This window comes from Myxine glutinosa, chromosome 13 (assembly GCF_964187855.1).
Source record: "Myxine glutinosa chromosome 13, kmMyxGlut1.1, whole genome shotgun sequence".
Taxonomy (NCBI): Eukaryota; Metazoa; Chordata; class Myxini; order Myxiniformes; family Myxinidae; genus Myxine; species Myxine glutinosa.
In genome coordinates this window covers 12,861,611-13,149,968 of record NC_136273.1, presented here as the reverse complement: position 1 = coordinate 13,149,968, position 288,358 = coordinate 12,861,611, and the positions used below count along the sequence as shown (strand labels likewise).

At 44.7% G+C, this 288,358-nt stretch overlaps 3 protein-coding genes across 11 annotated transcripts in view; 2 read left to right on the top strand and 1 right to left on the bottom strand.

Annotated features, from left to right (window-relative positions):
- Nucleotides 1-55,021: 55,021 nt before the first annotated feature.
- Nucleotides 55,022-60,672, top strand: LOC137438309 (keratin, type I cytoskeletal 18-like). Its single transcript, XM_078766980.1, has 7 exons — nt 55,022-55,216; nt 55,410-55,492; nt 55,708-55,864; nt 56,114-56,278; nt 56,401-56,510; nt 56,766-57,038; nt 60,636-60,672. Exons 1-7 carry the CDS (start codon nt 55,022-55,024, stop codon nt 60,670-60,672), a joined length of 1,020 nt encoding a protein of 339 aa, XP_078623106.1.
- A 13,577-nt stretch (nt 60,673-74,249) lies between these two features.
- Nucleotides 74,250-197,456, bottom strand: LOC137438612 (BAR/IMD domain-containing adapter protein 2). Of its 6 annotated transcripts, none has more exons than XM_068133816.2 (16): nt 197,315-197,456; nt 196,995-197,081; nt 177,470-177,545; nt 132,183-132,269; nt 107,918-107,979; nt 107,120-107,191; nt 98,710-98,847; nt 98,229-98,381; nt 92,081-92,272; nt 91,374-91,538; nt 90,873-90,954; nt 90,584-90,764; nt 80,384-80,449; nt 79,999-80,104; nt 79,279-79,319; nt 74,250-74,973 (listed from the first exon to the last, which is right to left on the bottom strand). In XM_068133816.2, exons 2-16 carry the CDS (start codon nt 197,040-197,042, stop codon nt 74,898-74,900), a joined length of 1,545 nt encoding a protein of 514 aa, XP_067989917.1. In that variant the 5' UTR covers nt 197,043-197,081; nt 197,315-197,456; the 3' UTR covers nt 74,250-74,897. The 6 variants fall into 6 exon arrangements, with proteins under 6 accessions (XP_067989917.1, XP_067989920.1, XP_067989919.1 ...); XM_068133819.2 differs by having other exon boundaries at nt 80,013-80,104; nt 197,315-197,446; XM_068133818.2 differs by having other exon boundaries at nt 90,584-90,689; nt 197,315-197,358.
- A 22,520-nt stretch (nt 197,457-219,976) lies between these two features.
- The window catches only part of LOC137438611 (prolyl 4-hydroxylase subunit alpha-1), a 113,604-nt gene continuing 45,222 nt past the window's right edge, over nt 219,977-288,358 (top strand). The window contains exons 1-4 of one of the 4 annotated variants that reach the window (XM_078767102.1): nt 220,024-220,088; nt 248,113-248,333; nt 253,784-253,867; nt 281,255-281,351. In XM_078767102.1, coding sequence (XP_078623228.1) covers nt 253,789-253,867; nt 281,255-281,351 — 176 coding nt within the window. In that variant the 5' untranslated portion in view covers nt 220,024-220,088; nt 248,113-248,333; nt 253,784-253,788. Of the gene's footprint in view, nt 220,089-239,168; nt 239,183-242,842; nt 243,096-248,112; nt 248,334-253,783; nt 253,868-281,254; nt 281,352-288,358 lie in introns of those variants that run through there. The other 3 variants (XM_078767103.1, XM_068133813.2, XM_068133815.2) reach the window with 3 other exon arrangements.

The window sequence follows — 288,358 nt, the reverse complement described above, 5'->3', positions numbered from 1 at the left end:
AGTTCCCGAAACTTCTTCCATGCACATCTCACTCCAGCAACCGTTGCCGAGTCTGATCCACCTTCTCCATTCAGCATGTCTCCTAGGTAACAAAATGTTTTCACACCTTCCAGCTTCATGCCGTCTCCAAGATCCAACTCAACATTTCCTCCATCTGCAGCTCCCTCTGTGCACACCTTACACTTGAATGTAGCTGCCACACTGGTTAATGACCCTCTCAAACCACGACATTTTTGATGAACCCACTCAGCGCACATTGTACATTGAATGGAATTCACTCCGACACCCTTCTGCACACAGCACACGGCCACTTCCCAGTTCTTTCCACCTCACCACATGCTTTACCACTTGCCATCACCTTCGTTTTTCCGATATTCACCTGCAGACCTTTTGTCTCCATACATTCCTTCCACTTGTTCATCTTCTCCCTCAGTCCATCCATACTGTCTGCAATCAACACCAGATCATCTGCATACAACAACTCCCACGGTAAACCCTCCTTTACATTCCGAGCCAGAACATCCATCACAGCTACAAATAGTAGGGGACTTAGTACCGACCCCTGATGCACTCCCACCTTCACCTCAAACTCACCACTGTTCCCGTCCTTCATCCTTACAGCTGTGCACGCTCTTTTGTACATTGCCATCACTACTCTGATCAACCATTCCTCCGCTCCTAACTTCCTCAATGCCCATGTCACTACTTCGCGTGGAACCCTGTCGGATGCTTTCTCCAGATCAACAAACCCAAGTAAAAACTTCTTGCTCTTCTCAATGTACTTCTCCTGCAACTGCCTCACAATAAAAAGCTCGTCTGTCGTTCCTCTTCCTGGCATAAATCCAAACTGAATTTCGTCAATCTTCGCTTTCTTCCTTATCCTCCTCTCCAACACCTTTCCAATACCTTCATTCCATGCTCCAATAACTTTATCGCTCGATACGAGCCACAGTCCAGAGGGTCACCTTTCCCCTTGTGTAGAGGGACGAGGGTACTCAGTTCCCAAACCACTGGAATGCGGCCTTCTTTCACCACCAGATTACAGATCTCTGTCATTCTCTTCACACCCCAATTTCCCGCTGCCTTCAACATATATCCCACAACTCCCGTCGGCCCTCCCGCTTTTCTACTCTTCATTGTTTTTATCGCTTCCTCAACTTCTCTCTCAGTTATCTTCTCTGCCGGTCCGAAAACTGTGTTACACTCTATGTTGCCATCCCATTCATTCTCTGTATTCAACAGCATTTCCATATATCTCTTCCATCTTCCTTTAATTCCATCTGGGTCCACAACGATTTGTCCCACTTCATCCTTCAAGCAACTCACCCCCATCACATCACAACTCTCTTTCGCTATCTGCTTTGCAATCCTGAATACTGCTCTCTGACCCTCTTCCAAATCCAAGCGTTCTCCGAACATTTTCCTACATGCCTCCTGCATCTTTGCTACCTCTTTCTTTGCAGCCTTCCTGGCTGCCTTATAACTTTCATGCTCTGCCTTTTCAGCCCCCATACCCTTTTCCTTCTGCCGCCCTTTGAACTTCTTCCTCTTCTCGTCAATCCTCTTTCCAACTTCATCATCCCACCACCATGTTTCCGAATGCCTCGGTGGTCCTTTTGTCCATCCACATATCTCACCAACGGCTCCAAACAGACTATCTTTCATTGACATCCAACCACTTTCAAGCTCAACTACATCATCCTCTCCCATACTGAGCCTCTCTTTTAATGCCTCCCTCACTGTCACCTCTTTCAACCTCCACACATTCATTCTCGGTTGGTACTTCACCCGCCGAGCTCTCCTCGCACCTTTCACCCTTATGTCGCAGACAACCAAGTGGTGCTGTGAAACAGCCTCCTCCCCCGGGATCACCTTTGTGTCCCGGAGGTGCCCCCTATCTCGCCTACGCACCAGCAGATTGTCAACAGTTGTCGTCGACCCACCTGACGTGTATGTAACAAGCTTATTATCCTCTTTCTGGAACTGAGTATTACAAATCAACAACTCACCTCCATCAGCAAACTCCAAAATCCTTTCACCTTCTCCATTTCTCACACCACATCCGTAACCCCCATGAACTCCCTCAAAACCGTCCATACTCCTTCCCACATGTCCACTTAGGTCTCCTCCTACCACAACAACTTCCTCATCTCTCACGTTTTCCATCAAATTCTCTATTGCACACCAGAACTTGTCCTTCTCTTCATCACTCCGACCAACCTGCAGAGCATATCCCGAGATGACGTTCACCAAGAGCTTTCCAATCATCATTTTCACCATCATCAACCTATCACTCACTCTAGTCACACTCACCACACTGTCTACAAACTCCTCAGAAAACAGGACACCAACACCATTCACGCCCTCCAGGCACCCTTGCCACACAAACGTGTATTTCTGTCCCTGCCTACCTTTCACCATTCTCACACCACTTCCCTTCCATCTCGTCTCCTGCACACAACATATGTCCACTCTTCTTCTGACCAATACTTCCACCACTTCTCCTGATCTCCCTGTCATTATCCCTACATTCCATATCCCAAACCTCAGAAACCGATCTCCACTTCGCGCTGTAACCTGCCCATACAGTATGTAGTTGTAATTGTCATGGTTCTCTTTTTGAGGCAATGTTTTTATGGCCGGATGCCCTTCCTGACGCCAAGCCTTTTAGCCTGCATAGTATATACACACATATTATATAGCATGCATCTATCTATAATTCCAGTAATCTCTGTCTGTACGTTTGTACGTTTGTACGTTTGTACGTTTGTACGTTTGTCTGTGACCGCTGTTTCTCGACAACCACGGGTCCGATATACTTTTAACTTGCCAGGTATATTGCTGGGGACCCGAGGATGTGCCTTTTCAAGGTTTCATATTAATCGGACAATTACTTACCGAGCTATGTCCAAAAAACGATTCAACCAATCAGAGAGCAGCGAACGATCGCGTGTGCCGAACGTGGCGGGCACACTCTGCCTCGGATGGCACATTTGAGAGCGTATTCATTTATTTCACGTTTGCAAACTATGTTGGCGTTAAACTATGTTTTACAACTAATAAAAACGAATTTGCGATTCATTCGCTTTCCTGCGCGTTTGTTCACGCGATGGCGATTTCTTTACCAAACTCCGGAAGCCGTTCGCTTTGGACCAAACCATTGCATGTAAATAGAGGGGGGGGATTGTCACCACTCGCAAGCCGTTCGCTTTGGACCAAACCATTTCATGTAAATAGAGGGGGGGGATATAATTTTAGATATAGATATAGTACGGGCATGCCCTAGTCTATCTATAATTCCAGTAATCTCTGTCTGTACGTTTGTACGTTTGTACGTCTGTTTGTCTGTGACCGCTGTTTCTCGACAACCACGGGTCCGATATACTTTTAACTTGCCAGGTATATTGCTGGGGACCCGAGGATGTGCCTTTTCAAGGTTTCATATTAATCGGACAATTACTTACCGAGCTATGTCCAAAAAACGATTCAACCAATCAGAGAGCAGCGAACGATCGCGTGTGCCGAACGTGGAGGACACACTCTGCCTCGGATGGCACATTTGAGAGCGTATTCATTTATTTCACGTTTGCAAACTATGTTGGCGTTAAACTATGTTTTAAAACTAATAAAACCGAATTTGCGATTCATTCGCTTTCCTGCGCGTTTGTGCACGCGATGGCGATTTCTTTACCAAACTCCGGAAGCCGTTCGCTTTGGACCAAACCATTGCATGTAAATAGAGGGGGGGGATTGTCACCGTACTCGCAAGCCGTTCGCTTTGGACCAAACCATTTCATGTAAATAGAGGGGGGGGGATATAATTTTAGATATAGATATAGTACGGGCAATGCCCTAGTATTATAAACACACATATTTATACAACAACAACAACAACATGCATTTGTCGGCCATTTTCCCTGCTAGAGCGGGGGTTAGCCTTGCGGTCCCCAAGATAATCTTCTCCATTTTGCCCTATTTTCTGCATCTCTCCTTGTTAACCCCCTTGCCCGCATTTCTTCTTCCACCATCTTTAGCCAAGTCTTTCTCGGTCTTCCCCGTCCTCTACTTCCTGCTACATTCATTTCCATCACTCTTCTCAACCAGTCACTTTCATCCTTTCTCAACACATGACCAAACCATCTCAACCTGTTTGACTTCACAGCATCAATCACAGGCTCTATTCCCATCATCTTTCGCAATTCCTCATTTGTCTTCCTCTCTCCCAACGATACTCCACAAATCCACCGAACCATTCGCATTTCCACCCTTTCCAGCCTTCGTTGCTGCTCTACGTTCATTACCCATGTCTCGCTCCCATAAATCATAACACTTCTCAAACATGCAGCATACACCTTTCCCTTCAGCATCAACGACACTCCCCTCCTCATCAGCACGCCACTCAGTTCGCGAAACTTCTTCCATGCACATCTCACTCCAGCAACCGTTGCCGAGTCTGATCCACCTTCTCCATTCAGCATGTCTCCGAGGTAGCAAAATGTTTTCACACCTTCCAGCTTCACGCCGTCTCCAAGATCCAACTCAACATTTCCTCCATCTGCAGCTCCCTCTGTGCACACCTTACATTTGAATGTAGCTTCTCCATTGTTTCCAATGTTTCCTCCAATGGAATGGAATCTCCAATGTTTCTCCCGCCTCTGGAACAAACTCCCACTCCTCCCTCCAGGTCTTTAAAACAGCTGTTCCCACCATCTCTTATCTTCCCCCATCCAAAACCTTGATCTTTTCTACCCCTGCCAATTCACCCCAGATCCACCTTGTTTGAAATTCCAACTTCTTTCCTGGAAGTCCTGGCAGTGTCCATATGTTTTATACCTCTCCCACCCCCTTCCCATGCCGCCCCCCCCCCAAAGCCCTCTCCCTCCCACAGATCTCTCGATGTCCCTCGGTCCCTGCTCTCAAATGTTGTGTCTGTGTCCTTCCCCCTCTCTCCCCATTTTGTCTACCGCACCCCATGTTATATGTTTTATGTGTCGGTTTGTCTTTCTGTGTGATTAATGTTAGCTCTTTCACGAGCCTCGATCTTGTATGCAAAGAAAAAAAGAAAAAAAAGAAGCTGCCACACTAGTTAATGACCCTCGCAGACCACTACATTTTTGATGAACCCACTCAGCGCACATTGTACATTGAATGGAGTTCACTCCGACACCCTTCCTGCACACAGCACAGGGCCACTTCCCAGTTCTTTCCACCTCACCACATGCTTTACCACTTGCCATCACCTTCGTTTTTCCAATATTCACCTTCAGACCTTTTGTCTCCATACATTCCTTCCACTTGTTCATCTTCTCCTTCAGTCCATCCATACTTTCCGCAATCAACACCAGATCATCTGCATACAACAACTCCCACTGTAAACTCTCCTTTACATTCTGAGCCAGCACCTCCATCACAGCTACAAATAGTAGTGCACATAGTACCGACCCGTGATGCACTCCCACCTTCACCTCAAACTCTCCACTGTTCCCGTCCTTCGTCCTTACAGCTGTGCGCACTCTTTTGTACATTGCCATCACTACTCTGGTCAACCATTCCTCCACTTCTAACTTCCTCAATGCCCATGTCAATGCTTTGTGTGGAACCCTATGGAATGCTTTCTCCACATCAACAAACCCAAGAAACAACTTCTTCCTCTTCTCCATGTACTTCTCCTGCAACTGCCTCACAATATAGAGCGCGTCTGTCGTTCCTCTTCCTGGCATAAATCCAAACTGCATTTCGTCGATATTCACCTTCTTCCTTATCCTCCTCTCCAACACCCTTTCCTATACCTTCATTCCATGCTCCAATAACTTTATCGCTTGATACGAGCCACACTCCAGAGGGTCACCTTTCCCCTTGTATAGAGGGACGAGGGTACTCAGTTCCCAATCCACTGGAATGCGGCCTTCTTTCACCACCAGATTGCAGATCTCTGTCATTCTCTTTACACCCCAACTTCCTGCTGCCTTCAACATATATCCCACAACTCCCGTCGGCCCTCCCGCTTTTCTACTCTTCATTGTTTTTATCGCTTCCTCAACATCTCTCTCAGTTATCTTCTCTGCCGGTCCGAAAACTGTGTTACACTCTATGTTGCCATCCCATTCATTCTCTGTATTAAACAGCATTTCCATATATCTTTTCCATCTTCCTTTAATTCCATCTGGGTCCACAACGATTTGTCCCACTTCATCCTTCAAGCAACTCACACCCATCACATATACACACATATTATGTAGCATGCATATTATAATAACTCATATTATATGTACACATACTATATATGCACACATATTATATATGCACACATACTATATATGGACACAAACTATATATGCCCACATATTATATATTCACACATATTATACAGCATGCATATTATATACACACATATTATATATACACATATAATATAGCATGCATATTATATACACACATATTATATATACACATATAATATAGCATGCATATTATATACACACATATTATATATACACACATAAAATATAGCATGCATATTATATACACACATATTATATGTACACACATATAATATAGCATGCATATTATATACACACATATTATATATACACACATAAAATATAGCATGCATATTATATACACACATATTATATATTCACACATATAATATCGCATGCATATTATATACACACATATTATATATACACACATATTATATACACACAAATTATATATACACACATATTAATATATATACACACATAGTATATATACACACATATAATATAGCATGCATATTATATACACACATATTATATATACACACATATTATATACACACAAATTATATATACACACATATTAATATATATACACACATAGTATATATACACATATAATATAGCATGCATATTATATACACACATATTATATATACACACATATTATATTGTTGTGGATTTGAGAATCCTGTGTTTGTAAATATGACCCTCTAGTAAATAGTCTTGTAAATACCTCCATTTGTGGTAAAGGTCAAAGGTCGTCCCCTTAGCTAGTCCATGTACAAGCACGTAACCAATCATAGAACCTCTCTATAGTTATTTCTTTATAATGTGTTCTTGCATGCTCACACGTAACAACTCTTGCATGCTCACACCACACGTTCCGTTCCTTATTCACACATCCAGGTGTCTCCATACACTTCGTCATTGCACCTTCTCTTACACACCCCCCAGGTACACTCATTATGCTCACAGACTTCATCCCACTCCTGACACCAATTGTTACGGAAACGGGGACGGCGCTCCCCTTAGCGGGGGGGGGGGGGTTAATCCCCCTTCTATTTGCACTGGCCGTCTCCGATCCTGAAGCTACCCCGCTCCCTTGTGGGGCGGGATTGCCCGAAGTGATTGGTCAAGGGATTCCCGTACACCTCCGGCAATCCCTCCACAAGGCAGGTGGGTAACTTCGCTCGAGACCACGGGCAAGATGTTATTTGCCGAGCGGTTTTTAGCAGCCCGCGGTTCGAGCCGTTTAACAAGGACTAACCCCGATTCATATGCGTCGGCCAAATCGTGCCACAGGTACTCAATGGGGGAAATCACAAAGACGAACGGATGTGAAGGAAAGAAGGCAAAGGTAGGAAGAACAGGCATTTATTACTAATTATGTACAAATCAAAGAAACCAAGGGAGAAGGAAAGATACGAAAATAATTACAGAAGAGGAAGAAGACAGAGTGCAATTCTAGCTTATCTATACAGGCTTAACTTAAATCCCAGACAACACAGACAAACAGACGACAGTCAGACTTACACGAATGGGAATGAAGCAGGAATGAATGGCTGGAAGGGGAGGAAGGTTCAGGCGGTCCACAGAACGGCCGGGCCGGGAGCGAGCAGCCGCCGGCTCTCCACCCTCGGTACCACACCGCCGGGATGCTCGTAGCAACGCGTCGGAGCTTGTCGTGGCTAAGCTGGTTGGGACAGCGCCTCCCTCGGTTCAGCACACCTCCCTCGTAGCTTGTTCAGGCACCTCCCTTCACAGAACTGTTTGCCACGGAACTCCTCAACGACTCTGGTGGGGGGCTCTCTCACTCATCTCCTAAGCAGTCCCTCCCAACCTCCTTTTATGAGGCGCGTGGCGATCAAGCCGCTGGCCTTTTGGAAACGCCCATTGGTGAGCTCGCCTCGGCCTTGATTGGTCGCGAGGGCTCACCGATCCCGCCCCTTGATGAGGCGTTGGCAAAGCCACGCCTTGTTCCTGGCGCTTGGCTGACTCCTCCCACCTTCTGCTCCAAGATGACCTAGTGTTCAATGGAGTTTGGGGGCGATGATGATGCCAATGACCCCACCTAATGCAACGGTGGTGAAACACCGCTTTGGAGGCCACGGCGATATTGTAGGGGATCTATCTTATTTCATTTGGTGCAATGCAATGTCAACTAGTGGAAAACAGAGCCTTAACTGATACACATAATAAAGAAATAACTATAGAGAGGTTCTATGATTGGCTACGTGCTTGTACATGGACTAGCTAAGGGGACGACCTTTGACCTTTACCACAAATGGAGGTATTTACAAGACTATTTACTAGAGGGTCATATTTACAAACACAGGATTCTCAAATCCGCAACAATATACACACAAATTATACAGACTTGGCATTTAATATGGAATTTTTTTTTGTGGGGGTGAACTTATTTTTCAAGATGTCTTAGAACCAAAAGTTCATTGGAATTATGTTGAAATTATTCTAGATTTTGTTAATGTGACCTGTAAAAGAAACTAAAACCACATTTGACATTTCGAAACAAATAAATTGATCCTTGAAAGTGATGTAAACTGATATCGAACTCAATTCATGGACAGTACTGTGTTAAACTTCTGTACGTTTTCCAGAAGTATCTCTTTATTTTGCACATTAGCCAAAAAAAATTTAAACAAAAACAAAAGTTAAATTACGACTGGGATTACGGACAGTAAAATTACACTTCAGTACTTCGTGTAACCCCCACGAGCATTCAGGAGAGCACGTACACGTTGAGGCATGCTGTTCACGAGATTTGCCAAGGTTTGGACAGGAATTGCTTGCCATGCAGTGACAATAGCCTGCTGCAATTCACGCACAGAGGTCGGCTGCGGGTCCAAGTGGTCGATTTGACGCGTTAATTCTGCCCACAAGTTCTCTATCGGATTCATATCCGGGGACATGGCAGGCCACTCCATATGCTCTACACCATGGTCAGCAAGAAAGTGTTGGTTCATGCGAGCATGATGAGGCCGTGCATTGTCATCTTGGAAGACAAAGTTTCCTCGAAAGGCTGCATGAGCAAATGGAAGCAATGTTTCTTCCAGAATGGCCCTGTACTTGAACTGGTTCAGGTTTCCATTCAGAACAACCAGGTCAGTTTTGCCCCCTGCATGAAAAGCAGCCCAAACGGTCACCCCACCACCTCCAGCTTGGACTCTTGGCACTATACAATCTTTGTTGCAGGCTTCATGCACTTGTCTGTGCACTCGGACGCAGCCATCTTGACGATAGACCAGAAATCTAGACTCGTTACTGAAGATCACGTGATTCCAGTGTCCTGGCTGCCATTTACGGTGCTCTCTGGCCCACTGCAATCGGCGCTGGCGGTGTTGTCTGGTCAGGCGTGGCTTTCTCAGGGGATGCCTGGCATGATAGCCTGCTTGAACCAGTCGTTGGTTGACTAGCCTTCTGGATACAGGCACATTTGTCAGTTGCTGCCACTCAGCCCTAAGCCGATTAGCTGACTTGGTATGGCCATTGTGGACTAATCGGTGCAGCTGGCGATCATCCCTCCTTGTGGTTCTGCGGGGACGTCCTGGCCTCGGTATTGGAGTAGGGACACCCCTCTGAGCATTTTGTTTCAGGATCTTTGACACCTGACCTTGAGTGATGCCATACTGCCGAGCAATAGCACGCTCTTTCATGCCGTAATTTCGTAAAGCCACCACTCCATGACAAACAGCATTGTCGAGTTGACGGACCATCTCCAGAGGAAGCGGCAATAACTTTTGGAGACGTGCAGCAGCTGTTTTCCACTAATACAGAACGCAACAACCCTTGTATACCTGACTGTGAAGCCAATCGTCAAATGCACCTGTCCATACATTTTGCCATGCCACCTGTGATATAATCCTGTTGTTGACTTCTTGCTGTGACAGACAATCAGTGATATGGTTCTTTTAACAAATAAATCACCAAAGTGTAAAAGAAACTCACCAGATTGATATACTGAGTTAAGAAATTAAACCCAAGTCAAGAAAAATATATATATTCCATATTAAATGCCAAGTCTGTATATACACACATATTATATATACTGTAGCGGCTACCGCTGGGTTTTCACAATCGCCTTGCACCTATCAAGGACGCGGAGCGATCACCATGCCGGGCTCGTCCAGGACGCCCGGGCAGGCCCGCGCTCAACTTGCCAGGCCTCGGTCGGGACGCTGGGCCACGCCCCCTCTCGCCTTTCCTGGGCAAACGCTCCGGTATAATATGTATATATATTGCTGCCCGATAAACGGGCTTTTCAGAGTGCCTGAGTGTTTGGTTTGATTAAAGCAACTCGGATGAATTCCAGCTTTTTGTCGCGTCCATTCTTCCGATCGACGTGGGAGCCCCAGCTCCTTCATTGGTGACCTACCGACATGGACACGGCAGTCACCCTTAAACTGCCTACCTTCTGGGAGGCTCACGCGGCGGTTTGGTTCGCACAGGCGGATTCCCTGTTCGCCCTGCGAGGCATCACGGCCGACGACACCCGCTTCCAACCATGTGGTAGCAGCGCTCGGTTCAGCCACCGCGGCCCGCGCCCTGAGCCTCCTCGAGAGCCCGCCAGCCGCGGACAAATACGGCACGATTAAGAAGCTTCTCCTCGATGCTTTCGCCCTCCCATCGGTGGAACGCGCACGGCGCCTGCTCGACCTGCCCGAGCTCGGCGACACGCGCCCTTCCGAGCGAATGGACTAAATGCTTTCACTGCTCGGCGAGCACTCTCCAGCATTCCTGTTCCGGGAGCTGTTCCTCCGTCAGCTGCCTAACCCGGTACGCCTCGCCCTGGCAAGCACAACGATCACAGATCCCCGGGCCCTTGCCAGAGAAGCCGACAAGATCTCCGCCGCAGGACAGCGCATCGCAGCGGCGACATGGGACCCACCGCCGTCCGACGCAACACCCATGGCGCCCGAGCACCCGGCACGGTCGACGACCGAACTGCCGACGCAATTGGCGGCCGCTACACCGAGCCGACCACCTCCAGCACGACGACCGGGGCCTCCACCTGACCAAGCGTGGTGTTACTATCATGCCAGGTTCGGACAGACGGCCCGGACATGCCGACGCCCGTGCACCTTCAGCAGGCCGGGAAACGGCCGGGCCGGCGTTCATTACCAGCCATGAGCGCCGGCCACACGGGCAACTTACTGTTCATCACGGATAAAGCGTCCGGACAGCGCTTCCTGTGCGACACCGGCGCCCAACTGAGCGTCATACCCGCCTCTGACCAGGACAGGCAATCCGCGGTTTGCGGCCCCTCCTTGGTTGTGGCCAACGGATCGACCATCTGCACCTTCGGCCCACGCAACGTCACCCTCTGCTTCGGCGGCCAACGTTTTGCTTGGACGTTTGTAACCGCAAACGTGCCCATGGCTCTGCTAGGCGCCGACTTCCTCTGCGCACACGGACTGCTGGTGGACGTCCAACGGCGTCGTTTAATCAACGCCGAAACCTTCAGCTCCCTGGTATGCACATTGAGCAGCTCCGCGCCGACCGAGCTGGCATGCACCGTCCCGGCGGCGAACGAGTTTGCTCGCCTGCTCACGGAGTTCCCGGCCCTCACGCGGCCGACGTTTTCGGCCGTCGCAGTACGGCATGGGATCGAGCACCACATACCAACCACGGGCCCGCCGGTCTACGCCAGGGCCCGCCGCCTCGACCCAGCCAAGCTCGCCGTGGCGAAGGCCGAATTCGACGCGTTGGAGCACCTCGGCATCGTGCGGCGCTCCGATAGCGCGTGGGCCTCGCCACTGCACATCGTGCCAAAGCTGGGGGGTGGATGGCGCCCGTGTGGCGACTACCGCCATCTCAATGACGCTACCACCCCCGACAGGTACCCGATCCCGCATATCCAAGACTTCTCCGCCCGTCTGGCGGGACGGGTCATTTTTTCGAAAATTGATCTCATACGGGGATATCACCAGGTACCTGTCAGGGCGGCCGACGTCCCTAAAACGGCAGTCATCACGCCGTTCGGCTTATTCGAATTCTTGCGGATGCCGTTTGGTCTCAAGAACGCGGCTCAGGCGTTCCAGCGCTTGATGGACGGCGTGCTGCGTGACCTGCCGTTCCTTTTCGTTTACCTGGACGACATCCTCGTCGCCAGCACGTCCCGGGCCGAGCACCTCCTCCACCTCTGAACACTGTTCGGGCGCCTCAGCGAGCACGGCCTCATCGTCAACCCGGCCAAATGCCACTTCGGCACGACGGCCGTTGATTTTTTGGGCCACCACATCACCAAGAACGGGGCCGTGCCGCTGCCAACCAAGGTCGAGGCCATCACCACGTTCCCGCGTCCCCGCACCATAAAGGCCCTGCAGGAATTCCTGGGAATGGTGAATTTTTATCACCGCTTCGTGCCCCGCGCTGCTCAACTCATGCGGCCCCTCTACGAAGCCCTCCGGGGCAAGCCGGCCAAGCACGACATCGCCTGGTCCGCAGCAATGGATGCGGCCTTCCAAAGCTCAAAGCGGGCCCTCGCCGACGCAACACTGCTCGCTCACCCGGTGCTCAACGCTCCCATCGCCCTCACCACGGATGCCTCCGACTACGCGGTGGGCGCCGTACATGAGCAATGGGTGAACGGGGTTTGGCAGCCACTCGCTTTTTTCAGCCGGCAGCTCCGGCCGAACGAGCTCAAATACAGCACGTTTGACCGGGAGCTCCTCGGTCTACACCTGGCCGTCCGCCATTTCCGCCACCTCCTGGAGGGCCGACCTTTCACGACGTTCGTCGACCACAAGGCGTTGGTTTACGCCATGGCCAAGGTCACGGAGCCGTGGTCGGCCCGCCAACAGCGCCACCTCTCCGCCGTGTCGGAGTTTACCACGGACATCCGGCACGTCGCCGGCAAAAACAACGCCGTGGCCGACTGTCTTTCCCGGGCCAGCGCGAACGCGGTCCACCTGGGCGTGGACTTTGCGCTTATGGCGGCGGACCAAACCACCGACACCACGGTGCAAGCCCTCCGCGCGGCGGACATGGGCCTCCGCCTGGCCGACATCCCCTTCGCGGACACTGTCCTGCTCTGCGACGTCTCCCAAGGCCAGCCTCGCCCCATCGTGCCCGTCACCTGGCAACGCCGCATCTTCGCCTCCCTCCACGGCCTTTCCCACCCGGGCCGGAAAGCTTCCCAGAAGCTGGTGTCGGCGCGATTCGTCTGGCACGGCCTTCGTCGGGACGTCCGCGATTGGACCAGCACCTGCACGGCCTGCCAACGGGCCAAGGTCCACCGACACACCCAGGCCCCGCTGGCACCTTTCACCGTGCCCGAACGACGTTTCGACCACGTCAACGTGGATCTGGTGGGCCCCCTCCCCCCGTCACGGGGGTTCACACACCTGCTCACCATGGTGGACAGGACCACCAGGTGGCCGGAGGCCGTTCCCCTCGTCTCCACCACCACCGCCGACGTGGCGCAGGCTTTCATCGCCACCTGGGTCGCCCGCTTCGGCGCACCGGCGGACATCTCGTCAGACCGCGGACCACAGTTCACCTCCGAGCTGTGGGGCGCGGTCGCCCGCAACCTGGGGGTCAAGCTCCACCGTACTACAGCCTACCACCCCCAAGCAAACGGGTTGTGCGAGCGATTCCACCGCTCCATGAAGGCCGCGCTCATGGCCGGCCTTCAAGACGGCGGTTGGGCCGACCGGCTGCCGTGGGTCCTTTTGGGCCTCCGCACGGCCCCCAAGGAGGACCTCCAGGCATCCACCGCCGAGCTTGTCTATGGCCAGGCGCTACGCGTCCCGGGCGAATTCGTGCCCGACGCTACCAGTCCCTGGTCCGCAGCTCACCAGTGCTCGGACCTCCAGGAGGCCGCCCGACGGTTTGCCGCCGTGCCAACATCCCACCACGGTGACCCCCAGTCCTACGTCCCCCCCAGCACTTCACACAGCGGAGTATGTTTTTGTGCGTCACGACGCACATCGGGGGCCACTCCAGCCGCCGTACGACGGGCCCTTCCGGGTGCTGCGACGGGACGACAAGTCGTTCGTCATCGACATCGGCGGCAGGTCGGACCGGATTGCGGTGGACCGCCTCAAGCCGGCGCACGTGGACGTCGACCACCCACCACGGGTGGCCCTTCCGCCACGGCGAGGCCGCCCCCCATCCACGGTGCCCCCCACTCGACCGCCCACCACCACACCGGACCCCCCTCCCACGACCCGCCAGGGGTCGCTTCGGCCGGGTCATCAGGACCCCCCTCAAATTGACCCTGCCGGTGCAAGTCGATTCTGGGGGGACGTGTGTAGCGGCTACCGCTGGGTTTTCACAATCGCCTTGCACCTATCAAGGACGCCGAGCGATCACCATGCCGGGCTCGTCCAGGACGCCCGGGCAGGCTCGCCCTCAACTTGCCAGGCCGCAGCCAGGACGCTGGGCCACGCCCCCTCTCGCCTTTCCTGGGCAAACGCTCCGGGATAATATGTATATATATTGCTGCCCGATAAACGGGCTTTTCAGAGTGCCTGAGTGTTTGGTTTGATTAAAGCAACTCGGATGAATTCCAGCTTTTTGTCGCGTCCATTCTTCCGATCGACGTGGGAGCCCCAGCTCCTTCAATACACACATACTCTATATGCACAAACTTGCAAAAGTACCCGGCATTGCTGGGTAACAATGAGTCGCTTCCTTACTGGAATATGAATGAGGGGTGAGGTGAGGAGGGAGGGAGAGGTGCGGAGGAGGGAGGGAGAGGTGGGGAGGAGAGGAGGGAGGAGGAGTGGAAGGGAAGGGAAGGGGAGAGGGAGGAGAGAGAGGGAAGGGAGAGGGGGAGAGGGGTGAGGAGAGGGGGAGAGGAAGGAAAAGTGGGAGTAGAGGGAGGGGAAAGGGGGAGAAGAAGGGGGTAAGGGAGATGGAGAGGAAAGGGGAGGGGCAGGGGGAGGGGGAAAGGAAGGGGGAGGGAGGAAAGGGGAAGGGGTGAGGAGAGGAGGGAGGAGGAGTGGAAGGGAAGGGAAGGGGAGAGGGAGGAGAGAGAGGGAAGGGAGAGGGGGAGAGGGGTGAGGAGAGGGGGAGAGGAAGGAAAAGTGGGAGTAGAGGGGGGAAAGGGGGGGAAGAAGGGGTTAAGGTAGATGGAGGGGAAAGGGGAGGGGCAGTGGGGGGGGAAGGGAAGGGTGTGAGGAAAATGGTGAGCAAAAAGGAAGGGAGGGGAAGGAAAGGGAGTGGAGTGGGTGGGGGAGAGAGAGGAGAGAGAGGAGGGAGGGTGGAGGGGAGAGAGAAATGCGGGAGGAGAGAAGAAGGGAGGGTGGAGGAGGTGAGGAGGGGTGGGGAAGCTAGGAGGGGGAGGAGCAGAGAGGAGAGAGAGAAGGGAAGGAGGGTGGAGTGAGGAAGCTGGGAGTGAGAGGGGAGGGCGAGAGTGAGGAAGCTGGGAGTGGGGGGGAGGGGGAGAGTGAGAGTGACTATATCGCACAAAAATGTTAGTTAATGAAAAAATAGATATGTGAAAACAAAATGGAGCTCTGTCCACTGTAACGCCATGGATTGCAAAAGCAGCCTGAATAGCATTCACCAATTGCTGGATATGGTAAATTATGTCAGATTTCACTCCAAATTTTGACATTATTTGGTCTACAGCTTCCAATCCTCATATCCGAATCCAGATGTTGATGATATGCTTCAATTATGTGATGATAACACTGGTCAACAAGTGAAAATCATCAAGAATGTTTATATGTCATCCTAATAGATTTTTGGATGCTGATTCCAAACCTGGTCTTACTTTTTTTTCTAGCACGTATACTTTTCATGATAACCGGCTTTGAATATATTTATGGTGTGTAGAGCTTATTTAATTAATTTTATAGAGTATCTTTCTTTCTGGCACTTTATGGTGGTTTGTCTAATATTTCTGACTTGTTTTGTTCAAACCCATTTTCTAATAACTTTTTCTGCTTTTTCCAGGTAATTACACAAACTAATTGGATGAGTTTTTCCAGCAATAATGCCTAGAATGTGCAAAAACTCACCAGCCAACGTTTGTTACGTATGTGCCTCATTTACATCCAAGTCACAAAGATTATCACGAAGCATCTCAAGAAAATTGATCGCTTATACTTTGGATGCCAACTGGGAGACAAAGAAAAGATGCGGGCACCACATAACATATGCACATCATGCTCGAACGATGGAAGAAAAAAATCTTTGAAAAAAATTTCAAGCAGGTGATTCTCCTTTACTTTGGAATTGAGCTCACCCGTGGTGAGTTGCAGGTGCCTGCAATATAGAAATCACTCATTTAACCAGTTTGAATAGAGAAAAGGAGTCATTCTGCTGTTTTGTGTCACTGCGTGCACCGCAATGAGCATGGAGAAATGAAAGAAAACCAGAGAATTGACTGAGGTCAGACACAAGATTGTAGCCAAGCATGGACTATCTCAAGGCTCCAAGTCCATCTCCAGAGACCTTGATGTTCATGTGTCAACCATACGCAATGTTATCAGGAAGTTTAAGGCCCATGGCACTGTCGTGTGCGTGGATCTTTGTGAACCCAATAAGGCGATCGTAATAGACAGTCATCCACTCCCACATATTGAGGAGGTGTTCACAGAACTTCGTGAAGCGAGAATGTTCTCTACTCTTGATCTTCAGAGTGCATATCATCAAGTGCACTTGCATGAGGAAAGCAGAGACCTTACGGCTTTTGTAACACACGAGGGACTTTTCCGCTATTGCCGTGTACCTTATGGTCTTGCTTCTGCTCCCAGTGCATTTCAGCGAATGATGTCACAGACCTTAGCTGGACAGGAGGGTGTCCACTGTTACCTAGATGACATAATTGTGTATGCATTATCCCCTGAGAAACACCAACAAGCTGTTTTGAATCGTATTGATCAATCGATCAGGCTTAAAACTGAATTATGAGAAATGCCATTTCAGGAAGGCTGAACTTTCTTTTATGGGTCACGTGATCTCAGAAAAGGGCATGAGTCCAAACACAGAACATGTGGTGGCAGTAACACAATCACCACCCCCAAAGGATGCGTCTGCTCGTGTTATTTTCTGGGTTTGACTTCTTGGTACTCCATATTCATTCCAAATTATGCGGCAGTTGTGGAGCCACTCCATGCACTACTGCTCAAGAATGCTGACTTCTCCTGGTGTTCATCTCCTTCTCCTGGACCGATGCTGCACACACTCAATTTGAAAGGGTAAAAAAATTAATTGCTAACATTCCTGCACTTGCTTTGTTTTGACCCTACTCTGACCACCATTGTGACCATAGACGCGTCTGATTATGGACTTGGAGCAGTGCTCACTCAATTTTACGATGACTCTACAGAAGAAACAGTAGCATTCACCTCACGAACGCTCACAAAATGTGAACTCAAGTCCTCTACAGTAGAGAAGGAAGCACTTGCCTGCATCTGCACATTTCAGAAATGACGTACTTACCTGTGCAGTCGGAAATTTATCATGAGTACAGACCACAGTCAACTGACCACACTACTGTCTTTGAGAGGTCTTGGTCGAGCTGGATTGACGTTAGTCTGCACGCTTACTGTCGTTTAACTATGAAATTGTGTCCAAACCTGGCCATCGAAATGTGCCTACAGACTGTTTATCTCGGTTACCACATCCCATGACAGAGTCGTACCACGAACCGGATGTAGAAATGGTGGCTTTAGTGTCTGTTGACTTCTCTGCTGTACCTGTGGAACATTTCAAGGAAGCTTGCAATAGATGCCCTGTTCTACAGAAGATGCTAAAATATGTCTCCAGAGGGTGGCCTTGCAATGCAAAGTGCATTGACCCAAATGTACTTCCGTACTTTCGCATTCGGAAGGAACTGGCTTTACATTAAGTGGCCAGGAATGGACCTCTACTAGTGGCCAGGGATGGACCTCTACTCGTGGCCAGGAATGGACCTCTACTAGTGGCCAGGGATGGACTCCCAAGTAGAAGTTGCCATTAAGTCGTGTATCACTTGCCAAATGCATGATAAAACAGCTGTCACTCGGGTTCCACCTTTGTAATCAGTTCCTCTGCCTAATGCTGCTTGGGAAAAGCTTGCCATCGATATTATGGGACCACTTGATAACGACCAAATGGACCGACGCGATGCCATTACCTTAATTTATTAGCCCGGCCAGATTCAGCAGATGGCCAGAAGTAGCCATTACTTCCCGAGTAACATCTGCTACAGTTATCAAGTTCCTGACTGCAGTATTCAGCCGTGAAGGAAACCCACAGGAATCATCTCTGCCAATGGATCTCGGTTTGTTTCAACTGAGTTTAAAACATTAAGCACTGCCATAGTTCTATCTCGTACGCACAAGCCACCTATGTTCTATGTATTACCCACTCACAAGAAAGGACAAACCAAGTTTAGGCAACCCCTCAAGATCATTGAGCAGAGAGGTCCTGCTACCTACAGACTCTCTGATGGGAAAGTATGCAATGCAATTCATGTCACACCTGAAATTCAGAACACCAACGGACTTGCTGCTGAAAGTTTGACAGGTTTAGAGGATTATGGTGCAGGTAACCCTGTCCAACAAATGCCTCCACAAGTCTTTGCCCCAGTTGTTTGTCATGGGACCAGACATCGTCAAGCTCCTGAATGGACCAAGGACTTCGTCATCTGACACGTTTACCTTCAATTGCATGCTTACAATGTTCTTTACATTTATTTTTTTTCATTATTAGTTGTTGCTATCTTCACGAAAAAGGGATATGTGGTATTTGGAGTTGCGTGAATATTAAGGAATGCATGATGGACCGGAAATGATGAGAGGTAATCGGTAGTGATGTGTGAGGAGGCGTGGTTTGAGGAGATTGAAGAGAAATGCCATTAAACAGTTGGGCAGAGGAACCTGGGTGTCTACTGCCTTATTATACAACGTGTGCGTGTGTGTGTGTGTGTGTGTGTGTTTCTTTTCCGAGTGTAGATTGAGTGCTCCAACGTGGACAACACGCGCCTCATGCTGGAGGTGGAGAATGCAAGACTCGCTGCGGAGGATTTTGAAGTCAAGTAAGCATGAACAATGATTGGTTGTTGCTTCAACTTTTTGTTTTTTTAACCGCTGGGGGATGTCAGAGGGGGTCCCGGGGAAACCCAGGGAAATAAGCACATTATCCCAGGGAAACAATCATCAAGGGAAATTGGAAAAAGAGGAATGGAATCGATGTTCTTCAGGTTTTAATGTCGCACTAAACTGATATCTGACACCGAGAGACCAGATATGAATTCTTATTTATTACCTTAATTATTTACTTATTTTACACAGCATTCTAAAGCTTAGGTTGGAGCTTCAACAAGTATAGGCCCTACCATGTGCAGAATAAAGATATTAGACATCGGTGTGCTGTAATGTGAATTACAATTAGGACTTGATTCGACAATGGAAAAGGTTATTTGGAATGTGGGAGTATGAACCTGAGTTCTCCGACCTCATGCGATTTGAACCTGGGTTCTCTGACGTCATAAGCCATCAATTCAGAGAGAAAATCCAAACGGGCCAACTCACCTATTAATGTAGCAAATATTAAACGAGAAAGCATCTCAAAATGCAAAGGCCATCCGCATCCGCTTTGTACTCAAACTAAACTTTTGGAAGAGCTAGGATTAGTACGCTGAAAGGATCAGGACGCAACAAGACAAAAGGAACAGTTGAGAGAGGTGGAAAACAACAACAGCAGAGTCGAAGGCCTAGCTAGAGGTAGACTTGGACAAACAATGGGTGTGGGGAGGAATGGGGGGCAGGAGAGGATGGCATAGGAGTGGATAAGATGGATACAGAAGGAAAATCTCAGTAGGGAAAAGTGGAAATTTGGAAGGAGGAGAGATTGGGGTTTCACCTTCCATCAATAACTCAGTATTTCACTGCTCTAGTACTGATCTTACACCTCCCAACCCCAAGGGGTACATTTGGCAGTAACTTCCCCTCTGCTCACGCCTCTTTTTCATCTGTGTGTTGTACCATCTGCTAAACAGTAAATACTCCATCTACATCTCTCTCTAAGACAACATGGACAAACTTTTAACCACTCATCCCAATTCTCACTTCCTCGTATGCGGTGATTTCAATTGTCACCATGCTAAATGGCTGGGCCTTGGTTCCTCTCTTACCAGCCATGGCACCTCACCAAAGGACTTCTGCCACTCCATGGAGACTGACTCAATCTGTAAACCTTTCAACCCGGATTTCTCCTAATGGCAAATTTTCCTTTGGACTTGGTGATGACTAACTTCCCACAAATCCCTCATGCTCTTCCTCTGCTCCAATGCTCGTCAACATCTCTCTGGCTGTTCTCACAGAGCTGCCTCAATGCCGGCGAGTCTGGCAGTTCACGCAAGAAGATTGGCAGGGACTGCAAGCAGCCATCGCTCTTAAGGACTGGTCTCCCATGTGCACTGCCCCTGATATTAACTCAGCCTGGGAATTCTTCCACAGAAACTTACTCTCTCATGCACAGATTCATCCATTCTTGTCTTCAATTATCCTACACTTCCTCCCGCACACGGTACACTGAATCTTGTGGTGAGGCAGTTGCTCTGAAACAACTTGATTTATCTTCCTGGAAGGTAAGTAATCATTCTCGTCCGGTAAATGTAATCATATTTCGTCCGTGTCACACATCCCAACCTGTACACCAAATTTCATCCGAATCCGTCCACAATTTTTTGAGATATCCTGTTCACAAACAAACAGACAGACAAACAGGGGTGAAACATAACCTCCATCCACCTTCAGTGGTGAAGGTAAAAATGAAATGGACATTCCTAAAACTTGTTTAAGCAGTTTTTCACGTTACAGTTTGAGGATGTTTGTAAGAGATCGTTTCTCCATTACCTGCCTTGATGGTGCCTTCATATTTTTCCTGCAATGCAGGTTAACAAGGGCTTTGCGTTGTTGTTGTTGTTGGGTTCTTGCTGGGGGTCGATGTTTGAAATGTGCATCCATTGGTCGGACAGCTGCCAGACCACACCCACATCTGTCTGTTGACTCCACCCACCATAGTGCCAAGGCAAAATGATATGGCTACCATCTTGTTTCCTGGGAGGCCTAGTACATTAGGCCTATATAGGCCTCTGCTGATTATACACTGTCCAGCTTTGTTGCATCAGACTTCCATTGGCTTTGTTTGGGTCGAGTGTTAAATTATTGGTAAGGCTTAATCAAGCCCATAAATTCCTCCCGAAAAATAGCTTTACGTAACTTTTGAACGGCGCCATATGCGCGTTTCCCAATCGGCCTGTTGCCGGGGATATTTAAAGCCAATTCTGTCGCGCTCAATGACAAAGGCAAAGGTTGCATAAACAACCCATAGGAAGTCCTCACGTAAGGGCTTCCTTCAGGTTGAGGAAATCCTTAGGAGCCGTTGCTTTGCCAGGCAACCAATCAGATTAGGGATAGGCAGAGGCGTCCGAAAGCAAGATGGCGGTGAAGTGATGCTTGTGACGATTTTAAATGATGCTTGTCATATAATATTCCTACATACACGCTTATTATATGTTGCATGGGGAACACATTCTTCTGGATGAAGGAGGAATAAAATGATTATATTGTATAAAATTCATTCGATTCAGTTCTCATTGAGCATTTTATTGTAAATGTGTCATCGTGTGCAGTAAATGTTTGGAAACTTTCTGAGAATGGTGATAGCGTGAAATTATGAAAGTGAAATACGGGTGTGAAACTACAAGTAGAACATTCTGGAAGTAATGAAAGAGTGAGAATGTTATCCGGGTCACTGTTCCGCCGCTCGGAGTGTGTTTCACAACGTACAATTGGGAGGGCGGAAACTTGGTAACTGAACACATACCTGACGTTTTTGAAGCCCGAGTCTCGATCTACTGTTATCCATATGCTCCAGAGAGAATAATAACATGACCCTTCCTGCCGCTCTTGTTCGGAATGGGTGCACGAGTTCCTGAAACCAGACCAAGATGGCCGTCCGACTCGTAATTGATATTGAACCAAACGGTGAAGACCCTCGGACATGAATTGTATTTCTTGAACAGCAAGAATGAGGGAGTTGAGTGGACAGGAGAGGCGGAAATATATATACTGTGTTGCAGGTTGTTACCACAGTGTGGCCATTCTTGTTGTTGTAACTTGTATATGATAGTGTGTACCTCTCTGTAATGCACACGGCATGAAGGAATACTCTGTTAAACTAAGAACAGTCTGTGTATCAATACAATACTGTGAATAGCTGGAGACTACACCACCTCAAAACCTTCCTCAAAGCTAAAGAGTAACTGAGGGCTTGGCCCTTGGACCCCCATTAGAGCACCACCCCTCAACCTCACTGGGGGTCTGGGTGGCAGCCTTTGGGAATGGGTCTCACGACAGACGACAATCGCAGGTTGAGAGGTCTGCATATTACATGTACAGTATATTATTTGAAATGACGAGTTGTATGGGATCTTGAGCTTACCGGTATGATCTGTCTATCGATTCATATCCGAACCACCTGTGTTGCGCAGATTGGGCCTTGAGGTGTCACTCCGTGAGTCCGTGGAGTCGGACCTCGCACAGCTGCACAAAATGGCAAACGAGTGTCGTGAGTGCAACAACACATTTGAAGTCGAGGTGAATGTGACGCAGGAAGAGATCCGTCGACTTGTGGGAAGCCACCATGAGGTAGGCCTCTAAATGATGCTCTCAAGTGCCGCTTCTAAAGCAACACACCGATTTGGCTGCATGGTCAAAGACCGAGATAAAGACCAGACAAGACTATTGGTATAAGCTCACACACACACACACACACACACACACACACACACACACACACACACACACACACACACACACACACACACACACACACACACACACACACACACACACACACACACACACACACATACATATACAGTCACGTGAAAAAGTAAGTACACCCCATTTAAAGTTTTGACTTTTTCAACATATTTCAACATACAGCTATTTGATCTTCATTTCAACAATATTGATAGATAAAGGTGATAATATAACAAATATCATGAAACATTTACATTTTGTAGTCCATTGTATAATTTAAATAAACATAAATGCAAATTTCGCATGTGGAAAAAGTAAGTACACCCTTGGCTCTAAAAGGTGGTATTGCCCCCTTTGGCAGAAACAACCTCAAGTAGGCGTTTCTTATAACTGTCTACCAGTCTCTGACATCGACTGGGAAAAATTTTTGCTCACTCCTCCATGCAGAATTCTTTCAGCTGTGCGATGTTTGGGGGTTTCTTGCATGCACAGCTCGTTTCAAATCCCCCACGACATCTCGATGGGATTTAGATCCGGGCTTCGACTTGGCCATTCCAGAACCCTCCATTTCTTTCTTTTCAGCCATTCCTTGGTGGATTTACTGGTATGTTTAGGGTCATTGTCATGTTGCAAGATCCACCTTTGGTTGACCTTCAACTTTCCGACAGATGGCCTCACATTATACTCAAGCACCCTCTGGTACAATAAAGAATTCATAGTGGATTATATGATGGTGAACTGCCCAGGCCCTGATGCAGCAAAGCTGCCCCAAACCATAATATTTCCACCACCATGCTTTACAGTTGGTATCAGGTTCTTGTCAAATGCTGTCTTTGGTTTTCGCCAAACATGTCTTCTGGTACTGTGGCCAAATAGCTCTACCTTTGTCTCATCTGTCCAGGGCACATTGTTCCAGAAGTGCTGGTCTTTGCCTCGGTGTTCATTGGCAAACTTTAGTCTTGCTCTGATGTTCTTTCTGGACAGCAAAGGTTTCCTCCTGGCACACCTCCCATGTAGATCATATTTGTGCAGCCTCTTTCTAATGGTAGACTCGTGCACTTTGACATCAACAGTGGCAAGAGCGACCTGTAGGTCCCGTGATGACATTCTGGCGTTCTTAGAGACTTCTTTCAGCATCTTGCAGTCTGCTCTCGGGCTGAACTTGCTGGGGTGGCCTGGCCTGAACAAGTTGGCAATTGTTTGGAATCCTCTCCACTTGTAGATGATCTTCCGGGCAGTCGAATGATTAAATCAAATTGTTTGGAGATCTTTTTAAATCCCTTCCCAGACTCGTAGGCATCTATAACCTTCTTTCTGAAGGTCTCAGAGAGCTCTTTTGATCTCGGCATGGTGACGCCGCACACTTCAACAACAAAGAGCAAACCAAACTAAATGTCTGAGGTTTAAACAAGACAGGTTCCTCCAAGATCCTCTCTAACGATGTTCTAATCATTTGTGCACCTGAGCTGGTGCACCTGATTCTAATTTTAGGTATTTGAAGTCGTGATAAATGTCGGGGTGTACTTACTTTTTCCACGTGCGAAATTTGCATTTATGTTTATTTAAATTATACAATGGACTACAAAATGTAAATGTTTCATGATATTTGTTATATTATAATCACCTTTATCTATCAATATTGTTGAAATGAAGATCAAATAGCTGTATGTTGAAATATGTTGAAAAAGTCAAAACTTTACGTGGGGTGGACTTACTTTTTCACGCGACTGTATATACTGTATGTGTATATATATATATATATATCATTTGCGGGACAGACGTTAGTAGACGTCAGTGTACTTAAATGTGAATTACAAGCAGATCCTTAGAACATGGACACTACACGTGTGGTATATGGGATTTTTGAATCTGAGTTCACTGCATCATGAGCCAGGGTTCAGACGAGAACATGAACAGGTCAACACTTGTTTTATAGATCTGTCATTTAAGAGATTTTATGATGGTAATATTCCCTACATTAGTGATGGTAGTCAAAGCAGTGCAGTGTCTCTGTTTAACCAAGCCTTGCAGGTGGGAGCAGGTGTTTGGGAAAATGATCTTGTAGCGCCTCCTTCTGGTACATTCACTGTGCAAGACCATGAACGACAACACTTGTCTCTGGTGGGTTGAAAAAAATACGATCTCCATATCAACCGCAGAGAAATGGATCCTTTGGTAAGCTTGGCCACTTCGATAGAGATGGCCAAGGTGTATGTACCTAATATTGCAGCCATTGTAAAATCACTGAATCTTGACTCACGATGTTATAAATTGAAAAAGAATCTTTGAGCACAATCTGTCTTACGACCACCCAGCAAGCTCCCTCAACCAGAAGTGTGATCACTCTATAACCCCCCCCCCTCCCCGTCCCCTCTATAACACCCCCCCCCCACCCTCTCCGTCACCTCGATAACCTCCCCCCCACCCCCTCTCCGTCCCCTCTATCCCACTCAAACCAATATAGCGAGTTGATCCAGTGTCTGGGTGAAGCCTTCTAATTTGGGGAGGGGGAGGAAGGGGGGGGGGTTTATATGTATATATATATACCAGAACAGTCATGGCCAAAAATATTGGCACCCTTGCACTTTTTTCAAATAACTCACAATTTTGTCAAAAACAAGTTGAAATTGACAAAAGTGTTTGGTCTACACAATTCTCTATTTCACTGTTGATATCACAGAACCTTTGTTTTTAATTCAGAACTGAATATATCCTTTAAAATCAGAAAATAAAAACAAATGGCATTGACAAAATTATTGACACCCTCGACTTAATACTGTATTTGGCAGCACAGACTTTGGACAAAATAACTGCAGTCAAGGGCTTCCTGTAGCCATGAATGAGCTTCCTCCACCTCTCTACTGGCAGTTTGTCCCACTCTTCCTGAGCAAACTGCTCCAGTTCTCCCAGATTTGAAGGGTGCCTTCTCCCAACTGCTGTTTTCAGATCTCCCCACAGGTGTTCAATGGGATTTAGATCTGGACTCCTTGCTGGCCACTTCAGAACAGTCCAGCATTTTGTCTTGAAATATTCCTGGGTGCTTTTTGAAGTGTGTTTGGGGTCATTGTCCTGCTTTAAGACCCATGACCTTTGACGGAGATCCAGCTTTCTGATACTAGGTTGAACATTGCGCTACAAAATGCCTTGGTAATCTCCTGATTTCATGATGCCATGCACACATTCAAGGCACCCAGTGCCAGAGGCAGCAAACTCCAAAACATCACTAAACCTCCTCTATGTTTGACTGTAGGGAAGGTGTTCTTTTCTTTGAAGGCTTCTTTTTGTTTTCTGTCAACATAGAGATAATGTGCTTTACAAACAGCTCTAATTTGGTCTCGTCTGTCCACAGGACATTCTCTCCCATTTTGGCTTGTTGAGATGTGTTTTGGAAAACTCCAGTCAGGCTTTCTTATGTCTCTCTCCATCCACAGTGGGGTCCTCCTGGGTCTCCTCCCATAGAACCCCCTTTCATTGAGTTGGTGACACATGGTACGAGTTGAAACTGTCGTACCTTGTGTCTGAAAGTCACCTTGAATCTACTTGACAGTTGATCGAGGGGCTTTCTCCACCATTCAAACAATCCTTCGCTGCAATCTTCAATCACGTTTTTTCTTGCAGCCACGTCCAGGGAGGTTGGCTACAGTGCAATGAGCCTTAAACTTCCTGATAACATTGCATACGGTGGACACAGGAACATCAAGGTCTCCGGAGATGGACGTGTAGCCTTGAGATTGTCCATGCTTGGCTATAATCTTGTGTCTGACCTCCTCAGACAATTCTCTGGTTTTCTATATTTTCTCCACATTTCATATAACATCAAAGTGTATGTTTACATTTCATACAATATTCAAGTGTATGTGTACATTTCATATAACATTCAAGGGGATGTGTACATTTCGTATAACATTCAAGTGTACGTGTCCATTTCATATAACATGAAAGTGTACATGTATATTTCAAAGTTTACGTGGACATAACTGCCCTTTTTTTTTGTATACAAGATCGAGGCTCGTGTAAGAGCTAATATTAATCCCCCCCTCCCCCAAAAAACCAACACATAAAAAACATAATAAAGGGAGCGGGAGACAAGATGGGGAGAGAGAGGGAAACACACAAGTACAACAGTAGAGAACAAGGACATCGGGAGATCTGTGGGAGGGAGAGGGCTTGGGGGGAGGAGGCACGGGAAGGGGGGGGGGAGGGTGGGAGAGTTATAAAACACATGGACACTGCGAGGACTTCCAGGAAACAAGGCGGTATTTCGAAAAAGTGGATCTGGAGTGAAATTAACGGAGGTAGGAAAGATCAAGGTTTTGGATGGGGGAAGATAAGAGATGGTGGTGAACAGCTGTTTTAAAGACCTGGAGGGAGGAGTGGGATTGAAGAGAGTGAGGGAGTTTGTTCCAGAGGCGGGAGAAAAGAGGAATGAAAGAGTGAAGGTGAGCAGAGAGTCTTGATTTTGGTAGTTTCACCATAAGAGGGTTGCTGGCAGATCTTGTGCGACATGTAAGAATATTTGGGGGACAGAGCACAGACAGGGCTGGGGGGGGGGGGCTAGGCCAGATAGGAGTCAGTAGAGGACAGAAAGACCATCAACCTGCCTACAGTGAGTGAGTGAAAGGCCCTCAGAGTTAGCTTCATCGCAGGAGATTCCAATGATTCTGAAAGCTTTGGTTTCAACAGCGTGAAGACGAGCTAGGTGTGAGGCAGGAGCACCAGCCCAGAGGGGAGAGCAGTATTCCATTGAGCTGCGGATGTGGTGGTATGTGTTGAGGAGGTGAGGCCTTGTATGTGGTGAGGAGCTCAGGCCAAGGAAGGACTTCGCATGACGGAGGATGCCCAGTCGGTGACTGGCTTTGGAGGCCAGCATGGAAATGTGGTTTCCCCAGGAAAGATCATGGCAGATAGTGAGACCCAAAAGCTTGAGTGACAGAACTTCTTGGAGTGGATTGTTGAGAAAGTAGATGGGAGGGTTGTCCAGACGGTCTTTTCAGAGACACATCGTAAGAGTGTCAGATTTGTCAGGATTGAAAGACATGTTCCACCTGTTTGACCAGTCTGTGGTTTTTGTCAACGTCTGCAGAGAGTGTGGAGGCTGCAGACTGCCGATCTGAGGGATGAGGTATCCGCACCGCACCGGCAGAGAGTCATCAGCAAAGAGATAGAGAGGATTTTCCAAAGAGTCGGAGAGATCATTGATGAAGACCAGAAAAAGCACAGGGCCCAGAACACTGCCTTGGGGAACTCCAGCTTGAACAGGAAAGGGAGATGAGAGAAATCCATTCAGGGCCAACACGTTGACTACGTCCAGAGAGGAAGTCCACAAGCCATGCGTGGAGATTTCTATGGATACCATAGGAGGAGAGTTCGGTGAGCAGAGCTGGGTGCCAGACCGTATCGAACGCACGTGATATGTTGAGGGAGACAGCTCTGGTTTCCTGTTTGGCATTGAGGACCTCCATCCATTGTTGAGACAGCAGAAGCAGCATGTCCAGAGTAGAGTGACCTGGTCTGAAACCAAATTGATGATCAGAGATCAAGCCATTGGAGAAGATGAAGGATTTGATATCCAAAGCAATGATGGATTCCATGACTGCTGATAATTGGGAGCAGTCTAAAATATACGTGCGCATAACAACTTTTAAAAGAAGAAGTAAAAAAATATATCTCGGGAATTTCCCCGGCCTCTCGACTGATTAATTAAATACGCGTGAGTCATTTCACTTCCATGTAGATTTTCATTTTAGTTCACATATTTGAATTACATGGCCATGTTCATGTGAAATACACTTTGAAAAGTCAGATGAAAACCAAAAGTGTTTTTTGTTTTTTTTAAACACCACTATTTTCTTTCCTCTGAATTGTGAGAACGTACGGTACCTCCTTTGGGTGGTGATATTACAATGCAACCACAATCACGCAAACAAAACGTGCATTACCTCGTTTTCTCCGCATGAGATGCAATCAATTATTGTTTCCTCAAAACGGTACCTTTATTTAATAATAGCAGACGCATTGTTCAGTCTTCAAATGTACACCAGAGGCCTTTGAAGCCAAAGAGCTATGTGGAGAGAGAAGAGTGGTGGCGATTTCTGCCCCAGTAGCGTCGCCTGGCTAATGGGCAGTTCTTGTAACGCAAGGGGGAGGAGGATGGAGGGCGTGGCCTGTAGAAAGGGCGGAGCTTACGATGCACCCACAGATACAAAATCAGATATATTGTGGCGGACACAAAAGCCCACTGGCGTGGTGACATCATTCCGCGCACCAAGTGGGCGGTGGCCACGCACCAGGGGTAGGCGTGGCCTCATGATATACACCGGGCGCCCAGCCCGGGACAGTACAGTGTTACAGTGTAGTCTTACAATAAAGACGTTTATATGTTACCGCTTGTCCGCTTCCTCCTTGCTCACAAGCAGCGCGCGTAACGCCGCGCTTTACTGGTGACCCTCGACGTTGGATCTGCTGGAGCGATCCTTCCACACGCGACGCCATCGCCATGGCCGACTTCGTCAAACTTCCGGAATTTTGGGAGGCTCAGGCCGAAGTCTGGTTCGTCCAGGCCGAAGCCCAATTTCAGCTTCGGCGCCTCACCGGCGATGACACGCGCTATTGCCACGTCGTCGCCTCCCTCGGGCCCGGCACGGCCGCTCGAGTTGTGTCCGTCCTTCGCCACCCACCGAACGGCCACAAGTACGAGGCACTCAAGCGGCTACTCCTAGCCACGTTCGGCCTTACGGACGACGCACGGGCCGACCGCCTCCTGGATCTCCCCGAGCTCGGTGAGACGCGCCCGTCGGTCCGAATGGACCATATGCTGTCACTGTTGGGCGACGAAGCCCCCGGTTCGCTATTCCGGGCGCTTTTCCGGCGCCAACTTCCAGCGCAGGTCCGCCTCGCGTTGGCCGGGACCGAGCTAACGGAACCCCGAGCATTGGCGGCCGAGGCGGACAGGTACTTCGCCGCTTCGGACATGCGGGCGAGCGTCGGCGTGGCCGTCACGGCCCTCGACGCTGATGTTCAGCAGCATGTTCCACAGCATCAGCTTCTACAGCACGCTGATGTTCAGCAGCATGCTGATACGCACCTCGTGAACGCCGCCACGCCCCGCCCACCGCCGCAGCGAAAACCGCCACCGCGGGGAAACCCGCCAACTCCACCGGCCTGGCGGAGCCAGCCGCGCTCCTCCAGCTCCACCACCTGGTGCTGGTTCCATGCCAAGTTCGGCCACGAAGCTCGGCGGTGTCATCCGCCGTGCTCCTTCAACGGGTCGGGAAACGCCCGGGCCGGCGCTCAATAGTGGCGATGAGCGCCGGCCATTCGAACAGCCTGCTGTTCATAACGGACACCTTCTCCAGGCGCCGTTACCTGTGCGACACGGGAGCACAGGTGAGTGTCATTCCCGCCGGCACGTCAGACAAGCACGCCGCGGGTGGGGGCCCCGCGCTGCTTGCCGCGAACGGGACGCCCATCCGTACGTACGGAAAACGCTGCCTCTCTCTGCGGTTTGGAGGGCAGGTTTTCCGATGGACGTTCGTCACCGCCGACGTGCCCATGGCACTGCTTGGCGCGGACTTCCTGTGCGCTAATGGGCTCCTGGTCGACGTCAAGCGCAGACGGCTTGTCCAGGCCGAGACGTTCAGCTCGCTCGCTTGTGCGTTGCCCAGCTCAACGAGCGGCTTGCCAAGCGGCTTGCCGAACGATTCGGTTCCGGCCACGTTGGTCTGTACGCTTCCGGCAGCGGACGCATTCACCCGCCTCCTCGCCGGCTTCCCGGCCCTCACGCGGCCCACCTTCTCGGCGGGGGCCGTCAAGCACGGGGTGGCCCATCACATCCCCACCGTCGGGCCACCGGTCTACGCCCGGGCACGCCGCCTCGAGCCGACGAAGCTGGCGGTGGCAAAAGCGGAGTTCGCTACCCTGGAGCGACTCGGCATCGTTCGGCGCTCAGAGAGCGCTTGGGCGTCGCCGCTGCACATCGTGCCGAAGCCCGGCGGGGGATGGCGACCGTGCGGGGACTATCGCCGTCTCAATGACGCCACGACTCCCGACCGCTACCCCGTCCCCCACATTCAGGACTTTTCCGCCCGTTTGGCGGGCAGGTCCTTCTTCTCGAAGGTGGACCTCATACGCAGCTACCATCAGGTCCCCGTCAGGCCGGAGGACGTCCCGAAGACGGCGGTCATCACGCCATTCGGACTCTTCGAGTTCTTGCGCATGCCCTTCGGTCTGAAGAATGCGGCTCAGGCGTTCCAGCGACTGATGGACAGCGTCCTGCGCGACTTGGATTTTGTCTACGTTTACCTGGACGATATCCTCGTCGCCAGCGCGTCCCGCGAAGAGCACCTACGTCACCTCCGCACGCTCTTCGAACGCCTGGGCCAGCATGGCCTGATTGTGAACCCCGCAAAGTGCCGGTTCGGCGCCGCCACAATCGATTTTCTGGGGCACCGTGTCACCAGGCACGGAGCCGTCCCCCTACCGGCCAAGGTGGAGGCGGTGAAGGGGTTTCCGCGCCCCCGCACGATCAGAGGGCTGCAGGAGTTCCTGGGCATGGTGAACTTTTACCATCGGTTCCTGCCCCGTATCGCCCAGCTCCTGCGCCCCCTGCACGAAGCTCTCCGAGGTAAGCCGGGCAAAGGCGACGTTACCTGGACCGAGCAGATGGACACGGCGTTCACGGGCGCGAAGCTCGCCTTGGCTAACGCCACCATGCTCGCGCACCCGGCGCCCGATGCACCGATCGCCCTCACCACCGATGCCTCGGACTACGCGGTGGGCGCAGTGCATGAGCAATGGGTGCGTGGAGCTTGGCAACCGCTGGCGTTCTTTAGCCGGCAGCTTCGCCCGCCCGAATGCCGTTACAGTACCTTCGACCGCGAGTTGCTCGGACTTCACTTGGCGGTCAGGCACTTCCGCCATCTGCTCGAGGGCCGGGCGTTCACTGCCTTCGTCGACCACAAGCCGCTGATCTTTGCGATGGGCAAAGTCACCGAGCCGTGGTCGGCCCGGCAGCAGCGTCACCTCTCAGCCGTGTCCGAGTACACGACGGACATCCAGCACGTCGCGGGGAAGGACAACCCGGTGGCGGATTGCCTTTCCCGGGCCGTCGCCCACGCAGTCCACCTCGGCATCGACTATGCCCGGATGGCAGCGGACCAGGCCGCTGACCCCGACGTCCAGGCCTTGCGGACCGCCGTCACGGGCCTCCGCGTCACCGAGGTGCCGTTTGACGGCGCGGGCGCGGCCCTCTTGTGCGACGTCTCCCTCGGGCGTCCTCGCCCCATCGTGCCCGCGGGCTGGCAGCGCCAGGTGTTTGACGCCATCCACGGCCTGTCCCACCCGGGCGCGAGGGCCTCCCAAAGGCTGATCGCCGACAAGTTCGTCTGGCATGGCCTCCGGAAGGCCGTCCGCGGCTGGGCCAGGACGTGCCTCGCGTGCCAGCGCGCCAAGGTGCACCGGCACACCCAGGCCCCGTTGGCCCCGTTCACGGTGCCGGAACGCCGGTTTGACCACGTCCACGTGGACCTGGTGGGACCTCTGCCCCCCTCGCGGGGTTTCACCTACGTCCTCACCATGGTGGACCGCACCACCCGGTGGCCGGAGGCCGTGCCCTTGGCGTCGACAACGGCGGCCGATGTCGCGCAGGCTTTCATCGCCACCTGGGTCGCCCGGTTCGGCGCCCCCTCAGACATCTCATCCGACCGCGGCCCCCAGTTCACCTCGGAGCTCTGGGGGGCGGTTGCGCAGGGGCTCGGGGTCCGGCTGCACCGAACCACGGCCTACCATCCCCAGGCTAACGGCCTGTGTGAGCGATTTCACCGCTCATTGAAGGCCGCGCTCCGGGCCACCCTCCGCGACGGCGGCTGGGTCGACAGGCTCCCCTGGGTCCTGCTGGGCCTCCGGACGGCGCCCAAGGAGGACCTGCGCGCATCCGCGGCGGAATTGGTCTTCGGGCAACCGCTGCGGGTGCCGGGCGAGTTCCTCCCCGACTCCACGGCACCATGGTCCGCGGCACAGCAGCGCTCCGCTCTACAAGAGACCGCCCAGAGGTTCGCCCCGGTGCCAACGGCATGCCACGGGCACCCACCGACGCACGTCGCCCCGGAGCTTCGCACGGCGGAGTACGTCTTCGTCCGCCACGATGCCCATCGGACACCACTGCGGCCCCCGTACGACGGGCCTTTCCGCGTGCTGGAGACCGGGGCGAAGCACTTCACCCTGGACATCGGCGGTACTCCTGACCACGTTTCGGTAGACCGCCTCAAGCCGGCCCACCTCGATGTGGACCATCCACCGCCAGTGGCCCGACCCCCACGTCGGGGCCGCCCTCCTGCGGGCGGACCCCCGGCACCGCCCAGCCCCGCCGCCACGCCGCCCCCCGGTCCTGCACCCATCCCAGGGGCAGCCAGGGGCATCCCACCTGGCATCCCTGCACCCCGGACGCCGCCGATCGCCAGGGGGCGCTTCGGCCGGGTCATTCGTCTGCCCCGCAAACTGGCCCTCCAGGTGCGCGGGAATTCTGGGGGGGCGCGTGTGGCGGACACAAAAGCCCACTGGCGTGGTGACATCATTCCGCGCACCAAGTGGGCGGTGGCCACGCACCAGGGGTAGGCGTGGCCTCATGATATACACCGGGCGCCCAGCCCGGGACAGTACAGTGTTACAGTGTAGTCTTACAATAAAGACGTTTATATGTTACCGCTTGTCCGCTTCCTCCTTGCTCACAAGCAGCGCGCGTAACGCCGCGCTTTAATATATTATATATGTTAATGCTTATGAAGTGCATGTTGTTGTTTGTATGACAGTAGTGCATGTGGTTGTGTACTATATGATACAAGAAGCACGTGCGGTTGGTTGTGTGTGCTGCAGGAAATGGAATCACTGAGATTGGAATGCAGCAACTGCAACGTAAATGTAGGGATGGTAGAACATGCATCGAGTGCCGATCTCTTTTCCGTGATCAACGACATCAGGTCACAGTATGAAGGTATTATCCAAAGCAACTACCGCGACGTCGAGTGTGCGCTCGTGGACAAGGCAAGTAATCAAATGAACGGTTGACCCCTGACCCCTTGACCACACCTGAAATAAACAAAAAAAAGAAGCTTTATTTTCACACAAATTTTTTTGGATTTATTTTCAAATTTATTTGATTTTCACACACCCTGCTCTCAAATGTTGTACTTGTGTGCTTACCCCTCTCTCCCCATCTTGTCTCCCGCTCCATTTATTTCGTTTTATGTGTCCTTTTTTGTCATTAATGTTAGCTCTTACACGAGCCTCGATCTTGTATCCAAAAAAAAAAACTGTACAATGATAGCCATGTTTTAAGGAACCATATTGTTCACAGATGGAGGCAGTGAGATCTGCATCTCTGAACAGTTCAGCGTCCCTGGACGAGGCACAGAGTGACCTGGTGGATCTACGGCACTCTCTCCAGGCGGTTGAGGTCGACGTGGATGCATTGAGGAGCTCAGTATGGCTTTCCTGTTAAATTGCGAGCATAAGGTTTTGATATTGTTGAAAGTGTGCCATTCATGTCTCAAGATCATGATTGAAAGTGGAGCAAAATTTCCCCCACCTTATTTTACCCCACCCCACAAGTAGGGCCTACAGTAATACTGTCGCATTACAATCCGTTCAACCAACCAACGTGGCCGGTCCAATTTCATCCCTCACGCAGAATTGCACCTTGGAAGAGAACCTGAAGGAAACCGAGGACCGATATTGCTATGAGGTGCACAACCTGGCTGAGGTGATTGGTAGATTGGAAAGCGAATACCAGGAGGTCCTGGCAAATATTCGGAACCAGGTCTCTGAATATGACATGCTGAGCAACTGCAAGATGCAGCTGGAGAGGGAAATCGCAACATACATGCGGCTTCTGGAGGGCGAGGATTTTAAGTATGTTAATCCACTCACTTGTCCTCTTACCTTGATTTGCTTTTTTTTTCTTTTCTTTTTTTTGCTCTTTGCACATGAGACCCCACCTGTAAGGCCTCGTCTGGATGAGAATTCATGGATAATGCTGAAATGATAGGCAGATCATGTGATGCGCCATCTTCCCAGAAAGCTTCGACTGTGCACGCGTGTTTTCCCCAATTTTTTTTCTCAAATTTTTCAAACGTCACAATAAAAACCTGCAATTCTTAATCAAATTGATATAAAAAGGACACTTTGTGAGCTAACGTAACGTGACGTACGCGTCACATGGACTCGACAAGTCCTGATGTATATCCTTCACTTAAATCCTACACAAATATTTTTCATACTCGTACATGTCTTTATGAATTTGGTTATTTATGAACTGGCACCCAACTTTCCATCTTATTAATTTTTTTTCTTATTCATAAACTAGAAAGGCACTCGTCTACGTCACGGCGTCGACTGATATGCCTCCGCCTACATTGTTACATCATTACAATATTTGTACCAAGTTTGATTTAAATCCATTCAGCTATTCTGAAGTGATCACATTTCTACCTGGCATGACCTCTGACCTTTGGCCTTTGACCTTGGGACCCCAAAATCGAAACATTTAATCTTTACATCATTATGTATACCTGTACCAACTTTGAATTAGATCACTTCAGCCGTTCTCAAGTTATAGACCTACAACACACTTTGACCTTTGATCTATTGGCCCCAAAATCTAATCAGTTAATCTTTACATCATTCTTCATAAGTGTACTAAATTTGGTCAGAATCCCCTCATTCTAACAAGTTATTGCAGTAACAGGATTTTTACCTAACATGACCTCTGACCTTTGGCATTTGACCTTGTGACCCCAAAATCTATTCAATTCATCTTTACCTCATTATACATACAGTCATGTGAAAAAGTAAGTACACCCCATGTAAAGTTTTGACTTTTTCAACATATTTCAACATACAGCTATTTGATCTTCATTTCAACAATATTGATAGATAAAGGTGATATTGTGGCGGACACAAAAGCCCACTGGCGTGGTGACATCATTCCACACACCAAGTGGGCGGTGGCCACGCCCGAGGGGTAGGCGTGGCCTCATGATATACCCCGGGCGACCAGCCCGGAGGAGTACAGTGTTACAGTGTAGTCTTACAATAAAGACGTTTATATGTTACCGCTTGTCCGCTTCCTCCTTGCTCACAAGCAGCGCGCGTAACGCCGCGCTTTACTGGTGACCCTCGACGTTGGATCTGCCGGAGCGATCCTTCCACACGCGACGCCATCGCCATGGCCGCCTTCGTCAAACTTCCGGAATTTTGGGAGGCTCAGGCCGAAGTCTGGTTCGTCCAGGCCGAAGCCCAATTTCAGCTTCGGCACCTCACCGGCGATGACACGCGCTACTGCCACGTCGTCGCCTCCCTCGGGCCCGGCACGGCCGCTCGAGTTGTGTCCGTCCTTCGCCACCCACCGGACGGCCACAAGTACGAGGCACTCAAGCGGCTACTCCTAGCCACGTTCAGCCTCACGGACGACGCACGGGCCGACCGCCTCCTGGATCTCCCCGAGCTCGGTGAGACGCGCCCGTCGGTCCGAATGGACCATATGCTGTCACTGTTGGGCGACGAAGCCCCCGGTTCGCTATTCCGGGCGCTTTTCCGTCGCCAACTTCCAGCGCAGGTTCGCCTCGCTTTGGCCGGGACCGGGCTAACGGAACCCCGAGCATTGGCGGCCGAGGCGGACAAGTACTTCGCCGCTTCGGACACGCGGGCGAGCGTTGGCGTGGCCGTCACGGCCTTCGACGCTGCTGTTCCACAGCATCATCTTCTACAGCACGCTGAGTTTCAGCAGCATGCTGATACGCACCTCGTGAACGCCGCCACGCCCCGCCCACCGCCGCGGCGAAAACCGCCACCGCGGGGAAACCCGTCGACTCCACCGGCCTGGCGGAGCCAGCCGCGCTCCTCCAGCTCCACCACCTGGTGCTGGTTCCACGCCAAGTTCGGCCACGAAGCTCGGCGGTGTCATCCGCCGTGCTCCTTCAACGGGTCGGGAAACGCCCGGGCCGGCGCTCAATTGTGGCGATGAGCGCCGGCCGTTCGAGCAGCCTGCTGTTCATAACGGACACCTTCTCCGGGCGCCGTTACCTGTGCGACACGGGAGCACAGGTGAGTGTCATTCCCGCCGGCACGTCAGACAAGCACGCCGCGGGTGGGGGCCCCGCGCTGCTTGCCGCGAACGGGACGCCCATCCGTACGTACGGAAAACGCTGCCTCTCTCTGCGGTTTGGAGGGCAGGTTTTCCGATGGACGTTCGTCACCGCCGACGTGCCCATGGCACTGCTTGGCGCGGACTTCCTGTGCGCTAATGGGCTCCTGGTCAACGTCAAGCGCAGACGGCTTGTCCAGGCCGAGACGTTCAGCTCGCTCGCATGTGCGTTGCCCAGCTCAACGAGCGGCTTGCCAAGCGGCTTGCCGAACGATTCGGTTCCGGCCACGTTGGTCTGTACGCTTCCGGCAGCGGACGCATTCACCCGCCTCTTCGCCGGCTTCCCGGCCCTCACGCGGCCCACCTTCTCGGCAGGGGCCGTCAAGCACGGGGTGGCCCATCACATCCCCACCGTCGGGCCACCGGTCTACGCCCGGGCACGCCGCCTCGAGCCGACGAAGCTGGCGGTGGCAAAAGTGGAGTTCGCTACCCTGGAGCGACTCGGCATCGTTCGGCGCTCAGAGAGCGCTTGGGCGTCGCCGCTGCACATCGTGCCGAAGCCCGGCGGGGGATGGCGACCGTGCGGGGACTATCGCCGTCTCAATGATGCCACGACTCCCGACCGCTACCCCGTCCCCTACATTCAGGACTTTTCCGCCCGTTTGGCGGGCAGGTCCTTCTTCTCGAAGGTGGACCTCATACGCGGCTACCATCAGGTCCCCGTCAGGCCGGAGGACGTCCCGAAGACGGCGGTCATCACGCCATTCGGACTCTTCGAGTTCCTGCGCATGCCCTTCGGTCTGAAGAATGCGGCTCAGGCGTTCCAGCGACTGATGGACAGCGTCCTGCGCGACTTGGATTTTGTCTACGTCTACCTGGACGATATCCTCGTCACCAGCGCGTCCCGCGAAGAGCACCTACGCCACCTCCGCACGCTCTTCGAACGCCTGGGCCAGCATGGCCTGATTGTGAACCCCGCAAAGTGCCGGTTCGGCGCCGCCACAATCGATTTTCTGGGGCACCGTGTCACCAGGCACGGAGCCGTCCCCCTGCCGGCCAAGGTGGAGGCGGTGAAGGGGTTTCCGCGCCCCCGCACGATCAGAGGGCTGCAGGAGTTCCTGGGCATGGTGAACTTTTACCATCGGTTCCTGCCCCGTATCGCCCAGCTCCTGCGCCCCCTGCACGAAGCTCTCCGAGGTAAGCCGGGCAAAGGCGACGTTACCTGGACCGAGCAGATGGACACGGCGTTCACGGGCGCGAAGCTCGCCTTGGCTAACGCCACCATGCTCGCGCACCCGGCGCCCGATGCACCGATCGCCCTCACCACCGATGCCTCGGACTACGCGGTGGGCGCGGTGCACGAGCAATGGGTGCGTGGAGCTTGGCAACCGCTGGCGTTCTTTAGCCGGCAGCTTCGCCCGCCCGAACGCCGTTACAGTACCTTCGACCGCGAGTTGCTCGGACTTCACTTGGCGGTCAGGCACTTCCGCCATCTGCTCGAGGGCCGGGCGTTCACTGCCTTCGTCGACCACAAGCCGCTGATCTTCGCGATGGGCAAGGTCACCGAGCCGTGGTCGGCCCGGCAGCAGCGTCACCTCTCGGCCGTGTCCGAGTACACGACGGACATCCAGCACGTCGCGGGGAAGGACAACCCGGTGGCGGATTGCCTTTCCCGGGCCGTCGCCCACACAGTCCACCTCGGCATCGACTATGCCCGGATGGCAGCGGACCAGGCCGCTGACCCCGACGTCCAGGCCTTGCGGACCGCCGTCACGGGCCTCCGCGTCACCAAGGTGCCGTTCGACGGCGCGGGCGCGGCCCTCTTGTGCGACGTCTCCCTCGGGCGTCCTCGCCCCATTGTGCCCGCGGGCTGGCAGCGCCAGGTGTTTGACGCCATCCACGGCCTGTCCCACCCGGGCGCGAGGGCCTCCCAAAGGCTGATCGCCGACAAGTTCGTCTGGCATGGCCTCCGGAAGGCCGTCCGTGGCTGGGCCAGGACATGCCTCGCGTGCCAGCGCGCCAAGGTGCACCGGCACACCCAGGCCCCGTTGGCCGCGTTCACGGTGCCGGAACGCCGGTTTGACCACGTCCACGTGGACCTGGTGGGACCTCTGCCCCCCTCGCGGGGTTTCACCCACGTCCTCACCATGGTGGACCGCACCACCCGGTGGCCGGAGGCCGTGCCCTTGGCGTCGACAACGGCGGCCGATGTCGCGCAGGCTTTCATCGCCACCTGGGTCGCCCGGTTCGGCGCCCCCTCAGACATCTCATCCGACCGCGGCCCCCAGTTCACCTCGGAGCTCTGGGGGGCGGTTGCGCAGGGGCTCGGGGTCCGGCTGCACCGAACCACGGCCTACCACCCCCAGGCTAACGGCCTGTGTGAGCGATTTCACCGCTCATTGAAGGCCGCGCTCCGGGCCACCCTCCGCGACGGCGGCTGGGTCGACAGGCTCCCCTGGGTCCTGCTGGGCCTCCGGACGGCGCCCAAGGAGGACCTGCGCACATCCGCGGCGGAGTTGGTCTTCGGGCAACCGCTGCGGGTGCCGGGCGAGTTCCTCCCCGACTCCACGGCACCATGGTCCGCGGCACAGCAGTGCTCCGCTCTGCAAGAGACCGCCCAGAGGTTCGCCCCGGTGCCAACGGCATGCCACGGGCACCCACCGACGCACGTCGCCCCGGAGCTTCGCACGGCGGAGTACGTCTTCGTCCGCCACGATGCCCATCGGACACCACTGCGGCCCCCGTACGACGGGCCTTTCCGCGTGCTGGAGACCGGGGCGAAGCACTTCACCCTGGACATCGGCGGTACTCCTGACCGCGTTTCGGTAGACCGCCTCAAGCCGGCCCACCTCGATGTGGACCATCCACCGCCAGTGGCCCGACCCCCACGTCGGGGCCGCCCTCCTGCGGGCAGACCCCCGGCACCGCCCAGCCCCGCCGCCACGCCGCCCCCCGGTCCTGCACCCATCCCAGGAGCAGCCAGGGGCATCCCACCTGGCATCCCTGCACCCCGGACGCCGCCGATCGCCAGGGGGCGCTTCGGCCGGGTCATTCGTCTGCCCCGCAAACTGGCCCTCCAGGTGCGCGGGAATTCTGGGGGGGCGCGTGTGGCGGACACAAAAGCCCACTGGCGTGGTGACATCATTCCACGCACCAAGTGGGCGGTGGCCACGCCCGAGGGGTAGGCGTGGCCTCATGATATACCCCGGGCGACCAGCCCGGAGGAGTACAGTGTTACAGTGTAGTCTTACAATAAAGACGTTTATATGTTACCGCTTGTCCGCTTCCTCCTTGCTCACAAGCAGCGCGCGTAACGCCGCGCTTTAATATAATATAACAAATATCATGAAACATTTACATTTTGAAGTCCATTGTATAATTTAAATAAACATAAATGCAAATTTCACATGTGGGAAAAGTAAGTACACCCCATGAAATGTTTTTTTTAAATCTTTTTAACATATGTGGACATATCAATATTTGATCTTCATTTAAACAGTACCTATAGATAAAGGTGATCTAATTGAACAACAAACAATGAAAAATTGACTTTGCAATAATTTATTCAACAAAAAATTAACAGAGATGCCATTTCCTTCTGTTGAAAAAGTAAGTACACCCTTGGCTCTAATAGGTGGTGTTGCCCCCTTTGGCAGAAACAACCTCAAGTAGGCGTTTCTTATAACTGTATACCAGTCTCTGACATCGACTGGGAGAAATTTTTGCCCACTCCTCCATGCAGAATTCTTTCAGCTATGCGATGTTTGAGGGGTTTCTTGCATGCACAGCTCGTTTCAAACCCCCCACAACATCTCGATGGGATTTAGATCCGGGCTTTGACTTGGCCATTCCAGAACCCTCCATTTCTTTCTTTTCAGCCATTCCTTGGTGGATTTACTGGTATGTTTAGGGTCATTGTCATGTTGCAAGGTCCACCTTCGTTGGAGCTTCAACTTTCGGACAGATGGCCTCACATTATCCTCAAGCGCCCTCTGGTACAATGAATAATTCATAGTGGATTATATGATGGTGAGCTGCCCAGGCCCTGATGCAGCAAAGCTGCCCCAAACCATAATATTTCCACAACCATGCTTTACAGTTGGTATCAGGTTCTTGTAATCAAATGCTGTCTTTGGTTTTCGCCAAATATGTCTTCTGCTACTGTGGCCAAATAGCTCTACCTTTGACTCATCTGTCCAGAGCACATCGTTCCAGAAGTGCTGGTCTTTGCCTTGGTGTTCATTGGCAAACTTTAGTCTTGCCTGATGTTCTTTCTGGACAGCAAAGGTTTCCTTCTGGCACACCTCCCATGTAGATCAAATTTGTGCAGCCTCTTTCTAATGGTAGACTCGTGCACTTTGACATCAACAGTGGCAAGAGCTACCTGTAGGTTCCATGATGACATTCTGGGGTTCTTAGAGACTTCTTTCAGCATCTTGCGGTCTGCTCTCGGGCTGAACTTGCTGGGGCGGCCTGGCCTGAACAAGTTGGCAGTTGTTTGGAATCTTCTCCACTTGTAGATGATCTTCTGGACAGTCGAATGATTGATTTCAAATTGTTTGGAGATCTTTTAAATCCCTTCCCAGACTCGAAGGCATCCATAACCTTCTTTCTGAAGGCCTCGGAGAGCTCTTTTGACCTCGGCATGGTGACGCCAGACACTTCAACAACAAAGAGCAAACCAAACTAAATGCTCCTGCCTCACACCTGGCTCGGCTTCACGTTGTTGAATCCAAAGCTTTCAGAATCATTGGAATCTCCCGCGATGAAGCTATCTCTGAGGGCCTTTCACTCACTCACCGCAGGCAGGTAGGTGGTCTTTCTGTCTTCTACCGACTCCTCTCCGGCCTTGCTCCCCCAGCTCTCTCTGTGCTCTGTCCCCCAAATATTCCTACAGGTCGCACAAGATCTGCCAGCCACCCTCTGATGGTTAAACTGCCGAAATCTCTGCTCTCTGCTCACCTTCACTCTTTCATTCCTCTTTTCTCCCGCCTCTGGAACAAACTCCCACACTCACTTCAATCACACTCCTCCCTCCAGGTCTTCAAAACAGCTGTTCACCACCATCTCTTATCTTCCCCCATCCAAAACCTTGATCTTTTCTACCCCCACTAATTCACCCCAGATCCACCTTGTTTGAAATTCCAACTTCTTTCCTGGAAGTCTTGGCAGTGTCCATATGTTTTATACCTCTCCCACCCCCCCCCCCCCCCTTCCCATGCCTCCCCGCCAAAGCCCTCTCCCTCCCACAGTTCTCTCGATGTCTCCATGTCTCTCGGTCCCTGCTCTCAAATGTTGTGTTTGTGTCCTTCCCCCTCTCTCCCCATCTTGTCTACCGCTCCCGATGTTATTTGTTTTGTGTGTCTGTTTGTCTTTCTGTGTGATTAATGTTCGCTCTTTCACGAGCCTCGATCTTGTATACAAAAAAAAAAAAAAAAAAATGTCTGAGTTTTAAATAAGACAGGTTCCTCCAAGATCCTCTCTAACGATGTTCTAATCATTTGCACCTGAGCTGGTGCACCTGATTCTAATTTTAGGTATTTGAAGTAGTGATAAATGTAGGGGTGTACTTACTTTTTCCACATGCGAAATTTGCATTTATGTTTATTTAAATTATACAATGGACTACAAAATGTAAATGTTTCATGATATTTGTTGTATTATATCACCTTTATCTATCAATATTGTTGAAATGAAGATCAAATAGCTGTATGTTGAAATATGTTGAAAAAGTCAAAACTTTACATGGGGTGTACTTACTTTTTCACGTGACTGTACCTGCACCAAATTTGACTAAGATCCCTTTAGCCGTTCTCAAGTTATCGTGGTAACGAAAACTAATCACGGACGGACGGACGGACAACCTGGAAACATAATGCCTCGGGCGACTTTGTCGGCAGAGGCATAAAAAGACAAGTGGTCCTGCTCTATATTCACTTGGAAGTTCATGCACCAATGGGTGGGGACTTTGGGTCACAGGGGTCAAAACAGGGAAACATATAAACTCAAATTATGCTATTTTGCCATTCCTGGTGGAACCTCTGCCATCTTTGAACTCTGCTTTTGGTGGCTTCACTCTTGTCTCGGTTACTTTGTCATTATCACCTGGTACAGCCTAATGGTTAGGGCGGTGGGCTTGGGATCCTAAGGTCCTGAATTCGAATCCCGTTGAATTAACGCCAGGTGGGGTTGACTCAGCCTGTCATCCTTCCGAGGTTGGCAAAATGAGTACCAGCAAAATGAGTACCAGATAACTGGTTAGGGAGAGGCATTGCATCAGTGGCAGACGTACCCACTGAAAAATGATGCAACCAGCAGCCGGGGTGGCTGCACACGAACCACCCGCCACTTTGTCATTTTCGCATGAATTAAATACACATCCGAATACGTCATCACCAGGCATGTTATTACCTCAGGTTAAGATGAATTGATGGGGTGCATTGTGGAGTTCCACAAGCCCTATATGACAGACTAGCTGAAGCAGCCAGTGTTGCCCGGGGAAATTCAATGAAATGTGTGTGTAAATATTTCCTGAATGACAAATTGGCGAATGTTGGCTTTGTGGTTTCGTGTGATTTACCAATCTTGGGCACTGCAAAATGTGCTTGGACTGCTTTCCCTTCTTTCAACTTAATTTTTTTTTTGAATACAACACATCACGATATACAACCTCAACATACAATCTTCACAACACATATTACTGAAACACTCCCGAGAAAATTACAGGCAGTGTATAAACAACATACTCGCATAATCAACATAATCACCTGAACATGGAGGTAAAATAATAATCCTGTGGAAATCCAATTTTTTTTAATAACAGGTGCACGTGAAACACGGTAAAAGTTATATTTGTGTTGTTGACAACCAATCATAATATACAACCTCAACATACGATCTTCACAAAACATATTACTCTGTCATACCCAGGAAAAAAAACCCAGGCAGTGTATAAGCACAAGACCCCATCAAGGCCTGAAGGCCAATTATCTGGTGGCAGCCCCATATAGTAAGGGAAATTGCTATTAAAGACCTTAAAACACACACACACACACACACACACACAAGTGTGGTGTAAGCCCACCTTTGTGGAGGTTCAGGTTTTATTTCATTAACAAAAGATGTCGTTTTATTATCTGTACAAACAACCTCATCTTGTTTAAAATTAAAATAAATAAATCCCCTGATCTTGAAATGAAAAAAAACCCCAAAATACACATACAGGAATATGTATTACCCTTCATTTGAAGCATATATGAAAGATCTTGGGTAAGAACGATTTTATAACAAAGTTATAGAGACATAGCCTGAGGCCATAAAAGACCCCCAATTGCATTATAGGGGTTATCTTGAGAAATTGTATCCTAGGGTTAAAGTAAATAGTCGACTTCACAAAGAAATAACCAATATTAATATTTCCCAAATTACCCCTCCCCTGCCTCTTTCTTCCCCAACACGGACTTTTTCACAGGATGTCGAAGATGAAATGTAACCGCTTTGGTTACAATTCACAAATTTGTTCAACTAATTGCTTCTCCATGAACGGTAAGTGAAATCATTATATACAAAGAGAAGATTTGCTTTGTGTTATAAGTCTATTAAGTTATAAGTCTGTTATAAGTCTGTTATAAGCTTTGTGTTATAAGTTTATTAATCTCTTATTGCTGTCATGCCTTTATCCAGGTGAATGTCCAAACAATATGAACACATGTGCTCCGACACTCAAACGATGTCCCCAAAAGTAACACCATTGGGTATGAAGATCTGTTTCTGTTTGCAAGAGGATCTTGCTGCTGAGATCTATAAACCTTTGGAATTCAACAAGTGCACTGAAGCTCACACACTCATTCATTCATTCCAGAATGTGTTTCCTTGCTTGTATTATGCAATATGCTAAGAACTGGAAAGAGGCTTTCACGAATGTGCAAATTGCTTTCACAATCAATAAAATCGAGAAACACAGAAAGCCTCGTGTTCACTCACATATTCACGTGAAAAAAATGAAAATATATACATATATATGTATATATAAAGTCATGTGGCAAAAGGTTTTGTGGTCTGAAGAAACTAAGATGGAACTTTTTGGCCTAAATGCACAACATTACATAAACACAGCACATCACCCAAAGAACACCATACCTACTGTGAATCATAGTGGTGGCAGCATCATGTTATGGGGATGTTTATCATCAGCAGGGACTCGGGCACTTGTCAGGATAGAAGGGAAAATGGATGGAGCAAAATACAGAAAACTCCTAGAGGAAAACCTGCTCCCCTCTGCAAGAAAACTGAAATTGGGATGGAAGTTCACCTTTCAGCATGAAAACAACCCGAAGCACACGGCCAAAACTACACTGACTCACACCTGTAATTTCTGTCAATGGTGCTCCCACCAAGTATTAACTCAGGTGGGTGGACACTTATCCAACCAAGATATTCTAGTTTTGTATTTTTCATTAATTTTCTGAAATTTGTAGAATTTGCTTTTCACTTGGAAGGTGTAGGTTACGATTTGTAAATAAAGGTGGAAAAGTCTGATTTAATGGAATTTAATTCCAGGCTATAAGGCAATTACTACTACTACTATTACGAATCCACATGCCCAACTCCTGGTTGAGACTCGATCAACACCATCGAACCCCAAGGTTGTGGCGTTGACGTCGCAAATAAAAGTCTCAAACAAGGCACCAAAAGGTGAAAATTTTGAAAGGGGGGTGTAGACTTCGCAACCCACCAATACATAAATACATGACCCACCTACCTGGTGGAAGGCTGGAGGGAGGTGTCAGGGAAGGGGTGGTGTTTGAGGAGGCAAAGGAAGAGGTGGGATAAGGGAGGAAATTGGGTGAGAGGAGTTTCCCGGCAATGCCGGGTACCTCTGCTAGGAGGCCTATCATACCAATACGCAATTTTGTGAACTAGCAACGGTACCCGCCCGTTCAATTGGGAGGCCCAAATGAAAAGGCAAAATATCAGAAATTGAAGGCTTTTTTATTTTAAACGATTTATATAAACATCCGTTAAATCATATCGCACACAAATCATCAAAATCTAAACAGTATTTGTAGAATTTCAATAAAAGCCACATCACTGTTCATATCGGTAAATATTATTCCATCGTGTTTGGAAAAACTGGAAAAATTGGAAAAAAAAAATTGAAAAACAATATAGCCTATTTTACTCCAGGGGGTCCCAGGATTATCCACCCAAAATTTCGTTGCGATCGGTTTAGCCGTTTTTGCGGTACCCGGGAACAGACAGACAGATAGACAGATATTTGGTGAATTATCGTAAGATGCCTGCATGTCTATCTGACCAAGATATATTCGGTCATTACTTATCCATTCTCAACTAAACTTTACCGTGGACTGAGGATCACATGACGGAGGTTGTTGTTATTTAACATACCCCTCTCCCCAAGGGGGGGTTTGTGCCTTGTACATATTCTGTGTTAAGGTATATAATAGGTTATCATGGCATTTAACGGGGCACACCTAGCGGACATAAAAAATTATTCTAATCACAAATTATTCAGTCCATTCTGTCCAACATAAAATTACATTTTTAAACAGTCGCTACTCAACTGGAAAAACTTTGAAGGAAACTCGACGTTCTTACGCATGGGCGGTGTATCCGCACACCTATCGAAAGTACAAAAATATTATTATAACCAGTTATGTAATTCCATAAAGTCCTGGCCGATTTCTGGTGACATTCATGATCAGATTTCTCCAAACATCCCTATCCTGCACTGCTTTCCGAAGCTCTGGGAGAGACAACTTGGTTGCAGCTTCACCCCATTCATTGGGGGGTGCTCCATTACCAATCAGGTTGCTATCGCTTGCCACGCCATCCGTTCCTTATCAACCGTTTTGTTGGAGTGCTTAACTGTTTAAAAAAACTCTGAAAATCTGCTTAAAATCTTGAGTCTTTCACTGTGCTTTCAGCCATAGTTACCCTTGTCATCAGTTTTTGGTGACAACTTTTAATAGTTTTAGGATTCATTGGTGCATTTTCTTCTTCGTTCAGTTCGCCACCATTTCTGAACAGCTGTCACCGACCTCCATACTTCATACCAGGCTGCAGTTTGTGCTCTATGCTTGAAACCCAATTGCCCAGCCATTACATATCTAACAAGAAATCAGAAACAAACAACAACAACAACAACATGCATTTTAAAGGCCATTTCCCCTGCTAGAGCGGTGGTTAGCCTAAACATAGGGGCAATACCCCTGGTGCTCACGTGGTGGAATAAACAGTATACTGCACTGACTAAAGGTATTTTAAACCAATTTCAGTGGTTGCTAGAAGACAGGGCAGCATGTAGAATCATACTAACATAATAATAACACTTTAAACAAACAGAAAAATACCATTTTGGGGGGCAACCGCCCCCCCACCCCCCATAGACCACCTTAGACCCCTATTTTTTAAATGCCAGGAACAAACTTTGGTATATCACAGGTGGTGAAGGTTGTTGTCAAGTTTCATTAGAATTGCGTGTGTAGTTTCTGAGAAGAAAGCAAATTCCTATTATGGGGGGCAACTCCCCCTGTAGATCCCCAAAGAGGCAGATTTTTTTTAATGCCGTGAACAAACGTTCGTACATCACGGGTAATGAAGGTTGTAGCCAAGTTTCATAGGAATTGAGTGTGTAGTTTGAGAAGAAAGCAAATATCTATTTTGGGGGGTCAAACATGGACCCAATTTGACCCCAGGTAAACCCCCTTGGACTCGATTTTTTTTAATGCCGTGAACAAACTTAAGTCACAATGTAACAAATATAATTTGTTCCTAATTTGGTCGCAATCCCATCAGTGGTTTCGGAGAAGAAGTTTCAATTGTTTAACTGATGGACGGACGACGCGCCATCGAATAAACTCCCCTGAACTTAGTTCCAGGTGAGCTAACAAAACAGAAACAAAAACAAATCAGAAACAAAAACAAAACAGAAAAAACAAAAACAAATCAGAGGCAAAAACAAAACAAAAACAAATCAGAAACAAAAAGTGCAGTGCATGATTGATATAAAATGGTGTAAAATTTTGACCACCACCTTCATCACCTGTGATGTACTAAAGTTTGTTCATGGCATTAAAAATAAATAGCCCCTAGTGGGCTGACGGTCATCTTTTGAGGTTGTAGGCTTGAGGTCTTTTGAGGTTTGAGGTCTTTTGAGACCTCTGCTGATTTTGGAGGACTCCCTGGGAGCCTACATGACCCGTTGGAGGCCCCCCGATACGAAATTGAAGAATCTAAGACCAAGCGATCCTGCAGACCATCGCGGTCTGTATCAGGTTTCAGAGCAATCGGTTGGTAAATAAGGGACGAGTATGGATCTGAAGTTTCAGGGGGAACCTTCTTCTACATTACATATTTTTTTAGGCAAATACAAGTTTTGAAATAAATATGTTTTTATCATTATTTCCTGTTCGTTGTAAATTCTCGATCCTAGTATTGAAATAAATTAATAAAATGTTGGCATGCCCAACGATATTAGGGACCTTCTCAGTCGCAAAATTATTTGAACGTTCCTCATACTTGATCACACCATAAAGCAATTTGCTATAATCAGAGCTATTACACACCCATTGTGGATTTACGGGACTCAAACCCCATCATTATCCATGACAATTACACTCACATTATATACAAACAACCTGGCCGTGACAATAGGGGTCATACGACAAGGGTTGTGCATTTAAGGGACAGGGAGAAAAGATAAGAGTGAGGTTAGCAAGGGATTCCAAAGAAGGATGAGGAGGAAAAGAGGCACAAACATCATTAAACAAACTCTTGAGCACCACAAGCCCATTTAAAAATAACAACACCTCGTCCTCATATTAATCATCCCTTCGAAAATAACCCTCCCTGCATCAATTCGTAGATGATCCACATCAGTTATTTCTGAATAATACATGAATAAATTTACAACTTGCATGTATATATATATATATATATATACCCAAAGATATACCCAAAGATATACCCAACCCAAAGATATATACCAAAGATATATATACCCAAAGTATATATATATATATACCCAAAGATATACCCAAAGATATACCCAACCCAAAGATATATACCAAAGATATATATACCCAAAGTATATATATATATATATACACCCAAAGATATACCCAAATATATACCCAACCCAAAGATATATACCAAAGATATATATACCCAAAGTATATATATATATATACCCAAAGATATACCCAAATATATACCCAACCCAACGATATATACCAAAGATATATATACCCAAAGTATATATATATATATACCCAAAGATATACCCAAATATATACCCAACCCAAAGATATATACCAAAGATATATATACCCAAAGTATATATATATATATACCCAAAGATATACCCAAATATATACCCAACCCAAAGATATATATACCCAAAGTATATATATATATATATATACCCAAAGATATACCCAAATATATACCCAACCCAAAGATATATATACCCAAAGTATATATATATATATATACCCAAAGATATACCCAAATATATACCCAACCCAAAGATATATATACCCAAAGTATATATATATATATATACCCAAAGATATACCCAAATATATACCCAACCCAAAGATATATATACCCAAAGTCGTGGCCAAAAATATTGGCACCCTTGCACTTTTTTGAAATAACTCACAATTTTGTATAAAAATAAGTTGAAATTTACAAAAGTATTTGGTCTCCACAATTCTCTATTTCACTGTTAATATCACAGAACCTTTGTTTTTGATTCAGGACTTAATATATCCTTTAAAATCAGAAAACAAAAATAAATGGCATTGACAAAATTATTGACACCTTAGACTTAATATTTGGTAGCACAGAGTTTCGACAAAATAACTGCAGTCAAGCACTTCTGGTAGCCATGAATGAGCTTCCTACTCCTCTCTACTAGCAGTTTGATCCACTCTTCATGTGCAAAATGCTCCAGTTCTCCCAGATTTGAAGGGTGCCTTCACCCAACTGCTGTGTTCAGATCTCCCCACAGGTGTTAAATCTACCGATCTGGGCTTTATGGCAGAGTGGCCAGACGGAAGCCTCTCCTCAGTGAAAGACACATGAAAGCCCGCTTGGAGTTTGCAAAAAAAGCACCTAAAGGACTCTCAGACTGTGAGAAACAAGATTCTGTGGTCTGATGAAACCAAGATTGAACTGTTTGGCTTCCGTCTGGCCACTCTGCAATAAAGCCCAGATCGGTGGAGTGTTGCAGTGATGGTTGTCCTTCTGGAAGTTTCTCCCATCTCCACACAGGATCTCTGGAGCTCAGCCAGAGTGACCATCGGGTTCTTGGTCACCTCTCTTACCAAGGCCCTTCTCCCCCGATTGCTCAGTTTGGCCGGGAGCCAGCTCTAGGAAGAGTCCTGGTTGTTCCAAACTTCTTCCATTTAAGAATAATGGAGGCCGCTGTGCTCTTGGGAACCTTCAACGCAGCAGAGATTTTTTGTAGGCTTCCCCAGATCTGTGCCTCAACACAATCCTGTCTCTGAGCTCTGCAGGCAGTTCCTTCGACCTCATGGCTTGGTTTTTGCTCTGATACGCATTGTCAGCTGTGAGACCTTATATAGACAGGTGTGTGCCTTTCCAAATCATGTCCAATCAATTGAATTTACCACAGGTGGACTCCAATCAAGGTGTAGAAACATCTCAAAGATGATCAAGAGAAATGGGAGGCACCTGGGCTAAATTTCAAATGTCATAGCAAAGGGTATGAATACTTATGTAAATGTGATATTTCAGTTTTTTCTTTTAAAAAAATTTGCAAAACTTTCTAAAATCCTGTTTTCTCTGTCATTATGGGGTATTGAGTGTAGATTGATGAGGGAAAAAATGAATTTAAACGATTTCAGCATAAGGCTGCAACATAACAAAATATGAAAAAAGTGAAGGGGTCTGAATACTTTCTGAATGCACTGTATATATATGTGTGTGTGTATATATATATATATATATACAGACTTGGCATTTAATATGGAATTAATTTTTTGTGGGGGTGAACTTACTTTTCAAGATGTCTTAGAACCAAAAGTTCATTGGAATTATGTTGAAATTATTCTAGATTTTGTTAATGTGACCTTTAAAAGAAACAAAAACCACATTTGACATTTCGAAACAAATAAATTGATCCTTGAAAGTGATGTAAACTGATATCGAACTCAATTCACGGACAGTACTGTGTTAAACTTCTGTACGTTTTCCAGAAGTATCTCATTATTTTGCACATTAGCCAATTTTTTTTTAACAAAAACAAAAGTTAAATTACGACTGGGATTACGGACAGTAAAATTACAGTTCAGTACTTCATGTAACCCCCATGAGCATTCAGGAGAGCACGTACACGTTGAGGCATGCTGTTCCCGAGATTTGCCAAGTTTTGGACAGGAATCGCTTGCCATGCAGTGACAATAGTCTGCTGCAATTTACGCACAGAGGTCAGCTGCTGGTTCAAGTTGTCGATTTGACGCGTTAATTCTGCCCACAAGTTCTCTATCGGATTCATATCCGGGGACATGGCAGGCCACTCCATATGCTCTACACCACGGTCAGCAAGAAAGTGTTGGATCATGCGAGCACGATGAGGCCGTACATTGTCATCTTGGAAGACAAAATTTCCTCGAAAGGCTGCACGAGCAAATGGAAGCAATGTTTCTTCCAGAATGGCCCTGTACTTGAACTGGTTCAGGTGTTCATTCAGAACAACCAGGTCAGTTTGGCCCCCTGCATGAAAAGCAGCCCAAACGGTCACCCCACCACCTCCAGCTTGGACTCTTGGCACTATACAATCTTTGTTGTAGGCTTCATGCACTTGTCTGCGCACTCGGACATGACCATCTTGACGATAGACCAGAAATCTAGACTGGTCACTGAAGGTCACGTGATTCCAATGTCCTGGCTGCCATTGACGGTGCTCTCTGGCCCACTGCAATCGGCGCTGGCGATGTTGTCTGGTCAGGCGTGGCTTTCTCAGGGGATGCCTGGCACGATAGCCTGCTTGAACCAGTCGTTGGTTGACTAGCCTTCTGGATACAGGCACATTTATCAGTTGCTGCCACTCAGCCCTAAGCCGATTAGCTGACTTGGTACGGCCATTGCGGACCAACTGGTGCAGCTGGTGATCATCCCTCCTTGTGGTTCTGCGGGGACATCCTGGCCTTGGTATTGGAGTAGGGACACCCCTCTGAGCATTTTGTTTCAGGATCTTTGACACCTGACTTTGAGTGATGCCATACTGCCGAGCAATAGCACGCTGTTTCATGCCGTAATTTCGTAAAGCCACCACTCCATGACAAACAGCATTGTCGAGTTGACCGACCATCTCCAGAGGAAGCGGCAATAACTTTTGGAGATGTGCAGCAGTTGTTTTCCACTAATACAGAACGCAACAACCCTTGTATACCCGACTGTGAAGCCAATCATCAAATGCACCTGTCCGTACATTTTGCCACGCCACCTGTGATATAATCCTGTTGTTGACTTCTTGCTGCGACAGACAATCAGTGACATGGTTCTTTTAACAAATAAATCACCAAAGTGTAAAAGAAACTCACCAAATTGATATAGTGAGTTAAGAAAGTAAATCCAAGTCAAGAAAAAATATATATTCCATATTAAATACCAAGTCTGTATATATATATATTAAAACACGAGCGGAGAACCCACTCTGAGCCTCTGACCAAGCCTAAGGTATGATCTGTTCTTAGGCGCCATGACGGCACATGACATGGCAGTGCAAAGGGGCAGAGTTTTTTGTTTTTACCAGCAATCAATACGACAAGTTTTCACGTCATTCCATAAGACATTTTCATGTGTACTCAAAGGTGGGTGACATCAAAGGCAGCTAAACTCGCAATTTCCAAAGTCAGCTAAACTAGACAATTTCCTAAACGAGGCAATTATAAAAACATTTAAAAAAAACTATTACTGTGAAAAGTTATTGGAGACTAGTGAGGAACCAGTGCTCCGCACAGGTGTGGGCCAAAATCTCCCAAAAAAAAAAAACGTTTTGAGAAATCAATTTTACGAAAACCCCCACCCACTTTTGGACACGTGACCCCAGAAGCTGCACACCTATGAATGAGTTTACATGAGGAGAAAGAGCACCTTCGTTAGGGTGGAAACTCAAAATCATAATTGTATTGAGAAATTTATGAAACCTCCTACCCACTTAAGGACACCCTCTTGGACCCCAAAAGGTCCCACAGATATTTTGACGGGGCTAACCCCAAAACTGAGGAAGCTGTTCGGGGACAGACAGACATTCCTGCTTTATTATATAGAAGCATGACGTGCTGAAGTATAGACAGTAAAGAGTATTAATTACGTGGTTCCTAATTGGCAGTCCGCGGTCTTTTATCGCTGACCTTTGCCGGTCCCTGTTGAGAAGAAGGTTAAGAACCACTGCGATAAATCACCCCCACCCCTCCCAATATGTTCCTTATGTATCCATCTTGTCCACCATTGCATCCTCCCTTACCCCTCATCGTTACCTGCATCCCTTTTTTGTCTGTCTCCGTCTACCTTCTCCCTCTGCCCTGCTGTTGGCGTTTCCCCTTTCTCCTGCTGTTCCCTTTGTTATGTTGTGTCCTGATTCGTTCTGTGTCCCAGCTCTTCCACGAGCCTAGACTAGGTATAAAAAGTGTGCATGAGATGTACACCTGAAGACAGACTAACTTGATCGCCATTCTGCCACCCGGTGGCGTTGGCGTAGCGCTAACTTGCGTACTCTTCGCGAGACAGTGGGATCTTTAACGTCCGCGAACTAATGCAGACAGAGTGCCAGACCGGACTCCCAGTTCAACATCCATCCTGGGGACGGCACACACATTGATGAGAAACACCCTACCTGTGAAACACCGGGATGGCAGTTTATAGCTTGGCCGGGATTCAAAAACCCAGGTGAGACAGCTTAGAGGCGAGTCACCAACCTGGAGCACACCACACAGTAAAACTCTTGCCAAAAGGTGCTTCCTCAGCGCCCAAACTCTGTGAGAGTATGGTGCACCAAAATCAAAACACACATTTCAAAAGGATCACCAGAACCCAATCCATGTCAAATACTATATGGATTATGCCGATCAATATCCAGGTCACAAACTGATTATATGATCGATTTCATGTTGGCTGTAAGGATACTCGTAGGAAATTCGAATGGTGCCCAATGCCACCTGATGTCAGTGCTCCGATGTTTATAGCTGAACCACTTTCTGACCCACTATATCTTCCTAATCCCTTGATTGGAGGAGATAAACCGCTGAAAAGCGTCAAAACAACTTTTCAAAAGTTATGCGGACATTAAAATGCCAGAAAGAACGATTAAACACAACAAAACTGATTCGCAATGCATTGTGGACTTATTTGACGAGGTTAATTCAAACTGGTCCACACAAGTTACAAAATTGCTCCAGAAATCCTCATTAATTGGAAAACATTCCGAAATGATGGCATTTGATATGTGACAAAATGCTAACGTCGCCATGTCGTTGGATATATAAAGACCCAAGGAGAAGCTGGACTAACACCCAGCTGGATTTCGACTCGAAGCAAATACCTTCCAAATCACCTTTCTACTCACCATGTCCTGCTCCATGCGCAGCTGTTACACCACGCCGCACCGCTACTCCAGCCGCTCCTGTGCCAGCTTGCTGGGTGGCAAGAGGGCACCGAGATGCACGGCCTTCAGCCTGTGCAGGAACACGTGCGGTAGGCCCACCCGCTCGTCCATCTGCAACCCGTGCTGCAACCGTCCCGGCATCTGCCTGCCCAGGCCCTGCATGCCGCCCGTCCCGTGCGGTCCGTGCGGATCTTACCCGTGCGGTCCACTCACCTCCGCGGCCGCACCGTGCGGGATGCTGCTCACCAACGAGAAGCAGACCATGCAGGACCTCAACGATCGCCTCTCGAGCTATCTGGACAAGGTGCGCTACCTGGAGGCCACCAACCTGGAGCTAGAGTGCAAGATCAAGGAGTTCCGTGCCAACAAGTGCATTGCCGAGCGTGAGTGGGATCCGTGCATGAGTGGGATCGAGAGTCTTATGTACCAGGTAAGGGACACTGGAATAACTGATGCATTAATAATTTATCCTTTTGTGCAAAAAAAGGTTCTCTCAACAATTGCAATGTTGTTCACCACATGATATCGTACATTCAGACCATTAGACATTGCAATGCGTCACCGATGTAGTCATGAAGAGATTTATTGGTGACACGAGGCTTCAATTTCCACACATCTCGCAGATTGAAGAGGCTTCTGTGGAGAACTCCCAGCTGGTTCTGGCGATTGACAATGCCAGGCTTACTGCCGAGGACTTCCGCAAGAAGTACGTGATGCAACGCAAATACCCAATGAACCCCACGCTCCTCTCCTCATCATTCTTGCAGACATTGGGAAATGACATCTTTTTCAGCAATTTCCTTGATTCTACATCTCATCGTATCGAGTAGAACTGGTAGACAAGACCAAATTGTACGAAGCGACACAACCATGGAGATTCGGACCTCATAACTTTGCTTGAATCTGCTTGGTTTCTTCTAGGTGGGAAATCGAGGTTTCCCTGAGAGAGGAACTGGAGACGGACATCCAGGATCTGCGTAATCTGGCCAATGAGTACTGCGAGTGCCAGAACACAGTGGCGTGTGAGGTCAATGTGATTCAGGATGAGATCTGCTACCTGAAGCACAGACACAGGGAGGTATGCCTTACTCACTAAAGAAGATTCTGCATCTTTGTCCAAATGTTCTCCTTCCGTTATAAATAAATAATTTGTGTACTTTTGTCTTTGGCTCACATAGAGGCCCTTGTATGTATGGATAATTCAAGAGCTCTTGATTGACAAGCTTTTTGAATCGGCCTCGCTTGTACGCAGTCTCAAAGATGCGTACGTACGATGTTCTTGTATCGTTTCAGATTATTTGTCTGATCCCACGTTTTGCCGTTGCAGGAGATTGAAGGTTTGCGTTATGAATACGCCAACTCCACTCTGAACGTGGACATCGATCACTCACCAAATGTCGATCTGTCCAGTATCATCAATGACATCAGAACCCAGTATGAGACCATGATCTCCAGCACACACTACGAGGTCGAGTGTCTGATGAACAACAAGGTGAGTCAGCAACCATGAGGCCTAACCTTACAACCAGTGACTGATGGACATATTCTTTTTCTCAAAACACAAAACTACCTACTGCAGTTGAATATACAAAAAGTGTCTGTTGTTGTCCCCAGCTCGAAGCTTCACAGGCCTCTGCTCACCAGAGCGCATGTGAGCTGGAGGCCATGAAGAACGAGGCAAACAATCTGCGCTGCGAGTTCCAATCGCTGGAAGTTGAGGCAGAGTCTCTTCACACTGCGGTAAGGAATTTACGGAAGAGTATGCATGAGACCACACCTGAGACCTGAGACCACACCGCTTAGACATGGACCATAGCTGTGCAATTGAATGGAAGAGTAATCTTGCAGGTTCAATCTTACAATTTCCAATGATGACCTCCCTTACAATTTATGACCTTCAAATTCTACCTGCAATAAGAAACCTGTAATTCAGAAGATATTTTAACAAATCGGAGTCCCTCAATGACTGCTGTGAGAAGGCGGTGGGAAATACGCATCAATAATGACATTGCTTCATGTCGAATCAATCAGAACTGCACCCTGGAGGAAAACTTGCGTGAAACCGAGGAACGTCTCAACCTGGAGCTCAGCAACTTGGCCGAGATCATCAGCAGCCTGGAAGCCGAGTACACCGATGTCCGCGCCAATATTGAACGGCAGATCCGCGAGTACGAGTCGCTGCTCAACGTCAAGATGCAACTGGAGATGGAGATCGCCACTTACCAGCAGCTCATTGCAGGAGAGGACTGCAGGTGAGGTTACCTGTTAATATCTGAAATGCCTTGGAAGTCGGAAATCATGAAAAACGTCTGCCACGTGTCCCATTGGATGGCTAATGTACATGAGGTCATGTGGTTGTCTCATGCAGGATGTCCAACGTAGTTTGTGGGCCGGTGTGCTGCGGCTCCGCAATGCGGTGCACAGCGCTCCCTGTGCCTTGTGGTGAGTGATCTCCATTATGCCTCACACATACCTTTTCCCTTTCTATCCTTCCAACTGTCCTGTCCTGTCCTTCCCCCCCCCCCCCCCCCCCCCCCCACAATTCTTCTTGAGACCCCTCTACTTTTCCTATGTTCAACTACCTCATTGCTTTTATCAATTCTCCATTTTACCAAATGACATTTCCTCCCCCCAGACAGAACAAAACTGAAACAGACTGACTCCAGCTAGATTCATAATGGGCAAACACACAATGAAAACAGCTCATTAAAGGCTTACACCGACTGATTTCATTATTATTACAAAATCCAAGTACATACATAGGTCAGCCTCTTCAAACAACATCGAGGCAGAGGAACATGGACATAGCTTCTACTCACATGCAGCACAAGAACACCCAACAAAAGACGTTTTTCCTGTAAAAGAATACTAAAAACTTGAGTTTGATCATTCACACTGAAAGTGCCTTGAGGAGACTCCAACCTATTTAATTCGATAGACAGGTTAATGTAATTTCACAAAATTGTGTTGGAGAGTATACACTTGCAGAATTTCGTCAAACTATCAGAGGTGCGTCAGTGAGTGAGTGCCTGGGAGAGTTTTAGGCCAATTTTTTTTTTAAAGGTCCGTTTTTTGGATTAAAAAAATAAACAAAAAATAAATAAATAAATAAATAATCGCTCTATAGCACCTAAACCTTTGTAATTAATGTCAGTTATATACAAGTTCACATAAATAAATACAAAACAATCACCAGACATTTGAACACAAATAAATCAAACAATTCCAGAAGTACCTCTCCCACCTCCCCCCAAGCCCTCTCCCTCCCACAGTTCTCTCGATGTCCCTGCTCTCAAATGTTGTGTTTGTGTCCTTCCCCCTCTCTCCCCATCTTGTCTACCGCTCCCCTTATTTTTTATGTTTTATGTGTCGGTTTGACTTTTTGTGTGATTAATGTTTGCTCTTTCACGAGCCTCAATCTTGCATACAAAAAAAAAAGGGGGGGGGGGGGGAAGTGTACGAAGTTGGTGGTAAGGCTTCTTCTTCTTCCTGAACGTCATCAAACTTAACTCAGAAACGTGATCAATGGCACATTCAGCATCACATATTCAACGAAAAGGTGAAATGAGGATTTCACATTTGTGATGGATTCTGACTTGGATGTAATTGCTTTTCTATTATATTTGCCCTCATTTCAAATATGTTAATGTTTATTTTTCGATTGAGCAACGCCGGGTACTCCAGCTATAAACGCTTATGTACTTTACTCGGGATACAAATACAAATACAACTTTGGCTGGGGGTAACATAGTCTATGTGGCTGCGGCCTCATGCGGGGGTGTGGGGGACCGAGAGAGGGAAGTAAATTCTCTTTGTAAATGTGTACCGTGTAGCGCCACCTGGTGATGGTGGCAGAGGGTGTTACAATTTTATTTTTTACCTGGGCAACACTGAGATTAAAGCATTCTTTGCACGGGTAATTTTTTTTCTCCTTCTCATCCCCACCTCCCCCAAAACGGAGGGGCCTGTCAAAGCCACCCCCTCTCCCAAGAGGTGTATATATAGTATATCTTTCCCCTCCCTCTCCCCTCACCTCTCGCATCCCTCCCCCTTCCACTCCCTTCCTCACCCCTCCCTCTCCTGCCGAGACGTAACGACGTCCCAGCGAAAGGAGTGTCACAAAGGGGAGGACGGACGTGGAAATCCGACTACTTTAATATAAAGATGTATTCGTGCATAGAACAGTACGACAGGGCAGTAAATAGATGGTGCACTTACCTTTGCCCCATCTAGTCTGGGTTTGATTCCTGATCCAACTCTAAACTGTACATTGTACGGACACATTAAGACTATCTGCTATCCATCTGCTACTAGGCTCCATCTGCTATCCTTCTTTGGTGGACGTTTAAGATCCCACGGTGTTTTTTCGCAAGGAATAGGTAAGTTATCGGAGGCACACTGACTTAACTACAAATTCCTGCCCAAATCTCAACCGAACAGACCTGGCTAGCCGGAACTTGGGCCTTACTATTTCCCCAGTCATCCCCACAATAAGACGGGATCTTTGGGGCTAGTTGGAGTAGTCATCGTAGTAGTCTCTTGCATAACTTTATTATAACTATATATTTAATCTCCCGCAATGAAGCTGATTCTGAGGGCCTTTCACTCACTCACCGCAGGCAGGTTGGTGGTCTTTCTGTGTTCTACCGACTCCTCTCCGGCCTTGCGCCCCCAGCTCTGTCTGTTCCTACAGGTCGCCCCAAAATAATCCTACAGATCGCCCCAAAATAATCCTATAGGTCGCCCCAAAATAATCCTACAGGTCGCCCCAAAATAATCAGACAGGTCACCCCCAAATAATCCTACAGGTCGCCCCCAAATAATCCTACAGGTCGCCCCAAAATAATCCTACAGGTCACCCCCAAATAATCCTACAGGTCGCCCCCAAATAATCCGACAGGTCGCACAAGATCTGCCAGCAACCCGCTTCTGTTTAAACTGGCAAATTAAAAACTCTCTGCTCACCTTCACTCCTTCATTCCTCTTTTCTCCCGCCTCTGGAACAAACTCCCTCACTCTCTTCAATCCCACTCCTCCCTCCAGGTCTTTAAAACACCTGTTCACCATCATCTATCTTCCCCCATCCAAAACCTTGACCTTTTCTACCCCCGTTAATTCACCCCAGATCCACTTTTTTGAAATACCAACTTTTTTCCTGGACGTCCGAGCAGTCTCCATGTGTTTTTTTTTTTTTTTACATCTCCCACCCCCCCCCCCCCTCCCTCCCCTCCCCTCCCCTCCCCCTCTGGTGTTGGCTTAGCGGTTAGGGTGCCGGCTTGGGATCCTTGGATCCTGGGTTCGAATCCCGGTCGATCGTTGAATTAACGCCAGGGGGGTTGACTCAGCCTGTCATCCTTCTGAGGTCGGCAAATTGAGTACTAGTTCACTGGTAATTCCCTGTGTGTCGCAAGAGGCGACCAACAGGGTTGGCGGCAGGAAGAGCATCCGGCCTTAAACATTGCTTAAAAAAAGGGACCACGGTGCCCCAAAAAAGGCAACGCCCGCTCTGTGGGGAAAATGGCCTCTAAAGGCAGTTCCACTCCCTACCCACCCCCCCCCCCCCCCCCACCCCCTTTCCCATGCCTCCTCCCCCCAAGTCCTCTCCCTCCCACAGATCTCCCGATGTCCCTGCTCTCTACTGTTGGACTTGTGTGCTTCCCCCTTTCTCCCCATCTTGTCTCCCGCTCCCTTTATCATGTCTTATGTGTCCGTTTATTTTTTTTTGTGATCAATATTAGCTCTTACACGAGCCTCAATCTTGTATACAAATATATATATATATATAATATCTCATGTCGCTGGACCATGTTTTTCAATAAGTTCTTGAGTTGTGTTTTCTCTTCTTTTAGGTGCCAACCCTTGCAGTCTCAACGTGTGCCCTTCTGAACCGAAGTGCGGCCCTTGCTTTTAAATCAGCCTCGACCCATCTCGAAGTGACGCGCATCAACCGCCATCGCGACTCAAGATCTGGAAAGGAAGATAGACACGATGTTGTGTACACATGCACGGTCACAGACACTACGCTTTCTTGAAAACCCAAATGGAATCCGTATCACAGACGTGGTATTCTGCTTACACTACGCTGGTCACATTGAAAGATGACGTCACGATGCCACAACACGTTGCCCATGCGTGAAACTGGTCGGTGATGTTTCCCCATTCTGCAGATATTGCATGATTATGCTTTCAAGCAAATAAAAGAAACGAAGCATGATTTGATGTTGTACTGCCATGTTTGTATCACTGATCACCTCTTCTCTTCAATCTCAATCTTCCCTCCAAATCTTCAAGACAGCTGTTCGTCATTCACCATCTCAGATAAGTCTGATATTAGCTTAATGGTCAAGTTGGGTGGTTTAAGATCTTAAGGTCCTGAGTTCAAGCCCCTGCTGGACCGGTAAGAACAACACCAGGTGGGTTGACCATGTGCATCAGATTAAATGTTCATACTTTGACAAGGAACAAAACCATCATCGAACAACAGGGCCCAAGTCCATTTTACAATCAGGTCTTGCGGCTCGAGAACGATTTAGCCGCCTCAATGTGAGAAATTCCAGGCTAATGGTCTTGTGTGTCCGTCTCATCAAAGGAAAGGTATCTTCACGGCTCCTGATTTTACGAAAGTTTTCTTTAGGCGGTGTATAGTATACCGCTGCCTCAACCTTTTCCTACAAAGCATGCATTACCTCATTTTCTCAGCAAGAATCAAAACGTACCCATTCCTCAAAATTACCTTCATTTCATCACAGAAGACATGTTCACTCCTTGAATGTGAAGCTTAGAGCCTATCGAACAAAATGGCGGTGATTTGATTATTTTTAAAAGGGAAACAGTGTGGGTGGAGTCACGTCAGAAAAACTCCACCCTGGAAACAGACAGACTGGTGGAGAATACATGATGTCCAGTGGGGCACCCGTGGGAAACGCACGGCATGGGCACGAGTGTATGACATTTGGACATCTCGAGTTAGATGCTGCATGAAGAGTTTTACAAAATGGGTAATGCCAATTAATCAGCTCCAGAAATGATGTGATCGACACAATATGTGAATACATGTCCTTGCACATGGGAAATACCGTTTGTAATTCCACGTAATGTAAAATGTGACTTCAATACCTCAAATCGTCCCCCCCCCCCCCCCCCCCCTTACATCATGCACACTGCACAGCGGAGGGGAGCGAGGGTTGGAAGGAGGAGAGGAGGGAGGATATAGATGGGTGGGAGAGCAACACTTCTACCTTGATTTGTGAGGGGAGGGGGTGGGGGGGGGGGGGAGAGAGAGAACAGGCCTTGACTGACTTACTTCTGTTGTTCATTTTTAAACTTGAAAGCATCAAATACACTTCACTTTACAAATTAAAAATGGCTTACCTCTCCCACCACCCCCCCCCCCCCCTTCCCGTGCCTTCTCCTCCCAAGCCCTCTCCCTCCCACAGATCTCCCGATGTCCCTGTTCTCGACTGTTGTACTTGTGTGCTTCCCTCTCTCCCCATCTTGTCTCCCACTCCCTTTATTAAATGTTTTATGTGTCCGTTTATTTATTTTTTTGTGATTAATGTTAGTTCTTACACGAGCCTCGATCTTGTATACAAAAAATATATATATATATTGCATTCAATAATTTGTCCACAAATACAATTTATTATATACAAAGTTTTCAAAGTATTTTTAAATTAGCGATGGAAAAGAGTTAACCCGCCTTAAATAAACTATATATACCTCGGGAAGATTACGTTTGATCCATAACTTCAGTATTCAGTCACTGTACTTAACTTACTTAGCAAGTATAAAAAATAACTAATTCCCTAGTTGGGAACCCAACCCTACATCCTCTCCACCCCCTCTCTCCTTTCCTCACTTCTTTTGTCTCCCATCACTCTCCTCTGCACTCACTCCCCTTTACCTATTTCTCACCTTTTGCTGCGACCGAGACTTAAACCATCTTGGCGACTATGGAAAATAAAATCAGATATCAAATTAGAGTTTAGATAAAACCGTGAGAAAATCAGAAAGCGAGCCAAACAAAAGAAGTCTCAGAGCTATGCGGTTCAAACAAAATGGTGTCTTTTGTTTTTTCAAAAACATCAAACCTTTCAATGTTGTCAAATCTGAGCCTCTCAAGACCGATTTGCAGGCGTTGAAGACAAGCCAGCATTTCAGTATTTGAAGGGGTGCCTTCGACTTCATCTTCGTCTTCATTGGCATCATAATTAGTATCCTGACCGGATGCATTCATACCATTGATTTCTGACACAATTCCTTCCAAGACAGCTTAATCTTCTTCTTCGTCATCTTCAAGCGTCACCGGAATTTCATTGTCAATGGCAACCCAAGCTCAGAACTCTTCTGCAGCCATTCCAGGAGGAGGATCAACATCAGCTGCAGCAAGCAATTCCTCTTGAGGTTTGAATCCTCCCTTTTTCCCAACAATTGACGATTGTCTCTGAAGAGACCTTGGACCAGACTCCAGACAACATGTGCATGGCATCAAGCATATTCATCGTCCTCAATCATGTCTATGATTGCTTGACACATCTTGTACCTGAAGTAAGCTTTTATGGTCTGAATAATGCCAATATCACATTGCTGCATAATGGATGTGGTTTTCGGAGGAAGACTTCCTGATGTCCATCTGAGAGAGTCCTCCAGGAATGTCAGCATGCGTGCTGCAGTTGTCAAAAAGGAGGACTATGATCTTCTCCAGTTGCTTGTTCCAGTTTTTGAACCAGTCAGTCCAGGTTGAACCGGTCATCCAAGAGTTGTGTGAAGATTCGTACAGAACAGGGAAGGTCTTCACTTTTTTGAAACACTGCAAGTTCTTCGACTTCCCAATCAGCAGCAGTTTCTCAATCACTCCTTCCATGCTGCAGCACACAACTGCAGTGATGCAATCTTTCACCGTTTTGAAATCTCCAGCAACGTCTGTGCTGTATGGTTAAAGCTCTGGAGTAAATTCCTGTCTCATCATCTGAATTGAAAATGGAAGGCGGCAGATACATTTCCAGAACTCCTTGCAGTTGTTCCTGCTTCCACTACATTGAAGCGTCAACAGCTGCCTCTGCAGGTTCTCCTTGAAGTTTCTTGGAGGTCAAGCCATGTCGTTTCTTCCATCTCTGGAACGAACCGTCCTTCAGCTTGAAGTATGTCCGCCCTAACTTTGCCGCAATCCCCTCCACCTTTTGACACATAAGAGGACCGTGGATGGGAGCATGCCGCAATCTCATGTACTCAAACCATCGCAGAAGGCCGACTTCAACTTCTTCATCTTTGCTGCAACGGTTTAGTTTCCCGCTTGTTCCGCCAGTTTGCGCCTCTTCCCTCAGCTGCTGTTCCTGCCTGACCATACGAAACAGAAAGGTTCATGAAATTCCTTAAGTTTCAGCAGCGTCACGGTGGCTACATTATCCTGGTTCTATCAAGCAATTCAACTTTTTTCGTGTTTGTTTCTGCTTAGTAGCCATCAGATGAACAAGAAAACAACAACAGGCATTTAAGGCCATTTTCCCTGCTAGAGTGGGGGTTAGCCTTGCGGTCCCCATGACAATCTTCTCCATTATGCCATATTTTGTGCATCTCCCCTTGTTAACCCCCTTTCCCACATTTCTTCTTCCACCACCTTTAGCCAAGTCTTTCTCGGTCTTCCCCGTCCTCTACTTCCTTCTACATTCATTTCCATCACTCTTCTCAACCAGTCACTTTCATCCTTCCTCAACACATGACCAAACCATCTCAACCTGTTTGTCGTCACAGCATCCATCACAGGCTCTATTCCCATCATCTTTCGCAATTCCTCATTTGTCTTCCTCTCTCTCAACGATACTCCACACATCCACCGAACCATTCACATTTCCACCCTTCGTTGCTGCTCTACGTTCATTACCCATGTCTCGCTCCCATAAATCATAACACTTCTCACACATGCAGCATACAACTTTCCCTTCAGCTTCAACGACACTCCCCTCCTCGTCAGCACGCCACTCAGTTACCGAAACTTCTTCCATGCACATCTCACTCTAGCAACCATCACCGAGTCTGATCCACCTTCTCCATTCAGCATGTCCCCAAGGTAGCAAAATGTTTTCACACCTTCCGGCTTCACGCCGTCTCCAAGATCCAACTCAACATTTCCTCCATCTGCAGCTCCCTCTGTGCACACCTTACACTTGAATGTAGCTGCCACACTGGTTAATGACCATATCAGACCACTGCATTTTTGATGAACCCACTCAGCGCACATTGTACATTGAATGGAGTTCACTCCGACACCCTTCACGCACACAGCACATGGCCACTTCCTAGTTTTTTCCACCTCACCACATGCTTTACCACTTGCCATCACCTTCATCTTTCCGATATTCACCTTCAGACCTTTTGTCTCCATACATTCCTTCCACTTGTTCATCTTCTCCTTCAGTCCATCCATACTTTCCGCAATCAACACCAGATCACCTGCATGCAACAACTCCCACGGTAAACCGTCCTTTACATTCCGAGCCAGCACCTCCATCACAGCTACAAATAGTAGTGGACTTAGTACTGACCCCTGATGCACTCCCACCCCAGCCATCAGATGAATACAAAACAAAATCAATATACGTGACGTCATTCATCATGATATATCTCATGTGTACAAATCAAAATCTCTCTTTTCAAAACAATACAAGTGGTGTTATTAACCGATGTTTCCTAACACAGGAACCATAGGGATAAGTCCGGACCAAGTCCAAGTGGTCCTAAAACTCCATTTGGTTTTATTAAACGGCGTCTACTGTACCAGCTTAAGTAACCAGGTTAAGGTTTTGCCAGTAACCTGGCAAATGTAACCAGGTTAAGTTTAATGCTTCTAAAACTCAATTTCTTCCCATATCTCTCTCCAATCTCCTTTGAAAGTTCCACAATTACACCATGTGATACAATAAACCTACTAGGTATTACCCTAACTTCAAATCTATCCTGGATTCCACACATTACACAAATAGCTAAATCTGCCTTGAAGAAACTGGGAGGCCTGTTCAGATGTCGAAGATTCTTCTCCTCTCAACAGTTGCTTCAACTATATAAAGGATTGATTCGTCCTTGTATATCGTACTGCTCTCACATCTGGGGAAGTTCTAGCTCCACATACTTGCTGGACAGAATTGATCTTTTTTTTTTCTTTTTTTCTTTTTTTTTTTTATTTTTTAAATACAAGATCGAGGCTCGTGAAAGAGCGAACATTAATCACACAGAAAGACAAACTGACACATAAAACATATAACATCGGGAGCGGTAGACAAGATGGGGAGAGAGGGGGAAGGACACAAACACAACATTTGAGAGCAGGGACCGAGAGACATGGAGACATCGAGAGATCTGAGAGAGGGCGAGGGCTTTGGGGGGGGGGGGGCATGGGAAGGGGGCGGTGGGAGAGGTATAAAACATATGGACACTGCCAGGACTTCCAGGAAAGAAGTTGGAATTTCAAACAAGGTGGATCTGGGGTGAATTAGCGGGGGTAGAAAAGATCAAGGTTTTGGATGGGGGAAGATAAGAGATGGTGGTGAACAGCTGTTTTAAAGACCTGGAGGGAGGAGTGGGATTGAAGGGAGTGAGGGAGTTTGTTCCAGAGGCGGGAGAAAAGAGGAATGAAAGAGTGAAGGTGAGCAGAGAGCCGAGATTTCGGCAGTTTAACCATCAGAGGGTTGCTGGCAGATCTTGTGTGACCTGTAGGAATATTTGGGGGACAGAGCACAGAGAGAGCTGGGGGTGCAAGGCCGGAGAGGAGTCGGTAGAAGACAGAAAGACCACCTACCTGCCTGCGGTGAGTGAGTGAAAGGCCCTCAGAGATAGCTTCATCGCGGGAGATTCCAATAATTCTGAAAGCTTTGGTTTCAACAGCGTGAAGCCGAGCTAGGTGTGAGGCAGGAGCACCGGCCCATAGGGGAGAACAGTATTCCATTGAGCTGCGGATGAAAGCCTTGTATGTGGTGAGGAGCTCAGGTGTGCCGAGGAAGGACTTCGCACGACGGAGGATGCCCAGTCGGCGACTGGCTTTGGAGGCCAGCTTGGAAATGTGGTTTTCCCAAGAAAGATCATGGCAGATAGTGAGACCCAAAATCTTGAGCGACAGAACTTCTTGGAGAGGATTGTTGAGAAAGTAGATGGGAGGGTTGTCCAGTCGATCTTTTCGGAGAGACATAGTAAGAGTGTGAGATTTGTCAGGATTGAAAGACATGTTCCACTTGTTTGACCAGTCTGTGATTTTGTCCAGGTCTTCAGAGAGTGAGGAGGCAGCAGACTGCCGATCTGAGGGAAGAGGAATGGAGCGGCAGAGAGTGGAGTCATCAGCAAAGAGATAGAGAGGATTTTCGAGAGAGTCAGAGAGATCATTGATGAAGACCAGAAAAAGCACGGGGCCCAGAACACTGCCTTGGGGAACTCCAGCCTGAACAGGAAGAGGAGATGAGAGAAACCCATTCAGGGCCACACGTTGACGACGACTAGAGAGGAAGTCCGCCAGCCATGCGTGGAGATTTCCATGGATACCAAAGGAGGAGAGTTTGGTGAGCAGAGCGGGGTGCCAGACCGTGTCGAAGGCACGTGATATGTCGAGGGAGACAGCTCTAATTTCCTGTTTGGCATTGAGGACCTCCATCCATTGTTGAGACAGCAGAAGCAGCATGTCCAGAGTAGAGTGACCTGGTCTGAAACCAAATTGATGATCAGAGATCAAGCCATTGGAGAAGAGGAAAGATTTCATATCCGAAGCAATGATGGATTCCATGACTTTGCTGATAATTGGGAGAAGGCTGATTGGTCTGTAGTTGCTAGGATCTGTTTTTGCACCTTTTTTGTGCAAAGCGGTGATGTTGGCTGATTTCCAAGCAGATGGCAGTTGACCTTGAGCAAAAGAGAGGGTGAAGAGAACAGAGAGAGGGTGAGATAGAGCAGCAGAGCAGGATTTTAGGACCCGTGGGCTGATGCCGTCGGGTCCAGTTGCAGAATCAGAGTCGAGGGTTGACAGAAACTTTTCCACCTTGTCAGGAGGAAAGGACACGGAGTCCAGGAGCAGCAGGGTACGACTGGGTATGGTGGGTACAGAGAGGGATGGGTTTGGGACACAAGATTTAGAGGCAAACACAGAGTTGAGGCATTCAGCTTTTTCACGTGCGGAGTCAGCTGTGTAGCCGTTTGAGGTAAGGGAGGGGATGGAGGGGGAACAAACACCAGAAACGGATTTGACCAGACGCCACCAGGATTTGGAAGAGGGAGACAGATAAGAGAGTTCGGTCTTGAGAACGGAGAGATATTGTTTCCTGGTGTATTGTTTCCAGAAACTTTTCCACCTTGTCAGGAGGAAAGGACACGGAGTCCAGGAGCAGCAGGGTACGACTGGGTATGGTGGGTACAGAGAGGGATGGGTTTGGGACACAAGATTTAGAGGCAAACACAGAGTTGAGGCATTCAGCTTTTTCACGTGCGGAGTCAGCTGTGTAGCCGTTTGAGGTAAGGGAGGGGATGGAGGGGGAACAAACACCAGAAACGGATTTGACCAGACGCCACCAGGATTTGGAAGAGGGAGACAGATAAGAGAGTTCGGTCTTGAGAACGGAGAGATATTGTTTCCTGGTTTCCCGAATTAAAATAAATCGACATATCAACTCTCACAATCTGACCTCAAAACTTGAACCGCTCAAATTACGTCGCAAAATTGGCTCCCTTTCTCTTTTCTGCAGATATTACTTCAGTTTTTGTTCCCAAGAACTTGCTGCCTGTATACCTCCGTCATTACCGAGACCACGGATTACTCGACAAGCCTTGACATCACATGATTATTGTGTGGCCATTGGCAACTCAAGGGTGGGCCATTACGATGTTTGTTTCTTCCCCTCCACTGCCAAACTCTGGAACTCTTTACCTTCACATGTCTTTCCAAACACTTATGATCTTCCCCTCTTCAAAAAGCAGATTCTCTGCTTTCTCAAAAACTCTTAGACTATTCTCTCCTTCTTTACTTTTCTATCAATGCAGCTCTTTTATTTGGCCTGGCCTCGATGAGGACGACGTAGTCTGTGCCTGGAGCCTTCTACATAAAAAATATATATATACACTACCGGTCAAAAGTTTTAGAAGACCTCAATTTTTCCAGTTTTTTTTTTAAATTTACACAGTTTAATTTCCAGTGAATAACCTGAAATGGTACAAAGATAAGCAGTAAACTGCTCGAGGTAAAAAAAAGAAAAAAAGTTTAGGTTAGCAAAAACGGGAAAATAATGTAAATTGCACAGTTATATTGTAAAAAAAGGCCTTCTTCAGGGAACAAGTAATGGGTTAACAACTTACAGCTGTTCTGCAGCAATGTAAGTAAATTAAGCCTTGAAAGTTGATGCAAACATTTCCTGCAGGTGTCCCAACCTCTGCTGATTACTTGATTACAACCCCCCTGTCTGTATAAAAACAGTATTGGAACAGACTGTTATTACACCCTATGAAGCATTATTTGGACAATATTGACTGCAGGAAGTAGTATATTGGAAACTGGAGGAAACTGACAGGAAGAGGTCTGGCAGACCCAAAGCCACAACAGAATCAGAAGACAAGTTTCTGAAAGTCAACAGCTTGCGTGATAGGCGGCTCACAGGACAACAGCTTCAAGCACAGCTTAACACTGGTTGAAGTAAGCAAGTCTCAGTTTCAACTGTGAAGAGAAGACTTCGAGCTGCAGGTTTGACAGGTCGAGTGGCAGTAAGAAAGCCATTGCTAAGATGGCAAAATAAGAAAAAGAGGCTTGCCTGGGCCATGAAGCACCGCCAGTGGATTACTGAAGACTGGAAGAAGGTCTTATGGACGGATGAATCAAAATTTGAAATCTGGTTCATCACGCAGGGTTTTTGTACACCGTCGAGTCGGTGAAAGGATGGTTCCTCAGTGTGTGACACCAACTGTCAAACATGGAGGAGGAAGTGTGATTGTCTGGGGCTCTTTTGCTGGATCCAGAGTCGGCGACTTGCACAGAGTGACTGGCACCCTGAACCAAAAGGGCTACCACAGCATTTTGCAGCACCATGCAATACCCGCTGGTATACGCCTAGTTGGTCAGGGGTTCATCCTACAGCAAGATAATGACCCTAAACATACCTCCAGGCTATGTCAAACCTACCTTCGAGGAAAAGAACAAGATGGTAGGCTTCAAATCATGGAATGGCCAGCACAGTCTCCAGACTTAAACCCATCGAGCTGGTTTGGGATGAACTGGACAGAAGGGTGAAAACAAAGCAACCTACAAGTGCAACACATTTGTGGGAACTTCTGCAAGTGTTGGGAAGAACTTCCCGAACAATATTTGATTTCCATTGTAGAAAGAATTCCACGAGTGTGTTCGGCGGTTATATCTGCTAAAGGTGGCTATTTTGCAGAGTCAAAAATTTAAATTAAATTTTGTTAAACAAAATGATTTTATGATTTCTTTTTTATCTCCAATTGTGTATTTGTTCTATGCTTAATTTCAAAGAACATCGAGACATTAAAATGCGTAAATTTCAATAAAAACTGGAAAAATTGAGTTGTTCTAAAACCTTTGACCGGTAGTGTATATATATATATATATATAAACAATATCTGGGGGCAAACAAAAACACCCCTTTCACCACCATTAAATGGGTGGATCCAGATGGGGAGCACAACCCCATGAGACCTTAGTGTCCTGATCCATTGCACAATATCACTCAGGTAGTTGTGTTTTAGGAGAAAAAAACTCAGGTAGTTTAATGTAGTTGTTGAGAAGATGTTTTCGTGAAAATGTGGGATTCAGGGAGGGGGCCCATAGCCCCCTTTCCAGGGGAGATACGACCATGAGGAGCACAACTTAAAGGTTAGGGCATGGTCACGATGCCGCATGGCCAGTTTGTTCTGGATCCGGTTGCCGGTTTCTGAGAAGATCTTTGGAGGAAATACCAATATTTGGGACAAACCCTCCCCCACCCCCTCACCTCCTTCATTGGGGACGCATCTGGATGGGGAACACAACCACATGAGACCTTCCTGTCCTGATGCATTGCACCATAATCAGTCGGGTAGTTTGTGAGAAGTTGTTTTAGCCAAATGTTAACGGAAGTATGCACGTACGTACGGACGGCCGGACGCCGGGACCCATTCTATGGTTATTTCGGAGAAATAATCTGAAAAGGAAACATTCAAAATTGCAAGTGAACAAACACCACATTATTTTTAAATTATTTTATTAATCAGAAAAGACCCATGCGAAAAAACCCAGCGATGCAACTTTCAAACGATTAGACAACATATTGGAATGCATCAAACCAAACGGCTGTCGACATTTACGAGGCCAGTCAGTTTCTGGAACCTCGTCTCGATGGTATTTGAAGAACAGAGCAGTCAAAAGATGCCTCGTGTAAGTATGTATAAGTCTTTCAAAAGCAATGTCGATGCGCCGGGGTAAGATCAAGCACAGCATTTTGGAAATGGTCACCAGTTACCACCGCAATAGCCACAAGTCCAACATGGCGGTCTTCTAAACCCGACATCCACATATGCATGCAAATACATTCAAAGGTCTTTCTTCACAACTTTAAAGGTCGAGATAAAGCTGCTAAAAGAGGCAGTTTTCCCACCAAATGGGATAGTCATGAATCAGTACGACATTGTTAATAAAATATCAGTTTGACCAATTATTAAAAACGACGCGTTATCCAAAAGTTTGTAAATATTTAAAGGCTTTGCGGATACAAATCTTATTCAGCTGGCAATGGAACTTCTGGAACATTCCTTTAATTACCGTGGAGAACGACGAATTTAAAGCAAGGCAATCGGTGGATCGACCATCAACCACGGTTAAAATCAAGAATGTGTACCATGGTGAATGCAACACATTGTGGGAAACCAGGAGAAGCTCTGGTTTTGGGGATTAACGCTTGAGAGTAAAAGTTAGCTTACTCTGATGATGGGTTACCAGCCGAAGCATCAGCTTCTCATTGCTCCCCACTGCGGTTAGCATGTCCTGTGGATTTCATCCTTTGAAGGCAACTTGTGAGTAACCGGGAGATGTAGAAGCAGTGAATTTTTTAGTGAACGTGCAGGTTCCACAGTGAACCATTGCAGTGGTTCACTAAGGACCCCACAAGGTGCCGTGGATTGGGGTATCAAAGTGTGCAACAGGTGGCAACAGCTCATTTTGGGGTTGAGCACATTCCCTGTAACTCGGGAAGAAACTCTACAATCGGAGCAGTACCAGTGACTACATTTTGCCTTTCATTAGGAGCCAACGTGTACAGAGAGAGAACGACTCTACATTCAGCATTCACCGTACACGTTGGTTTTTAAAAGCTTTGGTCCTCAGCACGATCACGGCACTAAAAAAACAATACACACAAGAGCTGTTTGAAAAAGCCACTGAAGGGGAAAGTCAACAAAAATGAGCAAAATGTTCAAAAGCTACAAGTCAAAATAGGCATTATAGAGGACATCGTGATTAACCGAGGAGTATCACGGCTAGACGATAGGCAAAAAAAACAAAAAAAACGGGTTTATTACATATGTACGACGGGAGGGGATAATCGAGGGAATTGAAACAAAAAGAGAAAGGAGATTATTGAAGGGCAAGTATGAATGAGAAGGGATAGGGGAGCAGAGAAGCATGTAGGAGGAGGAGCATGGAGAGGAGGAGGAGCATGTAGAGAAGGAGGAGCATGTAGAGAAGGAGCCTGTAGAGAAGGAGGAGCCTGTAGAGGAGGAGGAGCATGTAGAGAAGGAGGAGCATGTAGAGAAGGAGGAGCATGTAGAGAAGGAGGAGCATGTAGAGAAGGAGGAGCATGTAGAGAAGGAGGAGCATGTAGAGGAGGAGGAGCATGTAGAGAAGGAGGAGCATTTAGAGGAGGAGGAGCATGTAGAGGAGGAGCATGTAGAGGAAGAGCATGTAGAGGAATAGCATGTAGAGGAGGAGGAGCATGTAGAGGAGGAGCATGTAGAGAAGGAGGAGCATGTAGAGAAGGAGGAGCATGTAGAGGAGGAGCATGTAGAGGAGGAGGAGCATGTAGAGGAGGAGGAGCATGTAGAGGAGGAGGAGCATGTAGAGGAGGAGGAGCATGTAGAGAAGGAGGAGCATGTAGAGAAGGAGGAGCATGTAGAGGAGGAGGAGCATGTAGAGAAGGAGGAGCATGTCGAGAAGGAGGAGCATGTCGAGAAGGAGGAGCATGTAGAGAAGGAGGAGCATGTAGAGGAGGAGCATGTAGAGGAGGAGGAGCATGTAGAGGAGGAGCATGTAGAGAAGGAGGAGCATGTAGAGAAGGAGGAGCATGTAGAGGAGGAGGAGCATGTAGAGAAGGAGGAGCATGTAGAGGAGGAGGAGCATGTAGAGGAGGAGGAGCATGTAGAGGAAGAGCATGTAGAGGAGGAGGAGCATGTAGAGGAAGAGCATGTAGAGGAGGAGGAGCATGTAGAGGAGCATGTAGAGGAGGAGGAGCATGTAGAGGAGGAGGAGCATGTAGAGGAGGAGGAGCATGTAGAGAAGGAGGAGCATGTAGAGGAGGAGCATGTCGAGGAGGAGGAGCATGTAGAGACGGAGGAGCATGTAGAGGAGGAGGAGCATGTAGAGGAGGAGCATGTAGAGGAGGAGCATGTAGAGGAGGAGGAGCATGTAGAGGAGGAGGAGCATGTAGAGGAGGAGGAGCATGTAGGAGCAGGAGGCAGTGGTAGGGTGTATGGAGAGGGAGCAAGAGGAGTCCAATACCAGTATATTTGCATATACACCAAATAGATGGCTAAAATTAATGGCATCCAGCACAATGAAAGTCTTTCATTCATAGCAATTTGATGGCAAAGTTAAATCCACCTTTGAGGTTCCCACATTTTGAACATTCGCCTTCCCTCCACCCCTCAAAAAACAGAACTCCCCACCGGGTGGAAATGAGTGCTTTTGCTGGCAAATCGCTTACTTTACATGTTATCGGAAAAAGATTAGAAGCAGCTCCCTTTTTATGGTGCTTTGGGAAAAGGAGAAATGGAAACAAATGTATAATTCTCTGCTCGGCCTGCATCACACACTACGCATCTTTTTCCACCTGGTGTCCCCTTCCCAACCAATGCCCACGCTTAGGCATACGCACACACCCACACACTACCCCGACAGTTTGTATAGCAACAACTAAACAATGTAACAAACAAAAACCAAAACCTTGGGTTACTTTGCTTACAGCAGAGTTTAACGTTCAAGTTGCAGGCTTCAGTGTTTAAATGTAAAGACTGATGAACATACAGCCCAAAGTTGCACCAGTGCCAATTTTAGACTTGTGACTGACACACACACAAGCACGCACGCGCATGCACGCACACGCATGCACGCACACACGCACGCACGCACACACACACGCACGCACGCACACACGCACGCACGCACACACACACACACACACACTGCACCAAGTACGAGTACATTGCAGATACACAACACAGAAAGTAAACTAATCGTGTTCATTTCGTTAAACAATTCCATTTTAATCAGGCACTTTTTGATTAACCTGCAAATTATAACAGAACAGAACCCCGAATCGATTGCAAAATCTAAACCACCACCACACTACGTACATAGCAGCAGCAGCATAGCTACATTATAACAGCAGAAAGTGTACACGTGCTCAACAGTTCCACAACTTAGTCTATTTTACTTACCATAATCAGCAAGCCAAATGCTTTAAAAAAAAAAGTTCTGGCAGCAAGTCATGAAACATTAACCATGAAGTAACAGATGCTGCATACTGTGCTTATGGTACAGCTGGAAGCAAAGCACCAAGCAATGGCAGGTATAATGTGCAAAAGCCAAATGCAGAAAATCAAAAGCTTGTCCATATAAGATGTCAAATGCTTCAAGCATCTACAGCTCAAGGAGAGAAACCGTGGGTAATAAATGAACCCTTCCCCACCTCCCAAAAAAAACATACCATCCGAGTGCAGTACCGTTGGCACAATGGCACCGGAGCGGCAATATCTAACACCGAGATGTTGAGCTCGCGGTGTGGAGTGTTACACGACTCTCGTTAGCTATCCACAAAAGCAGCTCTACTGCAACAGCTTGGTTCCGCCGCAACACCAATCAACCCGATGGCCGACCCGGTGCTGCTCTATTTTATAAGAGGAGCTGATCTGTCGTTGGTGACCGTCGGTCGGAGTTTGATACTTGCAAATGGGTTAACACCACTGGAGGGAGGAAGGGAATAGAAAAAGCATTTACCACGAGGCCACGACAACGACTTTAACAAATAATTTACACCAAACCGGGCATCCGCCAGCAAATCGTGCACACCGAGAAATATGCACATCCACAACCACATGCTGTCTTTAAATAATCATGCCAATGGATGATAAGTCAATCATGAGGTCAAAACAAAGCGTGGCTTTCAAATATTTCTCAAAATGATTTCAATGAAACGATCAATCACAATGCACCACACACAATGACGTCATCAAGGCCAATCCAATTTGATTGTTACGGTCAAGTAAGGTTGCTGAAAAATGAGCGTGGATTCTTTTTGACGAAATATACAAAATTTCACTTTAAACCAACATTCATTCATATTACTAATCGTTATCTTTAGCACATTTACAAAGGTAACTTTTTTATTATCCGCATTTGGGTCCGTTTGTTTATCTGTCTGTCTGTTTGTTTGTTTATCTATCTGTCTGTTTGTTTGTTTATCTGTCTGTTTGTATGTTTGTCTGTCTGTCTGTTACCTCCGCCACCAAAGGTGGATGGAGGTTATGTTTTCACCCCTGTCTGTCTGTTTGTGAACAGAATATCTCAAAAAATTGTGGACGGATTCGGACGAAATTTGGCAGAGATGTAGCATATGATTAGATTTTGGTGAAGATCCGGATTCGGATCCGGCTACTACAATTTTTAAAGTGATTCTTCACCATTGGGAGATAGGGTCAAAAACGATACACAGCAGGATATCTCAAAAAGTTATGGACGGATTTGGACGAAAATTGGTGGACCGGTTCGTTGTCTGACAGGGACTAATCGATTCGATTTGGTAAAGATCTGAATATGGATTTGGTTATGAGAATTATTTGATTTTCCAAGTGATTCTTCACCATTGGGAGATAGGGCCAAAAACGATACGTAGCAGAATATCTGAAAGGGTTATGGATGTTTTTGGACGAAACTTGTTGGACATGTTGTGTGTGTGACAAGGAAGAATCATTTCAATTTTGGTGAAGATCCGGATCCGGATCCAGCTCGTAGAATTTTTTAAGTGATTCTTCACCATTGAGTGATATGGCCAACAAGGCGGAGGTATGCTCTCTACTGAGTGCCGTTCTAGTTTGTATACTTTTCCCTGCAACCGTTGGTCTGATTGACAAAAATGTTTTACCATAGCAGCGCCTCCTCCTGTGGAATTTTTTTCAATGATAATTATGACGTCATAAGTCATGCGGTAGGGCACTGTCTTGGAAAAACCGAAAAACTTTGCACTTCTATCTCCGAAACCGTTCCATGGAAAAAAATGAAACATGGCTCATTCTCAAGTACTCCCAATGGGGAACAACATATATTCATAATGATGTCATCGGTGCCTTCACTATGACGTCATAATTAGACAAGTAGAACACTTGATCCGATCAGTTTGAAATTTCTTGAGCATGATCTACACATAAATTGTATGGGAGAATTAAATTGATGACGTCATCGGGTCACGTGGTTCAGCAGCCATATTGGATCGAACATAAATCTACGTCATCAATAAACCACACAAACACATCCTGGAGAGGATCTGCAATCTCTGTTTGCTCTTTTTTGTTTTGATAGTCATAAACAAACTAGAGAGTTCATAGGGTATGATAGCCCACACAGTGTTCATACAGCATTTCAATTTTAATAAAATAATGATTTTAAAGATCGTAAAAAGAATATATATATATTCTGCAAATTTACCGCAAATGAAGCAGTCTTATACACATCGCTTTTCTACTCTTGTTAACCCCCACCCCAATCCCTCATTCCAAATTTCCAGTTTTCCATCCTGAGGGTTTCCTTCTGTATCCATTTTGTCCACCTCATGCATCCTTTCCTGTCCCTCATTCCTCCCCACACCCATTGTTTGTCCAAGTCTGCCTCTATGTTGGTCTTCAACTCTGCTGGTGGTGTTCCCCCCTCTCTATTGTTTATTTTGTCCTGTGTGTCCTCGTCTGTTCAGTGCATTGGCCCTTCCACGAGCCTCGACGATGTATACAAAAAATAAATCACCCTTATACGCTGCAATAAGGCAACGCTGAGTCCCAGTTTAGGAGATGGAGGCCATAATTGATCACTATCGAACGCAGGCTCAATCAGCGTCTTCTTCACCCCAACCTTCACATATGCCACACCTTCAAATGCTATATATCGATACATAGTATGGTTCTTGGAAGTATTATGAGGCGATTTGTGTTCTACAGTATTCAAATATATTATTCAATGTAAATAATAGTTTCAAGGTGTTTAAATAAATAAATTCCGAGTTTTACCGCCATTTTACGCAGTGTCTATTACATCACGCTATCTAACTCGTTACATTAGTTCTCCGCACCTGTTGTTTGTGTCCTTTATAATGTCCTTAAAACAGTAAGTTACCTGTTTGGAAGGATTTGCAATTTTTTTTGACTGCCAGGCAGGTAGTAATAAAGTAATAAAGTAAAAATAATTATCTCACTCCTGTCTGCACATGTGCAGTCAGGTCGAATTCAAGGCCAAAGTTTGGTAAAACAGCAGACTTGTCTTCCAATTTGTGTTCCGATTCGTGGCCAAATCATAACATTTGATTTGTTGTTTCTCGATCATAAACCGACGATGATAAACTGATGAGACAAACAGACGGACAGACATGAACCAATTTCTCAACTTCGCTTTTCGCTTCGCATGCGTGGCGTAATAAAGTAAGTCAATCGACAGGCTGACCACAGATTACTGTTCCAAATTCAAACTGTAATAACAAATAATGACGACATGTGATACAACGACACGGTTTGCAGCATGTGAAAGAAGATTTAGTTTTATTGACTAATTTTTTTTTTGGTGTCATGTATCATGTCTCCTTTGACATGTGACGTTATATTTACTACAAATGGCATCCCCACAGGAAAGAGTGCAGTGTGTTGTCTGGTTAATTATCGATCCCAAATGAGCTAAACAGGTTCAACGATGCTTCTTCGGGGTAACTTATAGAAGGTAGCCACCATCGAGAAAAACGATTCGTGAGTGGCAGAAAATGTTTATGGAGACTAGTAGCACTAACACCCCGCAGAGAAAGGGGACAAGCCGGTTGAGCACAAGTGATGAGGATGGTGAACACGTTCACGAGTCATTCGAGCGCAATCCCAATAAATCAGTCCATTCAGATTTGGATTTTTTTTTTTTCTTAAAACTTTTCCTTTCAGATTCATTTTTTTCAGGTTTTGATTAAAACTTTTTTTTATTAAGGTTTGGATTTGGAACGGTAATTTGTGGACACCCTGCATATTGGATGTATCAACTTAAGGAACCTTAAAGGGTTGTTCTTGTTGCCAGATTTCCCTTTTTTAAGCCACGGTATCCTTACAATGTGGCACATTGATACAAATGTCTAGATTGAACCTGGAAGATGAAAACAAACCTCCACAACTTTCAAAATTGATCCCCTTTCCCCCAGCCCACACTCCTTCCAGCAATTTACCCAGCATAATTTTCAAAAAGAAAACGACATGGTGCAGGCACAGCACCTGTTTCAAAATGAAGCACCTTTCAAGAACTGCCCAACATCACCAACCAAGCACAGTGACTATTTATTTACTTCTTTGATCAAAATAGGAGAGCTTAAATTGATCCTTTTGACGGTTTTTTTGTTTTCCGCTGTAAACATGAAACAAATCTAAGGATGAAAATAAAGAGCATTCTCGAGGGATTTTGTGGAAATGAGACCACAAATTTAAATTTTAGGAAAGCTGTCACTAAAGAAGTTCCAGGCACCAGGAAGTTCTATGATATGTTGAACTTGTATTTCATAATGATGATGATCGTTAAATTCCTGATACAGAGCGTTGGTGCTGCCAAAGCAGTTACGAGGCAACAATCCTGGTTGCGACTCAGGAAGTTCCGACTCAGGAAGCCAGGGCAGGAATTTGGTCGTGGTGCCGGGAATATCTCGCCTACTCTTCGCAAACGACACCGAGAGATTTTTTTTACGTCTACCTACTAATACCAACAGCCGGGACACCCAGTCTAACGTCCATCGAGAGACGCCACACACATTGATGAATCAATCACCCTGTCTGTGAAACACCGGGATGACAGCTAGTTTATAGCTGGGCCAAGATTTAAACCCACACTAGACAGCTGAGGTGAGTACATAAACTTGTAAGCTATCCTGCCAGCCCTTACAATGGTTAATACCTGTAACAATAAATGCAAATTCTGTTCATACAGTGAGCGGTGGGTTTGAGCGTCATCGAAATAATCAGCCAATTTCACAAGCATGGTGTACATACAGTGGGAAAGCAGCTCCAGGACGACCGTTAACCTCTCGATCCTGCACACATGAGCAAACAGGTTCACATTAATCAATACAGCCTCGAGCTCGTGGGTACAAGTGTTTGCACTGTAATGCCATTTTGTATCTTGTCTCAATTGAATTGTATGCAGTACTTAATGTTGTGGAGGTTTTGTAAACATTTGTCCACATATTATGCAAGTGAAAAGGGAAAGACGAGAGTTGTACACCGAGAACATGAAATGAAAAAGCAACAGAAGTTGGTAGAATGGGGAAAAGGGAGGTTAAGTAAAGGAGGAGAAAGGGATTTTGGGAGGAGATGACATTGGGATGTAAAAGGTTATGCACAAGTATCCCCCGCATAACGAAGGTTCACATTACGAAGGATTATAAAGGTATGTAATCGCTTCGGTAAGTGGGGGATACCTGTGTACAACAAAGAAGACGGGGTTGGGGGAGGCCGATTGTAAAACTTCGAAATCAGTTTTGCATATGGAATATGTGGATAGCTCTATTGACTATCCAAGTCTCCTTGCAAATCAGATTATAGCAGCAATCTGCCACCTGTTGGTGAACATTGTGATGTTGGACAATTACATTAAAATGTTCGACTCTTGACAAGATCTCTCTTTTGTGTTATTGAAAATAAAAAAACTCCTCCGCCTCCTCCTCCAACCCATTAATAACAATAACATCAACACTGCATGAGTGATCTTACAATATTAAAGTCACCAGCAACTGCGATGCTATAGGGTCTTGCTTTGAAGGTTTGAAAGTCGTCATCAGCAGGCCTCCCTTTCACCATCGTTCCACCAAGCACCGAACTGCCAGACGTGCAAGTAAAGAAGAACAAGGTAAGTTATCCAGCAAACCTTCCGACGAGAGTTCAAACGGCGTCTTCATCTCTGATATTTATTGGTTACCAAAATGAAAGCGATGGAAAATGGGGACAGCAAAGGACGGAAGAGTTTCAACCTGAAACCAATGCCATCTGCGCTCAATCACAACGACTTGGCTCAACAGACGAACGTTACGGGGAACAGCCATGTTACCCTGCTCATGCTCAACACCTGAGATGCACACTGTCGAACCCACACACATACCCTGGCCTTATGTTGTGAATCTCGTGCGAACAGTCTTCAGTGTAAGCAAAAGGGAACCAGCCTCTCCTGCGCACAAAGGAGGAGCATCATGCAAGTGACCCACAAATAGTACACCAGCTCAATAGCAACAAACATTCTGCTTTATTTATTTGAAAAAAAAAAAAATCTGACCTATTTTATGCAGCAAAATCAAACCAGGATGTTTAAACAAAGTTAGAGTTGGGATTTAAATTGTTAACAAGAACCAAATCTGGTGTGTGAATAGAAACCCGTTCACGAATGATGTCGTGTTTGCAAGCGTTTATGGGTAACGTAGAAACACAAACATTTAATTTCCATCTTGTACCTTTCGTTACATTACACGTATTCCATTAGAGTTATTGCAATTTGTGCATTCAGGAAAATAAAGAGGTGCTTGGAGAAACAGCAACTCAATATAATTTAGAAAAAGGGGGAAGAGGTTCCAGTATGGCTTATGGTTTGTCACGTCAACCATCATTTAACAATTCAGCTCGTCATTCATGCACCTCCTCTTTTTTCAATTAACAATTCATATTGTCAACCACGCACCTCCTCTTTTTTCAATCAACAATTCAACTTGTCACCAATGCACCACTTTTTTTTTCATTTCACAATTAATCCTGTCAATCATGCACCTCCTCTTTTTCAATTATTTCATCTTCTCAACCACGCACCTCTTCTTTTTTCAATTAATAATTAATCTCATCAGCCATGCACCTCCTCTTTTTTCAATTAACAATTAATCTCATCAACCACGCACTCCTCTTTTCTTCATAGGTGAGGACGTTCAAAATTAATCTCCACACAACTTGACAGACGTACACACGCAGACGTGTGCACTCTCCACACTACTTGGCAGCCGATTGTTGTCGCTGTGATTCATTTAGGTGACATCATGGTACACAGATGAGGAGCAAACTTCTGGCAAAGATAAATGCTGAATAATTACATATCCCTTTCATTGGGACAAACACAACAACAACAACATGCATTTTAAGGCCATTTTTCCTGCTAGAGCAGGGATTAGCCTTGCGGTCCCCGTGACAATCTTCTCCATTTTGCCCTATTTTCTGCATCTCTCCTTGTTAACCCCCTTGCCCGCATTTCTTCTTCCACCATCTTTAGCCAAGTCTTTCTCGGTCTTCCCCGTCCTCCACTTCCTTCTACATTCATTTCCATCACTCTTCTCAACCAGTCACTTTCATCCTTCCTCAACACATGACCAAACCATCTCAACCTGTTCCTCTTCACAGCATCAATCACAGGCTCTATTCCCATCATCTTTCGCAATTCATCATTTGTCTTCCTCTCTCTCAACGATACTCCGCACATCCACCAAACCATTCGCATTTCCACCCTTTCCAGCCTTCGTTGCTGCTCTACGTTCATTACCCATGTCTCGCTCCGATAAATCATAACACTTCTCACACATGCAGCATACACCTTTCCGTTCAGCTTCAATGACACTCCCCTCCTCATCAGCACGCCACTCAGTTTTTTTTTTTTTTTTTTTTTTTTTTTTTTTTTTTTGTATACTGAATCGAGGCTCGTGAAAGAGCTAACATTTATTTCACAAACAAATCAACCAGACAAACAAAATATATAAAAAGAGGGAGCGGAAGACAAGATGGGGAGAGAAGGGGAAGCACACAAACACAACATTTGAGAGCAGGGAGATGTGTGGAAGGGAGAGGGCTTTGGGGGAGGAGGCGTGGGAAGGGGGGGGGGGGGGGGAGGAATAAATAATATAACGTTTTGCAATGTTCTGCCAGTTTGCAAAAGTATTGATTAACCCCTTGTGTTGGTAAATAAAACAAGGGCTATTGTTCGGTAAAAAGACATCTTGTATAAATATGAGACAAATAATAATAATAATAATAATAATTCATTTATTTTGTATAGCGCTTTTCAAGAAGCCCAAAGGCGCAAAATAAAAGAGTTCATTCGGTATTATTAGACAATGGTTTACACGTTGGAAGTAGCTGGGTATGCAGATTAGTAGTAATTGTGGTAGTTGAGTGGTGAATGATTTAAAAAAAATTCTTGTTAATTTTTGATATTAATTTTGCTTCCTTATTTGATTCATAGCCATCCATACCTGTGCATCCCACCTCAGACATTTTAACGTTTCAATAGCAATGGCGAGTTATGTAATCTTCAAAATACTATCATTTCCCCCTAAATATGTTTTTTCAGCCCCTTTGAGACAACACAATGCGGATGGCAAGAGGGAAGGGGACAGAGGGGTCACACCCCGACTCCCCCCGGTCAAGCCAGGTGCTCAGTTTCAGATTCTCGTGTGTGCTCGTGGAGCAGACGGTGCGGTGCATCGAAGAAATCGGTTCGTCTTATTACGCCACCGTAAGGATTTCATTGTTTAAAAGTTAATCGATTTCCCCGACAGAAATACCATCACAATGTATCTTTAAGCACCGGGCGTCCCGAAACTTCTTCCATGCACATCTCACTCGAGCAACCGTTGCCGAGTCTGATCCACCTTCTCCATTCAGCATGTCTCCGAGGTAGCAAAATGATTTCACACTTTCCAGCTTCACGCCGTCTACAGGATCCAACTCAACATTTCCTCCATCTGCAGCTCCCTCTGTGCACACCTTACACTTGAATGTAGCTGCCACACTGGTTAATGACCCTCTCAGACCATTACATTTTTGATGAACCCACTCAGCGCACATTGTACATTGAATGGAGTTCACTCCGACACCCTTCCTGCGCACAGCACATGGCCACTTCCCAGTTCTTTCCACCTCACCACATGCTTTACCACTTGCCATCACCTTCGTCTTTCCGATATTCACCTTCAGACCTTTTGTCTCCATACATTCCTTCTACTTGTTCATCTTTTCCTTCAGTCCATCCATACTTTCCGCAATCAACACCAGATCATCTGCATACAACAACTCCCACGGTAAACCCTCCTTTACGTTCTGAGCCAGCACCTCCATCACAGCTACAAATAGTAGTGGACTTAGTACCGACCCCTAATGCACTCCCACCTTCACCTCAAACTCACGACTGTTCCCGTCCATCGTCCTTACAGCCGTGCGCGCTCTTTTGTACATTGCCATCACTACTCTGATCAACCATTCCTACACTCCTAACTTCCTCAATGCCCATGTCAATACTTCGCGTGGAACCCTATCGAATGCTTTCTCCAGATCAACAAACCCAAGAAACCACTTCTTCCTCTTCTCCATGTACTTCTCCTGCAACTGCCTCACAATAAAGAGCGCATCTGTCGTTCCTCTTCCTGGCATAAATCCAAACTGCATTTCGTCGATCTTCACCTTCTTCCTTATCCTCCTCTCCAACACCCTTTCCAATACCTTCATTCCATGATCCAATAACTTTATCGCTCGGTACGAGCCACACTCCAGAGGGTCACCTTTCCCCTTGTATGGAGGGACGAGGGTACTCAGTTCCCAATCCACTGGAATGCGGCCTTCTTTCACCACCAGATTACAGATCTCTGTCATTCCCTTCACACCCCAACTTCCTGCTGCCTTCAACATATCTCCCACAACTCCCGTCAGCCCTCCCGCTTTTCTACTCTTCATTGCTTTTATCGCTTCCTCAACTTCCTTCTCAGTTATCTTCTCTGCCGGTCCTAAAACTGGGTTACTCTCGATGTTGCCATCCCATTCATTCTCTGTATTCAACAGCATTTCCATATATCTTTTCCATCTTCCTTTAATTCCATCTGGGTCCACAACGATTTGTCCCACTTCATCATTCAAGCAACTCACACCCATCACATCACACCTCTCTTTCGCTATCTGCTTTGCAATCCTGAATACCGCTCTCTGACCCTCTTCCGAATCCAAGCGTTCTCCGAAAATTTTCCTACATGCCTCCTGCGCCTTTGCTACCTCTTTCTTTGCAGCCTTCTTCGCTGCCTTATAACTTTCATGCTCTGCTTTTTCTGCTCCCGTACCCTTCGCCTTCTGCCACTCCTTGAACTTCTTCCTCTTCTCGTCAATCCTCTTTCCAACTTCATCATCCCACCACCATGTTTCCGAGTGCCTCGGTGATCCTTTTGTCCATCCACATACCTCACCAACGGCTCCCAACAGACTATCTTTCATTGACATCCAACCTCTTTCATTGACATCCAACCCCTTTCAAGCTCAACCACATCATCTTCTACCCTACTCAGCCTCTCTTTTAATGCCTCCCTTACTGTCACCTCTTTCAACCTCCACACCTTCATTCTTGGTTGGTACTTTCCCCGCCGAGCTCTCCTAGCACCTTTATGTCGCAGACAACCAAGTGGTGCTGTGAAACAGCCTCCTCCCCCGGGATCACCTTTGTGTCCCAGAGGTGACCACTATCTCGCCTACGCACCATCAGGTAATCAACGGTTGTCGTTGACCCACCTGACGTGTATGTAACATGCTTATTATCCTCTTTCTGGAACTTAGTATTACAAATCAACAAATCAGCTCCATCAGCAAACTCCAAAATCCTTTCACCTTCTCCATGTCTCACACCATATCCGTAACCCCCATGAACTCCATCAAAACCATCTATACTCCTTCCCAAATGTCCATTTAGGTCTCCTCCTACCACAACAACTTCCTCATCTTTCAAGTTTTCCATCAGCTTCTCTATCGCACACCAGGACGTGTCCTTCTCTTCATCGCTCCGACCAACTTGCGGAGCATATCCCGAGATGACGTTCACCAAGAGCTTTCCAATCATCATTTTCACCATCATCAACCTATCACTCATTCTGGTCACACTCACCACACTGTCTACAAACTCCTCAGAAAACAGGACACCAACACCATTCACGCCCTCCGGGCACCCTTGCCACACAAACTTGTATTTCTGTCCCTGCCTACCCTTCACCATTCTCACACCACTTCCCTTCCATCTCGCCTCTTGCACACAACATATGTCCACTCTTCTTCTGACCAATACTTCCACCACTTCTCCTGATCTCCCTGTCATTGTCCCTACATTCCATGTCCCAAACCTCAGAAACTGATCTCCACTTCGGGCTGTACCCTGCCCATATGTAGTTGTAATTGTCATGGTTCTCTTTTTGAGGCAATGTTTTTATGGCCGGATTCCCTTCCTGACGCCAACCCTCTTAATCGCCTCTTACGACACGCAGGGATACGGTGTACCTATTCTAAACCAGGGTACACACCGGGAAATTGTGAACCTTTCATTGTGACCTCGTCACGTAATGCTGCATTGTGGCAAATGTTCTCACGTAGGGCTTCAACGCAGAAGTAGCAATCTCAATACCTGGCATGTCCACCTCCAGCAATAATCACTTCATTTGATGGTCGTCTCATTGACTGCACAAGCACTCAAATATGAGCCTAGGGAATGGCATCCGATGCACAAATCAGCTCCTGTTTCACTTCATCGAGGGTCTGTGGCTGTCTTGGCAAGGTGTGAATGCGACAATCAATGACATCCAAGAGATGTTCAGTTGGATTTAAATCTGGTGAGATGGCATGCCACGGTGTCATGGTATTGACGTTGGCAATGACAAGAACATCCCTTGTTCAAATGGCCCTGTGAGCGGGAGCATTGTCCCGCGTAACGATGTTTCATGGACAATGTTGTTGAAGGGTTAGTCAGGTTCACGATGTTTTTTCGTTCAAAATTTTGGTAGATTAGCAAAACTATACATTTTTGGAATATTCAGAGCATGAGGAATCCAAAAATTAATGTTTACATTTGCGTAGACACCTTTGCGAAAATGACACTCAGGACAGTGATGAAGATCTGTAAAAGCATATTCCTGAACGGTATAGACCTCGTAGATCCTGTGTATAGGACTTATAGTTCAATCTGATACTACCTATAACTTCCTATAACAACCTATAACAACCTATAACTTCAAAGGACTTGCAATATCATGTATTATGTAATACAGTTATATCACAAATATAAAGACAATGGTTTTCAATTACCTTTGTTTGTTGCTTTTCTATAATCCTGAGCACTATTTTGAGGCCTTTATTGGATTCCTTGACCCAGAAAACATAGGATTAGAATATTTAATTCAGTCTCTAGGTTGACTAGAAGCCGAGATCGCGCAAAATATGTATTTTATGGCGGCCATTTTCAAAATCCAAAATGGCGGCCATGCAGGTGTCTGTGCAAATGCCAACATTGATTTTCGGATTCTCCATGCTCTGAAGATTCCGAAAATGTACAGGTTTGCTAATCCCAAAATTTTGAAAGAAATTATATTTGTTAACATAGTGAACCTGACTATCTTCATCAATGTCCTGAGTGTCATTTTCGCAAAGGTGTCGACGCAAATGTAAACATTAATTTTTGGATTCCTCATGCTCTGAATATTCCAAAAATGTATAGTTTTGCTAATCTACCAAAATTTTGAATGAAATTATATTTGTTAACATAGTGAACCTGACTAGGTAGACAACACAATATTGCTGTACGATCTCAATGTATCGATCTGCCATCAGATTGCCATTGATACGGCTAGAGATGGTGTGAAAGGTCTCAATAATACCCATATCATGCAGCGTTCCACGTCCACAACTTGCGGCTTCCTGGACAAAGACTGGGGCATGTAGCTCATTCTGTCTTCTGTAGACGCATGCACAGCCATAATATTGTTATGGTTTTTAGAACCTTCACTTTGTAAATTTTAGTAAATATTCCCTTTTAAATGACCCCCTGTAAATATCCCCATTATTTGGCTTTATTAAAGATCGCACCCTAGTTAGTCCATGGACAACACGTAGAGCACCATAGGACCTCTCTGTAGTTATTTAATTATTATGTGTTTCAGTTGAGGATCTGTTCCCAATAGTTGAATCTGCGTTGCATTAATCAAATAAGATAGGCCCCTTCAATTTCCCCAATCGTCTCCCGCTCTTCAAAGTGCAGTAGCGGTAGGGCAGCGTTCGCTGCCGTTTGCCTTGGGCTGTTTGCTGGCACCAAGCCGCCATTACGCACGCGGTCTCAAGCCGAGGAAAAAGGGGGCGGGACACCAGAACAAGGTGTGGCACGTCAACTCACCATCAGAGGTGGAGCCAGCGAGCCCTTGCCGGCCAACCAGGGCCGAGGTGAGCCGACCGGTAGGCGTGTCATCGGAGCCGGCGGCTTGATACAACAACGGACAATAAAAGCGGTTGCGAGGGACTGCTTCGGCAGATGAGGTGAGAAGGAGATCAGATGAGTGAGAGGGATGAGTGCGTCGACAGAGAAGAGGAGAGGAGACATAAGTGCGAAGGATCGTGAGGCAGAAGAGTGGGTCCGTTGACATTACGCCATATATTCACAGTCAGCCCGCGTGAAAATATACGTGCAGCTGCCGCCGGGTTTCGCCTTGAGCCCGGAGCGTGGACTGGAGCCAACCTCGACGCTGTGCATTTGCCCGGACCTTTCTGCCCTGCCATCAGCTTGGACCTTCTCCTCCTTCCAGCCATTCCTTCCTGCCATTCCCTATTCGTGTGAGTCGGTTCGTTTTGTCTGGGCTTTAATATAAGACTGTTTTAAGGCTTGCCCTGTGTCCTTTTGCTCTTCTTCTTCTTCTTCTGTATATTCTTTGCCTTTCGTTTCCTCTTCATTTAGTGTAAATAATTAATAAATACCTGTTATTCCTTTACTTTGGTTTCTTCTTCCCCCGATCGCTTTTGTCCTGCCTCCAATTGAGTACCTGTGGCGCGATTTTGGCCAACCGCTATAATCGGGTTAGTCTATTTGCTAACGGCTCGGATCGTGGATTGCTAAACCGCTCGGCAATTACCATCACATCCGCGGTTCGAGCAGGGACTCATTTCCCTGCTTTGCGGAGAGATTGGTGAAGGTATTTGGGAAATCCTTGACCAATCACCCTGGCCAATCTCATCCCGCAAGGAGCGATATAGTTCCAGGACCGGCGGAGACGGCCAGCTTAACAGGACAAGGGGATTAACCTCCCCCCCCCCCCCCCCCTTGCTAACGGGAGTGCCGTCCCCCGGATCCGTAACAATATATTTGAAGGAGAAACCTGGATTCGTCACAGAACAAAACAGTTGCCCATTGCCTCAGTATCCATGGATGTGCTGAGTTGATCACTGCGTGGGTGCTTGGATGTGTCATTTTGTTTGCTAAACAGGATGATGAGCACGGGTTCATGCATCATGGAGACACCTCCTGTGAGGTCCATGGAGTGTCTTTGCAATACTATACTCTGAGCTGTTTGAAACCGCTTGCGTAGAAGGGTCGTGCGAATGTATTGATCCTGAGTGGGAGTCATCATCATCTTGGGACATCAACTTTTGTTGACCCATTGGCATGATCGTCTTCTCAGGTCATAAACAGTTCCTCTGCTCATGCGAGGAGCCTTGCAACATGGCTAACGGAAGACCTGCTTCATTGAAGTCATGGAATGATTTGATTCCCCTCATTTTCTGATACACATGGTATTGTAATGGATTGTTGAAGAATGCAATCGGCGTGTATTTTTTGGATGATCCACATGCTCATGTCTCGGAAAGACCGTTTTGAATTTGCGCAGAATGCCTTGTTTCAGGTCTAGAAACACAAGGGTGCATGAGTTGCATGTGTTGAATGATTATTGCACGAGACAATTGCGTTACTTGAAAACTTGCAAACAGGTGTTCTGCACATCCCTCGTGCGAGGAAGGCATTTGGGATAAGCGCTGCAACAACAACAACAACAACAACAACAACAACATGCATTTTAAGGCCATGTTCCCTGCTAGAGCGGGGGTTAGCCTTGCGGTCCCCATGACAATCTTCTCCATTTTGCCCTATTTTCTGCATCTCTCCTTGTTAACCCCCTTGCCCGCATTTCTTCTTCCACCATCTTTAGCCAAGTCTTTCTCGGTCTTCCCCGTCCTCTACTTCCTTCTACATTAACTTCCATCACTCTTCTCAACCAGTCACTTTCATCCTTCCTCAATACATGACCAAACCATCTCAACCTGTTCCTCTTCACAGCATCAATCACAGGCAATATTCCCATCATCTTTCGCAATTTATCATTTGTCTTCCTCTCTCTCAACGATACTCCGCACATCCATCGAACCATTCGCATTTCCACCCTTTCCAGCCTTCGTTGCTGCTCTACGTTCATTACCCATGTCTCGCTCCCATAAATCATAACACTTCTCACACATGCAGCATACACCTTTCCCTTCAGCTTCAGCGACACTCTCCTCCTCATCAGCACGCCACTCAGTTCCCGAAACTTCTTCCATGCACATCTCACTCGAGCAACCGTTGCCGAGTCTGATCCACCTTCTCCATTCAGCATGTCTCCGAGGTAGCAAAATGTTTTCACACCTTCCAGCTTCACGCCGTCTCCAAGATCCAACTCAACATTTCCTCCATCTGCAGCTCCCTCTGTGCACACCTTACATTTGAATGTAGCTGCCACACTGGTTAATGACCCTCTCAGATCACTACATTTTTGATGAACCCACTCAGCACACATTGTACATTGAATGGAGTTCACCCCGACACCCTTCCTACACACAGCACACGGCCACTTCCCAGTTCTTTCCACCTCACCACATGCTTTACCACTTGCCATCACCTTTGTCTTTCCGATATTCACCTTCAGACCTTTTGTCTCCATACATTCCTTCCACTTGTTCATCTTTTCCTTCAGTCCATCCATACTTTCCGCAATCAACACCAGATCATCTGCATACAACAACTCCCACGGTAAACCCTCCTTTACGTTCTGAGCCAGCACCTCCATCACAGCTACAAATAGTAGTGGACTTAGTACTGACCCCTGATGCACTCCCACCTTCACCTCAAACTCACCACTGTTCCCGTCCTTCGTCCTTAAAGCGCTGCAACAGTCCTTCAATAATTACATTATCAATTCTAAATGTTTTTTATTTATTTATGGCGGAGTGTCTAATACCATCCCCCACCCCCCTATCTCTAAGCAACAATTTGTGGCAATGTTATTTTGGTACACATAGGCTCCCTACACAGTTTAATAAATACATGTATTTTAACCATTGGTTTATAGCAATTAGTAAAAGAGAAATCCAAATTTAACTTCCAAAGTAATATTTAGTTCATGTATTATGAGGCTGCACCATAGAAACGGCAGAGGAACATGTGATTGAATTTGAGAAAGAGCATGTTACAAAATAGGCCCAGTGCTAATTCAAAGCTGGGCCTTTGTTGAGTCCTCACTTGCGAGTGCTCTCGTGTTCACCATACTGCCAACCGCCCCGCGCCTCTGGCACCAGCAAACGAATAGTGTCACCTGCAGCAAAGCTCAGGAGCGTGCCATCATCACCTGCACGATGCGCAAACAGAGCCTGAACGCGTGGGAGCGACCGCGGAACCAGAGAGCCTGTCCTTCCACGTAGCTCTAAAGGAAAAATGAACAAGACATTTTGTTGGTTTATTCTTGTGGTGGATTTCGAACAGCCATTTTTGTCTTGACTCTCACCAGATAGCCAGTAAGGAAATGCAGTACCTGGGAGAATTGAGGGTCGTTCACCAGGTCGGCGAGAGGGTAAAGTAGAATAACCTTCTCTAACACTACGGCTAATGTCCTCCTGAAAACAGATCAATTAAAATCAATGTGTGGTGAGATGAGTGGTTGGTCGTGTAGACAAATGAAGCACATACGCACAAAACCCAGACAAGCATAGACACAGGTGCATGCACAGCAAATTGAATAGCAGCAAGAAATACAATAAAAGAGTTGAATGAGAGAAAATTTGGATAAAGGAAGGAAATAGAGGATTACAAGTGAGGAGAGAAAAAGTGGTTGGGAGAACAGAGTGTATAGAAATCAAAGGGATTTGGTGGGCGAGGGGGGCTTTATGCATGCCTTTTGGGGGGCATGACATCAGAATCGATCACAAAGGCCCAGTGAATATTTATGACAATGCCTATGGTGTGAGCTTGGGTTTTCTTGCCCCATACAGTGGAATTGCCCTCAGGATGGCCTGAAATCCACTTTGCATCTCACCTTGGCATCCGCTTCAATATTCAGGCTCGCCAGAGTTGCAAACTCTGTCGTTCCCAAAGCAGCAGGCACTTCATTGGCTACGCCTACAAGTGGTTTAGAGGCAGCTGGGGTGGGCTCTGTGCTTGTGGTTTTTGGTGGTTGTGCCAACGAGGGAGCAGCATCAATCTGAAGGAAGACAAGGGCGTAAAGCATGGATCATAAAAAAATCCTATCAAAATAAATTAAACGAACAAACAAAGACGGAGGGATGGGGGGGGGAGGGGAGGCGTGGCCACATGATCTCGTTCATTTCATTCAGATCTGTTGCTACGTTTTCTCTCTTCCCGTTTGTCAATTCCCCTGCTTGTTCCCCACCTGCCCCTGTGTGGATGCATTGCCTTTATCCCTGTTGCCTCACTCTTCCACGAGCCTCAATTTTTGAGAAAAAAAAACATGCGACAAACTTTGCTTGAAATAAGTCACATCTTGTATGACCATTCTTCACGACCTTGAGGATTCTCCTTGTCATACATCAATTGTCACGAATTTGCGAGATCGAGGAAGGCCTACTGCCTCGACAGTGTATACCACTTCCCCAAGCTCACCCTCAAAACAAATATCCACAAAAATTCAAACAGCATGAGAGCAAGAAAACTTTTCAAGATGTGAAGCAAGATAAAAAAATCTAGATGCCGAGTTAGCGGCTGCGATGCTACTGACTTACTCACCGGAGAAACCAAATCAACCACCGATGCATCGTCACCTTCTTCGCTTGGCACCATTTCGGATGGTGGCTCACATGTCTTTAAGCCACCAGTCACAGCTTTGCGAAGTTTCTCTAGCGCACACTCCGGCAGGCGGGTTGGGTGCGCACATGACTGTTGCCATTCCGGCAGCTTCTGGTTCAACAGGTCACGAGCCTGGAATAAAAGACAATGCAAGAACATCACTCAATCATAATAGTATTTGAGACGAGTCTACTTGTTTGACGCTGGATGGAATGAGTTGAAAGTGGTGGATGTACCCAAAGTTTTTGGCAGCAAAATTTTTTTCCCTCCTTCCAGTTCAAGGTACCCCAATTCTCTACATGTAAATATGTATGGCATCGTGTCACTCTCCATCTCGGAGGGAGAGGGCATAAAACGTCACAATAAAATGCCCAATTTCTGCGGGAATTTATCCATTCATAATTTTGGAGGTATCGTCCCATTCATAGAGCTGGCCGAATGGCTTAGCGCCTGGTGTTGGCTTAGCGGTTAGGGTGCCAGCTTGGGATCCTAGGATCCTGGGTTTGAATCCCGGTGGATCACTGAATTAACGCCAGGGAGGTTGACTCAGCCTGTCATCCTTCCGAGGTCGGCAAATTGAGTATCAGTTCACTAGTAATTCCCTGTGTGTCGCAAGAGGCGACGAACAGGGTTGGCGGCAGGAAGAGCATCCGGCCATAAAACATTGCACCTGAGCTCCTCACCACATACAAGGCTTTCATCCACAGCTCAATGGAATACTGTTCACCCCTCTGGGCCGGTGCTCCTGCCTCTCACCTAGCTCGGCTTCACGCTGTTGAAACCAAAGCTTTCAGAATCATTGGAATCTCCCGCGATGAAGCTAACTCCGAGGGTCTTTTACCCACTCACCGCAGGCAGGTTTGATGGTCTTTCTGTCTTCTACCGACTCCTCTCCAGCCTTGCTGCCCCAGCTCTCTCTGTGCTCTGTCCCCAAAATATTCCTTCAGGTCGCACAAGATCTGCCAGCAACCCTCTTATGGTTAAACTGCCAAAATCTAGGCTCTCTGCTCACCTTCACTCTTTCATTCCTCTTTTCTCTCGCCTCTGGAACAAACTCCACCACTCCCTTCAATCCCACTCCTCCCTACAGGTCTTTAAAACAGCTGTTCACCACCATCTCTTATCTTCCCCCATCCAAAACCTTGATCTTTTCTACCCCCGCGAATTCACCCCATATCCACTTTTTTGGAAATGCCAACTTCTTTCCTGGAAGTCATTGCAGTGTCCATATGTATTATACCTCTCCCACCTCCCCCCAAGCCCTCTCCCTCCCACAGATCTCTCGATGTCCCAGCTCTCAAATGTTGTGTTTGTGTCCTTCCCCCTCTCTCCCCATCTTGTCTACCGCTCCCCTTATTATATGTTTTATGTGTCGGTTTGACTTTTTGTGTGATTAATGTTAGCTCTTTCACGAGCATCGATCTTGTACACAAAAAAAAAGGGAAAAAGAAAAAGGGGGGAAAAAGGGGGGACCACAGTGCCCAAAAAAGGCCAACCCCTGCTCTGCGGGGGAAAATGGCCTCAAGGTGGTTCAGAGCTGGCTGAATGGCCTAGAATGGTGAAACGCACACTCCCCCTAAGCTGTTGAGCCTGAGTTTGAATCTCGGCCCAACTATAAACTGACAACATGGTGTTTCACAGGCAGGGCGATTTATCAATGTCTGTGCCGTCCCTCAGTTGGACGTTAAACTGGGCATCCTGTCTGCTGGCATTAGTTGGTGGACGTAAAAGATCCCACGGTGTCCTTCGCAAAGAGCAGGCGAGCCATCGCCAGCACTATGGCCAAATTCCAAATTCCTGCCCTAACTACTGCTGAAATGGCGGGGAAGGCAATATAAGGACGTAAAATTTTCTAATTTTTAAGAATATCCTGAAAACTGTTACAAGTGATTGATTTTTCGGTTGCCTACATTTTTACTAAAAATAAAATAAGAATCGCAAAACCATGAATCAAGTCCGAGTATATTTATTTCACTGATGTGTGATTTTATTGATTCAATTATTGCAATGCATGTTTACTGCACGATTAACCCTTTGAGTACGGGATTTTTTTTTGATAAAAATACCCCCGGTGCGGGATTAATTTGGCATTACGGGAATGCAACCACGTAATGACGATCTATATATAGGTATAGTCGATGACGTGTAGCAACGTCATCCGTACATAAAACTTTTTCGCGCGTTGCGGCACTGGACCTCATCCGTACTCAAAGGGTTAAAAACATGCTTTATTTATTATTGGAGATAAATCTGAGTTTAAATGAAACAAGTCAGGAGACGACGATGGTTCACGAGCGAGCGGTATTCAATGACAAAGGACGTACTATAACCGAAACAGGCCCGTACAGGCCCGGAAAAGTCAAAACGAAGGTTACCAACCTTCAAATGAGATATAAAATAATGTATAATCAGTTATGAGGTCAGTTAGCTACACAATATCGAAAATTCGGTTCGATTCCGACAACTTTGAAAATTTGACCTGTGTGACCTTCAAAGGTCAAACGTCGAAGATTCTGAAATTTGTTGAAAAACTTTTATTTCATGATGTATGTGATAACATAAGATCATGTACGGCATTACACCCTATCAGGAAGCGAACAATGTAATAAAACCACCAAAAATCGACTTTTCTAAATTTCGTGACCTTGTGACATTGACCTTGGGGCGAAAATGTAAAATCGAGCTCCGTGGGGCTAGACACATGACATTGGCCTAACCAAATACCGAAACCCCCTGTCAGATTCCACCAAACCCCTCGGAGAAGATGTAGCTTGAAATCAATTACCCCTGAAAAAGACATCTTTTTCGGGCGTCGCTCCGCCCACAATGGGCACAATACGCCCACTCGAGGCAGGACACAACTAGATCATGATATCAACCTCCCACCCAAGTTTCATCAAGATCGGATGATATCATCGGGTAGTTATGCTGCGGACAGACAGACAGACAGACAGACACCCATGACGAATATAGTGGTCACTCTGTTTGATAACTTGTGAACCAATAATCTAGACTCGATTATAGTGATCATTGTAGACTCGTGTATTTTTCAAACATTTTGTTATCTTCTTCCTTGTGTTTGTCATGCTTCTCATCGTAGTCATCATCCGAATCATTCTCTTCATCGTTACAGTTTATTCGTTACAGTTGATGCCATTTGACACATATTTGCATGATAGGATTCATCCAGCAACGTGTTCCTCTGATGTACTGATTCCAACAAGACCACCTCTTACCATCCCTACCTTTATATACCATATGATTGTTCTCAAGCTGTCGGAACACCATTCCACACTCGATTTCCATGCCGACACACACGTTCGCCCAATTCAAAAGGAACCTCGGCCTTTTTGTCAGCGTGCCACTGGACATACCAGGAAAGGTATTTGGCGTAATTCTAGTGCCCTGCAGCCATCATATGAGGAACCATTCTTCTCATTCATTCTTCTCGGTGTCTGTGTTGGTGTAACACTCAGATTCCTTCTCGCTCTGCCCGGGTGAAGAGGTGAGCAATGACCACTGGGCTTATGAAGGAGTTCACCCCCACGCGTCATGAGGGTGAACGTTTCACATTCTCAAGTGCACCTTTCTGCTCTTCGTGTGTGGTGCTCTCTTTCATGACAAATACTTCTAAAATCACCGCAGCATCCATTCTGAAACATCGTAGTGCCTTTGGCCATGCTTCCCCGTTGAGCATATTCGGCACTCCCTTGTACGCAGCGTATACCAAGGCTTCCAGGCCAGACCCCTTCATGAGTGTTCCAATACAACCAAGGAAGGACATCATCGTGTGCATTCCTCTGGGCCTTACTACGATACGTTTCCGATGTACATAATCAGCCCATTGAATTTGGATTGCAATCTTAAATAACTATAATAAATAATAACCACATTTAGAGGCCATTTTTCCCCGCAAAGCAGGGGTTGGCCTTTTTCGGGGACCGTGGTTGTTGTTGTTTTTCGGTCCCCTTTTTGAAGCAATGTTTTACGGCCGGATGCCCTTCCTGCCGCCAACCCTTTTTGTCGCCTATTACGACAAGCAGGGAATTACCAGTGAACCGGTACTCAATTAGCCGACCTGGAAGGATGACAGGCTGAGTCAACCCCCCTGGCGTTAATTCAGCGATCGACCGGGATTCGAACCCAGGATCCTGGGATCCTAAGCTGGCACCCTAGCCGCTAGCCCAACACCACAAACCACATACATGTATTTTTGTTCATGTTCTTTGGTGACATGTTCCTGTATATCGAGCATAGTCAGAATCAAAACAGTGTCTGGGTCTGCTGGTGGTGCATCTATCAATGGACCAAAGATGTATGTACTTTGTTGCTTTAGTGACAGCTTCTTCTTCACTTTCCTTCATCGTCATGAAACCTCCCCATTGTACCCCAGGTTCCCCATTGTTATTTTGCATCACAACGGACACACAGCCATGCCACATCCACATTTAAAGCAGATGCCATACTTCTTGTTGTCTTGTCAATGGTTGCAATTGAAGACCCTTCATGGTGTACAACGTTGGCTAGAAGTGGACTTTTCGGTCCAAGATAATGTTGGTATTTCAATGGTGTGAGACTCCATGTCGGCACCTTTCACCTATTGCTTGGACAATCTTGGTCTCGACACACTCTGATCTTCACTGTGACTGCCCCTGCTTGTGACTGAGTTGCAGACACCTGCTTTGCATCCACAGGTGGACGTTGTGTGAACTCTATGACCATTGCATGCGTTTCATGAACATCTTTTGGATTTGAAACATACAGATCATAATAGTCGGTCCAAGAACTAACTCTGCGTCTGACCCCCTTTAATCTGCTTGCAGCACAATCATGTCAGTCTCCCCTGCCCCCATGCACTTTGTGACAGACAGATAGAATCACAGAACTTCATCATATGTTGTGACATAACCAAACTCGTGAACATTTATTTTGACCCAAAGCGATGATGAAGGTTCACATCAAGGCCAGGTGTGACTTGATTTGCACTTTTTGTGATGTGTGATTGTAAGACCCGTGCCAAGCTCAGTTTCAGGTCAGGTCAGGTCAATCTTTTGGGACTGCCACTGGTAACGAGTAACCCAGTGCTACCTGCTGCCTGGTCGGGTTGTTGGCGACTATACAGACACCCCTCACTGGCTTTGCTAGTGGTGAGGGTGACTATGACACCTTACCAGGTGACTGACACCAAACAACAACACCTGGCAAAGGGTGGATGAGCTCCTGTAAAGAGCCAACGGCCAGCCAGTAAGGAGCTGGTGTCTCCTTAAAAAAAACCGCTCATCCGGTTTAGACCGGTTCAAGTCACACCAAAGACCTTAAAATGTTGCGTGTTGCTTCCTTGCTTGAAAAGGATAGAGCTTGGACAATCCCCATTGGTTGGCATCCATGGGGAGGAAGAAATTCCTCTTGAGGAAATTTCCCCGCTGAGTACGGTGAGAAAAGCAGCACCGTTGTTATGACATCACTGGTACCCAGAGTATCCCGGGAAGTGACGGTAGTGCCGGCACTTCCCCCAAGCTCAGTGGCTGTGCTAAGTGTTTATCTCGCCAGTATGTCTGTGTGTGTGTGTGTAACAAAATTATCTTGCGCTGTCAACCCAAAAGACCCCGAGGACCCCAAAAAACAAAAAGGCCCCAAGGAAACAAAAGACCCAGAGGACCCAAAAGACCCTGAGGACCCAAAAGACCCAGAGGACCCAAAAGACCCAGAGGACCCAAAAAGATGCCAAGGAAACAAAAGACGCAGAGAACCCAAAATACCAATAAGACCCAGAGAACCTGAAAGACCCCAAGGATCCGAAAGACCCAGAGGACCCAAAAGACCCTGAGGACCCAAAAGACCCTGAGGACCCAAAATATCCAGAGGACCAAAAACTGAGGACCCAAAATACACTGATGACCCAAAAGACCCAATAGGACCCAAAAGACCAAGGACCACAAAATACCCAAGGACCAAGAAGGCAAAACCACACAAACACGTCCTGGCGAGGGTTTGCAATTTCAGATTGCTATTTCTTGTTTTTGTGTATGTAATTCTAGATGGCCTCACAAACAACTACTCTACAGGCCGCCTTCAAACCCACCCTCACCTTTTCGTAGGCCAGAGAGAATTCACGGGCAACAGCACATTGACGCTCAACAAGGAAACTGAACCGACGACGCTCTTCAACCACTGCAGATCTAAATCCTTCACTCACAAAGGCCTCATAATCTTTACGACACTGCTCTCCCATCTGTTCCACCTGTCAACATGGGACAACAGATAAAACTGTGAGAAAGAGACAAGCGTATCTAAGACTTGTGGTCAAGAAGATCACAGAAAGTCTAGGCCTCCTTCTACATCCTTTTACTCTCTTATATTCTCTTCCGTTTAATAGAGCATTACTCAGTCTTTTTTTGTACTGAGCAATTTAAGACTTTCGAAAGAAGTTATTAATGTCATGATTTAGAGTCAGTCCTGGTAAAAATAAAATACAATTCTGTAAGAAATCAACAACAGGTGAGCAGATTGTGGGCATGATGGAGGGTTCCAGTCATCAAATGTTAGTCATCGTCTTGGGGAATGCATACCTGCTTCTCACGATCACTGTACTTGTCTGGCCTTTTGCTGTTGCGGCTGCGGCGGCGTAGTTTGTGCAGCTTGGTACTTGTTTTGTCCAAAAGTTCAGCCTTCAGTTTGTGCTCCGACTGGTGGCGTTTCACAGTGGCCTGAAAGGCAGGATGCACCGCTTGCTCATTACCACATAATACATGTCTATTGATGTCATGGTGGTTTCTTTGTACAGAAAATTTAACCCTAATGCTGTGAAAAAACTTTGGTACATCATGGGCGATGAAGGCTACGATAAAGTTTAATTGAAATTATGTGTGTAGTTTCGGAGAAGAGAGCACATACATACTTCGGGGGAGGGGGGGGGGATGTCAAAAACACCCCCATAGTTCCCATTTAATGAGTGCAGATTTTGATGCGTCAATACACCTTCATTACGCATGAGATATGAAGCATGCAGCCAAGTTTCATCAAAATCGTGTGTGTGGTTTCGGAGAAGAGAGCATTTTCCTTATTTTGGGGGTCAATCACCCATCCTCCCCCCGATAATCCTCATCAATGTGCGCAGACTTTGATGAGGTCAATAAACCATCGTTAGTATCAGATATTAATCTTGTGGCAAGTTTCATCAAAATCGTGTGTAGTTTCGGAGAAGAGAGCATATACCTATTTTTGAGGGTCAAAACCCCCGATTAGATCCCCTTAATGTGCGCAGATTTTGATGCGGTCATACAACTTTGTTAGGCATAAGATATGAAGCTTGTGGCCAAATTTAATCAAAATCAAGTCACTTAAGCTTTTGGGTCTCACCATCTGCCATGATCTTTCCTGGGAAAATCACATTTCCAAGCTGGCCTCCAAAGACAGTCGCCTTCTGGGCATCCTCCGTCGTGAGAAGTCCTTTCTGGCCACTTCTGACCTCCTCACCACATACAAAGCTTTCATCAACAGCTTGATGGAGTACTGCGCTCCCCTCTGGGCTGGCACACTTGCCTCACACCTAGCTCGGCTTCACGCTGTATAAACCAAAGCTTTCAGAATCATTGTTATCTCCAGCGACGAAGCTGATTCTGAGGGCCTTTCACTCGCTCACTGCAGGCAGGTTGGTGGTCTTTGTCTTCTACCGACTCTTATCCGGCCTAGCTTCTCCAGCTCTGTCCGTGCTCTGTCCCCCAAATATTCCTACAGGTTGCACAAGATCTGCCAGAAACCCTCTTCTGGTGAAACTGCCAAAATCAACGTTCTCTGCTCACCTTCACTCTTTCATTCCCCTTTTCTCCCACCTCTGGAACAAACTCCCCCACTCCCTTCAATATATATATATTTTGAAGTTTTAAAGACTTGAAGTTTTAAAGCTTTTAAAGACCTCCCTCCAGGTCTTCAAAAGCAGCTGTTCACCACCATCTCTTATCTTCCCCCATCCAAAACATTGATCTTTTCCACCCCCGCTAATTTTCACCCCAGATACACTTTTTTGAAATTCCAACTTCTTTCCTGGAAGTCCTTGCAGTGTCCATGTTTTATACCTCTCCCACCTCCCCCCCAAGCCCTCTCCCTCCCACAGATCCCTCGATATCCCTGCTCTCAAATGTTGTATTTGTGTCCTTACCCCTCTCTCCCCATCTTGTCTAACGCTCCCCTTATTTTGTGTGTCGGTTTGACGTTTTGTGTGATTAATGTTAGCTCTTTCACGAGCCTCGACCTTGTATCCAAAAAATAAAAATAAAAACCCAGGTACAGTCATCTATCTATATATCTACATATCTGGGCAGTGTCTGTGTTGTCACTGAATGACTTACTCCCTCAAACTTTTGTTTCCGTGGTTGTGAAGTGTTTTTAGTAACGTGGTGGTGAGGTGTTTTGAATCACGTGGTGCTGAGGTGTTTCGAATTACGTGGTGGGGAGGTGTTTTGAATCACGTGGTGGTGATGTGTTTTGAATCACGTGGTGGTGAGGTGTTTTGAATCACTTGGTGTTGAGGTGTTTTGAATCACTTGGTGGGGAGGTGTTTTGAATCACTTGGTGGGGAGGTGTTTTGAATCACGTGGTGGTGAGGTGTTTTGAATCACTTGGTGGGGAGGTGTTTTGAATCACGTGGTGGGGAGGTGTTTTGAATCACGTGGTGGTGAGGTGTTTTGAATCACTTGGTGGGGAGGTGTTTTGAATCACGTGGTGGTGAGGTGTTTTGAATCACGTGGTGGTGAGGTGTTTTGAATCACTTGGTGGGGAGGTGTTTTGAATCACTTGGTGGGGAGGTGTTTTGAATCACGTGGTGGTGAGGTGTTTTGAATCACTTGGTGGGGAGGTGTTTTGAATCACGTGGTGGGGAGGTGTTTTGAATCATGTGGTGGTGAGGTGTTTTGAATCACTTGGTGGTGATGTGTTTTGAATCACGTGGTGGTGAGGTGTTTTGAATCACTTGGTGGGGAGGTGTTTTGAATCACGTGGTGGTGAGGTGTTTCGAATTACGTGGTGGGGAGGTGTTTTGAATCACGTGGTGATGAGGTATTTTGAATCACTTGGTGTTGAGGCGTTTTGAATTACGTGGTGGGGAGGTGTTTTGAATCACTTGGTGGTGAGGTATTTTGAATCACTTGGTGTTGAGGCGTTTTGAATTACGTGGTGGGGAGGTGTTTTGAATCACGTGGTGGTGAGGTATTTTGAATCATTTGGTGTTGAGGCGTTTTGAATTACGTGGTGGGGAGGTGTTTTGAATCACGTGGTGGTGAGGTATTTTGAATCACTTGGTGTTGAGGCGTTTTGAATTACGTGGTGGGGAGGTGTTTTGAATCACGTGGTGGTGAGGTATTTTGAATCACTTGGTGCTGAGGTGTTTCGAATTACGTGGTGGGGAGGTATTTTGAATCACGTGGTGGTGAGGTGTTTTGAATCACTTGGTGTTGAGGTGTTTCGAATTACGTGGTGGTGAGGTATTTTGAATCACTTGGTGTTGAGGCGTTTTGAATTACGTGGTGGGGAGGTATTTTGAATCACGTGGTGGTGAGGTGTTTTGAATCACTTGGTGTTGAGGCGTTTTGAATTACGTGGTGGGGAGGTATTTTGAATCACGTGGTGGTGAGGTATTTTGAATCACTTGGTGCTGAGGTGTTTCGAATTACATGGTGGTGAGGTATTTTGAATCACATGGTGTTGAGGCGTTTTGAATTACGTGGTGGGGAAGTGTTTCGAATTACGTGGTGGTGAGGTATTTTGAATCACTTGGTGCTGAGGTGTTTCGAATTACGTGGTGGTGAGGTATTTTGAATCACTTGGTGTTGAGGCGTTTTGAATTACGTGGTGGGGAGGTGTTTTGAATCATGTGGTTGTGAGGTGTTTTGAATCACTTGGTGTTGAGGTGTTTTGAATCACTTGGTGTTGAGGCGTTTTGAATTACGTGGTGTTGAGGTGTTTTGAATCACTTGGTGTTGAGGCGTTTTGAATCACGTGGTGGTGAGGCGTTTTGAATCACTTGGTGTTGAGGTGTTTTGAATCACTTGGTGGGAAGGTGTTTTGAATCACTTGGTGTTGAGGTGTTTCGAATCACGTGGTGGGGAGGTGTTTCGAATCACTTGGTGTTGAGGCGTTGTGAATCACATGGTGGTGAGGTGTTTTGAATCACGTGGTGTTGAGGTGTTTTGAATCACTTGGTGTTGAGGTGTTTTGAATCACGTGGTGTTGAGGCGTTTTGAATCACATGGTGGTGAGGTGTTTTGAATCACGTGGTGTTGAGGTGTTTTGAATCACTTGGTGGGGAGGTGTTTTGAATCACTTGGTGTTGAGGCATTTTGAATTACGTGGTGGGGAGGTGTTTTGAATCACTTGGTGTTGAGGCGTTTTGAATTACGTGGTGGTGAGGTGTTTTGAATTACGTGGTGGGGAGGTGTTTTGAATCATTTGGTGGGGAGGTGTTTTGAATTACGTGGTGGGGAGGTGTTTTGAATCACTTGGTGTTGAGGCGTTTTGAATTACGTGGTGGTGAGGTGTTTTGAATCCCTTGGTGTTGAGGTGTTTTGAATCACTTGGTGGGAAGGTGTTTTGAATCCCTTGGTGTTGAGGCGTTTTGAATTACGTGGTGGGGAGGTGTTTTGAATCCCTTGGTGTTGAGGTGTTTTGAATCACTTGGTGGGAAGGTGTTTTGAATCACTTGGTGTTGAGGTGTTTTGAATCACTTCGGTGTTGAGGTGTTTTGAATCACTTGGTGGGGAGGTGTTTTGAATCACTTGGTGTTGAGGCATTTTGAATTACGTGGTGGGGAGGTGTTTTGAATCACTTGGTGGGGAGGTGTTTTGAATTACGTGGTGGGGAGGTGTTTTGAATCACTTGGTGTTGAGGAGTTTTGAATTACGTGGTGGTGAGGTGTTTTGAATTACGTGGTGGGGAGGTGTTTTGAATCACTTGGTGGGGAGGTGTTTTGAATTACGTGGTGGGGAGGTGTTTTGAATCACTTGGTGTTGAGGCGTTTTGAATTACGTGGTGGTGAGGTGTTTTGAATCACTTGGTGTTGAGGTGTTTTGAATCACTTGGTGGGGAGGGGTTTTGAATTACGTGGTGGGGAGGTGTTTTGAATCACTTGGTGTTGAGGCGTTTTGAATTACGTGGTGGTGAGGTGTTTTGAATCACTTGGTGTTGAGGTGTTTTGAATCACGTGGTGGTGAGGTGTTTTGAATCACTTGGTGGGGAGGTGTTTTGAATCACTTGGTGCGGAGGCGTTTTGAATCACTTGGTGTTGAGGTGTTTTGAATCACTTGGTGGGGAGGTGTGTTGAATCACTTGGTGTTGAGGTGTTTTGAATCACGTGGTGGTGAGGTGTTTTGAATCACTTGGTGGGGAGGTGTTTTGAATCACTTGGTGTTGAGGTGTTTTGAATCACGTGGTGGTGAGGTGTTTTGAATCACTTGGTGGGGAGGTGTTTTGAATCACTTGGTGTTGAGGTGTTTTGAATCACGTGGTGGTGAGGTGTTTTGAATCACGTGGTGGGGAGGTGTTTTGAATTACGTGGTGGGGAGGTGTTTTGAATTACGTGGTGGGGAGGTGTTTTGAATCACTTGGTGTTGAGGTGTTTCAAATTACGTGGTGGTGAGGTATTTTGAATCACTTGGTGTTGAGGGGTTTTGAATTACGTGGTGGGGAGGTGTTTTGAATCACGTGGTGGTGAGGTATTTTGAATCACTTGGTGCTGAGGTGTTTCGAATTACGTGGTGGGGAGGTATTTTGAATCACGTGGTGGTGAGGTGTTTTGAATCACTTGGTGTTGAGGTGTTTCGAATTACGTGGTGGTGAGGTATTTTGAATCACTTGGTGTTGAGGCGTTTTGAATTACGTGGTGGGGAGGTATTTTGAATCACGTGGTGGTGAGGTGTTTTGAATCACTTGGTGTTGAGGCGTTTTGAATTACGTGGTGGGGAGGTATTTTGAATCACGTGGTGGTGAGGTATTTTGAATCACTTGGTGCTGAGGTGTTTCGAATTACATGGTGGTGAGGTATTTTGAATCACTTGGTGTTGAGGCGTTTTGAATTACGTGGTGGGGAAGTGTTTCGAATTACGTGGTGGTGAGGTATTTTGAATCACTTGGTGCTGAGGTGTTTCGAATTACGTGGTGGTGAGGTATTTTGAATCACTTGGTGTTGAGGCGTTTTGAATTACGTGGTGGGGAGGTGTTTTGAATCACGTGGTTGTGAGGTGTTTTGAATCACTTGGTGTTGAGGTGTTTTGAATCACTTGGTGTTGAGGCGTTTTGAATTACGTGGTGTTGAGGTGTTTTGAATCACTTGGTGTTGAGGCGTTTTGAATCACGTGGTGGTGAGGTGTTTTGAATCACTTGGTGTTGAGGTGTTTGAATCACTTGGTGGGAAGGTGTTTTGAATCACTTGGTGTTGAGGTGTTTCGAATCACGTGGTGGGGAGGTGTTTCGAATCACTTGGTGTTGAGGCGTTGTGAATCACATGGTGGTGAGGTGTTTTGAATCACGTGGTGTTGAGGTGTTTTGAATCACTTGGTGTTGAGGTGTTTTGAATCACGTGGTGTTGAGGCGTTTTGAATCACATGGTGGTGAGGTGTTTTGAATCACGTGGTGTTGAGGTGTTTTGAATCACTTGGTGGGGAGGTGTTTTGAATCACTTGGTGTTGAGGCATTTTGAATTACGTGGTGGGGAGGTGTTTTGAATCACTTGGTGTTGAGGCGTTTTGAATTACGTGGTGGTGAGGTGTTTTGAATTACGTGGTGGGGAGATGTTTTGAATCATTTGGTGGGGAGGTGTTTTGAATTACGTGGTGGGGAGGTGTTTTGAATCACTTGGTGTTGAGGCGTTTTGAATTACGTGGTGGTGAGGTGTTTTGAATCCCTTGGTGTTGAGGTGTTTTGAATCACTTGGTGGGGAGAGGTTTTGAATTACGTGGTGGGGAGGTGTTTTAAATCACTTGGTGTTGAGGCGTTTTGAATTACGTGGTGGGGAGGTGTTTCGAATTACGTGGTGGTGAGGTATTTTGAATCACTTGGTGTTGAGGCGTTTTGAATCACGTGGTGGGGAGGTGTTTTGAATTATGTGGTGGGGAGGTGTTTTGAATCACTTGGTGTTGAGGCGTTTTGAATTACGTGGTGGGGAGGTGTTTCGAATTACGTGGTGGTGAGGTATTTTGAATCACTTGGTGTTGAGGCGTTTCGAATCACGTGGTGGGGATGTGTTTTGAATCACGTGGTGGGGAGGCGTTTCGAATTACGTGGTGGTGAGGTATTTTGAATCACTTGGTGTTGAGGCGTTTTGAATTACGTGGTGGGGAGGTGTTTTGAATTACGTGGTGGGGAGGTGTTTTGAATCACTTGGTGTTGAGGTGTTTTGAATCACGTGGTGGTGAGGTGTTTTGAATCACTTGGTGTTGAGGTGTTTTGAATCACGTGGTGGTGAGGTGTTTTGAATCACTTGGTGGGGAGGTGTTTTGAATCACTTGGTGTTGAGGTGTTTTGAATCACTTGGTGCGGAGGTGTTTTGAATCACTTGGTGCGGAGGTGTTTTGAATCACTTGGTGTTGAGGTGTTTTGAATCACTTGGTGCGGAGGTGTGTTGAATCACTTGGTGTTGAGGTGTTTTGAATCACGTGGTGGTGAGGTGTTTTGAATCACTTGGTGGGGAGGTGTTTTGAATCACTTGGTGTTGAGGTGTTTTGAATCACGTGGTGGTGAGGTGTTTTGAATCACTTGGTGGGGAGGTGTTTTGAATCACTTGGTGTTGAGGTGTTTTGAATCACGTGGTGGTGAGGTGTTTTGAATCACGTGGTGGTGAGGTGTTTTGAATCACGTGGTGGTGAGGTGTTTTGAATCACGTGGTGGTGAGGTGTTTTGAATCACGTGGTGGTGAGGTGTTTTGAATCACGTGGTGGGGAGGTGTTTTGAATTACGTGGTGGGGAGGTGTTTTGAATCACTTGGTGTTGAGGTGTTTTGAATCACTTGGTGGGGAGGTGTTTTGAATCACGTGGTGGTGAGGTGTTTTGAATCACGTGGTGGTGAGGTGTTTTGAATCACTTGGTGCAGAGGTGTTTTGAATCACTTGGTGTTGAGGTGTTTTGAATCACTTGGTGGTGAGGTGTTTTGAATCACTTGGTGCGGAGGTGTTTTGAATCACGTGGTGGTGAGGCGTTTTGAATCACTTGGTGTTGAGGTGTTTTGAATTACGTGGTGGGGAGGGGGTTTCGAATTACGTGGTGGTGAGGTATTTTGAATCACTTGGTGTTGAGGCGTTTTGAATTACGTGGTGGGGAGGGGGTTTCGAATCCCTTGGTGGTGAGGTATTTTGAATCACTTGGTGCTGAGGTGTTTCGAATTACGTGGTGGTGAGGTATTTTTAATCACTTGGTGTTGAGGTGTTTTGAATCACTTGGTGTTGAGGCGTTTTGAATTACGTGGTGGGGAGGTGTTTCGAATTACGTGGTGGTGAGGTATTTTGAATCACTTGGTGTTGAGGCGTTTTGAATCAAGTGGTGGTGAGGTGTTTTGAATTACGTGATGGTGAGGTGTTTTTCATTATGTGGTGGTGCGGTGTAATCATTCAAACCCAAACTTCCAGTCTGCACCTCCCCTATCCTCCCCTCCACCCCCCCCCCCCCCCCCCCCATGTAAGTGCTGAGGGTTTCTTTTCTTGAATCGTTTTATTTTTTTAAACCTAAATCTTTAACCTAAATTGCTTATAAAAATGTAATATCACAAACACTACAAATAAATTTGTGCAAAATAATTGTTTGCATTATGATTAGTGTAAATCATGACAACACAGCAACTCAGGTACAGTCATTATCCTCAGCTAAAATAAGCCTGTTCCTCAGTAACGATGCTTGGTGAGGCGAGCGTAGCGAGCCGAGCCAAGCTAGTATGTATAATTATATATATATATCGAAAGGAATTTACCAAAAAGTTACCGAAATTTACCGAAAACTTACCGAAAGGAATTTCAAATCCAAATCCAGTTTCTGTTCCAACTGTAGTAGGAGCTCCCCTCGAAAGGTCTTAATCTGGAGTTGAAAACAAAAACAACAACAAAAAAAGAAGCATTGCATGACATATAGCCCTTTACCATCAACAAAATAAGTTTTGTGCCAAAACGGATTTAAAGCTCAACAGAAAAGAGTAATTGTATTACAGACAGACGAGCCACATCACCAAGGCCAAAATTAATCCTTGGAAAGAAAACAGAGTGGGCAAGGTTACAGCTTGCATACTTTGCCTTTTTATCAAGGATGGCAGTGGGTAGGGATGGGGAAGGACAGAGCAGGGGTAAGTCAGGGTGCAATATGGGGTCGGGCGTGAGTGTAGGAGTGGTTACGCAAGAGACCAGACATCAGGGGCTTGGGCAAGGCATGACACGGGCCATGGCCAAATCGCAAAGTGAAAACACTTGCTTGCAGTAAATGCAGGTTGTAAAATGAACATTATTTAATTTAACAGTGGACAGCACCGTTCACCTCAATTTGAAAGTGATATTAAAGCATGCTGTTCTTTCAGAAATCACATGGAAAAAAAATCTATTATACCTACGGTGATGATTATATGGATATCTTGACTCTCGATGAAATAAATGCATGAGAAATGCTAGGCATATTTAAAGCAAGTAAACAGCAATAACAAAAAACAGTACATATAAATGAAAGCAAATAAATATGGTAAGAGAAGGGTGCAACATGGGTGTGATGGGCAAAATGACGTTTTCCTGAATCCATATTTCACTCCACATTCCTTACCGATTCTTCCATCTGCATCTGTATCTGCCTATGTACTTCTGCCATTTCAAACAGCGAGTCACCTGCAGATACAAACCACACCATCGTAAACATCAACTAACTGAACTAAACTATGATATTACATGACTCGCAGACACGAGCACATTGTACCAACACAGGGTGTTCCAAAAGGACCTGGATAACCTTGGTTGTTAATATATTTAGTACCACAAATTATACAAAGATACACTTTGTTTTATATGATACAGAAACGCAAAGTTTTCTTTATTTGCAGGTCTAGTGGTTTAATGTAAAATGAAATGGCGATTGCACAGGAGAAAACTCAGTGTGTCGAATGGTTAACCGAGACAAGATCCGACACGCAAGGTCAGCGTAATTTCCGTACAATGTGTGGAAGGAATCCGCCATCGCGGACCAGTATCAGAGATTGGTACAAGAGGTTTAATGAGACCAGACGTTGTCAGAAACAGAAAAGTACCGGTCGACCAAGCACAAGTGCAGCAGACGCTGAATGAGTGTGTGAATCATTTAAATAAAGTCCCAGAAAATCAATCAGAAGTGCATCTAGAGAACTGGGACTACCAACCAGCACTGTACACAGGATTTGCATTCAGATAACTGCTACCAACCACCACTGTACACAGCATTTGCATCCAGAGAACTGGGACTACCAACCACCACTGTACACAGGATTTGCATACAGAGAACTGGGACTACCAACCAGAACTGTACACAGGATTTGCATCCAGAGAACAGGGACTACCAACCAGCACTGTACACAGGATTTGCATTCAGATAACTGCTACCAACCACCACTGTACACAGCATTTGCATCCAGAGAACTGGGACTACCAACCACCACTGCACACAGGATTTGCATCCAGAGAGCTGGGACTACCAACCACCACTGTACACAGGATTTGCATCCAGAGAACTGGGACTACCAACCACCACTGTACAAAGGATTTGCATCCAGAGAACTGGGACTACCAACCAGCACTGTACACAGGATTTGCATCCAGAGAACAGGGACTACCAACCAGCACTGTACACAGGATTTTGCATAAAAGACTGAAGATTTATGCCTAAAAAGGTGCAGATTCTGTAGGAACTCAAACCAAATGACGGACCTAAACCTAAACAATTTACATGAATGTGTTGGAAGGATTCGCCTTCCCACAGATTGAAGACCTGCAAACCGATATAAATTTTCAACAGGATGGCGCTCCTTGGGCCTTCGTCATTCGAGTCGTCCTGAATGAAAAAACTCCCGGTCGCTGGATTGGCTGAGACGGACCAACCACCTGGCCCCCACGATCACCAGACATAACCCCCATTGATTTGATTTTTTTTCTGTGGGGGTTTGTCAAAGATATTGTCTAAATCACCAAGGTGGCAAACCTGCAGGATCTTTGTTCTCTGATTACAGCTGCATGCGCACCGGGGGACGCAAACATGCTGAGCCAAATATGGCAAGAACTCATGTAACACCTTGATGTCCTGCACTCGACAAACTGAGCTCGCATTGAAGTGTATTGATAGTGTACACAAAACTGAATTTCTGTATCATCTAAACCAAACCAAACCAATTCATTCATTTTCATTTTAAACCAAAGGGTATCATTCTATCATTTGTGGTACTAAATATATTAACAACCAAGGTTATCCAGGTCTTTTTGGTACACCCTGTACAACATGCATATACATTTTAAGGCTTTCTGCTAAAACTCAGCAAATCCTTCAAACAAATTGGTCGTTTACACCACAAGTTTAAGGCACTAGTAAAACCCTATAGGACCCAGATTTCTCGCCACAACTCTGAAATAGCAAGTCAATCCTTATAGGAATTTCCATATCAGTCATCTTTATAGCTCATGACTCAACTCATTTGATGGAGACAGTTTAAAAATGAGCCAGTCTTTTGTGTGTACCCAAAATGCTCGGGGACCTCCAGGCTTTGCACAGCCGCACTCTCTTCCCCACAACAAAGTCTCAAAAGACTGGGTGAACATCCGTAGGTGTACCTATTCATAGAACTTGCAGTTATTACATTTACAAGAGTACAATTTCACCTCAATCATATGCAGAGCTCTCCAAAATATTAACATTATTAACAAAATATTAATATGAACAAAATATTAACAAGTCATTCTACTCTGGACATGCTGCTTCTGCTGTCGCAACAATGGATGGAGGTCCTCAATGCCAAACAGGAAATCAGACCCGTCTGCCTTGACATATCATGTGCCTTCGATACGGTCTGGCACCCAGCTCTGCTCACCAAACTTCCCTCCTATGGTATCCATGGAAATATCCAAGCATGGCTTGCAGACTTCCTCTCAGGTCGTACTCAACATGTGGCTCTGAATGGATTTCTCTCAAGTCCCCTTCCTGTTCAGGCTGGAGTTCCCCAAGGCAGTGTTCTGGGCCCTGTGCTTTTTCTGCTCTTCATCAATGATCTCTCTGACTCTCGGGAAAATCCTCTCCATCTCTTTGCCGACGACTCCACTCTCTGCTGCTCCATTCCTCATCCCTCAGATCGGCAGTCTGCAGCCTCCTCACTCTCTGCAGACCTGCCCTCATGTCTTTCAATCCTGAGAAATCTCACACTCTGACGATGTCTCTCCGAAAAGACCGACTGAACAACCCTCCCATGTACTTTCTCAACATTCCTCTCCAAGAAGTTCTGTCGCTCAAGCTTTTGGGTCTCACTATCTGCCATGATCTTTCCTGGGAAAACCACATTTCCAAGCTGACCTCGAAAGCCAGTCGCCGACTGGGCATCCTCCGTCGTGCGAAGTCCTTCCTTGGCACACCTGAGCTCCTCACCACATACAAGGCTTTCATCCGCAGCTCAATGGAATACTGTTCTCCCCTCTGGGCCGGTGCTCCTGCCTCACACCCAGCTCGGCTTCACGCTGTTGAAACCAAAGCTTTCAGAATTATTGGAATCTCCCTCGATGAAGCCAATGCCGAGGGCCTTTCACTCACTCACCACAGGCAGGTTGGTGGTCTTTCTGTCTTCTACAGACTCCTCTCCGGCCTTGCTCCCCCAGCTCTCTCTGTGCTCTGTCCCCCAAATATTCCTACAGGTCACACAAGATCTGCCAGCAACCCTCTTATGGTTAAACTGCCAAAATCTAGGCTCTCTGCTCACCTTCACTCTTTCATTCCTCTTTTCTCCCACCTCTGGAACAAACTCCCCCACTCCCTTCAATCCCACTCCTCCGTCCAGGTCTTTAAAACAGCTGTTCACAACCATCTCTTATCTTCCCCAATACAAAACCTTGATCTTTTCTATCCTTGCTAATTTCACCCCAGATCCACTTTTTTGAAATTCCAACTTATTTCCTGGAAGTCCTTGCAGTGTCCATATGTTTTATACCTCTCCCACCTCCCCCTCCCCACCCCCCAAGGACTCTCCCTCCCACAGATGTCTCGATGTCCCTGCTCTCAAATGTTGTGTTTGTGTCCTTCCCCCTCTCTCCCCATCTTGTCTACCGCTCCCCTTATTATATGTTTTGTGTGTCTGTTTGACTTTTTGTGCCATTAATGTTAGCTCTTACACGAGCCTCGATCTTGTATACAAAAAAAAAAAAATCCTTAAACCAAAATCTCCAAACAGTGCCACCTGTGTGGAAGCCATTGCTTGGTGTCTTCATCTACCCAGGTGTTTCCATTTTTTTGTCCACTACCTGTATATTGGTGAGCAATTCAAAATATACCAACATACATAAATCAAAAAAAAAAAATCCCTCTGGATCAATCTCAATTTATCAGCAATGTCCTCATCATATGATGATGATTATGATGATGCTCAGCAAGATATCAGCACAGAACATAAGAGGAAGCTTTCTCACTCTAATTGTATTTTTATAAACACAGAGAAATGGACGCGTGGGTTACAAGGAGTGGGGGTTTACATCTGGCAATGCAGAGAAAATTGACATTGTGGACAAGAGAGGAACCAACTTTGATTTGCCAGATGGTCTTTCAAAAGTGACAGAGTGAGGATGTGAAACTGCTGGTGAATAGAAATGTTAAAGAATATAAATTAGTTGATAGTTTTCCAACTCATTCGATAGCAACACTTCTGTGGCCTATGCTTCAAGTGCAGGGATAGGGAACAGCCAGGGTGGGTGGTGGAGGGGTGTGGGGGGGTGGAGAGGGGCGGAGTATTGTACAAGGTGGGATAATCCACAAATAAAAACAGAGGGTTAATTGGGGAAGCAGAGATATCATTTGACCAAACTAAGAAGATAAGTTGCATGAAGTTGCTCTGAAGTACACCAATCTCTAACAAACGAATGTATAAAAGGACATGAGAGAGCGATATGCTGCCAGGATGTTCTGACAAAATTGTCCAGCCAGGTGTGGAGAGCAGAGATGGCATTGGCAGAAAGTCTATTTCAGACAAAGGTTTGGAGTCAGATCATGTGAAAAGCATGGTACGACCACAATTATTCCCCTGGATTATGACCGAGCTAAAAGGAGATCATTGTTGTGAATAAAAGCTTGTCCAGTGTAAAGTTACCAACAACATAAATAAAGAAAACTGTTGTCAGGGAAGTAAAAAAATTATAGGAAGCGATTTCTACAGATGTCATCATCTTGTTTAACACAATTAAACTTTAATATGTGCAGCAGGATACGAGCATCTGCAGGTGGGGTGTTGCCCAGTGCCCACGAAACAAGCACAGGTGTTGTGGCTGTGGTGCCTGTTTCCCTACCTCTCCCCCCACAGTAATGGAGGAGGAGGGAGAAAAAGGGGAGGAGAGGAGGGAGAAAAGGGGGAGGAGAGCAGGGTAGAGCCAGAGACCCCCCTCACCCCCAAATAGCACTGGACCCGATTGTGGTGTCTGTTCTGTCACTGTTATTCCCCTCCCTACATAAATGGAGGAGAAGGGAAAGGAGGAGAGAACAGAGGAGGCCACAGCTTTCTTGTCCCCAGCAACAAACAAACGACCTGGATGTGCCTATGTTGAGATCCGGGCCCACTGAGGTGGGAGGAGAGAGCACGATGGAAAAGGTGGTTGCTCCAATGGCGGGGTCGGTGGGAACAACCTCAATTCAAGAGGCCCTGCTGCCAGGGACAAAGTAATGACTCGTCCGAGGCTAGTATAGACACTGGTGAATGGATACAGAACAAGTGCAGGAGGAGGGGCCAGAAGTCCAAAAGACCACCTCCTCAGGGCAAGACTGCATCGGGAATTTATCGTCAGCAGAAAATAGTGAAGAAATCTGAAGGGTGTAGAGCTTCCCGGTCATTGGACGGCTCATTCAGATGCGGAGTAATCCCGGGAAGTGACACTTTGGACTGTAGGGAAGGGGGGTTCCCCCAGACATTTCCCATTTGTTCCTTCCCGTTCACACTCTCATTCTCGCTCTCTTCAGAGAAGTTCCCACTCCTGACTTTTGTTCTCCCTCCAGTGGCAGCAGCTCCCCCTTGTTCTAATAGCTCTGTCTGTCTCTCCAATGAGTTTTGCTTTCAGTGTAGCCAATTGGGACATTTGAGGGAGCACTGCACCGCACACGTCCATCAGGCTTCGAACGGTCTAATCAAGAGACTGGTATGACGTTCACCCAGACCATGTTCCAACTGAGATGGAGCTCTTCAAACGTTTCCAGAAAAGCTGGAGGCATACATCAGTAGCCGGTCGTCGAAGATGTTCAACCTCTGCATAAACAGCCAAGAAGAGGCCAAGGTGTTCTTGTTGAAGCAACCCATTTTCTGGCTGACAGACCCCACACCTCAGTCACTGTAGGCCAAGGTCAAGTTCCTCAACAACGGTACCAAACGATGAGTTACTCTCGCCCAGTCCTACATCGCCATGCTGATGGAAGACGAGACCCAGAAGCATTACCTGGCACATCAGCAGCCATCATAAAACGTTATCAGTCCCAACGAAGGCAGCTCTCAAGATTTGTTTTTTAATTGGATAAACGAGGAAATCCATCCATCTGTCTCAATGCAAGATTACGAGGAATCACACCCCTTTCTCTAGAACACACCTTACTCGAGGACATTGCTGGTGCTTTTTGGTCATGGTTTCCCTCTGGGATTTTGGACATCCAACCATTAATGAAAATGTACCTGCAAGTGGCAGTTGTGAAAATTTTGACACCTCCCAGTTTTAGCATGTCAAAGAGAATGGCACGTACAATCCAAGTATAGTAGTTATTTTTGTTGAAGCAAGTTACATTTGGTGTGAATAAAATCCGAGCACCAGACATTTGGTATCAGGAATGTGGGCAATACCACAAAAGGAGAATGACAGCCTTATAGAAAGACATTTCCAACTTTTTTTTGGGCTACACTAAATGAGGGGAGACTAATAATTTGGGAGAACAAATGCAGGGGGGAATGAATAGAAACTGACATCCTGGGGGGCACATATCACATTAAGCAAGGATTAATTGGAAACAAAATTTCATGAGAAAAATCGATGGGTTGGAACAGAAAATGAAAAATATGGGCAATAAATTGGAAGACGCAGGAGAAAATGGTGGATTTGGATCTGGTGCGGGCACAGCTGCAGCACCAATAGCGTATGGCTAAGCCCCAACGCAAAACACCAACGTGGAACACCAAGCAGCCAGGGTGTAACGCAATCAGAATGGAACAATGATGAGATGTATGTAAATTGTGTTCTTTGTTTGTACCACAATTTAGGAGAGCAAGGCATGTCATCATTACATCATTGGTCTGTGTGACAGGGTTGCCACCAACAACAACTTTTCCCTTTGCCAATCAAGATGCTGCTCTGTGGTAAAAGCATTGCCTGTTACTCCCAATCAGCACTCTATCTCAAAATGTAAAATGAAGTAATGGCTGCCACTATCGTTTCACTAAACCCTCTATATTTAGTCGATTGCCTGTCACCATTTTTGTTTCATTTTCAGATCGAGATGCAATGTAGCGCAACCGGTGGAGGTGTGGTCAAGCATGGAAAGGATTAGGGTCGACCGCCCTCAGAAAGGCAGAACATGGCACATTATGATGTAAATGGTGGGTATTGCAAACAAACACAACCTGTTTGGGCTTGTAATGATGCACATGATCTTACAGATGAATGTCTGACACCCAGCCGGAATGAATCAAAACAACAAAGCAAAGCTGCATTGGACTTTCAAGAGGTACAGTGCATTCAGAAAGTATTCAGACCCCTTCACTTTTTTCACATTTGGTTATGTTGCAGCCTTTTGCTGAAATCGTTTAAATTCCTTTTTCCCTCATCAATCTACACTCAATACCCTGTAATGACAAAGAGAAAAAATTTAGAAAGTTTTGCAAATTTATTAAAAAGAAAAAACAGAAATATCACATTGACATAAGTATTCATACCCTTTGCTATGACACTTGAAATTTAGCTCGGGTGCCTCTTATTTCTCTTGATCATCTTTGAGATGTTTCTACACCTTAATTGATTGGACATGATTTGGAAAGGCACACACCTGTCTATATAAGGTCTCACAGCTGACAATGCATATCAGAGCAAAAACGAAGCCATGAGGTCGAAGGAACTGCCAACTGAGCTCAGAGACAGGATTGTGTCGAGGCACAGATTTGGGGAAGCCTACAAAAAAATCTCTGCTGCATTGAAGGTTCCCAAGAGCACAGTGGCCTCCATAATTCTTAAATGGAAGAAGTTTGGAACAACCAGGACTCTTCCTAGAGCTGGCCGCCCGGCCAAACTGAGCAATCGGGGGAGAAGGGTCTTTGTAAGAGAGGTGACCAAGAACCCGATGGTCACTCTGGCTGAGCTCCAGAGATCCTGTGTAGAGATGGGAGAACCTTCCAGAAGGACAACCATCACTGCAACACTCCACCGATTCTAGGCTTTATGGCAGAGTTGCCAGACGGAAGCCTCTCCTCAGTGAAAGACGCATGAAAGGCCGCTTGGAGTTTGCAAAAAAGCACCTAAATGACTCTCAGACTGTGTGAAACAAGATTCTGTGGTCTGATGAAACCAAGATTGAACTGTTCGGCTTCCGTTGCATCCCATTGAACACCTGTGGTGAGATCTGAAACAGCAGTTGGGAGAAGGCACCCTTCAAATCTGGGAGAACTGGAGCAGTTTGCACAAGAAGAGTGGATCAAACTGCCAGTAGAGATGTAGGAAGCTCATTCATGGCTATAGGAAGTGCTTGACTGTAGTTAGTTTGTCAAAAGTCCGTGCTACCAAATATTAAGTCTCGGATGTCAATAATTTTGTCAATGCAATTTATTTTTATTTTCTGATTTAAAAGAATAAATTAAGTTCTGAATCAAAAACAAAGGTTCTGTAATGTTAACAGTGAAATAGAGAATTGTGGAGACCAAATACTTTTGTTAATTAGGTTTACTCTCCATGAAATGGAGAGAAACCTATTATTACTGCTAGAGTTTTTCTTCTTATTATTATTATTCTTCCACCCTATTTTGCACCTCCGAAAACTTCATAATTAAGTTTCTCAGCAACCGCTGGTCGGATTGACAGGAAATTTTCATCAAATGATCGGCTAGGCTCGTAGAATTTTTTAATGCTAATGATGACGTCATAGGTCACGTGGTATGGGCGCCATCTTGTAAAACACATTCAACTTTGTCCCTCTGTATCTCCGAAACGGCTCAATGGAAAAATTTGAGGAATGGCTCATTCTAAAGAACTCTGCAATGGGAACAAAAAACATGTGTATTGAGTATATCAAAAATGCTAACGTTAAGAGGTTAGAATTCGTCAAACACAGTTTTTCTCCCCCGAAAATGAGATTTTTTTCCCCAGATGCTTAGTTAAGAAAAACTCAGAATGCGAAAATTTTCGAAGTCATACGTCACATGGTTCGGCCGCCATCTTGTTTTCCGTGAAAAAACACAAAAAACCCTTTTTCTCCGCAACGGCTGAACGGATCGAGCCCAAACCTGGCATGCATATTCGGATACCCATGACGAACAAAAAAGGCAGCGAGCACGACGTCATCCGACACGTGGTTTCAGAGTTATGACATTTTAAAATTTCAAACTAGAAATGGAATCACCTCCATAATTTGTGGGGATATCGAGTGGAAACTTTACACAAATGTTCCACATGGGGGGATGTTTCATCGTTACTTGAGACGTTTTGATAAGTCACATGGTTTGGCCGCCATAAATAATGGAAGTTAAATTTTAAAAAGCTTGTAACTCTTGAACCACTGCATGGATCGACTTGAATTTTTAATACAATGTAGCTCTCATCGGGTGGAACAAGTGCGCAAAATTTCAAGATGATTGGATGTACGGTCGCGAAGCTATAAGTCTTTATTGTTGAAAGAAGAAGAAACACACCATTTTGTCCTCCCAGGCCACATCTCCCAGTGCCTTTGCCATTTTCACTTTTAATTTCCTTTAAAAAACATTTTCTCTGCAATAATAGGGCCGATTGAGATAAAATTTTCACCATAGGAGGGACTCGGTCTGTAGAATATTTTAATCGTAATTATGACGTCGCAGGTCACGTGGTTCGGCCGCCATCTTGTTTTTCGTGAAAACACGAAAATCCCTTTTTCTCTGCAACGGCTGAACATATCGAGGCCAAACTTTGCAAGCAGAATCGCATACTCATGACGAACAAAAAAGTCAGCGAGCACGACATCATCTGACACATGGTTTCAGAGTTATGACGTTTTAAAGCATGAACCTTTAAAACCTAGCTCCTCCATCATTTTTGATCCAATCGAGGAGAAAATTCACAGATCTGTTCAGCATGTCAGTCTACTAAAATGTCATTTTAGAATTTGCGATAGGTCACGTGGTTTGGCAGATATCGTTAATTAAACGAATTTTCTTTTTAATGGATATCTCTTGAATCGCTTTATTGATCGACGTGAAACTTCATACTGTAGTAGAAGTCATGAAGAGTAACAAGTGTGCAAAATTTCAAGATGATTGGATGTACGGTCGCGAAGCTATAAGTCTTTATTGTTGAAAGAAGAAGAAACACACCATTTTGTCCTGCCAGGCCACGTCTCACAGTGAGTGCTATTGCCATTTTAAGTTTTAATTTCCTTTAAAAAACATTTTCTCTGCAATAATACGGCCGATTGAGATAAAATTTTCACCATAGGAGGGACTCGGTCTGTAGAATATTATAATGGTAAATATGACGTCGTAGGTCACGTGGTTCGGCAGCCATATTGTTTTTCGTGAAAACACGAAAACCGCTTTTTCTCTGCAACGGCTGAACAGATCGAGGCCAAACTTTGCAAGCAGAATCGCATACTCATGACGAACAAAAAAGTCACCGAGCACGACATCATCCGACACATGGTTTCAGAGCTATGACGTTTTTAAGCATGAACCTTTAAAACCTAGCTCCTCCCTCATTTTTGATCCAATCGAGGAGAAAATTCACAGATCTGTTCAGCATGTCAGTCTACTATAATGTCATTTTAGAATTTGCGATAGGTCACGTGGTTTGGCAGATATCGTTAATTAAACGAAATTTTTTTTTTTAATGGATATCTCTTGAATCGCTTTATTGATTGACGTGAAACTTCATACTCTAGCTGAAGTCATGAAGAGTAACAAGTGTGCAAAATCTCAAGATGATTGGATGTACGGTCTGGAAACTAGAAGTTGTTATTGCCTGAAGAAGAAGAACCACAACACTTTTTTTTGACCAGGCCATGTGACATAACCACCTCACGAGCTAAGGGTAGCTGGAAATTAAATTGTCTTCGGATTTGGCAGTCGCTAGAGGGTGTTAACATTCGAATGCAACAAATCTGGGCAAATTGTGATGAATTTTCGTAAAACTACACGATATTGTCATTTACATTGGAAAATAACATTGTAAAACTCTCCGCCGCCTCGGCTTATTTCTCGCTCTGAAGTTCATCCTGTCTTCAATTTTAAGGAGAAAGAGAGGTATCTGCAAGCAATGGTGACCTTTATTTTGTGGAAATCCGATTGAAAATGACGAAGTTATCCAAAATCTAACATTTTAAATGGAGCGCATTTCCAAAGTGAATCTTCCACAGGTAAAATATCCACACGTGCAGGCAGATCTTACGGCGTCAATTTGGCTCCGATTTCAAATCGGATTTCGATTGTCGTATTGCCTCGGATGAGTTAACAAAATAACACAACAAATTTGGTGACAATCATGAAAAATTTGACCAAGTTCGATCGACGGGATACTTCGTTCTTCCGCTGACATACGGCACGGGCCACGGATGACGTCATGCCACGGCAGGACGTTCTTCCACGGGTGGCAGATATCGTTAATTAAACGAAAATATTTTTTAAAATGGATGGGGTGGGGGGGGATGTGTGTGTGTTCACGTGTGGAGGGGTGTGCATGTGGGGGGAGGGGTGTGGGGGTGTTTGTGTGTGTGCATGTGTGTTAGGGTTGGGGGTGGGGGGGATGTGTGCATGTGTGTGTGTTAGGGGTGGGGGGATGTGTGTGTGTGTGTGTGTGTGTGGGTGGGAGGACGTGTGCATGTGTTTGTGTGTGTGTATGTGTGTGTATGTGGGTGGGGGGTAGGGGGAATGTGTGTGCGTGTGGGGATGTGTGTGTGTGTGGGGATGTGTGTGTGTGGGGGGGGGGGGCATGGGGGTGTGTGTCGGGGGATGTGTGTGTGAGATGTGTCTTGGGGTTGGGGGGAGGGGGATGCGCGCTTGTCTGGATATGTGTGTGCGTGTGGGGGGAGGGGTGTGTGGGTGTTTGTGTGTGTGTGCATGTGTGTTAGGGTTGGGGGGGGTGGGGGGATGTGTGCATGTGTTTGTGTGTGTGTGTGTGTTGGGGGTGGGGGGGATGTGTGCATGTGTGTGTGTTAGGGGTGGGGGGATATATGTGTGTGTGTGTGTGTGTGTGTGTGTGTGTGTGTGTGTGTGTGTGTGTGTGTGTGTTTATCAGGGTTGTATCCAAGGGGGTTGTGTCAAAGCATGTCCAATGAAAGTGGGGTTGTATCAAAAGTGCGGTTGTATCAAAAGTGGGGTTGTATCAAAAGTGGGGTTGTATCAAAAGTGGGGTTGTATCAAAAGTGGGGTTGTATCAAAAGTGGGGTTGTATCAACAGTGGGGTTGCATCAAAAGTGGGTGCGAGTAAACCGGTCATCACTGCCAGCAGTTTTAAAGTGGCAGTTCTAGTTTCAACTTATTTTTCGAGAAAATTGTGAGTTATTTGAAAAAAGTGCAAGGGTGCCAATATTTTTTATACATACATACATATATATATACATATATTATATATATATATATATATACATATATATATATATATATATATATATATATATATATATACATATATACATATATATATACATATATATATATATACATATTGTTGCGAATATGGAATTTGGCCTCCATATCCGCTTGTAAATATTCCCCTATTTCCCCAATACTCCCCAACTATCCCCAATCCCCCATTCCCTAGTCCCATTGTCTGTAAACAACACTCTGTAGAACCGACCTTCCCCTTTTTCCCCCATTAAATGTCGTGCCCAGGTCCACCGCATCTCACGTAGACAACTTTCGGACATCTTGCTAGTTATTCTTAGTCTATGTCAGTTAAGGACTCCTTTCCATTAATTCTGACTCTTCGTTGCACCAGAATGTGATTATATGGCACCAGTAGTGAGTTTAGGACCTTCCCATACCTCCTTCCATCTTCTTCCCCAAACAACAACAACAACAACAACAACTACAGCTACAACAACAACTACAACCACGGCGCGCGGGGGGAGTGTGCGTCCTCCCACCAGCTCGGTTAGCCGCCATGACCATGCGCTCCACGGGGTTACCACGAAGGGGCTCCCTGTCAGCCCCTCGTCAAGGGCGGAGCCGGTAACCCCCCCGCATGCACCCAATGAGAAGCAACGAGCCGATTCCATCTGGGGCGGAGCTAACGAGCCGAGCGCGTGTCACTCCCCGCCGGATATACGCAGCGACTTACCGGATGTGAGGTCAGATGCGCCCCGAGCTTGAGCCTTGAGAAGACAAGAGAGCCACCTCCGAGCGCTGAGAGACCTCCCTGCATCTTTTGGGCCGCGCTATCCTGTCCCTGAGCACAAGGTGCACCTTGTGCTGGCCATCGAATACCCGCTTTCCTTGCCATCAATCCCCGTGTGAGTCAGCCTTTTGTCCCGTTTATCTGTCGTCTGTTGGGGTTAATATAAGTGTGTCTAAGTGCCTGTCTTTCTATGATGTCCCTCTTGTAGTTGTAATCTAACCTTCCGCCTTAATATAATCTCCTCCGGAGGTCTTGAGAACCGTATCCCTGGTGTCGTGTCATTTTAATCCCAGCCGTGTGTCTTTTCCTTCATTGATCGAGCGTAGCGCGATTAGTCAACGTTCGGGTATAATCGGGTAACTTGTGCAGACGTGGTCATACCAAACCGCTCGGTAAATAACATCTAAGCCGCGTCTGTAACAATATATATACATATATATATATATATATATATATATATATATATATATATATATATATATATATATATATATATATATATATATATATATATATATATATACACACACACATATATATATATACATATATATATATATATATATATATATATATATATATATATATATATATATATATATAGTTGCGGATATGGGATTTGCATCCATCCATATCCGCTTGTAAATATTCCCCTATTTCCTCAATACTTCCCAACTATCCCCAATCCCCCATTCCCTCGTCCCACTTTCTGTAAACAACACTCTGTAGACCCGACCTCCCCCTATTTCCCCCCATTAAATGTCGCATCCAGGTCCACCGCATCTCACGTAGACAACTATAGGACATCTTGCTAGTTATTCTTAGTCTATGTCAGTTAAGGACTCGTTTCCATTAATTCTGACCCTTCGTTGCACCAGAATGTGATTGTATGGCACCGTTAGGAAGTTTAGGACCTCCCAATACCTCCCCGCAGCTCTTCCTCACAGTTCAACAACAACAACAACAACAACAACAACAACAACAACAACAACGACGACGACGACGACGACAACGAGCGCAGGGAGTGCGCGTCCTCACTCCGGCTTGGTTGGTAGGGGGTGTTGGGAGGGCACCAGGCCTTCCCAACGAGCCGCCATCGAACATGTGCTCGACGGGGTTACCAAATAGGGGCTCCCTGTCAGCTCCTCGTCAAGGGCGGAGCCCGGTAACCCCCGCACCCAATGGAAGCGGCGGACCGGCCCCAGTGGGGCGGAACCAACCAGCCGAGGGCGTGTCACTCCCCGCTGAGCATGCGCGGTGAGAGGGGGGTGACGTCAGATGCGCGCTGACCTTGAAGCAAGAAAGACGTCCCCTCCGAGCGCTGTGACACCTCCCCGCATCTTCTGGACCGTGCTTTATCCTGTCCCCGAGCCAAGGTGCACCTTGTGCTATCGACCTACCTGTCCCTTCCTGCCATCAATCCCTGTGTAAGTCTGCTTTGTTCCGTTTGTCTGTGGTCTGTCTGGGGTAAGATAAGATGGTAATTAAGTGCCCATCTCTTCTGTGTCTTTACCTCACTGCCTTGTAATCTACCCCTTTTCTCCACCACTGTAATTATACCATCCTCCGGAGGTCTTGAGAACTGTACCCCTTGCGTCGTTTCCTCTTTCCCAGTCGTCGTGTCCTTTCTATCATTGATTTGGCATAGCGCGATTTGGCCAACGTCTGGGTGAATCGGGTGAGTTGGGGAAGAATCGGGGGAACTGTTAGGTCGTGGCAATACCACCGCTCGGTAAATAACATCTAAACCGCGTCCGTAACAATATATACAGTATATATATATATATATATATATATATATATATATATATATATATATATATATATATATATATATATTGGGCATGTAGAGAGGATGGAGGTTGTGGTGAGCGGGTTTGTGAGGAGGTGGTTGGGAGTGCCACGCTGTTTGACGAACATTGCCTTTCATGGTCAGGGTGGAAAACTCCAGTTTCCCTTGACATCATTAACCGAGGAGTTTAAGGTGGTGAGGGTGCGGGAGTTCATGATGTTGCGGGATTCAAGTGATGCAGTGGTAAAGAATGCTCTCCCAGAGAAGAAGAGAAGTCGGAAGTGGAATGCAAGAGCAGAGGTGGACGAGATGGAGGAGCGGTTGCAACAGGAGGTGGTCATGGGGATGGTACAGCACGGGAAGCATGGCTTGGGGTGGATGAAGCATGAGCGATGGGGAAAGGCATGTGTGAAAGAGAGGATGAAGATGGTTGAGAAGGAGGTGGGAAGAAAAGAAGAGGAGGGGAGATATGTGAAAGCAGTTGGTCAGGCACAGCAAGGTGTATGGACAAGGAGGGAAGGTGTGCCGGTGAGGATGTTGAAGTGGCAAGAGATTTGGAGGATGGAGCCAATATTGTTGAATTTCCTGTTGCGGACAACGTATGATGTGCTTCCATCACCAGTAAACTTGAGATTGTGGGGGTTGTTGCAGGAGGAGAGATGTTATTTGTGTGGAGGTGTGGGAACGGTGCAGCATGCACTGAGTGCATGTTCAGTAGCATTGGCAGCAGGACAATACAGGTGGCGACATGATCAGGTGCTGGCGGTGGTGGTGCAGATGGTGAAAACAGAGGTGCTGAGGTCAAGAGAGAGAAGAGTGGAGAAGGAGACTGATGGAGGAGAGGTGTGGTTTGTCAAGGAGGGCCAAGTGGTAAGAGGTGGAAAGAGGAGGAGGTGGAAAGCAAGAGGGTTGTCAGATGCTTGTGATTGGCAGGTGGTGGCAGACCAAAAGCCACAATTGGTATTCCCAGAAGAGATCTGAGTGACAAGGTTGTGGCCTGACTGTCATTTGGTCAGGTGCAACAAGACAGGTCATCTTAGGGGAATTGTCTGTACCTTGGGAAGAGAACATGGAGGAGGTGCACGAGAGGAAGAGAGGAAGAGAGGAAAGTACAGTGAGCTGGAGGCAGAGTGCCAGGAGAAGGGTTGGAGAGTTTTGTGTGAGCCATTTGAGGTGGGGTGTTGAGGGTATATTGGCAATTCCTTTTCTGCATTTCTTGCTCGGCTTGGAGTGTGTGGTACAGAAAGGAGGAGGATGTGTGACAAGGTGGCCCAGGTTGCTTTGAAAGGCTCATTTTGGATATGGCGGAAGTTTATGGAGGCACGTCGAACGGTGTAGGTTGAGGTTACGGAATAGAAATGGAGGTGTGTGTGTGTGTGTGTGTGTGTGTGTGTGTGTGTGTGTGTGTGTGTTTGTGTGTGTGTGTGTGTGTGTGTGTGTGTGTGTGTGTGTGTGTGTGTGTGTGTGTGTGTGTGTGTGTGTGTTGCAGGAGTGGGTCTTGAGTGGGTGTGATTTTGCATGTTTGCATGAGTGGTGCATGTTGGTAAGGGTAGGTGGTTGGTTGTGTGTTATTGTTTTTGTTTTTTTTTTGTTTTTTGTTACTATTATTATTTCTTATTTTGTGTATGTGAGTGAGTGAGTGGGTGAGGGTGTGTGTTTTTGCATGAATGAATTTTTGCATGAGTGTGTGTGTTTTTGTATGTTGAGTGGTGTATGTTGTCAGGGTATGTGGTTGGTTGGTGTTGTGTGTGTATGTGTGTGTATGAATGATCTGGTGTATTTTGTTGATGAGTGGTGAAGGGTATAAAGGTGGGTGTTTGAGTGTTCCACCACGTTTGTTTTGTGCTGTGGATTCTGGATGTGGAGGTGTTGCTGCTGTAGTCTGCGTTCGCACTGGCTGGGGGGTGAGGGTATGTACGCATCCAGGTGTAGTTGCTGCATGTGGATGTGTATGTGCCCCTGCTGGCCCACCTTAGCTGACCGTATCGAGGTTGAAGGGCCGAAACGGGATGACGCTGAGGACCTCGACTGAGGACCCGGTCAGTGCGGCACACTTGTGAACAGGTGTGTTTTGAACTTATATATATCACATATATATATATAAAACACAGTTTGTGTGTGTGTGTGTGTGTGTGTGTGTGTGTGTGTGTGTGTGTGTGTGTGTGTGTGTGTGTGTGTGTGTGTGTGTGTGTAATGTTACCGATAAGACTCCTAAACGGAGAGGCTCACGTACTTGATATTTGGCACAGACATGGCCATTGAGCCTGGTAAGAACATGGCCGACCTAAAAATTTATTTCATAATATTTTTTAACCATATTTTTACCCCAGCGCATTTCAGCGAGGAATATTATGCACGGAATCTGACCGGTCGCAGAGCAGCGCGCTGATTCACTCAGAGTGATCACGTGATGTTCCTTGCCGCCATTAACTCAGTTACGCGTTCGTACGTATTTCACAGCGAAAAGCGATTGCCTTTTTTCACATTTCAGCGATGAACATTGCCATTCACACCACATATGTTTTTTCCCCTTTCATCTTTAGATCCATATTTTTTGCCATAACGTAGCGCATTATGGCTCTCTCGAGCTCGAGTTAGCCAATCACCTGGGAGCATGAGGCCACGTTGGCCACGGCCCACGATAGGACGCAGAGTTGCAATCGATCGCTCAAAGCGATCACGTGATGTTCCTTGCCACGCGATTGCGTTTTTTCACATTTGAGCGAGGAACATTGCCATTCACACCACATAGGTTTTTTTTTTCTTTCATCTTCACATCCATATTTTTTGCCATAACGTAGCGCATTATGGCTCTCTCGAGCTCAGTTAGCCAATCACCTGGGAGCATGAGGCCACGTTGGCCATGCCCACGACAGGACGCAGAGTTGCAATCGATCGCTCAGAGCGATCACGTGATGTTCCTTGCCGCGCGATTGCGTTTTTTCACATTTGAGCGAGGAAATGAGCGATCGCGTGATGTTCCTTGCCGCCATTAACTCAGTTACGCATTCGCACGTATTTCAGAGCGAAAAGCGATTACCTTTTTTCACATTTCAGCAACAAACATTGCCATTCACACTACATAGGTTTTTTCCCCTTTCATCTTTAGATCCATATTTTTTGCCATAACGTAGCGCATTATGGCTCTCTCGAGCTCGAGTTAGCCAATCACCTGGGGGCATGAGGCCACGTTGGCCATGCCCACGACAGGACGCAGAGTTGCAATCGATCGCTCAGAGCGATCACGTGATGTTCCTTGCCGCGCGATTGCGTTTTTTCACATTTGAGCGAGGAACATTGCCATTCACACCACATAGGTTTTTTTTTCTTTCATCTTCAGATCCATATTTTTTGCCATAACGTAGCACATTATGGCTCTCTCGAGCTCAGTTAGCCAATCACCTGGGAGCATAAGGCCACGTTGGCCACGCCCACGACACAACGCAGAGTTGCAATCGTGCGTTTGCGTCGTTTCTTACCACGTGTAAACGTGGTATTTTGTCTACGAGTATTTTGAATTTGGTATTTTGAATTTGTCTACGAGTGAATGACTGGAAGACTGACTGTGATAAAGGCAATGGCACCAAAGAAAAGAAATTTGTCACGTTCAACCTCCCGAGCAAGGAAAATCACTGATCGGAGACTCCATGAAGCCGATGAAGGTACTTTTCACCATCAACAAGCCAATCAAGAACATGTCTCTAGATTCAGACAGCGAGAGACAGAAGATGAGACAGAGGCACGTCTGAACGCCAATCAACAAAGTGTAGCGAGGGCCAGACAGCGAGAGACGGAAGATGAGACAGAGGCACGTCTGAACGCCAATCAACAAAGTGTAGCGAGGGCCAGACAGCGAGAGACAGAAGATGAGACAGAGGCACGTCTGAACGCCAATCAACAAAGTGTAGCGAGGGCCAGACAGCAGGAGACAGAAGAACAGCGCCAAAAACGACTCAACAACTGGCAACCATCAGGCAGACGGCAGCTGGCCATTGCATGGGAGAAGGCTGCATTCAGTTACAATCCGAACACTGACTACTCCTCAAACGTTGATATTGGCTCCATGTCGTTCACCTGTCAGTTTTGCCATGCCATGAAATGGAAGGGAGAAACACCAGGAATGTGTTGCAGGGGAGGCTATGTCCTTTTGCCTTCTCTCCCATCTCCACCGGAACCTTTGAAAGAACTACTTCAATCAACTACGACTCAATCCAGACACTTCCTGAAGGAAATCCGTAATTACAACTCTTCGTTCCAAATGACTTCGTTTGGAGCAGATCGCGTCGTCACTGAGCAAGGATTCATGCCTACATTCAAGGTGCAAGGCCAGGTATACCACCTCATTGGCTCTATCCACCCTCAACCAGGTGAGCAACCGAAATTTTTACAAATCTATTTTATGGGTGACCACCGAGAAGAAGCTGCCCGACGAGGACAGAACTTCCCCAACCTACGCTCTGAACTAATCGTCGCCTTACAAGATATGCTCCACTCAAATAATGCGCTGGTCAACAGCTTCAAGTCGACATTGGAGAGAATGCCTTCACCTGATTACAAGGTCGTAATTCGAGCTGACAAACGTCCTCACGGAGAGCACGAACGTCGGTTTAACGAGCCAGTCAACAATGACGTTGCAGTTCTCATGGTAGGAGAGCAGTACAACAATCGCGACATCGTCCTGCATCTTCGCGACAACAGCACGAAGCGGCTTTCGGAGACTCACCGATTTTATGACGCCCTCCAGTACCCTCTGATTTTCTGGAAAGGACAAGATGGCTATCATTTTGAAGTTGAACAAGCTGGCGGCCGGGGAAAGAAAGTATCTGCGAATGACTTCTATGCCTTCCACATCATGGTCAGAAAGAATTCCACGAATCTGTTCCACCAGTTCATCTGTTCCACCAGTGATCTGTTCCACCAGTTCATCGTCGACATGTATGCCAAAATCGAAAGTGAGAGACTCCTCTTTATCCGGCTCCACCAACGTCAACTGAGGGCAGAATCGTACGCACACCTCAGGGATGCCGTCAACAATGACGGAGATGTTCAGAACATGGGACAACTGGTCATCTTGCCATCCACGTTCACCGGAGGTCCCCGATACATGCACGAGCGGACCCAGGATGCGATGGCATACGTACGCAATTATGGTCGCCCCGACCTTTTCCTTACCTTCACCTGTAATCCGAAGTGGGAAGAAATTAAGCAAGAGTTGATGATCAACCAGCAGCCAACACATCGCCATGACATTGTCGCAAGGGTATTCCACCAGAAACAGAAGGAACTCATGCAGACGATTAAGAAGGGCAAAGTTTTCGGGACTGTCCGATGCTTCATGTACACCATTGAATGGCAGAAACGAGGCGAGCCCACATTCTGGTGTGGCTAGAAGAAAAGATCCACGCTTCCAATGTAGACTCTTTTATCAGTGCTGAACTTCCAAACCCTGATGAGGATCCAGAGCTGTTCAACATCGTCAAAACGCAGATGGTGCATGGCCCTTGCGGCCGGCTGAATCCATCGTCTCCGTGTATGAAGGACGGTAAATGCACCAAGCGATATCCTAGGGCATTTCTCAAGGAAACGCAGACTGGTCTGGATGGATACCCACTTTACCGGAGGAGAAAGCCTGAAAGCGGTGGATCTGAAACATCTATTTCAATTTCCGAGACCAGAAGCATAGACGTTGACAACCAATGGATTGTACCATACTGTCCACTTCTCTCTAAAATGTTCAAGGCTCATCTCAATGTTGAGTTCTGCAACTCAGTGAAATCAATCAAATACGTGTGCAAATACGTCAACAAAGGTTCGGACATGGCGATGTTCGGCCTTCAGAGGAACAAAAACGACGAGATCGAGTCATATCAGCTGGGGCGTTACGTCAGTAGTAATGAAGCTATCTGGAGAGTTCTCAATTTCCCTATCCACGAACGCTACCCAACCGTTGTACACCTTTCCGTACATCTTGAGATTGGCCAGAGAGTGTATTTCACAGAAGGCAACGCAAGGCAAAAAGCAGCAGAACCACCAAGTTCAACTACACTTACCGCATTCTTCCAATTGTGTCAACAAGACGAATTCGCCAAAACACTCATCTACAATGAAGTCCCACAGTACTACACCTGGGTGGTTGGCAGTAAGACGTGGAAAAGACGTACACAAGGAGCACGAGTTGTGGGACATACCGACATTCGCCGTTCAGATGCAATTGGACGAGTCTACACTGTACATCCAAAAAATTTCGAATGCTTCTTCCTGCGCCTTCTACTCCATCATGTCAAAGGACCCATCTCTTTCCAAGAACTGAGAACGTTCATCGGCCAGGTTTGCGACACCTTCCGCCAAGCCTGCCACCTGCATGGCCTTCTGGAGGATGACAGCCACTGGGATGCCACTCTAGAAGAGGCAGCAGTCTCACGCTCTCCAGCCCTGTTGAGAAATCTCTTTGCCATCATGCTACAAACTTGCGGTCTCTCCAATCCGGTACAACTGTGGAATAACCATCGTGACGATCTCAGCGAGGACATTCTCCACAGGGCAAGACAGGTTCATGCTGAAGCAGACTACTCCGATGCGATCTACAATGAAGCCTTAGTACTCATAGAAGACAAACTGCTTTCTCTTGGAGGACATTCGCTGGAGGTCATTGGCCTTCCTGTAACACAGCGACAACAACAGAATCACCTGGCTCGGGAAGTACTCCGAGAGACTTCATACAACGCACAAGAGTTGGAAAACTACATCAATGAAAACGAGCCAAGACTGACAGTGGAGCAAGAACAGATCTACATGCAAGTGCTGGCGAGCATACACTCTACTGAAGGTAGATTGTTCTTTCTGGATGCACCTGGAGGCACTGGAAAAACGTTCCTTATGAACCTCCTTCTGTCAAAAATCAGGCAGAAAAAGATGATTGCTCTGGCTGTTGCCTCTTCCGGAATTGCTGCCACTCTTCTCCCCGGGGGCCGGACCGCCCACTCAACCTTCAAGCTCCCCCTCAACCTCACTAACACGGAGCAGCCAATGTGCAACATCTCCAAGTCATCGGCTGTCGCAGAGGTATTTCGGCAATGCCAACTCATTGTCTGGGACGAGTGCACAATGTCTCACAGAGTTGCACTGGAGGCAGTTGACCGCACACTGCAAGATATTCGAAACGTTCAGACTGTCATGGGAGGCATTACTCTTCTGATGGCAGGGGATTTCCGACAGACCCTGCCTGTCATACCACGCGGGACCAAGGCAGATGAACTTCGTTCCTGTATAAAGGCATCTCCTCTATGGTCAAAAGTGACGAAGTTGAAACTCAGCACAAACATGCGTGTCACCCTTCATGGAGATGTAGCCGCAGGCACATTTTCAGCGAAGCTGTTACAGATCGGAAACGGAGATTTGAAGACGTGCCCTGAAGATGGACTGGACATCGTACCATGCGGCAACAATGTCACCACGGCTGACGAACTCAAGGCGAACGTCTTCCCCAACATCCCCGCCAACTACCGAAATCACTCCTGGCTCTGTGAAAGGGCAATTCTAGCCCCAAAGAACGATGCAGTGGACAAAATCAATTTGGATCTTCTGCAGACTATTCCTGGGGATCTAAGAACTTACCGATCTGTCGACTCAATCCAAAACGACCACGAGACTGTCCATTACCCGGTAGAGTTCCTCAATTCGCTACAGCCTCCGGGTGTGCCTCCCCACATACTCCATCTAAAGGAAGGTGCTCCAATCATGCTCCTGAAAAATATCGATCCTCCAAAACTGTGCAACGGCACACGACTGGCTATCAAAAAGTTGATGCCTCATGTAATTGAGGCCAACATACTTACGGGAAACTATAGCGGGGAACAGGTCTTCATTCCGAGGATACCAATCATACCATCTGATCTGCATTCGAGTTCAAAAGGCTCCAATTCCCCGTACGGCTCAGCTTTGCCATGACCATCAACAAGGCGCAAGGACAATCTCTCAAGGTGGTCGGACTGAACCTTGATTCCCCGTGCTTCTCCCATGGCCAACTATACGTAGGATGTAGTCGGGTAGGACAAGAGAACAATCTATACATCCTATCCGAACAAGGAAAAACAAAGAACATTGTTTACAAGGAAGCACTGCGTAATTAACTACGTGTCTGGTGTGTTGTGATGATTGTGAGAATATCGATTCTGATTCTGATTCTGATCTGATTTTTATGTGTATTTTGTGTGATTTTATGTATTTATGTGTATTAAAAAAAAAACACAAAAAAAGGCACGAAGGAAAATAGTTAATTACTCTGACACATTTAGCTGCGGTGATTGAAAAATCACTGGACAATTGTTGCTGTTTTGATGCTTTTTACTGCTGTTTTGACGCTTTTACATTGCTGTTTTGATGCTTTTTCACTGCTGTTCTGATGCTTTTTCACTGCTGTTTTGATGCTTTTTCACAGCTGTTCTGATGCTTTTTTGCCGTTTTTATTAATATAAAAATCTCATTTCAAAAAAAAAAATACAAAAAAATCTCACAATGATGACATATAATTCACAGAAAACGCTGAAGCAACCGCGTAATGTTGCGGTGCTGTTTAACTCTGAGTGAGAATAGTTCTAAATTTTAAAAACTTTCATATCTGATATTTGTGATTCATTTCAAACAAACTGTATTTCCCATCTACACGGCCATGTATTCCTATTAACGTTATGTAAAGTACATAAATTGTGTGGATTACGTCATTTGTGGATGTGATGAATTGCCAGTAACCATCTATATCCCTCCCCTCCCCTTCCCTCCCTCTCCCTCTCCCCCTCCCCCTCCCCACCCCCCTCCCTCCTCCCACCCCTCTCCACCTCCCATCCCTCCCCCTCACCCTCCCCTCTCTCCTCACCTCCCCCTCCCCCCTCCCCCCCTCTTCACCCCCCCTCCCCCTCTCCTCCCCTTCCCCCTCCCCTCCCCCGCCCGGCAATGCTGGGTACTTCTGCTAGTATCACATACACACCAGTTAAGTATCCAGATATTAAATAATGGATTTGAATGCCAAACAGCTGCTGGAAATGCAGACAAGTTCAATCAGTATCTTGTATACTGCAAAACCGACCATTCAGCATCAGTTACACTAAAATGGGCCATTTTTAGATAGTAGGATGTAGACAGCCACCGCTCATGGTAGTACTACTGTTTGGACTTAAGAGCCTTAAAGTGATGCCCGGAACCATCTTACACACTCCGTATCAGGATTGCTGGTCTTACTTTCTGTCTCACTCAAATCATCGCTACCAGGCTCGATTCAATCTCTCTTTCTTGCAATCATCATCCACTCATCATCATACACTTTTCATACTCATTTCCACTCCTAACCTTTACATTCTCTCTCTTTTATTTCTCTTTATGCAGTTATTTTATTTAAGGCCTTTCCTCAATGAGGACTATATCGTCCGTGACTGGAACCTTCAACATAAAATAAAAATAAGAATAATTTTGAGGCAATTAACATAATCCACTTTCTTACCAAGTTGCTTGGAGCCCTTGCTGTGACTGGCCAGCTCTCCCAGCTTCACTAGTGAATTAAAGTAACCTTTGGCAGCCACGGTGACATCTGAAAAGGAAAACAGAATTTTCAGGTTCACATGAATATTATTGGAGACTTAGGAGAGCTGGATTGAATATTTTCAGTAAAGACTCGCACAAAGACTGACAGGAATCCAAGAAACAGAACCCAGTGTGTTCCAATGAAAGACAAAATAAGAAAGTTTTGTCTTGAACGAACAAACGCACACAACACACACAAAACACACCTTTCACAAGTTCTCTGTAAATCTAATAATTTTTTTCAACAGTAACACCCATTCCTACAGCAGTAACTTGCCATTTTTAAAGTTATTCTGATTCTGTTGTACCCTACTCTGTTACAGAGCCTTTGTGCTACTGAAACGGTTTCTTGGGAAAGGCTAAGAGGAGAGCGTTCCTCCAGAGAGGCTATCCTGTCTGCTTAACTAAAGTAAGACCTTTATTAACCTGTTAACAATTGATTGATTTTCTGACTTCCCAAATCATCAACAGGGCTCCATTCGTCAGAGGTCTACGTTTCTTGTTTGAGCATTTACAGTATTATCATATACAGTGAAACCTTGACTTACGAGTTTAATTCGTTCTGTGACCGAGCTCGTAACTCAATTTGCTCGTTTCTCAAATTAAATTTCCCCATTAAAATGCATTGAAATGCTATTAATCCGTTCCAGCCCCCAAAAAACCACACCAATTTTTTTGTTACGTGTTTTTAAATAAGAAAAATGTACTTTATAAATAACAAATAATGTATAAACAAGCACGACCTCGTATATACTGTACATAATAAGCGGCGGTACACGCGCTGCTTGTAAACAAGGAGGAAGCGGCCAACGCGGTAATTTGTAAGAGTCTTTATTCAAGAGCTCACTGTAACACTGGCGCGCTCCGGGCTGCGCGCCCGGTGTATATCCTGAGGCCACGCCTACTCCTCGGCGTGGCCGCCGCCCACTTGGTGCGTGGAATGATGTCACCACGACAGTGAGCTTCCGTGTCCGCCACAATGTAAAGAAATAAACTGGTTTTATTAAGTGTATTTACCTTGAAGATCAGACGAAGATGCTGGCGGAGGTGGAGGAGATGACTTTTGCCTTTTTCGCCACACTTTCCTCGCTTTCACTTGCAGGGCGTTTCAATAAAAACCTGTCCAACGAGGTTTGTTTCTTCCTCCCTTTCAAAATGTTTCGATCGTACTGCTACGATCGTACTGCCTCGCCAAGTCGACAACACGCACACCTCGCTCATGTTTTTCGACGATTGCGTGTTTTATATCCAAGCACATCATCCTCTTCTTCTTCTCAGTACTGCCCTTGGCACTCAATTTCTTAGGACCCATGGTTAAAACTAAGAAATTTTCCAAAATAACCAACATGCAAAAACAAAGCAGCAGCGATATACGGCAGAGATGCTTGCACGGCAAGGTAACCACGTGACCGGAACGCTCGTTGGGCCACCTAGTGGCGGGTGGCGTAAGCTCGTAACTCAGATCTCGGCTCGCATCTCAAAGCAAAAAACCGCCCGAGCGACGGCTCGTATCTCGGAAAACTCGTAAGTTGGTGCACTCGTAAGTCAAGGTTTCACTTTACTAGGAAAAGTACCCAGTGTTGCCGAGTAACAATAAGTCACTTCCTAACGGGAATATGATATACGCAATCTAGGTCCATCATCTAGAGGGAATTTTGAAAACAGACCGCAGATACACTGGAGCAGTGACGTATCGAGGAAAAATGACGCTGGGGTGAGATGTCAAATTGCCGCCCCTCGTAACTCCCCGTGTGTGTGTGTGTGTCCCCGTGTGTGTGTGTGTGTGTGTGTGTGTGTGTGTGTGTGTGTGTGTGTGTGTGTGTGTGTGTGTGTCCGTGTGTGTGTCCCCGTGTGTGTGTGTGTCGTGTGTGTGTCCCCGTGTGTGTCCCCGTGTGTGTGTCCCCGTGTGTGTGTGTGTCGCCGTGTGTGTGTGTGTCCCCATGTGTGTGTGTGTGTCCCCGTGTGTGTGTGTCCCCGTGTGTGTGTGTCCCCGTGTGTGTGTGTCCCCGTGTGTGTGTGTGTGTGTGTGTGTGTCCCCGTGTGTGTGTGTGTGTGTGTGTCCCCATGTGTGTGTGTGTGTGTGTGTGTCCGTGTGTGTGTGTATGTGTCCGTGTGTGTGTGTGTATGTGTGTGTGTGTGTCCCCGTGTGTGTGTCCCAGTGTGTGTGTCCCAGTGTGTGTGTCCCAGTGTGTGTGTCCCAGTGTGTGTGTCCCACTGTGTGTGTCCCCCCGTGTGTGTGTGTGTGTGTCCCCGTGTGTGTGTGTGTGTGTGTCCCCATGTGTGTGTGTGTCCGTGTGTGTGTGTGTGTCCCCGTGTGTGTGTGTGTGTCCCCGTGTGTGTGTGTGTGTGTCCCCGTGTGTGTGTGTGTCCCCGTGTGTGTGTGTGTGTCCCCGTCTGTGTGTGTGTCCCCGTGTGTGTGTGTGTCCCCGTGTGTGTGTGTGTCCCCGTGTGTGTGTGTCCCCGTGTGTGTGTGTCCCTGTGTGTGTCCGTGTGTGTGTCCGTGTGTCCCCGTGTGTGTGTGTGTGTGTGTGTGTGTGTGTGTGTGTGTGTGTGTGTGTGTGTGTGTGTGTGTGTCCGTGTGTCCGTGTGTGTGTGTCCTTGTCATGTGTGAATAAAAGCAACGTGATGCTTTTCCATTCCACATTGCCCGAATGCCTTTCTTAGACAGCAACATTCCTAAAAAGCTATTTTATGGTACGGTTGCAGGTGAAATAATTAGGACTGTGAGAGCAACCACACACAGCTCTGAACTGGTCAATCGATTACAACAACTAGTCAAACGTATGCTAGCACAAGGAGCTACAGTTGGTAGATTAAAACAAGTTTTCTTGAATATCACAAAAAGACACCAAATCGACTTTGTAAAATACAATACAAATCGTAAAAATATTATTCACGAGATCTTTATGTAAATACAGTGCAATACAAGAATTAAATATACTATAAATCAATGTTGCTAGGAATCAGTGGTTTCTAGGATACTGCAGCATGCAAAAAACCATTATAGGTGACAGTTTGAACATTCGAAATACAATTTGATCCAGAGGTAGGTGGTGTGGTCATGCTGGCTGGTAGATATGGTTTACTTAAAGATGTGCATGATTTAATGTATTATCATATTATGGAGTGTGTAAGGAAAGTTATAAATGTATTGTTGCGGATCCCGGGTTTGTCGACGTACAAAGGGGGATTTATGCCCCGTTCCCCCACGAACTCTGGTTCCACTGAGGCCGCCGACCACGTCCAAACTCGTGGTTGATGGATTGCTAGGCAACTCCAGCCGCCGAGCCCACAGCTGCGCGCGGAAGGGTTAGCGGTCACAACCCGAATACCTTTGGACACACGCAGCCGTGAGGACGGGGACTGAATCCCGCACAAGTCACACTGATTCCTGACGCCCGAGCGGTTGTGCGTCGCGTGACCCGTGCCGTTACACTATCGGACCCGATCGAGCGGTTTTAATTCGGGCGATGCTAGGTCAATGGATGGAAAATGACAATGACGGCCAGGTTGGAAATACCAAACACAGTATTTATTTACAGGTATGTATAGAAAACAGACAAAGCACAGAATCTTAACAGCCTTACCTATGGTCCCAGACAAGGGCCCTCATTCGTTCGGGGAAGGGGGGAAGAGGGTAATGCGCGGGGAAGCGCGGCCGCTTCTTGCAGCTTGTCCGGATGGGCTCGGTCAGGCAGCTCGCCCGGATTGGGCTCGGTTGTGCAGCTCGCCCGCGTGGGCTTGGTCGACGAAAGCCCCAGGAATCGCTCCAACCCAAGGCGCCAACAGCCGGAGACGATCGCGGCAGGGACGACGTGGTTAAGACGAACCAGAAGCAGGACCCAGAGAGCGCAGGACCCAGAGGACCGATCAAGATAGCAGGAGCCCAGTGAGAGAGAGAGAGAGAATGTGTTAGAGGCCGGGTTTTTATAACACCCCAACCGCTTCCTGAATGTTCCAAGGGTCTCAATTGGCCGCCGGGGGTCACGTGACGTGACAGCCCCTCATTGGCCACCCTCGGCCACTTCCCCATGCCTTCCCTTTAGCTCCCATTGGTTGCTCACTGCTCCTCCTCCCAGGTATGCCTCGTTCCTCCTTTGGGGAAGGTTTTATTCCTCCTTCAGGCCTGCAGGGCCTAGTCTAGTCCCATGGCGAGGCAATTTAGGCTCTAACGAGGCCTACAATCATCCTGCCTGACTCAACGCATTATTTGTTTTCTTTCTAAACACTGGAAAGGGCCTATGCTTTACATTTAATAAGAAATAACTAACTATAGGGGGGTTGCCTTTTATTCGCAAAACCGCAACAATACGATAATACATTAAATCGTATAGCGAGTAAAGTTGGAAAAATGATGTTGCATTGATGAGTTGACTGACTGCCTGGACGCAACTGAGGTTGTGGATCTACTGATGTACCACCTATTGATGTGGATCCATGATCGAGGTTGTGGATCCGCCGTTTGGAGAGGTCCTGGGCTGAAAGGATCGAAACCTCGAGGAAGAACGGTGTCCAGCTGATGATCCATGCAGTCAGGAAACTAGTCAATTGCTTACAGGTTAAGGTTCTTGCTTTAGGTAGAGGAACTCTGTTTTGAGGTTTACAATTTAAATAAAGTTGAATATGGGATGTTGTGAAATCAACATCATTTGCAGCAATCCTTTAAATTATCTATATTTAAGTTTAGGAACAACCAATTAAATGCATTTTTAAATAAGAATTGAATGAGAGAAATAATAATATAACAAGAATTGAAAAGATAGAATTGTGAGGAACAAAAATGTGTGTGTGTGTGTGTGTGTGTGTGTGTGTGTGTGTGTGTGTGTGTGTGTGTGCGTGTGTGCGTGTGCGTGTGTGTGTGTGTGTGTGTGTGTGTGTGTGTGTGTGTGTGTGTGTGTGTGTGTGTGTGTGTGTGTGTGTGTGTGTGTGTGTGTGTGTGTGTGTGTGTGTGTGTGTGTGTGGTTAATGTCTGGCTTATTGATCAAACCCCGTTGGTCTCACAGCAAACCTCACATTACAAAATAGGAAAATGAAGGCCCGAATGGAAGTTAAGCACTTAAGTCACAAAAAAACACGAGGCAAAATTATTACAGACATGGATTGTTACAATACGGTAGATGAAGTGAGTTCTTGGTTCTAACTCGCTTTGCCCACAAATGTGACTAAAGCACTTCTTCCACTCAGGTCTTCAATTGGATTTGAGTGGGACATTTGACTTCAAGAGGAAGTGTTTGATTTATGGTGATGCATGTCCGGAGAAGAACCCAAATAATCCTTCACGCTGGGAAAGAGTCATTCTGTGCCAGACAACAGATCGACCCGGACAGTAAACTTTCAAAGAATCAATACAAATGTGTGTACAGAGCGTGGTGATCGATTAACAAATCAGGTGAGTATAAGAGTTCCTGCCGCACAATCAGATATACATGGTGCAGGTGGCAGGTATCACCAACACTGTGACACAGAATTCATAAGCAAACAAAACATCCAAACTGCTAAGTCAAGTACAGACACTGCTGCCGATACCACGGATGAATAATTTGTGCATCTTATTTCCAAAAATGATCGATAACCCAACTCGTATGTGGATATCCAATGGAATCCACAATCTGGACTCGAACACTACCGGAAATGAAGCACATGTGGAATTATCAAGACAGGAGCTCGTTGCAAAACTTACTCGACATTCTGAAGACTCTGAAGATGGATGTGTCCGATGAATATGTGATTATGGACAAACTAGCAAAGAGAATAATAAAAGACGCTAAATCCAATAAGACCTTTATGATCTGAGCAGTTTCACCAAGCTTTCACCACCAAGAGCGGTTGACCGCACAGGTGGAACTTTGTTGACATTTTCATCAAAGCTGACAGTCACTGAGCTTGGCACATCTCACAATCACATGTCACAAAAAGTGCAAATCGAGTCACATTTGGCCTTGATGTTAGGCTTAGTCATCGCTTTGGGTAACAGGAAATCATCAAGTTCGAGGATTCCGTCTGTTTATCGCAACGTACATGGGGAAGAGGATTAAGCTGCAAGAGGATTAAAGTGGGACAGTGCAGAGTTAGTTCTTGGACCGACTATTATGATCTGTATGTTTCAAATCCAAAAGGTGTTCATGAAACGCATGCAATGGTCATAGAGTTCACACAACATCCACCCGTGGATGCAAAGCAGCTGTCCGCAACTCAGTCACAAGCAGGGGCAGTCACAGTGAAGATCAGAGTGTGTCGACACCAAGATTGTCCAAGCAATAGGTGAAAGGTGCTGACTTGGAGTCTCACACCGGTGAAATACCAACATTATCTTGGACCGAAAAGTCCACTTCCAGCCAACGTTGTACACCATGAAGGGTCTTCAATTGCAACCATTGACAAGACAACAAGAAGTATGGCATCTGGGCAATTCCACGAGAAATGGACCGCAGAGGTCAAATTTTAAATTTGACTGAAAAAGTTCATGTTATGTACCAAATGAAAGCTGAAAACATGTACTTTCAGATAATATCAAGATCACCGAGTTAGCTTGCTCTGTTGGCTTACATCACTCATTGCAATTAATGAAGTCATTCCACTGAAAAGCACAGTAAAATTGGCCCTCGATAATGCAAAGAACTATTAATTCATTCATTCTCTCAATTCATTGGTATGAAGTCAACAAATGCTATCCATCAGAAGCTACCTGTATGAAGATTATTTCAAAACCAATTGAAAAAATATGAGTTGTCCTTTTATGCTTTAAAATTAAAACTCAAATTAGGAGTCAGATGTCACTCCGTGACGTGTCACTCCATAACGAAAATTTGACATTTGGTTACTTTTCTCTTTAACTGGTGGATGAAAAACCAAATAAATCCAGGGTCATTAAGAACTTATACCACCCAATCATTGTACAGTATAATTTTTTTTTTTTTTTAATCTACAGAAAATAAATGAAAAAGAAAACTTGTCACTCCGTAACGTTAGAGTGACTCATTCTGTCAAACAATTGATAACTCAGCCTGAAAAAGGTGAGTTCCTTCAGGAATTGTTCAAGATTCAATTATCCTGGAATTTCTTTGCCACAGCTCATGGTAAGGGTGCTGTTGATGGGATAGGAGGTGAGGTAAAGAGGAGAGTTTGGTTAGCAAATCTGGCTGGGGATCCTGTATCTGATGCAGAATCCTTCTTCCGCGTAGCAGCGGCACAGTGCAAAAAGATCGAAGTTTTATTCATCGCAGCAGAAGACATTGAGAAGTGCCAGTCGCAATTGGATGAGCGCTGGCAGTTAGTGACGTCGCTTCCGAAAACACACCAAACACACTGTGTGCAACCTGTGAGGAAATATGTTGTGAGCGCCTCTATGTACTCAACAGCGGAACAATTTGAATTGGTGAGTCTTCACCCCGAGTGCCATGTATCATCCTTGGAATGTCAAAATACTGCTAGTCCAGCACCTGCTGAGCGCCCCAGGTCAGACAGTCAACCCCAAGTGCACCATGGTGACTTTGTGACTGTGCAGTATGTCACAAAAAAAATCTAACAAGTTGTTTGTTGGCCAGGTGACTCAGATAGTAGATGATGGTTGTTTGGAAGTATCATTTTTGCGAAAAGCGGGCCTATCTGACTTGGCATATACATTCCCAGTGGTGGAAGATAAATCCTGGATTGATTCCAACCAAGTCGTCAGATTCCTTCTTCAGCCATCCCTCGACCATCGCAATCATTATATATTTGCTGAATGTCCTTTGGGAAAGGGAACCTTTTGCAGGGCAGTCATGTGAAGTTTTGTGATGTGGCCAACTGATTAATTCCAAACTTTGTTTTGTTTCTGGTCATCCACTCGTAAATTGTTCTCAATTTCTTTAGTCTATTTCTTGACTTTTTTATATGTTTATTGTATATTTTCTCAGTTCAGATTTTTATTTTTATTATTTATCTAAAGTGTTAGACGTTGAAACGCCAGCACAAGTCAGCTGGGTTCAGAATGAAAGCCTGGCGTTATCTAGAAATGATTTGTTGCTTTGGGAGAAATCTCAAAATTGACTCGGCACTCCATAACGGGATGGTCCATTGATAGATGCACAACCAGCAGACCCAGACACTGTTTTGATTCTGACTATGCTCGATATACAGGAACATGTCACCAAAGGACATGAACAAAAATACATGTATGTGGTTTATTTTTTTTATTTTTTATTTTTTTTGTATACTGAATCGAGGCTCGTGAAAGAGCTAACATTTATTTCACAAACAAATCAACCAGACAAACAAAACACACAAAAAGAGGGAGCGGAAGACAAGATGGGGAGAGAAGGGGAAGCACACAAACCACAACATTTGAGAGCAGGGAGAAGTGTGGGACGGAGAGGGCTTGGGGGCAGGAGGCGTGGGAAGGGGGGGTGGGGGTGGGGGGAGAGGTATAAAACACAAGGGGACCGAAATTAGCGGGGGTAGAAAAGATCAAGGTTTTGGATGGGGGAGGATAAGAGATGGTGGTGAACAGCTGTTTTAAAGACCTGGAGGGTGGAGTGGGATTGAAGAGAGTGAGGGAGTTTGTTCCAGAGGCGGGAGAAAAGAGGAATGAAGGAGTGAAGGTGAGCAGAAAGTCTTGATTTTGGCAGTTTAACCATAAGAGGGTTGCAGGCAGATCTTGTGCGACCTGTAGGAATATTTGGGGGACAGAGCCCAGAGAGAGCTGGGGGGGCAAGGCCAGAGAGGAGTCGGTAGAAGACGGAAAGACCACCAACCTGCCTGCGGTGAGTGAGTGAAAGGCCCTTGGAGTTCGCTTCATTGCGGGAGCTTCCAATGATTCTGAACGCTTTGGTTTCAACAGCGTGAAGACGAGCTAGGTGTGAGGCAGGAGCACCAGACCAGAGGGGAGAGCAGTATTCCATAGAGCTGCGGATGAAAGCCTTGTATGTGGTGAGGAGCTCAGGTGTGCCAAGGAAGGACTTCGCACGACGGAGGATGCCCAGTCGGCGACTGGCTTTGGAGGCCAGATTTGAAATGTGGTTTTCCCAGGAAAGATCATGGCAAATAGTGAGACCCAAAAGCTTGAGTGACAGAACTTCTTGGAGAGGATTATTCAGAAAGTGGATGGGAGGGTTTTCCAGTCGGTCTTTTCGGAGAGACATCGTAAGAGTGTGAGATTTATCAGGATTGAAAGACATGTTCCATTTGTTTGCCCAGTCTGTGATTTTGTCCAGGTCTGCAGAGAGTGAGGAGGCTGCAGACTGCCGATCTGAGGGATGAGGAATGGAGCGATTTGTGATTTGTGATGTTTGTGATGAGCGGTTTGTGATGTTCAGTTATTTAAGATTGCAATCCAAATTCAATGGGCTGATTATGTGCATTGGAAACGTCTCGTAGTAAGGCCCAGAGGAATGCACACGATGATGTCCTTCCTTGGTTGTATTGGAACACTCATGAAGGGGTCTGGCCTGGAAGCCTTGGTATACGTTGCGTACAAGGGAGTGCCGAATATGCTCAACGGGGAAGCATGGCCAAAGGCACTACGATGTTTCAGAATGGATGCTGCGGTGATTTTAGAAGTATTTGTCATGAAAGAGAGCACCACACACGAAGAGCAGAAAGGTGCACTTGAGAATGTGAAACGTTCACCCTCATGACGCGTGGGGGTGAACTCCTTCACAAGCCCAGTGGTCATTGCTCACCTCTTCACCCAGGCAGAACGAGAAGGAATCTGAGTGTAACACCAACACAGACACCGAGAAGAATGAATGAGAAGAATGGTTCCTCATATGATGGCTGCAGGGCACTAGAATTATGCCAAATACCTTTCCTGGTATGTCCAGTGGCACGCTGACAAAAAGGCCGAGGTTCCTTTTGAATTGGGTGAACATATGTGTCGGCATTGAAATCGAGTGTGGAATGGTGTTCCGACAGCTTGAGAACAATCATATGGTATATAAAGGTAGGGATGGTAAGAGGTGGTCTTGTTGGAATCAGTACTTCAGAGGAACACGTTGCTGGATGAATCCTATCATGCAAATATGTGTCAAATGGCATCAACTGTAACGAATAAACTGTAACGAATAAACTGTAACGATGAAGAGAATGATTCGGATGATGACTACGATGAGAAGCATGACAAACACAAGGAAGAAGGTAACAAAATGTTTGAAAAATACACGAGTCTACAATGATCACTATAATAGAGTCTAGATTATTTAATTTAAACTCAGATTTATCTCCAATAATAAAGAAAGCATGTTTTTAATCATGCAGGAAACATGCATTGCAATAATCGAATCAATAAAATCGCACATCGGTGAAATATACTCGGACATGATTCATGGTTTTGCGATTCTTATTTTAGCAAAAATGGAGGAAACAGCAAAATCAATAACCTTTAACAGTTTTCAGCATATAAATGGCCACCATCTCAAATCATTTGTAATTTGTTTAAGCAGAGGAGTTGAGAGGGGAGTCCAGGAGGGGGGGTGGTGTGGGTTAGGTCGCTGCCTCGGGGACCGGGGTCCGTTGAGGGGCCCAAGCTTCTCCTGTAATATTTTTTAAACAGTACAGTGAAATCCCTCATCAGCTCATCCTCATTTCCTCATCGTTACGTTTAAACCCAGAAGCTGATTTTGTTTTATTTATGAGCTCGTTGCTGCTATAATTTAGGATCTGCATCAAATAAAGTTCCTTAAAAAGTCATAAAAGACAGAAAGGGTGGGGATGTGGGCCCCTGAGGTCGTTTGCTTCGGGGCCTGTGCTGCCTCTTGACGCTCCTGAATGGCAGCATTGGATTTATTATGCCTGAAAACATATAAAATACATTTAATAAGATAATTTAATACGATTAAGATACGTGAATAAGTAGATTTGTACAATTCGGTGGTGGCTATCTTGGATTTTCAGATATTAAAATAGGCTCTCTCTTATATTGTTCTTGACATCACGTACACCAATAATCCACAAAAAAATGTTTGTATGTACCCACTTGCAAGATTCAACCCTGGGCAACCTGACGATAACTTCTTTTTTCTTATTTTTTTCAACAGGGACCGGCAAAGGTCGGTGATAACTGATAAATGACCACTGGCCAATTGGGAACCATGTAATTAATGGTCTTTACTGTCTATGCTTCAGCACGTCTTGTCGAGTTATCTTGTCGAAAGATATTTCTTCGTTCATATTTTATAGGTTATCATCATCATTAATCATTATTATTATACGGAAGTAAGGGTGATCCTGTTTAAACTTCAATTCATCCCATCGATGGGGTTTGTATATGTCCCACTACTGGACATAAATTGAACACAATTACCCTAGCCATTTGAGTCCGTTTGTCTGTTTGTTTGTCTGCACAGAATAAATATGATTCTCTCTGCAACCGTTTGTCTGATCGACAGGAAATTTTCACCATAGGTGCAACTCCACCTGTATAATTTTTTAATAATGATGACGTCATAGGTCACGTGGTTCAGCCGCCATCTTGGAAAAATCGAAAAAAATTGCGCCTCTATATTTCGGAAAGCGCTGAATAGAAAAAATTGAGACGTGGCTCGTTGTAAAGGACTCTCCATGGGGAATAAAATATGTTAATTATGATGTCATAGGTGCCTCCATTATGACATCATAATTCAACAAGTACAAAACTTCATCCTATCAAGATGAAATTTCTTGAGCATAATATAGGAATAAATTAGTTTAGAAAAAAAAATAATGATGACGTCATGGGTCACGTGGTTCGGCCGCCATATTTGTTTTAACACAAAAGCCTTAAAAACCACTGAAAATACATCCTGGTGAGGGTTTGCAATCTCTGATTGCTCTTTTTATTGTTTATTGTGAGGTGTGCATGTTAGTTGGGAAATCAGGGTAACAGTAGATGAGAGAAGGACCAATGTTTGTCCAACCTGCTCTGAAAATAATTGAAGTGCACGTAAACTTTAAATACGTTTATTTGAAATATTTAATTTTTAAAATGTCATTTTGTATGCTGTAATTTTGTATAGCATGCATTTTGTATCACGTATGTCCGAGCTGTTTCGGTCAAGGTTGCGTAATGTGGGGTATGTGGGTGGTCAGTCCTGCATCTTTAAGTCAGTGCTGTCTCAATTCGTTGCATGAGGGTCATTTGTAACTGCCATTTCCAAAATGAATAAAAGAATGAGGGAATAGAACGAGACCACCAATGAACGTCGTGAACGTGATCCTCCCCCCTTCCCCTGATGTGTGATCCACTCCCCGGTGCAGTGTTCGTGATGTGGGCGGGATGGGCCGGGGACGGAGAGGATTTGAGTTCTTGAAGTCACATTTTACATTAGGTGTAATTACACATTTCAAACTGTGTTTCCCATGTGCATGCACATGCATTCACATGTTATCATAAGTAAATATATTGTGTAGATTCCATCATTTGTGGATCTGATAAATTGCCAGTAACCATTTTGTAAAACTAAATGTGCAGCATCTAAATGAAGATATCCAAATGTCACACATGTCCATGGCCGTGGGATTCCCACGGGTGCCCCCACTAGTCAATATAATAAAGCATGAGTGTATGTCTGTCCGTCCCTGGGCTACGTACTCAGTTTTGGGGCTAGCCCAGCAAACTTTGTGGAACCTTTTGAGGTCCCAGCAGATGTCCGAAGGTGGGTAGGAGGTTTCATAAATTTTTCAAATAATAATCAATAAATCAACAGTTATCATTTTGAATTTCCACCCATACAAAGCAACTCTCTCTCTCTATCCGCATGTGAACTCATTCACGGGTGTGCAGCTTTTGGGGTCCCTCCACGTGTCCTAAAGTGCGTGGGAGTTTTCCAAAAAATTCAACTTTTTTTTTGAGACTGCAGGCTCCCACTCCTGCATAGCATGAGTACATCGCTAGTCTCTAATCACTTTTATTTATTAATAACAATAATGTGTAACTAGAACCACTCGCTAAATATTCACGGGCATTCACAGTTTAAAGGAGAACTGTTCCAAATTTCTAAATAAGTTCTCGTACCCATGAATATTCATGAACAATCCATCCTTGGAGTTCCTGAACGAATAGAGATACTACGATAAACATGTTTTGTTTCAGAGTGCATTGCAAAAGGATTGTTGAGCAAGTGATGTCACCAAGTTGACAAAGCTACAGGCTCCATCACAATCACGTCAAAATAATGAAAAGACAAATAAAATGTATTTTATAATCGAAGTTCCCCCCCCCCCCACCCCCACCCCTCCCAACATGTAACCAATGTGGTCAGCAGATTCTCAGAGTGCACCTGAGAGCATCTAAAATCCCAAAGCTTCCGAGCACCTTGAGTGGGCCCCGGACCCCACACCTAGGCGAGTATGCACCCCATTCCCTTCAATTCTGGACCTTAAATTCTTTTCAATTATTTGAAGCAAAGTCAATAACTTGTATCAAAGACAGACTCTATGCACTTAAAAATAATTAAAATTACCCTCAAGAACCCACAGGAATACCCTTCAAAATTACCCATTAGAATTAAACATGGTGGATCAGAAAGGTTCTTAATTTTTGACAGACGGACAGACTTAGCCAAATATTGAAGTGGCTTCACCGCTTAAAAAAAACAAACCTCTAGACTCTCGTGGATGGTTGGCCCACAGGGTGGCTAGTTTAGCAGGGAACTGTCAGGTTCTCCTTTCATTTCCTTTCAAAGTATAATTTTCAAAAATTTTAAATATACAAGAAATAGTGTCGTTGATTTCCATTCAAACAGGGGCCACAGACACACGAAATCCAATCCACAACCTGACTGTTCACGATTCAGTATTCAGTATTCAGTATTTTCTTGCGTAGGTGGAAACTGCAAGCCGAAAGGTCCAAGGCCATTGTCATGTAATGAAAAAGTCTCAAAGTTTGAGAGTTCAACCCTCCACAGGCACAGATCCCTCAACAAGCATCAATCAAAAAAACCTTTCATTCGACGTTCCAACTTTGTCATCCTCTCCGGCCAAATTACTCTTCCATTTCCAGAGCTCTTCTGTGCTCCGTGATAGCAACGCGCATAATAATAATTACAAGAACAGCTTGTGCATTTGAACTGTAACTGAAGTCCTCGAAAGTATATGTGGTTACAGAGTTGAAATAAAAACACATGCCTCTCGGGTAATAAAATAGAAAGATGTGACCATCGAATCACTATTCAGTGTTAAACTTTTACCTGTTCTCCTCAGAATTACCTCAATGATGATTCACTTGTTCATAAGCCGATTGGCCTGTCCCTATGACAGGGTTTGGCAAAATACTTCAAGATTTGCAACGAAATTCACAAGTTTTCATGGTTAAGTTATGAAATTTGTCATATTTTGTATGGGTGGGTAGGAGGGTGACGGGCCAAGTATAATGTACCAATTAACGTAAAACTCAGTGTGGTTTTACCATATATATGACAAAAACGAAGAGCTTTGATGGAATTTTAAAACATTGCACATACTTTGAGAATAAAATGGTTGGAAAGTCATTTGATATACAGATGACCATCAAAAAGAAAACCCCTCTGAAGACAGACCCTATGCACAGCACCTAAAATAACCTCCCCCAAAAAATGGCAATGAAAGTTTGGGGCTATTATACATAGGATGGGCCATCGAAGTCCTTTGATACGAGGAAGATATCAAACCATGGGTTTATTGATTGTTGTAGAGATAGAGTCTCAATCGACATACGGGGTGACAGGGTTGTTCATTGAGGAAGGGTTTCCCTCATATTAATTTGGCTTATATTCTTCCTCTTTTCTTCACCGCCCCTGATCAGCATTGAGAGCAAGGCGATTCACCTCAAAACAGGTAATGCCTTGATGGATGATGCGGCATGCTTCTGCAGTCTGCTTCTGGTCCGTTCTTCCTAGGATTCGATGCGAATGTCAATTTTAAGGTATGCTTCGGGCTGTCTTTGGAGCAAGCAGGATAGGTTAGATGGTTGCACGTCCAACAGTGAGCTGTCTGGATGAGTCTCATCCATGGCAGATTCAAACTTCAACAAAGTCGGCATTGCAATTGTGTTCCAGGTATGCTGCACATCAGAACATATGATTAGAATGCTACTCGGTAGAGAGCACACCTCCGCCAAGCTGAAGTGAGCACACCTTTACGTTTTGTATCCCACTGATAGGCCAGATCTGGATGCGGACCTGAACCAAATTCAAATCGATTCATCCTCTTCACAAACCTGTCCACCAAATTTAGTCCAAATCCATCCACATCCTTTTGAGATATTTTGCTATCGGGAAAAATCCCTTGACAAAATTCACAGATCCAGAACCGGATCTCGACAAAAATCTAATCATTTTGTCCGTGTCATATACCCAACCTCTCCACCAAATTTCGTCGGAATACATCCACAACTTTGAGATATCCTGTTCACATACAGACGAACAGACACAATCAGACAGGGGTGAAAACATAACCTCCACCGCCTTTGGTGTCAGAGGTAATAACTACATGTCAAGGCCCACGACGATAAAACACACCAAAGCAGGTTTTAGGTGCATTTCTTGGTGTTCAGCATTTTGTATTCAAGTTTTTGTGGATATGCCAAGTGACATGCCAAAGCCATGCTTTGTAATGTCCACATTCCCCAAGATGTTATCAATTTGGTGGACAATAAAACCTTAAGACAAGTTTCTATTTGGAAACACGCAGCTGACAACAGCCCAGCTGACCTGAACACAAGTATGTCACAGCAAGAAAGAGCCTTCACCACACAATAGTCATCCTTGACCGAGAAAAAGCTTATATTTACAATTTGATGAAAGAATGTGGAGCTCACAAACAAGGGACCTCCTGTTGAGAAGGCAGTAGCAGTGTTTTACTATCCTTGGACAGTACGTACTAAACTTGGCAACATGTACAATGTACAATGTGGCTTAAAAATAAAAATTAAAAATTAAATTAAAAACAGCAAACAATAAAACCAAATGAAAAGCAACAACAACTAGAACGGCACTCCATAGAGTGCATACCTCCACCAAGCTGAACATTTTAGGCTTTGTATCCCACCGATTGGGTCTGGATCCAGATCCGGCCTAATCAAAATCGAATCGGCTTGTTCTCGTCACCGAACCAACGCATTCATCTAGGTTTGCCTTCACTCGTTCACAATTTTTTGAAATATCGTGCGAAACGTCATTTTGGGTGCATCTCTCAAAAAAAAAAATCACAGATCCTGATCCAGATATTCACCAAAAGCAGAGCACGATACTTGTAATATCCATGAAACAAATTTGACCTTAAAAATATTTGGTGGTTGAATTCGATTACCAAATATTCGAATCCTCTTCAAATTTCAAGTCAATCGCATAAAAATTGACGATTTTAGAAATTCGACCTATATTCACCTTTGGACTTCAAAAATAATTGGTGGTTGAATTCCATGACCATATATATGCAAATCGAGCACAAATTCCAGGTCAATCAGATTAAAATTGAGGATTTTAGAAATTTGACAAAGTTGTTAACCTTGGGCCTATGTTAACCTTTGACATCAAAATCAGTAGACTGCTTGCTTAAGACCAACTCTACCATTTGGTAAAGATTCGTGAAGATCGGTTTAACATTGTTGATTCTTGATGGGATTAAATTCTGGGCATTGGCTAGGGCAATCAAAGACGTGCGCATTCTTGTTCTGAAACCATTCCAGTGTTGCTTTGACTGTATGCTTGGAGTCATTGGCCTGTTGGAATGTAAATCTTCGCCGCATTCCAGTCTTTTGCACTCTGAAGAAGCTACAGGTACCTCAATGATTTGCCTGTATTTGCTCCCATTCATTGTTCCCTCTATCCTTACACAAGTCTCCCAATTCCTGCCACTGAAAATCATCCCCATAACATGATGCTGCCACCACCATGCTTCATGGTAGGGATGGTGTAAGATGGGTCATTAACTGTGCTCGGTTTCTGCCAGACAAAGCCCTTTCTATTCAGGCCAAAGACTTCAATTTTAATCTCATCCGACCACAGAATATTTTGCCTCATGCTCACAGTCATTCACTTGGCTTTTTGAAAACTCCAGATGTGCGATTATGTGCCGTTTTCTCGGGAGGGGCTTCCGTCTGGCCATTCTCCCATAAAGCCTGGATTTGTGTAGTGCTGCAGACATCATTGTCCTTCTGGCAGGTTCTCCCATATCAGCCAAGGAACTCTGTAGTTCTGTCAGAGAGGTCATTGGGTTCTTGGTCACCACCCTGATGAATGTCCTTCTTGCTCGGTTGCTCAATTTTGTCGGACAGCCAGCTCCGGGAAAAGTCTGGGTAGTTCCATATTCTTTCCATTTCCTAATGATGGAGCTCACTGGGCTCTTGGGAACTTTCAACACGACAAATTGTTTTATACCCTTCCCCAGATCTTTGCCTCCTCACAATTATATCTCGGAGCTCTAAGGACAGTTCCTTGGACTTCATGGTAGAGTTTCTGCTCTGACAAGCATGGTCAACTGTGGGACCTTATATAGAAAAGTGTATTTCTTTCTAAATCATGTCCAATCAATTGAATTGGCCACAGGTGGACTCCAATCAAGTTGTAGAGACATCTCAAGGATGATCAAAGGAAATTGGATGCACCTCAGCTCATTTTAGTGTGTCACAGCAAAGAGGATGAATTTTTTTTTTTTATTCCACTTTGATGTTATGGGGAATTATGTGTTGATCAGTGATGAAAAAAAGATCTCAATTTAACCCATTTTCAAATCAGGCTGTAACAACAAAATGGAAAAAAGTCAAGGGGTGTGAATACTTTCTGAAGGCACGAAGTGCAGGATAACTGCTCCCCTTACCTCGTTTGTTCCTCTTTTCTCCCATTACCTTCAATATCATTCTTCCCTCCAGGTCTTCAAGATGGCTGTTCATCACCATATCGGATTTTCCTAATTCAAAACAATGATTTTTTTTTTCTACCCTAGTTAACCCCATGCCTACCCCAACCCCTCTTCCTCCCTAATTTCCAGTGTCTCTCCTGAGTTTCCTTCTGTATCCATCTCGTGCACCACATGCATCCTCTCCTGCACCCGTTCCTCGTTTGTCTGCCTCCATCTATATTGGCCTTCAATTCTGCTGTTGGTGACTCCCCTCTTAACTGCTCCTTTTGGCCTGCTGTGTCTTGATCCGTTCAGTGTAATAATTCTGGATCTTCCACCATTCTAGACTTTGTAACCCACCCCCCCTCCCTCCCCCCTCCCCCTTCCAAAAAAGGTGATTTGTGCTCTTCAGTGTTTCGGTATACAATTAAATTCAAATAAAGCTTAGAGGCGTATAATATGAATATGAATGAGCGTTTTAAGGCCATTTTCCCCGCTAGAGCGGGGGTTAGCCTTGCGGGCCCCATGACAATCATGGTTCCCTGTTTGAGGCAATGTTTTTATGGCCGGATGCCCTTCCTGGCACCAACCCTGAGTCGCCTCTTACGATGCGCAGGGATACGGTGTACCTATTCTAAACTGGGGTACACACCGGGATCATTCATCCCAGCAAGCTGGTACTCAATTTGCCGACCTCGGAAGGATGGCAGGCTGAGTCAACCCCCCGGCGTTAATTCAGCGATCGACCGGGATTCGAACTCAGGATCCTCGGATCCCAAGCCGGCACCCTAACCGCTAAGCCAACACCAGGCGTATACATAAATTAATTCCTGGTTTTATCGCTGTTTTACCCAGTCCATCACATCACCCTACCTAACACTTTACATTACTTATTCGTGCCTGTTGTTTGTGTCCATGACAACGTTGTTAAAAAAAACTAAGTTTCCAGGTTGGGATGATTTTCAATTTTGTTTGACTGCTAGCTAGGCAGGCCGACAAGAGTAAAAATATTATCGCACTCAGCTCTGTGCATGTGCGATTGGGACGACGTCAGAGCCAAAGTACTGTTAAATGGCAAAATTGTCTTCCGATTCGTATTAAAAATATAACGTTAAACTTAAATAAGTTGTTTCTCGATCATAAACTGACAAGACAGCCAGACAGGGTGGAAATGATCCAATTGCTTAACCCCACTTTTTGCTTTGCGTGCATGGGATAAGAAGTACCATTCCTAGTTGGGATAACATGTATATTATATTCAGTATCAAAACCAATCACAAAGAGACTGTAATAAGTAACGTTAATGTAAAACGATACAAACCAAAACCTTTCTCAGGTACGCCATTAAGGAAGCAGGCCTAACATTGTGCCAAGTATTACAAATGCCAACAAGTTTCATATTCTTTCCATGATAAAGTACAATGTATATATTTTTAAATATATGTCCAATCATTGTTGCAAATGCCATACATAACATGGAATGCACCTTTCTATTACCGGGTTTTATCGCACCTTTCTATTACCTCCGACATGTAGACACCCCACCATGCGCGCCCATATTATATCGGTGGACCACACGCGAAAAAGAAAGGTTTCAAACACAGGTGTGCAATAGGACGCTTAAACTGGTACAATCACTTGCACAACTGATGGAGAAATGAGGGAAAGGTTTGTGACTCATGCGGTTTATGTACCTTGTCACGATCAATGAGTGCAGTTTTAGAAACTTTACCAAGGTGCAGCTGCACATCAGCCAGCACAAACGTATTGTGTGCAGTGGTATTTGACTGAGCAACGAGGAAACTGCTGTATAAATCAAGGGCAAAGCAGGTTTGGGAAGAATGATGGTTTATAAACAGTGTAAATGGAGGAAGGAAGTCATAAGACACAAGATGTTGCTTTTCCAAGTTGAACAATTGTGCTACTCAAAACATCTTCACACCCTCGTAAGCAGTCATCATGACACAAAACCTCATCAAGTCACGAACCACCCCCTAAAAATAATATATATATATGTATATATATACAGTGACGTGAAAAAGTAAGTACACCCCATGTAAAGTTTTGACTTTTTCAACATATTTCAACAATATTGATAGATAAAGGTGATATAATATAACAAATATCATGAAACATTTACATTTTCTAGTCCGGTGTGTACCCCGGTTTAGAATAGGTACACCGTATCCCTGCGTGTCGTAAGAGGCGACTAAAAGGGTTGGCGTCAGGAAGGGCATCCGGCCAGAAAAACATTGCCTCAAAAAGCGAACCATGACAATGCCGACTACATATGGGCAGGGTGCAGCCCGAAGTGGAGATCGGTTTCTGAGGTTTGGGACATGGAATGTAGGGACAATGGCGGGGAGATCAGGAGAAGTGGTGGAAGTATTGGTCAGAAGAAGAGTGGACATATGTTGTGTGCAGGAGACGAGATGGAAGGGAAGTGGTGTGAGAATGGTGAAGGGTAGGCAGGGACAGAAATACAAGTTTGTGTGGCAAGGGTGCCCGGAGGGCGTGAATGGCGTTGGTGTCCTGTTTTCTGAGGAGTTTGGAGACAGTGTGGTGAGTGTGACTAGAGTGAGTGATAGGTTGATGATGGTGAAAATGATGATTGGAAAGCTCTTGGTGAACATCATCTCGGGATATGCTCCGCAGATTGGTCGGAGCGATGAAGAGAAGGACAAGTTCTGGTGTGCGATAGAGAAGCTGATGGAAAACGTGAAAGATGAGGAAGTTGTTGTGGTAGGAGGAGACCTAAATGGACATGTGGGAAGGAGTATGGATGGTTTTGAGGGAGTTCATGGGGGTTACGGATATGGTGTGAGAAATGGAGAAGGTGAAAGGATTTTGGAGTTTGCTGATGGAGCTGATTTGTTGATTTGTAATACTCAGTTCCAGAAAGAGGATAATGAGCTTGTTACATACACGTCAGGTGGGTCGACGACAACCGTTGACTACCTGCTGGTGCGTAGGCGAGATAGGGGGCACCTCCGGGACACAAAGGTGATCCCGGGGGAGGAGGCTGTTTCACAGCACCACTTGGTTGTCTGCGACATAAGGGTGAAAGGTGCGAGGAGAGCTCGGCGGGTGAAGTACCAACCGAGAATGAAGGTGTGGAGGTTCAAAGAGGTGGCAGTGAGGGAGGCATTAAAAGAGAGGCTGAGTATGGTGGAGGATGATGTGGTTGAGCTTGAAAGTGGTTGGATGTCAATGAAAGATAGTCTGTTTGGAGCCATTGGTGAGGTATGTGGATGGACAAAAGGACCACCGAGGCACTCGGAAACATGGTGGTGGGATGATGAAGTTGGAAAGAAGATTGACGAGAAGAGGAAGAAGTTCAAGGAGTGGCAGAAGGCGAAGGGTATGGGGGCAGAAAAGGCAGAGCACGAGAGTTATAAGGCAGCCAAGAAGGCTGCAAAGAAAGAGGTAGCAAAGGTGCAGGAGGCATGTAGGAAAATGTTCGGAGAACGCTTTGATTCGGAAGAGGGTCAGAGAGCGATATTCAGGATTGCAAAGCAGATAGCGAAAGAGAGGTGTGATGTGATGGCGGTGAGTTGCTTGAAGGATGAAGTGGGACAAATCGTTGTGGACGCAGACGGAATCAAAGGAAGATGGAAGAGATATATGGAAATACTGTTCAATGCAGAGAATGAATGGGATGGCAACATAGAGAGTAACCCAGTTTTAGGACCGGCAGAGAAGATAACCGAGAAGGAAGTTGAGGAAGCGATAAAAGCAATGAAGAGTAGAAAAGTGGGAGGGCCGACAGGAGTTGTGGGAGATATGTTGAAGGTAGCGGGAAATTGGGGTGTGAAGAGAATGACAGAGATCTGAAATCTGGTGGTGAAAGAAGGCCGCATTCCAGTGGATTGGGAACTGAGTACCCTCGTCCCTCTATACAAGGAAAAAGGTGACCCTCTGGACTGTGGCTCGTATCGAGCAATAAAGTTATTGGAGCATGGAATGAAGGTATTGGAAAGGGTGTTGGAGAGGAGGATAAGGAAGAAAGTGAAGATTCACGAAATGCAGTTTGGATTTATGCCAGGAAGCGGAACGACAGACGTGCTTTTTATTGTGAGGCAGTTGCAGGAGAAGTATATGGAGAAGAGGAGGAAGTTGTTTCTTGGGTTTGTTGATCTGGAGAAAGCATTCGATAGGGTTCCATGTGAAGTAGTGACATGGGCATTGAGGAAGTTAGGAGTGGAGGAATGGTTGATCAGAGTAGTGATGGCAATGTACAAAAGAGCGCGCACAGCTGTAAGGACGAAGGACGGGAACAGTGGTGAGTTTGAGGTGAAGGTGGGAGTGCATCAGGGGTCGGTACTAAGTCCACTACTATTTGTAGCTGTGATGGAGGTGCTGGCTCAGAACGTAAAGGAGGGTTTACCGTGGGAGTTGTTGTATGCAGATGATCTGGTGTTGATTGCAGAAAGTATGGATGGACTGAAAGAGAAGATGAACAAGTGGAAGGAATGTATGGAGACAAAAGGTCTGAAGGTGAATATCGGAAAAACGAAGGTGATGGCAAGTTGTAAAGCATGTGGTGAGGTGGAAAGAACTGAGAAGTGGCCGTGTGCTGTGTGCAGGAAGGGTGTCGGAGTGAACTCCATTCAATGTACAATGTGGGCTGAGTGGGTTCATCAAAAATGTAGTGGTTTGAGAGGGTCATTAACCAGTGTGGCAGCTACATTCAAGTGCAAGGTGTGCACAGAGGGAGCTGCAGATGGAGGAAATGTTGAGTTGGATCTTGGAGATGGCGTGAAGCTGGAAGGTGTGAAAACATTTTGTTACCTTTGAGACATGCTGAATGGAGAAGGTGGATCAGACTCGGCAACGGTTGCTCGAGTGAGATGTGCATGGAAGAAGTTTCAGGAACTGAGTGGCGTGCTGATGAGGATGGGAGTGTCATTGAAGCTGAAGGGAAAGGTGTGTGCTGCATGTGTGAGAAGTGTAATGATTTATGGGAGTGAGACATGGGTAATGAACGTAGAGCAGCAACGAAGGCTGGAAAGGGTGGAAATGCGAATGGTTTGGTGGATGTGCGGAGTATCGTTCAGAGAGAGGAAGACAAATGATGAATTGCGAAAGATGATGGGAATAGAGCCTGTGATTGATGCTGTGAAGAGAAACAGGTTGAGATGGTTTTGGTCATGTGTTGAGGAAGGATGAAAGTGACTGGTTGAAAAGAGTGATGGAAATGAATGTAGAAGGAAGTCGAGGACGGAGAAGACCGAGAAAGACTTGGCTAAAGATGGTCGAAGAAGAAATGCAGGCAAGGGGGTTAACAAGGGGAGATGCAGAAAATAGGGCAAAATGGAGAACATTGTCATGGGGACCGCAAGGCTAACCCCCGCTCTTGCAGGGAAAATGGCCTTAAAATGCCTGTTGTTGTATTTACATTTTGTAGTCCATTGTATAATTTAAATAAACATAAATGCAAATTTCTTCTTCCTTTCTTTTTCTTACTTTTTCCACATGCGAAATTTGCATTTATGTTTATTTAAATTATACAATGGACAATAAAATGTAAATGTTTCATGATATTTGTTCTATTATATCACCTTTATCTATCAATATTGTTGAAATGAAGATCAAATAGCTGTATGTTGAAAAAGTCAAAACTTTGCATGGGGTGTACTTACTTTTTCATGTGACTGTGTATATGTATGTATGTATGTATGTATGTATGTATGTATGTATGTATGTATGTATATATATATATACACATACATACATACACACACACACACACACACACACACACACACACACACACACACACACACACACACACACACACACACACACACACACACACACACACACACACACACACACACACACACACACACACACACACACACACACACAAAAACAGGAGGCTAACCCCCGCTGTAGCGGGGAAAAATGTCCTTTATACGATCATTCATTCATTCATTCATAATTATAAAACACGTGTCCCCTACCCCTCTCTGTATCTCTCCCTACCCTCCCATTTGCCCCATTTCACCCTCTCACCTCCTCCCCCCTCTCCTCTCTCCTCTCTTCCTCCCCTCCTCCCCCCACCAATTCCCTACCCCCACCCCTATCCTTCCCATCCCTTCCTCTCTCCTCCTCTCTCTCTCCCCCTCCTCTCTTAATATTCCTGTCAGCGAAGGGACCTTGTATTGCCCGACAATGCCGGGTACCTCTGCTAGTGTTTAATTTATATTATAAAACAGGAGTGTCTGCCTGTCTGTCCATCCCGAAACTACTCCCTCAGTTTTGGGGCTAGCCCTGCCAAACCTTCTGTGGAACGTTTTGGGGTCCCAGCAGATGTTGTAAGGAAGGTATGAGATTTCATAAATTCCTCAATAAAATTAGAATTTTGAAATACCATTGTTACGGAGCTGCTGCCGATCTGGAAATGAACAAGATGACGATGATGCGCCAATTTCATAATATCTCAAAACAATCGTGATTTAACATTATAGTTTGACATATCAATACAATGGGTATTAATTTGTGATTGGAATGATGAGTGATGCTGTTTGAAATGAAAATATAGAAATATTGAGTGTAAAGCCGAATGAGGAAATGATGTAAGGGTTTCGATACGTGACATTCGCGTATTCCACATTTGCAGTTTCGCCATTGACTGGATATAGAAACATTCATACTGGGTACATTTTTTGTGTGCAAGTCCTTCACAAACCTGCTGTCAATGCCTGACGTTCGACTGAAGGTGGCACAGGAATGTGGAATTTATTGGTTCATCGTTTAGCATTTGCCGTTTCCGCATCGCTTATTTGCTTTTGGCTTCCCACCTGTGCGCAGCACATCTGAGTCCTTCCCCCTTCCCTTTCAGGTTTTTGTAGGTCCATATAAATTGTCGTGTTCACAGAGATTAAGATCCACAAGGTGACGAATGGCCAATGGAGCTTTACACTCCGAGGCGTTCAGCCAAACTATGGCGGTGTTGCTTATACGCGTGAGGGTGGATGGCAACAAGGCTCTTACCTGCATGGATTCCACTGGGCGTCATCGAACCCACGACAATTAAACAAGACAGAGGATAAATTAAAATGCAACAAACAATGGGTTTAATAAAAGAAATGCGCCGATAAGATATGTGTGGTAAAACTAATTCCTAAATTGGGGCGCCCCCATACAGACCATGAAACAAACAGGGAGAGAAAACCAACGAAGGCAAAAATGTATGTGGTGCGTTTGCCTGCACTCCGCTGGCATCCTCAAGCGGTCCCCGAACCCCGACGGCCGCCGCACGGGTCGCCGTGGTGCGCGTGGGAAAACACACGCCTTGGCGCGAAGTCCGTTCAGCACAGCCGCCAACATGCAGCGCTCAGACCCTCGCTCCTTCCTCGCCCCTCCTTCCACAAAACACAGTGGTCTCTCCGGCACACACGGCATGGCACACAGCCATCACAAAGCCAGCACCAACTGGATCAGAACAAAGGATGAGTCCGCCCACGATGCCAGCCAGCCACGAACCAAGAGCATCAGAGTGCATGAGCTGCAACTGTCTGCAGTACAACCCAAAGCCAAGAGAGAAAATAATAAGCGACCGTTCGCTATGGAGGTTGGGACCAAGAGAGAGCGCACAAACTGTGACCACCTGCCATGAACATCGAAACCAAGGGAATGGGAGAGAATGCATCCCCTCGCACCAATCGCCCGGACCAAGAGAGGGAAAATGGCGGTACTCAGCCTTTTTATCCCTGGTGCCCGAACGTCATATGATGACGTCATGCACGCTCCAATCAAAGAGTCCCATCACAGCAGTCCATCACTGGCCAATCATCACCTCTCGGGGCGGGGCCTCATGGCCCTGCTGGCTGGCCCTTGCGATGACTCGGCTGGTGGCGTCAGTGGCAGTGTTCAAATGTCTGAATCCGGTGGCTTTTATTTAGTGCTATTTAATTTAGGTGCGGAGTGCATGGCTGGTGTTGCATATGTCATAACTCATAACTAGACTACGGATTTTTATGTTAAGAAAATAGGCCTTTTATGTTTTGAAAAGCGGCTTTTTTTTTTTTTATGTGAAAAAATCCCGAAATATTTTTTCCCCCCGTTTTATTCATTTTTTATTATTACCAAGTTTTTCAGAAATCAGTCAAAAAAAGAACAAAAAATGGTAAGCTTTTTCCTGCACAACATTAAGCACTCTGGGCTAGTAAACAGGTAAAAAATGACGTTCAGGTACCTTTATTGCAACCGCATTGTTTGATAAGTAGAGGACTAGAATAAATTGACAAGACCCTTTTAGGAACGGTTAAAGTAGGTGTTTGAAATCATTATCTTGGTAATGTTCTCCTTGGTGAGGCGGTGTCGGCGGTCGGTGAGGACGTTTCTGTAGACGGAGAAGGACCTTTCCACGTCGACGCTGACGATGGGGCAGTACCTCAAGAGGGGGATGTCAGCAAGCTTGACTCCAGCCGGCACACCAACCTCAGATCCGTGCTGATCTCCATCCAGGATCAAAGCCACTGTCCTCAGCACACCAATGTCGGGATTGCGCTGCAGCACCGCCTTGAACTTGGTGAGCAGGATCTCCTTACGGCAGCCTCGGATCTTTTCGAGCTCCTCCTTGGCCTGATCAAGGAGCTGGAAGGCCTTGGCCAGCTCCATGCCGGCCTCCTCCAGCTGCTTAAGGATCTTCGGGATGAACGACACGTGGGCATTTAAGAAGACCAAACTGAGCTTGATGTCGGCCTTTCCGAACAGGTCCTTGGCACTCTGGATTGCCATCGCGTCATCGTTCAGCTGGTCCACAATGTCCTTGACGGCCTCGAAGTGCTCGGCGTAAAACACCGCGGCGTCGATCCACGTCCCCCACTGAGTCAGAATGGGCTCCGGGGGGAGAGAAAGATTGGGCTGCTGCTCCTTCCAAAAGACAACACGCGACGGGGCTTTGACGAACACCTTCTTCGTCGTGGCAATCAGGTCGTTGACGTCCTTGAACATTTCTCGGACTGTCTCGCAGACACGGTGGAGCGCGTGGGCAACGCAAGACACATGCAGCAAGTCCGGGAAGAGTTCCTTCAGGGCATGGCCGGCCTTGATCATATAGGCCGCGGCGTCGCTGACGAGGACCTCGAGGCAATCCGGCTTGAAATCAGGCCAAAGATAGTGCAGCGTGTCATTGACTGCACGCACGATCTCCCCGGAGTTGGTCTTCTCCAGAAACATGCACTGGACGAGGTGGGGACGAAAGTACCCCTCCTTGGACAAGCGTCCCGCGATGATGTTGGCCACATATCGACCTGCCGAATCGGTCGTCTCGTCGACGGACAGCCAGATGGGCTGCTGTCCGAGGTCGGCACGGATCCCCGCCAAGGCCTCGTCGTAGCACTTGGCGAGGTAGTGCTTTCGAATCCAGCTTTCATCGGGGATCTGGAGAGTGATGTGCTTCTCCAGGAACGACCGGAGGGCAGGGTTTTCCAATTTCGACCATGGGATGCCAGCGGCCAGCATGGCCTGGCACAGCTCCTGAGCCACGACGTCGCACTTGTGCCTCTTTCCGCCACCAAAGTCCTCCATGGTGGCTTGCGTGACTGTCCTCTTCTTCTTCATGGCCAAGTTGCTCTTGTGGCGGTCTCCTCGGACATGTTGGGCCAGCTCAGACTTCTGCTTCGCCCGGAAAGTCTTTTCACAAGCTCGACAGAAAGCCATGTCACTCGACACGTACTTGAAGGTGGCCCCATCGCCGCCAGCGTTTAATTCCTTCAGCCACTTGTCACGAAGAGCAGCACTCATCTTGATAGGAGACTTGTTCACACTTTGTGTACACTCTCTCACTGTAGTACACCGCCTCACTGCTGTACACGCTGGGGACGCAACGCACGCAAGTGGACGCAACGTTTTGTTTTTGAGATCGATCGCAGTTAAAAATTTCGATCGCAGCTAAAAATTTCGATCACAGTTAAAAATTTCGAAAAATTCCCTAATTTTTTTTAGCGTTGCCAGACATTTTCGACCAAAAAGGGCATTTTATTTTATTTTTCCCGAAAAAGGGCGAAATATTTTTTTCCTCCGAAAATAGCAAGATAATTTTTTTGCGCGCAAAAAAGCCGTTTTATGTGAAAAAATATTTTTTATTTTTTCACATAAAAATCCGATGTATACTCATAACATAAGGAACAAAGGAAAAACCACAGAAGCAATTTACATACAGGGAATTACCCTTATACCCTACCTAATTAACATAGCTCCACCCCTCTCATGGAGACAATTATACAACCTTGCGCGACATCCGGTCTAACGGATTCCCTACTTAGTCACATGGGTGTTTCTACTTCTTCACGACAGTCGGAGCGGAGCACACTACCCAACACAATCCTATCTGGCCCTAAGGTATTTCATTGGTACCCCCCACAAACGTAACAAAACACACACACACACACACACACACACACACACACACACACACACACACACACACACACACACACACACACACACACACACACACACACACACACACACACACACACACACACACACACGACTTGAAGGGGAGGGACTGGGATGTGAGATGGGAGGCAGGAGAACCACCGAGGTGGGGGTGGGGGAGGGGGGAACAAGCAACGTGAGAGGGTCAATGATTGGGTGGGGGTGGGGGGGGCAGCGGCTGAGCCGGGGAGGCATGGCTGGACCAGACCAACAAGCATTGCACTCCACAATCCTAAGGGGGTTGGGCGGGGCAGGCCCCCTAATCCGAAATCGAAAAATCTAAGACAGAGAGATCCTGCAGACCATCGAGTATGAGGCTGGATCGGGTTTCAGAGCAATCAGTTGATAATAAGGGATGAGTACGGATCCGAAGATTCAGGGGTAAGACACCTCCTCTCCCCACCGGGAGCCCTCATGATCCAAAATGGAAGGAATCCTGAACGATTGTGTGGGCTACTGTCTTGTATTAATGTCAAGTTTCAGAACAATCAGACAGGTGATAGTACCAAAAATTTACCAAATTTATTTGGGAGGAGCACCAAAAATAGCAAAAAGTTATCAGACGGACGGACAGACATCTGGACATCACGATCCATTTTATAAGTTAATCTCTTCGAGAATCGAGATGAGTTGACCTAAAAATTGCTGAAAATTTCTTATTAGCTCAACCCCCATGCTGTAGGAGCCGGGGTTTTGCAATCGCTTGTGTGTTTCTGTTCAGATCCGGTCTGTCCGTCTGTCTGTCCCATAACTTTCTTTACCATTTGAGTTTTTGTCATCAAAATTTCAGCAAAGATTAATAATGAAAATATGGAGAGAAAAAAAAAATTGAATGTACGTTTTAAGACCATTTTCCCCGCTATAGCGGGGGTTAGCCTTGCGGGTCCCATGACAATCATGGTTCCCTGTTTGAGGCAATGTTTTTTATGGCCGGATGCCCTTCCTGGCGCCAACCCTTGGTCACGCTCTTATGATGCGCAGGGATACGGTGCACCTATTCTAAACCGGGGTACACACCGGGATCATTCATCCCAGCAAGCTGGTACTCAATTTGCCGACCTCGGAAGGATGACAGGCTGAGTCAACCCCCCTGGCGTTAATTCAGCGATCGACCGGGATTCGAACCCAGGATCCCAAGCCGGCACCATAACCGCTAAGCCAACACCAGGCTCCAGGCACCAGGCACCAGGCACCAGGCCAGGCATAATGAAAATATGGAGGAGACAAATTAATAGTTTAGTCAAAAAGGTCAAATGTCAGCATCAGATAAAATCGTCAATTTCAATTCGATTGACCTGAAATTAAGAATTTGCATATTGGGTCACTGAAATTGGTTAACCAATCAAAAGCTAGAAGGTTGGTTTTTTTAGATCAAAAAGTTGTCCTTTGAGGCTGCATAAAATCGATAATTTTCATTTTGATAATTTTTAAGCAAAGAAGCCGCTTCAATATTTGGCTATGGCCTTCCTTCCATCTGTTTGTCTGTCTGTCTGTCTGTCTGTCAAAAACGAAGTAAAGAACCTTTCTAACCCACCGTGTTTAATTCCAATGGGTTTCATTTGTTTCTAGGCTTTGCCGATTTCATATTTAAAATACGAAACTGAACCGCTTCCTTCGGACACGGGTGCAATTTATTTTAGCTGTTTTATTCATGTTTAGCATACAGAAGAAGACTTCTGAATTGAAAGCGGATACGGATGGGCTTTGCATTCTCAGATGCGTTATAGCATTTGTTTTTGCAACTGGCATGGGTGATCTCACTCAAAAATATTCAATCATCGAACCCATCAACCAAGATCTACAAACATGTACCGTGATGCCATACAACTTTATGATTCTGAAAACAACAAAACAGCTCTCTGCCTCATGAACTTTAAAGGCCAGCTTTATCAACAACCTTTATCAGAGTAACTACAGCCATAGATGCAAAATAATTTTATTTTAGAATGAAAGAATGAGGAAAGGAATGAAAGATGAAAGAAAAGGCATTTCCTTGATACCAGGAGGAATACGGTTTCAGATTAAAGGCGTTTCTCACTTATCCCAAACAAGACCGAACTTCCCAGACTCATTTGAAAGCCTATGCTCTGGCCCGACCGGTCGAACAGCATTATCAAAATGTGTCTATACACGCCTGAGCTGCATTGAGTCAGGCCTCCTTGTGAAAGCCATTGCAGAATTTGGCAAACAGAATTACATACATTAAGTGGGCGTTGTATGTAGTCTCATGGGCCGAGTGCTTGCAGTGGAGAGCAACGATCGAGGTTTAAATTCTAAGTCTGACATTAATCTGCTAATTACCATTATGACCCCTTTCAATGCAATATACAAACACAAAATTCAGCTACGATGGATAAATGAATCACAATCTGTATTACTTTTCAGTGGGAGAGGAATCCAAGAACGAACCAGGTTTCAAAGTTCACGGCTGACATTTTACTGCACCTTTTCTTTGGGAAGCCACCCACAATGGATGTACTGGTACTGTATGTATGTATGCATGCATATATAACATGTATATATATATATATATATGTGGGGCGTGAGCCCCTCCCCCTTTGTGCTCTCTTACCATTTGACCAAGTATAACCAATTATATGTTTGGTTTGATTGTTTACTGTATCCTTTTAATACTTATATTCTTTCCATGTTCCCTGAAAGCTGGCTGTACCCTTATAAGAAGTTAAATGCTTTACAAACCTTTGCCCTGTGTTGGCATATATGTATATATATATACATATACGCATGCATATACCAAAAAAAAAAAGATAGAAAAGAGTAAAAAGAGGAATTGCAAAGGAAGGAGTAGACATTTAGACAGTACAATCGTTGCTAAGACTGGAGAGCTGCACAAAAGCAAAATGGAATAAAATGTAAAAATTGATGAAAAATTAAAAGCCGATGACAGTTTTCTACCACCCATACAAGGCTAGGGTTTGAGGAAAATTCGTCACAAGGCCTTGTCCTTAACCTCGCTTGCCAGAATAAGCTGATGGTGCTTTAAATGACTCACATGCCCAACAAAGCAAAGTAATTTATCGTGTGTATGTGTGCGAGTCAATATAACTAGGGTTGAGCCAATTGTAAGGGTAGGGGGGCAAAGGATCCTGGATTTGTTGTCCAAGCAATCACTACATAATAGAATACACCAAAATATATACATGTACTATAATATCTCGAAGGGGGAACTTCAACACAGGAGGCAATTTGGCAAATTTTGTGGCAAAAGGAATACAAATAGAAGAAGCGACTGATATTCGACAAGTTGGAGAGGAGTGATTGAACAGCAAAGATGGATTCAAATTCTGATTTCACGAAAATTGAGTCGTCCCAAGTCGAAGAGATGCTCGTCTCCCGACGGAGGGCAATCATCATATGGCTGCATTATGTGATAAAGAGGGTCTTAGAAGTCTCAAATGGTCTTAGGGTTCTCAGGGGTCTTCAGGTTCTCAGGGGTCTTGGGGTTCCAAAGGTCTTAAAGGTTTTTTTTGGTTTTTTTGTACACGTAGTCAAGACTTGTATGACAGCTAACACATAGGATATAAAATAAAGGGAGTGGGATAAAAGATTGGTGGAGAGAGAGGGAAGTACAACAACAGCAGGGAACAGTGACCTCTGTGGAAGAGAGAGAGCTGGAGCAGGGTACACAGGATAAACAAGATGGACACTGCAGGAGTTTTCAGGAAAGTAAACGGAATTTGAAGAAGGTGGGTATGGGGTAGATTAATGGGGGTAAAAAATATCTCATGGTTTTGGATAGGGGAAGATAAGAGATGGTGGTGAACAGCTGTTTTAAAGACCTGGAGGGAGGAGTGGGATTGAAGACAGTGAGGGAGTTTGTTGGAGAGGCGGTAAAAAAGAGGAATGAGAGAGTGAAGGTGAGCAGAGAGTCTTGATTTTGGCAGTTTCACCAGAAGAGGGTTGCTGGCAGATCTTGTGTGTCCTGCATGAATATTTGGGGGACAGAGCACAGACAGAGCAAGGGGAGGTAGGCCGGAGAGGAGTCTGTAGAAGACAGAAAGACCACCAACCTGCCTGTGGTGAGTGAGTGAAAGGCCCTCGGCATTGGCTTCATCGAGGGAGATTCCAATAATTCTGAAAGCTCTGGCTTCTACAGCGTGAAGCAGAGCTAGTTGTGAGGCAGGAGCACCAGCCCAGAGGAGAGAGCAGTACTCCATCAAGCTGCGGATGAAAGCTTGTATGTGGTGGAAAGACACATGGAGGTGCCAAGAAAGTACTTCGCAATACAGAGGATGCCCAGACGGCGACTGGCTTTGGAGACCAGCTTGGCAATATGGTTTTCCCAGGAAAGATCATGGCAGATAGTGAGACCCAAAAGCTTGAGTGATGGAAATTCTTCAAGAGGATTGTTGAGAAAGTAAATGGGAGGGTTTCCCAGATGATCATTTCAGAGACAAGGTGAGAGAGGGAGATTTGTCAGGATTGAAAGACATGTTCCACATGTTTGACCAGCTTGTATTTTTTTCCAGGTCTGAAGAAAGAGAAAATGGCTGCTGCCTGCTGATTTGAGGGATGGGAGATGGCGTGGCAGAGGGTGGAGGGTGGAGTCATCAGCAAAAATACAGAAGATTTTCCAGAGTGTCGGAGAGATCATTGATGAAGATAGAAAAGGCACAGGGCCCAGAACACTGCCTTGAGGAACTCTATCATGGACAAGCAGAGGACCTGAGAAGATTCCATTGAGAACCACACATTGCCTGCGACAGGAGAGGAAGTCGGCGAGCCATGAGTGGAGATTTCCATGGATACCATAGGAGGAGAGTTTGATGAGCAGAGCGGGGTGCCAGACCGTATCGAAGGCACGTGATATGTCAAGGGAGACAGCTCTAATTTCCTGTTTGGCATTGAGGACCTCCATCCATTTTTGAGACAGCAGAAGCAGCATGTCCAGAGTAGAGTGACCTGGTCTGAAACCAAATTGATGATCTGAGAACAGGCTATTGGACAAGAGGAAAGATTTGATGTTGGAAGTAATGATTGGTTCCATGACCTTGCTGATGATTGGGAATATGGAGGGGTTTTTTTTCCATGGAACAGAAGCTGGAAGCTTAATTCTTTCCATGGCGCGGTATTTCCGAGAGATAGAGGTGCAACGTTTTTACTTCTTTTTTTTCCAAGATGGTGCCTGTACCACGTGATCCATGACATCATAATTATCATTTTAAAATTGTACAGGAGGAGGCACTCCCAATGGTGAAAATTCCATGTCCATCAGACTAATAGTTGCAGAGAAAATATAAATTTCATGCTGATCAGATCAAGTGTTGTACTTGTCAAATTATGATGTCATAATGAAGAAACCGATATCATCATTAACATATCTTATTAGTCCCCGACCGGTGTACACCGTAGGGGACTATTGGTTTGCACTCCGTTCCTCCGTCTGTCAGTCAGTCTGTCTGTCTGTCTGTCGGTCCGTCAGTCAGTCAGTCAGTCAGTCAGTCAGTCCGTCCGTCCGTCACGCAAAGAACAGCTTTCCGGACTTTTTTCCGAAACTCTTAATGCTAATGATTTCAAACTTGGTACATGGTTTCGTCATGATAAGTTACAGATCAAGTTCGAACTTCGACGTTTCGATCATTTTTGACAAAGTTATGGCACTTTGAACTTTGGGAATTTCCCCAACAGTTTTCCGGACGATAATTTGGAGTGCGGTAAGTCATAATACTGTCTTGTATGGCAGTGCTACCCAATGCCGGTAGGGGACATGTATTAATAATAATAATAATGCATTTATTTTTTATAGCGCTTTTCAGGGAACCCAAAGACGCTTTGACAGAGTGCAAAACATAATGCATAGCAAAACATAAAAACAATTGCAAAAAACAAGAATCAATAGGGAAATACTCAAAGCAAAAAGGAGGGAGAAGGAGAAGAGATAGTCAGGGGTTAAATGCTGTGGGTTAAATGTTGAATGCAGTGTTGAACAGGTGGGTCTTGAGTGATGTTTTGAATGTGGTGAGTGAGGAGGAGTCTCTGATGGTGTGAGGTAGTGAGTTCCAGAGGGTGGGAGCAGCGATGGAGAAGGCCCTGTCCCCCCAGGATCTGAATTTGGTCCGGATGGGGGGGGGGGGCTCAGGAGGTTGGTACCAGCAGAGCGGAGGTTGCGGTTGGGAGTGTGTCTGGAGAGGTCAGCCAGGTCGGATGGGGCCAGGTTATGGAGGGCTTTGTAGGTCAAGAGGAGGATTTTGTACTGGATTCTCTGGGAGATGGGGAGCCAGTGAGGCTTGTAAAGGACGGGGGTGATGTGGTCACGGGTCCGGGAATGGGTGAGTAGACGGGCAGCGGAGTTCTGAATGTATTGGAGTTTATTGGTGATTGTTGAGGGTGAACCATAGAGGAGGCTATTGCAGTAGTCCAGACGTGAGGTGATGAAGGCGTGGATGAGGGTTTCTGCAGCCATGGAGGAGAGGGATGGACGGAGACGGGCGATGTTTTTCAGGTGAAAGAAGGCTGTCTTTGTGATCTGTTTAGTGTATTTGTCGAAGGAGAGGGTTTGGTCAAAGATGATGCCAGGATTCCGGATGTGAGGGGAGGTGGATACTGGGATACCATCGATGTTGAGGGCAAAGTTATTGGTGGATTTTATGAGCGTTTTTGGGCCAATGATGATTATTTCAGATTTATCATAGTTAAGTTTGAGGAAGTTAATTTGAAGCCAGGATTTTATTTCAGTGATGCAGTTTGTCAGGATAGAGTGGGTGGCGGTGGAGATGGACTTGGTGGAGATGAAAAGCTGGATGTCATCGGCGAAGCAGTGGAATTGGAGACCATGACGGCGGATTAAGTGACCGAGGGGGGACAGGTAAAGGATGAAGAGGAGGGGGCCAATAACTGAACCTTGGGGGACACCTTGGGGGAGGGGAGCAGTGGGAGATTTGCAGTTATTGATGGAGATGAACTGGCATCTGTCAGAGAGGTATGATTTAATCCAAGAGAGGGCAGTGCCGGTAATGTTAAAGGTGGTTTCAAGTCGGGTGAGGAGGATGGTGTGATCGATGGTATCAAAGGCGGCGCTGAGGTCGAGGAGGATGAGAATGTTGAGGTTGCCAGCATCAGAGGAGAGGAGAAGGTCGTTGGTGATTTTGAGGAGAGCAGTTTCAGTACTGTGGTTGGAGCGGAATCCGGATTGGAATGTTTCATACAGGTTATTGGCAGAGAGGTGATGTTTGAGTTGAGCGGCTACAGCGCGTTCCAAAACTTTCGACAGAAAGGGTAGGTTGGAGATGGGTCTGAAGTTGTTTAGGGTGTCAGGGTTTAGTCCAGGTTTTTTCAGAATGGGGGTAACAGCAGCAATTTTAAGGGATGGTGGGACGATGCCTGTAGACAGGGATGAGTTTATTGTTGCAATGATAAGTGGAGAGAGAGCAGGAAGGGAGGCCTTGACAAAGCTGGAGGGGATGGGGTCAAGAGTGCAGGTGGCAGTTTTCATTCCTATGAGGAGTTCAGAGAGGTCAGTAGGGGAGATTGGGGAGAATTGAGACAGGGGATGGCAGGATAAGGGGGGGCAGGTGGTTTGAGGGGAGCGGGTGCGGCGGTGGTCAAGCTGTTGTAGATGTTTTCAACTTTGCGTTGGAAGAATGAAAGGAAGGAGATGCAGTTGTCTACTGTGAATGACTGGGTGGTGGTGTTCAGGGGGCTGAGGAGTTTGTTTATTGTAGAGAAGAGTGCTTTTGGGTTTCTGGAGCCAGAGTGGATAATTTGAGAGTAGTAGGCGGAGCGGGCGCGGGAGAGGGCATCTTTGTAGTGCTGTAGGTGGTCCTTGTAGGCTTGGGAGTGAATTGTGAGACCTGTTTTATTGCAGAGTCTTTCAAGTTGGCGAGCACGAGTTTTCATCAGGCGGAGTTCAGGGGTAAACCAGGGAGCAGAATGGGTGAAAGAAACTGTTTTGGTTTTTATAGGCGCAAGTTGGTCAAGGCAGGAGGAGAGAGTGTGGTTGTAGTAGTCAGTGAGATCAGAAGGGTTGTGGAGGTCAACGAAGGGAGAAGTGGACATTTTTTCAGAGAGGGTGGATGAGAATGAGGTAGGTGAAAGAGCGTTTTGCTTACGGAAGTTGATAGTGCGATAATGCCTTGGTGTTGGGGCGGGGATGTTGATGGTCATAGTGATGGCTAAGTTGTCAGAGAGGGTGAGGTCGGAGCCAGAGAGATGGTGCAAGATTAATCCAGTAGAGCAGACAAGGTCCAAAATGTGACCACGGTTATGGGTAGGAAAGTTGACATGTTGAGTGAAGTTAAAGCAGGTGAGTAAATCAGTGAAGTCAGTGGTTATCGTGGAGTCAGTGGAGTCCATGTGGATATTAAAATCACCAAGGAGGAGGATTGAGGGGGAGAGGGAACATAGCTGGGTCAGAAAGTAGGAGAGGTCAGACAGGAATGATGGGTGTGGTTTGGGAGGGCGGTAGACAACAGCCATGACTGACTGTGTGTGACCAGAGAGTTTAAAAGCCAGGTGTTCAAATGATGGAGCAGATGCGATGGAGATGAGGCTGGTCCTGATGTCTTGTCGGTGAATAACGGCAATTCCACCACCTCGGCCCTCCGAGCGTGGTTTATTGATGTAAGAATATCCATTGGGTGTGGTGAGGTTGAGTGCGAAGTAGTCCAGAGGTTGTTGCCAGGTTTCAGTGAGACAGAGAAAGTCCAGTTTATTTTCCAGGATGTAGTCGTTGAGGATGAGGGACTTGTTGTTGAGGGACCGGGTATTGAACAGGGTGAGCTTGATGTTGTTTTGTACGGCGGGGATGAACTCAGGAAAATGTCGGTCGGTGCAGCGCAATACTCAGAATGCTTGTTCCCCAAGGGGAGTACTCGACAATGAACCATATTTAATTTTTTCCCATTCAGCGGTTTCATATATAGAGAGGTGCAACGTTTTTCCAAGATGGCGACCGCACCACATCATAATTATCACTAAAACAAGACCAAAAGTCTTACAGCAGCATAGCCAGGTTTGTAAAATATTATAAACCACAAACACATATGATTAGCTTTTCAAACAGTCGCTAATGCTGCTTATAACATTAAACTAAAAAAATTGGAGGAATCCGGACATCCGTGAAGTAAGTTGTACTTACAGTACTGAGCGAAGATCTACTGTAATCTATATACCCCACAAGGGTTGGAAGTGTTCTCATTTACCAAGCAGCTAGCTAGCGCTTGCCAAGCCAGCCGTTCCTTAACGGTTTTGAATGGAGTGCTTGCTCGAATGCTTAAACCACTTGGCGATCTCGCCACAAGAAACTTGGTAAATGAACACAAACCCAATGTTCTTGAGACCCGACCATAGATCATCTGTAATCTATATATCCCAAAGAAGACCTTTCATGCAGCTCCCGTAGCGAGCGGGTGTACTCGTAAATTAAAATTGTCGGTGGAGTCAGCCGTTGTTATGACATCATAAACGTAATGATGTGACGAACACAAAACGTCCACTACTTTAATAATAATATGTAGAACATTATATATTTTAACTTCCAGTACCTTTGCAGTCACCAGTCACCAAGGGATTAGTGTTATGATTAGATTTACTATAATATTAACGTTACGTTATCATTATTTCAAAAATGATATTGACATTTAAAAAAACCGAGAGTAATTCCTTACTTTTATTCTCCGTTAATACTGCGATCATTAATATTAGTGCCAAACACAGCTCATCATTGATTCTTGAACCATACACCGCTTCAATCCATTTACTTTGTGTTCATGACACTCGGATTAAAGTGTTATGGTTATATTTACTATATTATAACTATTATGAAAACAATACTACTGAAATGATACAACACTGCATTAAGAAACCTGGGCTTAATCGGCCCGAAGATGAGGCATAACGCCTAAGGCCTATACCTACCGTATTGATGGAAGAGCCATAACGTCAATGCTTTCGATATTTGATGGTCATTTTAACAATCGGTTTGATTGTGTTTCACACAGAATGAAATACGTAAAGGTAGAGCATGGCGATTGTGATATATGACAGGTTCGACGATACGTTTTGCCTGAACAGCATATAAATCAAAATGGCGGTGTGCGGAGTCAGCCGCCGCACCGACATCAGACATAATCACATCACTCTGTCATGTGACCAGATCCTCAGCTCTGATTGGTACACGTTTGAGGGGACATACACACATACATACAAATGGAAGGACAAACACTGTTCCAGACGGCTTTGCCCGATGGGCTGCGCCGTAAAAATTCTGCAGGAGGAGGCGCTCCCATGGTGCAAAATGTTGTCAATCGGACCAACAATTGCTGAGAAAATGAATTTTAAAAATGCAAACACGCATGTACATACACCACAATGGCTTGGTTTTTGCTCTGATATGCATCGTCAGCTGTGAGACCTTATATAGACAGGTGTGTGCCTTTCCAAATCATGTCCAATCAATTGAATTTACCACAGGTGGACTCCAATCAAGGTGCAGAAACATCTCAAAGATGATCAAGAGAAATGGGAGGCACCTGAGATAAATTTCAAGTGTCATAGCAAAGGGTATGAATACTTATGTCAATGTGATATTTCAGTTTTTTCTTTTTAATAAATTTGCAAAACTTTCTAAAATCCTGTTTTCTCTTTGTCATTATGGGGTATTGAGTGTAGATTGATGAGGGGAAAAATGAATTTAAACGATTTCAGCAAAAGGCTGCAACATAACAAAATGTGAAAAAAGTGAAGGGGCCTGAATACACTATTGTTACATATTTATGTGAATGTATGTGAATTACCATGCAGGTGTTTGCTTCCGTGTGTAGTATATTAAGTTGTTGTGTAGTTGTTGTGGTTGGAGGGTCAGGAGCCCTTCTGAAAGAGTGGCAGGAAACGGAAGTGGCCGGAAGCGGAAGTGACGGGAAACGGAGGAAAAAAGACACGGGGGAAAGGAAGGTTTCTTCTTCCTCGCCCCGCGACGACGAGAAGGTGGAATCGACCTTACGCTGCGCGGAAAACGCGCCGTTGCGAAACGTGTGCGGAGAGGAGTTACCTGGGCGGTAAATACCTTTGGACACGTCCAGTCACTGTGAGTTCGTGCACGAAACCAAGCGTCCGGGACAGTTTGCCCCGTCTACAAAGACGCGTACGGGTCCGCACGTTGGGCCTCGCTCGCGTCGGAAGCCGCGCGGGGTTTTGCCCCGTCTACAAAGACGCGTACGGGTCCGCACGTTGGGCCTCGCTCGCGTCGGAAGCCGCGCTGGGTTTTTGCCCATCTACAAGGACGCGTAAGAGTCGCACTTGGGGCCTCGCGCACGTTGGACGCCGCGCTGGGTTTGCCCCGTGGCTTGGCAAGGAGGTGCGCTGCAGCCGCGGCCCCTGTCCGAGACGGCACGTTTAGAGCACGTCCGCCCGGGGCTCGTTCAACCGCCCGTGTGCGGAGAGGAGAGACATTGACCACGGAGGGAGTCAGGAGTGGGGCTCACGTGAGGAATGTATAAGATTAAGATGGCCATCTTAGAGTTTGTGTAGATGAGTTCACATGGTTGTAATATTGATTGTGCATTGTTGATGGTTGTTGATTGCTCAGTGAATATATTATTGATTATTCCGGATCCTTGGTGTGGGGTTTCTTCTTGACCGGAATTCATATTGATTGCGTTACGAAAGCGTATAAACCATATATCTTTCTGGCGGGGTCCCTCCCACGGTCCGGGGGTCACCAAGACCAGGTAGTTACCGGGAGGACCACGTAACAGAATTGGGGGCTCGTCCAAATTACGATTTGCGGTTTCGCAATTGGGTCTACGTCCGGGATCTAAAAGTGTATAAAATAATAAATAATAATATTTTTGGTAATTAAAATTTATTAATTAATTATTAATTGGTAATATTTTTTTTTGAGAAATTGGGGAAAGTCTTGGGGTGAAGGTTAACAGGTGTTAACGATAGGCACCATGGCGTTTGTGGCACAGAACTTTGGGGTAACCCCGAGTGAGGCACAGTTCCGAGCGTTGCTAAAGTCGGATCTCTTGAAATTGGCCAAACATTTTAACTTGGAGGTCCGAACTAATTTGAGGAAGGCAGAGTTGCAGGCCACGGTGATACAATCTATGGTGGGATTAGGAACATGGGACGAGTTAGCCTGGGAGTGGCTACCCGAAGAACCAGAAGACGTGGAGCTCCGGAAACTGGAGTTGCAATTACGGAGCCAGGAACGGATCAAAGAAGAAGAAAGGAAAGCAGAAGAGAGAAGAGAAGAGAAGCAAGCAGAGGAAAGGAGAGTGGAACGAGAACTCCAGGAAAGGTTAAAAGAAGAAGAAAGGAAAGCAGAAGAGAGGAGAGAAGAGAAACAAGCAGAGGAAAGGAGAGTGGAACGAGAACTCCAGGAAAGGTTAGCAGAAGAAGAAAGGAAAGCAGAAAAGGAAAGAGCAGAAGAAGAAAGGAAAGCAGAAAAGGAAAGAGCAGAAGAAGAAAGGAAAGCAGAGGAGAGGAGAGAAGAGAAACAAGCAGAGGAAAGGAGAGTGGAAAGAGAACTCCAGGAAAGAAGAGAAAAGGAACAAGCAGAGGAAAGGAGAGCTGCAAGGGACCTCGAAGCAGAGGAGAGAAAAGCGGAAAGGGAATTAAAGGAACGTGACATGCAGCTTCAGCAAGAAATCAAATTCAAGGAGCTGGAGTTAATGAGAGAACGGGGAGAGGCACCACCCTTGCTGACGGGGTCGACACCTAACCAGAAAACCTGGGATGTGGGCAGACATGTGAGGCTGGTTCCACCGTTCAGTGAAAAAGAAGTCGCGAAATTTTTTCCACACTTTGAGAAAGTGGCTCGACAATTAAACTGGCCGGAGGAGGCATGGACCATACTCGTGCAAAGTGTGCTGGTGGGGAAAGCTCAGGAAATTTATTCGGCGCTACCAATGGACCAATGTGCAGATTATGAGGTACTGAAGAAGCACATCCTCAAAGCCTATGAGTTGGTTCCGGAAGCTTACAGGCAAAAATTCAGGAATGCCAGGAAGAGGGAGAGTGAGACCCATGTGGAGTTTGCCAGAGTGAAAGAAAACATGTTTGATCGGTGGTGTGAGTCAAAAGGAGTCGGGAAAGACTTCGAAACATTGCGGGACTTGATCCTGGTGGAGGAATTCCAGCAGTGTGTCCACGAGGACATCAAAGTGTACCTGCAGGAAAAGAAAGTACCGAAGTTGTGGGACGCAGCCACCATGGCAGATGATTATGCCTTAACCCACCGAATAGGGGTCCACGAACCTAACTCCTCGCCTAGATCTCCGCAGGGGAGGTGGGGAACAGCAGGTGCGGAGAACGACCATACATGGCGGCGGCCTCGAGATGATTATGGGGACAACTATGATACCCCACCGGTTCGAAATCAGAGGGATGCGGGCCCAAGACAAACTTATAGTTCGGGGGGCCCGAGGCAGACCCCGAGTTTTTCCTCCGGGCCTACTTGCGCGTTTTGCAAAAAACCTGGACACTTGATGTCCAGTTGTTACCTCATGAAAAGGGACAACCCAGAGCGGAGTCCGACTATTACAACTCCGAATGCGATGGCTAGCGTAAGAAATCGCCATCAAGAGGGTTACCAACCATTTGTTTCCGAGGGGTTTGTGTCACTGGATGGAGCCTCGACTAACCGGAGACCGGTTAGGATATTGAGAGACACAGGGGCCCATCAATCTTTAATGCTTGAAGGCATTTTGCCATGGTCCGAGGAGACGGCAACGGGGGATAGTGTTCGTTTACAGGGGATCGGGGGCGGTGTTAGTGCTCCCCTTCAGGTCATCCAGTTGGAGTCCGATTTGGTGTCAGGACCGGTCACCGTCGGTTTACAAGCCACGTTTCCTGTAGAGGGTGTATCTGTGGTTCTCGGGAATGATTTGGCCGGGGGTCAAGTTTATGGTAACCTGAGGGTTGAGAAAGAGCCCAGCAGGGAAAATAACACCACACCAGCTCGGGATGGTGACAAAAGTGCCAAGTTATTTGTAGGGGGACTGAACTTCAAAACAGAGGAAGAAGTTCTGACCTCTGTCTTCAACAGATATGGGCCGCTGGTGGAAGTGCGGTTGGTAAGAGACTGGGAAACGCAACAGTCAAGAGGGTTCGGCTTTGTCACGTTTGCCAGCACAAAAGACGCCAGAGAGGCAGAGAAGAATTGGAATGGCAAGGATTTGGAGGGTCGGACCATAACAGTAGGGAAGGCATTTCGTAGGCGTCGAGAGGTCTACAGGAGAGGACAACTGGGCGGTAGTTTTGGTGGTGGCCGCAGTCAATATTATTATGGAGGCTCCCTGAGTTACGGCCGCTCCCGAAGGAAGAATTGGCAAAGTAGTGGCCGAGAAGAAGACCGGTATTCAGGGGACTACAGGGACCAGTGGTCCCACCCTAATTATTAGGGACGTTCTGAGAAGTTGAAGCACTGAAGGCGGCGGAGCCGCCGAGCCAAGATTCCTACACGAATTAACCGTGAACGCCGTTCCTAAAGGCGCCCATGTAGAGAACTTTCCTGCACGGACTAACCGTGAACTCCACGTTCCTCAAGGCGCCCAGGTAGAGAACTTTCCTGCACGGACTAACCGTGAACTCCGCGTTCCTAAAGGCATCCATGTAGTGAATACTCGGCTTGGCCTCCCGGAAAAGTGCTATCGAGTGGCTTAACTGGCTTTATTTTTAAGTGATAACTGTGCCCGGGGGGAATTGATAATGTGGGGGGGTTGAGTTATCTGGTTTGTTTCTCCAAATTGGCCGGCAAAGAAAGTTTTCGCTGGGTTCAAACTTTCTTTCTTGAAGGGGGGGAGTGTTACATATTTATGTGAATGTATGTGAATTACCATGCAGGTGTTTGCTTCCGTGTGTAGTATATTAAGTTGTTGTGTAGTTGTTGTGGTTGGAGGGTCAGGAGCCCTTCTGAAAGAGTGGCAGGAAACGGAAGTGGCCGGAAGCGGAAGTGACGGGAAACGGAGGAAAAAAGACACGGGGGAAAGGAAGGTTTCTTCTTCCTCGCCCCGCGACGACGAGAAGGTGGAATCGACCTTACGCTGCGCGGAAAACGCGCCGTTGCGAAACGTGTGCGGAGAGGAGTTACCTGGGCGGTAAATACCTTTGGACACGTCCAGTCACTGTGAGTTCGTGCACGAAACCAAGCGTCCGGGACAGTTTGCCCCGTCTACAAAGACGCGTACGGGTCCGCACGTTGGGCCTCGCTCGCGTCGGAAGCCGCGCGGGGTTTTGCCCCGTCTACAAAGACGCGTACGGGTCCGCACGTTGGGCCTCGCTCGCGTCGGAAGCCGCGCTGGGTTTTTGCCCATCTACAAGGACGCGTAAGAGTCGCACTTGGGGCCTCGCGCACGTTGGACGCCGCGCTGGGTTTGCCCCGTGGCTTGGCAAGGAGGTGCGCTGCAGCCGCGGCCCCTGTCCGAGACGGCACGTTTAGAGCACGTCCGCCCGGGGCTCGTTCAACCGCCCGTGTGCGGAGAGGAGAGACATTGACCACGGAGGGAGTCAGGAGTGGGGCTCACGTGAGGAATGTATAAGATTAAGATGGCCATCTTAGAGTTTGTGTAGATGAGTTCACATGGTTGTAATATTGATTGTGCATTGTTGATGGTTGTTGATTGCTCAGTGAATATATTATTGATTATTCCGGATCCTTGGTGTGGGGTTTCTTCTTGACCGGAATTCATATTGATTGCGTTACGAAAGCGTATAAACCATATATCTTTCTGGCGGGGTCCCTCCCACGGTCCGGGGGTCACCAAGACCAGGTAGTTACCGGGAGGACCACGTAACACTATGTACACAGTGTGTGTGTGTGTGTGTGTATATATATACATGTATGTGTAGCCTATAGCCTATGTGTGTATATATATGTATGTGTAGCCTATAGAAAGACTACAAACCCTTTGAAAATTTTCACCTTTTGTTAAATGGAATGGAATTAAAATGCATTAAGTCCGATTTTTTTTTTCCACCTTTATTTACACATCATAACCCACAACTTCCAAGTGAAGAACAAATTCTTCAAATTTCTGAAAATTAATTAAATATACAAAACTTGAATATCTTGATTGAATAAGTGTCCACCCTCTTATTATTGCAATGGTAAATTAGCTCAGGTTTAATCAATCACGTTCAAAATCACACACCAAGTTAATTGGCCTCCACCTGTATTAAATTGTAGTGATTCTCATTATTTCATAATAAAATCAGCTGTTCCTGTAGGTTTCCTCTGCTGGGTAATGCATTTCACAGCAAAGACTCAACCAGGAGCACCAAGAGCTTTCAAAAGACCTCTGGGATAAAGTTGTGGAAAGGCACAGATCAGGGGGTGGATATAAAAATATTTCAAAGGCCTTGAATATCTCTTGCAGAGCACAGACAAGACAATCATTAAGAAGCCAAAGGCGTATGGTACCACCAAGACCCTGCCTAGATCAGGCCGTTCCTCCAAACTGGATGACCAAGCAAGGAGACCGATCAGACAAGCCACCAAGAGGCCAATGGTAACTTTGAAAGAGCTACAGACCTTTATGGCAAAGACCGGGTGTGATAACAATATCCCAAGCACTCCATAAGCCTGGCCTATGGTTGCTATATCCGTATTTACCGATGTAGACAGACGTTCTCCTACCCTTGCGGACATCTGATCACGGTAACGTGCTTGGAAGCTTTCATACCCAGATAACATCGACACAAATATACACAGTTAAGACACGAATCAGCATATCGGAATAGCACCTCTATTCCCAAAAATCGCAGCATGTTTTTCTGATGACAAAAATACAGAGTTCTGTGCCATATTGAAGGAGTTTCACCCATACATTAAACAGGGATGATGTTTTACAACTTATAATTATTGTTGATTCAAGCAAAACGATTATTAGCATTCCAGTTGTGCAATTTTTGCTATTGTACGACAGCAGGAACTCTTTAGAACAAAGCGCGAGAGACACACTGCACACACCACACACACCTTTTCGTAATGGATTTGGTGAAGTCAACATGACAAGCACTTACTGGACAACGCCTTCTCGTAGGTTCTTCCAGTTTGCATGAAACTCCGCAGACATGGATTGAATTGGTCTGAAACGTTCTGCAAGGGGAAAGAAAATTGAAAGGACAAAATGTACAAAATAAATGAAGGAATAAACTGTAACAAATAAAATAAACTGTAATTTTAGAAAATACTGTAATTTAAAAGTAATTCTCACAAACTCATCATTTATCAGGCAATTAGAAATCCCTCCGCCGGCAGCCCACCTCCCCTACTCCCTACTACATGGAGATTATATATATATATATATGCTGCAATTGCTAATATGGTAGTTAGGTGTGTGTGTGTGTGTGTGTGTGTGTGTGTGTGTGTGTGTGTGTGTGTGTGTGTGTGTGTGTGTGTGTGTGTGTGTGTGCGTTACAAGGTAGTTATTAAAATGTAAGGCCTCACCATAGACCATGTATTCATGCAGTAAAGATCATTTTTACCTGTGCCACCGAAGGTGGATGGATGTTACGTTATCACCCCTGTCCGTTTATGTGTGAACAGGATATCTCAAAGAGTTGTAGAAGGATTCGGACGGAATTTGATGGAGAGGTTGGGTATGTGACACGGATGAATCAATTCAATTTTGGTGAAAATTAGAATCAGGATCCAATAATTTTGTAAAGTGATTTTTCACCATTGATTGATAGGGCTAAAACAATATAAAACACAATATCTCAAAAAGTTATGGATGGATTTGAATGAAACTTGGTGGACAGGTTGGGTGTGTGTCAACGACGAATCGATTTGATTTTAGTGAAGATCCGAATATGGATCCGGATACGTGACTTTTTAATTTCTAAGTGATTCTTCAACATTGAGTGACAGGGCCAAAAACGATATGCACTCGGTGTACGAAGCATTAGGAACACCTTCTATTATTGAGTTGCACCCCCCTTTTGCCCTCAGAACATCCTCATTTTGTCAGGTCATGGACTCGACAAGGTGCCAAATGTGTTCCAAAGGGATGTTGGCCCATGTTGACTCCAATGGTTCCCACAGTTGTATCAAGTTGGCTGGTAGTGGATCTCCACTCTGAATAGCTCGTTCCATTCAGTCTTATCCCACAGATGATCAATTGGATTGAGATCTGGTGACTGGGCAGGCCTCTGCAGTAAGCTGAATTCACTGTCATGTTCGTGAAACCATTCCTGGACAATCCTAGCCTTGTGGCGTGGTGCGTCAGTTATCCTGCTGAAGAAATCCATTTGCAGAAGGATAGACTGCTACCATGAAGGGATGCACCTGATTGGCATTGATGTTCAGATATCCTGTGGCATTCAAATGTTGCTCCACTTTTATCAAGGGGCCCAATGTGTGCCATTAAAACACACCCCACACCATCACACCACCACCACCGGCCTGCATTGTTGACACACGGCATGATGAATGCATGTACTCATGTGGTTTTCTCCATACTCGAGTCCTCCCATCAGCGTGAAACAGCAGGACCCGGGATTCATCAGACCAGGAAATGATTTTGAAATCCTCCAGTGTCTTCATTCCTTAGCCCACTGCAACCTCAGGTTCTTGTTTTTTGCTGAAAGAAGTGGACCTCTGTATGGTCGTGGACTGCCATACCCACGACGAGTTGTGCATTATTTTGAGTCTTTCGGCTCCAATGTTGTACTGGACTGTCAGTTGACTAACAGTCGCCCATCTACACGGACTGAAGTGGATTTAACAGGTGCAATCAAAAAGGGATCATGGCTTTCACATGGATTCACCTAATTAGTCTATTTAATGGAAGGAGCAGGTGTTCCTCATGTTTTGCATCATTGAGTGTGTAGCACAGTATTTGAAAAAGTTGTGGACGACTTATAACAAATCGAGGTGGACGAGTTTGTTAAGCGACAAGAACAAGCCGATTAGCTTTTGGTTCAGGTCAGGATCCAGATCCAACTTATCGGTGGGATACAAACCGTAAACTATTCGGCCTGGCGGAGGTATGCTCCACCGAGTGCCGTACTAGTTACGTATATTAATGAAGAAGATTTCATAGATTCCCTATCCTGATGGTGGCAGCAGCGTCACACTGCGACGTATTTCCATCCGGCGTCTGGTTGGCTGGCGTTGAGAAAACTGTTGATAAAATCCCATGTTTGACCTTGCAAAACATTCTTTCCCTATGAGGCTTAGCCTGCCTTGTACAATTTCTCTTTGAGGTGGCAATCTGTGGCATTGGGGAGGGATGAACTTGGGACGATGTTTCGAGTTATTTTGATCTTTGAGGAAAGTATATTAAGCAGAGTACATGTTGTGGCTCGCTGAGATGTTGGTGTCGGCTGTGTAAAAACCATGATGTTATATACCAAGTGGTGTTACTGGCCTAAACTCCACGTCTTCCATGCATGTATCCTTGTCTATTAATAAACCTCCTGTACACTGTCCGAGTTGAACAAGGTGCTTATTCCATGGACGACTTATGGGAAAGGGATTCAAACCCACGACATTAATCACTTCATGTTTAGGCCAAGTTGTCCTGTTCTTGTGCACCGTTGGAAGGCAGTGTTGTTAGGAGTAGTGAAAACGTCTCACCTTCGAGCCCACATTGATGCCCGAGGGAAAGCGGTGGGGAGGAAGGGGTGGTGAGAACAAACTTTCTTTCACATGCTTGTGAGGCCTTACATAAATGATGCTCTCAGGAGTCACCAGGTTGACAGGAATTACAGAATGTACAAATCAGTGGCCAATTTTTTTTGACTTTCCTTTTCCACCATCTCACCCAGCTCCCTCACTCAGACCATCCCCATCTCCTCCAAGAGGTACAAGTTCTTCAACCAACCCCATCCTACTTCAAAATCCCAGCTTGCTGCACACACAAACACTTTTTCTACTTTCTTTTTGTCCATCCTTCACCTGTTTGCGAAACTGCCTTCAGGAGATTGTTCAATTGTACTCTTTCTCTATAGCTTCAGTCAAATGCTGCATCACCATCTCAACCCCATCCATACACATTGGACACACGATATTTTCCACCTCCAATAACTCCACTAACCCAACGCTCTTACTTGCAGGTGACTGCAGCTCCTTTCCTCTTCTTTCGTCGTATTTGCTTTCATTTTTGCATCAAACAATTAATTGTCACTTAACAGTTAGTACGTTCCCTTTTCACCCTTTGTCTCGTCACTCATGAACCTAGATTTTATATTAAAAAGTGGAAAGCTTAAACAACAATAACTTTTGAAGTTATATTAAGTCCAGGAAACCAGAACCTTTTAAAAATTATTATTTAAAGGCCAACGAACTTGAATCTTTTTCAACGAACCTTCCATCTCTCCCTGCCAAGGCTGGAGTGCCCCAAGGCAGTGTTCTCATCGCCATTCTGTCCCTGATCTTCATCAACGATTTATTCGACTCTAGAAAACCCTCTATCTATTTGCTGATTACTCCACCCTGGGCCATAACATCCCTCATAATTTAGACAGGCAGGCTGCGGCCTCTTCCCTCTCTCCAGACTTTGCACCCTCATCCGTTAACCTTCAAAATACACCCTTGAAGATGTTGAAGTTCTTCCGTGACTTTGCTTTTATTCCTTCGTTGCAGTGTCCCCCAGTCTAATCGAGGCATTTTATTTTTATGGAGGGATTGGGGAGAGACCACATTATTTAGGATTGGCTCTGGAATTGCAACATGAGATTGGTGATACAACAATCTAAAATCCAATATAGATGAGAACGCCAAACAAGCTTGAACGTTCAACAAAGGAAGGAACAAAGCAGAAGAGAGTATGGTAGACAACTATCCAACCCATTTACAAAACAAGCTCTTGGTACCAAAACACGAAGCTTTCCCTCGACTAAATGTAAAATATGACAAACGATTATGACAGATGAGCACAAGGGACTGGAACAGCCAATCTAATGTAGTTTGTGCTGAGAGTTATGCACCCGAACAAAGCATCCTAACTCATTTGAGCAGAAACAGGCCCTTCCATCAGATTCAATTCTGAGGACAAAATGAATAATACCACTACTACTAATAATAATAATGATGATAATAAATAATAATATTAATAATAATAACTAGAACTGCCACTTTATAACTGCTGACTAATAACTGGGTACCACAAAACGTCCCGATTTGATACAACACTGCTTTTATACAACTCGACTTTCATCAGACACTTGTGACATATGACATCCTCTTTATAAAAACTATAGTATTATAAAAATGAATTCAGTATAGGATTTTAAGTTCAATATATATATATATATATATATATAATGGATCCTCGGGGTCTTTTGGGTCTTCAGATTCCTAAGGGACTTCTGAATCCTCAGGGTCTTTTGGGTTTTCACAGTCTTTAGGGATCCTCAAGGTTGTTGAGTCCTTGGGGTCTTTGGCATTGTCAGGGTATTTTGGGTCCTCTGGGTCTTTTGAGTCATTGGGGGTCATCAGAGTCCTTAAGGTCTTTAGGGTCTTTTGAATCCTCGAGGTCTTTTGGATCCTCAGGGTCTTTTGGTTATTTAAGCTATTTAAGATTGTTCAGGGTATTTTGGGGGTAGTGGTGGTCTTAAAGGGTATTGAGGGTCTTAAAAGGTCTAAAGGGTCTCAGCAGACCAAAGGGTCGAAAGGTACATTCTGATAGTACGTAATTAATAGACAGGATGCCACCGAGTTCAAACAGTACCTAATTAATAGGTATACTGAAAAGTCACATGGCTGGAGAAGATAAACATCGGGGCAATACCCATGGCACTCACCTGGTAGATTTAAACAGTATACTGCACCTACCAATGGTATTTTAAACCAATTTCAATGGTTGAGAGAAGACAGGGCAGCATGTAGAATCATACTAACATAATCATAAGACTTTAAACAAACAAACAAAAAAATACATATTTTGGGGGGCAACCCCCTCTCCCCCCAACCCCATATACCTCCTAAGACCGCAATGTTTCTAATACCTTGAACAATCATTGATACATAATGGGCGATTAAGGTTGTGGTGAGGTTTGCTCGAAATTGCATGTGTAGTTTCTGAGAAGAAAGCAAATACCTATTTTGGGGGGCAACTCCCCCCCGCTCCCCGTACACCCCAAAGGGGCAGATTTTTTTTTAATGCCGTGAACATACTTTGGTACATCACGGGTGGTGAAGGTTGTGGTCAAGTTTCATCGAAATTGTGTGTGTAGTTTCTGAGAAGAAAGCAAATACGTACATATTTTGGGGAGTCAAACCTGGATCCACTTTGACCCAGGTAAACCCATTTAGACCCCAATTTTTTTAATGCAGTGATCAAACTTTAGTCACAACACAACAAATATAATGTGCCAAATTTGGTCGCAATCCCATCAGCGGTTTCGGAGAAGAAGTTTCAAGTGTTTACAGACTGACGGACCGACGGACAATGCGCCATCGCATAAGCTCCCCTGAACTTCGTTCCAAGTGAGCTAATAATAAACATAAGAAAATCAATAGGTATCCATTTTGGAAGGACTGGATCCCTAATAGTCTGAACAAAAACAAAAGGGTATCACAGCATGAAAAGCATGTGGTACCCTTATAATAACTAGACAGGCCACCTATGCCGAGCCACTTTATAACTGCGGGCAGTTATGACCGGGATTCAATCTGCCCCGCTTTGATCAGACATGTGCCCCATGACGTACTCTTCTTCTTCTTCTTATAAAATTATTATTATGATTGTTCTGGCTTCCAGACTGTGACCGATCACATTGAAATTTTAAACATGTATTCCCCTTGTCGACTAGATCATACTTGCGAAGTTCCACTTCAATAACTTTCGCAGTTTCAGAGAAATACTTATTTATTTATTTACTTTCCTTTGATCCACCATTGCCACCAGACCATGTGACCTATGACTTATTCGAAAACACCCAGGTATCCCCAAAGTTTAAGGAACATGGGTGAAGTTTCCACTCGACCTGTCCAGCCGTTCTGGATGAGTTGTATATTAAATGTTTAGTCTTCAAAAAAAAAAATCATACCTGCCAGACCATGTGACCTATGAGGTCAAATTTTACACCCTATATTCGCCAAGTCCAGGAGATCATGTACATGAAGTTTTACATCAACCTGGTCAGCGTTCTGGAGAAGTTGAATTTTAAAGTTTTTTATGCTCAATCCAATATGGCTGCCGAACCACATGACTGATGTCATTGATTTACATTCTCTTACATTTTTGCGTAGAACACGCTCGTGAAATTTCAAACTAATCAGATACAGCGTTGTACTTGTCGGATTATGACATCATAATGAGGACTCATATTTTATTCCCCATGCAGACTTTCTTTACAATGAGCCATGTTTCAATCATTTCAGTCAAGCGGTTTCAGAAATAAAGAGGTCCAAAGTTTTTCGTTTTTTTCCCAAGATGGTGCCCATACCACGTGACCTATGAAGTCAGTTATCACCACAAAAATCTACATGAGAAGACACATACTATGGTGAAAAAAATTGTGTCAATCACACCAACATTTAACCAGAAAATTCATTTTGAAGGGAAAAAACCTGAAAAATCACAGTGAAATAAATAAATAAAAATAAATAATAATAATAATAATAACAACAAACAGAAGAAATTCAATAGGTATCCCATTCTGGAAGGATAGGATCCCTAATAAATAAAAGCAAGCTTTATAACTGTTAGCAGTTATGGTCGGGTACCAAGCCACCCCACTTCGATACAACTCCGCTTTGATTGGACACCTGACCAATGACGGCATCTTTATCAAATATAATTCAGAATGAGTAGTCAATAACATCTTTAAAGTTTCGCATTCATCGGATAAGGATTTTAGAAAAAGCAATATAAGCAGGCGTACCCAGCTACCAAAGGCTAATGTTGGATGACATCATTAATTTAATATTTCAATACAATTGCATCATAGATCATTTGTATTAAGTTTCAGGTTTTAGGATAAGGATTTTAATTAAACACAATTATGACTGGTCGACCACTTCAATGATGACATAATGAAGCTTTATTCCTCATTGGGAGTCGATGACATGTGCCAAGTTTTTAAAAAATTCATTCAGCTGTTTCAGAGAAATAACTTTTTAATACATGTGTTTAATGCAAGATGACTGCATTATCATGTGACTTATGAGGTCACAGTTGTCATTAAAAAAATTCTCCACGGGAGGGGTTCTCCCATCCTGAAAATAGTGTCAGCCTAACAAGTGGTTGCTGAGATAAACGATTTAAGCAACAGTGCAAAAAGTGGGACGATTAATAATAATAATAAAAAAAACAAAAAAAAAATGCCTCCACCGACTATCGGCGGAGGCATAAAAACAATAGGATACCAGCCTAATAGGGCTTTGGTATCCAGAAAATAAAGGGTTCTGGTGACATTTGAAAAATATATGTGGTGGTAGGGTAAGGATTTTTCTGTGGTTTGAATAGCACTTGCACATGCCAATGTGCAACAAAGGCAATGTTCAATCAGATGCACGTTCAGAAAAAAACCTCACATTTGGTATGATACGAATACTTTCATTTATATGACACAAACGCAAAGGGGAATGCTGTCCTGTTGAAAAATGATATCAGGTTGCAAGTCTTCAATCTGTGGAAAGGCAAATCCTTCCAACATGCTCATGTAAATTGTTGAGGTCACTGTATCCTCCACAAAGAAAAACAGACCCACCAAGTGGTCATGGAGAAGGCCACGCTAGAAAGAGAACAAAACAACGAGAAAACCAGAAGACATTGACATTTGGACTGTCGCGCTCAAAGTCTGAGAAAGCCTGATTTGGACGGAAGCCCCAGATCCTCACATTGTGCCGGTTGACCTTCCCCAATACATGAAAGCAAGCTTAGTCTGTAAACATGACCTTTTTCAGGTGATCATCATTCTCTATGCGACTGAGCATTTCAAAGTCAGACGCCCTGCGTTTGGGTCCATCATTTGGTTTGAGTTCCTAAAGAATCTTCACCTTATAGGTATAAAGCTTCAGTTCTTTGCACAAAATCCTGTGTACAGAGGTGGTTGGTAGTCCCAGTTCTCTGGATGCACGTCTGATTTTCTGGCACCTTATTGAAATTTGCGTGTCGGATCCCGTCTCGATGAACCATTCGATGCACGCACTGAGCTTTCTCCTGTGGAGTCATAATTTTCTTTTACATTAAACCACCAGACCTGAAAATAAAGAAAACTTTATGATTTTCTATATCATATAAAACAACGGGCATCGCTGTATCATTTGTGCTTCTAAATATAACAACCAAAGTTGTCCAGGTCTTTTTGGAACACCCTGTACATCTGGATGGGCATAAATGCTGTTGTTTCAAATCGTTATAGCATTTTGGGACAAATGACCGTGACATGGTTTAACAAGTGTGTGCAAAGATTCTGTTAAGAAATGGAGTTGAGGATAGTATAGTAATGCTATTAGTCTTCAATAAGGCAAATGTATAGCATACAAGGAGAGGGTTAGATACTATGATTACAAGAATATGACATGAGTACAATCAGCATCAGAAAAATGGGCAACCGTAATAGTGCAAATGTGCAGTGCACAGCACAAGTCTATTACAGTGAGACGTGAAGCTAGAAGCAGAAAATGAACGTGGTGGTTGAGCATGCAGGCAAGATATTCCAGCTCAACACATTTATGAGGTATAAAAACAGGATCAGTCAGACTTTGATCAGTGCAGTGTACGAGAGTAAACAGATGCTTGGAAAAAAAATAACGAGGCAAACCAAAATTGAATATGAGAAGGATATGGATAAGAATATTAAACAATGGGAAGGCATTTTTTGAATATGCAAGGGCTAACATGCAGGTTATTACCTCCGCCACCAAAGGTGGATGGAGGTTATGTTTTCACCCCTGTTTGTCTGTCTGTCTGTCTGTCTGTCTGTCCATTTGTTAACAAGATATCTCAAAAAGTTGTGGACGGATTCGGAAGAAATTTGGCATAGATGGCAGTAGGGTATGTGACACCGACGAAATGATTAGATTTTGGCGAAGATCTAGATTTGGCCACTATAATTTTATTAAAGTGATTCTTCACCATTGGGAGATAGGGCCAAAAACAATACATAGCAGGATATCTCAAAAGGTTATGGATGGATTTGGACGAAATTTGTTGGACAGGTTGTGTGTGGAAGGAAGAATGCTTGCTTCTCCAGAACAAGGAAGAATACATTCAATTTTGGTGAAAATCTGGAGCCGGCGAGTAGAATTTTTGAAGTGATTCGTCACCATTGAGTGATTATGGCCAATCGGCCGGAGGTATGCTCTCTCATGAGTGCCGTTCTAGTATACAAGTGTATTGTTCAAACAGCTTATTACATCGAAGATGGACGGAGGTTATCTCAAAAAGTTATGGGTCGATTCGGATGAAACTTGGTGGACAGGATGGGTGTGTGACAAGGATTGATCGATTTGATTTTTGTTAATTTCGGCTCTGACAATTTTGTGCCAATCGGATAAAGGGTTGCAGAGAAAATCACTCACATCTGTGCGGACAGACAGACAGACAACCAAACAGACAAACAAGAAGACATCATGCGGAGCACGATACTTGCAAAATCCATTGATATCCTTCCTCCTCCCTCCCCCCCAAAAAGTTTTCCATTGATACAACAAATTGTCCATTTCATGAAGATTAAAATTAACGATCTTGATCAAAGCTCGGGTCAACAGGATGAAAAGTGACGTTTTTTTCAGATGAAAAATGATGATTTTAGAAGTGTGACCTTGAGTTGACCTTTGACCTTTTTTACCTCAAAAATAGTTGGTTTCCCAATTCAGTGACTATGCAAATGCTGTTCAATTTTCAAGTCAATCGGTTAAGAATTGACAGCTATAGCTGAAAATTGATGATTTGTTAAAATTTGACCTTGAGTTGTCCTTTGACCTTTTGACCTCCAAAATAGTATGTTTCCCAATTTAGTGACTCGATATGCAAATGCTGTCAATTTTCAAGTCAATCGGTTGAGAATTGACAGCTTTTTAGATGAAAATTGATGATTTTTAAAATTTGACCTTGAGTTGACCTTTTGAACTCAAAAATAGTTCATTTCCCAATTTAGTGACTCAATATACAAATGCTATTCAATTTTCAAGTTAATCAGATTTAAAACGGCGATTTTAGAAATTTGACCTCCAGATGACCTTTGACCTCAAAATCAATACGCTTCTCAATTGGGACGACCTATACAACTTGGTGAAGTTTCGTGACGATCGGTTTAGAATTGTGACCTGTAGGCCGGTGACAGACAAACAAGAAGACGTCATGCGGAGCATGATACTTGCAAAATCTCCCTCCCCCCCCCCCCCCCCCCCCCAAAGTTTTCCATTGATACAGCAAATTGTCCATTTCATGAAGATTAAAATTTACGATCTTGATCAAAGCTCGGGCCAACACGATGAAAAGTGACGATTTTTCAGATGCAAAATGATGATTTTAGAAGTTTGACCTTGAGTCGACCTTTGACCTTATAAATAGGGCCAATTCAGTGAGGCAATACACAAATGCTGTTCTATTTTCAAGTCAATCAGATGAAAATTGATGGGTTTTCAGATGAAAATTGATGATTTTGAAAGTTTGACCTTCAGTTGACCTTTTGACCTCAAAAATAGTTCATTTCCCAATTTATTCACTCAATATACAAATGTTATTCAATTTTCAAGTCAATCGGATTTAAAATGGCGATGCTAGAAATTTAACCTCGAGATGACCTTTGACCTTTGACCTCAAAATCAATATGCTTCTCAATTGGGACGACATAAACAACTTTGTGAAGTTTCGTGACGATCGGTTTAGAAGTGACCTGTAGGCCAGTGACAGACAAACAGACAAACAGACAACCACAAACGCAACCGACCAATATACTTGTACTTGAAAAATCTTCGATTTTGGAAGTAATATTTACGTAGGAGACAAGGCAACCACACTCCCCACATCACATCCCATCTACAACCTTCTTACCCCACTTTGTCCTCCCATTGTGGGGAGTTTGTGATCGGCTCTGTGAACCAGGCTTTTTCCTTAAACAGAAAATACTACATATTGTCACGCAACCGCGATTAACACCACAGTTGCGGATGGCCAATTGCGAGGCTTTAACTCCCGAAGCGAAAACTCAATGCGGATGCGGATTCCAAATCAAACACTTAAACTAAAGTTAAACGCGCGGAATGGCGGGACGGGACACAGCAAAGCTCCGCCGCCTTATCTATCTACAATTCCAGTAATCTCTGTATGTACGTTTGTACGTCTGTACGTCTGTTTGTCTGTGACCGCTGTTTCTCGACAACCACGGGTCCGATATACTTTTAACTTGCCAGGTATATTGCTGGGGACCCGAGGATGTGCCTTTTCAAGGTTTCATATTAATCGGACAATTACTTACCGAGCTATGTCCAAAAAACGATTCAACCAATCAGAGAGCAGCGAACGATCGCGTGTGCCGAACGTGGAGGACACACTCTGCCTCGGATGGCACATTTGAGAGCGTATTCATTTATTTCACGTTTGCAAACTATGTTGGCGTTAAACTATGTTTTAAAACTAATAAAACCGAATTTGCGATTCATTCGCTTTCCTGCGCGTTTGTGCACGCGATGGCGATTTCTTTACCAAACTCCGGAAGCCGTTCGCTTTGGACCAAACCATTGCATGTAAATAGAGGGGGGGGATTGTCACCGTACTCGCAAGCCGTTCGCTTTGGACCAAACCATTTCATGTAAATAGAGGGGGGGGATATAATTTTAGATATAGATATAGTACGGGCAATGCCCTAGTCTATTAAAATCCAACAGGAAACTGCGTTCAGATATATTCAGAAAATAATATAAGGATTTATTAACGGTTCCGAGAACAAAGAAATATGATGCTCTAAACCCCCTATATGGAGTACTCCCGCTCAACAGAGTTATTAAACAAACCACAGGGCAGACGACGAAATGAACAAAGAGGGTGTGTGTGTGTGGTGCGTTCTTAGCTCTGCTCGCTCGGGAGCGTGGCGTGGAGATCGTGCAGGCCTCGGATGGCTAGGCCCTGACACGTGGGCGGGAAGGGTCTCCCCGACGCGACTCGCTCGCCGACCCCAGTCCTCTCGCCCCGCAACTCTCAAACGCTCGCCCCGTCCGAAGGACCACGGTTTCTGGGGCTGTCGTCTCTGCCCGGCGCCTTGGAGATCGTGAATGGTTGGCGATGGTACGCAAGAGGCCACGAATGGAATACGGCCACCAACGGGGCGAACCTCGGCACGACAGCCGCCCACGCAAGCACGCGATCCAATTGCAGGGAAGATGGAGGGAACGAAGGCAGGAAAGAACTAGAGGGGAAAATGTCCAGTGCACTCTATCACGACTGAATCCTCTCAGCTCCCCCAAATGGCGTCTGCTCTGCCTCGTGTCCGTGTCCAACTCCGAACTCTTCTTCTTCTCCTTCGTGTCGTCACTTCCCTCACGCACCGTCCCGCCCTCTTGTGACGCCCATTCGTCCGCCCTTCCCCATGACGTCAAAAGATCCACCCCCCTCTCATCGTGTCTCAGCAGGGTGCGTTTTGGTTGGTGTTGTTCCATTGATGTGAAAGGGAAGGGAATTAATTAATATAGGTGCGCTAGGGGCATGAATTCCTACTGTCTAGGTGCGATGCAAAAAGGGACATTGGATTGACCACAGGGGTGGGAAAACACACAAAGTTACCCTTATCGCCCTAACTACTTAGCACTTCCTGTCCCCGTACAGGAAATATATACGCAATTATCCCGGCATACGCCTACACATACTAACTTAAAGGTACATAGTGGGTTCTAGCTATCGCGACATCCCGGAGCATTTTACCTACTCAGATCTACTCTGCTCTACATATTGCTCTACCAAATTCATAACAATATTAACTTGAGATCCCTGCACATTGGTGGTGGGTGGTTCATGTGCAGCCACCCGGCTGCTGGTTGCATCATTTTTCTGTGGGCGCATCTGCCGCTGATGCAATGCCTCTCTATAACCAGTTATCTGGTACCGGTACTCATTTTGCTGACCTCGGAAGGATGACAGGCTGTGTCAACCCCACATGGCGTTAATGCAACGGGATTCAAACTCAGGACCATAGGATCCCAAGCCCACCACCCGAACCATTAGGCCAACACCAGGTATTGCCCATAGGTGAAAAGGGATAATCAACCAAGTACCAAGTCAGTCCATTGGTGGGCGGGAAATGAATTTTTGCGCCAACGAAAAACTGCAAATACGCAGGACACAGGGCCGCAAATGTAGAAGCATGTCACATTTTATCAACCGCAAACGCTCGGGGTCCGCAAATGTTGGGACCGCGGACATCGGGACCCAACTGCACTCCTCATGGGGAATAACAGGTTAATGATGATGTCATAATTTGACAAGTATAACGCTTGATCCGATTAGTATGAAAATTTGAATGTCATCTAAGGATAATTTGGTTGACAAAATTAAGTTGATGACATCATAGGTCACGTGGTTCTTCAGCCATATTAGATTGAATACTTAACTTTAAAAATCTCATCCAGAACGGCTGACCAGATCGATACTAAATTCGATGCACATGATCTACTAGCCTTGGGGAATGTAGGGTGTTCATGAATAAATCACAGGTCACATGGTCTGGCAGCCATATTGGATTTACCTAAAACCTTTCAAAATCTTCAGAACAGTTGAACAGATAGAGGGGAATCCTTGGGGATACCATGATGTTCATGAATAAATCACGTCACATGGTCTGGAAGTCATGTTGGATCAAAGGAATATATATATATATATATATATATATATATATATATATATATATATATATATATATATATATATATATATATATTTCTCTGAAACAGGTGAACCTATCGAAGCAAAACTTCCCAAATATCACCGAACACCATTGCTGCAAATACTCGATAGAAAAACTAGCCTTATCCAATCAACACGAAACTTCACACACCTTATACATTACCCAATATTGGAGCCATGATGTAAATTTATGATGTCATAGGTCATGTGGTTGGGCAGCTATATTGGATCCAAGTAAAAATCTTTGAAAATCCCCCTCTCTGAAACTGATGAACCGATCAATGTGAAACTTTAACCAATCGATTTTTAACTTTGAAAATCCCATGGGAAATATAGTTTGATTAAAATGACATCATCGGTCACTGGTCTGATAGCCATATTGGATCAAAGGGAAAAAAATTTTGGTGAAGATCTGGATCCGGATTCAGCTAGTCGAATTTTTAAGTGAGTCATCACCATCCAGTGATATGGCCAACCAGGCGGAGGTATGCTCTATGAGTGCCGTTCTTTTGTACACCGCTCCTTTCCTATGCCATCTCCAGGCGCTGCATAACGTCATTGCCGGGCACCGAAGGGGGCTCGGCAATGACGCACACTGAAAGGGAGTACTCAGTTTTCACTCTGGTTGTTGTACACCGCTCCTTTCCTATGCCATCTCCAGGCGCTGCATAACGTCATTGCCGGGCACCGAAGGGGGCTCGGCAATGACGCACGCTGAAAGGGAGTAGTTTTCACTCTGGTTGTTGTACACCGCTCCTTTCCTATGCCATCTCCAGGCGCTGCATAACGTCATTGCCGGGCACCGAAGGGGGCGGGAAAACCCAACACTGAACACCCAACACTGAAAGGGAGTACTCAGTTTTCACTCTGGTTGTTGTACACCGCTCCTTTCCTATGCCATCTCCAGGCGCTGCATAACGTCATTGCCGGGCACCGAAGGGGGCTCGGCAATGACGCACGCTGAAAGGGAGTACTCAGTTTTCACTCTGGTTGTTTTCTTGTTACTTGCAAAATCGAAGATTTTTCAAGTATATTTGTGGTTCTGTCTGTTTGTCACCGGCCTACAGGTCACAATTCTAAACCGATCGTCACGAAACTTCACCAAGTTGTACAAGTCGTCCCAATTGAGAAGCCTATTGATTTTGAGGTCAAAGGTCATCTGGAGGTCAAATTTCTAAAATCGCCATTTTAAATCCGATTGACTTGAAAATTGAATAGCATTTGTATATCGTCACTAAATTGGGAAATGAACTATTTTTGAGTTCAAAAGGTCAAAGTTCAACTTAAGGTCAAATTTTAAAAATCATCAATTTTCATCTAAAAAGCCATCAATTCTCAACCGATTGACTTGAAAATTGAACAGCATTTCCATATCGAGTCAATAAATTGGGAAACATACTATATTTGAGGTCAAAAGGTCAAATTTTTAAAATCATCAATTTTTATCTAAAAAGCCATCAATTCTCAACCGATTGACTTGAGAATTGAACAGCATTTGCACATTGAGTCACTAAATAGGGAAACCAACTATTTTTGAGGTCAAAAGATCAAAGGTCAACTCAAGGTCAACCTTCCTAAATCATCATTTCTCATCTGAAAAATCGTCACTTTTCTTCCTATTGATCCAAGCTTTGATCAAGATTGTCAATTTTAATCTTGATGAAATGGACAATTTGCTGTATCAATGGAATTTTTTTTCCTTGGGGGGGGGGGGGCATATTTTGCAAGTATTGTGCTCCGCATGACGTCTTCTTGTTTGTTTGTTTGTTTGTTTGTCCGGGCGATATCTCAGCCATCCTTTCAAGCTAGGAAGCTGAAATGTCGGCACAATAGTGAGCAAGTACTTTGTCAAAAACAATATTTTCGGTTTTTTGATTAATTATTTAATTATTAGCGATTAATTAAGGAGTTGTACATTTTCTTTCGCTTCTGGCCATTATCTCAGGCACCTTTGGAGTTAGGAAGCTGATATTTGGACATGCCAATGACCAAGTTATTTGGCTGTAAAGGCTATATTTGATTTATTGATTAATCAATTAATCAATTAATTATTCGATTAATGACTTAATTAATTATTATTTTTAAGTTACAGATTCGGATGAAATGGTGGTGGTTTGTGTTCTATTAGCCAATTGATTAATTATTTAATTTTTATGATTCTTATTTATTTATTTTCATTATTAATCATTTATTTATTTTCTTTCTCATCTGGGCAATATCTCAGGCACCTTTTGAGCTCGGCAGCTGATATTTGAACATGACAATGACCGAGTGATTTCGCTGTCATGCTATTTTTGAATTATTGATTAATCAATTAATCGATTAATTATTTATTGATTAATAAATTAATTATTTAGTTTTTTTATGAATGACTTATTTCATTAAATTTCTAAAAGTTACATCTTCGGATGAAGCACTAGTGGGTTAGTTATGCTATTAGCCAATTGAGAACATTTTATTGATTTTAATTAGGCAATTAATCAATCAAATATTGTGCACTTCTCCCTCCAAAGGCAGTCTCCATGAGCTGCACGGCGGTATTCCTGGGCACCAGAGGCATAATGGAGGGTATTTAATTATTTTTGCACCCTGGACCTGGTAATTCCTCTCCCTAGAATAATATTGTGCACCTCTCCCTCATAATATTGCACAATATAATATTGCACAATATTGTACACCTCTCCCTCCCTATTGCTGGGCTGGAGCATTTAATTCAATAATTAATTGGTATTGCTGGGCACCAGAGGCATATTGGAGGGTATTTAATTATTTTTGGACCCTGGACCTGGTAATTCCTCTCCCTCCAATAATATTGCACACCTCTCCCTAATATTATTGCACAATATTGTACACCTCTTCCTCCCAATACAGTCTCTACGAGCTGCACAGTGGTATTGCCGGGCGCCAGAGGCGGCCCGGCAATGCCGCGCTGGAGGATATTTAATTATTTGGCTTGGGGGCAGTGTACTTTGAATGTATCTGAACTTGTTTTCTATTTATTTTGGCTTGAGGATTCTGAAGCATGATCTGTAAGCATACACGACACAGCCAGGCATAAATTTCATGGCAAAAACAGACACGTTTATGACCAGAACTTCTAACAATAAAACTTGCGATGTTCTTACAACCTCTGCACCTGAAAAAACAACCTTGATAATACAGCAACTTCTTGGTACGTGCACAACTAGCAATCGGAAGAGAGCATACTCCCACTAGGCTGAACAGTTTACGTTTTCTATACCACCGATAGGCTGGATCTGGACCTGGACCTTAACAAAAATCGAATCTGTTTGTTCTTGTCACTTGCACAACTCGTCCACCAAGTTTTGTCACAAGTCGTCCACAACTTTTTGAAATATCATGCTATATATCGTTTTTGGGTCCATCTCTCAATGGTGAAGAATCACTTGAAAAAAAATTCTCGTATCCAGATTCCAACCTTCACCAAAATCGAATCATTTCTTCATTGTCACACACCCAACCTGTCCACCAAGTTTGTCTGAATCAGTCCACAACTTTTTGATATACCCTGTTCGTAAACAGACAGACAAACAGGGGTGAAAGCATAACCTCCGTCCACCGTAAGTGACGGAGGTAACAAAGAGAGAGAAATCGAATCATTGACGTTTCTGGTTGCAAAAAACGGTGAGAACCCCTACTTTAGGACAACAACGGAAAGCAGAGATAAATATTAACTGAGAAACTCCATGCTGTTGCAATACGATGAATCAGTTGAGTCTAGCAATAGGTGTCATAACCATCAAGTGACTTAAAGGCTACTACATTATATATAGATATTTAAAACGCACACAATCGCCGAGATGTCCATTATTTGTCAAAGTAGCTTCGAAAGTCCATGTCTGGCATCACTCACACAGGGGCGGACAACACAGCTCAGAGGTAGCCAACTCACCTTTTCGGCTGTCTTGTCTCAGCTCAATTCTCAACCCGACTCAACTACATTCCATCAGCAACTTACATTACTGATTGCACAATCATTTGGAGGGATATTAAGCCGGGTGTACCATCTACTAACATTCGCTGGAGGGTGTTAACAATCCCACAGTGTATTTTGCAAAAGTAGAGCATCGGGTGCTGGCTCCCGGGCAAAACTCCCAAGTCTTCTCCTAACTAGAACTGGGAAAAGCAATGGCAAACGTCCCAGTGCGTTCTTTGCCTCAAGACCGTTGTGCCAAATTCCTTCACTCCCACTCTGACTACACATTGGAAGAGCAAAGTCAAATGAATGTATTAACTGCCAAGAGAACCGCTTGGCTAGGTGCCTAACTCCCTGGCCCCCTGGCCAAATTCCCAACTCCCACCAGAACTACAACTAGGAAAAGCAATGGCAAACAACCCAGTGTATTCTCTCCTTAGAATCCGTTTTGCCAAATTCCAACTCTCGCCATGACTACAACTACGAAAAGCAATGGCAAACAACCCAGTGCCTTCTTTTCCGAAAACCTCTCGACAAGTTCTAACTCCCACTAGTAAGAGCAATGTCAACCAACACAGTGTATTCTCTCCTTATAATCCGTTTTGCCAAATTCCCAACTCCCACCATGACTACAACTAGTAAGAGCAATGTCAACCAACCCAGTGCATCGTCTGCCTAGAAACCGTTTTGCCAAATTCCAGCTCCTACCAGGACTACAACTAGTAAGAGCAATGGCAAACAACCCAGTGCATCGTCTGCCTAGAAACCGTTTTGCCAAATTCCAGCTCCTACCAGGACTACAACTAGGAAGAGCAATGGCAAACAACCCAGTGCATCGTCTGCCTAGAAACCGTTTTGCCAAATTCCAACTCCTACCAGAACTACAACTAGTAAGAGCAATGGCAAACAACCCAGTGCATCGTCTGCCTAGAAACCGTTTTGCCAAATTCCAACTCCTACCAGGACTACAACTAAGAAGAGCAATGGCAAACAACCCAGTGCATCGTCTGCCTAGAAACCGTTTTGCCAAATTCCAACTCCTACCAGGACTACAACTAAGAAGAGCAATGGCAAACAACCCAGTGCATTCTCTTCAGAGACTGCCACAGTAGCTCCAATTCTCCAAAGAACACACACACACACACACACACACACACACACACACACACACACACACACACACACACACACACACACACACACACACACACACACACACACACACACACACACACACACACACACACACACACACACACACACACACACACACACACACACACTAGTGGATCAGCGAAAACACCTTCCAAGTTCCAACTGATTACACATGGCTTGGCGAATGGCGGGATGGCAGGCGCTTCACAGGCAGGTGAAGTCTGAGGTAATGTAATTTGGCTCACTTTGCACGGATTTAGCAGCGACAGAGTCGTAACCAACAAGTGGAAATTAAAAATCACGTATTCTTCTCGTTTTAAACGAATTTTTCATGCCCAACGTAGAGAAACCTTTGCTTTACCAAAGAATGTTGCTTAGTAAGGTGAGCTTTATGAAGTGGCGTCGGTGCAGTCGGGTGCAGGTGATAACCAATGACTGCATGAGTGTCCACAGAGCACCACAGATAAAGCACTACACGTCGGACCGCGCCCATGACATGAGGCCGCGAGGTCTCCTCACCAAGATTACTTTCTTCTTTTTTTAAAGTAAAATAAATACACACAGGGCTCGAAGCGCCATCAGTGTGACAGACAAACAGATAAAAGTGGCCGTTAAAACTACTAAAAGAAAAAAAGTGAACATAGGAACAAGCGCTCACCTTGTACACCGCCTCGGTTTGCCGATTTAAATCCGTTAAAAGGCTCATCCTGAGATCTGTTCGTTCACTCCCTGTAGATCGAGGAAGCTGCGGGAGAGTTAACGAGAACTCCGTCATGGAGGGCACATCAACACGTGGACGTGACACAGGACGCGCCGTTTCGACGCTACCGGTCCCGTCCGGGACAACCAAGTCAGTTGTGTACGTGTAACTTCTGAAGGACGCGCACGGCTTTTTAATCATCTCTGCTGTAGCTCGACTCGTCTTTTCGCAAGATTCGTTTCACCGCCACCACATCGTTAATAAACCGGTAACTTTACCTTGTCGACTCCAGCACTCAGCAGCTCCCTCGTCTCCTCCCGTGAGCAGTGCGGTTGGTAAGCGGTAACTTCTTCCCCAACGCGAAGGAACGCCCACCCCAGGGACAAGTCCACCAACCGCTTCGTACGGCCACGTCTGCCAACCAGTTACGTGACGGTACACCCAACCGGCTATGTTCCACGCCTATCGCCTACCAACGGGCCATGTGACACGCCCACACATTTCACCTGAACACACCCATAAGCTCCTCCCACACGTGGACGCGCCCCAGTATCTCCGACGGCAACGCCCACCCTCCTGGCACCGCCCACTCTTCCTACTGGCACCGCCCATCTGAGGGCACCGCCCACTCGATCCCTTTTGTTGGTACAGTGCTGTGCCTGCTCGTGATACTGCACGGCATATCTATCCAATTAGGATTCCACAATTTATGGAAGCAGCCTGGGGATCCCGTGGTATCATTCCACGTGTGGACTCTCAGTGGCCCTTCCTGAATGATGTATTTATATAAAACAACTTCGAGGCTCATGAGTCAGGAGGGCTGGATGGTGGAAGGAAGGTGACCCCACTCTCAAATTAGGCAGACATTGGAGCAGGGAGGTTAATGGGAATTCTCAGGTAATTGAGCCCAGGGTAACCTGTCTACTCGTCTATTCCTGTTTCACAATGAGGGAACTCCTCTTGCTAAGTACCTGCTCCAGGAGCTGTTTTATAAAGTTTGTGACACATACAGCGCAATGGACACAATTGGCTAATGCAATTTTACCTCCTTTTCCATGGTGTGCAAAATACACCAGGAAATGTCTTTCATTTCAATTCGGTTCGGGGAATTGCCTCTTCCAAAGTAGTATTCCAGTGCAGTGTCAATGGAACGTTTGCTGGAGATCGACCGCAACGGGTGGATCGGCATCACGTCCAGGCAAGACCAGTCTGCGCAGGTAGATTACCCCCTGAATATCATTAGTGAGCCGGCGGGGTTCATACTGACATTGTTGTCCATGAGCTTGTTCCCAAAACCAACAATGGAAATCCTTAAAACTGAACTTTGATCACAGGTTTTGGGAAGGGACCATATGAAAATTGAGGATTTTAGAAATTTGAAAAAGATTGTTGACCTTTGGCCTATGTTGACCTTTTGGCCATGTTGATCTCAAAAATAATAAAGCACGTACCAATAAAGCAAAACACGTGCGCAAAAGTTTGAATTCTTAAATTTCCAGAATTGATTGAACGTCCACAATTTTCATTGAATTTCCATTTCCAAAATTTCCAAAAAAAGAAAAATCATTTTCAAAATTTCCAAAAATTCCAAAAATTCCCCAAAAAGAAGGAAAAAGAAAAATCATTTCCAAAATTTCCAAAAATTCCCAAAAAAAGAAAAATCATTTCCAAAATTTCCAAAAAAAGAAAAAAAAAGAAAAATCATTTCCAAAATTTCCAAAAATTCCCAAAAAAAGAAAAAAGAAAAAGAAAAATCATTTCCAAAATTTCCATTCACATTCATTGATTGACTACCTGATGCAAGTGTACCTGGTGTATGGTTTGCATTCTAATCCATTCGGTTACATCAGCATCTCCGGCCTGGCACGAGAAGCACATTGGACGAGGAAATGGCGAAAGCATTCAAAAGCGTCTTCCCTTTTAGCGGACATGTTTGTACAGATTCGAGCACAAAGTTGAGACGATAACCGCCGCGCACAGCGCAGTACAGACATGTTCGCTCAATTCCAAAAAGTGCCTCTTTCGCTTCCACTCCCGACGTCAATGCGACAGGTAGCTTCTGTCGTGGCTCCTGGTGCAGGGAGGGGTCGAGCTCCGACGTGCCGAGGCTTGCTGCACCGCACACGCTCACCGGTACCTGGCGCAGCTTAAATGATTCCCCAATACTTTATACGTTTGTGAGAGTCAGGGCCGAACAAACCGTACGTGGTCGTCGCTTTTCCACGTCCGTATGGTTGTCGTGTTGTCGTCCTGCTTGGAGATGCCAACCGGGAGGAGCAATTAGGGGAATGCTGCTCGTTTGGAAATGAAACAGGATGGCGTTGGAATAATCACGAAAACACGAATCACGATGTTACTGAAGCCGCAACCGATTCTACGATCGGACACATACATATAATACGTACGCACAGGGAGAGAGGGAGTAAATTGTGACATATCGAGACAAGGACCACGTTTGTGCATGATAACGATGACTAACGAGTTCAGGGGAGTATGGGCGTTATGTAAACGGGAGGGGATGCATTGGGTATGCAGAGAAGTGAGGAAGTTAAAATGCTGACGTATTTATTTATACAGGTGGCCGACTTACAAAATCCGCTTTCCTTTTTTGCTAAAATCCTCTGATCTTGTCACAGAAAGAAATAAACAAATGAAAAATCACTCATAGAGCGACACGTGGCAAAAGAGGATAAGGCAGAATGGCATTCGGTTGCGCGTCCTTTTGAATTCAAAAATAATTGGTGGTTGAATTCAGTGACAAGATATGCAAATCGTCTTCAAATTTTAAGTTAATCGGATTAAAATTGTCAATTTTAGAAATTTGAAAAGGTTGTTGAACTTTACAGGGAACAAGAGCAGGGGACAAGAGCAGGGGACAAGAGCAGGGGACAAGAGCAGGGGACAAGAGCAGGGGACAGGAGCAGGGGACAAGAGCAGGGGACAAGAGCAGGGGACAGGAGCAGGGAACAAGACCAGGGGACAAGAGCAGGGGACAGGAGCAGGGGACAAGAGCAGGGGACAAGAGCAGGGGACAGGAGCAGGGGACAAGAGCAGGGGACAAGAGCAGGGGACAGGAGCAGGGGACAAGAGCAGGGGCCAGGAAAGTTACAAGAACAGGGGACAAGAGCAGGGGACAAGAGCAGGGGAAGAGGAAAGTTAGTTAGGCAGGAGTTTTTCACTCAGTAAGAAACAAGCATTCTGAGTATTGTGCTGCAATACATGTCCCCTACCGGCAGTCTGTCGTCCGGAAAACTGTTGGGGAAATTACCAAAGGTTATTTACCCACAGGTTCCAAATCGTTCCCAATCGCTAATTACCTCAGGACGGGCTCACCTGTGATTCGCACTCGGGACTTCGATTTATACACCTTGCAGACAGGTCAGCAGAAGCACGAGAAAATAAGTTGTTGATAAATAAACTTTTGAGTCGCTAAATATCAGTAATTTATTATATTTTCCGGTTCACGATCAATGATCGATGTATATATATATATGTTGCTCGGCTTGGCTCCGCCCCTCACGAAAGCGCGCGCTGTGTCGCGCTGTTGACGTTAGCGAGACGAGGCTGAGGGCGCGTGGTGCGGCTTGAGGAGAACTCTAAAATAAACAAGAGATATCCATTTTTTAACTATTTTCGTTTAATTAACGATATCTGCCAAACCACGTGCCCTATCGCAAATTCCAAAAGGACATTTTAGTAGACTGACATGCTGAACAGATCTGTGAAGTTTCCCCTCGATTGGATCAAAAATGAGGGAGGAGCTCGGTTTTAAAGGTTCATTCTTAAAAACGTCATGACTCTGAAACCATGTGACGCATGACGTCATGCTCGCTGACTTTTTTGTTCGTCATGGGTATGCGATTCTGCCTGCAAAGTTTGGCCTCGATCTGTTCAGCCGTTGCAGAGAAAAGGGGTTTTCGTGTTTTCCTGAAAATCAATATGGCGGCCGAAACACGTGACCTGTGACGTCATAATTACCATTAAAATATTCTACCGACCGAGTCCCTCCTACGGTGAAAATCTGATCTCAATCGGTCCAATTATTGCAGAGAAAATGGTTTTTAAAGGAAATTTAAACTTAAAATGGCACTGAGTTAAGGATCATCAGGATTATCAGAATTCTCAAAGTTCAAAGTGCCATAACTTTGTCAAAAATGATCGAAACGTCGTGAAGTTCGAACTTGACCTGTAACTTATCATGAGGAAACGATGTACCAAGATTGAAATCATTAGCATTAAGAGTTTAGAAAAAAAGTCCGGAAAACTGTTCTTTGCGTGACGGACTGACGGACAGACTGACAGACTGACAGACTGACGGACTGACGGACTGACGGAGGGACGGCGTGCAAACCTATGGTCCCCTCCGGTGTACACCGGTAGGGGACTAATAAATACATCAAATGGTCTCCCTGGAAGGGCAGTTGCAGCAGAAACGGTGCGTAGCTTTAGCGTGGAATTAGGTAGTTACCGGTACCTCTACGCAATAGGGATAGGTTTAAATACGTGGATATTAATTTGACTTGTTGGTTGGTTGCGTGTAGACGGGGTGATCATATAAATGGGTAATGCTTGTGATGTCTCGGAAAGGATCTCGTGAATGTGCTGTCGGTGTTTCCTCCCTCCTCACTTTAGAGGCCTAAAACCTCCTCCAACACCCACCCCTCTGCATCATAAAAACATGTGTGTATATGCAAATATACGTTTATATTACAGATGTAGTCTAGGGGGTACAATGGGGGATACATTAGAATAATGATTTCATAGAACATGTGAGCACAAGTGTGGTGTAAATCTAGGCCAAGCACGCGTTTAGAAAGATCTCGTCACCCTGTCTCAGTGTCTGTGTCTAAGCTCGGCCTTTCCCCACTCCCTACACTATTGAGTCTCTGCACATCAACCTAGTCATTGCTGCCATGATATTTCCTGTGAACATGATGTTTGACCCATGAACTGCTATGAACACGTGAGCATCGCACTGTCCACTGCCTCAAACAACCGTTACTGCCTTTTGAACATTTACTGGTGATGACCTCCGCCACCAAAGGTTGACAGATGTTATGTTTTCACTCCTGTCTGTTTGTCTGTCTGCCTATTGCCTACAAGTCACAATTTCAAACCGATCTTCAAAAAACTTCACAAAATGGTAGAGTTGGTCATAAGAAGGAAGCCTTTTGAATTTGAGGTCAACAGATCAACATAGGCCAAAAGGTAAACAGAGACCAAGTTTCTAAAATCGTCAATTTTCATCCCATTGACTTGAAATTTCAACAGGATTTGAATATTTGGTCTTTTAATTCAACTGCCAATTATTTTAAAGTTCAACATAGGCGAAAAGGTCAACTTCGACCAAAGGTCAACAACTTCGTTGGAATTTCTAAAATCCTCAATTCTCATCCAATTGACTTTAAATTTGAACAGGATTTGAATATTTGGTCTTTGAATTCAGCTGCCAATTATTTTTAAGTTCAACATAGGCCAAAAGGTCAACTTCCGCCAAAGGTCAACAACAGGTGGAATTTCTAAAATCCTCAATTCTCATCCAATTGACTTTAAATTTGAACAGGATTTGAATATTTGGTCTTTGAATTCAACTACCAATTATTTTTAAGTTCAACATAGGCCAAAAGGTCAACTTCGACCAAAGGTCAACAACAGGTGGAATTTCTAAAATCCTCAATTCTCATCCCATTGACTTGAAATTTGAGTAGGATTTGAATATCTGGTCTTTTAATTCAACTGCCAATTATTTTTAAGTTCAACATAGGCCAAAAGGTCAACTTCGGCCAAAGGTCAACAACTTCGTTGGAATTTCTAAAATCCTCAATTCTCATCCATTTGACTTGAAATTTGAGTAGGATTTCAATATTTGGTCTTTGAATTCAACTGCCAATTATTTTTAAGTTCAACATAGGCCAAAAGGTCAACTTTAGCCAAAGGTCAACAACTTAGGTAGAATTTCTAAAATCCTCAATTCTCATCCCATTGACTTGAAATTTGAACAGGATTTGAATATTTGGTCTTTGAAATCAACTGCCAATTATTTTTAAGTTCAACATAGGCCAAAAGGTCAACTTCGGCCAAAGGTCAACAACTTAGGTGGAATTTCTAAAATCCTCAATTCTCATCCCATTGACTTGAAATTTGAACAGGATTTGAATATTTGGTCTTTGAATTCAGCTGCCAATTATTTTTAACTTCAACATCGACCAAAAGGTCAACTTCAGCCAAAGGTCAACAACTTCGTTGGAATTTCTAAAATCCTCAATTCTCATACATTTGACTTGAAATTTGAGTAGGATTTGAATATTTGGTCTTTGAATTCAACAGCCAATTGTTTTTAAGGTCAAATATGTTTTCGGGATTTCACAAGTATTGTGCTCTGCACAACGTCTTTCTTGGTTGTTCGTCAGGATATCTCAAAAAGTTATGGACATATGCTGGCAAAACTTGCTAGGCAGGTTGGGTGTGTGACAGGGATGGATTGATTAGATTTTGGTGAAGATCCAGATCCAGGTTACATAATGTTTGAAGTGATTCTTCTCCATTGAGAGATAAAGCCAACAAGCGTTACCCCGAGGTCCCCCGTCGGTGAAGTGATGCGAGTTGACAAAGTGGAAGACGCAAGGCGGCCATCTTGGATTTTGACGTGGCGACCCATTTTTCAATAGCGTTCTTCCTTATGCGTCGATACACCCACACACCAGATTAGAAGTTAGTAGTTCGTTTATTTTTCAAGATATTTTGCTCAAAATGTTCAGACATATATATTGTGGCGGCCATCTTGGATTTTGACGGGGCGACCCAATTTTCAATAACGTTCTTCCTTATGCCTAGATACACCCACACACCAGATTAGAAGTTAGTAGTTCGTTTATTTTTCAAGATATTTTGCTCACAATGTTCAGACATATATATTGTGGCGGCCATCTTGGATTTTGACGTGGCGACCCAATTTTCAAGAGCTTTCTTCCTTATGCCTAGATACACCAACACACCAGATTAGAAGTTGGCACTTCGCTTATTTTTCAAGATATTCCGCTCACAAGGTTCAGACATACATGGCGGCGGCCATCTTGGATTTTGACGTGGCGACCCAATTTTCAATAGCGTTCTTCCTTATGCGTAGATACACCCACACACCAGATTAGAAGTTGGTACTTCGCTTATTTTTCAAGATATTCAGCTCACAATGTTCAGACATACATATGGTGGCGGCCATCTTGGATTTTGACGTGGCGACCCAATTTTCAATAGCGTTCTTCCTTATGCCTGGATACACCCACACACCAGATCAGACGTTAGTAGTTCGTTTATTTTTCAAGATATTTTGCTCACAATATTCAGACATATATATTGTGGCGGCCATCTTGGATTTTGACGTGGCGACCCAATTTTCAATAGCGTTCTTCCTTATGCATAGGTGCACCCACACACCAGATTAGAAGTTGGTACGTCGCTTATTTTTCAAGATATTCCGCTCACAAGGTTCAGACATACATGGCGTGAGACATACATGGCGGCGGCCATCTTGGATTTTGACGTTAGTTGCACCCACACACCAAATTTGAATGCGGTCCTTCGTTTACGCACGCACGTACGCACGCATGCACGCACGCCCGCACGCACGCACCGATGGACGGACACACGGACGGAGGGGAAAACCATAGTCCCCCTTTCGCTCCGCGGTGCGACGGGGGACAAAAAACGATACATAGCATGATATTGCCGATGGCAATGTCCATAGTGACCACCACCTTTCATCCAAGACTCATGGAGCAGACGTGGTTGTCCATACCGACCCTTGCCTTTCCTTCAAGCTCCAAGGTTTCTGGGCCCAGAGCAGTCACCTGCAGCCGCCCCTCATTTCCTCTCGGACCCTGCCAAGCCTGGAGCCACAGCAGATGCCTGCATCAGCCCTCAGAACCGAGACAGGGTAAATAGTCTCAATCAATGTGGGTTTCTTCCCAGCCTAACATCGAAACTGTCACTCTTTAATCTGGCCATTTTTTTGTATACAAGATCGAGGCTCGTGTAAAAGCGAACATTAATCACAAAAAAACATAAACAGACACATAAAACATATAATGAAGGGAGCGGGAGACAAGATGGGGAGAGAGAGGGAAGCACACAAGTAGAACATTTGAGAGCAGGGACATCGGCAGATCTGTGGGAGGGAGAAGGCTTGTGGGGAGGCGGCATGGGAAGGGGGGGGGGGGCGGGGGGGGAGAGGCATAAAACACATGGACAATGCAAGGACCTCCAGGAAAAAAGTTGGTATTTCCAAAAAATGGATAGGGGGTAAATTAATGGGGGTAGAAAAGATCAAGGTTTTGGATGGGGGAACACAAGAGATGGTGGTGAACAGCTATTTCAAAGAACTGGAGGAAGGAGTGGGATTGAAGAGAGTGAGGGAGTTTGTTCCAGAGGTGGGAGAAAAGAGAAATGAAAGAGTGAAGGTGAGCAGAGAGGCTTGATTTTGGCAGCTTCACCATAAGAGGGATGCAGGCAGATTTTGTGCGACCTGAAGGAATATTTGGGGGACAGAGCACAGACAGAGCTGGGGGGGGCTAGGCCGGAGAGGAGTCGGTAGAAGACAGAAAGACCACCAACCTGCCTGCGGTGAGTGAGTGAAAGGCCCTCAGAGTTAGCTTCATCGCAGGAGATTCTAATGATTCTGAAAACTTTGGTTTCAACAGCGTGAAGACGAGCTAGGTGTGAGGCAGCAGCGGATAAAATGCCTTGTATGTGGTGTGAGGAAGGAGCGGATGAAATGCCTTGGATATGGTGAGGAGCTCAGGTGTGCCAAGGAAGGACTTCGCATGACGGAGGATGCCCACTTGCCCAGTCGGCGACTGGCTTTGGAGGCCAGCTTGGAAATCTTGTTTTCCCAGGAAAGATCATGGCAGATAGTGAGATCCAAAAGCTTGAGTGACAGAACTTCTTGGAGAGGATTGTCGAGAAAATAGATGGGAGGGTTGTCCAGACGGTCTTTTTGGAGAGACACAGTAAGAGTGTGAGATTTGTCAGGATTGAAAGACATGTTCCACTTGTTTGACCAGTCTGTGTTTTTGTCCAGGTCTGCAGAGAGTGAGGAGGCTGCAAACTGCCGATCTGAGGGATGAGGTATGGAGGGGCAGCGAGTGGAGTCATCAGCCAAGAGATAGAGGGGATTTTCCAGAGAGTCGGAGAGATCATTGATGAAGACCAGAAAAAGCACAGGGCCCAGAACACTGCCTTGGGGAACTCCAGCTTAAATAGGAAGGGGAGTTGAGAGAAATCCATTCAGAGCCACATGTTGGCTGCGACCAGAGACGAAGTCCAAAAGCCATGTGTGGAGGTTTCTATGGATACCATAGAGGAGAGTTTGGTGAGCAGAGCTGGGTGCCAGACAGTACTGAAGGCACAAGATATATCAAGGGAGACAGCTCTGATTTCCTGTTTGGCATTGAGGACCTCCATCCATTGTTGAGACAGCAGAAGCAACATGTCCAGAGTAGAGTGACCTGGTCTGAAACCAAATTGATGATCAGAGTTCAAGCCATTTGAGAAGAGGAAGGATTTGATATCCGAAGCAATGTTGGATTCCATGACTTTGCTGATAATTGGGAGCAGGCTGATTGGTCTGTAGTTGCAAGGATCTGTTTTTGCACATTTTTTGTGGAAAGCGGTAATGTTGGATGATTTCCAAGCTGATGGAAGATGACCTTGAGCATAAGAGAGGGTGAAGAGAACAGAGAGGGTGTGAAAGAGCGGAAGAGCAGGATTTTAGGACCCGTGGGCTGATGCCGTCTGGTCCAGTTGCAGAATCAGAGTTTGACAGAAACTTCTCCACCTTGTCAGGAGAGAAGGACACAGAGTCCAGGAGCAGCTCAGCTGGGTATGACTGGGTAAGGTGGGTACAGAGAGAGACGGGTTTTGGACACAAGATTTTGAGGCAAACACAGAGTTTGAGGCATTCAGCTTTTTCACATGCAGTGTCAGCTGTGTAGCCGTTTGAGGTAAGGGAGGGGATGGAAGGAGAACAAACACCAGAAACAGATTTGACCAGATGCCACCAGGATTTGGAGGAGGGAGACAGGTTTGAGAGTTCAGTCTTAAGACAACAGGCATTTTAAGGGCATTTTCTCTGCAAGAGCGGGGGTTAGCCTTGCGGTCCCCATGACAATCTTCTCCATTTTGCCCTATTTTCTGCATCTCACCTTGTTAACCCCCTTGCCCGCATTTCTTCTTCGACCATCTTTAGCGAAGTCTTTCTCGGTCTTCCCCGTCCTCTAGTTCCTTCTCCATTCATTTCCATCACTCTTCTCAACCAGTCACTTTCATCCTTCCTCAACACATGACCAAACCATCTCAAACTGTTTCTCTTCACAGCATCCATCACAGGCTCTATTCCCATCATCTTTCGCAATTCATCATTTGTCTTCCTCTCTCCCAACGATACTCCACAAATCCAACGAACCATTCGCATTTCCACCCTTTCCAGCCTTCGTTGCTGCTCTACTTTCATTACCCATGTCTCGCTCCCATAAATCATAACACTTCTCACACATGCAGCATACACCTTTCCCTTCAGCTTCAACGACACTCCCCTCCTCGTCAGCACGCCACTCAGTTCCCGAAACTTCTTCCATGCACATCTCACTCGAGCAACCGTTGCCGAGTCTGATCCACCTTCTCCATTCAGCATGTCTCCTAGGTAACAAAATGTTTTCACACCTTCCAGCTTCATGCCATCTCCAAGATCCAACTCAACATTTCCTCCATGTGCAGCTCCCTTGGTGCACACCTTACACTTGAATGTAGCTGTCACACTGGTTAATGACCCCTCTTAAACTACTACTTTTTTGATGAACCCACTCAGCGCACATTGTACATTGAATGGAGTTCACTCCGACACCCTTCCTGCTCACAGTACATGGCCACTTCCCAGTTCTTTCCACCTCACCACATGCTTTACCACTTGCCATCACCTTCGTTTTTCCGATATTCACCTTCAGACCTTTTGTCTGCATACATTCCTTCCACTTGTTCATCTTCTCCTTCAATCCATCCATACTTTCTGCAATCAACACCAGATCATCTGCATACAACAACTCCCACGGTAAACCCTCCTTTTCGTTCCGAGCCAGCACCTCCATCACAGCTACAAATAGTAGTGGACTTAGTACCGACCCCTGATGCACTCCCACCTTCACCTCAAACTCACCACTGTTCCTGTCCTTCGTCCTTACAGCTGTGCGCGCTCTTTTGTACAATGCCATCACTACTCTGATCAACCATTCCTCCACTCCTAACTTCCTCAATGCCCATGTCGATACTTTGCGTGGAACCCTATCGAATGCTTTCTCCAGATCAACAAACCCAAGAAACAACTTCTTCCTCTTCTCCATATACTTTTCCTGCAACTGCCTCACAATGAAAAGCGCGTCTGTCGTTCCTCTTCCTGGCATAAATCCAAACTGCATTTCGTCGATCTTCACTTTCTTCCTTATCCTCCTCTCCAACACCCTTTCCAATGCCTTCATTCCATGCTCCAATAACTTTATCGCTCGGTACGAGACACACTCCAGAGGGTCACCTTTCCCCTTGTATGGAGGGACGAGGGTACTCAGTTCCCAATCCACTGGAATGCGGCCTTCTTTCACCACCAGATTACAGATCTCTGTCATTCTCTTCACACCCCAATTTCCTGCTGCCTTCAACATATCTCCCACAACTCTCGCCGGCCCTCCCGCTTTTCTACCCTTCATTGCTTTTATCGCTTCCTCAACTTCCTTCTCAGTTATCTTCTCTGCTGGTGTAGGAGGATAGAATCACTCCCCAGGATGAAATCACTCCCCCTAGGATTTTAACACTCCCCCTTGCAGGATCAAATGACTCCCCGGGATTATAACACTCCCCCTATATATTTTGTGATTTAAACAATATTTATTGCATGGTAATGACACACAACCATGACAAAGTTAATGAATATGAACATAAAATAATAGGGGAGTGAGAGAATCCTGCCACACCGGTCCTAAAACTGAGTTTCGGAATATTAATGTGACGGGAATGATTTACATGTTTCGATAAATAATGTGATGGGCATGATGTGCATGTTTAGATCAATCATATGATGGGCATTGTGTACATGTTTAGATAAATTATATGATGGGCATGATGTACATGTTTAAATAAATAATGTGATGTGCATGATGTACATGTTTAGATAAATCATATGATGGGCATGATGTACATGCTTAGATAAATCATATGATGGGCATGATGTACATGTTTAGATAAATCATATGATGGGCATGATGTGCATGTTTAGATAAATCATATGATGGGCATTGTGTACATGTTTAGATAAATCATATGATGGGCATGATGTACATGTTTAAATAAATAATGTGATGTGCATGATGTACATGTTTAGATAAATCATATGATGGGCATGATGTACATGTTTAGATAAATCATATGATGGACATGATGTACATGTTTAGATAAATCATATGATGTGCATGATGTACATGTTTAGATAAATCATATGATGGGCATGATGTACATGCTTAGATAAATCATATGATGGGCATGATGTACATGTTTAGATAAATCATATGATGGGCATGATGTGCATGTTTAGATAAATCATATGATGGGCATTGTGTACATGTTTAGATAAATCATATGATGGGCATGATGTACATGTTTAAATAAATAATGTGATGTGCATGATGTACATGTTTAGATAAATCATATGATGGGCATGATGTACATGTTTAGATAAATCATATGATGGACATGATGTACATGTTTAGATAAATCATATGATGGGCATGATGTACATGTTTAGATAAATCATATGATGGGCATGATGTACATGTTTAGATAAATCATATGATGGGCATGATGTACATGTTTAGATAAATCATATGATGTGCATGATGTGCATGTTTAGATAAATCATATGATGGGCATGATGTACATGTTTAGATAAATCATATGATGGGCATGATGTACATGTTTAGATAAAGGATGTGATGGGCATGATGTACATGTTTAGATAAATCATATGATGGGCATGATGTACATGTTTAGATAAATCATATGATGGGCATGATGTACATGTTTCGATAAAGGATGTGATGGGCATGATGTACATGTTTAGATAAATCATATGATGGGCATGATGTACATGTTTAGATAAATCATATGATGGGCATGATGTACATGTTTAGATAAATCATATGATGGGCATGATGTACATGTTTAGATAAATCATATGATGGGCATGATGTATATGTTTAGATAAATCATATGATGGGCATGATGTACATGTTTAGATAAATCATATGATGGGCATGATGTACATGTTTAGATAAATCATATGATGGGCATGATGTACATGTTTAGATAAATCATATGATGGGCATGATGTACATGTTTTGATAAATCATATGATGGGCATGATGTACATGTTTAGATAAATCATATGATGGGCATGATGTACATGTTTCCACAAATGATATGATGGGCATGATGTACATGTTTAGATAAATCATATGATGGGCATGATGTACATGTTTAGATAAATCATATGATGGGCATGATGTACATGTTTAGATAAATCATATGATGGGCATGATGTACATGTTTCGATAAAGGATGTGATGGGCATGATGTACATGTTTAGATAAATCATATGATGGGCATGATGTACATGTTTAGATAAATCATATGATGGGCATGATGTACATGTTTAGATAAATCATATGATGGGCATGATGTACATGTTTAGATAAATCATATGATGTGCATGATGTACATGTTTAGATAAATCATATGATGGGCATGATGTACATGTTTAGATAAATCATATGATGGGCATGATGTACATGTTTAGATGAATCATATGATGGGCATGATGTACATGTTTAGATAAATCACATGATGGGCATGATGTACATGTTTAGATAAAGGATGGGATGGGCATGATGTACATGTTTAGATAAATCTTTTTTTTTTTTCTTTTTTTTTTTTTTTTTTGTATACAAGATCGAGGCTCGTGAAAGAGCTAACATTAATCACACAAAAAGACAAACCGACACACAAAACACAAAAAACAAGGGGAGCGGTAGACAAGATGGGGAGAGAGGGGGAAGGACACAAAAGAGAGAGGGAAGGACACAAACACATTTGAGAGCAGGGACATCGGGAGGACTTGGGGGGAGGTGGGAGAGGATTAAAACATATGAACACTGCAAGGACTCTGGGGTAAGACCTGGGAAGGAAATAGTTTTTTGGGGTTTTTTTTTTTTTTTTTTTTTTTTTTTGTGAGTACAGATATTAAACAAGGAGGTTCGGGGTGAACGACTGGGACGAAACAGAGAACGAAAATAATTTCAGCGCATTCGACGAATCGCTGAGAGAAAAACAAACCACAAGGTCGGAGACGGTACGGTAGTCCAAGCCTACGAGTACTAGGCCGCAGAATACTCGATACCATTAACCGACGATTGTGTATACATGTACGAAAAATTAGCACCGAAAATTTTCCAAAAGATACGCTATAGGCTGCTGGGCCATAGAAGTTCACGGTTCACGTTTCACGTTTCACGTTTCACGGTTCACGCGTGTAAAGAAAAATGGACAAACGTAGTATGACTTGCTCTGGGCCATAGAACGCCTTTCATGTTTCACGTTTCACGTGTCACGTTTCACGCGTGAAAGGCGGAATGAACATGCACACTTTTTCTATGCGTGAAAACGGAGATCTCGGTCGACCTGATTATTTTTAGACTGACATCCGGGCAAAACTTCCGAAACAAAATGGACGACTACCGAGAACAGTTGATCGAGTTAGTGAGAGCAAGGCCCCTGCTGTGGGATCCGCGTGTGGCGGATTACAAAGACAAGGACCAGAAGGCACAAATTTGGGAGAACTTGAATGGGCGTCTGAATTCACCGACAGGTTAAGGTTTATTGTTTTCGGGTGTGTGCGCGTGTGTGTTTGTTTAATTGTGTGTGTGTGTGTTTGTTTAATTGTGTGTGTGTGTGTGTGTGTGTGTCAATGTGTGTGTGTATGTGTGTGTGTGTGCCAGTGTGTGTGTGTGTGGTTGTTTAATTGTGTGTGTGTGTGTGTGTCAATGTGTGTGTGTGTGTGTATGTGTGTTTGTGTGTGTGTCAGTGTGTGTGTGTGTGTGTGAGAGAGAGAAAGAGAGAGAGAGAGAGAGACAGACAGACATACAGAGTGAATGAGACAGTGATAAAGACAGAGACAGAGTGAGAAGTTGTTCGGTGGAATTCACCACGGGTTTCTCTCAGAAGGAAGTGCTCTCGGCTCCAAATTCTGTGCCTTTTTCTCTTCCTCCGTCTTAGTAGAAGCAGAATGAGGCAATCTTCTTCATCCGAAGAGTCCATGTTGACGATTACTCGGCCAAAGCAGAACTGGCGCGCAACACGTGAACAGCCAAGCGTGAAATCCTATGGCCCAGGGTCCGATTGTTCACGTGAACGTGAACCGTGAAACGTGAAACGTGAAACGTGAAACGTGAAACGTGAAACGTGAACCGTGAACTTCTATGGCCCAGCAGCCATAGGTACATACACCGAAAGATAGATACAGTCTCGACAAAAACACGATTGAGAAATATCACTTAGCTTCGAAAGCGTGAGCGCATGGAGCAGCTTCGAAAAGACGTGACCTCGCCGTGATATGATGGGCATGATGTACATGTTTAGATAAATCATATGATGGGCATGATGTACATGTTTCCACAAATGATATGATGGGCATGATGTACATGTTTAGATAAATCATATGATGGGCATGATGTACATGTTTAGATAAATCATATGATGGGCATGATGTACATGTTTAGATAAATCATATGATGGGCATGATGTACATGTTTCGATAAAGGATGTGATGGGCATGATGTACATGTTTAGATAAATCATATGATGGGCATGATGTACATGTTTAGATAAATCATATGATGGGCATGATGTACATGTTTAGATAAATCATATGATGGGCATGATGTACATGTTTAGATAAATCATATGATGTGCATGATGTACATGTTTAGATAAATCATATGATGGGCATGATGTACATTTTTAGATAAATCATATGATGGGCATGATGTACATGTTTAGATGAATCATATGATGGGCATGATGTACATGTTTAGATAAATCACATGATGGGCATGATGTACATGTTTAGATAAAGGATGGGATGGGCATGATGTACATGTTTAGATAAATCATATGATGGGCATGATGTACATGTTTAGATAAATCATATGATGGGCATGATGTACATGTTTAGATAAATCATATGATGTGCATGATGTACATGTTTAGATAAATGATATGATGGGCATGATGTACATGTTTAGATAAATCATATGATGTGCATGATGTACATGTTTAGATAAATCATATGATGGGCATGATGTACATGTTTAGATAAATCATATGATGGGCATGATGTACATGTTTAGATAAATCATATGATGGGCATGATGTACATGTTTAGATAAATCATATGATGGGCATGATGTACATGTTTAGATAAATCATATGATGGGCATGATGTACATGTTTAGATAAAGGATGTGATGGGCATGATGTATATGTTTAGATAAATCATATGATGGGAATGATGTACATGTTTAGATAAATCATATGATGGGCATGATGTACATGTTTAGATAAATCATATGATGGGCATGATGTACATGTTTCGATAAAGGATGTGATGGGCATGATGTACATGTTTAGATAAATCATATGATGGGCATGATGTACATGTTTAGATAAATCATATGATGGGCATGATGTACATGTTTAGATAAATCATATGATGGGCATGATGTACATGTTTAGATAAATCATATGATGGGCATGATGTACATGTTTAGATAAATGATATTATGGGCATGATGTACATGTTTAGATAAATCATATGATGGGCATTATGTACATGTTTTGATAAATCATATGATGGGCATTATGTACATGTTTAGATAAATCATATGATGGGCATTATGTACATGTTTTGATAAATCATATGATGGGCATGATGTACATGTTTAGATAAATCATATGATGGGCATGATGTACATGTTTAGATAAATCATATGATGGGCATGATGTACATGTTTAGATAAATCATATGATGGGCATGATGTACATGTTTAGATAAATCATATGATGGGCATGATGTACATGTTTATATAAATCATATGATGGGCATGATGTATATGTTTAGATAAATCATATGATGGGCATGATGTACATGTTTAGATAAATCATATGATGGGCATGATGTACATGTTTAGATAAATCATATGATGGGCATTATGTACATGTTTAGATAAATCATATGATGGGCATTATGTACATGTTTAGATAAATCATATGATGGGCATTATGTACATGTTTTGATAAATCATATGATGGGCATGATGTACATGTTTTGATAAATCATATGATGGGCATTATGTACATGTTTAGATAAATCATATGATGGGCATTATGTACATGTTTAGATAAATCATATGATGGGCATGATGTACATGTTTTGATAAATCATATGATGGGCATGATGTACATGTTTAGATAAATCATATGATGGGCATGATGTACATGTTTATATAAATCATATGATGGGCATGATGTACATGTTTAGATAAATCATATGATGGGCATGATGTATATGTTTAGATAAATCATATGATGGGCATGATGTACATGTTTAGATAAATCATATGATGGGCATGATGTACATGTTTAGATAAATCATATGATGGGCATTATGTACATGTTTAGATAAATCATATGATGGGCATTATGTACATGTTTAGATAAATCATATGATGGGCATTATGTACATGTTTTGATAAATCATATGATGGGCATGATGTACATGTTTTGATAAATCATATGATGACATGATGTACATGTTTAGATAAATCATATGATGGGCATGATGTACATGTTTAGATAAATGATATTATGGGCATGATGTACATGTTTAGATAAATCATATGATGGGCATGATGTACATGTTTAGATAAAGGATGTGATGGGCATGATGTACATGTTTAGATAAATCATATGATGGGCATGACTTACAGTCCCTTCAGAAATTATTCACACGCCTTGACTTTTTTCACATTTTGTTGTGTTACAGCCTGAATTTGAAATGGATTCGATTGAGAGTTTTTTGTCACTGATCTAAACATAATACCACATAATGTCAAAATGGAATTTGTTTTTAGAAATCTTCACAAAACAATTAAAAATAAGTACAGATACATTCAAAGTACACCGCCCTCATGTCAAATAAATAAATAACATCCTCCAGCATGGCGCATAGAGATGGTATTGGGAGGGAGAGGTGTACAATAACTGATTGATTAATTGCATAATTAAAGTCAATAAACAATAATCGTAAAATATTTTCTTAATCAATTGGCTAATAGAATACCTAAACCACCAGTGTTTCATCCGAAGCTGTAACTTTTTGAAAATTAATTAAATAAATCATTAATCGAAAAAATCAAATAATTAATCGATTAATTGATTAATCCATAAATCAAAAATACCCTTTCTAGCCAAATTACTTGGTCATTGTCGTGTCCAAATATCAGCTTCCTAACTCAAAAGGTGCCCGAGATATTGCCGAGATGAGAAAATAAATACATAAGTACTTAATTAATCGATAATAATTAAGTAATTAACCAATTAATTGATTAATCAAAAAACAAAATATGTAATTTTTGACAAAGTACTTGCTCACTATTGTGCCCAAATTTCAGTTTCCTAGCTCAAAGGATGGCTGAGATATCGCCCGGACAAACAAACAAACAAAAAAGAAAACAAGAAAGAGAGAAAGAAACTGGAGTGAAAACCGAGTACTCTATTTCAGCGCACGTCATTGCTGGGCCCCCTTCGGTGCCCGGCGATGACATCATGCATCGCCTGGAGATGGAATAGGAAAGGAGCGGTGTGCAATGAAAAGCTGAAATGACTTGAGTCAATAGGTATTCAGCCCCTTTTCTATTACATTCCAAATTGAGCTCAGGTGCATCCAATTTCCTTGGATCATCATTGAGATGTCTATACAACTTGATTGGAATCCACCTGTGGCCAATTCAATTGATCGACCAAACTGAACAACCGTGCAAGAAAGACCTTGGCGAGGGAGGTGACCAAGAACCCAATGACCACTCTGACAGAACTACAGAGTTCCTTGATTGAGATGGGAGAACCTGCCAAAGGACAACAGTCTCTGCAGCAGTTCACAAATCTAGGCTTTATGGGAGAGTGTCCAGACAGAAGGTACTCCTAAGAAAAAGGCACATGACAGCACACCTGGAATTTGTGAAAAGGCATGTGAAAGACTCTGAGAGCATGAAGCAAAATATTATGTGGTCTGATGAGACGAAAATTGAACTCTGGCCTGAACGCAAAGAGCTATGTCTGGCGGAAACTGAGCTCAGCTCATCGCCCATCAAACACCATCCCGACTGTGAAGCATGGTGGTGGCAGCATCATGCTATGGGGATGCTTTTCAGCAACACGGACTGGGAGACTTGTAATGATAGAGTGAACAATGAGTGGAGCCAAATACAGGCAAATCCTTGAGAACCTGCTTCAGAGTGCAAAGGGACTTAGACTACGGCAAAGATTTACTTTCCAACAGAACAATGACCCCAAGCATGCAGCCAAAGCAACACTGGAATGGCTTCAGAACAAGAACATGAAAGTCCTTGAGTGGCCCAGTCAAAGCCCAGACTTGAATCACATTGAGAATATGTGGAAAGATTTGAAGATTGCTGTTCACCGACGCTCCCCATCCAACTTGACAGAGCTTAAGCAGATCTGCAAGAAGGAATGGGAAAAACTCCCCAAATCCAGATTGCAAAGCTGATGCAGACATAACCAAGAAGACTCAAAGTCTGTAATCGCTGCCAATTGCGCTTCGATTAAGTATTGACTCAGGTGAATGAATACTTATGTAAATTAGTTTGTTGCTCTTTAAGGAAGGCATGTATGAAGGCAAAAGGACTGAAGGTGAATATCGGAAAGACAAAGGTGATGGCAAGTTGTAAAGCATGTGGTGAGGTGGGAAGAACTGGCAAGTGGCCGTGTGCTGTGTGCAGGAAGGGTGTCGGAGTGAACTCCATTCAATGTACAATGTGCGCTGAGTGGGTTCATCAAAAATGCAGTGGTTTGAGAGGGTCATTAACCAGTGTGGCAGCTACATTCAAATGTAAGGTGTGCACAGAGGGAGCTGCAGATGGAGGAAATGTTGAGTTGGATCTTGGAGACGGCAAGAAGCTGGAAGGTGTGAAAACATTTTGTTCCCTCGGCGACATGCTGAACGGAGAAGGTGGATCAGACTCAGCAACGGTTGCTCGAGTGAGATGTGCATGGAAGAAGTTTCGGGAACTGAGTGGCGTGCTGACGAGGAGGGGAGTGTCGTTGAAGCTGAAGGGAAAGGTGTATGCTGCATGTGTGAGAAGTGTTATGATTTATGGGAGCGAGACATGAGTAATGAACGTAAAGCAGCAACGAAGGCTGGAAAGGGTGGAAATGTGAATGGTTCGGTGGATGTGTGGAGTATCGTTGAGAGAGAGGAAGACAAATGATGAATTGCGAAAGATGATGGGAATAGAGCCTGTGATTGATGCTGTGAAGAGGAACAGGTTGAGATGGTTTGGTCATGTGTTGAGGAAGGATGAAAGTGACTGGTTGAGAAGAGTGATGGAAATGAATGTAGAAGGAAGTGGAGGACGGGGAAGACCAAGAAGGACCTGGCTAAAGATGGTGGAAGAAGAAATGCGGGCAAGGGGGTTAACAAGGGGAGATGCAGAAAATAGGGCAAAATGGAGAAGATCGTCATGTGGACCGCAAGGCTAACCCCCGCTCCAGCAGGGAAAATGGCCTTACAATGCCTGTTGTTGTTGTTGTTGTTGTTGCTCTTTAAAGGCCACCATTATCCCACCTTGTGGGGTCGGCCGGTGGGGAAACTTGGCCCAAGCCTTTCACCAACCAGCCTGGCCAGGCCTGACATTCGCTTAGTTAGGGCAGGAATTTGTAATTTGGCCATGGTGCCGGTGATACTCACCTACTCTTTGTGAAGTAGGACACCAAGGGATCTGTAAGGTCCACCAACCCATGCTGGCAGAAGGGATTTCCTGATTAACGTCCATCAGACACACATTGGTGAATCACCTTGTCTGTGAAACACCGAATTGACAGTTTATACCTGGGTCAGGATTAGAACCCAGGCTAGACATCTTCGAGACTGTATGTCAAAGGCTGCATGCACAATTATTTGTCTAAGTCTGTTTGGAGGCTGCATGTACAATTATTATTTTGTCTCAGTCTGTTTAGAGACTGCATGCACAATTATTATTTTGTCTCAGTCTGTTTACAGGCTGCATGCACAATTATTTGTCTAAGTCTGTTTGGAGGCTGCATGTACAATTATTTGTCTAAGTCTGTTTGGAGGCTGCATGTACAATTATTTGTCTAAGTCTGTTTGGAGGCTGCATGTACAATTATTTGTCTAAGTCTGTTTGGAGGCTGCATGTACAATTATTTGTCTAAGTCTGTTTACAGGCTGCATGTAGGCCTACAATTATTTGTCTAAGTCTGCTTACAGGCTGCATGTACAATTATTTGTCTAAGTCTGTTTGGAGGCTGCATGTACAATTATTTGTCTGTCTGTTTACAGGCTGCATGTACAATCTTATTTGTCTAAGTCTGTTTAGAGGCTGCATGTACAATTATTTGTCTAAGTCTGTTTAGAGGCTGCATGTACATTTATTTGTCTAAGTCTGTTTACAGGCTGCATGTACAATTATTTGTCTAAGTCTGTTTAGAGGCTGCATGTACATTTATTTGTCTAAGTCTGTTTAGAGACTGCATGTACAATTATTTGTCTAAGTCTGTTTGGAGGCTGCATGTACAATTATTTGTCTAAGTCTGTTTACAGGCTGCATGTACAATTATTTGTCTAAGTCTGTTTACAGGCTGCATGTAGGCCTACAATTATTTGTCTATGTCTGCTTACAGGCTGCATGTACAATTATTTGTCTAAGTCTGTTTGGAGGCTGCATGTGCAATTATTTGTCTGTCTGTTTACAGGCTGCATGTGCAATTATTTGTCTAAGTCTGTTTAGAGGCTGCATGTACAATTATTTGTCTAAGTCTGTTTACAGGCTGCATGTACAATTATTTGTCTAAGTCTGTTTACAGGCCGCATGTACAATTATTTGTCTAAGTCTGTTTACAGGCTGCATGTACATTTATTTGTCTAAGTCTGTTTACAGGCTGCATGTACAATTATTTGTCTAAGTATGTTTACAGGCTGCATGTACAATTATTTGTCTAAGTCTGTTTACAGGCTGCATGTACAATTATTTGTCAAAGTTTGTTTACAGGCTGCATGTAGGCCTACAATTATTTGTCGAAGTTTGTTTACAGGCTGCATGTACAATTATTTGTCTAAGCCTGTTAGTTCTTTCGTCCATTTTCTTGTGTTAAAACTAATGGGCTTGATTAAAGTGCTGATCGAGAGATGGAAATGGAGGTTGGGAGAAGTTACAAGTTACGGGCCTTTCAAATGAGGTAACAGTTCAGTAACGAAGGACAAATAGGGAATTCTTCACGTGTTGACATTCAGTAAATTCAATAAAGCGAGTGGAGGGAGATACAGGCACCTTCAGGAAAGGGGCAAGGGTGGATGGGATTTGCCAATTGCCAACAAGTTGCGGACGTAATAAATAGATGATCCGGGCAAAACACGTGGTTTTGATGGGTATTTCGGACAATATATTTCAGGAGCTCGAAAAACAGTATCTGAGGCACTATTAAAGGCAGTCCAGCCAATCCCGCACCACACACCGCTCTGGATCCAAAGGACATCCCCCTCCTCTTCCACTTCCAGTCCTCCCCCTCCTCCCCAAATTCTACTCACAGATGTGAGTTCGTCCGCCACGTTTACTCCATTTCTCTACCATTTGTCCGCAAAACCTGGTAAGAAACAATTTCGAGAGCGAGATTTTCATGTTTCAGGTTCACGTGATAGATCCTTTTGGAGGGGGGACAAGTGGGTACGTACGTACACCTGAGTTAAGGTGTTATGGAAGTCGCGACAGGTTACGGTAACTGCAACTGGGACAGGCCAGATGGACCAGGCGGACGTGACCACAGGTTCTATGTCCGGAACCCGAGCAGGACAAGACGAACGTCCATCGCTGCCCATTCGCTGTGGTCGATATTGTTGTGTAATCAATGATATAACGAGCAAACATTTTGTTTGTCGACTCTCACTGATTCGTGTGATTTCAACAACAATACACGTCGAGTAGTTTGAGGTTCATTCCAGTGTGATTGAACGTTACAGTGAGTAGTTTACCTGAACGTTACAGTGAGTAGTTTACCTGAACGTTACAGTGAGTAGTTTACCTGAACGTTACAGTGAGTAGTTTACTTGAACGTTACAGTGAGTAGTTGGCTTGAACGTTACAGTGAGTCGTTGGCTTGAACGTTACAGTGATTAGTTTACGTGAACGTTACCGTGAGTAGTTTACTTGAACGTTACAGTGAGTAGTTTACCTGAACGTTACAGTGAGTAGTTTACTTGAACGTTACAGTGAGTAGTTTACCTGAACGTTACAGTGAGTAGTTTACTTGAATGTTAAAGTGAGGAGTTTGAAGTGCATGCTAGTTTGCTTGAACGTTACAGTGAGTAGTTTACTTGAACGTTACAGTGAGTAGTTTACTTGAACGTCACAGTGAGTAGTTTACTTGAACGTTACAGTGAGTAGTTTACTTGAACGTTACAGTGAGGAGTTTACTTGAACGTTACAGTGAGTAGTTTACCTGAACGTTACAGTGAGTAGTTTACTTGAACGTTACAGTGAGTAGTTTACCTGAACGTTACAGTGAGTAGTTTACTTGAATGTTAAAGTGAAGAGTTTGAAGTGCATGATAGTTTGCTTGAACGTTACAGTGAGTAGTTTGCTTGAACGTTACAGTGCGTAGTTTGCTTGAACGTTACAGTGAGTAGTTTACTTGAACGTTACAGTGAGTAGTTGGCTTGAACGTTACAGTGAGTAGTTTACTTGAACGTTACAGTGAGTGGTTTACTTGAACGTTACAGTGAGTAGTTTGCTTGAACGTTACAGTGAGTGGTTTACTTGAACGTTACAGTGAGTAGTTTGCTTGAACGTTACAGTGAGTAGTTTGAAGTGCATGATAGTTTGCTTGAACGTTACAGTGAGTAGTTTGAAGTGCATGATACTTGATAGTTTGCTTGAACGTTACAGTGAGTAGTTTGAAGTGCATGATACTTGATAGTTTGCTTGAACGTTACAGTGAGTAGTTTGAAGTGCATGATACTTGATAGTTTGCTTGAACGGTACAGAGTAGTTTGAAGTAAATGATAGTTTGCTTCAATGTTACAGTGAGTAGTTTGAAGTGCATGATACTTGATAGTTTGCTTGAACGTTACAGTGAGTAGTTTGCTTGAACGTTACAGTGAGTAGTTTGAAGTAAATGATAGTTTGCTTGAATGTTACAGTGAGTAGTTTGCTTGAACGTTACAGTGAGTAGTTTACTTGAACGTTACAGTGAGTAGTTTACTTGAACGTTACAGTGAGTAGTTTGCTTGAACGTTACAGTGAGTAGTTTGAAGTGCATGATAGTTTGCTTGAACGTTACAGTGAGTAGTTTGCTTGAACGTTACAGTGAGTAGTTTGAAGTAAATGATAGTTTGCTTGAACGTTACAGTGAGTAGTTTGAAGTGCATGCTAGTTTGCTTGAACGTTGCAGTGAGTAGTTTGCTTGAACGTTACAATGAGTAGTTTGATTGAACGTTACAGTAAGTAGTTTGAAGTGCATGATACTTGATAGTTTGCTTGAACGTTACAGTGAGTAGTTTGCTTGAACGTTACAGTGAGTAGTTTGAAGTAAATGATAGTTTGCTTCAATGTTACAGTGAGTAGTTTGTTTGAACGTAACAGTGAGTAGTTTGATTGAACGTTACAGTGAGTAGTTTACTTGAACGTTACAGTGAGTAGTTTGAAGTGCAAACTAGTTTGCTTGAACGTTACAGTGAGTAGTTTGATTGAACGTTACAGTGAGTAGTTTACTTGAACGTTACAGTGAGTAGTTTGAAGTGCATGATAGTTTGCTTGAACGTTACAGTGAGTAGTTTGAAGTAAATGATACTTTGTTTGAACGTTACAGTGAGTAGTTTGCTTGAACGTTACAGTGAGTTGTTTGAAGTGCATGATAGTTTGTTTGAACGTTACAGTGAGTAGTTTGAAGTGCATGATAGTTTGCTTGAACGTTACAGTGAGTAGTTTGCTTGAACGTTACAGTGCGTAGTTTGCTTGAACGTTACAGTGAGTAGTTTACTTGAACGTTACAGTGAGTAGTTGGCTTGAACGTTACAGTGAGTAGTTTACTTGAACGTTACAGTGAGTGGTTTACTTGAACGTTACAGTGAGTAGTTTGCTTGAACGTTACAGTAAGTAGTTTGCTTGAACGTTACAGTGAGTGGTTTACTTGAACGTTACAGTGAGTAGTTTGCTTGAACGTTACAGTGAGTAGTTTGAAGTGCATGATAGTTTGCTTGAACGTTACAGTGAGTAGTTTGAAGTGCATGATACTTGATAGTTTGCTTGAACGTTACAGTGAGTAGTTTGAAGTGCATGATACTTGATAGTTTGCTTGAAGGTACAGAGTAGTTTGAAGTAAATGATAGTTTGCTTCAATGTTACAGTGAGTAGTTTGAAGTGCATGATACTTGATAGTTTGCTTGAACGTTACAGTGAGTAGTTTGCTTGAACGTTACAGTGAGTAGTTTGAAGTAAATGATAGTTTGCTTGAATGTTACAGTGAGTAGTTTGCTTGAACGTTACAGTGAGTAGTTTACTTGAACGTTACAGTGAGTAGTTTACTTGAACGTTACAGTGAGTAGTTTGCTTGAACGTTACAGTGAGTAGTTTGAAGTGCATGATAGTTTGCTTGAACGTTACAGTGAGTAGTTTGCTTGAACGTTACAGTGAGTAGTTTGAAGTAAATGATAGTTTGCTTGAACGTTACAGTGAGTAGTTTGAAGTGCATGCTAGTTTGCTTGAACGTTGCAGTGAGTAGTTTGAAGTGCAAACTAGTTTGCTTGAACGTTGCAGTGAGTAGTTTGATTGAACGTTACAGTAAGTAGTTTGAAGTGCATGATACTTGATAGTTTGCTTGAACGTTACAGTGAGTAGTTTGCTTGAACGTTACAGTGAGTAGTTTGAAGTAAATGATAGTTTGCTTCAATGTTACAGTGAGTAGTTTGTTTGAACGTTACAGTGAGTAGTTTGATTGAACGTTACAGTGAGTAGTTTACTTGAACGTTACAGTGAGTAGTTTGAAGTGCAAACTAGTTTGCTTGAACGTTACAGTGAGTAGTTTGATTGAACGTTACAGTGAGTAGTTTACTTGAACGTTACAGTGAGTAGTTTGAAGTGCATGATAGTTTGCTTGAACGTTACAGTGAGTAGTTTGAAGTAAATGACACTTTGTTTGAACGTTACAGTGAGTAGTTTGCTTGAACGTTACAGTGAGTTGTTTGAAGTAAATGATAGTTTGCTTGAACGTTACAGTGAGTAGTTGACTTGAACGTTACAGTGAGTAGTTTGAAGTGCATGATAGTTTGTTTGAACGTTACAGTGAGTAGTTTGAAGTGCATGATAGTTTGCTTGAACGTTACAGTGAGTAGTTTGAAGTGCATGATAGTTTGCTTGAACGTTACAGTGAGTAGTTTGATTGAACGTTACAGTGAGTAGTTTACTTGAACGTTACAGTGAGTAGTTTGAAGTACATGATAGTTTGTTTGAACGTTACAGTGAGTAGTTTGCTTGAACGTTACAGTGAGTAGTTTGAAGTAAATGATAGTTTGCTTGAACGTTACAGTGAGTAGTTTGCTTGAACGTTACAGTGAGTAGTTTGTTTGAACGTTACAGTGAGTAGTTTGATTGAACGTTACAGTGAGTAGTTTACTTGAACGTTACAGTGGGTAGTTTGTTTGAACGTTACAGTGGGTAGTTTGTTTGAACGTTACAGTGAGTAGTTTGTTTGAACGTTACAGTGAGTAGTTTGAAGTGCATGATAGTTTGTTTGAACGTTACAGTGAGTAGCTTGCTTGAACGTTACAGTGAGTAGCTTTCTTGAACGTTACAGTGAGTAGTTTGAAGTGCATGCTAGTTTGCTTGAACGTTACAGTGAATAGTTTGCTTGAACGTTACAGTGAGTAGTTTGAAGTGCATGCTAGTTTGCTTGAACGTTGCAGTGAGTAGTTTGCTTGAACGTTACAATGAGTAGTTTGATTGAACGTTACAGTAAGTAGTTTGAAGTGCATGATACTTGATAGTTTGCTTGAACGTTACAGTGAGTAGTTTGCTTGAACGTTACAGTGAGTAGTTTGAAGTAAATGATAGTTTGCTTCAATGTTACAGTGAGTAGTTTGTTTGAACGTAACAGTGAGTAGTTTGATTGAACGTTACAGTGAGTAGTTTACTTGAACGTTACAGTGAGTAGTTTGAAGTGCAAACTAGTTTGCTTGAACGTTACAGTGAGTAGTTTGATTGAACGTTACAGTGAGTAGTTTACTTGAACGTTACAGTGAGTAGTTTGAAGTGCATGATAGTTTGCTTGAACGTTACAGTGAGTAGTTTGAAGTAAATGATACTTTGTTTGAACGTTACAGTGAGTAGTTTGCTTGAACGTTACAGTGAGTTGTTTGAAGTGCATGATAGTTTGTTTGAACGTTACAGTGAGTAGTTTGAAGTGCATGATAGTTTGCTTGAACGTTACAGTGAGTAGTTTGCTTGAACGTTACAGTGCGTAGTTTGCTTGAACGTTACAGTGAGTAGTTTACTTGAACGTTACAGTGAGTAGTTGGCTTGAACGTTACAGTGAGTAGTTTACTTGAACGTTACAGTGAGTGGTTTACTTGAACGTTACAGTGAGTAGTTTGCTTGAACGTTACAGTAAGTAGTTTGCTTGAACGTTACAGTGAGTGGTTTACTTGAACGTTACAGTGAGTAGTTTGCTTGAACGTTACAGTGAGTAGTTTGAAGTGCATGATAGTTTGCTTGAACGTTACAGTGAGTAGTTTGAAGTGCATGATACTTGATAGTTTGCTTGAACGTTACAGTGAGTAGTTTGAAGTGCATGATACTTGATAGTTTGCTTGAAGGTACAGAGTAGTTTGAAGTAAATGATAGTTTGCTTCAATGTTACAGTGAGTAGTTTGAAGTGCATGATACTTGATAGTTTGCTTGAACGTTACAGTGAGTAGTTTGCTTGAACGTTACAGTGAGTAGTTTGAAGTAAATGATAGTTTGCTTGAATGTTACAGTGAGTAGTTTGCTTGAACGTTACAGTGAGTAGTTTACTTGAACGTTACAGTGAGTAGTTTACTTGAACGTTACAGTGAGTAGTTTGCTTGAACGTTACAGTGAGTAGTTTGAAGTGCATGATAGTTTGCTTGAACGTTACAGTGAGTAGTTTGCTTGAACGTTACAGTGAGTAGTTTGAAGTAAATGATAGTTTGCTTGAACGTTACAGTGAGTAGTTTGAAGTGCATGCTAGTTTGCTTGAACGTTGCAGTGAGTAGTTTGAAGTGCAAACTAGTTTGCTTGAACGTTGCAGTGAGTAGTTTGATTGAACGTTACAGTAAGTAGTTTGAAGTGCATGATACTTGATAGTTTGCTTGAACGTTACAGTGAGTAGTTTGCTTGAACGTTACAGTGAGTAGTTTGAAGTAAATGATAGTTTGCTTCAATGTTACAGTGAGTAGTTTGTTTGAACGTTACAGTGAGTAGTTTGATTGAACGTTACAGTGAGTAGTTTACTTGAACGTTACAGTGAGTAGTTTGAAGTGCAAACTAGTTTGCTTGAACGTTACAGTGAGTGGTTTGATTGAACGTTACAGTGAGTAGTTTACTTGAACGTTACAGTGAGTAGTTTGAAGTGCATGATAGTTTGCTTGAACGTTACAGTGAGTAGTTTGAAGTAAATGACACTTTGTTTGAACGTTACAGTGAGTAGTTTGCTTGAACGTTACAGTGAGTTGTTTGAAGTAAATGATAGTTTGCTTGAACGTTACAGTGAGTAGTTGACTTGAACGTTACAGTGAGTAGTTTGAAGTGCATGATAGTTTGTTTGAACGTTACAGTGAGTAGTTTGAAGTGCATGATAGTTTGCTTGAACGTTACAGTGAGTAGTTTGAAGTGCATGATAGTTTGCTTGAACGTTACAGTGAGTAGTTTGATTGAACGTTACAGTGAGTAGTTTACTTGAACGTTACAGTGAGTAGTTTGAAGTACATGATAGTTTGTTTGAACGTTACAGTGAGTAGTTTGCTTGAACGTTACAGTGAGTAGTTTGAAGTAAATGATAGTTTGCTTGAACGTTACAGTGAGTAGTTTGCTTGAACGTTACAGTGAGTAGTTTGTTTGAACGTTACAGTGAGTAGTTTGATTGAACGTTACAGTGAGTAGTTTACTTGAACGTTACAGTGGGTAGTTTGTTTGAACGTTACAGTGGGTAGTTTGTTTGAACGTTACAGTGAGTAGTTTGTTTGAACGTTACAGTGAGTAGTTTGAAGTGCATGATAGTTTGTTTGAACGTTACAGTGAGTAGCTTGCTTGAACGTTACAGTGAGTAGCTTTCTTGAACGTTACAGTGAGTAGTTTGAAGTGCATGCTAGTTTGCTTGAACGTTACAGTGAATAGTTTGCTTGAACGTTACAGTGAGTAGTTTACTTGAACGTTACAGTGAGCAGTTTGATTGAACGTTACAGTGAGTAGTTTACTTGAACGTTACAGTGAGTAGTTTACTTGAACATTACAGTGAGTAGTTTACTTGAACGTTACAGTGAGCAGTTTGATTGAACGTTACAGTGAGTAGTTTACTTGAACATTACAGTGAGTAGTTTGCTTGAACGTTACAGTGAGTAGTTTGTTTGAACGTTACAGTGAGTAGTTTGATTGAACGTTACAGTGAGTAGTTTACTTGAACGTTACAGTGGGTAGTTTGTTTGAACGTTACAGTGGGTAGTTTGTTTGAACGTTACAGTGAGTAGTTTGTTTGAACGTTACAGTGAGTAGTTTGAAGTGCATGATAGTTTGTTTGAACGTTACAGTGAGTAGCTTGCTTGAACGTTACAGTGAGTAGCTTTCTTGAACGTTACAGTGAGTAGTTTGAAGTGCATGCTAGTTTGCTTGAACGTTACAGTGAATAGTTTGCTTGAACGTTACAGTGAGTAGTTTGCTTGAACGTTACAGTGAGTAGTTTGAAGTGCATGATAGTTTGCTTGAACGTTACAGTGAGTAGTTTGAAGTGCATGATAGTTTGTTTGAACGTTACAGTGAGTAGTTTGCTTGAACGTTACAGTGAGTAGTTTACTTGAACGTTACAGTGAGCAGTTTGATTGAACGTTACAGTGAGTAGTTTACTTGAACATTACAGTGAGTAGTTTACTTGAACGTTACAGTGAGCAGTTTGATTGAACGTTACAGTGAGTAGTTTGATTGAACGTTACAGTGAGTAGTTTACTTGAACGTTACAGTGAGTAGTTTGATTGAAGTTTTTTGTCTTCAGTTTTTTTTTATCAGTTTTTTTTTGTCTTCAGAGTTCAGTTTTTTGTCTTCAGAGTTTTTGTCTAACCTCGACTCTGATTCTGCAACTGGACCAGACGGCATCAGCCCACGGGTCCTAAAATCATGCTCTGCCGCTCTATCTCACCCTCTCTCTGTTCTTTTCACCCTATCTTTTGCTCAAGGTCATCTGCCAGCATCCTGGAAATCAGCAAACATTACCGCTTTACACAAAAAAGGTGCAAAAACAGATCCTTGCAACTACAGACCAATCAGCCTGCTCCCAATTATCAGCAAAGTCATGGAATCCATCATTGCTTCGGATATGAAATCTTTCCTCTTCTCCAATGGCTTGATCTCTGATCATCAATTTGGATTCAGACCAGGTCACTCTACTCTGGACATGTTGCTTCTGCTGTCTCAACAATGGATGGAGGTCCTCAATGCCAAACAGGAAATCAGCGCTGTCTCCCTTGACATATCACGTGCCTTCGATACGGTCTGGCACCCAGCTCTGCTCACCAAACTCTCCTCCGATGGTATCCATGGAAATCTCCACTCATGGCTTGCGGACTTCCTCTCTGGACGTAGTCAACGTGTGGCCCTGAATGGATTTCTGTCATCTCCCCTTCCTGTTCAGGCTGGAGTTCCCCAAGGCAGTGTGCTGGGCCCTGTGCTTTTTCTGGTCTTTATCAATGATCTCTCCGACTCTCTGGAAAATCCTCTCTATCTCTTTGCTGATGACTCCACTCTCTGTCGCTCCATTCCTCTTCCCTCAGATCGGCAGTCTGCAGCCTCCTCACTCTCTGAAGACCTGGACAAAATCACAGACTGGTCAAACAAGTGGAACATGTCGTTCAATCCTGACAAATCTCACACTCTTACGATGTCTCTCCGAAAAGATCGACTGGGCAAACCTCCCATCTACTTTCTCAACAATCCTCTCCAAGAAGTTCTGTCGCTCAAGCTTTTGGGTCTCACTATCTGCCATGATCTTTCTTGGGAAAACCACATTTCCAAGCTGGCCTGCAAAGCCAGTCGCCGACTGGGCATCCTCCGTCGTGCGAAGTCCTTCCTAGGCACACCTGAGCTCCTCACCACATACAAGGCTTTCATCCGCAGCTCAATGGAATACTGTTCTCCCCTATGGGCCGGTGCTCCTGCCTCACACCTAGCTCGGCTTCACGCTGTTGAAACCAAAGCTTTCAGAATCATTGGAATCTCCCGCGATGAAGCTATCTCTGAGGGCCTTTCACTCACTCACCGCAGGCAGGTAGGTGGTCTTTCTGTCTTCTACCGACTCCTCTCCGGCCTTGCTCCCCCAGCTCTCTCTGTGCTCTGTCCCCCAAATATTCCTACAGGTCACACAAGATCTGCCAGCAAGCCTCTGATGGTTAAACTGCCAAAATCTCGGCTCTCTGCTCACCTTCACTCCTTCATTCCTCTTTTCTCCCGCCTCTGGAACAAACTCCCACACTCCCTTCAATCCCACTCCTCCCTCCAGGTCTTTAAAACAGCTGTTCACCACCATCTCTTATCTTCCCCCATCCAAAACCTTGATCTTTTCTACCCCCACTAATTCACCCCAGATCCACCTTGTTTGTAATTCCAACTTCTTTCCTGGTAGTCCTGGCAGTGTCCATATGTTTTATGCCTCTCCCACCCCCTTTCCCATGCCTCCCCCTCAAAGCCCTCTCCCTCCCACAGATCTCTCGATGTCTCCATGTCTCTCGGTTCCTGCTCTCAAATGTTGTGTTTGTGTCCTTCCCCCTCTCTCCCCATCTTGTCTACCGCTCCCGATGCTTTTTGTTTTATGTGTCGGTTTGTCGGTTATGTGTCGGTTTGTCGGTTTGTCTTTCTGTGTGATAAATGTTCGCTCCTTCACGAGCCTCGATCTTGTATACAAAAAAAAAAAAAAAAAAAAAAAGTGAGTAGTTTACTTGAACGTTACAGTGAGTAGTTTGCTTGAACGTCATAGTGAGTAGTTTGCTTGAACGTTACAGTGAGTAGTTTGATTGAACGTTACAGTGAGTAGTTTGAAGTGCATGATACTTGATAGTTTGCTTGAACGTTACAGTGAGTAGTTTGCTTGAACGTTACAGTGAGTAGTTTGAAGTAAATGATAGTTTGCCTGAACGTTACAGTGAGTAGTTTGCTTGAACGTTAAAGTGAGTAGTTTGATTGAACGTTACAGTGAGTAGTTTACTTGAACGTTACAGTGAGTAGTTTGAAGTGCATGATAGTTTGCTTGAACGTTACAATGAGTAGTTTGAAGTGCATGATAGTTTGCTTGAACGTTACAGTGAGTAGTTTGCTTGAACGTTACAGTGAGTAGTTTGATTGAACGTTACAGTGAGTAGTTTACTTGAACGTTACAGTGAGTAGTTTGAAGTGCATGATAGTTTGTTTGAACGTTACAGTGAGTAGTTTGCTTGAACGTTACAGTGAGTAGTTTGAAGTAAATGATTGTTTGCTTGAACGTTACAGTGAGTAGTTTGCTTGAACGTTACAGTGAGTAGTTTGAAGTAAATGATAGTTTGCTTGAACGTTACAGTGAGTAGTTTGCTTGAACGTTACAGTGAGTAGTTTGATTGAACGTTACAGTGAGTAGTTTACTTGAACGTTACAGTGGGTAGTTTGTTTGAACGTTACAGTGAGTAGTTTGTTTGAACGTTACAGTGAGTAGTTTGAAGTGCATGATAGTTTGTTTTTACGTTACAGTGAGCTTGCTTGAACGTTACAGTGAGTCGCTTGCTTGAACGTTACAGTGAGTAGTTTGAAGTGCATGCTAGTTTTCTTGAACGTTACAGTGAGTAGTTTGCTTGAACGTTACAGTGCGTAGTTTACTTGAACGTTACAGTGAGTAGTTTGAAGTGCATGCTAGTTTGCTTGAACGTTACAGTGAGTAGTTTGCTTGAACGTTAGAGTGAGTAGTTTACTTGAACGTTACAGTGAGTAGTTTGAAGTGCATGCTAGTTTGCTTGAACGTTACAGTGAGTAGTTTGAAGTGCAAACTAGTTTGCTTGAACGTTGCAGTGAGTAGTTTGATTGAACGTTACAGTGAGTAGTTTGCTTGAACGTTACAGTGAGTAGTTTGAAATGCATGCTAGTTTGTTTGAACGTTGCAGTGAGTAGTTTGAAGTGCATGCTAGTTTGCTTGAACGTTACAGTGAGTAGTTTGAAGTGCATGCTAGTTTGCTTGAACGTTGCAGTGAGTAGTTTGAAGTGCATGCTAGTTTGCTTGAACGTTACAGTGAGTAGTTTGAAGTGCATGCTAGTTTGCTTGAACGTTGCAGTGAGTAGTTTGAAGTGCAAACTAGTTTGCTTGAACGTTACAGTGAGTAGTTTGAAGTGCATGCTAGTTTGCTTGAACGTTACAGTGAGTAGTTTGAAGTGCATGCTAGTTTGCTTGAACGTTGCAGTGAGTAGTTTGAAGTGCATGCTAGTTTGCTTGAACGTTAGTGAGTAGTTTGAAGTGCATGATAGTTGCTTGAACGTTGCAGTGAGTAGTTTGAAGTGCAAACTATTTTGCTTGAACGTTACAGTGAGTAGTTTGCTTGAACGTTACAGTGAGTAGTTTGAAATGCATGCTAGTTTGTTTGAACGTTACAGTGAGTAGTTTGAAGTGCATGCTAGTTTGCTTGAACGTTACAGTGAGTAGTTTGAAGTGCATGCTAGTTTGCTTGAACGTTGCAGTGAGTAGTTTGAAGTGCAAACTAGTTTGCTTGAACGTTACAGTGAGTAGTTTGCTTGAACGTTACAGTGAGTAGTTTGAAATGCATGCTAGTTTGCTTGAACGTTACAGTGAGTAGTTTGAAGTGCATGCTAGTTTGCTTGAACGTTACAGTGAGTAGTTTGAAGTGCATGCTAGTTTGCTTGAACGTTGCAGTGAGTAGTTTGAAGTGCAAACTAGTTTGCTTGAACGTTGCAGTGAGTAGTTTGATTGAACGTTACAGTGAGTAGTTTGAAATGCATGCTAGTTTGCTTGAACGTTACAGTGAGTAGTTTGAAGTGCATGCTAGTTTGCTTGAACGTTGCAGTGAGTAGTTTGAAGTGCAAACTTGTTTGCTTGAACGTTGCAGTGAGTAGTTTGAAGTGCATGCTAGTTTGCTTGAACGTTGCAGTGAGTAGTTTGAAGTGCATGATAGTTTGTTTGAACGTTGCAGTGAGTAGTTTGAAGTGCATGCTAGTTTGCTTGAACGTTGCAGTGAGTAGTTTGAAGTGCAAACTAGTTTGCTTGAACGTTGCAGTGAGTAGTTTGATTGAACGTTACAGTGAGTAGTTTGCTTGAACGTTAGGTGAGTAGCTTGAAGTGCATGATAGTTTGTTTGAACGTTACAGTGAGTAGTTTGAAGTGCATGCTAGTTTGCTTGAACGTTGCAGTGAGTAGTTTGAAGTGCAAACTAGTTTGCTTGAACGTTGCAGTGAGTAGTTTGATTGAACGTTACAGTGAGTAGTTTGAAATGCATGCTAGTTTGCTTGAACGTTACAGTGAGTAGTTTGAAGTGCATGCTAGTTTGCTTGAACGTTGCAGTGAGTAGTTTGAAGTGCATGCTAGTTTGCTTGAACGTTGCAGTGAGTAGTTTGAAGTGCATGCTAGTTTGCTTGAACGTTAGGTGAGTAGCTTGAAATGCATGCTAGTTTGCTTGAACGTTGCAGTGAGTAGTTTGAAGTGCATGCTAGTTTGCTTGAACGTTGCAGTGAGTAGTTTGAAGTGCATGATAGTTTGCTTGAACGTTGCAGTGAGTAGTTTGAAGTGCATGCTAGTTTGCTTGAACGTTGCAGTGAGTAGTTTGAAGTGCAAACTTGTTTGCTTGAACGTTGCAGTGAGTAGTTTGATTGAACGTTACAGTGAGTAGTTTGAAATGCATGCTAGTTTGCTTGAACGTTGCAGTGAGTAGTTTGAAGTGCATGCTAGTTTGCTTGAACGTTAGGTGAGTAGCTTGAAATGCATGCTAGTTTGCTTGAACGTTGCAGTGAGTAGTTTGAAGTGCATGCTAGTTTGCTTGAACGTTGCAGTGAGTAGTTTGAAGTGCATGATAGTTTGCTTGAACGTTGCAGTGAGTAGTTTGAAGTGCAAACTTGTTTGCTTGAACGTTGCAGTGAGTAGTTTGAAGTGCATGCTGGTTTGCTTGAACGTTACAGTGAGTAGTTTGAAGTGCAAACTTGTTTGCTTGAACGTTGCAGTGAGTAGTTTGAAGTGCATGCTAGTTTGCTTGAACGTTGCAGTGAGTAGTTTGAAGTGCATGCTAGTTTGCTTGAACGTTACAGTGAGTAGTTTGAAGTGCATGCTAGTTTGCTTGAACGTTGCAGTGAGTAGTTTGAAGTGCATGCTAGTTTGCTTGAACGTTGCAGTGAGTAGTTTGAAGTGCATGCTAGTTTGCTTGAACGTTAGGTGAGTAGCTTGAAATGCATGCTAGTTTGCTTGAACGTTGCAGTGAGTAGTTTGAAGTGCATGCTAGTTTGCTTGAACGTTAGGTGAGTAGCTTGAAATGCATGCTAGTTTGCTTGAACGTTGCAGTGAGTAGTTTGAAGTGCATGCTAGTTTGCTTGAACGTTAGGTGAGTAGCTTGAAATGCATGCTAGTTTGCTTGAACGTTGCAGTGAGTAGTTTGAAGTGCATGCTAGTTTGCTTGAACGTTGCAGTGAGTAGTTTGAAGTGCAAACTTGTTTGCTTGAACGTTGCAGTGAGTAGTTTGATTGAACGTTACAGTGAGTAGTTTGCTTGAACGTTGCAGTGAGTAGTTTGAAGTGCAAACTAGTTTGCTTGAACGTTGCAGTGAGTAGTTTGATTGAACGTTACAGTGAGTAGTTTGAAATGCATGCTAGTTTGCTTGAACGTTGCAGTGAGTAGTTTGAAGTGCAAACTAGTTTGCTTGAACGTTACAGTGAGTAGTTTGAAATGCATGCTAGTTTGCTTGAACGTTGCAGTGAGTAGTTTGAAGTGCAAACTAGTTTGCTTGAACGTTACAGTGAGTAGTTTGAAGTGCAAACTAGTTTGCTTGAACGTTGCAGTGAGTAGTTTGAAGTGCAAACTAGTTTGCTTGAACGTTGCAGTGAGTAGTTTGATTGAACGTTACAGTGAGTACTTTGAAGTGCATGCTGGTTTGCTTGAACGTTGCAGTGAGTAGTTTGATTGAACGTTACAGTGAGTAGTTTGAAGTGCATGCTGGTTTGCTTGAACGTTGCAGTGAGTAGTTTGATTGAACGTTACAGTGAGTAGTTTGAAGTGCATGCTGGTTTGCTTGAACGTTGCAGTGAGTAGTTTGAAGTGCATGCTTGTTTGCTTGAACGTTGCAGTGAGTAGTTTGAAGTGCATGCTAGTTTGCTTGAACGTTGCAGTGAGTAGTTTGAAGTGCATGCTAGTTTGCTTGAACGTTGCAGTGAGTAGTTTGAAGTGCATGCTAGTTTGCTTGAACGTTGCAGTGAGTAGTTTGATTGAACGTTACAGTGAGTAGTTTGAAGTGCATGCTAGTTTGCTTGAACGTTACAGTGAGTAGTTTGAAGTGCATGCTGGTTTGCTTGAACGTTGCAGTGAGTAGTTTGAAGTGCATGCTCGTTTGCTTGAACGTTACAGTGAGTAGTTTGAAGTGCAAACTAGTTTGCTTGAACGTTGCAGTGAGTAGTTTGATTGAACGTTACAGTGAGTAGTTTGCTTGAACGTTGCAGTGAGTAGTTTGAAGTGCAAACTAGTTTGCTTGAACGTTGCAGTGAGTAGTTTGATTGAACGTTACAGTGAGTAGTTTGAAGTGCATGCTGGTTTGCTTGAACGTTGCAGTGAGTAGTTTGAAGTGCATGATAGTTTGCTTGAACGTTACAGTGAGTAGTTTGAAGTGCATGCTAGTTTGCTTGAACGTTACAGTGAGTAGTTTGAAGTGCATGCTAGTTTGCTTGAACGTTACAGTGAGTAGTTTGAAGTGCAAACTAGTTTGCTTGAACGTTGCAGTGAGTAGTTTGATTGAACGTTACAGTGAGTAGTTTGATTGAACGTTACAGTGAGTAGTTTGAAGTGCATGCTCGTTTGCTTGAATGTTACAGTGAGTAGTTTGAAGTGCATGATAGTTTGCTTGAACGTTACAGTGAGTAGTTTGAAGTGCATGCTAGTTTGCTTGAACGTTACAGTGAGTAGTTTGAAGTGCATGCTGGTTTGCTTGAACGTTGCAGTGAGTAGTTTGAAGTGCATGATAGTTTGTTTGAACGTTACAGTGAGTAGTTTGAAGTGCATGATAGTTTGCTTGAACGTTACAGTGAGTAGTTTGAAGTGCATGCTGGTTTGCTTGAACGTTGCAGTGAGTAGTTTGAAGTGCATGATAGTTTGTTTGAACGTTACAGTGAGTAGTTTGAAGTGCATGATAGTTTGCTTGAACGTTACAGTGAGTAGTTTGAAGTGCATGATAGTTTGCTTGAACGTTACAGTGAGTAGTTTGAAGTGCATGCTAGTTTGCTTGAACGTTACAGTGAGTAGTTTGAAGTGCATGATAGTTTGCTTGAACGTTACAGTGAGTAGTTTGAAGTGCATGCTGGTTTGCTTGAACGTTGCAGTGAGTAGTTTGAAGTGCATGCTGGTTTGCTTGAACGTTACAGTGAGTAGTTTGAAGTGCATGCTGGTTTGCTTGAACGTTACAGTGAGTAGTTTGAAGTGCATGATAGTTTGTTTGAACGTTACAGTGAGTAGTTTGAAGTGCATGATAGTTTGCTTGAACGTTACAGTGAGTAGTTTGAAGTGCATGCTGGTTTGCTTGAACGTTGCAGTGAGTAGTTTGAAGTGCATGATAGTTTGCTTGAACGTTGCAGTGAGTAGTTTGAAGTGCATGATAGTTTGCTTGAACGTTACAGTGAGTAGTTTGAAGTGCATGCTAGTTTGCTTGAACGTTACAGTGAGTAGTTTGAAGTGCATGATAGTTTGCTTGAACGTTGCAGTGAGTAGTTTGAAGTGCATGATAGTTTGCTTGAACGTTACAGTGAGTAGTTTGAAGTGCATGCTGGTTTGCTTGAACGTTGCAGTGAGTAGTTTGAAGTGCATGATAGTTTGCTTGAACGTTACAGTGAGTAGTTTGAAGTGCATGCTGGTTTGCTTGAACGTTGCAGTGAGTAGTTTGAAGTGCATGATAGTTTGTTTGAACGTTGCAGTGAGTAGTTTGAAGTGCATGATAATTTGTTTGAATGTTACAGTGAGTAGTTTGAAGTGCATGATAGTTTGTTTGAACGTTACAGTGAGTAGTTTGAAGTGCATGATAGTTTGCTTGAACGTTGCAGTGAGTAGTTTGAAGTGCATGATAGTTTGTTTGAACGTTGCAGTGAGTAGTTTGAAGTGCATGATAATTTGTTTGAATGTTACAGTGAGTAGTTTGAAGTGCATGATAGTTTGTTTGAACGTTACAGTGAGTAGTTTGAAGTGCATGATAGTTTGCTTGAACGTTGCAGTGAGTAGTTTGAAGTGCATGATAGTTTGCTTGAACGTTGCAGTGAGTAGTTTGAAGTGCATGCTAGTTTGCTTGAACGTTACAGTGAGTAGTTTACTTGAATGTTAAAGTGAGGAGTTTGAAGTGCATGCTAGTTTGCTTGAACGTTACAGTGAGTAGTTTACTTGAATGTTAAAGTGAGGAGTTTGAAGTGCATGCTAGTTTGCTTGAACGTTACAGTGAGTAGTTTGAAGTGCATGCTTGTTTGCTTGAACGTTGCAGTGAGTAGTTTGCTTGAACGTTGCAGTGAGTAGTTTGAAGTGCATGCTAGTTTGCTTGAACGTTGCAGTGAGTAGTTTGCTTGAACGTTACAGTGCGTAGTTTGCTTGAACGTTACAGTGAGTAGTTTACTTGAACATTAGAGTGAGTAGTTTGATTGAACAATACAGTGAGTCGTTTGAAGTGCATGATAGTTTGTTTGAACGTTGCAGTGAGCAGTTTCATTGAACGTTACAATTAGTAGTTTGCTTGAACGTTACGGTGAGTAGTTTACTTGAATGTTAAAGTGAGGAGTTTGAAGTGCATGCTAGTTTGCTTGAACGTTACAGTGAGTAGTTTGAAGTGCATGCTAGTTTGCTTGAACGTTGCAGTGAGTAGTTTGAAGTGCATGCTTGTTTGCTTGAACGTTGCAGTGAGTAGTTTGAAGTGCATGCTTGTTTGCTTGAACGTTACAGTGAGTAGTTTGAAGTGCATGCTAGTTTGCTTGAACGTTGCAGTGAGTAGTTTGAAGTGCATGCTAGTTTGCTTGAACGTTGCAGTGAGTAGTTTGCTTGAACGTTACAGTGAGTAGTTTGAAGTGCATGCTGGTTTGCTTGAACGTTGCAGTGAGTAGTTTGCTTGAACGTTACAGTGCGTAGTTTGCTTGAACGTTACAGTGAGTAGTTTACTTGAACATTAGAGTGAGTAGTTTGATTGAACAATACAGTGAGTCGTTTGAAGTGCATGATAGTTTGTTTGAACGTTGCAGTGAGCAGTTTCATTGAACGTTACAATTAGTAGTTTGCTTGAACGTTACGGTGAGTAGTTTGATTGAACGTTACAGCAAGTGGTTTGATTGAACGTTACAGCAAGTAGTTTTATTGAACGTTACAGTGAGTGGTGTGATAGTACGTTACAGTGACTGGTGTGATTGAACGTTACAGTGAGCAGTTTGATTGAACGTTACAGTGAGTGGTGTGATTGAATGTTACATTGAGTGGTTTGATTGAATGTTACATGGAGTAGTTTGATTGAACGTTACAGTGAGTGGTTTGATTAAACGTTACAGTGAGTAGCTTGAACGCTACAGTGAGTAGTTTGATTAAATGTTGCAGTGAGTAGTTTGATTGAACGTTACAGTGAGTGGTTTGATTGAACGTTACAGCAAGTAGTTTGATTGAACGTTACAGTGAGTGGTTTGATTAAACGTTACAGTGAGTAGTTTGAACGTTACAGTGAGTAGTTTGATTAAATGTTGCAGTGAGTAGTTTGATTGAACGTTACAGTGAGTAGTTTGATTGAACGTTACAGTGAGTAGTTTGATTAAACGTTACAGTGAGGAGTTTGATTAAACGTTACAGTGAGTAGTTTGAACGTTACAGTGAGTAGTTTGATTAAATGTCACAGTGAGTAGTTTGTTTGAATGTTACAGTGAGTAGTTTGATTGAACGTTACATTGAGTAGTTTGATTGAATGTTACAGTGAGTAGTTTGGTTAAATGTTACAGTGAGTAGTTTGATTGAACGTTACAGTGAGTAGTTTGTTTGAACGTTACAGTGAGTAGTTTGATTGAACGTTACAGTGAGTAATTTGATTAAACGTTACAGTGAGTAGTTTGAACGTTACAGTGAGTAGTTTGATTAAATGTCACAGTGAGTAGTTTGTTTGAACGTTACAGTGAGTAGTTTGATTAAATGTCACAGTGAGTAGTTTGATTAAATGTTACAGTGAGTAGTTTGGTTAAATGTTACAGTGAGTAGTTTGATTGAACGTTACAATGAGTCGTTTGATGAAATGTTACAGTGAGTAGTTTGATTGAACGTTACAATGAGTAGTTTGATTAAATGTTACAGTGAGTAGTTTGCTTGAACGTTACAGTGAGTAGTTTGATTAAACGTTACAATGAGTCGTTTGATTAAATGTTACAGTGAGTAGTTTGATTAAATGTTACAGTGAGTAGTTTGGTTAAATGTTACAGTGAGTAGTTTGATTGAACGTTACCGTGAGTAGTTTGATTGAACGTTACAAAGAGTCATTTGATTGAACATTACAGTGAGTAGTTTGAACGTTACAGTGAGTAGTTTGAACGTTACAGTGAGTAGTTTGAACGTTACAGTGAGTAGTTTGATTGAATGTTACAGTGAGTAGTTTGATTAAATGTTACAGTGAGTAGTTTTAACGTTACAGTGAGTAGTTTGATTGAATGTTACAGTGAGTAATTTGAACGTTACAGTGAGTAGTTTGATTGAATGTTACAGTGAGTAGTTTGATTGAACGCTGCAGTGGGTAGTTTGATTGAACGTTACAATGAGTAGTTTGATTGAACGCTACAGTGAGTAGTTTGATTGAATGTTACAATGAGTAGTTTGATTGAACGCTACAGTGAGTAATTTGATTGAACGTTACAGTGAGTAGTTTGATTAAACGTTACACTGAGTAGTTTGATTGAATGTTACAGTTTGAGTGACAGTGTGAGTGCGGCGGGTGCTGACACGGAAGGTGACTTGTTATGGACCGGTGCTCTGATGGGTGTGGATGTCAGTCTGAGTGTGTTGGGTACAGTTGGGAGGTGAAGGTGACATTGGGGTTGAGGAGTGTGCAGGTGGGGATGCGGTGGGTCGTGCGGGTGATGGTGGTGGGTTGCTTTTATTGCATTCAGTATTTGGAGTGCTGCAGGTGTTGGGGTCAATGGAGGTGCTGCAGGTGTATGTGAGCATTGTGGATGTTGTGCGGATGATGTGGATGGTCGTGTGGGTGTGGCAGGTGCGCGCAGTGGTGGTTGTTGGATGGAGCTCGGAGCAACAGAAGCCAGGTAGATCATTTTTGTCGGGGATGAGGCTATTGGATATATGAATGCTGCATTGTGTGGCAGAGATTGAAAAAATAGGATTTTATATTATTTTAGAGGAGTAGTGATCAGGGATATTGATGGAATGTTGGATGACATTTTGTTGGGTCATGTGGTAGAGGGATATTGGTTGTGGTGCATGTGAGTGGTATTGATGTGGGAAGAATATATTGTTATGGTTGTCATTTTCCAACTACAAACGCCCGCCAGTCAGTTAGGGGATGGTAGGTCACCACGTCCACCTGTAAATTTGCATTCAGAGGGAGGGACGCCATGGAGATCCTGGTAAGTCACCACATCTGCCAGTAGCGGACAGAACTAGCAGTCTCCACGATGTGCAGGTATGATTGAAATGAATGATCGTTTTAAGGCCATTTTTCCTCGCTAGAGCGGGGTTAGCCTTGCGGGCCCCATGACAATCATGGTTCCCTGTTTTTGGCAATGTTTTTTTTTTATGGCCGGATGTCTTTCCTGACGCCAACCCTCAGTCTCCTCTTACGATGCGCAGGAATATACCAACGCAGGGATTCCTGACGCCAAACCCATGAAGGGCAGCATTGTGCTCGATCTTTGAAAATCAATGATTCCAATATGGTGAAGGAAGTGGAGGTAGGAGAACATTTAGGGGCAAGTGACCACAACTTAGTGTATTGTTGAGATGTGGAATTCAGCATAGTCGGTTAAATTCCAGGAAGGCCTACTTAAAGGGTATGAGGATAGAGCCTGGTGCTTTAGATTGGGATAAGCTAACGTGTTGGTAGTCTGCATCCAAGAAATGGGCAACCTTCCAGGAGCAATTGTGTAAGATGCAGAGTAGGTACATTCCAGTGAAGTGTTAAGGTAGGGGCAGAAAGAGACCAGGTTGGATGAGCAGGGAGACAGACAGTGTTAGTCAGTCAAGCATTCACCAAGTACAAAATAAGAGTGTGACTGGAGTCCGACTCTCGGATGTGAGTGCGGGCTTTTAGAAGAGATCCATGTGGTAGTGGTTGAAGTGAAGAATCGGGGAGGAAATCTAAGGGACAATAAAGCTCCAGGGCCAGATAATATGCATCCTAGAGTTTTGACGGAGGTGGTAGAGCAGATACGTGAGATGTTAGCGGATATCATTAACATCTCATTGGAGTCAGGACAGGTACCGGAGGATTAGAGAGCAGCAAATGTAACATCGTTATATAATAAAGGTTCAAGATAGAAGGACTGAAGTCCAGTGTAATGCATGTAGACATTCCAAAGGCTTTTGATGAGGTTCCGACATAGAAGGCTGTTGGCTAAGGTGAGGGATTGTGGAGTAGCTGGTAGAGTGGCCACCTGTATTGGAAACTGGGTTAGTGATAGGGAACAATGAGTAGCTGTTTAAGGGAGGTTATCCTTCTGGGGAGATGTAAGTAGTGGGGCTCCCAAGTGATCAGTACTAGAACCGTTATCATTCATAACAATTATTTCAATGATTTGGAAATTTGGTGAGAGCTTTCTGTGCACTCACCTTTGATGGTCCGGCAAGAATGTGTTTTGGTAGAGTATATTTACCTTTGAACTGTCTACTCCGGGTTTGATTCTCAGTCCGACCAGAAACGATCGGACTGCTGCTTCCAGGCAGGCCATTGATGGATGTACCAACACCTGTATGGATGATGACCTGGGGACTTTTTTCCACCTTTCACCAGTGGATGATAAAAATCCCTTGATGTCTTTCAACCAAGAGTACGCTTTTGATGGAAAATAATTTTGGCATCATTGGCACCCTGAACCAATTCTAATTTCTGCCCTAACTTTCTTGCCAAGCCGTACCTTTCAAGCCTGGTGAGTGTGCCAACTACCCCTCAATGATGGATATCTCAATCCTGCAATGGACTGAATGAAATTGATTGAGAGTTAAGAAATGAATGGGATCACTCCTAAACAGCTTCTTCTTCCCCACCATTCTGTTTCCATCCTGGTTCGTTCAGAAACCCACGTGCTGCAAACCCAAGCACGCATCCTGCCCATCACAAGTTCTTTACATGTCTGTTACTAGGCTGTGTACCATCTGGGATTGATACTTGTGCACATAAAATTTGATGCAGAACCTGTTGTTTATTATACCTGAGTGAGAGATGGTTATTCTAAAAGGTGGTTTGTGTAAAAGGGTAATAGGTCTAAAGGTTGAAGTTGGTCTTCAACCTGTTTTGAAAGATCGCAAAGTTGCGAGGGATATTCGCGCATTTCCAGGGATATAAACGTCTGGCAGGTACGAGAGTTTGTAGAAGGAGTTTCGTTAATGTTCTCTTTCCGAGAATATATAAACGAGAAAGCGGAGCGAGAATGGTGAGAGATAGAAGATACAGCCTGCAGTCCCAAGTTGCGTTGTATGCCATGCCGTGCTGGACCATGCTGGGCTTTGTGGTTTTACTTTAGGAATAAACCCAAGTTGGGAAGACATTCGCTTGCTGGATTGGATTGATTGAGAGATGGGCCTTTGGGTTCTTTGACACTGCCACACACTGCCCACATCCTCAACCCCACTGATCCCCACCAGGTGCCCTACCCCCACTTCCCATTCCCATCCCCTATGCTCATCCTCCTGCTCCCAAATACCATTTTATTGTCAAAGCTCATATCCCTTTGGCATTTGTTCGAGAACGACCTCAATGCTACAGAATCTGGATGATTTCCCAGGCTTACTGACATCTGCCCTCGCAAAAGGATGGGGCTGCCATCTCCACAGCATCTGATATTGATTCTGTCTGAGAAAATACTTCCACAAAAGTCTACTTTGTCTCATGCAATGCATTATTCCATCTCCTCTGGCTATCCTATCCATCCTCGAGGATGGTGAATCCTATTGCAAGGGAGTTCTGGTTAGGAAGCTTGCGCTCTCAACATGGAAGGCTGACTTAACTAACGGCAACTTTAGGTCCATCCTTTAGCAAACCAGAAAGATCATCTTGCTATTCTCGAAGCTCAACTCTCCAACCAGTCTCCTTCCTCAAAGTTCTGATGGTACCTCAGAATGCTCACCCTCTCTCCCTTCGTCCATGGCCTCACCTCAGACTGCTACAGACAATTAGGCATAATAGCTCAAATCAATGTTTGCTTCTATTAAACCCATTTTGTGCTGTCGTAGCCCTATGTATCCACCCTTCCACCCCCCCCCCCCTCCCCATCCCCCTTGTGCCCACTGTCCTCTAGAGTCTAGACTTGCTCAGCTTCTCTTGCTTCTCCTTGCTCTCCTCTTTTGGCCTGTACTATTCTTGGCCCATGCCCATGTCTGTCCTCTTCTGGCCACTTCACATTTGCACTTCTATTCACACTATTGACGTAGAATCAAATGCTCTCAACTGTAGGCCCGCATCCCACAATATGATTAATAGTAATTATCATCATTTTAAAGGTTGCTTTTTCAACTTATCCTGTGCATTCACAAGCTACAAACATGACCTTCCCATGCATCGGTGTTACGATGCGCCCACACCAGATACGGTGTCTCCCTCAGGGAAGTCTGCCTGGTACATCTCACTCCCACACAACTAATAGCTGGCGCAATATTTGTGTATTTTCACGTTTCAAAGATGTCCGTTGTCGAAGAGTTGATAGCCATTACTTTGTTGGTAATGACGCACGGCATCGTCTTTCCAATTGCAGACGTCCATTAAAGAAACCGCCAAGCCTGCCATGTTCACAGGAGGCACTCCCGCAAGGTTCAAATTCCACTCACTGGCAGGGATGATGGGGAGTTTATGTTGAACACAATTGTCTACGATATTTCGGGCCTTGCACCGGCTCACATTGTCGGGAGTTTTTGCAATACGTGTAGCTGCACGATCTCAGTCCTTTGGGTGAGTTGAGAAAGTTCTCCAACCCTTTCATCATGGAGAAACACACCCCTTTCTCTCAGGTACTTTTCTAAGTGTTTTCGTTCTATTTTAGAAGCTTTGTGCGTCATTCTAGGTTACAATCCTTATTTTGCACACATCATGCACGTTTACATGCCCTGATCAATATTGCTGTGGAGGGGTTCTGTATATGCGCGCCGAGCATTCTGGGGTGGATTACATCATTTCAAACGTCTTGTATAGTTGGAAGCCATTAGCTCTCAAACAAGATATCAGTGCCGTCTTCCTGGGCATACCTCAGGCATATTACACGATCTCGAATCCTGGTTTCCAAGCTTATGCTGCCAGTGAATATGCCGAGCTGTTCGGGTTAGGCTTCGCCTTTGGCATATAAGATTTCCTTCACACCTTTCTTTCTGATCTGCGCTCGCACACCCGACACATTGATACCAATGGACTCCTCTCTTCTATGCTGCAGTGGAGGTTGGACTGCCAGAACCAGAAGGCAGTGTTTTATGTCCAGTCATATTCTTTAGCTATGGATCAAAATTCCGGCGACCATAATTTTCCCACATATACCAATTTAATTATTTGATCATGTTCATTAATTAATTGCTTCACTATGCCCCCAGTGGTGTTTTTAATAGAGGACATGGATTTGTCCTCCCATTGGAGGAAGACCCTCGTGTGAGCAGGCCGTTGGTGCTCCTATGATTGGCAGCGAGTGCCCCGGAAGCATTGACAGGAAGAGAGTGGCAATTATATGTGTGGGAAAATTTCATGCTTGGTCAGGGTCACCCAGATAGTTCAGATGGCAGAGCACTGGTGCTGTTCACCAGAGGACCTGCATTCGATTCCTGGTCTGGGCATGTAATTTTCCCACATATACCAATTAAATTTTCTCTGAAGTGCTCGAGAGCTGAAGACCATTCGTTGTTGCCACATACCAGCAATTAACCAATGGGCATAGCTTTGATGAAGCCATATTGGCTGTCATTGAGAAGAGAGTAGGATTTGAGGTGGGTTAAAATTGGTTTTTGATGGGACATTCCATGACTGAGCCGATTTTATGGTAATTGGAGGAATTAGATATGTCACCCTTCTTTGGGGCAGGGCAGACATGGTTTGCTTCCTGGAGATTGGGTGAATACCTGGAGAGTAGAAGAGGTTGAAAAGCTTGAATAAAACAGAAGCAAGTTCGGGAGCGCAGCATTGGAAGACAACAGCAGAAATGCCATCTGGGCCATTGGCTTTGTTTGTGACAAGGAAGATTGGCAAACTTTGTGAGGGGAAGAATTGATAACAGGCCTAAGGGAGTTGGATTTAGCAAAAGCAGAAGAAATTATTTTTGCAGTGATCCAGAGTAGATTTCGCTGCAAATTGAGAGGTGAATGTATTAGTTTCGGATTTAGTAGAGCATTGTTGAGTGAAGGAAAAGATGACTGAGAAGATGGTGGAGATGTGTTTGGCCAAAGATTAGAAGGAGCGAGTGCTGCTGGTGGGAGAGAGGAGGGATTGTCAGAGGAATGTTGGATAAAGGCTGCTTTGGCTGCGGAGATGATATGCTTACAGTTGTTGTGGGCAACCACATGCGCACTGACTGTGATCTGAAGGTGAAACTTTCCATTCCTTGAAGAGGCAGTTTCTCACAGAAACAGATTAAGCACAATGATGGGAGGTATCTTACAAGGTGACAGCCTTTCCACCCTCCTGTTTTGTCTGGCTATGGACCCACTGAGTAACCTCATTAATGAACAAGTACACTGATACAATCTAACGTGCCACAGAAAAATGACCAAATGACCTAGAACGGTGACACATCTGCTGTACATGGATGATCTAAAAGTCTTCGCACCGAATGATAACAAATTGGCCGATCAACTCAAACTAGTAAAGCACTACTTGGAGGACACTCAAATGGCATTTGGTTTTGACACATGTGACAAATCCACATTTCTATATGGTAAAACAAAAAGAACACACAATATCTCAATCGATCAAAGTACAACAATACAGGAACTAGAAAACGAAGCATTCTACAAATATCTCGGAATAGAAGAAGGTCCCCAGGTACAACACAAAAAATACATAAAATAATCAGCAAAGAGAACCTATGCAGAATAAGACTAATTCTGAAGTCATCCCTCTCTCCAATGAACAAAATCAAAGTTATAAACCAACTTGCAGTACCCTTATTCCAGCATAACTGTGCAAATTATAAACTGACCACGATCGGAGATCAACAACTTAGACACCAAAACAAGGAAACTTCTAACTATTCACAAGATATTCTACAAAAACCAATGCATTGTGATGTTTTCTTGCTTATATGAGGAGGAGGGGGGCGGTATGATGGAGCTGATCCAAGTGCACAGAGCAGCGTGTGTAGGACTAGCGGAGTATGTGAAAAGCTCAACAGACTATCGAATGAGATTTGTGCACGAGCAAGAAAACAACAAATCAGAAAAGTATCCTTAATCCATTTAGCAACAAACTTCCAAAATCAGGTGCAAATGCAGGATACTACACAGGAAAACGAAACAGAAACAAATACAGCCCCAATGATCGCAAAGAAGAAAAAGGAAAACTACAAAAATAAATATCAGCAGATACACTGACAAATGGGAGAATGACAACAGAGCAGGAAGATTCAAAAAAGAGCTTGACAGACCATGGATCGGCAAGGAAAGCTCATTGGAATGGCTAGGAAGAGGTCAAGTTAATTGAGTCATTAATGCACAAGACCAGGGACATTTCTCCACTAATGGCTTTAATAAAATGGCGCGATTGAGCCAATCGGACAAATGCAAGTTTTGTGAAGTAGAAAGAGACAGTACCAGTCACCTCCTTTTGGGATGTAAAAAAAACTCATGTCAGAACAGTTGTACACAGAAAGACATGACAGCGTCTCTAGAATAATCCACTGGCACATCTGTAACATTTCAACATTCCAGTTCCAGAACAATCATGGAAACACAAACCAAATTTGATCCTTGGAAATGAACACATAGTGCTCACGCATGACAAGATTATCCCATCAAGTGTAGACATTGCAGGTGGAGCATTGCGTCCGGATATAGTGCTCCAACACAAAAAGGAGAAGACGGCATTGTTGATTGAGGTTTCAGGTCCCAATGACTTTGGACTAAATGTTGCAGAAACCAAGAAAAATGCTCAAATACCAGGATCTGAAAAATGAGGTCAAGAGGTCTTGGAAATTGAAGAAAGCTGAAATTGTACCAGTGATAGTCGGAGCAACACGGATGCTCAAAATAACCCTTATTGATCACTGAAAAAGCATTCCGGGGAATATCACGACAAACGAGCTACAGGTGGAGGCTGTCAGAGGTTCAGGGAGGATTCTGAAAAGAGCTCTTGGAACAAAGCTGTGAGATGAAGTTTCACAATCTGGTTCATGAATAACGGTCCTTTACCGAAAAAGGAGGTGGGGATTTTGAGTTCTGAGAGAACTTCCTCCCATTAAAAAAAAAAAACCTGCAAATGGAGATAACAATCAATGGGAGAACCACTTTGGGGATGAGGCTTTTCCACATTTGGATCAGCAGGGTATGTAAAGAGACATACCTTGAAATATGACTTTAGTGATTTGGCCTGCTCCAGTGGAAGAATCGGTGGAGAAACAGGAGACTCTCTAGGGATAGCATGCAAAAAAATGTTCGGCAGAGTTATAATTCTAAAAGATGTAGGAGATGGACTAAGAATATTGATACTGCTAGAAGGGATGGCATTTGGTAATGAGGCAGTGGTCAGACAATTCAGCTGGTTCCACAACAACGATATTAGTGTAAAAATGAGGTTGGAAGTGAGAAAAAAGATCCAGGGTGCTAGAACTCTTGGAGGAGAGATACATTAGGTTCGCAAAGTCAATGAGTCATAGCAAATGCTTCGGCTTCAGTCCCAGCCTGTTCGGTACAGGTACAGTAGAGTGGGAAAGCAGGAGGAGTTGTGGATGTTGAAATCTCTAATAATGATGATTTCAGAAGATGGAGAGGATTGGTGGATTTGTTCAATACAGGTAGTGAGTTGGTCAAAGGGAGTTGGGAGAGCAGTAGAGGATGCAGATGAATTTGTTGAGATTGAGGAGGGATACCTTGTGCTGGAGAGGTTGAAAATCAGGGTTTGAAAACTCAAAATGGGGTAGGTGAGTATCAGAGATACTGAAGCAGATGTAGGCGCATACGCCGGCTTTGGAGCGGAAACTCTGGTAGAGGATATAGCCAGGGCACTGGAGGTGGGTGGTGGAGATGAGTTCAGTAAAAAAAACAAGATATCTCCGATAGGATTGCAGCAAATACTGTGTAAGTTGTGGTTGGAATGAAGACCTCGGATGTTGGCAAAGGAGAGAGAATGAATTGATTAGAGTAGGATTTAGGAGAAAAAAGTGAAAGGCGATAGAGGGTTTTAGATAACTGTGCAGACAAATAAGGAGTGTTCCAGATGGCACAGTGGCCTTGGGAAGGGTCTCCCAGAATCCTATGATCAAACTGCCAATGAAGGGGACCAGAGATTATGTGCCAGATGATGAGGAAGCCACCCAGCATATTCCATCTGGGTTTGGGCCTCCAGCTTCTGGTGGCAAGCCTATGGGAATACCGACTCCAAAGCCACCCTCTATCAGTAGTAAGGGCATTTTATGAGATATTTCACAAATCTGTTAACTAAATTGTTACCAAAAAAATTATTCACCAATATGTTTGTAAAGGTGTGTAATAACATGTGTTAAAATGTTGAAGTTCAACTCCCGTGGGAAACCCAGAAAAAAAGCTGTTGAATTCGGGTACCGAAAAATTATTTTCGAGAATTTTTATTTTTTTAAATCGGCCCTTAAGTAACTTATGAGGGGTCAAATAAGGGTTTTTCATGATTCTGAGTTGATTGTTAACATTTATATTTTCACTTTTACATTTACACACAAAGTAGCTTTTATTTGACATACATATATAATACTCAAGAGTTATTTCTCATTCACAATGTCAGAAGTTTCAACAGTCATTGTCTATGTCTTCTTCAGACTCAACAACATCATGACTGCAGTTTCTGCATGTAATGCCATTACAGACTCCACAGGCCGAGATGCACGTGACCCCATTCTTCTTGCAGCTGCATCGCCGGTTGCTGCAATCTCCATGACAATTACAGCTCGTGAACTGCAATAGCTCCTCAGGAGCCGTGGGGTCCAGTGTTGGAACCGGCTCATACCCATGCACACCTATTGTCCATCCATAGTCACTGGGGTTCAGAGACATGCTCTGTAGAAGGATCCAGTCCCGGGTCTGCAGGTAGGCACGGAGTGAATGTTGTGCAGCTGCACCCTCTGTTGGAGGTAGAGTCTCTGGTTTGATCACTCCTGCCGCTGCCTTCCTTGAGAACATGTTGTACCGAATTTCACCCAATGTAGTATCTCGTCCATGGTAAATGTACTTGAAAATCGCAGTACCAGCCTGAATCACTGTTTCCTTGGTGGCTTCTGTGTCAAGGAAGATGTCGATGTACTCAGCCGCGACCCCTTCGCAAAACCTAAAAAAAAAGCACCAGGTCTATGTCAAGTAAAGTATAATGTAAAACAGAAATAAAATTATTATTATTTTTAACATTTATACGATGATGACAATGATTATAATTATTATTAGTATTAGTATTATTTGCCGACGTAATAGTAGTATTATCATTATTACCTGGCAAATAGAGTTGTTTTCCCATGACCAGCGATTGCAGAAACCGTATCACACCCCGTGAAGGCGTGATCTTCAATAACTTCAATAACTGGGAGGAACTCGATCTGTGTGCTCTGCTTTGCATCATTAGCATGGATTCTCTTCATCCAGCCATTCCAGTTGGAGTGTGGGAACTCAGGATCGTTGGCTTTGATCACCCACCCCGCTGCCCAGAGTGTGTCACCTGGAGTGAGGAGTGGCTGATCATGAGCCAGGGAGGAGGAAAGCTCAGCGAGGGGGAGAAACATGATCGCGTTCGTTCCTATCTGTTTCCTGTTCGTAAATGGAATAATCTTTACTTCAGTTCCTCTCAGGATCTTAGCTTTGTCGAGTGCCTTCAACTTCACCCGGGGGGAAGCTGCTGTTGTCTGTGGATCTGGCAAAGGTGGTGCCGGAGAGGTGACTTCGATCCAACCCATTGAGTGAAAGGGAGTGTTTCCGTGAATAGAGACAATGTTTAAATCTATATTGTCTCCAACAAACTGAGTGACTGCATTGTTTGTTTCCCCAACCTCCATAAAGACCACCTGATCATTACTTGACAATTCACTTTCACTGGCTGGCACTTTGGCTGTCATCACTGATTGATCCTCAAGCGCAGCATCAACCGCAACCTCATCATTGATCTGTTCATCGGTTTCCTCCACAATGGTGTCAAGAGTGCCAGAAGTATCTGGAATATCATCTCCACTCCTACTATTAAGGAAGCAGTATTTGTAGTTTTGTGTCTCCGTGTAAGACTCAGTGTATCCCAGCCGGTGGAACTTGTTGAGCATCCATTTTGACCCAAATCTATGATCAAGTTGTATGGCAAGCCCCATTTGGTGTGGCAATACTCCAGACCGAGGTCGACAGGCCTTAATAAAATTCTGCCCCCAAAAGGCAACTATTTCGTCTGTCTTGACAATCGGTCTCAAGAACATCTGAAGGCTTGCAGGAACAAGTGTCAGCTGACTATCGATGTCAGTCATACTGTGTGTGGTGGGGTATGACTTTGGACCTAAATCAATCAAGGCAATATCATTGGATATGAACTTGAGTGCCGTCTTTATGATCTGAGTCTTCTCATCTCCATGGTCAAGATTAGCATGATGCCCTCGCAGAATATTGTCGGTGCCATCTTTGAGACAGAGTACATCTGCCCTTCTTTCCTGTGTTGTGAAATACAAGGTGTCTTCGTATTTCTCTAGAAGTTTTATCTTTAGCCAATGCTTTGAATAAGAAAGGCTCTTCTCTGGTGACTGATCAAACTCCTGCAGCTTTTCATGGACTTGGTCCATGTTCATTACCCCATGCTCTAATTCTGAGTCTAACCATTCGCAGAATTCAATAAAAACTGCCTCTCGCTCCTCATCAATACTCCTCTGTCCTCTCTTCCTTTTTCCTTCCTCATCAGTCTTGGACAAACTGTCACCTCTCGCAAACATAATTTTGCATCGCAAATGGTACAGTGTTTCTTCTGCTACCAAGTCGTTGATCCCTTCCAGGCGTCCAGTGACTTCAGTGCCCCAGTCATCCCCGCGACTCCGTGCTGTCTTCAGCAAGCTTGCCTTCAGTGTATCTGCAGTCAAATTATCTGGCACTCTGTATTTCTTTCTAGCTTGTGCTGGATTATATTTGTAGAGCTGGGCTGGTTGGTTGCAAAGAATGCATACATCCTTATACAGGAGGTCAACTGACTGTGACCTTCTAGAACTGCAGCCAGTTGATGAACTGAACTCACAAGTAGTGCGTCTTCTCTTCAACTTTGATGACTCTTTCTCTGCCTTTGATGCTTGAGCTGACTTCTTGGTGGTTGCAGCAAAGTTGTTGTACAGATCATTTTTACACTTCTGGTGGTACCTCAGTTTTCCTTCCTTTTGAGCCTCCTTCATACGTTCCACAACAGTAACATTTTCGACAGTTTCTGCTTGTTTCAATAAAGTTGAGTATCCCTTTGGAGTTGCCTGTATGAGCCTTTCAGCTGGTGTATCCGAGCGTGCACAGATGAAGCAATTGAGCACAGGTGGAGTAACGTCTTCATCCATATTGCTCGACTCCATGTCCTGCAAAGTAGAAAATGAGATATATTTAGAAATTATTTTTCCACAAAGGAGTGTCTGTGGTGAAATATAAATGTTAACAATCAACTCAGAATCATGAAAAACCCTTATTTGACCCCTCATAAGTTACTTAAGGGCCGATTAAAAAAAATAAAAATTCTCGAAAATAATTTTTCGGTACCCGAATTCAACAGCTTTTTTTCTGGGTTTCCCACGGGAGTTGACCTTCAACATTTTAACACATGTTATTACACACCTTTACAAACATATTGGTGAAGAAATTTTTTGGTAACAATTTAGTTAACAGATTTTCATATGTTTCCCTTACTACAGGCATTGCAGAACCAAAGAAAGTAACATGTTAGGCAGCTCTCAACATTATTGTCATGTTACCTGACGAGGTTGAACCTCATTGCCTGTTGATCTGATAGCGCGGACAGTTCGGTGGCCTTATGTATTTTTTTAACTGTATCTCCTCCCGTAATCACCTTGTAATCTCTTAGCCCTTCAATTCTCCCCAGAAACTCCAGGAATCATATACTTCCAGTTATGCACTTCTGGTTCACCTTTGAAAATCGAGGTTGACTGAACACCTCAAATTTTCTGTTCCTCTTTTATTTGGTTTGTGGAACCACCTTTCTGTTACACTTCTATCCTGCTCTTCCCTCCAGTGCTTCAATCATGTGGTGCATCACAATCTCATATCATTCCCCATCCTACCCACAACCTTTATTATCCCCATTAATGCTTCCTAATCCAACGCTCCTATTCACAGATTGCAGTGTTTCCTCCCTTCCTCTGTCTACTCTTCTCCTTTTAATTAATTTATTTGCTTATTGCGGCAACTATTGCCCTGCTGCCCCATAATCAGTTCATGTCCACGTTCACCTTCCTCTTGCATCTTGCACATCTTGATGTTAAAAATAAACCATGTAAAACAGCCTTGGTCTTACTTAAAATAATAACCCAATGGATGCAGAAAAGCCTTTCCCCAAGTTGGATACCAATATGATCTCTTAACGTAGCTTGAGGGTAAATAAGAAGAGAGTTAAGAATGTACCAAGGCAGTGGTATTTCACACACATAGTTATTTATACGTGGAATCGTCTTCCTGCAAAGGTGGAAGCAGCAGAGTCAATACATAGATTTAAGTTGGAATTGGATGGGTACCGAGTACTGGGGAAGGATGGATACATGAACATAGGTAGAAATAGAAGGTAGACTGGCATTTAGTTGAGTTATGTCATGGGTTTTGTTTGTGTTCTTTACTCTTATCTTGAGGTATCGGTTCTCTGAGTTGTGGGTGCTATGTGTCCTAGCATATAATACCCGTCGCTTCGCTGACGACAATACCAATCTTTGATGTGATGGCTAATCTAAGGGGCAAGATCATGAAAGGATTTCTGGGAGATCCTGCCCTCCTGCCCTGTAGGGTGTCAGCATCGCAAGTTGGCCTTTGCAGTTTCGCTACGTGTGCCCACTGCCCATGTTCTCAAGTTATAGCATGACAAACAAAAAAAAAAACAGAGAGACAGACAGACATAGCTCCTTTTATAACATGGATTTCATATAATCTGTGTTAGTGAAACCCTCACCTAACTGTCGCGCCTTCCCGATTAAAGAAATATTAAAAATTACACCTTACATTGCGGTTGTTGCTGTCCTGTTTGTGATGTACCTCTTCACCCCTTCCTCCTGCCATTTACCTTCTTCCCAATTTCTATTAAATTTTTACACACTTTTATTTAACTTCATCTGAACTTTGTTTGTTTGGCCCATTTCAAATATTTGAGCCGTTTGTTTTCTAGGTTCCATATGTCCTAGAGAGCTGAAATTTGGCCCATGGTGCTCTTTTCTGGTACATCTTCATCTATCAAAATTGAATAACAAAAAAAAGGTTTAAAACTTTAAAAAAAAGAAAAAAAGTGTGTAGCCCTAAAACATGTTTTTTCGTTTACTCGTTCACAGCCAAAGTTGTCTCTCATGGAAGAGTTTGAACAGAGAACAGAACCAACCAGCAGGAACACAGTGGAAAGTGGGCAAACAATCAACAGCAGGGTATACGGCCACAACAAAATTCTGGGTGGATCATGGGTTCGATTTGGTTTGTGGCTTGGGTTAGGTTTAGGGGATAGGATGTTGTTGTTGTTGTATAGCCCCGGACAGTTCTCTTGAACAAGTCCGCGGCACGGAGACAGCCGATCGATCTCGCAGGAGGGACCCAGAGATCCCCCCACATCTAGGATGGTGTACCCCCTCCTTTACAAAGTCAGGGCAACGACAGAGAGAGAGAGAGAGAGAGAGAGAGAGAGAGAGAGAGAGAGAGAGAGAAAGAGAAAGAGAAAGAGAAAGAGAAAGAGAAAGAGAAAGAGAGAAAGAAAGAGAAAAGAGAGAGAGAGAGAGAGAGAACGAAAGAAAGAAAGAGGGAAAGGATCGGTCCATGGGGACCGATCGGCACTCTGACCATGACCATGCTGCCCTGGCGAATCCGGGCAGCAGGGAAGAATGTGGAAGATTTGGCCCCGACTTGCATTGGGGGGTACAACCACCATGAAGTGGCATCGTTGTATATGGTGGTGTTGTGGAGGATAGTGGTGCTCATCAAATGAATGATTGGGTAGAGCTAAAGGTGAGTGAATGTGAATGGGCCTATTGTCCTCCTCCTGTGTCGAGTTTTCCTTCCATTTCACTGTTTTTAAGAAGGAATATGAAGAATCCAATGCATGTGGAGTCATCTCTCAGTCGTAAAACCAGGTGCTGCATGCACATGAAAAGACTGCATTTGTTGTACGTTTACAAGAATACACCTTTTTCTTTTCCCTGAGTCCAATTTTAATGATCACCGTATGAACGTGTACATGTACATCAGATTTAATTTAAAAGGTCAGTAGAAATTGGTAATGTCAGTTTCATTTCTTCTCCAACCTTCCCTCACCTCCCCTAAACACTCTTTTCTTTTGTCCTAAACTGCAGCTGCCATGGTATCCAGAATCCTTTTCTGCATTCTCTTGGTCACATGGCCTGGCCTTGTTCCATCGGAGATCTTCACATCCATTGGTTTGTTAAATTACACGACACATAATGCATTTGTACGAGCACCTGCATGATCATATAGTAATCAATTAATCTTTTCGAAGAATTGTCAAAAAGTGCTCAGCTGATGTTTAGTCACAATGCCTGTGCATGCATCTAGCAAACAATGGCAGACATTTGGAAGGCTTAGTAACATTTTTAAAATGTTCACATTAAACATCTTTGCATTGTGCCTTCAGAAAGTATTCACACCCCTTGACATTCTCACATTTTGTTGTGTTACAGCCTGAATTTAAAATGTTTTAGATTGAGATTTTTTGTCACTGATCTACACATAACATACCTCATAATGTGAAAGTGGAATTTTTATTTAGAATTTTTTACAAAATATTTAAAAATGAAATACAGAAATATGTAATTAATATAAGTATTCAAACCCCTGAGTCAACACTTCGTAGAAGCACCTTTGGCAGTGAATACAGCCACAAGTCTTCTTGGGTATGTCTATCAGATTTTAACATCTGGATTTGGGGAGTTTCTCCCAGTCTTCCTTGCAGATTTGCCAAGCTCTGTCAAGTTGGATGGGGACTGTCGGTGAACAGCAGTCTTCAAGTCTTTCCACAGATTCTCAATGGGATTCAAGTCTGGGCTGGGGCTGGGCCACTCAAGGACTTTTACGTTCTTTTCTGAAGCCACTCCATTGTTGCTTTCGCTGTATGTTTGAGGTCATTGTCCTGTTGGAACATAAATCTTCACCTCAGTCTAAGGTCATTTGCACTATGAAGCAGATTGTCCTCAAGGATTTACCGGTATTTGGCTCCATTCATTGTTCCCTCTATCTTTACAAGCATTCCCAGTCCCTGCCACTGAAAAGCATCCCCATAGCATGATGCTGCCACCCCCATGCTGGTAGATGTGTGAAAAGTTGTGCTTGGTTTCCGCCAGATGTAGCACTTTGCATTCAGGCCAAAGAGTTCAATTTTCGTCTCATCAGACTGCAGAATATTTTGCCTCGTGGTCTCAGAGTCTTTCACATGTCTTTTTGCCAACTCGAGGCCTGCCGTCATGTGCCTTTTTCTCAGGAGTGGCTCCCGTCTGGCCGCTCTCCCTTAAGCCTAGATATGTGAAGTGCTGCAGAGACTGTTGTCCTTCTGGCAGGTTCTCCTATCTCCACCAAGAAACTCTGTAATTCTGTTAGAATGGTCATTGGGTTCTTGATCACCTCCCTGACCAAGGTTCTTCTTGCCAAGTTGCTCAGTTTGGTCAGATGACTAGCTCTAGGAAGAGTCTGGGTAATTCCTTATTCTTTCCATTTCCTAATGATGGAGCTCACTGTGGTCTTCGGAACTTTGAACACTCTATAAATTGTTTTATACCCTTCCCCAGATCGTCACCTCCTCACAATTCTATCTCAGAGTTCTACAAACAGTTCCTTGGACTTCATGCTAGAGATTCTGCTCTGACATGCAATATCAATTGTGGGACCTTATATATAAACTGTATTTCTTTTTAAATAACGAGCAGAAGTACCCAGCAATGCCAAGGGGTTAGGGTGTAGGGGAGGGGAGGCAGGAGAGGGAGGGTGAGGAAGGGAGTGGAAGGGGGAGGGGAGGCAGAGGTGAGGGGAGAGGGAGGGGAAAGATATTGTTGCCGTTTTGCAAAGCCCGTTCCCTTACCAAAGGGAGATTAAGCCCCTTGTTCTCCTTGGGTCTACGAACCGCGAGACTGAGTCACCACTTCCGGGCAGACGTGAAAAAGGGTTTCAGGACAATTTTCGCACGTACCTAAGTACCCACTTTGCCGCGGAAGCGGGGATCGAGTCTCGCACGAACCACGCGTAATTGAGTACACCCGAGCAGATGGCGTACCACGTGGTCCATGCTGTTACCTTGGTATTGGAACCCGATCAGAGCGATATAATTCGTACCATACTAAGTCAATGATGGAAGGGACGAAACGGTCGAATCAAAGGAAGAACAGGTTTAATTATTATTTACACAATGTACAATGGTATAAGAAGAAGAAGAGAAGACACAGGGCAGTCTTAAGCAGTCTTACTTATGTCCCAGACAATGGGCCCATTCACACACTCAGGGAGATGAAGGAAGAATGTTCATGTGCCGAACGCGCTGCCTTTGGTCGTCCAGGAACAGCTCACCCGGCGTGGCCCTTCGGCGGTCACAGCACGTATCCCGGCGAAGGCAGGCAGGCAGGCGGGAGAATCCTCGCGGCGCGTGTTTTGGCAAAGGCAGGCAGGCGGGAAAATACGTGCGTCTGTGGCCCAGAACGGCTGTCTTTTGCAGTGCGATTAATACAACTGCGCGCTTTCACTCTCGTAACTGACACAGCGCAACTCGTCTGCACTCCTCGGGGATCTGACTCCAGCTCAACTGAGAACTCAACTTAGGCGGGGATCTGCCTCCAGCTCAACTCACATCTGAGCGCTCCGAACTCATAACTCAACTGGCTTGCCCTGCGCGCATCTCATCCGAGCTCATAACTGAGGTGGGGGCTCTGGGCACAAGGTTATATTGCCCCGCCCTTATAGTCAGGTTCACTATGTTAACAAATATAATTTCGTTCAAAATTTTGGTAGATTAGCAAAACTATACATTTTTGGAATATTCAGAGCATGAGGAATCCAAAAATTAATGTTTACATTTGCGTAGACACCTTTGCGAAAATGACACTCAGGACAGTGATGAAGATAGTCAGGTTCACTATGTTAACAAATATAATTTCTTTCAAAATTTTGGGATTAGCAAACCTGTACATTTTTGGAATCTTCAGAGCATGGAGAATCTGAAAATCAATGTTGGCATTTGCACAGACACCTGCATGGCCGCCATTTTGGATTTTTAAAATGGCCGCTATAAAATACATATTTTGCACGATCTCGGCTTCTAGTCAACCTAGAGACTTAATTAAATATGCTAATCCTATGTTTTCTGGGTCAAGGAATCCAATAAAGGCCTCAAAATAGTGCTCAGGATTATAGAAAAGCAACAAACAAAGGTAATTGAAAACCATTGTCTTTATATTTGTGATATAACTGTATTACATAATACATGATATTGCAAGTCCTTTGAAGTTATAGGTTGTTATAGGAAGTTATAGGTAGTATCAGATTGAACTATAAGTCCTATACACAGGATCTACGAGGTCTATACCGTTCAGGAATATGCTTTTACAGATCTTCATCACTGTCCTGAGTGTCATTTTTGCAAAGGTGTCTACGCAAATGTAAACATTAATTTTTGGATTCCTCATGCTCTGAATATTCCAAAAATGTATAGTTTTGCTAATCTACCAAAATTTTGAACGAAAAAACATAGTGAACCTGACTATTAGCCCGCATCGAATGTTCCAAACCCCGCCTTTTGCCACAGTGGTAAGTCACTCCCCTCGAGCCCTGATTGGCGGCTCGTGCTTACCGGTCACTCCCACTCCTCCTGCCCCGCCTTCCTTCGGCCTTGATCGACTTGTTCAGGCCGGCCTCGTGGTATTTTGCACCAAAACCCAAAGCATCGAGGCATCATAAGCATCATAAAGGACGTAACTCTCCTTGTCCCACTCAACGCAAAACTAAACACAGGAAAGGTCTATGCTTACATTTACTACGAAATAACTGAGCTTAAACGAGGCTATGTGTTGTAGTGTAACTAAACTATGAGGGGAAATTAATCTTTATTGTAAAAACACAAAACTGCAACAATATACTACATATACATCTTTTGGGGGAGGGGGGGGGGGAGTGGCTTTGACGGGCCCCTCCGTTTTGTGGGAGGGAGGGAAGGGAAGGAGGAAATGTTTTCCCATGCAAAGCGTGCTTTAACCTCAGTGTTGCCCAGGTAAAAAAGGAAATTGTAACACCCTCTGCCACCATCACCAGGTGGCGCTACATGGTACACATTTACAAAGAGAATTTACGCCCCCCCCCCCCCGGCCCCCATACTCTTGCATGAGGCCGCAGCCACATAACCTATGTTACCCCCCAGACAAAGTTGTGTTTGTATTTGTACCCAGAGTAAGGTATATAAGTGTTTATAGCTGGAGTACCCGGTGTTGCTCAAGCGAAAAAGGAACATTAACATATTTGAAATGAGAGAAAATATAATGGAAAAGTAATTACATCCAAATCAGAATCCATCACAAATGTCAAATCATCATTTTACCTTTTCGTTGAACATATGCTGCTGAATGTGCCGTTGATCACGTTTCTGAGTTAAGTTTGATGACGTTCAGGAAGAAGAAGAAGCCTTACTATGAACTTTGTTCGCTTCCGGAATTGTTTGATTTTTATTTGTGTTCAAATGTCTGGTGATTGTTTTGTATTTACTAATGCGAATGTGTACTTGTATATAACTGTCATTCATCAAAAAGGTTTCGGCACTATCGAGCAATTTTTGAAAAATATAAAAAGCCGAAACATCGCCGAAAACACCCCCAGACACTCACCGACGAACCTCTCAAAGTTTGACGAAGATCCGTTCAGCCATCTCTGAGAAAAATGGCGAAACACACAGACAGACCAACAGCTCTCTTGTGTTGTAGATGCCCAATGCCCATTCCATTGATTTGGCCACAGGTGGACTTCAGTCACATTGCAGAGACATCTCAAGGTTGATCAAAGGAAATTAGATACACCTGAGCTCAGTTTTGGAGTGTCATGGCAATGAGGTTGACTGATTTATTGATTCAAGACATTTCAGCTTTTCATTTTTCATGATTTTGTAAAAATTTCTAAAAAAAACAAAAAACAAACCACTTTGACATTATGAGGTATTTATTATGTGTGGATCAGTGACCAAAAAAAATCTCAATTAAATCCATTTTAAATTCAGGCTGTAACAACAAAATGTGAGAAAGTCAAGGGGTGTGAATACTTTCTAAAGGCACTGTATATAGCAATCTGTTATAGCTGCCTTGTCCATTGAAGAAAAGTGATGGTAATTCCAATGATTTGTCATCTTTGTCCTTTCAGAAGTAACAAGAGTGTGTTTCGATTCTGTGCAATTTCCAATACTGACATTTTCCCATGAAAGTTTGTCTCAAAGCTGATCTGGGATAGACTTTGTCCATTACTGTCATTCTTATCTGAAGCAACATTTCAAATGCAATTGCACGAATCGCTGTGCTACGTTGACTTCAGAATTTTAGAATCGGTCTTATGAGGGACCAGCTCGATTCCACTGCCCCTTATCATCGCCCACCCTCCCGACTTCTAAACTGATCCTCTGAACATCTGCTGTACCTACTATAAATGGATGAGTTGTGTGTGTGTGTGTGTGTGTGTGCCCTTCGACCTTTGAAGATCCTTAAGACCCTGAATACCCCAAATACCCTTAAGATCCAAAAGACCCAGAGGACCTAAAACACCCGAAGACTCAAGAGACACAAACGTCCCCGAGGACGCAGAAGATCCAGGTGACCCAAAAGTCCTTGAGGACCCAGAAGACCCAAAAGACACAAAAGTCCCTGAGGACCCAAAAGACTCTAAAGACCCAAAATACCATGAAGACCCTTAAAATCCTAAGCATCCAAAAGTCCCCGAGGACCCAAAAGACTCTAAAGACCCAAAATACCATGAAGATCCTTAAAATCCCAAGCATCCAAAAGTCCCCGAGGACCCAAAAGACCCAGAAGACCAAAAAGTCCCTGACAACCCAATATATCCAGAGCACACAGAAGATTCCGAGGGCCCAACCCCCCACTCCCCCACCCCCAAGTCCAGTAGGCAGGTATGCTACAAGGCAGTGAAGACCGATGAAAAATTTGTACAATGGACCAACGGGCCCACTAGTTGTAAATAAACGAGTTGCCTTGCATGGATTTTGACGCAGGAAGAGGCTTTTAGGCCCATCAAAGCTTGTGCTAGTATTACCAACCTATGGTTGTTTGTCCATGCTCTATCCCTTTAAAATTAAATGCTGAGTGTTAAACTAGGAAGCAGCACATACAATTTTTAACGTCTTTGTTATGATACAGCCGGGGTTCGAACCATGGACCTCGCAGACTCATAGGGTACACATTTTAACCATTACACCACCAGGTCCGGTTAAACTTTAACATACTTAGTCTCTACATTCCTAAGTTGAACATATTTAGTCACTAATCTTTAAATGCTTTCCGACAAAGAACTTGGATAATTTTTGGGGTTTAAACACTGGATCCTGTCTTGAGCAACCACTTGTCATGACTGACCACCTATTTAATGCACAGAAGTATTTTCATTAAAAAAAGATCCAGCTGAAAAGAGCCCCCACCTGTTTAAAGAAGATGACCAACATCCATGACATCTGGTCAATGCTCCGGTTAGTGATCACAGACTTTGGTCGATTTCATAACTACTAGTTTTGGAAAACCGCTTACCAGGTATCTTGGTGACAAGTTTAATCAACGAGTTCTGAGCAACTGTGATCAAAGATACCTCTACATGATTGGTTAAGTTATTTCATTTATGTAAAACTTAAAGGGAGTGTCTCCTGATACTAGTTTTGGTAAATAAAACCTACCCCGGTGGGATAATGTCACCAATTTGGCAAAGAAAATGTGGCGATTGCTTTTGGTGAGTCTGGTGAAATTCCGAACAAGACTGGAGAATCGTACACATACATCAGCATACTAAAATAGGCAATTTGGTGTCTGTTTGTCTGTCTGTCTGACCGTGACGCATTTCGTCGTACTTATCCAATCTCAATAAAACTTTACAGGGGGACTAAATGTCACATGATGGAGGTTGTAGGGATTTTGATTCTTCCTCTTTCCTCAAAGGGGTTTTCTGCCCTCTAATTATGCAGCTGGCAGTTATTTTTGATGAAAAACGCCATTTTTTTCCTTTTTCACCCAAAAATGTCCAATTTGTTTTATTTAATTAAAGTTACCTAAACATCATCACTACACGTGTGTGTAGGCTGATTAAAATAAAGCCCATCTCTTTGTGAACACAGGTAAATCTTACTATAATTCACCAAATGTCCGTCCATCTGTCTGTCCGTTTGAAGGTACCGCAAAAACGGCTCAACCGATCACAACGATATTTTGGGTGGGTATTCCTGGGACCCCCGGGAGTAAAATAGGCTATATTGTTTTTCCAAGTTTTCCAAGTTTTCTAATTTTCCAGTTTTTCCAAACACGATGGAATAATATTTACCGATATGAACAGTGATGTGGCTTTTGTTGAAATTCTACAAATACTGTTTATTCTACGTACCAGGAGAGAGTAGATCGACTCCTGACGAACTCTTCCTATATAAACGTGCGGCTCCGAAGTAACATGGCAGCGTGTGCAAAGCGACTGAGAAACAGGTGTAGCGGCCGCTTCCGTGTTACAGATTCGGTGCACACTCTTCACACATAAACGTGCGACTGAGAAAGACGTGTAGCGGCCGCTTCCGTTTTGCCGAATTCAATCTTTTTTCAAAATGGGCGCCATGTACTGTTTAGATTTTGATGATTTGCGTGTGATATGATTCAACGGATGTTTATATGAATCGTTTAAAATAAAATAAAAAGCCTTCAGTTTCTGATATTTTGCTTTTTCATTTGGGCTTCGCAATTGAAGCCCCGCCCGTAAGGCGGGTACCGGTACTAGTATTCGTAATAAGACATTATGGTTATCGCAGACAATTTTGTCTATAATTTGAGAAAGACTGCTATGATTTGCATGATGCGTGACATGAATCAACCAGCAGGTGTCCTATTATCACCATTAATGATGTTTTATATATATGTGAAAAGGTGGCAGCGGAGTGCCATTCTTGGATACCTAATCGAATCAGCTGGATTGCACAAACACGAAGAGGTAACCCATCACCGCATTGTGCATGACAACAGCGATTTAGAGAAGATCCCCAGTGGCATCAAGATCCTTTTGATGTGAAAACTCAATCTAGTGCTTGTCCACTGGGAAGGCAGCATCACATGAGGTGAACTCCTACACCGTGTTGAGGTAAACCCTTACATCTCCTACGCCGTGTTGAAACCAGAAATAAATATGTCCAGGAGTTCTGGAATGAATGTTTTGCAGATCCGACAAGATTTGAGAAACCCCTTCCCCAACGGAAGGTAAATAATTTCTCACCAGGTGCGATTAAATTCAAGCTCACTGTGAAGGACAAGGACATCAAAGAGTTGCAGGGGACACGAGACCTCTTCGGATGACTTCTGACCTTTACGATGACCAGTGATTTTGGATGCTGTATTGTTTTCCAGTTATGCTCTTACGCCCATGCCGTTGACTCAAGCACATGTGGACGGGTCAATAAACAAGACTGACAAGTCGAAATCGATACATAAATTGGAGGAAAGGGTCAAAAGTGGCAAACCGGAAGGTTGAGATGCAAGTGCGGTTGATGCAATGTTTCTCATGCGAATCCTTGTGAACTCACCTGAAACTTTTAGAGGAATCGCAAAAGTTGTACTCGAAAGGTTGGTGGACTTCAACAAGAGAGTAGACTTTGTATGTGACACCTGCAAAAGCCCATGAATTGGAGATATTGAGCGGGATGTGAGGGGATCAGCAGGTACAGATATTCACTTCATCATTTCTGGTCCTGACCAAAACTGCTTAAAGAATTTCAATGCTTTGCTGAACTCAGGAAAGCCACTTACACTTCCTTGTTAAGGAATATCAATGATCTCCATACCTCGAGCAGATCCAAAGGCACACATTGATTGTGGGACTGGATGACAAGGCATACCGTTATCAGGTAAAGGAAGGTGGTATTGTGATGGAAGAGATACCCAGCTTAGCCTGAAGAGGCTGACGCTCGGCTCATGTGACATGTAAAACACACATGTGAAATTTGCCAAGATTGAAATATCATTATCCAATCTTCAAACACAGATATTCTCATCATTCCTCTCACACATGTGCACAACCTTCCTGCTCACCTGTGGCTTGATGCTGGCATTAGCACAAACAACTCAAGACTGTACGGTACAAATATATATTTAAACTTGCTGAAAATATGGGATCAGAGTTGTATGGCGCCGTTCCAGGTTTGCACGACTTCATGGCATGTGACTACCCAGCCAGTTTGGCACGCAAGGGTAAACCTCGTCCATTGACGTTGTTGGAGAAAGAGCACAATTTCATGAAAACCTTTGCCAAACTGGGACAGTCTTCAACCATATTCCCAAGTATGTGAGGCCTTTGGCTGTACCCTTTACGATGCAGTAGTGATTGTAGTTGAAAGATGGGTGAACGCTGAGGGAGCGGTCCTTAGCTGAGGTCATTTGGTCATCAACAGGTAACACGACCTAAAGGCGAGAGGGCTCTGTTAGACGCAATTTTCCCAACCGATGTTCGCGGTTGCTTAACAACCCGTCAGGCCACGAGTCATCCGTGACTTGGTGACCTCAGCTCTGGAGGTCAAGGTGCAGGTCCAATGAACCCTCTCGTGGTAACCCCTGAACTCTGGTGCCATAACAATATGTTTTTTTAAATGGACCAGGTACACATATTAACGGACATAAAATTCGATTGATCTTTGAAAATTATACATTTTGATTTTTGTTGCTATCTCCTATCACTAATACATTGAAACACTGCACTGTAAAGTGTTGCGATCTAATACTTATCTTATAAAAACTGAAATTGCCCCAGTATAGTTATCATGCAAATGGTAAGTAAATGCATCGCAGTAAAGCAAATGGTGTCAGACTCTAATGCAATCCGACCTGTTTGGAGAAACTGCCTTGGGCTGGGCACTGATCTCCAAGAAAATGAAAGGTCTTTCACCAAGAGAGAAGTTATTGCATGGAATGGCATCTCTGGGAAGGTTGTGGCAGCAGAAACAGTCGATGGATTTAAAATGGGATTAGATGGAATTAGATGTACATGGACATTGACTGGTAGATACATGAGATGGCGATGGGTGACTGTATACGTGCTCGTCCGTCTGTGCGTCTGTCTGTCCGTCTGTCCGTGATAACTTAAGCGGCTGAAGGGATCGAAGTAAAACATGGTACAAATATATATAATGATGTAAAGATGAACTGATTATATTATGGGGTCAAGAGGTCAAAGGTCAGAGCTCCCGTTAAGTAAATAATTCTGCTTCTGCGCTAACTTGTGAACCAGTGATGGGATTTTGACCAAACTTGGTGCGAGTATATATTACGATGAACTGATTGGATTTCTGCGTCAGAAGTGATGTCAAGTAAAAATGTGATACTTGAGAACAGCTGGAGGGGTTTAAATGAAACTTGTTATGAGTTTACAGTGTAATGATGTAATAATATCGGTCGACGTCGCGTGTCGAAGAGTGCCGTTTGACACCATGGTGCTTTCCCTTTGCCTGCTCCATTGGTCTCCCCCCCCCACTCCACCTTCCAGCACCCCCAGTGAAATCAAGTTGATATAATGACAGATCAAAGTTTTTTTTTTTTGTTTGTTTTTTTTTTGTTTGTATACAAGATCGAGGCTCGTGAAAGAGCAAACATTAATCACACAAAAAGACAAACCGACACACAAAACACAAAAAACAAGGGGAGCGGCAGACAAGATGGGGAGAGAGGGGGGAGGACACAAAAGAGAGGGGGAAGAAGGGGAAGGACACAAACACAACATTTGAGAGCAGGGACATCGGGAGGACTTGGGGGGAGGTGGGAGAGTATTAAAACATATGAACACTGCAAGGACTCTGGGGTGAATTACCGGGGGTAGAAAAGATCAAGGTTTTCGATGGGGGAAGATAAGAGATGGTGGTGAACAGCTGTTTTAAAGACCTGGAGGGAGGAGTGGGCTTGAAGGGAGTGGGGGAGTTTGTTCCAGAGGCGGGAGAAAAGGGGAATGAAAGAGTGAAGGTGAGCAGAGAGCCTAGACTTTGGCAGTTTAACCATAAGAGGGTTGCAGGCAGATCTTGTGCGACCTGAAGGAATATTGGGGGGACAGAGCACAGAGAGAGCTGGGGGAGCAAGGCCGGAGAGGAGTCGGTAGAAGACAGAAAGACCACCAACCTGCCTGCGGTGAGTGAGTGAAAGGCCCTCGGCGTTGACTACATCGCAGGAGATTCCAATGATTCTGAAAGCTTTGGCCTCAACAGCGTGAAGCCGAGCATGGTGTGAGGCAGGAGCACCAGCCCAGAGGGGGGAACAGTATTCCATTGAGCTGCGGATGAAAGCCTTGTATGTGGTGAGGAGCTCAGGTGTGCCAAGGAAGGACTTCGCACGACGGAGGATGCCCAGTCGGCGACTGGCTTTGGAGGCCAGCTTGGAAATGTGGTTTTCCCAAGAAAGATCATGGCAGATAGTGAGACCCAAAAGCTTGAGCGACAGAACTTCTTGGAGAGGATTGTTGAGAAAGTAGATGGGAGGGTTGTCCAGTCGGTCCTTTCGAAGAGACATTGTAAGAGTGTGAGATTTGTCAGGATTGAAAGACATGTTCCACTTGTTTGACCAGTCTGTGATTTTGTCCAGGTCTGCAGAGAGTGAGGAGGCTGCAGACTGCCGATCTGAGGGATGAGGAATGGAGCGACAGAGAGTAGAGTCGTCAGCAAAGAGATAGAGAGGATTTTCAAGAGAGTCAGAGAGATCATTGATGAAGACCAGAAAAAGCACAGGGCCCAGAACACTACCTTGGGGAACTCCAGCCTGAACAGGAAGAGGAGATGAGAGAAACCCATTCAGGGCCACACGTTGACTACGACCAGAGAGGAAGTCCGCCAGCCATGCGTGGAGATTTCCATGGATACCAAAGGAGGAGAGTTTGGAGAGCAGAGCAGGGTGCCAGACCGTATCGAAGGCACGTGAAATGTCAAGGGAGACAGCTCTAATTTCCTGTTTGGCGTTGAGGACCTCCATCCATTGTTGAGAAAGCAGAAGCAGCATGTCCAGAGTAGAGTGTCCAGGTCTGAAACCAAATTGATGATCAGAGATCAAGCCATTGGAGAAGAGGAAAGATTTAATATCTGAAGCAATGATGGATTCCATGACTTTGCTGATAATTGGGAGAAGGCTGGTCTGTAGTTGCTGGGATCTGTTTTTGCACCTTTTTTGTGCAAAGCGGTGATGTTGGCTGATTTCCAAGCAGATGGCAGATGACCTTGAGCAAAAGAGAGGGTGAAGAGAACAGAAAGAGGGAGTGAAAGAGCAGAAGAACCAAATTGATGATCAGAGATCAAGCCATTGGAGAAGAGGAAAGATTTAATATCTGAAGCAATGATGGATTCCATGACTTTGCTGATAATTGGGAGAAGGCTGGTCTGTAGTTGCTGGGATCTGTTTTTGCACCTTTTTTGTGCAAAGCGGTGATGTTGGCTGATTTCCAAGCAGATGGCAGATGACCTTGAGCAAAAGAGAGGGTGAAGAGAACAGAAAGAGGGAGTGAAAGAGCAGAAGAACATGATTTTAGGACCCGTGGGCTGATGCCGTCAGGACCAGTTGCAGAATCAGAGTCGAGGGTTGACAGAAACTTTTCCACCTTGTCAGGAGGAAAGGACACAGAGTCCAGGAGCAGCTGGGTACGACTGGGTACGGTGGGTACAGAGAGGGATGGGTTTGGGACACAAGATTCAGAGGCAAACACGGAGTTGAGGCATTCAGCTTTTTCACGTGCGGAGTCAGCCGTTAAGCCGTTTGAGGTGAGGGAGTGGATGGAGGGGGAACAAACACCAGAAACAGATTTGACCAGATGCCACCAGGATTTGGAAGAGGGAGACAGATAAGAGAGTTCGGTCTTGAGAATGGTGAGATATTGTTTCCTGGCTCTCCTGAGGGTGGACACACACTTGTTTCGGGCTTTGTGAAAGGAAATGAGATTTCCTTCCGTTGGATTTGCTTTCCAGGAGACGAAAGCAAGTTGTTTCAGGGCAACAGCCTCACCACAAGATTCCGTGTACCATGGACGGGAGGAAGGGTATGACAACTGAAGACGAGATGGTATAAATCTGTGCATGAGAGAGAGCAATTTACTTTGAAAGAATTCCCAGGATGAGTTGATGTCAGAGGCGGTAGAGATGGGAGACCAGTCCAGATGATTGATGGCTGCTTGAAGACCGTGCCAGTTGGCCTGAGTGAAATGCCAGACTCGTCGACGCTGAGGAGGCTCTCTGAGAATGGTCAGAGAGATGTCCACTTTGACAAGCACATGATCAGATGAGCCGATTGGAGCAGAAGAAGAGCAGCAGACATTTTCAGGGAAGTTTGTCATAACCAAATCCAGAAGAGAAGATGCTCCGTTGACTGAGATCCGGGTCGGGAAATTGACAGATTGTGTCAGTCCCAGTGAGTCGCAGAAGTCCTTTGCTGAAGAGCCATGGCTGGTGAGAGAGGTACCCACACCCAGCCAACTGGCATGGTGACAATTGAAATCACCACATATGAGGAAGAGAGAGTTGGGATGGGTAGATAGAAGTTGGTCCATATTATCAGACAGTGAGATGTAGATGGAGTCATCGCTGATTGGTGGACGGTACAACACACATATGAACAAAAGGTGGGAGCGAAGGGGAAGCCGTAGCCAAAGGTATTCCTGGGGGTGAGGTGGAGAGAGGGCAGTGGAGGGCGAGTGAGGAAGAGAGTTTTTTTATAAAGATAGCAACCCCACCTCCAGGACGAGGCTCAGGTCTATCATACCGGAGGAGGGAGTAACCTGGGAGAGATACCAAGGCATCAGAGACATCATGAAGGAGGAAAGTTTCTGTTAAGCAGATCACATCTGGTTTGTCAGAAGCAACCTGTATGGAGAGGTCAGTCAAGTTTGAGCGAAGGCCCCGGATGTTTGAGGTCCATACCGTTAAGAGGAAGGGGGAGCATCGGGTCCAGAACAGGGGGGGGGGAGGGGTTGGGTAAGATGTGGAAGAGGAGGAAGAGGTAGGGAGAGCTGTTGAAGGTGTGTCAGAGATTTCAGAATAGCTTGGAGAAAGGGAAGAATGGGGCAGACAAAAGGTTTGATGGAGATTGGGTGAGGCACAGTGAGGTGTTATTTGAGGAGGGGGAAGAGCAAGGCAGGAGGTTTGGGGAGATGAAGGTGAAAGTTGGAAGGAGGAAGAAGCAGGGAGGATGCTTTGAGGAGGAGGGGTGAGAGGGGAGTCTAGGAGGGGAGGAGCGAGGGAGAGTCTCGGAGGGGAGAGGTGGGGGGGGGAGTTTAGGAGGGAGGGGAGGGAAGCGACAAGGGGGGAGATTTGAAAGGGATGGGTGATGGGGAGGATTTGGAGGGGAGGGGTGAGATTGGATTTTGAAAAGTGTACGATTCATGGGAAACGAACATTTTTTGCAAAATGAGTTTGAGACCTTCGAGTCAAAAATACGTTTGAGGACACTGGAGGAGGGATGGAGTTCTGGATAGTTTAGGGAATGTAGAAAGGAGGAACTGTAAGAGATGGTATTATATATATTTTTTGGAATGAATAGATTTGGTGAGCAAGACGAAAGCATCCTTTTGTAGGAAAAGAAGAAAAGGGTGTTATAATATATGAGAGAAAATAGTTGTTCAGGGGAGAGATTATACATTTCTAACCGCGTGATCGCGAACGAAGAACGAACGAACAAAAAGAACAACAAATAAACGAATAAGACCTGGGAAGGAAATATTTTTTGGGTTTTTTTTTTTTTTTTTTTTTGTGAGTACAGATATTAAACAAAGAGGTACGGGGTGAACGACTGGGACGAAACAGTGAACGAAAATAATTTCAGCGCATTCGACGAATCGCTGAGAGAAAAACAAACCACAAGGTCTGAGACGGTACGGTAGTCTAAGCCTACGAGTACTAGGCCGCAGAATACTCGATACCATTAACCGACGATTGTGTATACATGTACGAAAAATTAGCACCGAAAATTTTCCAAACGATACGCTGTAGGTACATACACCGAAAGATAGATACAGTCTCGACAAAAACACGATTGAGAAATATCACTTAGCTTCGAAAGCGTGAGCGCATGGAGCAGCTTCGAAAAGACGTGACCTCGCCGTGATCTCGCGAGATCGATCTCCTTCCTTCCAAGTTCCAATATCAGTTTTATGGATACCGTATGTCCTCTTCTGACAGGCCTGAAGGGGTGGCCTCCCAACACACGATTTACTGTATCCATAAACGGATCTTTTTCACGTGCACACCTTCCTTAAAGTGTATTAATTACATACTCTCAATGCACTCTTTCCTGCGAACATATTGTTATGTTCCTTGGGAGGAGTGGTACCACCCTCCACCCCACTCTCACTTTCCCATATGTATATTCGTGCATAAGTGTTGATAAAGGCAAAGAACCATGTACTGCTCGCTGTCTGGTGGAGCATAACCGTGAGGTTGGGAAATTATTAATTAGGGCTTCATACTGTCCTGTGGGCCCGGGGCACCTTTCTCCACCAACGTCTCCCCCTCCTTATTCAGGGATTCCTCCAAATTCTTCCCTACTATGATCCATGCTGTCCCATGGACCAAAGACCATGGACAGGTAATCGGCATGGGTCCAACCCTCAAGCACACAGGAGTGTTCTGTGCCACGTGGAATGAAAAATCCCTGTGGTCTTTAGTAATCTAAATATCTATAAAGCTCAGTTGACCTTTTGCTCCACCAAATAACAGCGAAACGGAGTTGAGTAAAAGGGTGAAACTTCTACAGATGCTGTGATAAATAACTACCTCTGTCGGTTTGAATGTTTGAAAGAGAATAGACGTCTGGATCAATTTTGAATTAAATTTAAATCCCGATTTATATATATTATATATATATATAAACGCAAGTTGTCTGTGTGTGTGTCCGCGTTTTATTCAGAGATGGCTGAACGGATCTTCATCAAACTTTCAGATGTTCATCAGTGAGTGCCTGGGAGTGTTTTAGGCAAAAAAAAAAAAATTGAAAAAAAAACGTTGGTTTTTTTGGAGTTCAAAAAAAAAAAAATCGTTCGATAGTGCCAAAGCCTTTTTAAATGAATGACAGTTATATACAAGTACACATTCGCATAAATAAATACAAAACAATCACCAGACATTTGAATACAAATATATCAAACAATTTCAGAAGTGTACGAAGTTGGTAGTATTGCCTCTTCTTCCTGATCGGCATCACACTTAACTCAGAAACGTGAGCCACATTCACTCAGAAACATGAGCCACTCCCCTTCCTCTCCTGCCTCCACCCTCCCCTCCCCTTCTCCCCCTCCCCCCTCTCCCCACCCTTCCTCCCTCCTTCCTCCCCCTCCCCTCCCCTTCCCCTTCCCCCACTCCCCTCCCCTTCCCCCCCTTCCCTCCCCTTTTAGATATAAATTCTCTGTAAAAGAGCCTCCACTCCTGACTGCTCCCCTTCCCCCTCTCCCCATTCTTCCCCCCTTTTTCTCCCCTCCCCTTCCCCCCCTCCCTTCCCCCCCTCCCCTCCCCTCCCCTCACACTCCCCCTCCCCCTCCCCCCTCCCCTCCCTTTCCCCCCCCTCCCCTTTAAGATATAAATTCTCCGTAAAAGAGCTGCCACTTTTGACTGCTCCCCTTCCCCCCTTCCCCCCTTCCCCCCTTCCCCGCTTCCCCTCCCCTCATCTCCCCTTCCCTCCCCCCCCCCCACTCCCCCCGCCCGGCAATGCCGGGTACTTCTGCTAGTCCAATTATAATGGAGCAAACAAATATGGTTATGAACGTATATTTGTGACCAAAACGTCTTCTTCTTCCTCAAATTTTTTTAAACCAATTCTACCATGTTGTTTATACAGTATATATAAAGCTCACCTAAGGAACTCATTCCATACCTGTATTCATCCTTTATCCTGTATTCTTAGTGACGTACCTGTATTCATCAGCAGAGGTGGGCGGTCCGCTTCGAAAGTCCGCTTATCCGCTGCAGCGGACTAACGTTTTCGAAGCGGATAAGCGAATCGGAACAACCCCCGGAAACCGAAGCGAATAAGCGTACGCGGACTACCGAAAAATTAAAGCGCATCGCGATTCGCCAAATCAGCTGTTAGCCTGAGCCGTTACTCTAGAATTGTGAATATTTATTTAAGTGAATAATAAGTGAAAACTGAATATTTTATTGGACGCTAGAGCGGCAATAACGTCAAGATGGAGAGATTTCTGACTCTCCAGCCCAGCGGCAGTGCCAGGGACAGGCACACGAGCGACGCAAACCAGCAGTCCCAGCACAGCGACATCCACAACCCGGCGGTCAACATGATGGGGGACGTGGAGGACAGTCAGGAGATCTGTGCCCTGACCCCTCAGCTCGCGCGCAGCGAGAGCAGGATGTCGCTGGACTCAATCGAGTCGGCTGAGATCAACGTGACAATGGACACAGACAATTCCAGCCTCAGCCAGAAGTGGAGGCACATCGCCCCCTTCTTCAAGGTCGTGGACAGCAAGGCCACGTGCACCAAGTGCTCAAAGACACTCAAAGCCCAGCCCGGATCAAGTTCAAACTTGAAGGTGCACTACCAGAGGTACCACGATGCCCAGCACAACGACCTCAAGGCGGCATGAAGGAGCAACCTCCAAATCCTCAAGAAGGCCCACGAGGTGGAGGTGGAGGAGGAAGACGAGGACTAGTCAACAGACTGCTAGTCTGTTGACTAGTAGACTCTCTTGTCAAAGAAAGGATGGGCAAATTGATTTTTCTTTAATGTTACTTGCATATATTAAAATTATATTTAAATTAACTGTAGAGTAGAGTAGAGTCGAGTGGAAAACTTTATTTCAATAAATTTTGAATACATTTTATTTAAATAAAAATGTATATTTTTGATCTTAAAAGCTTTGTTTGTCTTTGTAGTAGTTAGAAATGGCTATTTAGGCTTAAAAAGCATTAAATTCCCTTTAGAAACGTCAAAAATCGCTTTTAAAACGTCGAAGCGCTTTAAAAAAATCGAATCGAAGCGGATAAGCGGTAAGCGGACTAAGATTTTCGGCCGCTGAAGCGGATAAGCGAATCGGACTACACGGGCTGGCGGAGCGGATAAGCGGTAAGCGGACTTAAAATTTTCCGAATCGCGCCCACCTATGTTCATCAGCACTAATTTTTTTGTTACTTCAACTTCATTAATAGACCAAGGTAAGCAGTGTATTGAAGGTGCATCTGCTCTATAAGTATAAGGCTGGCAGTTCGAATTTCCATTCCAGTTTTTGATAAATTTGTGTTCACCTTCCCTTCCAGTTCCAACTAAGAATTTAAAACAAATATAAATTGGTGCTCAGTTCCTTTTTATTTATACGTTTTGGGTTCTGATGTCTGATTTACAGTAGATATTCAATCAGAGCACAAAATATACAAAATATATTTGGCCGACCTCCCCCACCATCACGATCCACCCTTCCCTTACTCCCAGAGAAAGCAGGCATGCTCAAAGATGTCTACGCCTCTGCAGCAATGTATGGTGAGGCACGCGGAGCACGCCAATCCACGCTAGTTTATTAAATTTGTGGTCTTTGTCTGGTGTTGTATAAAGAATGAGCTACAGGAAGGAGGGACAGTTCTGTTGAGGGAGCACGAGAGCAGTCACCCTTTAAACTGGTGCCATTTGAGTCAATCTGAAGTCCCTCTGGAGAGTTACGGTGGCGACAAAGATCAGAATCCATCTGCATAGTCTATCTGCCACACAAGTCGCCGGATCTGATGAACCAAGCCATCCCATTTCATATAGATGCGAAGCACGTTTACTGTCTTTCCCAAATTACCTCCCAATATATTGTTACCAGACATAGAGGGGGAGAGGGTGGGAGGGGGACTGAGCTGGCCTCTGCTCAATATATGCCTGTCCTGTTATTCCTGCATGCTGCCAGCTTCATGGTTTGTAGGGTGGTAAGTACGTGCTGAGATAGGACACACATGACTCCGTGGGGCCAAGCCCTGCACAAGACAACTGGGATTGATTGCAGGGAGCGGGACCACATGGTGTGCGGGAACGGTGCTGCACCATGCAGGTTTCTGGACTCTTCTATCCCTGTCTTGTCCCCTCTCTCTCTCTCTCCTTCACTCTCTCTATCTATTCATCTTTACCTCAGTGAATGAATCAAGGATATTTATTGATCCGTTGAGGTCCCGAGGGCATGGGTGTTATTTTCATAATTCGTTTTTACTTTTGATTTCACAGTGTACGCGGTCGTGTTCCTCTTCTTCTTCCAAGCTCCATTTTGTTAATCAATCCCGTTTGTAATTGAGAATTCGTGTGGTCATCTGGGATCGGAACTCCAAAGCGCATAGAGATTTGGAATTAACCTGTAAGTCGAGCTGTTTGGGATCCAGACAATGAATCTCTCTAAACAGTGAATGGGTTTGCTCGGCCACTTCTGGGAGGCTGATTCGCCACGGTAATGTGTATGAGATGTCGATTTGTGCGGATGTGGAGACATCTCTTACCTTCCACACCAGGTGGATGCATCGGCCATTGAATCCCCACGACCGTTACAATATTTTATATTTCCTAATAAAGTAATGCACTGGACCCCACATCTTCTTCTTCATTCGTGTGCAGCGCAAGGTTTCAGGGTGGCATCATGGGCTGAAGGTGGGACTGAGCTGCTGATGCAATGCCCTCTGCTGGTTCGGGCAGGAATTTGGAATCTGGCCATGGTGCCTGCAATATAGTGCTCTTGCTCCTCGCGAAGGACACCATGGAATCTTTAACGTCCACGAATGAATGCTGGTAGATGGGACGCTCGTTGAACGTCCAACCGTGGGTCGACACACACATTCATGCATCACCCTGTCTGCGAAACACCAGGATGAGAGTTTATAGCTATGTCTGGATTCAGACCGAGGCTTCCAGGAGAGTGTGCGTACCTATAGGCCATCCTGGCAGCCTGGCCCCACATCAGTTAGATCAAAAAAATTGAACTTTTTATACCTGCAAACTACCTCGGCATATGGAAATTTATGGAAGAACAGTAATTAGTAACACCTGATTTTTATTTCAATAATAAACATTTTGTACACAACTGTCCAACTTTTGTCCAACTTTTTGGACACAATCTTATATACAAATTAGCATGTACAAGATCTAAGCTCATGGAAGAGTGAGAAGACAGAGTGTAAAATGTCAATGTACTGACAGTGAGGCCACAGGTGGATGAAAAAGCAAGGGGAGGAATGAAAGGGGAAAGAGAGAAAGCAGGACACGCAGTAACCTCTATGTTTTCGGGTTGTCCGTCCGTACGTCCATCTGTCCGTTTGTCCGTCCGTACAGGCTAAAGCTCGTTTTTCTCAGCAACCATATGTCCGATTAAAACGACACTTTCAGAGTAGGAGTGACACCTCATGCAGAATGTGTTTTTGATAATTGTGATGTCATACGTCACGTAGTGTGGCAGCCATCTTGGATTAAAAGCAAATAATAATAAATATATTTCTCGGAAACCGCTGAATGGAAAAATTCGAAATTTGGCACATTGTCAAGTACTCCCAATGGGGAACAAAAGCATGATAATGATGACATCATAGGTGAAGTGGTACACCAGTCAAAAATGTTTTAATCGAATTCCTTATCCTAAAAATCTGAAATTTATGCACATGATCTATGACCCATTTGTATTGAAATAGTAAATTTATGACATCATAGGTCACATGGTTTGGCAGCCATATTGGATTGAAAGAAAATATAAAATAATTATATCTCTGAAAACCACTCACCCTATCGATGGAAAATTTTACAAATATCATCTAACACCATTGTTGCATATAGTTTGAAAATTATGATGTCATAGGTCACGTGGTTTGGCAGCCATCTTGAATAGAAAAACGAACCTTATCCGATCAACACAAAACTTCACAAACGTGATCCCCTACCCATACATATGCACAGTGATGGCATTTACCCATTGTGGGACTATGCGGAGGCCTATTGGTGACACAGTCACATTGTTCTAGTTTCACATGTTCACACAACATTTTGAAATATTATTCTATAAATTGTTTTTGGCCCTAGAGCTCAATAGTGAAGAATCACTTTTTAAAAAAAACTTCTCATATCTTTATCCATATTCAGATCTTCACAAAAATCGAATCAATTCTTCCTTGTTGAACCCCAAACAGTCCACCAAGTTTCGTCGGAATCCGTCCACAACTTTTCGAGATATCGTTCTATGTTTCATTTTTTAACTCAACTGGACTATGTCCAGCTGAGTTTTTGTCGACACCCAGTGTCCGTCGTCCGTCTGTCTGTCTGTCTGTCTGTCTGTCTGTCGTCTGTAAACAATTCGGTGTCTATGCTCTAAAAGTCACAAATATTGACTAGATTTGATGAAACTTGTTATGCAGCATCTTTAAGACATAAACTAGTTTGGGATTGCATTTGGGCGTTCCCCGCCCAAAAATGGGCGCGGCAGGGCGGCCATATTGAAAAATCAATTTTTGTCATATATTTTTAGCACATATAAACTATATAGTTTGTGGTTCTATTATGCATATTCTAACCATATTCATATAGACCAGTTGAGTTCAGGTTCCCTGGAACCTCTATTTTGTTATTACAAAACATTATTAATAATAACAAGTATTCTGAGTATTGCGCTGCAATACGCGTCCCCTACCAAAGTTCAAAGTGCCATAACTTTGTCAAAAATGATCGAATATGCAAATTTATGCACGGTTGATGCTGGTTTTCAAACTTGATCTGAGTTATGCTGAGACACGTGTGTGTACAAAATTTTGTTGAAATCAGCCAATGTTATATCAGCCAATCAATGCAGTTATCGTACGGAAACCAAACTGTGACAGACGAACAGACGGATCTAATTAAATATGCAAATTTATGCACGGTTGATGCTGGTTTTCAAACTTGATCTGAGTTATGCTGAGACACATGTGTGTACAAAATTTTGTTGAAATCAGCCGATGTTTGGTGGAGTTATCGTACGGAAACCAAACTGTGACAGACGAACAGACGGATCCAATTAAATATGCAAATTTATGCACGGTTGATGCTGGTTTTCAAACTTGATCTGAGTTATGCTGAGACACATGTGTGTACAAAATCTTGTTGAAATCAGCCAATGTTTGGTGGAGTTATCGCACAAAACCAAAGTGTGACAGACGAACAGACGGATCCAATTAAATATGCAAATTTATGCACGGTTGATGCTGGTTTTCAAACTTGATCTGAGGTATGCTGAGACACATGTGTGTACAAAATTTTGTTGAAATCAGCCAATGTTTGGTGCAGTTATCGTACGGAAACCAAACTGTGACAGACGAACAGACGGATCTAATTAAATATGCAAATTTATGCACGGTTGATGCTGGTTTTCAAACTTGATCTGAGTTATGCTGAGACACATGTGTTGTGGAAAACCAATCAGGTCCACACAACTTTAGTCCAACTGGTGGTTTAATTCCATTTAGATCATAACATCATCCTGTAATGCAGGAAATGCAATAAGTATACGATGTGGCATCACATGGGACCATTCATCTATCTATAATTCCATTAATCTCTGTGTGTATGTGTGTATGTGTGTTTGTATGTGTGTATGTGTGTATGTTTGTCTGTGACCGCTGTTTCTCGACAACTACCGGTCCGATATACTTGAAACTTGCCAGGTATATTGCTGGGGACCCGAGGATGTGCCTTTTCAAGGTTTGAAATTAATCGGACAAGTAGTTACCGAGCTATGGCGATTTCTTTACCAAACACCGCAAGCCGTTCGCTTTGGACCAAACCATTTCATGTAAATAGAGGGGGGGGTTCTGTGGTCGTTGCGAATGGACCAAACCATTCATGTAAATAGAGGGGGGGGGGGGTTCTGTGGTCGTTACTGCCACGTGGTTTCAAAGTTTTTTTTTGTTGTTGTTGTTTGCACGCATGTTTTTTTGCACCCACGTACGGGCACGCCCTAGGATGTTTACACACACACACCCCTACACAAATTTTTTTTTTTTTTTTTTTTGGCAAGGAACGGGCACCCACGTACGGGCACGTCCTAGCTTATATATAGTACGGGCATGCCCTAGTCTATCTATAATTCTATTAATCTCTGTGTGTATGTGTGTTTGTATGTGTGTATGTGTGTATGTTTGTCTGTGACCGCTGTTTCTCGACAACTACCGGTCCGATATACTTGAAACTTGCCAGGTATATTGCTGGGGACCCGAGGATGTGCCTTTTCAAGGTTTGAAATTAATCGGACAAGTAGTTACCGAGCTATGGCGATTTCTTTACCAAACACCGCAAGCCGTTCGCTTTGGACCAAACCATTTCATGTAAATAGAGGGGGGGGTTCTGTGGTCGTTGCGAATGGACCAAACCATTCATGTAAATAGAGGGGGGGGGGGTTCTGTGGTCGTTACTGCCACGTGGTTTCAAAGTTTTTTTTTGTTGTTGTTGTTTGCACGCATGTTTTTTTGCACCCACGTACGGGCACGCCCTAGGATGTTTACACACACACACCCCTACACAAATTTTTTTTTTTTTTTTTTTTGGCAAGGAACGGGCACCCACGTACGGGCACGTCCTAGCTTATATATAGTACGGGCATGCCCTAGTAACATTCAATGCAAGCAAGCTGGATATTCTATGCTGGCGTACCGTTAGCGAGTCTACCAGATGTAACGTGTCACAGGAGAAATCTCGGAGCACCGTCCGCAGCAGCGGGTCTTATAGTCACGCCCCTAGCGGTGTCAACGAGCAGCGAGCATCACCCCCGGGTTCAGTACGAATACGATTTCACTACAACATGTGTGTACAAAATGTTGTTGAAATCAGCCAATGTTTGGTGGAGTTATCGCACGAAACCAAAGTGTGACAGACGAACCTCATTAAATATGCAAATTTATGCACGGTTGAATGTGGGCGGGGGTGATGTGAGACCGGGTTATCCTGACCGGGTTATCCTGACCAGGTTATCTGCTGACCGTGGAAGCGAGGTTACTTCTGACGCGTACTGTGTATACTGCTGAGAGGGCAGAGTATCAGATACATATTTAAAGAAGTATTCACGCATAGTATACGCACAGAAGCATGTGGTAAAGTGACACTCCAACCTCCCTAGATGTATTGTTGATTTATTGGTAAACGATGTGAATTCAATGTATTCTTGCCTCTTATGAAGAATTGTGTCAATGGAAACAAAATTCAGTGAAAACGTTTTTGACTTGATGCTTATTCTAGGAAAGCATTTTAAAGAACAGTCCACGATTACAGCATATTGTACACAAGGAATATTAACAGCTTTGACTTACCGCACTCCAAATTATAGTCCGGAAAACTGGTGGGGAAATTACCAAGGGTTATCTACCTACAGGTTCTGAATCGTTCCCAATCACTGATTACCTCAGGACGGTCTCACCTGTGATTCGCATTCGGGACTTCGATTTATACACCTCGCAGACAGGTCAGCAGAAGCACGAGAAAATACGTTGTTTTTCAAGATCAATGATCGATGTGTATATATATATGTTGCTCGGCTTGGCTCCGCCCCTCCTGAAAGAGCGCGCTCTGTCGCGCTTTTGACGTTCGCGAGACGAGGCTGAGGGCGCGCGTTGCGGCTTGAGGAGAACTCTAGAATAAACAAAGTGCCATAACTTTGTCAAAAATGATCGAATATGCAAATTTATGCACGGTTAATGCTGGTTTTCAAACTTGATCTGAGGTATGCTGAGACACGTGTGTGTCTGAGGACGTGTGTACACCAGCCTCACCTCGTTGATAAGCCCGCAAGGTCGCTCCGTGGAGCGGCCTGCACGTATTGCACTGTGTGAATTAAATAATGTATTACCAACTTACGGTCTGAGGTACTGGTGATTCAAGAGATATCCATTTTAAAGAAATATTTTCGTTTAATTAACAATATCTGCCAAACCACGTGCCCTATCACAAATTCCAAAAGGACATTTCAGTAGACTGACATGCTGAACAGATTTGTGAAGTTTCCCCTCGATTGGATCAAAAATGAGGGAGGAGCTCGGTTTTAAAGGTTCATGCTTAAAAACGTCATAACTCTGAAACCATGTGACGCATGACGTCATGCCCGCTGACTTTTTTGTTCGTCATGGGCATGCGATTCTGTCTGAAATGTTTGGCCTCGATCTGTTCAGCCATTGCAGAGAAAAAGGGGGCTTCGTGTTTTCACGAAAAACAATATGGCGGCCGAACCACGTGACCTGTGACGTCATAATTACCATTAAAATATTCTGCAGACCGAGTCCCCACTACGGTGAAAATTTGATCTCAATCGGTCCTATTATTGCAGAGAAATTGGTTTTTAAAGGAAATTAAAACTTAAAATGGCACTGAGTTAAGGATCATCAGAATTATCAGAATTCCCAAAGTTCAAAGTGCCATAACTTTGTCAAAATGATCGAAACGTCGTGAAGTTCGAACTTGATCTGTAACTTGTCATGAGGAAACCATGTGCCAAGTTTGAAAACATTAGCATTAAGCGTTTAGAAGAAAAGTCCGGAAAACTGTTCTTTGCATGACGGACTGACGGACGGACTGACAGACTGACGGACCGAGGGACGGCGTGCAAATCTATAGTCCCCTCCGGTGTACACCGGTAGGGGACTAATAATATCCTCCGTCCCCAAGGGTTTTTCCCCTTTGGACAAACACCTGTTGTCGTGTATAAATAGCTTATCGTGGCGTTTAGTGGGACACCTCGATCGGAAATAAAAATATTATAAACCGCAAACATGTATGATTACCTTTTTTAACAGTCACTACTGTTGTTTAACACTAGACCCCAATTGTGACCTTCAATCGATGCATAACCCCATATGTTCCCATAGGGAGCGCGTCTACGAGTAATAATAATAAACATTTTGACAACAGTGAAACTTTTCAAAAGGGTGAATAAAGTAATGTTTTTGCACGGACCACAAAGCAATTTTTACTATTTGACTCAAATTTAATAGGAGTCATCGTTTTTGATGAAGGCCTATATCGTCTTTTTTTGTGTACGTAGTCAAGGCTCGTGGAAGAGCTGGTGTATACTGAATAGATCAAGAAGTGACAGTACAAAAGGAGGGGGGAAATGGTGGTTTATTGATGTTTTTTAGATTTCATTACCAGATAAATGTAATTTGTTTACAAGAGATCCACATTAATCTCCCAACTGTATACCAGATGAAGATTTCAGGCTATGACGTTGTTAATTTCCATTCCCATGAGAAATATGGAAGAGCAACTAATGTCAGATCTAATATTGGAGATGTAGAGGCACTGCCTACTCCATTACTCCATTGGCATTCTGTGACATAACAAGGATTGGTCTCAGAACAAAATTTCTGGAGTTTTCAATATTCACACCAGATGTCTTTCACTCCAAAGATCCATCAAGTCTTTCACTCTGCAAGATGGAGAAGTACAATAATAACCAATCTCTGCTGGAACTGTATGAAGTATTTCACGTCTACTTCCAATATAATAGACTGTACATCCAGTGAAACGTCCAATACGAGAGCGATGGCACAAACATTGATGAATGGAACGCACCTGCGAAAAATCGGGAGGGCAGTTTGTAGCTGGGTCGAGATTCGAACCCGGGCAAGATGGCCGAAATCCGAGTATGACTACTTCTAGGCAATCCTAGCGGCCCACAAGAAACATAAAAGAGGATAACACCACAATCTGGTGTGCATCTGCGAATTTGCAGACAACGGGCCAGTGAAAGCTCGATAAACGTAACATATTGATAGTCAAAAAATAGGAGCGGGAATGTTCTCAATTATTAGTTGATTGTTATTATTAGTTAATTAGTTCATTTTCAGGTAATTTATTTATTTAATTTTTAGGGGTTTTTTTGGTTAATTTTAATTTTAATTTAAAAAAAAAAATTTAGTTAATTTTTTCATCTTATTTATTTTGTATAATTTTTTATATAATTTTTAGGTAATTATTCGTTAATTATTGGTTAATTACAAGTTAACCTTACATTTTACATGTTAATTACAATTAAGTTAATTAATTACAGTAATCACATTTTCAACTTTAGCATGCACATGTATATGTAGTATTCTTAAGGTATTTTTTTTTTTGGTATACATTAACTCAAAAACTGAGGTTTGTTTTTATCTCAATAAAGAAACTTATGAACAATTCATAGCTTTGAACAAAACGTTGCAAAAAAGTACAAATATGTAGTCTTTTCTTCTTTGTCTATGTAAGACTACACTCTTGATCTTAAATATTGAGGAAATAATTCAGAAACAGGTTTAACAATAATTTAGCCTCAACAAGACTATAATTTAACCAAACTTGAGGTGAAAACATTTTTTTGGTTATCCAAGCAAATCAACAACTTTAGGTGAAAAGAAAACATTTTGAGTGGAATTTTTACTTGCTCCAGAATTGCGTAATCCCTATTTGTAATTCCTCCGTTCAATGTCATGCATGTACTTCAAGGTAGTTTGTAATATCATTCATTCATTCGGCGTTGTTATATGTTGGACTTTACCTGTAGACGTTTCTAGTTTTTGAACCTGAAGTTGCACTTGTCAGTCTCATGCTATTTGACAAATCTTTTTTCTTGTCCATTTCCAATGTGCCACAAAGGTGAAATGGCTGAGTTGCGATTGGCTGAGCGTGAACTTGTGACTTCACTAGAACAACTCATTGCTCAAGAGAAAGAGAGATTGACCAAAATCCAAAGGTAGGCCTACGTGTTTTTAACACAAAAAATAAAGTGATATTTCCTTTTATGCCTCCGTCTCCGAAGGCGGCCGGAGGAATGATGTTTTCGGGTTGTCTGTCCATACGGGCTAAACCTCGTTTTTCTCTGAAACCCCATGTCCGATTGAGACGAAACTTTCTGGGTAGGAGTGACACTGATGCAGAATGTTTTTATGATAATTGTTAGGTCATAGGTCACGTGGTATGGCAGCCACCTTGGATTAAACGCAAATAATTATATATTTCTCAGAAACCGCTGAATATAAAAATTTGAAACTTGCCACATTGTCAAGTACTCCCAATGGCGTATATATTTTTTAAGGTCATATGTCATGTGGTATGGCAGCCATATTAGCTTGAAAGCCGATATTTAAAAAAATTCCTTCTCTGAAACTTCTTCACCAATCGATGTGAAACCTGCCATAGCTGGTGAAAATGTGATACTTGAAAACAGCTGAAGGGATTTAAATCAAACTTGTTTATTTTTAGGACAGTGAACGAGAGAATCTACCTGTAATGGGACTATGCAGAGGCATATTCGCAACACAGTCACATTGCTCTAGTTAAGTATGATAGGGTCAACACACTACTAATGTTCCAAAGTTTACACAGACTAATTTTCTTTTATTGATATTCACCCTAAACAAGGCTGAGAGCCACTAAATGTGTAGGCCTCCAAAACAAAAGAAAGAAAGAAGAAAAGAGGAACGAACAAAGATGAATGAGGTCGAAATTTATATTATTAGCAGAGTACCACCCTACGGGCGATTTTGTTCAAAGCATGCAATACGTTCTTCTGACACATACATATTGTTACGGTGCTCGGAGCAAAATCCCACTCCTGAACACTGAATGTGTTACGGTTCGGGGTTTGGGTTTACTACGAGGAGGTTAACCTCCATTCCCTCCCGAACTTACCGGACCTGCGGCTGCCATTCACGAATAACTTTGTGCTTAGCAGGTTGCGAATCAGCAACTACCAACGCCAATCGGACCGTCGCGCGATAGCTTACATGTACCACGTGACGGTTTCAATCAGGGAACGTACCGTACGTACTCTCCGGCGTACCAAATTTAAACGGCCGAGCGAAAACCATTGGTAACTGCTAGAGGGATGCTAATGCCGTTACAGTCGATGTTAACCTGCGTACGAACAATGGCGGATCAATGGAGAAGAGACATTCACGGACAGATAGAAAGGAAAACGTTTTAACAATTTGATTTATTTACAAATATTTACAATGTAATTATTTCAATAGCAAAGAAAAAGGGATGACAAGCAGAAACTTAGCTTATTCTACGCCTTATGACGATTACTACGGATAAACACCACATGGGCCCAGCACACTTCAACGGGGATGGGAGGGGAACGAACAAACGAACGTAGGGAACCTGATAGCACAAAGGCTTCGATGCCTCTGATGTGGAACTAATTAATTTAGCCTTGAATGATAGACTCAAAAATTAATGTTCAAACTTGTTCAGAAGACAATCGACTGATTTTTAATGAAACATAAAGACCTCACTTTTCAGGTTACAAGAAGATGTTATAAAGCACACACAGTCACGTGAAAAAGTAAGTACACCCCATGTAAAGTTTTGACTTTTTCAACATATTTCAACATACAGCTATTTGATCTTCATTTCAACAATATTGATAGATAAAGGTGATATAATATAACAAATATCATGAAACGTTTACATTTTGTAGTCCATTGTATAATTTGAATAAACATAAATGCAAATTTCGCATGTGGAAAAAGTAAGTACACCCCATGAAATGTTTTTTAAATCTTTTTAACATATGTGGACATATCAATATTTGATCTTCATTTAAACAGTATCTTTAGATAAAGGTGATCTAATTGAACAAAAAACAGTGAAAAGTTGACTTTGCAATAATTTATTCAACAAACAATTGTTGCACAGCATGCACAATTGCATGTACGGCTCGTTTCAAATCCCCCCACAACATCTCGATGGGATTTAGATCCGGGCTTTGACTTGGCCATTCCAGAACCCTCCATTTCTTTCTTTTCAGCCGTTCCTTGGTGGATTTACTGGTATGTTTAGGGTCATTGTCATGTTGCAAGGTCCACCTTCGGTTGAGCTTCAACTTTCAGCTTTCAGACAGATGACCTCACATTATCCTCAAGCACCCTCTGGTACAATGAAGAATTCATCGTGGATTCTATGATGGTGAGCTGCCTAGGCCCTGATGCAGCAAAGCTGCCCCACACCATAATATTTCCACCACCATGCTTTACAGTTGGCATCAGGTTCTTGTGGTCAAATGCTGTCTTTGGTTTTCGCCAAACATGTCTTCTGGTACTGTGGCCAAATAGCTCTACCTTTGACTCACCTGTCCAGAGCACATTGTTCCAGAAGTGCTGGTCTTTGCCTCGGTGTTCATTGGAAAACTTTAGTCTTGCCCTGATGTTCTTTCTGGACAGCAAAGGTTTCCTCCTGGCACACCTCCCATGTAGATCAAACTTGTGCAGCCTCTTGCACTTTGACATCCGTGCTTTGACAGTGCTCGTGCACTTTGACATCAACAGTGGCAAGAGCTACCTGTAGGTCCCGTGATGACATTCTGGGGTTCTTAGACTCTTCTTTCAGCATCTTGCGGTTTGCTCTCGGGCTGAACTTGCTGGGGCAGCCTGGCCTGAACAAGTTGGCAGTTGTTTGGAATCTTCTCCACTTGTAGATGATCTTCCGGACAGTCGAATGATTGATTTTAAATTGTTTGGAGATCTTTATAAATCCCTTCCCAGACTCGTAGGCATCTATAACCTTCTTTCTGAAGGCCCCAGAGAGCTCTTTTGATCTAGGCATGGTGACGCCGCACACTTCAACAACAAAGAGCAAACCAAACTAAATGTCTGAGGTTTAAATAAGACAGGTTCCTCCAAAATACTCTCTAACGATGTTCTAATCACTTGCACCTGAGCTGGTGCACCTGATTCTAATTTTAGGTATTTGAAGTAGTGATAAATGTCGGGGTGTACTTACTTTCTCCACATGCGAAATTTGCATTTATGTTTATTTAAATTATACAATGGACTACAAAATGTAAATGTTTCATGATATTTGTTATATTATATCACTTTTATCTATCAATATTGTTGAAATGAAGATCAAATAGCTGTATGTTGAAATATGTTGAAAAAGTCAAAACTTTACATGGGGTGTACTTACTTTTTCGCGTGACTGTACACAAAATATTACTAAAAATACAATGTTTGTTCTCTAGTCCAAACCATTTGAGTATACGGTTAAAGTTTTACGAACTCATAGACAGTTCTTTGGAAAATCAAAGCATGCCTTGTAATTTTAATTATCTGCTCACCAGGTGTGGAGCACATCATGCAACACGGATTTGGCCTTCACTTCTCCAAAATAAGAAAGTTTTCAAGAGTTACAAATGGCAGGAAGCTTTTCCGAGCAGGCAGGTTGCTCCGGCAACCGTTACGACCTGCTCACGAGTTTGCCTCTAGCCTAATTTACGACCCTCTCAGTCCAAATCTCTCAGAAAAGTTGTCTCAGAAAAGTGCTGGTAAATTCTATAGAACACAATTAAAGCTGATTAATATATGTATTTATGAAGCTTAAGTAAGCATTTAAAACTTAAGTGTCTGCTACAACAGGTCGAGGCTCCAGGAAATCCACGCAATTACACAAATTACGTATGCAATTAATTTTCTTCTACAACACCTCCCAGCACGGCAGAGTGAAGTCATTTATCAGCACGGACTTGGGCAGGTAAGGTCATGCGCTCGTGCACGAAGAGACAGTCCGGCAGCCAGCGGAGAACAATGAACACATGCAAAATGAGAAAGTTCAAGGCCTCTTTGTCGTGTCCATGTGCAGCGAGAGGGAGCAGGGAGAGTCCGGCCAAGAGAGCAATCATGTGTAGAGGCTGAGTGAACCCGGCAGAGAGAGACAGGCCCAGAGTGTAGCAATCTTGCAGACATGTGGTGAGTGCACAAGAGACAGGCCCAGAGTGGAATAATGCAGGTGTAGAGGCCTGCGAGAGGGAGACCAGCCAAGAGCACAAATGTCCGCGTGCTCCGTGGGGCAAGAGAGAGCAGCCAGAGACAGACTCAATACAGGCACGTGTTAGGTCAACAATGTCCAAGAACCAAGAACCAGCACAACTGCGACCGCCTGTGACCAAGAGCCCGGACCAAGAGAGTAAAAATCATGTTCAAAATCCCTTTGTTCACCCTCGCCGAGGGTGGGGGGGGGGGGGGGGGGGGAATCTTGGAGGTCTCCTGGCTCCCGATTTGTGGAGCCCGTTACTCTGCCTCACAAGTTCCCCAACCTGATTCAGGACCTGATTGGTGGGTTTCTGAACCTGGACACCATGGTGTGCCTTGGAGCCTGGTGCATTATCTCTTATGAGTGGAGGACCTATCTTTCCTTTCCCCAACGCATAAATACATAATAACCCGAAATAAGGGAAAGGGGCTAGGATAATGGTCTGCTATGAAATAACTATTCTAAGGGACCTGTATGGTGGTTGCCATTACTTTTTAGTGGTTTCCCAAAACTGCAACAATATACTTGGGCAGTGTATAGGCAACTCGCAGCTCGCTGCCAAAAAAATAACCCAGGTTACGTGCGTGAAGGCAAAACATGCCTACTGCTTATAATTCAAAACATCTCACTGCACTGGAAAACGTGGGCACAGGAATACTGTACTGTAAAGGATGGGGATTTGTAATAATCTATCCCACCTGGAGGTGGGCTACATGATACACATTTACCTAGAGAATTTGCGCCCCCGTTCCCCGCCCTCGAAGACCACCAGCAAAGATAAGAACACCCCTATACACTAATTGGGGTCATGTTGATCCGATGTGGCAAATCTGGATGTATTCAGGCTAGAACTGTAGGTGGAGAGGGAGGCTTCATTTAGTGTTATATTGCACAAGCTCAACTTTTGAAGACATTCCAACCAGCGGTGCAAGGGTGCATTGAAGTCAAACAAAGCAACGAAGCAGACATAAGACAAATTATGATAAAACTTCCCCATTTCTTTATATAAAAATAAAAGTTCAAGTTGGAAGGGGTCATCCCAATTTAGAAGAACATTCCTGTGTACACCCTGAGTATAACCACCAAGTTTCAAAGCAGTTCTTCCCGCAAAAAAACAACAAAAAAAACCAGACACATGTTTCCACGCTGTCCCCCCACATCTGTGATCACTAAATTTTTTATTGTGCAAAACACAGAGAATTAGCATATTCTAGGATGATTTGTACAACTTTCTGGTGTTTGATTTTCATGTTTTGGTCAGCACCTCATCAACAATCCTGAATGTGCCCAAGACTATCATGCTGAACGGTTCCAGATTGTGGCACATGCATGTACTGAAGCATGTTTACGCGGTCTTGAAGCCACATTTATACACACGAGCTCTTGTTCATTGCAAACAAAAAGAGTTTGTGCAGACACTCCACTTGTTCTGACCTTGTCCCATTATAATGGGATGTCTCAGGGTTCCTCGGTTTATCATCGCCATGATGTGTATATTTGTGTCGGTAACATTCCTAAGAGCCAATCCCCAATTGTCGGAGCACATAAATTGTTTTCTTGTCCATCCGCATATCCGGTATTCTTGCATGTGTCCTGACGAGTTACAAGACAAAAAGTTTTGACAAGACAATGTCTATTCTTCTTTCTGCTGTTTTTAAATTTTGTACTATGAAGCATTTATTCTTTTCTTTTTTTGTGACAACATTCAGTTTTTCAGGTTATTCATTCTGTGCAGGGGTGCACCAGCAGGTACATCATACTTCACCCACTTCTTATGGTAATTCACCCACTTCAACATTAAAGTAAAAACGTAGGAGAATCCCATCTCAGAGAAGTTGGTGACCATCCCAACTTAGGAGAACATTCCCATGCATCCTTCCCCTTCCCCACCGAGTTCAACTACCAAGTTTCAACTAATTTTGTCTAGCGGTTTCGGGGTGCATAGCACGTATGTAAAATTGGCCAAGTAGTTTACAATTCTATAAGGTTTTCATACTGAACTACCATTCTAATACTGTAAACCGCTGACTCTTGAAATATACTCTCCCACCAGGTGCGGCTCGACATGATACACATTTGCATTGGAAATTTGCGTCCTCCCTCCAGAACGCCCGCATTTATCAATTTATGTTTTGTTATGCCCAAACCTTCCCGAGCACACACCAAGTACAACCAACAAATTTCAACTCATTCTGTCAAATGGTTTAAGAGTGCATACAAGTCAAACACACAAACACAAAATCCAAATTGTTGATGCTGCAGTATGCCAATAACATTTTGAAACTAGAACGGCTCTCGGTAGAGTGCATACCCCCACCATGCAGAACAGTTTACATTTTGTATACCTCTAATGGGCCAGATCTGGATCCAGACCACCAAAGGACCAAAACGGACCAAAACCAAAACCAAAATTTAATCGGGTTGTTCTTGTCCCTTACCCAATGCATCCACCAAGTTTTGCCATAGGTTGTCCGCAACTTTTTGAAATATCAGCTCCATATCGTTTTGGACCTATCACTCAATGGTGAAGAATCACGTGAATTTTACAAATGTTCGTATCCAGATCGGGATTCGGTCTTCACCAAAATCACATTGATTTGTCGTTGTCACACAACCAACCTATGTACCAACTTTCATCCGAATCCGTCCACAACATTTTGAGATATCGTGATACATATTGGTTTTAGCCCGATCACTCCATGGTGAAGAATCATTTTAAAAATTCTCAGATCAGGATCCAGGTTCGGATCTTCACCAAAATCCAATCATTTCGTCCTCGTCACCTGCCCAACCTCTCCACCAAATTTTGTCCGAATCCATCCGCAACTTTTTGAGATACCCTGTTCACAAACAACCAGACAGACAGGGTGAAAACACAACCTCCATCGACCTTCGGTAGCGGAGGTAATAATGGACAAGTCAACACCGTCACAGGATGTGAAGTTA

Excerpts from the sequence above, each read along its gene's own strand:
- LOC137438612 (XM_078767104.1), bottom strand. The coding sequence starts at position 197,111 with ATGACGGAGTTCTCGTTAACTCTCCCGCAGCTTCCTCGATCTACAGGG. Across the intron at positions 132,270-177,469 it reads CTACGAGAAGGCGTTGTCCA|ATGTCACCGTGGCTGCCAAA; the intron begins GTAAGTGCTTGT and ends TTTCCTTTTCAG. Across the intron at positions 107,192-107,917 it reads AGATGCAGATGGAAGAATCG|ATTAAGACCTTTCGAGGGGA; the intron begins GTAAGGAATGTG and ends TTTCAACTCCAG.
- LOC137438309 (XM_078766980.1), top strand. The coding sequence starts at position 55,022 with ATGCTGCTCACCAACGAGAAGCAGACCATGCAGGACCTCAACGATCGC. Across the intron at positions 55,217-55,409 it reads TCGAGAGTCTTATGTACCAG|ATTGAAGAGGCTTCTGTGGA; the intron begins GTAAGGGACACT and ends CACATCTCGCAG. Across the intron at positions 57,039-60,635 it reads ATTGCAGGAGAGGACTGCAG|GTGCCAACCCTTGCAGTCTC; the intron begins GTGAGGTTACCT and ends CTCTTCTTTTAG.